The sequence below is a fragment of the Ambystoma mexicanum genome, chromosome 3q (assembly GCF_040938575.1).
Source record: "Ambystoma mexicanum isolate Mex_15411 chromosome 3q, UKY_AmexF1_1, whole genome shotgun sequence".
In the NCBI taxonomy this organism is placed as follows: domain Eukaryota; kingdom Metazoa; phylum Chordata; class Amphibia; order Caudata; family Ambystomatidae; genus Ambystoma; species Ambystoma mexicanum.
Window position 1 is genome coordinate 266,999,922 of NC_090926.1, and position 288,358 is coordinate 267,288,279.

General features: G+C 48.4%; 1 long non-coding RNA gene across 1 annotated transcript; it reads right to left on the reverse strand.

The window, feature by feature from the left end:
• Positions 1-55,180: 55,180 nt before the first annotated feature.
• Positions 55,181-213,929, reverse strand: LOC138581847 (uncharacterized). The gene is made up of 3 exons (XR_011304819.1): positions 213,853-213,929; positions 102,078-102,180; positions 55,181-55,517 (listed from the first exon to the last, which is right to left on the reverse strand). It is a non-coding gene; the product is annotated as an uncharacterized lncRNA (long non-coding RNA).
• Positions 213,930-288,358: the final 74,429 nt, after the last annotated feature.

Below are 288,358 nucleotides of genomic sequence, written 5' to 3' on the forward strand. Positions count from 1 at the left end.
CACCTGGAAATTATAAGTGCACAAACGTGTGCAAAACGTACAAGGTCTGGTCATACCGGAAACTAGACATACAAGAGTTTAAACAAACGGCCGGACTGACCATGAAGCGTTTTTCAATTGAAAATCTCATTGAAAAACGCTTTGTGAATCAGGCTCTCAAGAGAACACACCCGAGAGGTACAAACATCCCCAACCATTAAACAGCACACATCAGCCACAGGCACTGGGTTGTAATGAAACCCTGAGGTGTTTATTCCTGCCAAGGGTATAGGTCTCAACCTTTCATGGCACATGGGCGGGTGAAAACACCTGATTTAGTATTTGGCGTGTGAAAGCAGGATCGGACTGGGACAAGAAATAGGCCCAGTCACCCAAAAAAAGTGGCCCACCCCTCGCCTCAAACAAGTGGCCCACCCCTCGTGACCCTTGACCTTTAATGACATCACCGGAAGTGATGTCATTTGACCCCACGCCAAAGTGACATCCCGGGAAGAGATGAAACACGACCTTTCACCCCTTGACAAAACAGGAAGTGGCATCAAATAGCATTGTTCCTGAGTAAACTACACTTCGAAAAATATGGTTATGATTTCACTAAGGTGATATACATTTCATACAAGAATGAATCACCATATGTATCATTAACATCTGTGTGTATAGATTCATATTGTCAAATTACTGTGAATCCAAGCAGACGTCCAGCCAAATGAAAATGTTATTGTATGACACTTACGCTTAAGCTCTTTTTTTTATAGAACAAATATGCATACAATATCACCCAACCTGTGTTGGTACTGATTTATCGACCTAAGAAGGATAAAAAGTTTTTGAAAAAAATAGAATTTAAAAAAATATGTGAAAAAAATGTTTTTTCAATTTATTTTTTTCAAAGCGGCCCAGGCGTGGCCAGAAACAGGCCCCCACTCCCCAGGGACGTTTTCGGCCCGGCCAGGGGCCGAAAGGCAGAGGGGCCAATCCGACCCTGGGTGAAAGCCCATTGATTCCTATGGGCGTGTAGGGAGCTTGGTGGGTGAGAGAGTTGCCTAAGTGGCGGGGACACCCGCCAAAAGCGTGTCATTTGAGAGGTGTGCCAGGATTCCACGTTCTTTTCGGTTGTGGTGGCTTGTGGCTGGGCGGACGAGGTGTGAGTTTTCTTTACAATAAAGCTTACTGTTCCACTTACCTGTTGTGGCCTCCCTTGCTTCACTGGCAACAAGGTAGAAGGAAGCGGACGACCCGCAAACCAATGTGGGTGCAGTTAGTGTTTCCTCATACCATCCATATCGCCCAGCCGGCCATGACTACAGGTGCACTTTCTTCCCCCCGGCTGAGACGGTGTCTCTGACCCTTCCGTGCTGAGGACATCCTCTGGTGCCAGCCTCCCTCCCCCTCCCTGGTATCCCTCGCAGGTTTTGGGGCTGGCACGGGGAAGATTAAAGAGGGCCGAGGCGCACGGAGAGGAGAGCGTGCGCAAGCAGCGACACGCACAACTGCAGGCAGGGTCAGAGGAAAGGACCCATCAACGTGGCTTAGCGTGACCTCGATTTTGGACGTGCAGATCAACCCTGGCATATCGGGCCTCAGGAATGGTGTAGAGAATCAGTGCTAGTGTGACCCGCCTCAGAGGACACGCGGCAGTGTTTCTGCTCTACAGGAGGTGCTCACAGGGGTGCACACACAGCTGCAGCTTTCACGACTGCGCTACTGGAGCATCAATTGGCACCCATTGTGGACTATATGGTACTCAATCATCACCATAAACCTTCCCGGACAATACCTATTCATATTTTTGTCTTCACTTTCCGTTTGCAAGATTTTATTAATTCCTTATTTTATTTCACAAACTATATAATATGCTTTGTGACAGTTCCCATTCTCTGGCTATTCCTATGCAGCAATCTTAGAGCTACAATCCCCAGAAACCTTAGAGATCAGTGCTGCTTTCACTTTCCCAGGACCAGAGAGGGAGCAGGCCCATTACCTTCAGATGTGCTGCTCCAGGTGCTGCTAATGAGCCTGCTTTAGCACAGGGCGGTTCTGTATTTAAGCAGCTGCCAGCTGGAGCACAGGTCTCTTGCCTTGAGCTCGCTTCCAGCCCTTTGTTGCTTTGATCTCTGCCGTGTCCTGTTATTTCCAGACATATACAATTAAAAGATTGAGGGGAAATTATTTATTGTCCCTGGGATTCATCCCCCCTAAAAGGGCTTGCGCAAGCTTCCAAACTAAGGAATCCCTTTTCCATTATGCTGTGCCCCTCAGGCAGGACAAGGAACACTATTAGGTCACAATACCTACGCTTATTACCAAAATTACACTCAACCACTAGAGAAATTGCATATTACAAAACATGATTTTATTAAGATAATAGATCAAACATGTATTAAACAATCCATGTAAACAATCCATAATAATAAAAAACACATTACCTAAACAAATGGTTATCTAAAATTCATACCACACAACAAGAAACTCACAAAGTGCAATAGTGCTTCCTTTCAACCTACACACCTCAGATACAGATGTTAGTCCACATTCTCTTCACCATACATTGCTGTTCAGACACCTGTCGAACACACAAAACAGAGAGCTGCTGTTTCCAGAACCTGCTCCTGTCCCAGAGCCCTGTGCTCCCTGCCTTGCAGCCCTGCTACTCTTCCTTCACTCCCTTGCCTTTTGTCCTGCACCTCTGTGCTTCCTACACAGCAGCCCCGCTCCTCTGCTTGCAGTCCCCTGTTCCCTGTCTACAGCCCCTTGCTCTCTAACACTAATTATTTTGTTCCCTGCCTGCAGTTCCTTGTTTTGTGCCATTGCCTGTGTTACCTGACTTTAGCTTCCTTGTTATCTGTCTGCAGTCCTGCCCTTGCTATCCCACTTCAGAGTTACAGTTCCTGGTTATCTGTCTGCAGTCCTGCCCTTTTTATTCCACCTCAGAGTTACAGTTCCTTGTTATCTGTCTGCAGTCCTGCCCTTGTTATCCCACTCTAGAGTTACAGCTCCTTTCCATGAGCATTCAGAGTGGGACCCTGTAATAATAACCTGCTCAGAAGGCTGGAGTTTACCTGGTTCTGCAGGAAACTATTTCCCCCATTCAGTATACACCCCAAGAGGGAAGCTAACATGTTTGTTTTACTTGTACTCCCTGCCCTTTTCTGTTCACTGCCTTTGTTGCCTATCATTTCTTGTCTGCAGGACTCCTTGCACTCTTGCTTCTTGTGTCTTTGTCTCCCTTCAGCTTCGTTTCTGCATGTCTCTACCCGCAAGCCCCTTGACAGAGGCTGCCAGGTGGAGGTACCTCTATAAAAAAAGAGATACCCTTTTTTTCTTCTCTGCTTACTTACATGGTGTGCACACAGCAGTGCACATTCGAGGAGGTACTACAAAATAAGGAAGCAAACCAACAAACAGTGCATCCCATGACTATGCAGCAGAGCAATGCTATGCCTCCACCTGCGTTTCTGGCATCCCCTGGTGAACCGCCAGTGCTGTGGTACCTCTGGGTAGACACCTTCAAGATCTACTTGAGGCTAGCTCGTGGTGCCAAATGCACTGATGATGAAAAGGAGGCTGTGCTGTTGAATTGTATGGGCATTGAAGGACTGAGAGTGTTCAGGCATTTACCAGGGCAGGAAGTGTGCATTCCCGGTTGCGGTGAAGGAGAAAGTGTGGTGAGTTCATATGAGACACCGTTGAAGAAATTGGAAGGGTGTATTGGGAAAAGACCCAATGTTGTGTTGGAACATTATTACTTCTTCTCCAGGGCACAGGGTGCCAGCGAATCGATTGACTCATTTGTTACAGCCCTACGTGCCCTCATATCAACTTGCAAATTTATCAGGGTGCTGGACGAATATATAAGAGACCAAGTAATGATGAAAACCAGCAACACCAAAGTAAGAGAGTGGATATGGATTGACAGGGATCCCTCCCTAGACAAAGTGATCAAGATTGCAAGGGCCATTGAAGAATCCCGGGCCGGTGTGCAAGCAGTCACAGAAAAGGGGGACAGAATAGCTCAAGCAGAGTGTGTGCAAGCAGTGTTAACAACAAGGAAATGCGACAGAAAGACAAAAGTTAGGGCAGCTGATAAGGCGGAGTACCACATGAACAAAAACGCTAAAGATCCATTAGGTGCCGGAGGGAGCCAAGGATGCAGAAGATGTGGGTCGACAGGTCATTCCACTGGTGCCAAGGAGTGCCCTGCCTGAAGTGTAGAATGCAAGAAGTGCAATACTAAGGGGCACTACACCAGGATGTGCAAATGGAATAGTGAAAGTGGCAATATGCAAGGAAGTCAAATAGGATGGATGGATGGATGGTGGTGCCAATACTGTGGTGGAATATGTGGGCGGTGTGGTACGGGAAGGTGTTCTTTTACATATGGAAGTGTTGGGCAAGAAGGGCCTGTGAGACATCTTGACTGTAAAAGGGGTGCAAATGGAAATGTTGGTAGATTCTAGATCCCCATATGCTATGATCTCGCCAGAGTTGTACGAAAAGAGTTATGGAAAGGAGGTGTCAACCCTTACAGCCCTGGATATCAACCCCAGTGCCTACGGGCAAATACCAATTAAAGTTCTGGGATATGAATGGGCATGCATAGAGTTCAAAGGGTGCTGTACGAAAGGGAAGTTATATGTGGTCCATACAGATGAGAGCTTCCTGGGATGGGATGAGCAAGCTGCCTTGGAAATAGAAATATGCCCTGGTAAAAATGTTCCTGAGTTGTGTGTGGAGGATGGGGAATGAATGTCTCTGGAGGGTGGAGTTGTCATGATCACTGCTTCCAAGGAGCTAGGACCAGCCCAACGTCCTTGGAAGCAGGCCCCTAACCTTCATCCTAGGCACCAGCCGGTCCCCACTGGGACCTTTTGGACCTTGTCCTGGTGCCGGTGGCACCAGGCTCATCAAAGTCACTGGTCCCGGCACTGGAAGCGCCGGGCTCATAATTTGTATGAAGATGCTTGGGTGGACTTACCTGCAGCAGACCATGCTGCTTACTTACCAGCCACATAGAAATCCTCTGTGAGCCGGGACTACTTTCTTACCTGGGTGGGGCAAGCTCCACTCCCTGGATACAACACTGGAACTCTTCTGGAACAGGAACTCTTTTCTTACTAGGGCGAGGCCGTGGAGGAAGATGCCTCATCACTCCAAGGCTATTTAAACCACATCCGATTGATGAAACGTGCTTCGCGTTATTCTGCATCTGCAGCAGAACGCTCACCGTGTCTGTTCCAGTTTTCTTCTTTCCGATCCTGAACCTGCAAGAACAAACGCTTATCATTCCTGCATCCAGCCTTCAGTAGCACCTGCAAATACAAGAAACAACAGGTTAGCACGGCAACCTTCACACGCAGCGCTTTCCTCACCTGATCCATCGGCAGCTACCATCTCTTCACGCTGCTCCGCCGCCTGTGAAGACAAAAGCATAGTTATTCCTGTGTGGAATTACTTACCGGCACTCCGGGAATTCCGGTTTTCTTCAACGCTGCAATCCTGCACCTGAAAGACAAAAGAAGAGACATTAGACAGGTATTTTACTTATGCGCCATCGCGCCCGCCACAATAGGGCGCCTGCAAATACTCCGGCATTTACTTACGCATTTCCAAGCGCGTCATTCCAAGACTCTGGCTCGAACTTCGGCTTTCTTCACACCATCTTCTACCTCAAGAGCCCTGCAAGACAAATAGAAAAAGAATTATACAGAGCCCTGTTCCACATTAACGTGCCCACGCACCTAAAGACTGTAAGGACTTAAAAGTTGTCCGGAAACTCACCGTTTGTGCAGTTAACGACGGTAGCAATCCTCTGATGTCAAGAGGCCTACGTTTCACCCAGTGAAGGAACTGGCAACTGCACCCTGCACCAGACGCAGATGGAGAGTCCAGCATTCACCTATCTAAGGTGAGCACGTTGACCTTGGGGCTCCACGGAAAAGCGAGGAAGGGAAAGGGAGAGAGATACCCGACAACCCCAGATCATTAACCCCATATTCTTTCACCTGCAGATATCTCACTCTTCGAGTTAGACACACAGTGCGAAGAGGCTCAGCCCCGGAAGCCAATCGAGTCCTGCACTTCACTTTTCGAGTCACAGACACCATCCTGCCAAGACCGGCGCCTCCGTGGGAATCAGGTGAGCGTTACAGAACGCGAAGCCCACCGCAAAACTCCTACCCAGGCGCAATGGAAACCTCGGATACTGATCAAGTGGCCCAGTTGCTTGGGGAACTAAGAGCAGAAGTACATGCAGCTCGTCAGGAAACAAACGCTCTAAGAAGAGAGCTGATAATATCCAAGGAGCGAACAGAGGACCTCGCTAGGCAATTGCTACGAACGCAGGCAGGATAAACACCTTTGCCCGCTCCAGGAGGAAATTATCCTTCAGCATCTTCCTCAAATCCAGTGCAAATCAATCTACCCGGTAATGTGCCTTTGGCTCCGCCCGAACGCTTTTCTGGTGACCCAAAGAGATTTGCAGTGTTCATTAACCAGTGCCGCCTATACTTCTTATGTAGACCAGCTGCCTTCCCAACAGATCAGGCCAAGGTGGCTTTTGTGCTTTCTTATCTCAGTGGCAGTGCCGCAGATTGGTCGATCCCTTTAGTCACTCAGGATGATCCGGTTCTTCATGATTTCCAGGCCTTCCAGTCCAGCATGGAGAAACTGTTCGCAAGACATGCACAAGGGCTGGCCTTGGACAATGAACTCCTTTCGTTACGACAGGGTAATCAAGACCTCTTGACTTACATTGCCTCATTCAACAGACTTATAGTGGAAACTCAATGGCCTGAGGATAAAAGAATAACGCTTTTCTACAGAGGCCTGCGTGGAGAGCTCAAGGATGTGTTAGCTCAAGTTGTGAATCCTCCACAAGAATGCTCAGACTATATTGACTTAGTTGTTCAATTGGACCACAGATTACAGAACAGAAAGGCTGATTGTTCCAAATTTGATACCCAAGTGTTTTCTAAACCGCAGACCTCTACTAGGGGAGCTGACACCGTGGAACCCATGCAAATAGGGGGCATGAAAGGACCTTCAACCCAAAAAGAGCGAGAAAGGAGAAGACAGCTGCAATTATGCCTCTATTGCGGAAACTCGGGGCACTTTCTTCGAGACTGTCCAGTGAAACCAGCTAAGAAGGCTGTAGGAGCCGCAGATACCTGTACCACAAATTCTGAGCAGGGAAACAACCTAGCCCGACAAGTGTAGAGGTCCTCTTGCCGAGCGTTAAAATCTGTTCCGTGACCTCGCATTTCGTGGTGCCTATGGTCCTCATTAGCCCTGAACGTCCGGATCGTTTGCATGCAATTGAAGCTTACATCGACAGCGGAGCAATCGGTAATTATGTGGACCGTGAAATGGTATCAAGGATGAATCTACCTCTTGTCCCTAAGGCAGTAAAAAAACCTCATTACTACAGTGGATGGCACGGAGATAGCCTCCGGACCAGTAACTCACGCCACCCAAGAAGTGACGTTAGTGAGCCAAGAGGGACACCGGGAGAAAATCGTGTTCGATGTGATCAAGGCCCCTCAGTTCCAGATCATTCTGGGAATTCCTTGGTTAGAGAAGCACAATCCTCAGATCGATTGGCGAGCAAAGACGGTTCAGTTTCCAGAATGTATCTCCACTTGTTATCCTCGGCCTGATGTTTCACTGGCGGCAATCTCTTCTGAGGTTCCCAAACTACCTCCCGAATACCAGAAATTCGAAGACGTCTTTCGGAAGGACCAAGCTAACACCCTGCCTCCTCATAGGTCGTACTACTGTCAAATAGATCTGATACCCGGAACAACTCCTCCTTGCAGTAGGATTTATGCCCTCACCGAGCCAGAGAATCTTCACCTCAGACAATATCTGGACCAATACCTAGCTAACGGATTTATCCGTCCTTCAAAATCTCCAGCTTCCTCGGCTTTGTTCTTCGTTCCAAAAAAGGAAGGAGACCTTAGGACTTGTATAGATTACCGCGCCCTGAATCAAATCACTGTTAAAAACAGATACCCGGTTTTTTGGCCACCAGGGGGCGCACGGATGAGTCGCCTCTCCGTGTGAGCGCTCTACACAGGGTCCGGAAAGTGGCAGTGAGCCCCCACTTCGAGACCCCCCCCAGAGTTGGTTCTTGAGCGAGAGACGTGGGACGGTGTCCCCCCCACATGAGAGAAAACCGGAGAAAATCGGAGGCGGCATCGTGGTGAAATCAACATCGGCGCTCTGAGGCCTTCGCCGCGGCATGCGTCCCGCGGAACTTCCAGTCCAGGCCTGCGTATACGCGGGAAGAGCCGCCTTTTGTGACTGACCCGGCGCACTTCTTGGAGCTCCGTGAGGAAACTGCTGTGCACTACTGCTCAGTGCGGCTGGGAGCCCCCTCTGACACCCCTGCCGCGGCACGGTAAGCGGACCCTTCGTCCCCCCCTGCATCGCGGGGCAGCTGTCCCCTCCACTGCTGAGAGACCCTCAAGAGCTGGTCCTTCGCGCGGGTGCTAACGTTACATCAATAGGAGGCCGCTAGGACGTTTTTCACCCTGCCAAGTGCCCTTCATGGACCCTAAGACCAAGTTGGCGAAATACACGTTTTCACCAATTGCCAGATCCCCAGGGCCCTCCTCGATTTCTACAATGTCGACAGCAGGATCCGAGGCTGCCGCGACCAAGGCGGATGTAGCTGATTTGCTTGCCGAACTGAGGGGCATGCGAGCAGATATTGGTAACAGGATAGATAAGATCACGCAGAGGATCAACAAGATGGACGACAGGCTCGAGCAGGTTGAGCACAACCAAACATCTCTGAACGCACTGGAAGCACAGATGGATCACCGCATTGCAGACATATCGAACAGAGAAGACGAATTGCGCCTTAAGGTCGACGACCTCGAAAAAGGGAGCGTCGTAACAATATTCGAGTCTTTGGTCTTCCTGAGAAAGAGGGTGAAACCGATCTAGACCTGAGGCAATCGTTACACACTATCCTGAAGCTCCTCTACAACGATGACTCAATGGACGCACCTAAAATTGACCGAATCCATAGGGCTGGAGGTAGACCGGGGGCCCCGAGATCGGTCCTGGCTCGATTTCATAACTATGCGGACAGAGCACGAATCTTGGACAAGGCCAGAAACACCCCACAATTGTCCTTGGAGAACTCCGCCATTTCCCTCTACCAAGACTTGTCATCCCTCACACTAGCAATGAGGAAAAAGTTGTTAAGAAAGGAAGAAGGCCTTGCCTATGGCAAGGGGTAAAGTGCACAGAATTGCACAGGGAACAACTTAAGATCTAACAACGTGCATAAAATACCCAAGGCTTGTGTATGTATAACCCAGGAGTGCTAATAAAGTATTACCAATATACAATAAAGGAATGTAGGGTAAACACTTAAGACCTCCTTATAACTGAAAGGAAAGTCTGCAAACTCTTTACCCACTATGCTCTTACAGATACTGACAGCGCTAAACCCACGTAGCGGGCAAGCAAGTACAGATTCTGTGAACTGACACTCTGTAAAATACTGAATAAGGAACATTCAAACAGTACTCACGAGGACCGGAAAGACCACTAGAATGTCAGTACTATCACGAACCCTGTAGATCAAACAGGAACCCAGAAGGCTGTAAAAGCAAAGGGTTAAAGATAACAAAATACATAAAACCTTAGTCAGGGGAAAGTATGAATTGTGATGTTAACTTGTGAGGAAAACAAAAGGGGATACACACTGGAACATGTTACAACAACACCCACACGTAACATTCGATGGAAAGTAAATGCAGAGGTGCAATGGAAAATATGGAATGGACTCTGAATGAAGTAGGATCAGGAGCAGGGGAAACGCTATTACAAAAGGAAACCTTTCCCACCCAACCAAGGGAAAAAGGCAGTAAACAAATACTACAAGGTAAGATTAATGCATCAAGCTTTTCAGTAACCAGGACAGCATAAAGAGACAGAACGCACCGGCAACCTGGGCTGCAACTAAGAGTTAAACACAGAGAAAGGCTGTCTGCAGACAGAGGAAGACAGAAAGGGAATGTCAGAAAGCATAAATCAATTAGCACATTAATCCGAAATCCAGGACAAAGGAACAAGATACAGGAGCTAAGGAACTGGGCGCAAAAGCTAGGAACTGGAACTAGGTACAAGGCACAGAAACCAGGAACAAGGAACAAGGAACAGGAGACTAGTCACAACAGGAACACTGCTACAATGACCAGCGCCGGACTGAAGCAAAATGAGGCTTTTAAAGCTGCTAAACAAGCACACCCCTCAGGCGTGCCGCCTGCTGCACCTGCAGCCACAGGTGTTGCCTATCCTCCACCCAGCCTTGTGCTGCAAGGGAGGAGACGAAGCAGTGAGCCAGGCATTCTGGGAAGCAGGAGGTGAAGCAGTGAGCCAAGGCATTCTGGGAAGCATAGTCATTTGATTTAAGTAACATGCTGGCTGCCAGAGAGGAGATGAAGCAGTGAGCCAGGCATTCTGGGAAGCAGGAGGTGAAGCAGTGAGCCAAGGCATTCCGGGAAACATAGTCATTTGATTTAAGTAACATGCTGGCTGCCAAAAACCTGGAATGGATCCGGAAGGGAAGTAACTTGGAATATAAGGGTTTAACATTCCCAATTCATCAGAACACTGTAGCATAGGATTCGAAGGAAATGTCCAGTAGGGAATAAACCCCAAAACATGCCCCCAAGTGGCGGGAACGGGAGCGAAGGGAGCGAGCCGTGACACTATACCCCCTCCCACGGCCGACTCCAGACGGCCGTTACTCGCACAAAACGTCCTCTTTCCACGACAGGAGTGCTTCGTCTTCAGAAGTGGCACTGACGGAGACGATGACCCACGGGCAGAAGCAGAAGGACTGGAATGAATAGAATCAGGCCGCAGTCTATAAGAGCCATAGGCAGGTTTTCGGTGAGGAAGAGACTCATGGGTCGAAGAAAGGCATGAAGGACTTGCAGGACCCGAAGCAGAGTTGGAAGGTCCAGGTAACTTAGTCATTGGAAGAGGATATGCATACATCTTTGAGGAGAGAGGCAGGCTGGTGCTACATGCCTTAGACAACGGTAGAAGTTCTGTTAGCCTCACTGCCGAGAGTGGACACACAGGAGGTGAGGAAACAGCAGGTTTCAGGAGATGTTTATGTTCGGAAGAGGAAGGTGGCGGCTGAGGTAGAGATTCGGATACTCTGTCATCCATTTGATTAAAGGCCTGTGGTTGAGGGTGACCAAGGTTCGACTGCATCAGTCCCACGCCTTGGGGACCTGGAAGTCCAATGGGTTGTACGAGGTTGGCACTCGTGGTGTCAGTCATGTAGCCACCTTGTTGCTCATGGAATACAACCGCAGGAACGTTTGGCATACCGATAGGAGTGATATACGCAGTACTTGGCACATCAGGCACATTCGCAGCAGGAGTAATAACGGGCACATTTTGAACTGCAGCAGTAATGTCCTTCCTTTGGCTACTAGCACCCGAATGGTGCAGCAGTTGGGGGGCCGTGCCCGTCCCTTCCTTCAGGCTAATTTGTGATCTGGCAACAAAAAGGCTGTCAAGCGGCTGATCCAAACCGGTCCCCAAATGTGAACCGTCCAGCCCGTTATCCTGGTTGGCTACTTGTTTGATGTCTGGGCCATGGCGGATGGTATCCGTCTCCCAATTGTAACACTCCAGGCAAGTCCAACGGCCTTGCATGTAAGACCCTCCCGAGTCGTGATCCAGCTTGATGTTTCTGGCAGAAGATTCAGACTCAGATGTAGCATATGCGGGAGGTGCTGATTCTACAGTCAAGCAGTTGGGAGTATTAACTTGTGTAAGAGACAGGCCTTCTGGTGATCCTCCTGAAGCATAAGAAGGGCAGATTGGACGTTCATCCGTAAATGGTTGTGATTTAGGAGGTAGCTCTGAAGTAGATGAATCTGCAACATGATCAAACAGAGCAGACAGGTGCACCTCCGATGTTGGCAGCGAGGCTGAACAGGATACAGGTTCTTCATGAACTGAAGCCAAACTAGCAGTAGGCTCTGGGACCGAAGACAGGCACTCAGGATGTGCTACCGGAGGCTCCGTGGCTGAAGGATAATCCGCTGGATGAGTCACTGTAGCCGAAAACAGGCATGCCAGAGGAAATTCAGAGGCTGAGGGCATGCAAGCTGGAGCCGTCACGTTAGCTGATGACAAACTTGTCAAAGTCTTTGACTCTGACCACGTACATGGTGAAGGCTCTTGAGTGATTGGCAGACATAGCAATTGTTCACTGATTGAAGACACGTTAGACAATGATGACTGCAGAGCCGTGGACTGGATAATCGAAGAGTCAATGGTTGTAGGAGGACAAACAGAAGTCCCAGAAGTCAACAAACACATTTGTGGCTCAGGAATGGAATGCACCTCTAGGGCGGTTGACTCCTTGGCACCAGTAACTAAACACTGAGCTGTATCCATGCCGTCCCTCTCCTTAGTGGATGACACAGAGTCTCTTCCTTTGTAAGAATCAAATTCAACCAGAGGGATCACCGTAGTAAAGTCTCTGTTAATCAGGATTTCGTCGAATGTCCATTCCTTTGTCTCAACTTCTGAAGGTGGCAGATTATCAATCAACAGTTCAGGAATCGCCTGCCGGGTCTTTGTTTTAGTATACTGTGGAATGAGTTCATCAAAACAAGAATTATGTACTGTCTTTGATTGTTCATTGTGACATAATTTGGCAGAAGAAGGAATGAACACAGAGGTAGCATTGTTTTCCACATCAGCTTGAATGTTTACTTCAGTCTCAGCAGCTAGATCAAGGGCAGAACCTAAGCCTACGTTAGTGACTGATTCTGTGTATGCCACCATTGTGGATAATGTTTGGGAACCAGAAGTATGTATGTGTTCAAACTCTGAATTATGACTGACTGCTACAGAGGAAATCTTAGGTAAAGGAGTGACTTGTAAATCCTCAACTAATAGCAATTCCTGACAAACGGTAGAACGTTTGTCAGAATCTGTGCTCTGAATAAGTGCTGTGCAAGAAAGAGGACTTTCACTCCCAATAGGTTTTTCATATTGACAAGTATCATGACCTACTAAAACCTCCTCACTCAGAGATTGAACAGTCTTCACTTCATCAACGGATAAAGTTTGAAGTGTAGTCAGAAAAAATCGTAAAGTTTTATTCTCCTCGAGTAAACTGATGTATTCTCGTTTTAACTCCTCAAATTCAGCTTTTAGCATGCCCGGGCTTAACTGTACATCCCTGTCAGTAGGCACAAGGGAAGGCATGGTGACATCAGGGCTAGATCCTACCCTACTCGTCCGGACGTTTATTGATTGTACATTGTCATTTACTGTTTGCAAGTCTTGTGATCTATACTCTCTCTTACCGACTTGGTCTGTGTTACCCTTAAATAAACTACTGACATCAGACCTCTTGACACTAGGGACTACAGTAAGTACTTGTGCAGAGGAGTAAGTAGTTGACTGAGGGCTGAAAACAGAAGATATGTAATGAACCCCTTCATTCTTTATGTTTGAATCATGAAACTGTTCAATCTGAGGTAAAGCACAACCAGAATCATGGGGTTCAACAACAGATGTACTCGTATTTAGTAAATCTAACAGTGTTTTATTTTCCGCTGCTAAGGCTTGTGCGGACATATCTGGATCAAAATTAAAGACAGAATTAGGATCAGGCAATGTACGACGGGCCATCCTGTGGGTAAAATACTCAGCACGTAAATACCCATTTGTATCAAGGAGTTCTTTTAAGTCAGGATCAATGATTTGATTGTCACAGGTAGACTTAGGGGAAACTTTCTGTACTAACATGTTAGTGACCTTGCTGCCTTTCTTTCTTAAACTGGCCATATTCAAACGGGAATAACGGCTGGTCATTCTGTTAAGAAAGGAAGAAGGCCTTGCCTATGGCAAGGGGTAAAGTGCACAGAATTGCACAGGGAACAACTTAAGATCTAACAACGTGCATAAAATACCCAAGGCTTGTGTATGTATAACCCAGGAGTGCAAATAAAGTATTACCAATATACAATAAAGGAATGTAGGGTAAACACTTAAGACCTCCTTATAACTGAAAGGAAAGTCTGCAAACTCTTTACCCACTATGCTCTTACAGATACTGACAGCGCTAAACCCACGTAGCGGGCAAGCAAGTACAGATTCTGTGAACTGACACTCTGTAAAATACTGAATAAGGAACATTCAAACAGTACTCACGAGGACCGGAAAGACCACTAGAATGTCAGTACTATCACGAGCCCTGTAGATCAAACAGGAACCCAGAAGGCTGTAAAAGCAAAGGGTTAAAGATAACAAAATACATAAAACCTTAGTCAGGGGAAAGTATGAATTGTGATGTTAACTTGTGAGGAAAACAAAAGGGGATACACACTGGAACATGTTACAACAACACCCACACCTAATATTCGATGGAAAGTAAATGCAGAGGTGCAATGGAAAATATGGAATGGACTCTGAATGAAGTAGGATCAGGAGCAGGGGAAACGCTATTACAAAAGGAAACCTTTCCCACCCAACCAAGGGAAAAAGGCAGTAAACAAATACTACAAGGTAAGATTAATGCATCAAGCTTTTCAGTAACCAGGACAGCATAAAGAGACAGAACGCACCGGCAACCTTGGCTGAAACTAAGAGTTAAACACAGAGAAAGGCTGTCTGCAGACAGAGGAAGACAGAAAGGGAATGTCCGAAAGCATAAATCAATTAGCACATTAATCCGAAATCCAGGACAAAGGAACAAGATACAGGAGCTAAGGAACTGGGCGCAAAAGCTAGGAACTGGAACTAGGTACAAGGCACAGAAACCAGGAACAAGGAACAAGGAACAGGAGACTAGTCACAACAGGAACACTGCTACAATGACCAGCGCCGGACTGAAGCAAACTGAGGCTTTTAAAGCTGCTAAACGAGCACACCCCTCAGGCGTGCCGCCTGCTGCACCTGCAGCCACAGGTGTTGCCTATCCTCCACCCAGCCTTGTGCTGCAAGGGAGGAGACGAAGCAGTGAGCCAGGCATTCTGGGAAGCAGGAGGTGAAGCAGTGAGCCAAGGCATTCTGGGAAGCATAGTCATTTGATTTAAGTAACATGCTGGCTGCCAGAGAGGAGATGAAGCAGTGAGCCAGGCATTCTGGGAAGCAGGAGATGAAGCAGTGAGCCAAGGCATTCCGGGAAACATAGTCATTTGATTTAAGTAACATGCTGGCTGCCAAAAACCTGGAATGGATCCGGAAGGGAAGTAACCTGGAATATAAGGGTTTAACGTTCCCAATTCATCAGAACACTGTAGCATAGGATTCGAAGGAAATGTCCAGTAGGGAATAAACCCCAAAACATGCCCCCAAGTGGCGGGAACGGGAGCGAAGGGAGCGAGCCGTGACAAAAGTGCTCTCCGATCACGAAAATGTTGAAAGACAAGGGCGTCAGGTACCGGTGGGGGTACCCATTCTCCCTCACCTTCGAATGGGAAGGCTCGACATTGAGACTTGTCACGGAGAAAGACATTGTTGACTGTACGTCAGACCTGATAGGTTCGCCGGAAGGTGCCCCCTCTCATGAGGATCAAGGAACATTTGGTGGTGAGTGGAAAATCAAGGCTTCACGGCGGAGGAAGATCCCAGGTTCTAGGAAATTCAGAAAGATGAACACCTCCCAGGACATGGAACACTGACAAGGTGCCTGAAGTGCTTTGGCATACCCTTGGGTAAAAGGTAACCTGGGCAAACTACTCCGCCGAGGGGGCTACGAACTCATGCATAAGAGTCAACCACCTGCTATGAGACTTCCATAGATGGCCTGCAGGCCAAATTGTGAAAGGTCACTTTCTCCAAGTGTGAGGTATCTTTAGCTCTGTGTGTCTCAGACGCTCGGAATGTGATATGGCGTAATACTCACGTTGCGCTAGCTCCTGGGGGAGGGTTGATGACTCTGTTATTGAACCATTGTTATTGTTAGGTGCACACAAAAGTTGGGGGCTCACTGATATAAGTGACTTTATTATGGTAGGACCGCCTGTTTTGCGGTCTCCACTGGTGGTCCGAGTTCGGCTGGGTAATGTCAACCTGGGCGAATCGGGCGCCGAATGTGTTGGGGATGGGGTGGGGGGTGGGGGAGGGGGAGGTTGAGAAACACAGACTTTGCATCAATTTTGATCCAACAGGCACTCAGACGCACCTTGGCCACACTGAAGTCTATGGTATGCATCAGACGATTTGGTCGTCGGCCTCCGTGGGATTTTCTCGGATCCACTCTTATAATGACGACCCATGCATGACGATGGCCGACAGGATATGTGCCGTGGCACAGATGGAATGGCCGGCCACGATCACTAACTACACCTACGATGGCACTCGCACCCCGTAGGGACACATTACGCATTTGCACACTCAATGTCAAAGGCTTGAACTCTCCCACAAAACGATCAATGGTGGCCAGGGAATTCAGAAGATCGAATGTAGACATCTTGTTCCTTCAAGAAACGAGATACCGGAGGGGTGAGGAGAGAGCCATCCCGTCACGAGAGATTGGGCTCGCCTACTGGAGCTCGGGTATATTGAAAAAGGTAGGGGTGGGAATTCTGGTTCGCAAATCCCTCCGAATGACAATTCTTGACATATGGACGGACACTGAGGGTAGGGCGATCACGGTTGTAGGTAATATAGGGGGCATAATAATCACTCTGGCCACGCTCTACGCACCCAATCAAGGGCAGAATCGTTTTCTTCACAAAATCTCTGAAAAGGTCTTTAACATGGCTAAGGGGCACACGGTCCTGGGCGGGGACTTTAACACATGGATGGACAGCTCTATTGACAGGCAGACCAGGGCCGACGCATTAGACCCACCCAACACTCGAACTGAGGCTGAAATTAAGTCTACCCTTGATCTTTATGGCCTTGTAGATAGCTGGCGACATCTACACCCGTTGGACAGAGGTTTTACCTTTCACTCCCTCCCCCACGACACACTCACACGCATCGACTATATCTTTCTCTCCAACGATCTTCTACCTGTGCTGCAAGCTGCTACTATATATCCCTCCGCATGGTCAGACCATGACATGGTTGCAATTGATATATCCTGGGATGAGCTGTCACCCCGCAATACCAAATGGAGGTGTAACGAATCCCTCTGGGCTGACCCGGTCTTTAAGGAGACCTTTGAAAAAGAGATCGAGCAATTCTTTCCCACTAATGATACAGGGGAAGTAGGGAAGGTAACTGTGTGGGAAGCAGCCAAGGCTACTTGGAGGGGAATCCTTATAAGGGAAGGGGCCCGAAGGAAAAGGGAACGTGCCCTGATAGAAAGGGGCATTAGGGAGAAGCTTGCCGTGGCTCAGAACTTGGCGCAGACCACCCCGTCTGACAGACCTAGGTACTTAACTGAAGCTAAACAACTCAGAGAAGAATTGAGGATTCTTATTGCTGGCAAAACAGCCCAGACCTTACAGTGCCTTAAGCAAAAATATTATGAGAAGGGGGACAAAGCAGATGCTCTGTTAGCAGCTCGCCTCCGTGCGCAGAGAGCGGAGAGATGGGTCGATCGAATTGAGAGGACTGATGGCACTCTGATAGATACGACGGTCACGTCCCCGAAGGACATACAGGAGGCATTTGCCTACTTCTATGAAGATCTATATATGTGTGACCCCCCTCCCCCTATAGGAAGCGTAGACGCATATCTTGAGGGAGCACGTCTTCCCACCCTCACAGGTGCGGAGGCCGAATCCCTAGATACTCCGGTCACTGAGGAAGAAGTGGAGAGTGCCATTAAGAGGCTGAAAATAGGGAGAGCCCCAGGGGATGATGGATTTACCCCGGGTTTCTATAAAGCATTTTCCACCCTCCTTGCCCCCTTCCTAGCATCCTTGTTTAACCATATTTTCAATACAGGTCAGGCCCCCCCGTCCTTCTCTCAGGCCCTCCTGGCTGTAATTCCTAAGGAAGGTCGAGATCCCAAATACTGTAGTTCTTATCGACCCATCTCGCTTCTTAACATCGACGCTAAGGTGTATGCTAGAGTCATTGCGGCTCGGCTCGAAACATATCTTCCTAGATTGGTACACTCTGACCAAGTTGGCTTTGTTCTTGGCAGACAGGGCGCAATTACCATGCGGAAAACACTCCACTTACTACACGAGGCACAGGGGATGAAGGGGGACCCATCTCTTTTGTCGTTGGATGCTGAGAAGGCTTTTGATAGAGTGTCCTGGGACTTTTTAGAAAGAGTGTTGGTGTCATATGGGTTGGGACCGAAACTCTGCCGCGCCATTAAAGCATTGTACACCTCCCCCACGACATCGGTGGCGGTGAATGGAGGATATTCACGCTGGTTTCCCCTTGAAAAAGGTACGAGACAGGGTTGCCCATTGTCAGCAATATTGTTTGTGATGTCCCTTGAACCATTGGCGCAGAAACTAAGAAGTGACGGTAGAGTTAAGGGCATCACGGTGGGAGACAGGGAGTACAAACTGGGGCTATACGCGGATGATATCTTGCTTCACTTGACCGACCCCTTAGACTCGATCCCAGCTGCGCTTGATATAATTGAGGAATACGGTGCATTGGCCGGCCTAAAAATCAACACAGGGAAGTCAGTCCTCCTTCCGATTGATAAGAGTAGGGATTCCGAAATCGTACGCTTTGCCCCGCTAGGAGTCCAAGTCAGCCTCACTACACTCCGTTACTTGGGCATTAGTGTCACCCGCGACCTTGACTCCTTATATGGAGCTAACTTCCCACCACTGTCACACGCTCTACAGAAAGATAGCCAACGGTGGTCCAAGCTCACAATCTCCTGGATGGGCCGTTTAAATGCCATAAAGATGGTCTTTCTCCCTAAGATATTATATTTGTTCCAGATGCTCCCCGTTAGGATGCCCCCGGAATACTTCATGGATGTGCGAAAAATGTTTTTGTCCTTCCTGTGGCAGGGCCAGAGACCTAGAATTCCAAGACCCTTACTCCAGCTCCGCAAAGACAACGCGGGAGTAGGCCTCCCGGACATGGAAACATATTACAGGGCGGCGCAATTTAGGGTTCTTGTCCCACACTTTAGGCAACGTTCGGAACCCCAGTGGATAGCGCTGGATAATTATCACCTTCGTCCCTTTATTGTATCCGAATGGTTATGGGTCCCCAGATCCCAGTTGCGTGAAAGAATCAGATCCCACCCTATCTTAGGTACGCTATGGGCAATTTGGAAACCAGGCAGGAAAATGATGGGAGTCACGACGTGGCCATCTCCCTTGGGTCACCTTTGGTCACCAGGGATCCGAGACGCAATCCAAGAACCGGGAAGCTATGAAATGTGGTACCAAGCGGGGCTGGAAAGAGCGGGCCAATTATGGCGCGACGGAACCTTTATAACCATACAAGACCTCCAGGAGGCGCTTGGCATAGGCACGTTCTCAGTTTTCCTGTACTTGAGACTCAAAGGGGTTATGACAAGGTCAATCTGGAAGGACCAGCTGCAGAGGGATCTTACCCCATTTGAAACGATCCTTGATCGATGTACGGGCTCCAGTGGTCTGATAAGCGCTATGTATTCGGCCCTAATCGAGATTGATATCTCCCCCTCATTGGTGCTTAAGGGCAGATGGGAAGCAGATATGGGCAGACAAATCTCCGAAAAGCTGTGGCTAAACATCTGCAGACGCACTGCAAAATCCTCAATATCCTGCCAGTACAAACTCCATGCCATAAAACGTTTGTATAGATGGCAGTACGACCCGACCAGGCTTGCCAAAATGTACCAGGGGGTAGCCCATATTGTTGGAGGGGCTGTGGGAAACGGGCTGGTTACTGGCATATGTGGTGGGGTGTGCCATGGTCCAGACCTACTGGTCAGAGGTTCTTAGCTGGATCAGGGATCTGGACGATGAAGAAAGGGTGAAGCAGCCAATGTTCATCTTGTTTGGTCTGATCGAAACAGGGGACGAAGTTGTAAAAGCACCTAGGATGGTACAAGGTTTACTGATGGTTGCACGAGCCTGCCTCACTATGGTGTGGAAGAGGCCCAAGCTCCCTAGTAAAACTGAATGGCTTGGGGTTGCCCAGACTCTCTATAGAATGGACTACCTGACCGCCGCTTTACGCGGAGATCTTACTGATGTCGAAAGTGCCTGGTCTGAGTTCAGAGCCAAGCATGCCTTGTAAAGACAATGTGTGCAGTATATTGTTGCGATTTGTGCCAATAATGATAACAAACGAAGATTTTTGTTGTGGCGGCTCCTTGGGTCATGTTATGTGTCCTGGTCGGATATCATATTTATACTCGAAGCTTTCTGGTGTTGTCTCATTGTTTAATGGTGTTTCTCAATCACGTATTTGGAGATATTAGAGAGGGGGGGAAGGTGGGAGGGGGGGCGAGACTGGGTTTTGTTGATCTTACTCATTATACTGTTTAATTTTCAGGAACTACTGCATATGATATATGAAGATGGTACTTGTCTTACATGCTCCCTCTAATTATTTACTGAAGAATTTCGGATGTAAGTGACTGTTGAACTTGTACAAAATCAATAAATTTTGAATTTAAAAAAAAAAAAAAACCAGATACCCGTTACCTTTGATCCCTGAACTCCTGGACCAAGTCAAAGACGCATGTATATATACAAAGTTGGATCTCAGAGGAGAAGACGGCCTTCCGCACCAAGTATGGGCTGTTTGAATATCAAGTGATGCCCTTTGGACTATGCAACGCTCCTGCCGCCTTCCAGTATTTTATGAATGATGTCCTTAGAGAACTCATAGATGTGTGTGTTGTTGTCTACATTGATGACATCCTCGTCTATTCATCATCTGAAGAGGAACATCAGAAACACGTTAAAGAGGTCCTCGAGAGATTACGTCAACATAACCTTTTTGCTAAGCTTGAAAAATGCGTTTTCAACGTAACTGAAGTTGAGTTCCTGGGATTCATATTGTCACCAAACGGAGTCCATATGGATTCAAAGAAAGTCGATGCAATCATCAAGTGGCCTTCACCAACCTCTGTAAAAGGAGTTCAAAGCATGTTAGGCTTCGCTAACTTTTACCGCAGGTTCATTCATGAATTCTCTCGAATAGTCCAGCCCATCACCGCTCTATTAAAGAAAAACAAACGTTTTGAGTGGTCTACCGAGGCGGAACAAGCTTTTCAGGACTTAAAAGCTAAATTCATCTCTGCACCTGTTCTAAAACACCCTCGCCCAGAACTCCCCTACATCGTAGAAACAGATGCTTCTAGCCTTGCTATGGGGGCAGTTTTATCACAAAGAGATCCGGTCACACACCAATTACATCCTGTAGCCTTCTGGTCCCGCAAATTCTCGGCTCCCCAGATCAACTATTCAATTACAGACAAGGAACTTTTAGCTATCAGATCAGCCTTTAAAGCCTGGCGGCATTATCTTTTGGGAGCCAGACACACAGTCACCGTAATGACAGATCACCGCAACTTACAATATCTGAAGACGGCCAAAGCTCAGTCTTCCAGGCAGCTCCGCTGGGCTCTGTTTTTGGCTGAGTTTGACTTTATAATTACTTATCGACCAGGCAGTAAAAACGGAAAAGCAGATGCCCTCTCCCGGATGGGAATAGATGAACACTTGACCAATCCTGAAACAATACCCATAATCCCGGACCAAAGGATTTTGGGCTTGGTCAGCGCTCAATCCTTTGAAGACATCGAGACTACAGTCAAATCACTCCTAACTCCGGCAGAATTACAGGACTGGCAATTCAAGGAGAAGGATTTCTCAGTGGACCAAGACCTACCATATTTCCGAGGCCGATTGTACTTGCCCTGTGAGAAAATACAAAAACAGGTAATCTCCTGTTATCACAACTCATTAATGGAAGGTCACCCTGGCATTACCAAAACCATGGAAAAGGTCAAAAGACATTTCTGGTGGCCATCATGGAAGAAGGATATTAGAGACTTTGTAATCTCCTGCGGTGTGTGTGCTCAGAATAAAAGTCAGAAGGAGAAACCAGCCGGCCACTTACACCCACTGGACATCCCTCCCTGTCCATGGCATACCCTGTCCATGGATTTCATCACGGACTTACCTCCATGCTCAGGGTATAATACCATTTTAGTAGTCGTGGATCTATTCTCCAAGATGGCTCACTTCATTCCCCTGAAGGGCCTACCTTCAGCTTCAGTATTAGCCCGAGAATTCTTAGAAAACATCATTCGGTTACACGTTTTTCCCTCGGTTTTGGTCTCCGATAGGGGAAGTCAATTCATCTCCCACTTTTGGCGAAGTTGCTGTCGCTTAGCCCAAATTGATGTGAGACTTTCAACCAGTCACCATCCCCAAACTGACGGACAAACCGAGAGGACAAATCAAACTCTGGAGCAATATTTACGTTGCATGCTCCAACAGACTGAAAACCCTTGGAAGGATATCCTTTGGATCGCTGAATACGCTTATAACAATTCGACCCATTCTGGAACCGGGAAGACTCCCTTCTTTCTATTATACGGAAACCATCCTAGGACCTCTAACCTGGATCCTCCCCAAGAACTCGAAACACCTGCTGTGGATCACTTGCACTCGGTGATCACTCGTACTTTTAAAGAAGCCACTGCCCATCTGCAAGGAGCTAAAGCTCTATACAAGAAAGGAGCGGATCAACACCGTAAAGAGGCCCCTCACTACGCAGTGGGAGATCAGGTCTGGTTATCCACTAAGCACCTGCCTCTAAAAGGACCCCGCACCTTCATCCCGAGATACTTAGGACCCTTTCTCATCTCTGCCATAATTAATCCGGTGGCTGTCAAATTGGAATTGCCTTCGCATATGAAAATACATCCAGCATTCCATGTCTCCTTACTAAAACCAGTACAACCAGAAACCCGATTGACCAAACTCCCAGAACCTGTTCTAGTGGATGGAGAACTTGAGTTCGAAGTAAAGAACATCCTAGACTCCAAAATCTCCAAATCTAAATTATATTACCTAGTTGATTGGAAAGGATACGGCCCCCAGGAAAGGTCTTGGGAACCCTCAGAACATGTCCACGCACCTCGTCTGGTCAAGAAATTCCATCTGAATCACCCCGACAAGCCAAAACCCCCGGAGAAGACACGCTTAGGAGGGGCCTTGAGGGGGGGTGCTGTCATGATCACTGCTTCCAAGGAGCTAGGACCAGCCCAACGTCCTTGGAAGCAGGCCCCTAACCTTCATCCTAGGCACCAGCCGGTCCCCACTGAGACCTTTTGGACCTTGTCCTGGCGCCGGTGGCACCAGGCTCATCAAAGTCACTGGTCCCGGCACTGGAAGCGCCGGGCTCATAATTTGTATGAAGATGCTTGGGTGGACTTACCTGCAGCAGACCATGCTGCTTACTTACCAGCCACGTAGAAATCCTCTGTGAGCCGGGACTACTTTCTTACCTGGGTGGGGCAAGCTCCACTCCCTGGATACAACACTGGAACTCTTCTGGAACAGGAACTCTTTTCTTACTAGGGCGAGGCCATGGAGGAAGACGCCTCATCACTCCAAGGCTATTTAAACCACACCCGATTGATGAAACGTGCTTCGCGTTATTCTGCATCTGCAGCAGAACGCTCACCGTGTCTGTTCCAGTTTTCTTCTTTCCGATCCTGAACCTGCAAGAACAAACGCTTACCATTCCTGCATCCAGCCTTCAGTAGCACCTGCAAATACAAGAAACAACAGGTTAGCACGGCAACCTTCACGCGCAGCGCTTTCCTCATCTGATCCATCGGCAGCTACCATCTCTTCACGCTGCTCTGCCGCCTGTGAAGACAAAAGCATAGTTATTCCTGTGTGGAATTACTTACCGGCACTCCGGGAATTCCGATTTTCTTCAACGCTGCAATCCTGCACCTGAAAGACAAAAGAAGAGACATTAGACAGGTATTTTACTTACGCGCCATCGCGCCCGCCACAATAGGGCGCCTGCAAATACTCCGGCATTTACTTACGCATTTCCAAGCGCGTCATTCCAAGACTCTGGCTCGAACTTCGGCTTTCTTCACACCATCGTCTACCTCAAGAGCCCTGCAAGACAAATAGAAAAAGAATTATACAGAGCCCTGTTCCACATTAACGTGCCCACGCACCTAAAGACTGTAAGGACTTAAAAGGTGTCCGGAAACTCACCGTTCGTGCAGTTAACAACGGTAGCAATCCTCTGATGTCAAGAGGCCTACGTTTCACCCAGTGAAGGAACTGGCAACGGCACTCTGCACCAGACGCAGATGGAGAGTCCAGCATTCACCTATCTAAGGTGAGCACGTTGACCTTGGGGCTCCACGGAAAAGCGAGGAAGGGAAAGGGAGAGAGATACCCGACAACCCCAGATCATTAACCCCATATTCTTTCACCTGCAGATATCTCACTCTTCGAGTTAGACACACAGTGCAAAGAGGCTCAGCCCCGGAAGCCAATCGAGTCCTGCACTTCACTTTTCGAGTCACAGACACCATCCTGTCAAGACCGGCGCCTCCGTGGGAATCAGGTGAGCGTTACAGTAGTGTCAGATGATTACTTGAGGAACAACTATCCCACTGTGCTTTTGGACAAGTTGGGTATGTTGCATGGATTTTCCTATAAGATTATATTGAATAGAGGGTGGCAGTGCCTAAGGCCCATAAAGTGAGAACGGTACCAGTGTTGGCCAGGGAAGGTTTGAAGGGCAAACTTTCTAAGCTGATTGAGGCAGGGATAATGGAAGAGATTGAGTCCTTGGAGTGGTTGTCACTGGTGGTTTTAGCGCGCAAACAGGATGCAGACCTCACAAAGTCTGTTGATCTCAGGGAGCTTAACACGCGCATCTGGGTTGATCATCATCCCCTGCCTAATATAAATGATTTTTTTGTGATCATAGGGCAATCTGTGTGGTCTTCTACGTTTGACTTGTCCTCGGCATACCATCAAAAAATGTACATGAACAGTCTCGCCCCTTCACATCGTTTGTCACGCTATTTGGAGTGTACAGATTTTGTCGAATTCCATTTGGTTTGGCGTCCTTAACAGCCGTTTTCCAGCGGTTGATGCAAGCATTGTTTGGGGAAGTCCACGGAGTAAGCTACTTCCAAGAAGATATACTTGTGTGGGGTAAGTACCTGAAAGAACATGACGAGAGAGTTCTGCAGTGGTGCAAATCCTACAGAAAAGCGGTTCAACTGTGAAATTGGCAAAGTGTCAGGTGGGTGTACCCAGTGTTACTTACTTACGGCGCACATTGGATGCAAATGGAATAAAACCGAGGGAAGGTTTGGTTAAGATGATGAGGGAGGCGCCATCTTCCGTGAACAAGGTCCAGCTCAGGTCATTCCTGGGAATGACCCTATACTATGTAAAATTAATTCCATTGTATGCTGAAAAGACTGTGGGCATGCAGGCATTGTTGAAAAAAACCCTCAGGTTTGAGTGGTCAGAGTATTGTCAGAAAGAATGTATTCAATTTAAGAAGGATGTGGACATGGCTCTATCACTGAGTCCATTTGATCCGAAGAGTAGAACTGTGCTTACCGTAGATGCAACCGATGTTGGTCTGGGAGTGGTGGTGAAGCAGTGGGAGGGTGGACAATTCAGACCGATTGCATTTGCGTCTAGAGGTCTCAGATGAGGAGAGGCGTTATGTTGCGATTGAGAGGGAGGCTTTAGTGGCTTCTTGGTCATCTAAGCATTTCAGGATATTTTTGTGGGGGATTCTGTATGTGATTCAGATGGATCACAAACCCCTCACATATGTGTTGATCACTAAGGGCATGGTGTCTGTGTCCCCCAGGATAGCTAATGGATTGTTAATCTGCAAGAGTTTAATTTTAGGGTGGAATATATTGCTGGTTCAAGGAATGTGGTTGCAGACTGTTTGTTCCAGTTGCCTGGGGTTGGTCTAGAGGTAGAGCCAGAGTGCAGGATCAGTACCCAAGTTGTCTGCGTTCTCCCTGCAGTTGACAAAAGTGAATTGGAGAGATAGTCTGCAGAAGATGTGGAATTGGTCTGGATCAGGGAAGGTTTGCGTGTCGGGTGGGAGAGTGTGACTGTCAAAAAGGAAGGGAAGGCCTATATGCATGTCTTGAGTGTGTTGGCAGAGGGTCCGTGGGGCATCACAAGAGGAGATAGGTTGATTCCACCTCTCAGATTAAGGCCCAGGATCATTGAATTGGCGCACAAAGGCCATTTGGGCAGGTCTTTAATGAAAAGGAGGTTGTGAGAATCATACCTGTGGCCGGGAATGAATGAGGATGTGGAGGAGGTTGTGAAGGAGTGCATGGCGTGTTCCGTGAGAATGCTATTGAAAATCCATGATCTATCCGTGCTCCAGTCCCTGCAAGCTGCCCGCATTAGGTTTAATTGTCCGGCCCGAACAGGTGGCCGGAATCCTCCTGTGATTCAATAACAGACTCCTATATATTTACAGAGATTGCATTTCCCTTTCACGATGCACCTAGGCCATAAAAAAGACCAGCCCGATACTGAGTATCTGATATTCATTGCAACTGCTGCTGTCTTTCCCCAACCTTGTAAAACTAGTTTTTCGGTCAATTGCCCAACCCAGGTTTATAGCCCGTGCAATTCCTAACTTGTCAGAGAACTCTGCGGCAAAACAGATCTTTATATTCATACTGCCCAAAACCTATTTCCCTAGAGACCCTCATGCATGTGTACCTATACATGCATGTTCAGGACTACTGCATCCCCTCACACTGATTTTCCCATTGCAAATCTCTTACCTCGCATGCACATGTAGATCTCCACGCTGCCTGATTGTTAAGAGCTATGTGGCATGACACACATGTATTGCGTTTCTATTGTATCAGCAGTTTCAACACTTATCTTGCTGTGCATATGCAATTCAAAATTGTATCAACTAAAACACAAACAACACTAAAAATAATGCATATCTCATTCCCATTAGCTAGACTAGATTCATACTCAATTGCCACATTATGTCAACATCGATTGCTGTCACCGCAGTCACCAATATGGCGTGCGCAATTCAAACTTCTCTTTACCTGTGGGACCCTTATCAACCACCCCAACATTCCCCCTTTAGTTAATACATTAACTAACAAACCAATTTCCAACTCATCAATCTCACCTTCTCGGGAGAATGAAACTTTACAGCCATCTCTCATATTTGTCCCCTCGCACCCATGCCCCTCTGCTGGACAACCCCAATTTGCCCTTCCATCAATTTTGCAATCTACCAGTTGTCCTACATATTCACCCCAACCTGGTGGAGGACATAAAACTACTCCTGTATTAATTTAAAAATCAGTTTGAGTACCCATGTCAGATGGAATGGCATTGTCCCTAGACTTAGACAGGGTCACGACCATCATAGCAGCGGCTCTAGGCATTTGGGCAGAGCAGCACCGTAAACATAGCTGACAGGAACAAAAGATCATTAAAAAAAAGACAAAAATAGGTATGAGAATTTTCATAGTTCTGCTCCACCATGAAGGCACCCAAGAAAAAAAGAGAGTCCAAAAAAGTGTCATCAGCAATTCCCGCCTCCCTTTCCATGGCCCCCATCAGGTTGTGTAATGTGGAAATAGTTCGGGCCAGAGTTCCATTGCCCAAATCAGTGGGAGGTACGTGTCAAGATCCGAGTCTACCTCCCCTTTCTCCTCACCTGACTCCCCTGAGGTAAATCCTTGAAGGTCAGTCTCGGTCTTCTGGGGTCTCCTCTTCGTCCTTGAACCTTTGACTCCAGGTGCTCGAACCTTCTTTTCGTGTAGGTAAGGTCTGGCCCCTCCGGAGGCCACCTTGGCAGAGGTTAAGACCTGCCCTAGGGGAACCCCAGTTGGCCAGCCTTAGTTCTAGGGAAAAAGCTCGAAGGCATAAAAAACCCTAGTCCATAGATGGGTTCAGATGATGAGTTCAAGAGATGGCACAGATCTTCAGGTACAATGTCCGGGATAATAGTAATCGTGGAATACACAATCCGAAGAGAGGATAATGATAACAATGGGTAAATAGAAAAAGGAGAGAGCGAGGAAGAACAACAACAAAAGTAAGGAAGAAGGAATAACGAAGAAAGGGGTGGAATACAAAGAATGAAGAAAGTAGCAGAGAGCAGAATACAAGGAGGAAGTAAATTAACGGTAAAAGCAAAAGAAAGGCAACGCCTTATTAAGCTCCGCTGAACGTGGCGCAGAGAGGTGACACCGAGGCGGCCAGCAAGAAGGAGGCAGGAAGCCAAGTGGACAGGGAGGTAAGCAAGGAGTACGGAAAGGTTCCGTGAAAGTGGAGCCGACGGCGACTACACAGAGCGGTAGGCGAGCTCGTGTAGCCAGAAGGAGAGGAGGGAAACCAACAGCCGGAAAAGTAAGGTAGGTGGAATAATAGAAGTATGGAAATAAGGAGGCTAGGTAGAAAGAGAGGCTAGGTAGAAAGAGAGGGAAATAACATAGTACAGGCTACTACAGGAGGGCTATAGAGGAATCAACAGCACGGGAAGGAAGTACGAGTACACAGGTCTCGGAGCGTTGAATGAAAACAAACAGAGATACAACGCGCCGAGTAGTGGGCGGGGCCTAGATTTATAGGCACCGGCGCCATGTTGGGTGAGGACTAGAAAGTTCATTGAAGTCGGAACTTCCAGCGACTTCCAATCCTGGTTCCTGACAGTACGTATGTACAACACGTACTCCTGATCTTCTGGCAAACCCCACCCTCCATAGCCGTTAGGAGGTCGAGGATATACCGATTCTGTGACACTACATGCCTCAAGGCCCTGAGTTCTTCTTTAATTGCACTAAATGCTGATTCAGAGGAATTCATTAATAATAATAATTAATAATAAACAATTTGTAACCACTTTGAGTTGGCCACAGTCTGTACGCCAGGGGCCAAAAGAGAAGTAAAAAAACATCTCTGGCCAGCTAAATAGTCGAAATCGGGTAGTGATGGGTAGTGTAGCTGCTCTAGAGCCACAAGAAGCAGTTCTATGGGCATTACTACCTTTCCCGTCAACTGCTGTCTCCACAAAAAGTCTGTGAGCGAGAGCATACATCCACCCTTTGCCAAGAGCTCCTTCTCCTCTTGAGGTGGCTTTCCCTGCATTTCTACTATTTGAAGCAAAGGGACTGCAGTATACAGCACTGGCAATTGTACAGTTGGGACACATTTCCTTTTATGGAGGTTCTAAAAAGGGCAAGTATGCTGCTTCCTTTGATGCTCTGTCTGTGGCATCATTACGAAGCGTTATTAAATCAGTTCTATTAGTATGCACCATGCACTTCACTATTCCCACCTCTAAGGGCAACGTTAGCACTTCGATTAGTTAGAATAGCAGCGCGGCATGCTTGACTGGGGTCCCGTCAGATCTTCTAAACCCTCTTTTCTTCCATCTAGATAACCCAGAATGTACAATGGAGGTGGCATACGCAGAATCAGAGTAGATAGTGGCTGCCCTCCCCTTACTCATCTCTAGTGCCTCAATGAGTGCCACTAGTTCTGCCACTTGTGAAGAATAATGGGGAGGCAGTTCTTTCTCCACTCCAACATGGTGTTCCCCATCTACAAGAGCTACAAGCAGCTTCCCCTATGTGCTTCTCACCAGTGCCCTGATCAATTGTTTATGACCCATCAACAAAGAATACCTCGCCTCCTTCCAAGGCATCCTCCTTAACATTCGTCCTCGCTTCTTCTTCTCCATCATAAGTTGCACAGTCGTTGACAACGTCGTCAGGTTTCACTGGTTGGGCTAAGAATGTTGCCGGATTGACTAGGTGACACCTTACTAGATGTATGGAAGAATTTGACAAAATAACTTCATTTCCTGATACTCTTTGGGTTGTCAAAGTAGACTCAGACCTTTCCAACATAGCAAAAACTGCATGCTCCACATACAACGTCACCAGGCAGCCCATAGTAGACTTGGTAATAGGATCTCACATGTGTGCTGGGGAAAGGCCTCCTTGGGATCTGAAACCATTAAGGAGGGGGTCCCCCAAGGTGCATGCTTGTCTCCAGCACTGTTTAACTTATTATTTAGGCCCCTATGCGACCAGTTAACATCACTTAACGTGTATTTATCGAACTATGCAGATGACACTCAACTCATCTTGGAGTTGAGTGGCAACTATAACCAAGACTTAGAAGCACATCCTCCGTATCATCAACAACTGGGTGGACGTTATGCCTCAATCAATCCAAAAGTGAACTGCTGGTCTTTGGGTCAGCACATGCTAGAAGTAGACTCTTAGACGAGTATGCCTGCATGCTCATTGAAAAACACACTATTCCCACTCGGAATAAAGTAAAAACCCTTGGTGTCTCCAAGAATGCAGATTTAAATTCTACAGCTCACGTAGATGGTACCGTCCGTGGAACACAATACCATCTGAAAGTATTAAGACATGCCAAACCCCTCCTATCCCCAAAAAATTGAGCCACACTGGCTAGAGCAAATATACTACCCCAAATAATGCAACACACTCCTATTGGGGGCCTCGTCCCATTTAATCAACCAGCTGCAGATTGTGCAGAACAATGTTGTTCGCTTTGTACATGATCTAGCTAAAAGAGAACAAATCTCCTGCACTCGCAGGGAGCTGCATTGGCTTCCTACTTCGGCCAGAATACGCTTTAAGGCCATGACCATGATTCAGAAATGCATATCTGGCAACACCCCCAAATACACGAAGGAGCTACTGACAGCACACACGCCATCAATGTCCCTCTGCTCGAGCACCAAGGAACTGTTGGTAGTGCCCAGATCCAGAAAAAGCAGGGGACTGGGAAGGTCATTCCCGGTCCTGGCTGCTCAACTTTGGAACCCCATTCCCTTTGGATTAAGGCAAAAAGCCCACCGGCCACACCTTAAAAACCTTCTGAAGACCCACCTTTTTGCCTAAAGTTTCCCCTCTTCTCTGAGGTCCTGTTTTGTCCTGTCTTCCTTCTCCATCCTACGTGTTTTTGTGGCGCCCAGATGTCTTCGGGCTTTCAGCGCTTGATGAATAAATAAATAGTAATGGTTGAAGAGTTTTAGATCACAAAAGCTGCTGCCGCAAGAGCTTGTTCACACAGTAACTGACTTTGCATAACTGAATCCGAAAGCCCGATGTAGTAAGCCAAGTGCTTGTAACCTAATGATGTTTTTTGAGCCAGGTCTACTGTCATTACCTTTCCACCTGTATGTGAAAATAGAAAAAATGGTTTCTGCTTATTCGGGGTCGCCAAAACTGGAGCATTACTGATCGCAGTCTTGAGTTCCCGAAAACATGTTCTCATTTCCCCTGACCATCTTATCGGACCCATCTCCTTCTATGCTTCCTTAAGTGCTTGAAGTATGGGCCTTGTGTAACTAGAGTAGTAAAAAATCCAGGACCTACAATAGTTGCAGAGCCCCAGAAACCTCTGCATATGTTTTACCGTAACTGGCTAAGGGGCATTCTGGACTGCAATGCTTCTCTCAGGCATCACCTTTCTCCCTGCAGACGATATTACCTGTCCCAAATATGCTACCTCTGTCTGGCAATACTGCAATTTATCTTTGTCCACTTTGTACCCCTTCTCCGTGAGCAGCGCGAGGAGCTTGTTTGTGTTTCTTCAACACTGCTCTTCTAAAGCACTACAGACCAATAAGTCGTCCACGTACTGAATTACGGTACTGGGCACGTGTATGTTTCCCAAATCCTTTAGAATGACCCTGTTAAAACACTGGAGTATTCACATTACCCCTGGGGTAATATTGTGTGCTCAAATCTCTGCCCGTGATACATAAATGCTGTGAGGTACTGGGAATCAGGGTGTAAGGGGACTGAGAAAAAGGCATTTTTAAAATCAATTACTGTAAAATGGAACAACCCAGTAGGGATGTTACAGAGAATGGTGGCAGGATTTGCTATCACCGGAAACTCTGCTTCAACAATGTTGTTTGGAGGTTGCAAATCCTGGACCATCCTCCAACTGGACCCCTTTGCTTCCTTCACGGGGTAGATGGCCGTATTACATGGGGATACAGATGGTTGTATAATGCCTTGTTTAAACAATGCCACAATGGTCTCAAAAATCACTTCATCTGCCTCCCTTGATATGGGGTATTGCCTAACTCATAACAATATTGCTCCTGATTTTAATTTAATCTGTACTCCTTCTTCACTTTTCAACAACCCCACATCATGAGGATTTCTGGTCCACAAGTGGTCCGGCACTTTCTCCAAATCCTCTTTCCAATATGGCAATGTTTTCCTAACTATGAGCATAGTCTGTGGTAATTCCCTTTGCTCTTTCATTACCTGGAAAGGCACCCCAATCTCAAAGACCATCTCTCCTGTGTCTTCTGCATCCTCAAACAATTGCTAATCAGACACATCTCTTAATGATGATGTTGGATCGATACACAACACTGTGTGCCATTGGCCTCCTTCCTCATCGGTGCCTGAAAGAACCACCCTGTCCCTCTTGACAACTACTGCTTCTAAAAGAATGGTTACAATAGTCCCTGGCGCTATCTCCTGTGACTCAGCAGGCCAAACAAAAATTCAAGAGGTACACGCCATGTTTGATCTTTTTTCCCAGGACCCAACTGAACACTATCATCACCCCATACAGAAATAATGCTGAATGCACTGGCATACCCCCAGTCGCACTGTCACTATAAGATGTGGGGGAAAGCGCTGCTTCTCTCACCAGGTACAATCCTGGAGTTGAGCATACTATGGCGTCTTTCGAAAAAGGAATCGACATATTAAGCTTGCTTAGGAGGTCCCTTCCCAAAAGATTTGCTGGGGTATTCTTACAGTATAACAAGTGAGCAGATACAATTTGCTTACCTACCTTGCTACACCGATCCTCAGTGTAAAGAACTGCCAGGACAGCCCCAGAAAATCCCTGTGTGTCCATCGTTTGGCCTGTCAGGGGAAAACCACCTTCTTTGATGCATGATTTCATAGCCCCTGTATCAATCATACATGAAAATGTCTGCTCACCTAGCTTTACTCCTATTCGAGGTTCCTTTTTCAGATCATTAGTAACCGATAGAACTGGACACATGAGAGAGCCCTGTGGGTTGTCCTATTCCTGGTATATAGGAGCATTGAAAAACACACGATTCCCACTCGGAATAAAGTAAAAACCTTTGGTGTCTCCATGAATGCAGATTTAAATTCTACAGCTCACGTAGATGGTATCGTCCTGGAACACAATACCATCTGAAAGTATTAAGACATGCCAAACCCCTCCTATCCCCAGAAAATTGAGCCACACTGGCTAGAGAAATTATACTACCCCAACTAATGCAACGCACTCCTATTGGGGGCCTCATCCCAGTTAATCAACCAGCTGCAGATCCTGCAGAACAATGCTGTTCGCTTTGTACATGATCTATCTAAAAGAGAACAAATCTCCTGCACTCGCAGGGAGCTGCATTGGCTTCCTACTTCGGCCAGAATACGCTTTAAGGCCATGACCATGATCCAGAAATGCATATCTGGCAACATCCCCAAATGCACGAAGGAGCTACTGACAGCACACACACCATCAATGTCCCTCTGCTCGAGCACCAAGGAACTGTTGGTAGTGCCCAGATCCAGAAAAAGGAGGGGACTGGGAAGGTCATTCCCGGTCCTGGCTGCTCAACTTTGGAACCCCATTCCCTTTGGAATAAGGCAAAAAGCCCACCTGCCACACCTTAAAAACCTTCTGAAGACCCACCTTTTTGCCTAAAGTTTCCCCTCTTCTCTGAGGTCCTGTTTTGTCCTGTCTTCCTTCTCCGTCCTGCGTGTTTTTGTGGCGTCCAGGTGCCTTCGGGCGTTCAGCGCTTGATAAATAAATAAATAAATAAATAGTATTGGTTGAATAGTTTTAGATCACAAAAGCTGCTGCCGCAAGAGCTTGTTCACACAGTAACTGACTTTGCATAACTGAATCCGAAAGCCTGATGTAGTAAGCCAAGTGCTTGTAACCTAATTATGTTTTTTGAGCCAGGTCTACTGTCATTACCTTTCCATCTGTATGTGAAAATAGAAAAAATTGTTTCTGCTTATTCAGGGTCACCAAAACTGGAGCATTACTGATCGCAGTCTTGAGTTCCCGAAAACATGTTCTCATTTCCCCTGACCATCTTATCGGACCCATCTCCTTCTAGGCTTCCTTAAGTGCTTGAAGTATGGGCCTTGCGTAACTAGAGTAGTACAAAATCCAGGACCTACAATAGTTGCAGAGCCCCAGAAACATCTGCATATGTTTTACCGTAACTGGCTAAGGGGTATTCTGGACTGCAATGCTTCTCTCAGGCATCAACTTTCTCCCTGTAGATGATATTTCCTGTCCCAAATATGCTATCTCTGTCTGGCAATACTGCAATTTATCTTTGTCCACTTTGTACCCCTTCTCCGTGAGCAGCGCGAGGAGCTTGTTTGTGTTTCTTCAACACTGCTCTTCTAAAGCACTACAGACCAATAAGTCGTCCACATACTGAATTACGGTACTGGGCACGTGTATGTTTCCCAAATCCATTAGAATGATCCTGTTAAAACACTGGAGTATTCACATTACCCCTGGGGTAATATTGTGTGCTCAAATCTGCCTATGATACATAAACGCTGTGAGGTACTGGGAATCAGGGTGTAAGGGGACTGAGAAAAAGGCATTTTTAAAATCAATTACTGTAAAATGGGACAACCCAGTAGGGATGTTACAGAGAATGGTGGCAGGATTTGCTATCACCGGAAACTCTGCTTCAACAATGTTGTTCGGAGGTCGCAAATCCTGGACCATCCTCCAACTAGACCCCTTTGCTTCCATCACATGGTAGATGGCCGTATTACATGGGGATACAGATGATTGTATAATGCCTTGTTTAAACAATGCCACAATGGTCTCAAAAATCGCTTCATCTGCCTCCCTAGATATGGGGTATTGCCTAACTCATAACAATATTGCTCCTGATTTTAATTTAATCTGTACTCCTCCTACACTTTTCAACAACCCCACATCATGAGGATTTCTGGTCCACAAGTGGTCCGGCACGTTCTCCAAATCCTCCTTCCAATATGGCAATGTTTTCCTAACTATGAGCATAGTCTGTGGTACTTCCCTTTGCCCTTTCATTACCTGGAAAGGCACCCCAATCTCAAAGACAATCTCTCCTGTGTCTTCTGCATCCTCAAACAATTGCTCATCGGACACATCTCTTAATGATGATGTTGGATCAATACACAACACTGTGTGCCATTGGCCTCCTTTCTCATCCGTGCCTGAAAGAACCACCCTGTCCCCCTTGACAACTACTGCTTTTAAAAGAATGGTAACAATAGTCCCTGGCGCTATCTCCTGTGACTCAGCAGACCGAACAAAAATTCAAAAGGTACACACCATGTTTGATGTTTTTTCCCAGGACCCAACTGAACACTATCATCACCCCATACAGAAATAATGCTGAATGCACTGGCACCCCCCCAGTCGCACTGTCACTATAAGACGTGGGGGAAAGCGCTGCTTCTCTCACCAGGTACAATCCTGGCGTCGAGCATACTATGGCGTCTTTCGAAAAAGGAATCGACATATTAAGCTTGCTTAGGAGGTCCCTTCCCAAAAGATTTGCTGGGGTATTCTTACAGTATAACAAGTGAGCAAATACAATTTGCATACCTACCTTGCTACACAGATCCTCGGTATAAAGAACCGAGAGGGCAGCTCCAGAAAATCCCTGTATGTCCATCGTTTGGCCTGTCAGGGGAAAATCATCTTCGTTGATGCATGATTGCGTAGCCCCTGTATCAATCATACATGAAAATCTCTGCTCACCTAGCTTTACTCCTATTAGAGGTTCCTTTTTAAGATCATTAGTAACCGATAGAACTGGACAGATGAGAGAGCCCTGTGGGCTGTCCTATTCCTGGTATATAGGAGCACCAGGATGCGAAAAAGGATTTCCTCCGAACACACTTGCTCCGGTGTAGTGGGTGACTGTCATGTGGGGTAGAGGGTTTTTATCCCAAGCCTGTAGCTGTGCCTGGGCTGACATGATCAGCGGGGGTACATAGATCTGTGCCATTCCAGCTTCTGGGTTTTGATCAACATGGACTTGCTGCGATAGCACATAGCTTGGGGCATATAGCAAAGTTGGGGGATTCATTTGTGGGGGACCTGCATTGAAATATTGTAGCCGGCTTTGACATTCCCCTACGACGTGTCCCATTCTCCCACACACCTAAAACTGCATTCCATAACCCTCCATAACCTCCTCCCATCGGCCCATTAAACCGGGGCCACATCCCTCCAAACCCACCAAATGACCCAACACCCCATGAAAATCCACCCCTACCCTGTGGAATCCCTCTCATTGGTCTCGGTCCAGGTACGTACCCGTCCATCCATCCATGTCCCATTCCAGTTTCCATTTATCCCTGCTGTCCTGATTGTCTCTGCTGTCCCTCTGTGTAGCTCGTTATCATTGCTCCTTCTAAACAAATCTTTGCCACTTTTTTCTGAACCAGCTTGTCCTCAGCCTTCTGTGCTTGCTCCATGCTTTCCTTCTCCTTCTCCTGCCCCCTTTTACAAAAATGCACAATGTGTGCTTGAATCACCTGCCAACTATTGGCCTCTATTTCTACTAATTTATCCAGGTTGTGCTGAACTTCTTTGGGGCGACCCTTTTTTAACATGTGGTATAAGATAGCCACATTCTTGTCCCATGCTTCTCCCATCTTTGCCCTCCACATTTCTTGAATTAATTGAATATGGGCAGTAGGATCCTCATATAGTTCCATTTGTTTCAGCAAGATAGAGTTTATATCGGCCACATCGGGGTACATCATTCTCAGTGCCCCCAAATCTGTGCCCTATAATTATTAAATGCTGCTCCATCATGGGTGTTAATTTTCAATTGAACGAACCACCTGGATATCATGTTTTTTCCAGAGCTCATCTGCCCGTTCCCCATCAAGGCTGTGAAAAGGCTTTTCATTTCACCAATCGCTAACATGATACCGGAGGTTTGTTTTTCCAAAGCATAAACCCACTTCCCTGGCCCTGCAATGAGCGAAGGAAGCATCTTCATTATATTATTGCATTCCCTGTGTGTCCACGGGACATGATACGCCTTCCCCTGACCCTTCTGGAGTAGTGGGAATTGAGTCTTGTGAGCGCTGCACGTTCGTCCTAGAAATAAGACCATCCAGAATTGGGGTCCATTCAAGTTTACACCAACTGTGCAGGTTATCGATGCTCCAAGGATGAGATATTAAAGTCACGCTCTGTGACAAACCTTTCAGTGCCTTAAAGCCCTGACGATGGACTCTGTCCGAAATGCATTGGCAGATCTAATTTTGGCAGTGAAAAGTCAGGCATACACTATGATGGAATAATTAAAGTTATAAATGTGGGTTGACCACAACTTAAAATAAAATGAAGTTTGTTTACTTACTGAAGTTCATCTAACTATACTTTTGAATTTATAAGCCACTCCGGAAGGAGAGCAAAGAGTGAGCACACTTAGGAATAGATTTAGTTCTGTTTCCTCATTTGGATTTGAATTGAGTTGCCCTTACCTTTACTGGGGCTTTTCCCATCCGTCCTCGGCCTCTCCCTACAGCCATGTGAGCACCACAGCGCATCCGAAGGCCCCATGGTGTGCTTTCCTTAATTACTGCTGGAGCGGGAGGCACAACTACTCTCTCTTGTCCTCCCTGCTTGTCATCTGTTACCTATTCATCCACTTGCTCCGCTGTCCCTATTGCCACATCCCCTAATCTTTCTATGGGGGAGGAAGCATATTCGGCGCTGCCATAGCATGCCATTTCTCTTTCTCCTTATTCTGATTCCGTACCTGTGGCGGCATGTCCTTCCTCCAAATCCACATTTACTTCCTTTATAACGGATTTATCTAACCTAATGAGGATCTGACCATACCTCCATCTCCCTTGCTCAACCTCCTTCCCTTGCCTAGTACCTCCTCCATGTTCTTCACTCCTGCTGCGTTGTAAGCGCATTATTTCATTCTACGCTAACCTGACTGCTTCTTCCCATTTCCATTGTTCCTGCCTCTCTAACACCATCCGCAATCTATCGTCTATTATAGTCACGGGGTGCACCTCCTCCCTTCTAAACTCTTCATTGCTCCTTGCTCTCACAGTTCTCTCCTGCTCTTGCTCCTTCAGCTCCAATTCCGGTGCTGATCTAAATGTCAAATAGGCTTTTCTCATTCCACTTTCCATTTGAGACCCATCAGTAACTTTTTCTAAATAAGTTGTTATTTTCCTTTCCCCCTCATGATCCCATCTTTCGAAGTCTGGAGCTGACTGGGGTTCACCCATGTCCGTCTTGTAACTGGCGCAGTGGTTACTGGAGACTATGTAGGTTCAAACTCGGGGTTAGTATATCCTTCTGCGGGCGACAAATGATAGCACCAATGTGGGGACGGTGCAGAAGAACCTTCTACACCCCCATTTCTTGTCCCCTCCTCAAAAGTCATAATTTTATGGGTCTTCCCGTCCTTCTTATACAACCTCCATAACTCTAAGATATTCAATCTATTCTCCAATTTCAAACTTTTATGCTTATTCACTCGAAAAGTATGCAAGTTCTCCAACATACCCTTATCATAAGACCCTTCGTTAGGCCAGGAATTAAGCATTTAGTTTCCCTCAACCATTCTCAATGGTACTTCAAAATGTTCACCTTATATCCAGGGAGCAGCTGGCATAAATGATTCAATGTAGTCTCCATACTAATGTAACTCAAACAAATTTTCAAATATTGCAATATAAACCCTAAGAACCAAGCCCACAGCACAACAATTACAACCCACAAAAAATCCCCTTTTTCTTTGCCTTTTCTCAAAAAAAAAAGAATTTCATGCACTCACTCTCCTTACCCGCCTTCATCACTACCGTCTTGGTAATCAGACACTCCTAAGGCATACACTAAAGACAGCATATTATCAAAACACACTTCGGCCAAAAATCATCTTTACTTCTCAGAGATTTCTCCTTTACTTGAGCATAAAAAGGAGTGCAATGTTTTCCACTACAACAGCGCTGTATCTCTCTCCACTTTGCTAGTACAACACTCTCGACTACAGTGCTGTCTTTTTTTGACTACAGTAAGAAACCCTTCACTATTTTGACTAACCGAGAAAAAGTGATGCGCAAGCTCCGTCCACACAATTGATACAAAGTAAGGGGTTACCAAGGATACACTCCAGAAAGGTTTCTACAGGTGGTCTAACCATAAGATGCCACCTCACCCTAAAACAAGGGCTCCTGCCAACCAGACAAGCAACCTGAAGGGTATCAAAACTATCCTTACAATGGACGTGCAGGTGCGCGAGGCCGCACCTCTAAAATAACAAACTAGGTAAAAACGTACAACTTAGGAACAATTCATTCACTCCTTCAAAAACACTCCCTCTTCCAACCTACTTGACCTCATCTAAACTTACACACACCTATCTTGCCCCATCCAAGAATTAAAAAAAGTATTTATTTTCCCCTGTTACCCACTTGCTTTACTTGGCAAAGATGCACTCTCACGAAAGTGAACCCCAAAGCGCTCTGACGTGCTGCTCCTTTAATCTGGCCTGCACAGCCAGACCATGGTACAACACCTCCAGGGAGGGCGGGGTGTAGACAAGCCTCTAACCAATATGGTACCTGTAGCCCTCCTCCTTTTCGAGCACGAAGACTGGTCCCTGTGGAGAAGCTCTGCAGCCAAGCTGGGCGTACCAGAGATCCCTAATGTCTGGGAGAGCCTGGGGCTCACCCAGGGACGCCAAATGTAGGATTGGGCTTTTGATCACTATAACCAAAATCAGGCCCACCCTTAAAGAGTACGTTCATGCTTTGTCCATAAAGCAAGTTTATTGTACAAACGGCCGGGAGAGGTTAGATGACATCAAAGAGTCAAATTAACCTGTCGGCCCTGGGACACAAAGAACACATATTTTATACAATTTGCAACAGTGAAAACACTCCCAAAAGTTTTGTTAAAGAGTCAACCCCCACACATGATTGGTTAAACCTATAAAATGTAACCAGGCGCTACACCTGGGTAGTTGTACAATCTAGTATTCCAATCATTGAAGAATCTACACAGTTTGAAGCATCATTTATGCTCAATGCTGTTAATAATTAGCACTTAAACAGCAGACACGTGTTTCAACCTCTATGTCGTCCTCAAGGCTGTAACATACATAAGTAATGAGAATCAAACAAAAACATTTTTTGTGAAAACATGTGTTAATGCCACACAGTTAACATTGTATAATTTTGACATTCATGCGAGATACAACAATTTGCATTCATTATGTAAGTTTACGTACCCATGATGGATCAGTAGTTGTGTTGGAGAGGAGGGAAAAAACAGGGGGTAATGTCGTTAACAGATTGTCCCAATATTTTGTAAATAGTATAAACATCAAAAAATAATAAAATGCATGGCGTGCTAATTTCCATGCAGTCAATATTTCCTATCTTTAATGATATGCCAAATGTGCTCATTGTCCTAGTGCCTCCAGGGTGACTGCCTCAGTGCCTCCTGTGGAACCCTATCAGTGTGTGATCCCATGTGATGAAGTCACACCGAGGGTGAAACAATTGTCACATAATGGATCATGCAAATGTCCAATACGAGAGTACCCATGCTTGGGTGCTAGAATCCTTCATTCACCCCATTGTTTTAAAGTTGTGGGTTTCTTCATTCTGCTATTAAAGGATATATACGTTTGCTTACCAAAATTGGGTTTAAAGTGTACTCTCTTGTATAGGCTCCAGTGTTCTGCTTATTTCCTCTTGACCCGTGTTTTTCCCTTGCTGGATTAGCAATAAAAAGCACTATTGGTGGTAATAGAAAAATAAATGTGCACTTTAATTATTAAATTAAGTCCCAAAAGGAGGAATGGGTTTGCTTACCTATTTGTGTCTCCTAAAGTTAATGTTTAGGCTGTGGTGCTCCTTTCAGAGATAGAGATCACTTTGCATCATCCAGTCAAGTAATTGTAGCTCTAGTGCCAGAAAATATGTCCCCAGTTAAATTGAATCCACTCACTCTGATAGTATGCTGTATAGCATAAGTTATCACGTAAGTATAGTACCTAGGGATGAATAACAAGCAATGTCCTCATGCACATACTTTAACTACACGTAGCAAGTCAAGCTATCGTGAAGCAGAACCCTAGGATGGGTCCGCATGCGTATTATCCTATAAATGCACGGCTTATAGTCCAGACTTAACCTAAACTCTCCTCGAAATCCGTAGGGGAATTCCCTGGGAACCGCATCCGTGTTAGGCTTCGGCGTCATCACTGAAGGTTTGTTTATGTATTCTAATTCAAAGACGTGTGACGTCAGACATACGAGTGCGTGACGTCACAGTTTGTTTTCATCTTAACAGGGCATTGCTCATGGCAACGTCATCCGCTTGCATAACTGGACCCCATAACGGGTCGAGTATCGGGTATGCGTTCGGGCCTCATTGCCTTTGTGTGTAATAATGTGCATAAATAAGAGGTACATTTTCAAAAATTGATAATGAGGGAAAAAATAATAATCCTGCTCTAGTGCTGCAGGTACTCAGGTGATAATGGGTATCCTTTAAATATGCAAGGTAAAATTGTGAGTTTGTTCCATGAGAGTAGTCCTCTGCACAACCAGAGGTTGTCAGTGGTCATATGTTATAGGGGATAGATCCCCATATCAATCCATGAGTAATCGTTGTCCCACCGACTTAGTGTGTAGAGAAATCTAATAACCATACTTTTTGTGCAGAAATTGGGGTGATCGGTTGTTAGTTACTGGGCCTCATTACGACCCTTGCGGAAATGGAAAAATGATGGCGGAAATGCAATACCGCCATCGAACACCGCTCGTTGCGATCATGACCCGTCACCGTAAAGTACGATGCCATTAGCGACACCGCAGTGAACGGCAACGCTAACTGCACCAAGTACGCGCACGCGCGCCTTGCAAAACCGGAATCACCGCCATGGCGCAACGGTACGCGAATTCTGACCCTAGCGGACATGTACTGAACGCCATCAAGCACGTCGTAAAGTACCATTCCGCCATGGCGAGAAATACGGCAACGCGAACCAACCGTAAATGGCCCACTGAGTGCCTGTACTCCACTCCCTGGCCTCATTGCACAACTCCTGGCAGGCGCAATGTACTCACACTATGCAACCAGTGAAATCCACTATTCACCCATGCATGCCAACGTAGAAAAGCATGCAGGGGCTCAAAGCGCCCCGTGAGTGGGCATCCATGTACGGCATGTCACCATAGCCGTACTGACGCAGCACAGGCATGTGAAGGTACAACACATCAAAATGAAAATCAAGAACACATGACACAAAACAACAGTAGTCCCCCATCGCTTGCCACCAGCGCAAGGCAACATCCACAACAGCATCCTGAGGGGGATTGCACCAGCCCTGTACTCATGCCAGTAAACAAACCAACCATCAGCAGAAGCATGTACCACACAAGTTGGCAGAGTGACTGAGCAGCCAGGCTCATCCCAAGAGGGGCCGATGGGAGCTGCAGGGCACAGATGGCATCAATACAGAAGCTATTCCAATGGACATGACCCCAGTCCCCCTCCAACAAACGCACGCAAACACAGTCACCTGTGACCAGCCACATTCTGAACAACCCATCATTCCACCAATCGACCTGGCTGACAGGCACCAGTCGGCCAAAAGCCAATCCCCCGCCCCTGAACAGCACATCATGTAAACAGACACAATGGCAGCCTCTATCCGTGACCATACTGTGCTACGTAGGCAAACGCGGCCAGTACTGTACCACACAACTCAACTCAGAAGGCGGAACACAAAGCAGATCATCACGCAATACATACCGCCACAAAGCGAAAATCGCCACATCACCTGCAAAGAACAACGCAACACGACAAATATCGGAATACAATTTAAATGCACATCCAAATGACAAAGGCCCCACAGCAATTTGCAAAATCCCACCAAAACAACCATCATCACCGAGGGCTGCATCTGCAATAATTGACCGGCTTCCACTTGTGTGACGCCCTGTACCATCATGGCACACAGGGCTTACATCAACGTTCCAAAAGGCAACATGGAAGCGGCAAGAACCGCAGGTCCGTCCCATGAGGCAGGCACTAGTCGAGCTGAAAGGCCGAAATGTTGCACCTAGCCACCAGTACAGCGTAAGGGCATGTGGCCCATTGGCGATCGTCCCATATGATCGAAATGGTGCTCCACTGATTCACCCGAAGCTGCAGGAGTCGAGAGTAAAAACCATCTGGAGGAGTGGCGTAGAGATGGCATCTGCAATAGGGCAGGAGATACCTGTCACCCAAAAGAAACACAAATCAACCGATTGCATTACGGGTCTCATGATGCATTACAATCTTCATTCAACACACCAAATCCACACCCATATGCATGCTAGCCCACTCCAAAGGAATATACACACCCCTAATCCAGTATCGAATCACAACGAAACCAATCGAGCCAAATACACCATTGGCAACGTCGGTTACTGTGCATGCGTCCGTCAAGATAGAACCCATGACATGGGATTAGTAACGTGCCTAGACACAAGTGTATGAAGGCGCGTCGAGACAGGGAGGATCCGACAAGGGCAGAGAGACGTATGTCCCACTATGGCAGCCTTGCATCACATAACGCAGGGGAAGGGGAGTGAACCAAAAAACCCATGTACATGGCAGACCCTAAACGGATTCATCAGTCCATGCATCCACACATCATTCCCTCATCCCGCAATGAAAACGCATGAATATTCACTCACATAATATGTGAAACTTCCATCGCGTCTGTGCGTAATGCAGTCCGCAAAAACCACTGTGCCCCTGGCCGGATCTGTAGTGTTGTGAAGCAAGATGGATTTGGGAACGTCCTGCCTCATCGTCCACTACGCTATTGCGCATCCCCTTCAATTCATATCATTCATTGCCTGCTCGTTATGGGCCATGTCCCAAGGACATTCTACAATAGAACGTTACATTTCCAGCCAGACCTGTGGGCGTATCCTCGCCGCTACTTCAAAACCCAAAATGCTGGCCTTCGAATTCCTCACTTGCAACATTACGTCGAAAAGGCTTCTGTGAACGCTTGCATTCACAATTACATCAATGTAGTGCGGCTGTGTGTCATGATGCTAACTGGCTGCAATCACAAATGGGACGCCACGCCCGTCGGTGAAGTACGTTACTGTGCTGCATGAGGGTCGGCCATCGATCGAGCTCTACATACCACTGACTCTTCACAGGTATGTAAGCGGCTGCAATCATAGCATGTGTAACAATGGGAGCATACCATGAAAATCAGTCAAAGTACATCACACTGCCATCGGGATTTGATACATGATTCCAATCCCAAGATGCCATGCGGCCAAATGCAGCCTTACGTGCGGGCCGTGCTCGACCAGAAGGGATTGCATCTGCCACAGATTCATTCAATCAGCACAGGTGGAGGCCATACAGGCCGACAGCACATATATTGCAGACCCAAACCCCTCCCACAACCACTCCCACTCCAAAATGCTACCGGCAGGACTAGCGATGTTGGGCCTGGGGTACCAGATAGCACTGCAAGTGCTACAACTACAAGAAGACGACGAACAACAACAGGTACAACAACCGGGCGCACAGGGGAGACGGAGGAGGAGGAGGAGGAGGAGGGCAAGGCAGGGTCAGCAAGGCCCACAAGCACTGCCACTACCACCACGCAGGCGGCCCGCAATCCCACGCCTCCGAGCCGATCCGTTCAACCTCACTGCTGAGCAGATCCACACCCTCTACCGTTTGGACCGGGACACCATAATCGCCATTGTGGACATGACACATGCTGACCTCGTGAGCATGATAGATAGCCCAACCGCCATCCCACCCCTACTGAAGGTGGTGTCTGCACTCCACTTCCTGGCCACAGGCACCTACCAGCACACAGTGGGACAGTTGCATGGCATTTCACAGCCACTGTTCTCACGGACACTCTTCCAAGTGCACGATGCCCTCCTGAAGCACGCCGACGACCACATCACACTACCACGCACGTACCAGGAGATTACCAACGCTAAAGTGGGATTCCATGCACTTGGCGGCATCCCGGGTTGCATTGGTGCCATCGACTGCACCCATGTTGAATTGGTTGTCCCACATGCCATGGAGGTCCAGTACCGCAACCGGAAACAATTTCATTCAATCAATGTGCAAATGGTGTGTGACTCCAACAAGATATTTACGCATTGTTGTGCCAGATTTCCAGGATCTACCCATGATTCTATGGTCCTGAGGAACACAAGAATACCACGCTACATGGAGCGACACGCAGGGCACAGATCCTGGCTACTCGGTGAGTCTCATTCCATGCATGACATCGTGGCCCATTTGATGCGTCAATGACCTTGCAGGGGGGGGGGGCTACTTAGCACTATCATTCCACTGACACCCTTTATTCGTCTCATACAGGTGATGCCGGGTATCCACTGAAGAGATGGCTCCTTACACCAATCCGGAACCCACAGAACGAGCATGAGGAGGACTACAACCATGCCCACTCACGTACCCGTGTGGTCATTGAACAGGCATTCGGCCTACTGAAGGCTCGTTTCCGCAGCCTCAGCAGGTCTGGCGGGGCACTCATATACAGCCATGAGAAGGTTTCTAAGATGGTCATGGCATGTGTCATGCTGCACAACATGTGCATACGTAGGAATGTGCCCATGCCCCCTGACGCTGTACTGCATGCACCTGAAGATGATGATGATGATGAGGGTGGGGATGTGGAGGCACCTCAAGGAGTCCATGAGGCACAGGATGCACGTGCAATCCGACAGAGCATCATAGATGCATGCTTCTAGCAACCACGCATGGTGCCTATTACACGGAAAGGGGACCTGTGGCACTGTGTGTGTGTAGTACAGGCACATTGTGGACTGTACGCCTATGTAGGCCTCGTACGCAAATATCAATGTCCACACATGTCATTGGATGATAATGAGGTGCTGTATTGTTGATGTGATTTGATTTATACACCCTATGGACCCGCCACCCAGTGAAGCCCAACACACCCCCTCCACCCTACTACCTCCCCCCCCAACACCAGTGTCCAAATATGCATGCTGTCCGTGGGTAGACGCTATTGCAAGCCCCCTCTACGGGTATCAGGGGCACCCCTGCCCGTGGAGCGCAGGTTCCTGCCAGATCTGCGTTGGGGGCTGCCCTGGACGGAACTTGCCACGGATGAGGTCTCTGCCTGCTCGCGTCCATGCATGTCTCTGAGGGTTTGTGAGAGCTCCGAGAGCACACGGCGCACAGCAGCAAGTTCAGCACAGACGTCTTTGGACGTCGCATGCAGTTCCCCCCTCAGGCTCTCGGTGCTTTTCTCCATTTGTGCTCTCAGGCTCTCGGTGCTTCTCTCCATTTCTCCCCTGAGGCTCTCACTACTTTTCTCTATTTGTGCCCTGAGTGTCTCGGTGGATGTTTCCATGGCTGCCCTGGAACCCCCGCATTCATTTGCATGGTCCTTGAGTAGCGTGGACGCTTCCTGCTGTTGCTCGATCAGCAGGTCGAGGGACTGTTGCCTCTGCTGGGCCATGGACATTTGCGGTGGTGTGACAGGGGGGCTGCTCAACACATGTTGCCTTGGCACAGGACTTGTGGGGGTTGGCCAGTCGTCGTCTTCAGGGTGCCCCTGCGTGGTTTCGTCATGGTGTAGGGGATGGAACATGCAGGGGGATTGGGAAAGGTCATGGATGGTACCTACGTCGCCAGCACTGTTTTCCGTGTCGGAGCATGCTGGCATGACAGCTGTGTCACCTATGGTGCTGCTACCACCAGAGGCAGTGCCATCAGATACGTTCTTTGGGGGGACCTGTGGTGCTGGGGTTGTGGACTTGCTGGCTGCTGGGGTGCCTGTTGCAGTCCCCTCCAGTGTGCTGCCACTTGATTCCTGCTGCTGCCGTGTCTTGATCCTTGCACCTGAGGTGGAGGCTCTTGGGACGTTGGTCCTGGCCCTCTTTGCAGGCGTGCTGGTAGGGGTGTCCTGCAGCTCGTCGTTGGTATCGGACCCTGTGGTGGAGTAAAGAGGGGCGAGCGTTAGTTATGGGTCTGTCGGATTTGGAATGGCAACGTATCAAATGCATTGGGGTGGTACATGAGGCTGATTTGGGACTGGGCCTTGGAGGTGGTCTCATTTTCGTGTGGATTGAGGATGCATTCATTTGGCTGCCTGCAGTTAGGGGGTGCATGCTGCACATGTAGGGGTTGTTTATGGCTTCTTGATTGATTTGTTTGTTCATTCTGACTTTTAGAGGGCGCTGTCAGGGCTAAGTATGTATTGCACTATGGGGTCACATGGTACTGCACATGTTCGTGGTTTGTGGATTTCGCATTGTTTCTCTTGGCCAACCTACCTGATTCTCCGGATGTCGGCACTCCTTTCTCCATCCCTCCGACTCCCTCTATGCTCTCCATTCCTATGGTGGAGGCGCAGATTTCCTCCCAGGGGGTCAACTTGATGGGCGACTCTGAACCCCCCCCGGTAGCTGTGGCGATGTTCCTGTTCGCAGAAAGTATGCTGCGTACGCGGATCCGCAGGTCGTCCCACCGCTTGCGACATTGCTGTGGCGTGCGGGGTGTTGTCCCCACCGCACTTACGCGCTGTGCCACCAGGACCCATATGGCCTTCTTGTTGGCAAGGGCCGTCCTGGTCATTTGACTGGAGAAGACGACGGCGGAATTTTCCTGTAGGGTCTCGGTGAGCACGGTCAGTTCCTCTCGGGAGAAGTGTACCTGCCGCTTGCGGTCACACGCTTTCTTGGCTACCTTTCCCATATTTATTTTTTTAACTGGGGTTGCTAACGGGTTGGGATGTGTGTCAGGGTCGGATTTTTTATGGTTGTGTTGGGATTCGGATTTTATAGTTGTGCGGCGTGCTGTTTCCCGTTCCGGCCACATGCTTTTACTTCCGTTTCCGTATATTTACGGTGGCCGTAATTTGCGGTGCACGCTCGTTACGGTGACCGCTCATTACGGTGACCGCTAAGATGGGTGGCGGTATTGCACCTGGTGCAGCGTACGGCGGCGGTAAGGGCCGTTTTGGGGTCATTTCCGCCATCGCAGCCTTTCGGATTCCGCCATGGCGTAATGCTCGTGCCCGATGGGTCGTGATTGGCCGCACTTTGCTCCTTCGTGCTATGGCGGAAACGCTATTTACGCTGTTGCGGTCCGGTCAGTCAATTTCCGCCAGGGTCGTAATGAGGGCCACTGTGTTTAACAGCTAAAGTGAGGTATGCTCCATATGATATGTCATGAAGCTGTAAGGTAAGTCTACATAAAAGGCTTGATCCATACCAACGTTGGTATGTACATATTGAGTGAGTGGGGTCATGGCCTGGATGGATACAAAGCCGTCCCAGAGGCACAGTCCCCATAAGCACCTATTGAGGTAGTACAAAGTCTTGTTTCATAAAAATACTTTCATCTCATGTTCTGAGTTGAGGACAAACTTAACCCATCATAGGTAGCAAATACATCTCAACTCCATTTGTCGTAGTTTAAGTTTCAGGTCCCCGCCTCTTGTGCCTAGTTGTGCCCTCATTAGGCCTACGAACATTAGATTTTTTTGTCTATAATCTGATGATGTTCCTGCCAGTGGTTTGCGAGTGTTAGTCGTTGGTCTTGGATAGAGAGGCTAGTCATATGTTCCTTGATTCTTATGCGTAATTGTCTAATTGTGCTGCCAACATATATCTTCTTGCAGATGCAGATAATGGCGTATACCACATAGCTGGTCCTACAGTTTATAAATATCTTGATTTTAATCGTCCTGGCGCCTGTGTCAGTGTATTCCCAGCAGTCTCGTTGTGCATGCCTGTACATACTACATGTGCAACATTTAAAGAATCCTACTGTTGGTTCAAGCCAATCGCTACCACTTAAGCCACCAGTCTCCAGAAATTTTGGGCAAAGCTTGTTCCTCAGTGTGGGTGCCCTGGTGTACACAAATTTTGTTTTTTCACTCAGGTATGGACATGTTAGTATAATAGAAACTTTCCATCAAGCCGTGATGAATTATATATACACCTACTTGGACGGAGCAAGAGCCTGGTCCAGAGGAACAAAGAGCAACCTTAGCAAAGAGGAGAAACTAGCATTGGAACGTTTGAGTATTGACAAGACCCTGGATATTAAAGAGGCGGACAAAGGAGGCAATGTAGTAGTCATGAACAAGAGGGACTATCTGAGTATGACTAAGGCACATTTGGACACCCCAGGGTGCTACAGTAAGCATATGACAAACCCGACCAAAGCACTTATTCCAAGTTACAATCTCTAATACAAGAATGGCTTGGCAGGGGGTTACTGATGGATGATGAGAAGAGGTTTCTTAGCATTAACAACCCACCATGCCCACAATGTATTTTTTGCCCAAGATCCACAAAGACTTTACCACACTACCTGAGGTGAGACCGATCATGAGTGGAATAGGCTGGACCACATAGGGCCTAAGTACATAGATAATATGATTGAAGACTTTGTACCTACTTTTCCATCATATATTAGAGATAGCACTCATGTTCTACAGCTACTGTCTGTCCTGGTTTGGCAGGAGAACTATCAACTAGGTATGATGGACGTTACAGCCTTGAATACATCAATTAGTCATAATCTAGCTATCAGAGCCATTGACCGCACATACCAGGGTCATTCAGCTTCTAACAGACAACATCTCAAGATGCTCAAGGACTTTTTCCAATTCACATTAGAGAACAATTTATTTCTATTTGCAGGCACCTACTATGTACACATCAAAGGAGTAGCGATGGGAGCGAAGTATGCTCCATCACTAGCCAACCTGGTCATAGCTGACTATGAGCAAATGCATGAACAAAGCAATGACAAATACACCAACAACATTGTCATATGGAGGCTCTATATTGACAATGTTCTTATAATATGGCAAGGCAAAACAAAGGAATTTGGTGAATTTATGGATTAGCTTAATAACAACAGCTACAGCATTAAAATGACTGGCCATTGGGATAAATCACAGATTGACTACCTGGATCTCCACATCTATATAACGGAAGGGAAAACTACACCAAAAATATTTTGGGAGAAGACAGAAGTCAACTCAACCCTACATGACGGCAGCTGCCACCACAGAAACACTGTAAACAATATACCTATGGGAGAATTCCACAGAGCACGTTACAACTGTACCAAAGAAGAGACTTTAACAAGGAATGCAACTTACTAACAAAAAGATTTCAGGAGAGGGGATACAGAAGTGATGTCATCTCCAAAGCACAAACCAAAACTAGGGGATGAGACAGAATGGATATGTTGCTACCCAAGGTGAGACCAACTCAGGAACGGATCAACATATATATCATTACCAAGTACTCCAAAGATGCACACATTCTGTTCAGGATAATACAAAGACATTGGAACATACTACGTATGGACTTAGACCTATGTGCATACCTGAGCAAAAAAACTAAATTAGTGTACACCAGGGCACCTACACTGAGGAAGAAGCTTTGCCCATCATTTTTGGAGACTGATGGCATAAGTGGTAGCAATTGGCTTAAACCAACAATAGGATTCTTTAAATGTGGCACATGTAGTATGTGCTGACATGCACACCTAGACTGCTGGGAATACACCGACTGAGGTGGTCGGACCATTAACATCAAGGAATTTATAAACTGTAGGACCAGCTATGTGGTATACGCCATTATCTGCATCTGTAAGAAGATATATGTTGGCAGCACAATTAGACAAGTACGAATAAGAATCAGGGAATATATGACTAGCCTCTCTAACCAAGACCAATGACTATCACTCGCAAGTCACTGGCAAGAGAATCATCAGATGTCAGACAAAAAAGTAGATCTAATGTTCGTAGGTCTAATGAGGGCACAACTAGTCACAGGTGTCAGGAGGTGGACATGACTTTATCTCCCCACCCAATTAGCCAAACATCTCTCATTACCCATGCCTTCTGCCATGAAGATTGTCTTTGAACTTGGCCTTGCAAAGTATCCTCGCTGTTAAGCTCACCTGGTATCCACCAGGACACCACCCAGCCCTGGTTGGATGATTTGCACTCTTGAACCCTTTCCCGGTCCCTTGGTAAGGCCTCTGGTTAAAGATGGGTCTTAATATTGTGAAAGGTGGATTCTCCGTCCTGCTCCTCGTGGCACGGGCGCATAGATGTGGTGGCTGAATTTACATGTTCATCCACACTCCAGGTCATGTAACTACACTGTTCATTCGGATTACAATAGACCCATCGTCCTACGTTACTTTTTATGATTTCTTGGATGCAGGAACTTCGCCCCCTCAGTTGCTACTATACTAGCTTCTATATATGTTCTGACATATTCATCTGTCAACGCCTTGGGTCCCAGCCCTGCTTCGACATCGATCATGATCTTCATTCCTACTGCCTGCTTTGCTGTCTTCTTGCACTATGTAATTAGTATCCTGATCACACAGAATCCAAACATCACCATCACTAATACTGCTCCAAGAAACTTGAAGATGTTCACCATCCATTGTGGAACCCATGAGAATATAGACGTGAACCAACTGTCATCTGCAATGTCCTCTGTCTCGTCTTCCATCTTGTTGTGCAGGTTCATCAGCTACGTTATGGCATCTGTCAAGGTCCCACTCTCGTCATCATGAGAAGGTATAATGTGCAACATGATGGCCCAATTTTGGCGCAAACTCCTCCTTCCATCACTTTGATCATGTCAAGGACATATTAATCGTATGGCCCTCAATTCTTCTTTGATCGCATTGAATGCCTTTATGGTGGTATTGATCGTCTGCAAAAGTTCCCATCTTGTGATCTGCAATCATTTGACATTGGCCATCGTCTGGATCCCAGGCATGAAGATAGTCGTGAATATCACAGCAGTCTGGCTAAATAACCTGTGCTTGTAGGGAATGGCGTCAAAGGCTTCTATTCATTTTGCTGAGAAGTAGTTCTCTCTCTTTGTTCGATTGAGAAGTTTGAGTTATCTTCTCCTCCTTAAATGAACATCTACCTTTGGAAATTCTCCAATGTTCAGGTCACTGTGAGGAATCACCAACGCTGGAACATGGATAAGCACTAAGGAACACATCCCTCACCAATCCTTGGGCAGGCCTGCTGCGACTCCGTAGGTTTGCTGCTTTACAGTCTTTATATGCAGTTCTTATGTTCCTCTTAATTCGAATAATAATGTCTTGCTTCTTTCCTTTTAGGTATGGAAAGGTATTTTGGTGTTGTCATGCAGTTTCAAGATGAGCATGGGCCGGTAGGTGAAAGCACGGTGTCCGTGATGCTGTCCAGTGAGTAATGTGCAATGCATGGCGCTGTTTCGCCTTTTATATTGCTAACCTGTGTCTTTTCTCTCCTTGCAGGTTGAGATGTTCTTCGCCGAGTGCTGTAATGTTCCAGCAATGATACTGACCAGGAGATGACTACCCAGGTAAGAATTGTGTGGCATTCTTCATTTGGGAGGAAACGTGAGTAAACGCATACTAATTCTGTCTTTCTTTCTCCTCTTTCCAGGTTATGGTATTCCAGGATGCATGCGGTGCCGTATGATGGAGTCCGTACCTTCAGGTGAGTGGAACTGAAGTCGGCGATGGATTGAAGACAGGATACTGCTCCAGGTAAGTTTCGTAGTGTTCTTTCTCTCTCTGCAGGTCCTTGGTTTCAGGTAAGCTGGCATCAAAGAACTGGACACGGTGAGTGTTACGCTGCCCACAGCAGAATAACGCAAAGCATGTTCTGCTGTTTGGGTGCGTTTTAAATAGTCTCAGGTAAAGAAGTCCAGGTAAAATAGTCCCAGGCCTGCCACACCCAAAGCAGTCCAGGTAAAGAAGTCCCAGGCCTGCCACACCTAAAAGACTAGACCGCATAGCTCAGTTCCTTGTAACTGAGCTATGTGTGTGCCACCATGTTGGCTGAACCCCCCCCCCAAGTTAAATAGTCCCAAGTAAATAGTCCCATTCTAATGTTGGTCTTCATGATGAGAGTATATGTTTCCGCCTGTAGGTGTCAGGCAACTTGTCTCGGCGTGGCCCTGTTCCCCTGGTGCAGCGGATTCCTGACTGGCACCTGATTCGGGGGCGGGGGGCGACGTGTCAGAGGTGGATGGTTCTGATCACTGACTCTGGACTGGCGCAGCTAAGCCACGGGGAGCCGCGGAGCGTATGTAGCAGATGGCCACTGTGCCCGCTTGCGGCGAGATCACCAGAGGGTGGAACGGGTAGTGTCTGGGTCCTTCGTGGTCTAGCAGATGACGTTTCCTTCCGCAGACGGGATCGGCGAGGTTCACTGTAGGACGCCAGGATCAGCGGAAAAATTTGCAGGATTCTTCCTCAGCCGGGATCGGTGAGATTCAGTGTAGGACCGTGGGATCGGCGGAAAACTTTGCAGGACGCCGGGATTGGTGGAAAAACACTACAGGATCGGCAGGAGTCATTATAGGATGCTGGGATCGGCAGGAGCCATTATAGGACGCTGGGATCGGCGGGAACATTACAGGACGCCGGAATCGGTGGGAACCATTGCAGGACGCCGGGATTGGCTGGAACTTCATGGAACTCCCCCGGACATGAGCGGGTACGTTTCACCTCATCGCACGTTGTTGGACCCCTCTAGGGTAGGGCTGCATACCCTGTATGGACGGTTCGGCCTCACTATAACAATTGAGATGGAGACATTCTAATATGCAACCTCCCTTTATTATCCTCTACATCATACTGTCGATTTCCCAGGCTCTAGTAACCCTTCCTCTTCCTCCCGTGACGTCCCCTCTTCCTGTCTCTGTCTTTAAGGGCATACCTCTAGTTGAGGTCGTTCCCTGTTGCTTCACCTGCAACAAACACAACTTCAGAATACCACATCACACGCACACACGACACCAGGTACCAATACTTGTACACATTATTATAACATGCGCATGCACAGACAGCACCCAAGAGGTTTACACGTACAAACGTTCATATCATGTCATTTCTTTCTTTATAATTAATGTAATAGTTTTTTTTTAAATAAAACATTTACAAAGTAATCAATTCAATAATCAATTGTTAAAGTAAGTTTATAATGCAAAAATAGCAATTCTAATATATATATGGATATTATGGAGAGTTAAACTCTCACCTAATTCATCATTTCATATTCGTTAAATAGTGTTCACCTACAAGTTCATCTAAGATTATAATACATCTGATCAGAGCAAGTACCAAAGAGAGTTGTTCTCCACTTAATAAGCAATGCCTAAAGGGATTTGAAGAAAATGACAGAGGAATATGAACATACTTTGATGATATGAGCCTGACATACGCTGTTCCTCCAATTTTAGAATTAAATCCGTCCTGATTTCGAATCGAGTCAATACAGGACACAAGCAACATGTTCTATTTTCTTTTTCAATACCGCTTCCTGTGCCTGTCGTCGCTAGAGAACAAAGATTAAAGGGAAGCCGTATAGAGAGAGATCTATGGGCCTCATTACAAGTATGGCAGAGTGCTAAAATAATTGGTGGTAACGGAATTACCACCAATATTTTCGCTCTGCCATACTACGAGTATGGCCTGGAGTGGAGGATTTACCTCCAGCCTAATGCTGGAGGAGAAAACCCCAACTCTCAGCCTAAAAATTGGCCAACTCGGCAGAATTACCACTCCAGAATTACTGCTGTGGTAATTTCACCGAAAAATCCCCATAGAGTCCTAAAAATGGGGATTTACCACCGGAATATGCCCAACTCGTTATGAGGCCCTATGTCTTTTACTAGGGAAGGCACTCAAATACTTAGGCGGGCAATCATATTTCCTATCTAGAACTGCATAACCCTGGTTTGATTTAAAATGTGTGACATGTGTCTTGTGTGAGTCTTAAAGTCTGTTTTTTCTTAACTCGTATATAATTTTCAAATACATTTTGTCAGATACATGCAAGTGAATTAAATAGATTATCACACGCCCCCGGTAAATTCATACAAAGCTTTGGACGATCCTTGCTCCAGGAGTTGATGCAGATCCTCAAACAATGGTGATTTCGCCAGACTCAGAATTTTGTGAAATATCATCACTTTTTACCCACAGGATTATTGTGCACAATGCCTACAAACCCATATTTGTGTCTAATTGTGGCTAAACCCACACTAGCTTGAGTGGGGGGTTTGATGCTATTAAGAGGCACAGAGGCGAGTATTATGCATCAATCTTCTTTATTCGTCAAACAGCAGCATAGAAATAAACATGTTTTAAACATTGAACATTTTAAAAACATGAACAAACAAAAGTTGACACTCCGATAGAGAGGACCCCAGTCCAAGATGACAACCATGCCTTCCTCCACCAATGAGCGTCCGAGCTTCCCTATAAAGTCCTGTGTAAGGAGTTAATTGTCCTCTTCTGTAGCTGCGAGGCAAAGGTAGCAAGAACAATAACAGTCCAGACCAGTACTGACATCCACCCAGAGAGCGAAGTCCAACCACCACAGTCCTTCTTTGGAACATCCTGGGAAATGACCCTGCGGAAGACGTCCTCAGAGAGAAACTGCAAGAAAGCAAACACATGATGAGGGTGGGAGAGATAATACTTGCCTCTGTGTCTCTTAATAGAATCTAGACACTCGCACTAGTGTGGGGGTTAGCCATTCTATGGCGCAACTGGAGGTTTCACAGTATGCAAGTTCAAAGCTCTTCCAATACCACATTATCCACATGCTGCACTTTCGTATGATAAAAAGTCTTAAAAGTAGATTCCCTGGACCAATCAGCTGCTTTAAGGATCTCTTATAGACTATCCTCAGGAAAACAGATTTAAATGCCATAGCCCCCCTAGCCGAAGGGGCTCCAAAGATGGAAACATCCACCTCCTCTTCTTTCATCACCCAGCACACTAAAGCGGCAGAAGAAACTGTCCCAAAAGGCTTTCTGATGGAAATAAGCAGCCGAGAGGTAGAAGGAGGCCGGTAAACTGAAGTCATACGCTCATAACATTGTAAACAGTTAACCACACATACTTTTTGATCCTCCTGGAAAGAAGGATTAAAAAATGAGGTGGTGGTATTCTACGAGTAACAAAGAACGCTACACCATCAGCAGAGTACACCTTATTGTCCACATCCAATGCTTTCACATCTGACACTCTTTTGATGGAAATTAAACACAACATAGTTAACTTCGCAGATAGTTGTTGGTGTGACAAAGCCTCATTACTTGGCCAAGACTGAAGCAAGTGGAAAACCAAATCAACATCCCAAAAAGCGGAATACTTAGCCTTAGATGGAACTTTAATCCCAAAGGACCACAAAGCTTTCCTGACCAGAAAATGCTTTCCCATCGGTTCCCCTTTAACTAGCACATTTCACGCTGAAATTGCAGACCGGAAATTATTAACTGTCCTATATGCTTTTCCATCCTTTAAAAATATCGCCAAGAAATTGTCCACCTCTACAGGAGGGGCAAAAACAGGATCGACACCCCTGTCCACTTACCAGCCCACCAAGAGCACCACGTAGAAGAGTAGGAAATCTGAGTGGATCTAGACGAAGAGTCTCTGAGAACTTGTAAAGAGTCTCCTGAAAGACCCAGGAATGGCCAGGAATCACAGAAATCTTCCAAGTGATGAGGGACAGCTGCCCTTGCAGAATCCGCTGTTGTGGGCCCCACGCCGGATCGGTGAGAAGAAGGGGAAATGATGGAAGTAGACAGGGCATATCCACCGCCAGCTCCAACAGATCTGGAAACCACAACTGGGTCGGCCAGAATAGGCTGAGCAGCACCATGACACCTGCTGCCTGCGCACCAGAAGGCGAACCCAAGTGATGAGAGAGAATGGCGGAAACATATAACCCCTAAGGTACCTCCAGTCCTGGAGAAACGCATTTACTGCCACTGCCTCAGGATCCGGACGCCAACTGAAGAACCGAGGCACTTGCCAATTGAGGCAAGAGGCAAAGAGAAAACGGTAAGGGATGGCCTCCACCCTTCCGACAGGAGATGAAACATTGCTGCATTTAGCTTCCAATCAATTCTATCCCGGAGAAACCTGGCATTCCAATCCATTACTGTGTTGTATAGACCTTGGAGATACTCCGCCTGCCGCATTATTCCCATGTACAGACAAAAATGCGACAAATCCCGGGCCAAATGCACCAGATCTTTGGACTGGGTTCCCCCCAGTTTATTGATGTAACATACTGCTGAGATGTTGTCCATTCTCAGGAGAATACAACAATTCACTTTGCCCATGGCCAAACACTTCACCACAAATGATCGCTCCAGAAGCTTGAGACAATGGGCCTCATTACCAGCATTGCGGTAAGGCAACAATGGCGCCGGTAGTGCTACCTGTGCCGTTGTTACCTCGCCACAACATTCCGAGTTTGCTCGCGGGTGCCGCTCTGGATGCCTGGTCAGACCAGACGTCCAGGGTGGCACCCGCTAGCAGACCAGGATGCTTACAACGGTCCCGTTATAAACAGGACCGTTGTTAGCAGCCTCCCCATTCCCATTCAGCCCTATTGGGGCTCAAATGGGAATGGGGGTGTACCGGGTCAAGGTCCGCGAATGGGAATTAAGGGCCCTCAAAGGTCGGAATGGCCCAGTAAGTCCCCTTTCGCGGGACCCGGACCCAATGGCTACCTCCAAACTCTTAATGAGGCCCAATGTATATAAAGAATCTTCTCCTGAACAGACCTCGTTCTGCACATGGACACCTCTTGCCGTCTTGCCTCACAGCCTGACAGACTGGCATCTGACTTTAACACCATATCGGCAGTAAGACCAAAAATAGCTCTCGCGTTCTAAGCTTTTGATGTGTTGGAGCCACCACTGGAGTTCCCCCCATACATCCGGGGAAAGCCTCACCATCTGCGATTATGGTGTCCCCTTTTTCAGATGACTGATCTTAAATCTCTGAAGAGAGTGGTAATGTAACAGACCCGGAAATATGGCCTGAATAGAGGCCGACAACATTCCAATGACCTTGCTAGAACTCGAAGGGAGAGAAATCCCTTCCTCAACACTGACTTGATCTGACTGTGAATACCCTGTGTTCTCCTGTGGGGAAGAAGTAGCTGACACAGCTGAGAATCGATAACAAAGCCCAGATATTAGATGCATTGTGAAGGCATGAGCACAGACTTCTCTAGGTTGATGACAAACTGCAAATCCTGCAGGAGAGAAACTGCCAACCGGAGATGAGCTTGTAGCAACTCCTGCAGTTGAGCCAGCAGGAGAATGTTGTTCAAGTAAATTATTATTCAGACCCCCCTTTGCCCGCAAGAAGGCCTTCACTGGGCACAAAAGGTTTGTGAACCACCACATAGCCAAGGCGAGCCCGAATGGGAGGGAGGCAAATTGCCAACAGCAACCTTGCCACTGAAACTGCAGATACTCCTGATGGGGAGGATAAACTAGAACGACCAGATACGTGTCCTTGTGATTTATTTTGCACATCCAATCCCCTGGAAGGAGCCTGAGAAGATGAATCACCTCCATTTTGAAATGGTGATACACTAGAAACACATTAAGGGCTTTGAGGTTCATCACTGTGAGAAACCCCATGTCCGGTTTCGACACGAGGAAAATTGAGCTGAGTAAGGAAAAGTGAAGATAAGAGGCAGGAACTACAGCCTCCTTGTAAATGAGATCCCACACTTCCTTGTCCACCGGGTCCTGTTTATCCTGACTGAAAACTAGCGGACAAGGAAGAACCTCCTGACAGGGAGGGGAGTAAACTCTATCCAGAACCCGAATACTGTCTACAGAACCCATGCGTATGAAGTTAGAACAGCCCAATTGGGCAGAAAACGAGCTCTCCGCCCCCAAGCTCTCCTTGGAAAGAATTCCTTAAATACAAACTGCTCACCTGCTGCAGATCTGCTTCAACCTGCCCCTCTGGCAACATGACCCCTCCACTGGGTTCTGCTGGGGGAATAAGACATCAGAAATGTCCCTGGCCTCAAACGACCCTGCTCGCCTGTCTCTGGTGGCAAACTGTGATGGCCGCACTGATCCCTGAATGGGACAGCTAGAGGGGCAGTCTCTACCTCTTTCAGACTTGGGAAAAACACCAGGTGACAAAGTCTTCTTGATGTTGGTCTGAGCCTTATCAAAGGCTGTAAATGTGTGGACACAGGAGGACAACTCCTTAACAAACCTGTCCCCAAACAATAACCCCTGCACTGTGGGACCTGCTTCGGAAGGAGTCATATTCGCTAATTTAAGATCCAGGCGCATAAGCAACTCCGACCTGCGCTCAGTGGAAAAGGTGCCATTAGCATTGCCGAGGTGACGGACACATCTCTGAATCCAGCCCCTAAGGACTGTCACATCAAGGGGAGTTTCTCATGCAACACTCTCTTCCAACATATCACAACTCTGCGTGAGGAGCACCACGACATCTAACACCTTATCCTGACACACATGCAGGGCCTTATCTGTGCCCTTATGAGATTCCTTACCCTTTTTAGTAAGAAAAACTACCATAATTGATCCACCTCTGGAGTAGCAGCCACCTTATCTGGGAGACAGGGCCACAGACGACACTCCACCTTGAGCTTATTGTGAGCCTCCTTAAGCTTTCTAATTCACTGCCTCATGAAAGCCCCTACTGATTTAGATGGACGCCACTCCGCCGAGCGCGGATGCTGGATACTGCCAGAGTCGAAAAATGGTTCTCCCATTATATCCTTGAGCACCCCCTGCTCTTTTTTAATCTCCCTCCGTTTAACCCTCTTCCTCTTGGGACATAACTCACCTGAAGACGTGGAGGAGGCAGAAGAGGTACCTCTGTCTCTAGTTCTACATCTTTTCCGGGACCAGGAACTAGGGTCATCTTTACGCACATCTGCACCAAGTGCTTGGTCATAGCCACGCAGTTTTCCTGAGGAACAGCCTTAACCCCTGAGGTGCCTTGTGGCAAAGCGGAATTACCTGAACGGTAAACTGCAATACCTGCATTAAGGCGGTCTAAAGCAGAGGCTAAAGTGGGATTCAGATCCCAAAGTGCCCCATCTACGGACTCCTGGACCATTCCACATATCTCCCTACCAGATGCCTGTGACCCAGCACCCACCTGCACCTGCCTACTAGGAACAGCCCCTTCAGAGGAACTACCATCCTCAAGTAAAACACTGTTAACAACCCCCAGGCCCTCAGAACCGCCAGGAGCTGGCATAGTCACCCATGCCCAGGGAAATAATAAGGAGGCATCACCACAGTTCTGAAAGAAACCCTTGAGCAGAGGCTTCTCTTGCCTCAGCAGGCCACAGTCAAGCTTCCGAGGTGAGAAGAAAGGCTGAGCAGGCCTGTGACAAAATACGCCACAGGTCTTTAGCAGCCCCACAGAGCACACAGTCTCTTCCCTGGCACTCGCTGAACAATTCGTGCCGAATGGGCACTGTGCCCTGCTATGCGTGGCACAATTAGGAACTACACGGGATGCCGCACGGAACACACAAGCTGCTTCAAAGTGTGTTGGGACCACTGGCGCCAGGGAAGGAATGATGCTGCGCAACTCGCCAAGACAGGCAGCGCAAGCCCTCACTGCGACGTGAGCGCTCACGCTGCCTTTCAAAAAACAAAACGGTCCCATGTGTACATGTGCCCGAGACAAAAGCAACAAATACAGTTACCAAGTTGTGCGCACTAACAATGAATAAACATGAAATTTGCATCCATGTATGCATTATAAGCCACATGCCACGAAAACCGCTCTGAACAGTAGAAAAATAACTGGACGAACAGCAAAGAAGAGGACAAGGGCGCTTCTTCTTCTTACTGATAGATTTTTATCCATCAGCAGTGATTTTTGGACACGCGGCTTGAGCCTCATTACTCCATCTTCTCGGGTTGGACTACTTACACGGGACTTTATAGGGGAGCTCGGACCCTCATTGGTGGAGGAAGGCACGGTTGCCATCTTGGACTGGGGTCCTCTCCATTGGCGTTTCAACTTTTGTTTGTTCACGTTTTTAAAATGTTTAATGTTTAAAACATGTTTATTTCCTTGCTGCTAAAGAAGATTGATGCATAATATGAAGCCTCACGCCTCACGATGGAAGTACTATTGGTAAGGATAGCGGTATGTTAAGAACCCTTTTCCATAAATCCCCTTCAATTCGATTGAGTTTCTGCCAGTTTGTTATATAAGACACTTTAACGTTAGGCTTCAGCTTAAACACACAAAGGATATACCCAAGAGGTGCCAACACACAAACATTAAACAGCGCACAGCGGCCAAGGGAACTACAAATAGGCAAGCATTCATACAACTGAAAACAATAGACGTACTCCACCTCATAGCACACACCAGGAAAACACGAAAACACACAATGAGCTCGCCTTTTCTTATCACAAGAACGTATATACCTTGAGTCACACAGAGGAATTGCAAAAACAATCTCCCTCAACACACAAACACGCCCCATGCACACCCAGTAGATGTATTATCGCTCACAAAATACAATCAAATATATGTCACACTCTGGGATTTCAGGGAACAACACAACCTCAGAACTTAATATCACAAACACACACTCATACACACGGCACCAAGAAGCACTACTTGTACACACTATTATAACACACAAATTTGCAAACCACGCCCAAGAGTTTTACACATTCAACCTTTCACATCATGTCATTGTTCGATACGAAAAGGACAACGGAAAGTGTGGCTGCAATTCCATATGGGCTTTGGGGCAGTGCCAGTGCACGTGGACAAAGATGACGGTTGCCAATTGTATTTGCCAGCAATGCCCTCACCACCACAGAACAGCCATGTTCTCAACCAGAGAGAGATGTGCTAGCTGTCCTGTGAGGTTGCATGCACTACCATCTGAACATTTATGGCCATCCGGTGCATGTGGTCAGTGATCACAAACCTCTTCAAACCTTCTGAATGGCACAGTTCCTCCAGTTCAAACAGTGACTCCTGAAACTTCAAGAATATGGGGTGACTTAACTTTCGACACAGGAGCAGACAGTCCAGCAGATTGTCTCTCTTGACACCCAGCGAGTCCACCAGGTAAAACGGGGGTTGACGACACAATAGTAGAAGAGCACATCAAATGATGAACAGGCCTGCACTACTGATGTCGATGGACATGGGCCTTCAATTAGTCAAGGAACACCTGCAGCCGCGTAGACGAAATGATTTCCTACTTTGCAAGAGGGGGTAGGAGGCAGAAAGAAAGGAGAGTTAGTGAGCACTTGTGACTAAAGAGTAGAACGGCACAGTATGTTATGCTATGTTAAGTGTAAGGCACTCATGGTGGCAACAGTAAAGACAGACACAAGTGATCACAGTTCAAAGGTGTTTATTTAACTGTATAATGGGTGAGAAAAACGCCTAATCTAAACCTAAATCTAAGATGGGAGTCAGCTACTAACATCAAATAATATTGAAGCAGTCCTAGTGGCGTCTTGCCAAATAAAAAGGGCCTATACGAAGAAAAATAATATTGCCAATCCTTACAACTAAGTTACAAAATAGTGTGGAATAATGTTCTCAAGAAAAGAAAGAAGTGTTCACTAAATGATAAGTCAGAATGATATGGTTGGGTCTCCCTTCCCCACATTTTTAGCATGGGACAAGGCAGGACCTTTGCGCACAGCACACTTCTGGGCCTAGCCAGCATGAGGTTACTGTTCCTTTCAACAATGCCAGGACCTTTCGGGGCCAAGCCTCTTTCCTGCAAAAGTCTCTTGCCTTAGAGGGCCGGCTGTACCAAAACAATAAACAAAAAAAAGTTCCTATGGCAATCTAGACTTTGGGCGACTACTCTTTGACTCTTGGACTCCCCCTCAGCCGGGCTCAGATTCTTCTTACAACGTTAGCCTCCCTCAATCGGGTACACTACGACCTTTCACTGAAAATGTATGACTTAACAATCTTAATTTTCTTTTCACCAACTATGCATTGTGGACATCCCTCAGCCCGGTTCACATTTGTTGTCACAATGTCTCTTCACTTTCTCTCATGTGTCAAAGACCTTCGAGTGTACGAGGGGTTTTGCTCAGCCCTCATAGGACCACTTTGACACTTTACACTAGCCTCTCCTAAGGCCTCCTGGTCTTTGTAGTTTCAAAAAAACAACACAACCCCAAAAGGCTTCAGTCAGAGCCCTCCAAATGAGCACCCCCTCAGCGCCTGACCACTCCGCTTCTAAACCTTTAAAATTCAATTACACAAGTTCTTTGCTTAACAATGTTGCTGCCTGCAACCTTGGACCCAGCACTGCTCGGTTTTCTATCAGTCTTCTTTGACTCACCGGCTGTGCTGAACTGTTGGAGATTTCTTGTCTCAGGAGTCAAGCATGGCACCACGGTGGCAAGCGCTTCTCCCCATTAGCGTGGGTGGGCCCTGTGTGCCATTGAAACCTGTCACACCACACGCCAACTGGACTTCTCAGTCTTATGATTTCCCCTTCTGAGTCTTCGCGGGTCTGAGGTGAAAAGGGCCTGGGTAACTCCCTCCTTGTCATCCCTCCAGGTCTCTCCACCTTCCTCCGCGGTTTGAACTGCCGGGCCAGAATAGCTGCTTCCTCGTGTGTTCGGCCTTGCTCAAAGTGTGCTTTCGTGCTCCGCCTTTTATCCTTGTGGGCAAGGCAAAGGGCCATCAGGTATACATTGTTACGGTTAATTGCCTGTCTCTGCCTGACCCTTGAGTTGGTCCATGTCAGGTAAACGGCCCTGGTGTTGGTCCGTTGTCTGTCTCGGTGTTGGAAAGTGTTTGTGTTGGAAAAGTGGGGAGGTTTGAACTTCTGAATATCCTATGGGTTAGGATGGGGAAAAGGTGTTCTAGGGAAGAGGGTATTGCGTCTCACACGTCGGTGTCCCACTTCCACTCTCAGAGGACCCCTCATCCAGGTGATCCTCCCGCAGTGGTCCACCCCCAGGAGCTGGATCCAACAGCAAAACCGTGTACTGGCCAACTGGATGACAGATCCCCGGTGACTAGTCAGGGAGACACCTTCAGGTTTCTCACATAAGTTACAGCTCTCATATAGGCAACTGTTGGCGAGGTTCTATCCTGTTGTCTTCCATGTCCTTCCAGCTTAGGGTGGTGCTTTGAAAAGAGGTAACATGAGCAAAAGGCTCCCGTAGGAATGTAACCATCAACTTAAATTGGGGCCCAACAATTCAAGAATTCAGCAACTCCCAAAGGCTGCTTTTATGGAAGTTGGCAGAGCAGGATCAAGATACTGAAATCAAAACGGAACTGAGAAAGGGAAAGTCATTCTTACCAGAGAGGATCCATTCTCACCAGAGAGGGAACTCATAGTTCCCACCTATAAAACATAATGGTTGTGAGTGTTACATAAAAAATCTAAATATAGAAGTACACCAGTAGGTCATGTTGAAAGTCCAAAAGAGAGGAGGGCCACTCGCAAATTCATATGCTGTAATTAATCGAATGGGGTCACCACGGATTCCCTGGCAGTGACCACCTCCCATGTGGCCAGGAGACGGCAGCCGCTACCTGATCCCAACCCTGGGGGCGGCTAGGCGAGGGAGTATCACAAGGGAGGCAACAACTACCGGGGAGATAACATGACTTCAATGGATGACACATGGTATCCACATTTGGCCATGTAGATACCCAACATCATATTGGCCTATTGCCTAGTGTTTGTATCCCCTGGTAAAGGAAGTAAAGAAACCCCTTATCAATATTATTTAGGTCAAACCCCCACCTATGGTCTAAAGAATCAAAGCTCCAGCAAAACCCTTTTTGCTTCTGGAACACCTTTTTACCTGTTCTCTCATGTAAAACCACTAAGAAAAACTATCCAAAAACGTTATGTCCAATGACAACTATGTTTGTTTGTGTCCACAACTATGGACTTCAACTCCCATAACCACCTATGTACTGAGACGAGGAGGATGAAGGAGTTGATACAAGGTAACAGAAGCCTGAAGCCCAATGTGCAGACTAGTTGTTCTACAAAACCACCTGTGTGCGGGACATTAATTGATGGCAACCGCACAACGGAGTGCAGGAGAATACACTGGTTCCTCAGCAGAGGCTCGCCAATGCTGGAGACACAAACCAAAGTGGCAAAGCAGTGGAGTTCACCACGATAGAAAGAGAGACGCAGTGCATGAGTAGGATAAACCGCAGAGATGCCGGGAGCCGCAAGACAGTTCCTGGGCGCTCGGCAGCTCGGAAAAGCAGCGTTCTCCTTACCGGGACCTGAAGGGAAGCAGGCGTGTGACAGTGAAGATGCAAAGGAAGCCGGAAGGAGGTATGCACCACCCAGAGTGGGAAGTCAGCAGAAGAGCCACACTGAAGAAGTGCAAACAGAATCAGAGACGCTGCAGAGGACCGGCGAGTCAGCCCAAAGCAAGTGGGGAGCTCGGGGTGATCCGGCAACCATGCCACGACAATTTGAATGCAACGGCAATGCTAATACCACAATCATAAGAAGATTATTTGAAAGCAGGAAAGGCAAAGTACACAATCAAAGCCCAATATGATGCAAATGCATTGCATGAGATGCAAGTGTGGGGCAAAGTTTGAATGAACATCGATGCAGACAGGCATACCGAGTCAAGAACGGTATATGCCGCTTTTGGTGATACAGAGGAACTGTAAAAACACACAGGAAGTCCTGGCAAGAGAAGCATTCCAGATATTTGAAAAACGCATACGAAGTCCTGATAAGAGAAGAATATCAGGCAAATGGAAAACACAAGAAGTCCTGACAGGGGAGTATACCAGACATTGGAAACTAAATAAGAGGAGTCCTGGAAGGAGAGTTACAGCAGGTGATTTGCAAAGCTACAAGAAATGGTTACAGAACGTGTTGCCTAACAGGAGTATTGTGAATCAAGGAGAGACACAAAGGAACTGTCAGTAAAAAGGCATTGCCATCCCATTTAAGAATCCAGCAGAAGGGAACCACCACCCGCTGGATCCAAGGACTTGTCACCTTGGAGAACATGTTTGTTGGAGTCATTTTGATTATCATTTGTGAAAACATTTTTGCCATTATCAGGCTGAAGACATTTCCTTGCTCATTTTGTTGTTTTGTTTGTAGTGCGAGTGTCAGGATAGGACGTTTTGGACACAAGGGCAGCTTTTTAGTTTCTGACATCCTGACATAATGGGCCTCATCATGAGTTGGGCGGTAACGCCGGCGCTATTAGCGCCGGCGTTAATAGCCCTACTGCCAAACCCCCTGGCGCTAATAGCGCCGGATCACGCCGCATTTAAGGTTTACCGCCAAACTCGTGATGAGGCCCATAGACTGATACTTAGTTTTTGGTTTTTAGGTAGGGAAACTCCTCTTTAGAATAGGGTCAGAGAGGCATTTTCCCAACCCATTATTATTTAAAATAAAAGTCTTTAACCAAAAACATGGCAACTTTGTGTCCGGCTTTCATTTCAGACCCCTCACAATACACAAAGAGAAGAGAATGGAGGCACTGATTACACCATCTCCCTCTGAGACAGATTGCCATCTGGCAAGGATGTAGAAGTTCTGACTTTTTGATTTTTATTAAATTAATAAAATGATACGAGTAATTCCATCCCAGGAATGAAAATCTACTAATAAGATTCCCCTTTTCATAAGCTCCATGCCAAAAGCATAGTTTACACCTGTGCCCTGCTGCACCAGTAGCCTGATCGGGAGAGCATGCTCTCCAGTGGCACAGAGCAGGTTCAGAGGTCATAGGTGCCCATTTGACAGCCGCAGTGACAGCCAAGACCCTGCAGCACAGTGGCTGTATTTAAGATATGTGATGGTGTCATCACTTCTTTCCCGGCGGCGACTGCTCCCCATGTGGCCAGGGGATGGCAGCCGCTGCCTGATCACGACCCTGGGGTTGGCTATATAAGGGAGGATCACATGCGGGGAGGCAGCCCTCTAGCAGGTGCCCTGACATCATCGGATGAGACATGGTATCCAGCTTTCACTTTTGAGGATACCCCCTCCATTCCCCATGCCTTAATGGCATATCGTCATGCCTTCCCTCACCCACCTAGGAATGGTACTGAAAACTCTTACACATGATCTACATACAAGTCATCCAAACCTGACTTGCCTTTCAAGACTCCTGAAAACACCTTCCCATACTCTGCATTCAAGTCATCAAGGTATCATTCACCGTCTGGGATAAACAGATGGTGATTCAGGGTGAGTGCTGGACTCCTGGTTAGTCCAATTGATTGAAGGGAACTTTTTCGATTGATACGCCCCCTCCGATGTGTAAGCAGAACAGGCAGAGGGGTAAATCAAATGAAAGAGCTGGAGAACACACCACCACAATACCAGGCTACAAAGGAACGCACAATGTCTACTGAATTGTACGGAGAATATTAATGAATACTCTGCGTCTTAATTAATAACATGATTCCTCTCTCCAGGGCGTTCAGGAGGCAGGAAGGCGGCACTATCAGGAATCAGGCTCCTAATAGAAAACAAGATATGTGTCACTATCTATACTAGGAGAGCATCCTACAGTACAACCCTGTAGAAGGATAGAATAAGTTCTTACCAGTGGGTAATGGGATGGTGGATGATATAAGGAGGTTGGCCGTAGCAGGAAGAATCCAGAGGAACGGACAATGGTAAGGAAAAAATAATAAACAGGGAAGGTTAGTGAGGCTCTTTCCAGAGCGGCACGAGGGACGCACTAGTTCCGGGATGGTGCACGAGACGATAGCAGCAAAGCGACCCGTAGGTACACAAAGTCTTGAAGCTGAAAAGGTCACAACCAGGTTCTGTAAGTGTCCGTGAGGAAGGTAAGATCGAGAAACAGTGGAATACAATGAATTGCAGAGAAGTCTGTGTAAGGGTCCGCACAGTAGCTACGGTCAGTATTGGAGTGACCGCACCAAACAGAAGGCATAATGGAGACTGCGAGTGCATGCATTAGAACAATGGCGTTCGGTCCGTCGTTGTTCGCACAGGAGTCCCAGAGGCAGGCAAAGTTCGGCAACGGCGTGGCAGGTAAGGTACAAAATCAGCAGGCATACAGAGTCCCAAGACAGGCAGAGGTCAGCAGTTGTGTGGCAGGTAATGTACAAAATCAGAAGGCAAACAGAGTCAAAAAGCAATCAGAGTTCAGCAACCGTGTGGCAGATAAGGTACAGAATCAGCAGGCAAAAACAGAGTGAAAAGGCAGGCACGGGTCAAGTAGATTGAAGAAAAACCAGGAACGCAGAGTCAAGGTAGTGAGCTAACTGCAATCAGAAGCAGCAGCTCTCGGGATTGTGCTTCCTTTATCCGAACGCAGAGGGAAGAACCTGCGGCCCAGAGCACCTGATCTGATCACGTTACCACGTGGGGGAAACCATGGCAACCAGCTTTCCGGAACAATGCGTTGTTGCAGCAGAGCGTCTTCAAGGCAGCTGCCACCGGCAAAGGAACGGGGCAGCAAAATGCCATGTCCTGTGAGGAGCAAACCCACGCACTAGGGACTGGGAAGCCCGGAAACAGGCACGGGGGTCTCGAAACATAACACAAGGACTGGCTCGCATTTCAGGATCACTGAGAACACTGTCCCAGACTCTGTATACAAGTCAACAAGAACTGATTTGCCTTTCAAGATCACTGAGAACACTGTCCGAGACTTTGTATACATGCTATCAAGAATTGACTTCTATTTCCCTAAGTACTGTGAGGAAGAAGATGAGCCAAGTAATGAAGATCAATGGATGCCAAGAGCAGAAGCTGCATTCTAGTTGTTGCAGGAACATACCTGATGCCAGGGGATTTAAATTGGTGAACCAGCTGACAAGCAGATGCTGGCTGGAGAACTCTAGTCGTCTCGGTATTGACTGAGGGACTGCAGTGCCGGTGCGAGGTCCGTGGAGCCAACTGGCTCACCGAAGAGGCCAAGGAGAGCTGACAGAAGGGTACAGTATGCTGTGAGGACACCCGAAGCAAGAGAAAGGATTCAGAGCATTTGCAGGTACCGTAAGGCAGCTTCCAAACCGGCCGAGGCTGGAGAGATGCCAGATGAGCGGGAACCGCAAGAGACACAGAAGCTTCAGCGCAGAGGCAGTGAAAGGGAGCAGAATGCCAAAGAGCTACCACAGGCATATCACAGGAGAAACTACACATGCTATCATAAAACGATGAGTCCACCCAAGGGAAACAGGGACACCGGGGCATATTGGCAACCCTGCCGAAAGCAAATGACGGTGAATGCAATATTTCGGAAAGAACAAGCAAGTGAATGTCACTTAAAGAGATAGAATTAAGTAAGAGACTGTCAAGGTTGTAAATGTAATCTGCAAAGTGCATATATAGTGGAATCCCTGGCAGGATGGTATACCATGCAGATTCAAGACAGAACAGAACAATTATAGAAGACTATCAAGTTTGTAAATATGCCGACAGTCGTTTTTTCGATGGAATTTTTACTGAAAAAATGTCATTGAAAAAACGCATTGAAATATATATGGGGGTTGGGTGAGGGGTTAAAAGGGGTACAGAAGGGGAGGAGGGGTGGGTTAATAATATAGGGAAATGGGGGCTTTGAAGGGAGAACCCCCCAAAAATAATTCAATTTGTTTTTTCGATGGATTGTTTTTGGTAAAAAATCAATTGAAAAAACTGTCAGTAAAACTACATAGAACCGGTAGGAGAGTATACTAGGTGGATGCATGTTGCATGTACGTTTGTATGAGAACAACCTGGTAGGGAAGCACACCAGGCCAGGACAAGTTGAACAGTGTATGTAAAGTATATCACCTAAAGAGGTTGTGAGAAGGATACATCAGGACTAGTAAAAGACTATATTAAAAAATATTGAAAAGGAGTGCAAATCTGGCAGGAGAGTACACCAGTTATCCTACCAGGATACAGACTAACAGCCAAGTTATTTTATGTACCAGTGGTGTTGTTGATCAAGAGAAACCTAAGAAGCGAATATTCTTGGAAGTAATTAACAAAGTGAAGAGAAAACCAGGGGAAGGGATCCACTCTCTGGAACCGGAAACTCTATACTTCTAGAACTTTTATGTTGTAGTTACACATTTCCTTTTTGAACATTTGTACACTACTCAATGCCGAAGATATTTTCCTTTTCACCTTAGAGTTGGTTTTTCGAATGTGAGGGCCAGAACAGTACGTTGAACACAGGACGTTTTGCTTTGAGCATTCTGATATCTGACAGACCCTTAGTTTTGTTTCAGGTAGTGTGAGGAACCTGAGGGTGCCCTGACTTCTTTTCCCCTGCATCCTCCTCTCAGGTGGCCAGGGAAATGCCATCACTTGGCTGCCCAGGAGAGGGTCTGGAAGTCCTGCTACCCTCCTTTCCAGGTGCACACAGCAGGAGCTGTGGTACACCCCAAAACCCCAGCCACTACAGGAAACCAGGGGAGCAAGCGGTGCTCTCTGTGGCTGCCGCTAAGGAGTCGCATCTTGTGTAAGCTGGAAAGCAGAACGAGGAGTGAAAGAAACAGAAGGGAGATGCCGTGTGCAACCGGTGAGTGGAAACAAGGGAAACACCCATACTGGCCACAGTGCTCCAAGAATTTGAAACAAGTACTTTTGAATTTCAAACAAGCTGAAAGTTATTGTAAGCACTTTTGAATGCCGAAACAAATACTTTTGAATACTTTACGAACAGATAGACATTATAAGCACTTTTGAATGCAGCACAGAGAAAAAGCAAGTTTTGAGCACTCGAGAGTGGAGTGAAAGAAAGGTGGTGCATGTAGCATATACCACGGAATGAATTGTTTGAAACACAAGTATTGGCAAAGCTAAGATAATAACAAGAAGGGTATGAGATGAAAAACCAAGTATTGGCCAAAGCTAAAAGAGTTCAAGGAACTGCACGCTAAGAGGAAACCTGTATGGGCAGGAACCAGAAGAATACAGAAAGGGTAACAAAGTGCATGGTGGCCAAACAAGCCATGGTACAGTGTTAGAAGAGTGTGACACTGATGAAAGAACCACGCTTCACTGTCAAAGGAAGATAGTTGCCAATTGTTGACGGAAAGCAGTCAAGAAAGGGATTCGGTTGCATGAACTGTAATGGGTGGATTGTGTGGTCTGACATCTGCGCCTAGGCTGAGTGCCCCGCTGTATGGAAAAGCCAATGAAAATAGCAATAAAGAAGCTGGTGATTTGCAAAAGCCGCTTATGTGATTTTGAAATCAATAAACAGAACTATATATGTAAACGCGTGAAAAGAACTGATGTCAAAAGAGCTGGGAAGAGTCCCAAGGAATTGTGTTGTTTTGAAAAGCTGGACGATTTAAACATATGGGGAAGGGAACACCGATACCTTGTGAACTGTTTTGAACTTAGGGAAGGGGAAGCTGATTACAAGCCGAGAGCTGGAAGAAGCTCTGAACTTTATTCTGAACACTATTCAGTTTGATGCTGACACCCCTACACATTGTATACAGTTAGCCGTGAGGGCAAGTATAGGTTTTGGATACAGACAGACATTTGATTTGGACTTTCTGACACAGACTATCCTTAGTTTTCTTTCGGAAGGGAAATCCCACCTTACCACAGGGCAAGTTAGGCATTACTCCATCCTGCCTTTTAAGTTCATAAAAACATATTGAAAACCAATCTTGAACCTATTGTCTGTGTCTACTTCATGATGCCTTCACGGTAGGGAAACACCTCTTAGAGTAGGGACAGAGAGGCATTCGCCAGCCCACTTTTCTTTTGTCGATAAATGTTTATGGCCAAAACCATAGTTCTGTGTGCCCGTGTCTCATTCCTGGTTCCGCCCAGTTCCAAGGTTTCTGTCCTGTTGGCACATTATACTTTAAATATAAAGCGTAGCTGAGGTAGGGTATGGGGGATGGTATTTCTTATAATTATTAACAGATGAATAAGGAAAGGGAGGAGGGCACCACTAGATAGTAAGAAATGTCTATACCTCTATTAGAAGAGAATCTATAAAAATACTTTAGCCTGGAGCAGCCAGTCCATAAAGGATCCCTTAGCACCGGGATCTATTCAAACCAATATTCTCCAAAAAACAAAGTGGGTCCACTTCGTTAGGAAAGGTGCTTCTCAGTTAGCCCCAATAAATGGTTGCTGTTTGTTGGATAAATGCTCATAGTAACAAAAACTTCTTAATTAAATGAATGTGAAACAGAAAATGTTTAATGCACATTTCTGAATTGTTGGATGAAAATCTTCTTAATAGATAACACATAGAGCATCCATCAAAAATTGTCCATAATACTGTGGTGTTAGTGCCAATGCATTTCGGTGAAAACCTTCATCAGGGCAGTATTACAGCTCAACGTCCAGCTGCACTTGCGGTTGAATCGTCTTACAAACCGTCAGATTCTCACGTTTTGCTAACAAGCGACGAGGTTAACCAGGCGTTCAGAGACTCAATGAAGAATAAATATACAATATATCATGTTGAGCTGTAATACTGCCCTGATGAAGGTTTTCACCGAAATGCATTGGCACTAACACCACAGTATTATGGACAATTTTTGATGGATGCTCTATGTGTTATCTATTAAGAAGATTTTCATCCAACAATTCAGAAATGTGCATTAAACATTTTCTGTTTCACATTCATTTAATTAAGAAGTTTTTGTTACTATGAGCATTTATCCAACAAACAGCAACCATTTATTGGGGCTAACTGAGAAGCGCCTTTCCTAACGAAGTGGACCCACTTTGTTTTTTGGAGAATATTGGTTATAATTATTAACAGCCACACCAAATCAGTATGACACATGCCTCCGTCCTGTCAGCCCAGCTCAGGCGTGGAATGATTATGATTATTCCCCCTAGGCAGGCTGTCCTTGCTGCTCCCAGCAGGACTCTAGCCATGGAGGTTGTTTTTCTTTGTTCTTTTGTGAGGGCATTTTACAAAGAAAAACAGTCTCTCTGGGGAGGGAAAAACCCTCCCCGGAGAGACTGCGACTCTAAAGGAAGCTGTCCTGGAACAGTTATCAAAGAGCACATCCATTCACAAATGGAGTAGTCTCACATTGGAGTGCTGCATACCAAAAAGGCCTTTGATCCTATTGAGAAGGGAAGGGGGCAGGGTTAGTGTAGAAAGAGGGAGCTCCTTACAGCTGGAAACATTTTCCACCATCTTATTTGTCTCTGCCTCTACCTTTCCTTCCTGTTCCTTCCAATTCCTGTAGCGCAAGGCAGTTTGGCTGTGATGTCAGAAGGCAAAGTAAACCTATTCCAAGGACAGGCATTGGGCACCCCGAAGCAGGCTTGCTTTTGTCTAATCACCTGTTGACCTTTGCCTTTAAATTAAGGGGTAAGCCACTCCTAGTTGAATTCACTTTGGAACAAACACCCAAGGAAGAATTCATTGGTCCTCTGTAGGGAAGCAGTCCTTTCCAAAGCCCGCCGCTGGATGTGAAGTTTGAGTGTCTAAGGCAGAGGAAATCTCTGCCTGCAACCATCCCCAGGGCACATTGGGGGTGACCTGATGCTGGAACAAGTCCTACCTCTCTGTCAGGCATAACGGTACTTTGAGACAGGCATGGTATCAAGAGATGATGCCGACAACAAGAGTGACAGTTTCTTAAAACCTTTATTGAAAATTTTGGGTTGGTTTAATGCCTATCTTGCACGATAACTAAGGTGGGGTTTTCCCTTCCTAAATAAACTAAGGAAAGTCTGGGGGCCTCATTACAAGTGTGCTGGTCCAGTAACAACGGTGTCAGTTAGCCTACCGACACTGTTGTTACCGGACCAGCACACTACGAGACTGCTGTCGGGTGCCGTCCCTCGCACCAGGTCAGACCTGGTGGGCGGGACGGCACCCGCTCGCAGAGTTTCCGGGAAGCACCAGCACCGTTATTAACGTTGCCACTACTTCCCTCGTCCCCATTCCCATTGAGTCCTATGGGATTTACATTTTTCTGGGCGCCTGACTTCCAGGAACACCGAGGTCGTAATCCCCCGGTGTTTCCGTGGAGCCAGGTGCTGGGAAAATGCGCAAGTCCGGCAGCAGCCTGTCGATTTTACTGGCAAGGCTACCGCCGGACTCGTAATGAGGCCCTGTGTCTGTAAATCCAAACCAAAAAGCTGTCTGTGTCAAAACCTATGCTTGCCCTCACATCTAATACTAAACACAATGTAGGGATGTTCTTAGTTAACTAAACAGTGTCCAAAAACAAATATGGCGCACCTCTGGCTCCTTTCACCAAGTTCAGGATACAGTTCCAGTATATGCTTGTTTCAGCTAATTTGCCTAGCCTTGTGATTCCCTTCCCCAAGTCTAAACACACTTGTTCTTTGACGTACAATGTTGCGTTAATTTCACAAAGGTCCACAAGAGCTCATGGTTACCTTTCTCAAGCTTAATGCACTTGCTCAAAATAGTCAATTGGTTCACAATACTCAACAGGAGCTCTGGGTTCCCTTCCCCAAGCTCAAAATCACTTCTCAAGGTTCAATTGTTACAATGTTGAACAGGAACTCAGGGATCCCCTCCCCAAGCTCAAAAAAAATATTTCTTAAAGCGCTGCATTTATGACTTCCTTTAACAATTGTTACAGATTGGTTGTGGCTCCCTGGTCTTGGCGCAGTTCACAGACTGCACGGTCCACCCATAACAGGTTGCACAACCAGTTGCACTTGTAGTTTCTTAATTGGTTCCTTAACTGGGTTCTTACTTGGTTTCTTATTTCGCTTCGTTCTTGCCCAAGCTTTTTGTCCAAATATTCACTGGTAGGTGAGATGCTCTCTTTGTCACCCCTTTTCCTATTTTCAATTTTGTCGGCTTCCACTAGTAGCCTCTCTCTCCTTATAACGGGTTTTCCAGATTTAACGTTTGCTCACACTTCACTGCTCCCTCTCTTCTGCTGTTTTCTAACAGCTCTTTATCGAGTTCTTGCTTGTACTACTTTCAATTCACATTCAATTGTTCAGAGACCTTCATACGCGTACGATTTCCTTATACGCGACTACACTGTTACCTAGTTTCCAGATGGTCCATTGCTGGCATCACATTCGCTTATTCTCTCATTGTCTCTAGATCGGAGACTTTTGACAATGTGACATGCCGATCCCACCCAGCAGTTACCATGACTCGAACCAACTCTGGTGAGCCATCTAAGCTGCATTGCTTGGACACTGCACTTGAACCGTTCTGAGCTACTGTTTAGAACCACCTCGACGCCCGTTCCCCGCCTGCGGATTATACGATTCTGCGCACCGGAAACTGGCTTGATTGGCTTGTACAGCACCAAGAAGTCTGGTTCAACAGTGTTGAAACGCCAAGAAATACAGAAAGGTATTATTGACTAGTAAATGTCTTCTTGGTCCAATTCTGGGTCCTCGAGAATGGTTAGGTCACATAAATTTCTTTTTTGCTACAAGAACATATTGTTATAAAAGAACATTGGGCCTCATTCCGAGTTTGGAGGTAACCACGCCGCTATTTGCGGCATGGCTGTCTCCGACCTCGTTCAAACTCCGGCCTGGTGAATGGAGTAATTACCGATCCATTCCGAGGTCGGAGGGACCGGTAATTCCCCATTCACCAGGGCCATTCCTGGGTGAATGGCCCTGGTGGTAAGGGTGGCCAGGGCGGTAAGGGTTTAACGGCACCGGTCTCGTTACCGGTGACCGTTAACCATTACCGCCCTACTCAGAATGAGGCCCATTGTCATTTTTGCTTGCCTTTCACCCCCGTCTCACTACTCAAAGTGCTACATCTTTCTATCTGTGCATCTTCCATGTTCTTTCCTCAAAGGTGAGTTTTATGTCGTTTTTCTTATTTAGTTATTTTTGCAGATGGTGTGTTTAATTAAAATATGTATACATTTTTATAGAACCTTGATTGGACATTCTCTTTATTTTGGACTGTTATGCTTTGCTGTTTGGGTCCCACATCTCTCTTGAGAGTATACCATAAAAGGCGAACAGCTTTTACCTGTGCCTGTTTTACATTTAGGATTGGGATCAGTCTTGCTCTTGTTGCGTAGCAGTTTGAGAGCTGAGTAGGTGCTTTAGCCACCACTCACTGTGGCAAGTCAGAAGAAGGAGGCGCCCACTGGGATGACATTTCCACTAGTTGTTTATTACATAATAATAAGAAGGCCTGTCTTTCCTCATTGCTGTATGTGTGTTCCCAGCCTGTATAAATCACTAAGGTGCTCGTCAGTCTTTAGAAAGTCTCAAATGACAAAAACTAAAAAAACGAAAGTATCAAATTAATCTGTCTGCCATTAAAAAACTAGTTTTAGCAGCCTCTACCACTAGTCTAACCAATTTAAATAAGATCAGTAGGATGCCTCCATCCTCCTGACTATGTTAGGGCAATGTCTCTCCTTCTCCTCAGGACTCCTTTTTAGTAGGCTATTTTTAAATGGTCTCTTGTCACTTTCTGTATCAGTTCTTAACACTCTTTCTCAATGTCTTTGGGTGTTCCTTCCTCTTTAGCAATACTTTTTTCCAATACCCTGCTTTTGGTCTCTTTCTTCATCTCAGGTTAAGCTTGGGATTCAGCTTGGGATTTATTTTAAAATCTTTTTATTTGAGTTTCTAAAATTGCACACAAATAAACAGCTGAAACACAAAACAATAGAAAACCAACAACAATGTAAACAGCACGGCAACACAGGCTTCAAAGGAAATTTTCCCCCATTGCGAACAGAAAAATAAAATCCCTGGATGGGCAGGTACTTCTGAGTGAAACATTGCAAGGGGTGCAGCACAACAGATTTTAGAAGACACATCATAATAAACAGCAGTACAAGTATACAGGGGGCTCAGATCACTCAATGGGGTTTATCGTCAGAGCGACAAAGCATTGCCTGCAAGAGGGCCTTCCAGGCGTCCATTTTCACAGTGGGCTCCTGCATGCCAATCCTCAGGGCCCTACAGCATTCCACTGTTTCTGCCGTGGACCACTTCAACCACTCCCTCCATGTTAGGGAGAATTCTCTGTTTAGGCTGAATTTCCTAACCTAGTGAGTCCCCCAGCAGCTTTGCTGGATTTCTGGAGTTTGTTTTTTTCCATCCTGCCAAGAGTGAGACTCTTTTTCTCCCACTCTTTGACATGAATGTGTGTAATTCCTTTGAATGTCAATGTGTTCTATGGGCTATGGGGTCTTTTACTCCATAGGGTCTTATATGTTTTGCTATGTGTGTTACAACGCACCCTCCGTGCCGTAGCACTGGGGCGTCCTAGCGGACCTCCATAATAGACTCCATACCCGGGGACTGACTACTGTCTCCCCGGGCATGTAAAGTCACCATTGGCTTTACTAGACCTAAATTTATTAACAGAACTAGTACACACCATCCTATTGTGGACGTACTAGTAGGGGTAATTCGATTACTCCTCGGTCTGTTATTCGAGGGGGCACTGTCCTGTCCCCCCTCGTCGAGTTTTGGCTGGTGGCAGTGGAAACTACTTGTTATTTTCGACCCCGAATATAACTCTATGGGATTCTTCCCATTGTTGGAGGTTAATACTTTTCCTCGTTAATCTCTAACATACCACTGGTTTATTTATCTTAAATAAATCTATCAGTTGGTATTTTCTGCCAGAACTCGGTTTTTAAAATGGCGTCTGTGTTCGTCTCTGTGACTCCTAAACCAAAGGTTTGGCCCTTTGTTCCACTTTTGGCGAGCTTCTGTACAGAGACCCTCCAAAGTGGTGCCATTCTGTCTGGGTTACCACAGGGGGTATGGGAGGGGGTTTAGGCACCCTGGACTGAGTTGCCTTGCCAACTCCGGTCGCACTCTGGTGTGATTGGTCCAAGTGGTGAGCCACCCCGCTCACCACTTAGCGTGTTTTGATTGACAGCTGGGCTGAATGAGTGGGGGTTTTCTGCATAAAAGCAGGGCTTTTGGGACTGGATCTTCAGAAGTCGCCACAGGACCTAAGAATCCGACGAGGGTAAAGCTGAGCCGACCTGCAACGACGACACCTCCGGTGGAGCCCTGCTGAACCGACTCACCACTTCCCGACGACAGAGATCTCCCTGCCGGAGAGTCTATTCCCCTGACTGGTGGGAACAACCAGTCCCCTTTGGTTTTTCTTCGCTCCAGGACGCAGTGGTCGAATTGCCCGTGCAGAGCATCTCGGCAACCGGATAGCCACTACCCCTGTACCGCGACCAAAAGGTGGTGCCTTGTGACGGAGCACTCTGCGGCTGGTCTCTTCCCTGGTGGTGCACCGGACTTCACTTTTCTTCGACGACGAGATCATCTCTACTCTTGGCAAAGACCCGACGTGCATCCACCACCAGGAACAACTGCCCCCGCCGGAGCTGTCTCTCCACAAACAAGGTACCGTGTCCGCCTGGCTTCCCTTTCTGCCGGATAGAGTGAGGTGTCTTAATCCTCGCCTTTCCATTGGGTCGCCTCCAAGCTTTCTTAACTTTCTGTTCTGAACTGGTCCAATCTTTCCATAACGATTTGCGATAAAGACTCTAAGCGCATTTCCACTGAGACACTTTTGGGACATATTGCCTTGCCTCTCTCCGAGTGGGCCTGGCCTCTGAACTTTGTGATCTGCAGTAGACACTGCCTTATTTGCCTTGCATTTGTCCGTAAAGTATTGGTACCGAGTTGATTTCATAACCTGCCTTATTTTTCTCTCCCGTCCTAACGAATACTAGAGTGCCATCTAGGTTAAAGCATACACCTCTGTCTGCAAATAAGTGATGCCGTTGAACCTAGACTTGTCGAAATATTGTTAGGGGGATTGATCTTTTTCTTATAGTAATTTTGATTGAAGTGTTTGCCGTATTAGTGCCAGAGTGTTTTCCATAGATGTGCTGTTATAAATAAATACCTTTATATCTTTACACCAAAGCCTTGTTCCGTGTTTGCTTGTTCTACTGTGTAAATTGCCCTATCTTGTATACTCCACATACTGCCTAACTCTTCTTGAGGGAAGCCTGACTGCTCAGCCGCAGCTACCAAGTGAATCTGTGTGGTACGGACTGCTACCAAGTGGGTTTACTGCCAAACACCTGTAGTCCTAAAACTTTTGCAGTGGTCCCAGAGGGAACTGCACAGGTTTCCGCCTAACACTCCACCACACGCAATAGCCTGGTCGCTCACAGACCCTCCAAAACAAGGCAATTCTGCACTTGGCGAGTATATATGTCAGATCCATAAGTGTAACTATTTGCCTAGCTTTGTCTGGGCAGGGATATAGGCCAAGTAAGCATTCTGCATGAGTCCACTTATATCTGCACATGCCCACCGTTTCCAGGGCGTGTTGAATTTGGAGCCAAAAGGAACAAACCTTCAGACACAGCCAAAATATATGGAGGAAGTCTGCAGGCACTCCTCCACACTATGGCCATTCGGGGGACTCCACTTTATTAAAACCTCTGATTTAATGTGGAGTCTTATACAAGATGTTCAATTACAGCAGATGAAATCATGGATTCCGAGAGACCTTTTTTGCAAACAGCAGGGCTGCTTTTCATCTCATTTGCACCCCAGATCCATTTCCCAAGCACCTTTAAGTTGAGTGACTCTGGTACTCGGCCCCACTATCCGACTCTGATAAAGACGCATAACTGGCTTTCATCCACCTTCCAGGTCATATAGAGTGACAGCATATTGTCCTGCTTGGGTATCTCTGGCCATATGGCCACTGCGCCTTAGCAGAGCAAGTGAGCCTCATGTATCCAAGGAAGTGTCCCTTATGCATCCCATACTCGCCGACTACAACAGAGAATTCCCTGTATCCTCCATCCTTAAAGACAGCACCACAAGTGGCAAGACCCAACCTCCCATCTCATAAACAAGTGCAAATCACACTTGTCTCGACACACACACTCGCAGCTAAAGGTAGATGTGGCAAGTATAATCCACAAGGCCTCCTTAAGAATGACCGGTGCTATGGTCTCCTGCATCAACGAGGTGTCAAGTGTCAAGCAATGCGTCGTCTGACAACTGTGCCTGAGTGGCCAGGTAGTACAGCTCAAGCCACGGCAGTTTACCCCCCCTTCCTCGTACCTTAGTTTTAACGTAAACAATGCCATTGTATGCCTTTACGCTGCCCAGAGAAATCCATTTATAAGGGAATCCAAGGATTTAAAAAACAAACACGGGATAAGGAACGAGACGTTCGCAAAGAAGTATGATAGATGGGGTAGAAACACCATTTTGAATAATGCACCTCTACCCATCAATGAAAGCAGTAACCATTCCCAAAATTTCATAGATGCTGTAATTTCCTTACATCGCCCACCATATTATCTTCGCGCATGCTGTCTGCCTGGTGTCATATATTGACCTCCAAATATGGAAACGTCTGAGTTTCCCACCTGATACCCAGCATCGGGAGGTCCTCTAGGGTTTAGTTACGGGGTCCAAAAAGTCGAAAAATACAAGACTTCTTCTTGCTGAAGGAGATACCAGTGAACTTAGCTAAGTTATCTAATACTTCCAGGATCCCCAGGAGATTATGCGCAAGATCATGGACATACAAGAGACAATCATCTGCGTACAATGAAATCAAGTGATGCGTCTCATCCATCCATATCGCAGCATCTCCAAACTCAGACCACAGAAATACAGACAACGCCTCTAACTCCAAAATGTATAGCATTGGGTACAGGTAGTAGCCCTGTCTGGTGCCTCTTCTTATCGTCCAGGCAGGGGAGATATATTTACCTGTGCGCACTCCAGCCGTGGAGGCCAAATAAATCAATGTAACCCCTTGGATGAACCCGTCCTTAATTCCAAAGCTATTCAAGGCAGCATACAGCCATTGGCAATACAGAGAATCAAAAGCCTTGATGGCATCTAGTGAAAAAAACACGTAAGGAACTTCATGAGCCCGGGATCTGCCGATGATATATTAGAGCCTGAGCTAATGGTGTGCTTCTGTGAGGGACAACCCCGGTCTGGTCACAGTGTATCAATGACCCAATAACACGCTTCAACCCGTCGGTCAATAGTGCCATCAGTATCTTGACGTCCTGATTTAGCATCGGCAAAGGTCTGTAGGAGTCGCACAAGGAGTGCGGCTTCACAGATATAAGGATCGGGACAATAATAAGATATGATATGATAGAAACCTCTGGGTATTAAGCACGTTATAAATAACCTAAGTGCGGACCCAGGAATCGAAACTGTGTTGCTACATGTCGTCTTGCTTCCAAGGCGAGCACATTTCCCGTGAGCCATCCTCCCGAGACTATGTGTGAATCATGGATTCACACATGCTATCTGGCAGGCAATCTGTCTCATATGCTTCCTCAAATACCTGAAGGAGCACCAGTACCAACGCATCATTATAAGCCTTATAGAATTCAGACGGGAGCCCATCTCCACCAGTGGTCCGACCAGATTGCAGCGACACTGTGACACAAGGTAGCTCATCTTCAGTAATGGCGCTTTCAGGTCTGCAGTTTGTTCCGCCGTCACCTTAGGCAGATTAATATGTAGCAGCGTATAATGAACCTCCTCCATATCTACCACCTTATCACCACCATATAGCGTTTGGTAATAACTGCTAAAACATCATTACCAGACCTCTCCACATTCGTCTATAATTTCTGTGATGAGATGTCTGGGCCTCTCATTTTTGCATAACCATGCCAGTAACCGGCCAGCCGGTCGGAGTTCTCTCTCTCTTTCAGGTTTATTTGTGAACCTCTTTCTCACATTAGTACATTTCCACATCATCAATTTCAAATTCAATGTCTCGTCAATTTCACTGGGACAAGTTTCTCTTGCTTTATAATGATTCCCTGATGGCCTCTGGTTGTTCCTTTCTCCCTGTTACCTCTTACTCTCCAGGGGAATATCACTGGGGCCTGTAGTTGCATGACTATTACATGAGTGTGCTTTGCTCCCTCTGGTTCGCCGTCCCGTCAACTCCATCGGCATCCCACTATCAGTCCACTCTATCCATAGGGCCCGGCACAGCTGCAGGTAAGTGGACGTCATGCTGCCTCCTCCGCGTAGTGGTTTTGGTGTTGTTGGACAGGTGCACTATTCATCACGAAGTCTTCATGGTCAGGCTACCACCGGGATTCGGATTCCTGTCTCCTCTCAACTCACTGCATGTAGACGCTGGGCCTCCAGCGTCTTGTTTTCGCATTCAGGCCACTTTTGAAAATCGCGTGTTCCGTGGCTCGCCTCGGCTCCACCTCTCGCAGGTGTCTCGGCGTCAGTGGTCTTCCGTTGCTTATGCTCACCGTTCCCTCTCTGGACATCGCTAAGTCTCGGCAGGGGAGTTGCTAGGTCTAGAAAAGATCTGGGGCTATGCTCATTTCGGGACTGTCAGGACGCAGTGCTGGCTAGCCTTTTGCTTGTATCCCCTGAGCTTCTATATGGGGCTACAACCAAAAGACCCGGGGCTATAACCCCATCTGCCCCTCCCTAGAAACGCCTCTGCATCTCATTGAGTGCCGTTCCTTTTTCTTCTTGGTCATCATTCTACTTTTCTCAGTTATATGGCAGTAGCCCCATAAAGAGACAGATCTTTTTTCTCTTTGTAGATGTATATTTCATTTTTGTCTCTTGCCCAATCTCTGATTTCAATAGTGTTCTGCATATATGCCACCATGGGAAATGACTTAGGAAGTTCCTCACAGGAACCGGGGTCTCTCTGGTGAGGTCACACTTGCCCCGACCCCTACGAAGGGTGTTGTGGAGTGGGCTCACCTTCCTAGCCTCACAGCTGGAGGACTCCTCTTTGGGGGGAAGTGATGAATTCTCTTGATTCATCACATCACCCTTGAACTCCTGCAGGCCAAAAGCCATTTCGTCACAAACCCCCCGTGGCCAACATGGTTGTGCCCAAAGGACTTGGGACTCATGGTCGGTGCCACTAAAGTCATTCACATGTAGTTTCTAAGAAAGTACCAGAGTGAAAGAGGTTAAGTATTTCCTATACACTCATCACAACCAGCTAATCCTAATAAAAAATCATGTGCCTTTATGAGGGTGGTTCCAGGGTTCTTGACAAAATCTCCCTCCACCATTCCTCAAGAACATAAAGTGGCCTATCTGCTAAAGTATGGGACAAGCTCCTTACCTTATTCAAGATCTGAAGCAAAATGGAGGAGTTTTGAAATCGTGGCACCATTGTCTCAACCACCTCCACTTACTGGCTGTGGTAATTATTGACGGTAAACATCACACCCAAGAGTTGAGCTGGACCTTTTGACTGCAAAGTCCGGCCTGACCTGAAAGACGTGCATCTGACGCGATAAATACTGTAGAGGGAATAGCAGTAGAGTACGTTTGTATTAGGTTGGTCAGCCATGGTGTGTACCCTCCAGCAACATAAACCTTACCTTTTCAGAATGACATTAACGGCCCGATTGGACCACAGCTTGTGGAGGTGGTTGGTGAAAATGTTAACACCAATCACAAACTTCTCCATTAGGAGCTAACGCTCTTGAGGGTCTACATGATGTGGTTTCATCACTCTGGTGCCCGAGCCAAAGGTCCGATACATGAGGGCATCTTTTTGCATCTAGGGTGGCAAAATCCAGGACAAATGCTGGAGCCACCCTTATAATGCTATATCAATTCAGTAGAGTTATCAGTTTGCAATGAGAGTTTAGTGGGCACTAAACCAATTTCCATCTGTTGCTTTATGTTTGCTAGCCCTTTCTTCTTTGGGAATTATACGTGGACAGCCTCACTTACACAGGTCCCAGAGAAGTCAGTCTCCAGGAACAAATATCTAATCAAGTCACTGGCGAGTGGCTGCTAACAGCTGGAAGCATTGTGTCATGCATTGACCCGATCCAGTGGTTAGCAAACGTAGACTATGTGGAGTGAAAGGGAAACACAAGAGGAGGGTGTTCCAAACCGGTAAGAAGCTGGCTGTCCACCACAGAATAACAGAGGGACTTGGGCCTCATCACAAGTTTGCTGGTCCGGTAACAACGGTGCTGGTAAACTACCAGCACCGTTGTTACCGGACCGGCAAACTACGAGTTCTGCGAGCGGGTTCCTTTCCCGCCGCCCGGACTGGCACCCGCGAGCAGACCTCGACAGATGCACCGGCACCATTCATGAATGGTGCCGGTGCATCCGGCCTCCCCATTTCCATTGAATCCAATGTGACTCATATGGGAATGGGGAGTAATAATTACCCGCACCCAGAAACGGGGATTTACCGGGTCCGGCGGGGCTGTAATGCCCCGGTAAGTGTCGCCATTGCCGGGTGCTGGTAAACTCATGACTCTGGCGGAAGCCGTGCAGGTATTTACTGGCATATCTAGCGCCAGAGTCATAATGACCATGGTCTTGAAAGCGTGTTGCTAAAAATATGATGTTGCCCCAATAAAAAGTATCCTCTCTGAAAGATCTTCTATTGTGTTTTTCTTAAAAAAACAAAAATTCCGAGTTCTGTACCCTTCGCTGGGGCGTGGCTGTTCTTAGCTAATAGAAGACTAGGCTATTGGCCACTGCGAACCCCAGATCTTCCCTGCACTCGTCAGAATAGTGTGAGCACACCCTCCTTTCCCTCCGCCACAGTGGATGCTTATCTTTTTTTAAAAAAACTTTTATTTATTAAAGAGCTTGGCAGTAAAAACATAGGCAAACACAACTCAGGGCAAGTACAAGGTAGGTACAGTTAAAACAATACAGGCATACAGTTACTGCATCAGGAGCAATGAACTTACAACAATACCAAATACAGAGCAAGCGCAGGGAGAGGGATCCCTTAGCTCAGGGTAAAGAACCTGTGTGAATGGGTGTATTAGTTGGGGAAGATGCATCCGGTGTCGCATTTAGTTCTGACATATAGGAGCGGAATTTAAGCCAGACATCCCTGGGCCTCGAGTGAGTTGGTTGTAGGCAGGACCAGGTCTCCTCAGTGTCTGAGGCCCATGTGAGTGCCCTGAGCCATTGAGCGTGCGTGGGTGGTGCGGGGCGTAGCCAACAGAGCAGAATGGCTTGTACCGCTAGTAGCATGCAGAGGCCGGCCAGTTTCTTGGAATCTCGGGGTAGTCCGGGGAAGTCATGGAATAGGCCCTTCGTTGGGGAGGGGTCGATAGGTTGATCAAGTATAGCGGATACGGTTGAGAATACCATACCCCAAAATTGGGAGAGGCGGGGGCAAGCCCATATCATGTGTATATAGACGGCAACATCCTGACCGCATCTGGGGCAACTTGGGGAGTGATCGATAAGCATACGGTGTGACCTTCTTGGTGTATAATGTAACCTATGCAAAACCTTTAGTTGAATCAATTTGAAGCGGGAATTGAAGGACACCTGATGTATACGAGCGCACATGTGGGCCCAGCGCTCGTCTGTCACCTCCACCCCGAGGTCTTCCTCCCACACCCGTCTTAGCCCAGTGAATTTCGGAGTGGATCTGGATTGTACCATAGTGTATAGCCTAGATATTTTACCTCTGATAGGTATGGGGAAGGTTAGTTCTTCAATAGCAGGGTCGTCTGGTGGCACTGCTGGAAACATGGGGTAGTTTTGTTTAAGGGTTCTATGTAGAGACGAATATTGGAGCCATGCGCTCGGACCACCCCTCAAGGGTAGCGGTAGGTCAGGCCACTCAACAAAGTTACCCTGGACAAATACATCACGGAGCAGCTCGTATCCCGCTTCAGCCCATCTGCGCACGATTGATGGCGGTACACGTGGGACCCCCGGGAGAAAGTTCCATTGAGGGAGATTGCCATGAAATGGACGGGGAGTGTCCAGTAGTTTCCACGTTTTCATTAGCGTCAGGGAAGTACATACCACTGGGTTCAGTGTATCCCATGCCGAGGGAACGGGTTGTATCACCAGGGAGCGGATTTCCCGGTCACCAACCGCTAGTTTTTCGCGTCTAACATGTGGAGGAGGGTCAGCCGTGTTAAACCAGTAGGATGTGTATTGGATCTGAGAGACCAGCCAGTATTTAAGAAAATCAGGGGCCCCAAAGCCACCGTCCGCCATAGGGGTAGATAAGGTACCTAATTTGAGCCTGACCGCCCCCGAGTGCCACAAGAAGAAGTTGATACTGCGTGTCAATACTTGGAAGAAACTCTCACCCGGCCACAGGGGGATGTTGGTGAACCTGTAGAGTAATTGGGGCAGGACTATCATTTTCAATATCCCTATTGTACCTGCAAGCGAGATCGGCAGTTTGCTCCATGCCAGGGTCTTAGCCGCTAGGTGCGTGAGATAGCTTTGATAGTTCTCGTTGAAAGTCGACTCAAATTCACGTGTTATTTCTATCCCCAGGTAAGTGAATTTCGATTGTGCCCACGTAAACCCCAGGGTGTCCGGAGGGGGGAGGGTACATTCCGTGAGTGGGAAGAGCGTAGATTTTGTGCAGTTCACCTTGAGGCCTGAGATGCGCCCAAAGTGGATAACATCTTTCAGTATCAGAGGTAGATTAGTGGCGGGAGACCGCACGAAAAGAAGTGCATCATCCGCATACAGAGACACAATGTCGGCTTGACCCGCCGAGCGAAGCCCTCTATGTGAGTGGAGTTGTCGGAGCATATCGGCAAAAGGTTCCATCGCTATAGCGAAGATACGGGGAGAGAACGGACAACCCTGTCTCGTCCCCCTTGCTACATTAAAGAACGGGGAGCATCTGTCTTCCGTGCGGACACAGGCCAACGGGCCTGCGTATAGTACTCTGATCCAAGAGCGAAAAACAGGCCCAAACTTGCATTGCTCGAGCACCCGCCAAAGGTATCTCCAGGAGACCGAATCGAACGTCTTCTGCATGTCGAGGGTTGCGGCCACCGCTTGCACATTGGGGCTAATCCTGCTAATTATATTGAAAAGCCGTCTCAGGTTCAGAGAAGTGGAACGTCCTGGGATGAATCCCGCCTGGTCCGGATGTATAATAGATGGCATACAAGGGGCAAGTCTGGTCGTTAACATTTTGGCAAAAATTTTGTATCACAGTTTATGAGGGAGAGTGGGCGATACGAGCCGCACTGGGTGGGAGGTTTGCCAGGTTTGAGCAAAACAGTGATTGTGGCTTCGCGGAGAGATGGTGGGAGTATGCCCGCCTCCACAGACTCCTCCCAGAGAGCTATTAAGTGAGGTAGTAGGAGAGCTTTATAGCGTTTGTAAAATTCAACCGGGATGTCATCGGAACCAGGAGCCTTCCCAGAGGAAAGGGAATCTATGGCCTCCGAGAACTCCTCCAGGGTGAGCGGGGATTCGAGGGAGCCAACGGTCTCAGGAGAGAGGGCCAATAAGGGAAGAGCATCGAGATAGGAGTCCACCTCCGTTTCCGTGGCCTTGTCCGAATTGGAGTATAGCGCTTCATAAAAGGCAAAGAACTCTGAGTTGATGGCCTGTGACGTAGCAGCCAAGGAGCCATCATGTCGAACGATCCCGGGGATATGTGGAGCATCCAGCTCGTGACGAATGAGTCTAGCAAGGAAGCGGCCGGGGCGCTAGCCTTCACCATATCTCCTCGCCAGGCCAGGTCTATCTAGGAATTTCTGTTCTCGTTCTGCCAGAGAACGAAATATGTCCAGCTCCACTCCTATAGCTGCCAGGGTCACGGGGGTTGAAGACAGCGAACACAAGGCCTCCAGGGACGACAGCTTGGTTTCGCTAACAGCAATATCCCTTCGAATTGTTCTAAGAATGCCACTCTCCTTGGATATCGCTATGCCCCTAATATACGCCTTGAAGGCATCCCATAGGGTGGCCTGCGAAGACACTGAGTCCTTATTTATGTCAAAGAACTCCTCAATAGCCACCTCAAGCTCAGAACTGAACAGGGGATCAAGGAGAGAATGAGGTTTCAACCTCAAGCGTCTGGTACGGTCACCATCAGGGCCCTACCCCATGGTGATGGTCACTGGCGCACTGGCGAGTGGTCAGATAGGGTCCTAGGGAGGATCGACAAATGTATCACATTCTTAATCAGTACATCCGAGATCACCCATCTATCGATTTGGGAATAGGAATCGTGCACCGATGAGTAAAAGGAATAGACACGGGAATCAGGGTAGAGTAATCTCCATGCTTCCACCATAGCAAGGCGGGGAAGGGACGACAGTGTAGCATAGGCTGCCCTGGTAAGTTGGCGGGGCCTGGACCCGGATCTATCAAGGTCTATATCAAAAATGGTGTTGAAGTCCCCTCCCCAGAGGATAGGAACCATAGGGAAGCCATATAAAAGGGACGAGAGGTGCGTGAAAAACTCTGGGTCGTCCATGTTTTGGCCATAGATATTCAGTAAAATCACCTCCCTGTTCTGGAGTGAGGCATGGAGCAGAACATATCTACCCTTGGGGTCTATTTGTGAAGAAATAAGTGCAAATTTAAGACTCCTATGAATAATAGTCATGACCCCACGACTTTGAGTAGATAAGTTGGTAAAGTATCTCTGGGGGCCCCATGTTTTAGCAAATCTCATACATTGTTCCGACCGGGCATGCGTCTCTTGCAAGAATAGGATCTTGGACCCATGCCGTTCAGCTTGCAGCTGTAGCTGTCTCATTTTCTTAAAAACTGCCCAGCCCCGCACATTCCAACTCATGAAAGACAGTATATTCTCCGTCAAGGGAGCGGTAGCGTTCATATCGACGGTATGATAATGTCCAATGGACCAGTGTAGCAGCTCTGTAGCCCCATTGACTCAGCATTGTCCTTCGGTCCGCCCTCGCTGCCAACGCCAAACTTTTTTATAACAGAACACCCATCGCAACCCACCCCCACCCACATCCCTTCCCCAACCAGAGGGATGACAATCCCAAAACCCTTTAAACAGAAACAATCCAGTGGCATCAAAGCCTGGGGCCTGTAGGCCGGACTTGTGGCGGCGCTCCGGGCCAATGGCAGATCCGATTAAAGCATAGTGCCAACAATGAGGTTTCACACGTAACTTGAAAGGGGGCTTTGCACATAGTGATGCGGCACACATTTGTAGAGATAAAACAAGCTAGAGACATTGGGGGGAAATAAACCCATTGTACCCTTGGTGCAGGAGGGCGGCCGGAGCCGGGGTCCCTCTCACCGGGACAGCTGAACCATTGCAAGGAGGTTGTTTGGTGAGGAGAGTCAGTCTGGAAAGTGTTCGTCAATGAGTCTGGAGGCCTCCTCCGGAATCGTGAAGAAAAACACCTGGTTGGCGTGCTCTACACGCAGTTTAGCAGGATATAGCATAGAGTATTTAACTGCATGGTCCCTCAGCCTTTTCTTCACCACCAGGAAAGTCTTGCATTCTCGCTGAACGGCTACTGAAAAGTCAGGGTAGAGATGTATCCTTGCGCCACCCAGCAGGAGCTCTGAAGGGGTGTAGGAGCGCCGGGAGTCACCGTAGCAGCTGGCAGGAGGGGCACAGTACGCCCAGCCGCCGGAGTTAAGTATTGGCGCGAAGGAGCGCCGCCGATGGGGGATGGTAATGGCATTGTTCAGATTTGGGGATCCCCGGCTCCGTTTCTCGTCAGGGTTTGGGCTACAGGTTCCCAAAGTCAACGGCAACAAGGTCGTATCCGCCAAAGTAGCGTATCAGAGGCTTAAAGTGCCAAAAACAGGATCGCTCGATCTGCCTGCCACGGAGCACTAACTTCAGGCGGCCATCTTGCTCGGCGCTCAACAGCGCCCCCCCTACAGTGAATACTTATCTAAACCCATTTCGCACTGTTTTTGTAGGTTCCCCCCCTGTCCCCTCCACACATCTGAGCTGATAAACCAGGCATGTGACATACCGGTCATGTTGATAACACAGTGCTCATAGCATTCTCTACACAGTCACACACCCACCACCAATAGGATTTGCGCATTGGATCTACCTTCAATCTCCATATTCCAGTGAGCATGGTAATTATCTCTATATGTAAGGAACCACTGTTCAGTCCACCGTGGGATTGAAAACACTTTCCACTTTATTACAAATGCTAGCCAGCCTTATGAAGATTTTGCAGTTTGGTACCGGTAGTTACAAGTATGTCCCTTGTTAAAGAAATGTATTTCGCGACACAGCTTTCCCGTTAATATAGAAACGCATCTAGACTGCCTTCAACGGGCCATGCCCCACCTAACTTTAGGGCGGGGGAAATGGGTCGGCAGAGGTTGTCTAATGTGACACAGGTGCATTTTAGCAGTATACGTTTGAATTATTTTTTAAGTTTCAATTTTTACTTCCTGTTAGAATTGAGTGCCTGATCTTTTGGTTTTAAATAACTTTAGGGCCTCATCACAAGTTGGGTGGAATCCAAGCGATAATACTGCCGATATACCGCTCGGGTTTATATTGTTACCGCCGCATTTAAGGGCTACCCCCCAACTCGTGATGATGCCCTTTGTCTCATCGACAGGACTTGCTAATGATAGAAACATGTAGACTGGCACTTTCTGCCCATCAAACCAGCAATTAATGAGGCAAAGATAGGCCTCAAAGCGTATGTTGATGTACTTGAAGAAAAGAAACATGAATAAGCCAGTATACAATTAGTGAAACCGCTATCAATTGATATTATGTGTCAAAGATGAGTGATTAAAAATGTGATTGGCTTAATCTGTGGTGTGAAATGGAATTTATATGTTTGCGTTGTTCATACAGGAACTAGGTTTTGTTTCTAACAGCAAGATGGGAATTTGGAGCTAAAAAAAGGGTAGTCTACATGTAAAAACAGCTGATGGTGAAGTTGCTAGCAAAAGTAAGGAGAAGGGAATGCAATCCTGGTGTGGACTACATTCATCCTTGTTAGTGGGCACAAACAAGACGTGGAGCCCCAAAGACAAAGAACAGACTATTCACAAATAAAGATACATATAAAATACATGTGCCATTAAAATAATATATAATTTCTTTTACTTTTCTTTAATCAGAGAACAGTGGCTCAATACCATTGAGCATTTTAAAAGTGCAACATATTTGAATTTGTATTTATTTGAAGAACAGGGTTCTCAGTTTCGATGACGTGCCATAGCACATTCACAGATGGCGGAGGCATTCCTGTGATGGGGGCCTGTACAACATCACAAAGATGAGAACAAGAGATGAGTCAGTTTATGAGGGTGTACAAAAGTTGTAAATATACCAGGGACAAAAACCGGAAAAAATATAAGACAATGGGCCTCATTACGAGGTGGGCGGAATGGGTTTACCGGCACCGGTAATGGTGCCGGTGCCAGTAAACCCATTCCGCCCTATTATGAGGTTCCCTTGCAGGACCCGCTCAGAATGTCTGTTCAGACCAGATGTCCTTTTCGGGTCCTGCAAGGGGACCAGGGAGCTAATAACGGGCCTGTTATTAACGGGCCCGTTATTAGCTCCATCCCCATTCCTATTGAGCCCTATGGGGGCTCAAATGGAAATGGGGATGGGTTTTTTGAATGAGGCATTACCAGGTCCTCCAAGGTTGGAATGACCCGGTAATTCCTCATTCAAGGAACCCGGACCCGGACACGATTTGGGAGGCAGCCATGGAGCTAATAGCACTATGGCTACCTCCAAACTTGTAATGAGGCCCCTTAGGTCACTTACAAAGGTAACATTAACCTAAGTGGACAAGTGTTTCAAAGGAGTACTATATAAATACACAACATTATATTATTAAGTGTCGCTGGAGGCAGTGGTGGGGTCAGGCAGGGAAGATGGGGGAGAGGGCAGTGAAGCTCCCTCCTCAGCAAATACGTGACGTTTAAGCCAAGATTTAACGAGATCCATAGTCAGGCTGGCTTTGATTGGGTTTATAGTCATTCCATCGGCAGCCAAAGCATCTAATGCCATACCATCTAAAAAAAAGATTTTTTTTTTGTTAAATGGGGGGGGGTCCTCCTCCAACCCCCCTTTTTTAACCTTTAAAACCCATTTTTATTAAACTAAACCCTTTACCATCTAAAAGAAATGCGCTAGATGCTTTTTTAGATGCTTTGGCCTTCGATGCTTTGGTTGTCAATGCAATGACCGGATACCAGGAGCAAGACCATTGATAGCTTTGTAGACAAGGAGAAGGAACTTGAAAAGGGAGCAGTTGTGAATGGAAAGCCAACAAGGTAAGTCATTTGAGGTTGTCAGGGGTCGCAACTGCGATCCCTGGGGGCAGCAGTTGCAACCCCTGGGGACTCCTTGGCGAACCCAACTTTAGAAAAAAAAGAAACCGTAAGATCTTTGTGTAGCAGGGGCCCCTGTTGTGCGGGGAGCCCTGCCACACCAGGTCTGGTGGGACCCCGGCCCAGTCCTCAGCCATCAGGGTGAGAGCTGAGCCGGGGAGACACTCAGTAGTTAGATACTAGGGAGAAAAAGTGGCAATGAGAGGAGACACAGCAGACATGGGATAGTGAGGTTGAGTGCACAGAAGGATCAGATAGAACGAGATGATGAGAAACAACAAAACAGGTACTAAGGAGCAAGACCATTGATAGCTTTGTAGACAAGGAGAAGGAACTTTAAAAGGGAGCAGTTGTGCATGGAAAGCCAACAAGGTAAGTCATTTGAGGTTGCCAGGGGTCGCAAATGCGACCGCTGGGGGCAGCAGTTGCAACCCCTGGGGACTCCTTGGAGAACCTAACTTTAAAAAAAAAATGGAAGCTCCAGATCTGGTGGGACCCCGGCCCAGTCCTCACCCATCAGGGTGAAAGCTGGGCCGGGGAGATGCTCAGTAGGGGTTGGAGCTGACCGTGACATGTGGCACATGTCACATGCCACATTCAGCTCCAACCCTTTCTCCCTGGCTTTCTCGCAGCTCACATACAGGAACCAGGAGGCTCTCACAGCTTCCTGGTTCCTGTTTGTGACCAGCACGGAGGAGCCGAGGGTGGCCTGGAATGACAGACCAAAGCTGCAAGAAAAAGGTAAAAAGGCATTCAAAAAAAATAATATGATGTGTATTTTGCATGTGTGAAGTGTGTGTTAGATGTATGTATGTGAATGGTGGGTGAATCAGAAGTGATGTGATGTGTGTTTTTGAATGTTCAGGGTGGGTGGGTGTGTGCCTGTGTACAGAATGCAATGAGTGGATGTAAGAGCAGGTGTGAGCGACTGGTGGGTGAATGATCTGTGATGTGATGTATGATCTTGAATGTTCTGGGTGGGTGTGTGCCTGTGTAGAGAATGCAATGAGTGGATGTAAGGGAAAGTGTGAGTGACTGGTGGGTGAATGATAAGTGAAGTGATGTGTGTTTTTGAATGTTTTGGGTGTGTGTGTGCCTGTGTAGGGAATGCAATGAGTGAATATAAGAGAAGATGTGAGTGACGGGTGGGTGAATGAGAAGTGATGTGTGTTTTTGAATGTTCTGGGTGGGTGTGTGCCTTTGTAGAGAATGCAATTAGTGGAAGTAAGGGAAGGTGTGAGTGAGTGGCTGGGTGAATGAGTATGCATGTGATGGTGTGTTTTTGAATGTTCTGGGTGGGTGGGTGTGTGCCTGTGTAGAGAATGCAATGGGTGGAGGGAAGACAAGGTTTGTGAGTGAGTGACTGGTGGCTGAATGAGTATGAATGTGATAGTGTGTTTTTGAATGTTTTGGGTGGGGTTTGGTGTGTGCCTGTGTGGTGAATCCAGTGTGAGTGACTCTGAGAAGGGATGTATGGGTGAGTGACAGGTGGGTGAAAGAGAGTGCATGTGTGTGTAAGGCCCTTGGAGACTGCGGATCACTAGAGCATTTTTGCCACATCCATTGTTGACTTTTCATGTTTTACTGGTAGTTTCGGGCAGAGCCAAGTTCATGTTTGTCATTGCTTGGCTAGACTGGCATTTTGGTGTAGTCAGTCTAGCCATTGCTTACTGTGGCAAGGCATTTATTACGTGGCATCTTTAAAAAAATAGGCATTATAAGTAGTGTTACCTCGATAGACTGATGTTTTGGTGTAGCGGCCTGCATTTTCTCCATGTAGCATGACTATTTATTAACTGAGCATTTATGATGAATCAGGCATATGTGTTCTTATGGGTCTAGACTGGCTTACATTGCAACCAGTTTGTGCAGGTTTTCATATTGTGACATGTCACTTTTAATGGCCAAACCAATGGAAACATTTTCTTACATAAGAGTACTGGCATTTATTAGCAGAGTCCGTTTTGTGTCCAGTGCCAGTAATGCTACTATAAAAAAACATCTTAAAGCAAACATGAGTATGTTCTTATATGGGAATGCTGGCATATGTTGGTCGAGCCAGCATGCAAATGTATGGGCACAGCCAGCATGAAAATGATTTTTTTAAATGTATCTTTTTATTGAGCATACGGTTTACAAGGGAAACCTTTTCGCTTTAGCAAATCTAACAGTTTAAACCGTTGGAGAAAATAAGCAAAAAACAGAAATGATAAAACATCAATTGGTCCAAAATAATTACATGCAGGTCCACAGTCACAAAAAAGAAAAAAAAGGTCAAAATTTGAAAGATAAGCAGATCAATCAGGTTATATGTTCCCTTCTTAATTCTATTTTCCTAAAAATTGCTGACACCAATTCTAACAAGGCATCTGTGGGCGAGGGTCTGGAACCCTGCATCAACAGAAGCCAGATGTACTTCTCTGTTAGGGTTCAATTTCCAGTAAAACATTTTTTTATTAGATTAGATCTAACATTGTCAACTCCCGGACAGTTCATGATCAGATGGTACAGGGATTCTACTGTATAACTGCAGAGTCTACAATGATAGTCTCTAAGTGCCTTTTCTTTCCTGGCCTCAAGCACATCCTTTGTAGGCAGTAAGTTGAGGTGCACTCTTAAGAATTGGTTTTGTGAATGATCCAATGGGAATCTGCTCAGATATGGTAAAGTTGTTCCTCGCCTCCTAATGTCTGAGCAGTACTTCTCATAAAGTTTCAACCCTGTGACTGCCTCCAGTGTGTCTATACAGTCTTGGTCATAGAGTCTTCGTTTTAAGTACTCAGGATTTTCCTTGAGTGATTTCTCTGTTAGACCTATCAGGTCCAATGTTCCTTACATTTGTCACTCCATTCCAACAATGTACGTTCCCTTTTATACTGGCATATACTGCAGGGACCAGCATGATAATGCATTTGGAAATGCCCTGTGCACTTTTGGTGACCTGCATCTATTGTACTTGTTGTCATGATTTACCCTACACCCAACAAAACCAATTGATGGCCTTTTACCCAAATTGTTGGGCTTTTACCCACATTTTCACAGAAAGTGTGTTGTGTAATGTACCATTTTAACCCATTATTCAAATAATTTTCTCTGGGGAGGGTGACAAATCTCCCCTGACCCCCCTACACCTCTAAACACATTTTAATTAGTTTGGGCTCCCTCACTACGCTCGGTCGCAATCACATACTTGTGGTAAATATTTACACCCTTCAAGAAAACAACTCACCAGCCATCACTGATGGCTGGAATATTTGTGGACCAGGCACCACCCCCTTCTTTCTATGTTACGTTAAACATTGAAACTTTGATTGAAAAACATATTTACTTCTTTCACTTGCAGTAGTGCATGCCCCTGCAGCGGCATAATCATCATGAACATTGCGCACATGTGATGGTCCGGACTGGCCCTGGGTTTGGTGTGCCCTGTGCTTTGTTAAGGGTTGCCCCACAGCGTGGCCTCCAGGGGAGCCGGCAGATTTTGTGCTATGCCATTTGGCACCACTGGTTTTGACAAAGAGGTAGTGTGCAGTGTGCGTCTTGAAGTCTGCCAGGACTGAGAAGCAACTCGTAGGTGTTTTTAATTTAAAATACCTGTGTGGTGGCATAGATTTATGTGTGTAGCAATGATATTTTATTAAATGGTGTTTTTTTTAAATTCCTCTAGCCCCCAGTTTTACACTTAGATAAAAGAAACTATGGGGGGGAAAGAACCTTTCCGAGGTATTATACTCCAGCAAAGTTAATATTATCGGGTGCGCTCCCCTGTGTGCACGCAGACCAGTATAATAGGTTTCTTCTATTCTAGTGGTAGCTGACTCAGATGCATTTATAACCAGGGAATTTTGATGATACTAAATCCTGCTCAATGATTTAATTTTCAGGCCTTGTTTGTGCAGCATTTTTCTTCTGGGTACACAGCAGCACACACCTCCCCAGGTCAGTGCTTTTTTGGCTTGTTTAACACAGCAGCCCCACAGATAACGTGTACTTCTGTACTTCTGTGTCCATTGATCTATAGATGTTTCATACACTAGCTTTAGCCTGCATTACAGATTTCGGTTTCTGTTACAAATACTGCATTATGCATGTTTTACATATAGACCCCACGTCAAATTGACATTCCCCAAATGTGTGATCGTGGACAAATCATGCCTCCCTCTGTGCCCCGCATCTGAAAAATCCAAAGGTTGTTTGCCATCACTTCCTGTGATGTCACTTGGGGGTGGGGTCAAGTGACATCACTTCCTGTGATGTCAAGTGACATCACTTCCTGTGATGTCATCAGGGGGTTAAGGGTCATGTGATGTCACCTCCGCTACCCCTGGTGTGGTGATGGGATTCGTGGGGAGCTGGGACAGGCAAGCAGGGAGCATAGTTCGATTACTTTTTTCGTACACTTCGACCACTGGTTGAAGAGGTTAATACAAGCAGCAGAAGCAGAGGTACTGATGAATTGTTGCAGTCCGAGGTCGCTATCAAAAAGGACCCAAAGTTGCAAGTCTTGGGCTAGGGAGCAAGAAGGTAAAGTGGGAAGGAGACAGGAGAGGGGACGGGAGGGTTGGCATAGCACGCTGGGGGAAAGATGACTTTAGTGTTTGAGGGAATCAGCATTACGCAGCGGAGAGCCGTTCAGTGACAAATTGCAGCCGGGCCATTGTTAATCCATTCTGCGATGGTTGGGGTGAAGGAGGGAAAGCAGAAAAAGATTTGAGATTTCAGTCATCACCAAAAAAGTAATAGTGAAAACCAAAGGCTGAGATAAGTCTTCCTAGGGCTGATATATAGAGGGTGAAGAGCAGAGATCCAATGATGGATCTTTTTTGGACGCTGACAGGGGGAGGGGTGGGGTCAGAGGTTAGTGAGATCCAAAGATTTTAATGGACCGACCTTCTGGACATGAGACAATCCAGAAGGGAGCAAATGTGCGAAATCCAAGGTCATAAAGTGAGGACCATTGGAGTTGTTGACAGTGTCGAAAGAGGCAGAAAGGTCTAAAAGGATAAGTATAGAAGAGAGTTTGGAGTGACAAGAATGGGAGAAACAGTTTTAGAAATGCACAACTGTAGTCTCAGTGGACTGTTTACTAAGGAAGCCAGATTGAAGTGAACTACAAGGACATTTTCCTCAAGGTACAAAGTGCTCTGGTTGAAGACTGCCTGCTCAAAGATCCTTGAATAATGGGGAAGGAGGGAAACTGGGAAAACATTGCAGGGCAGGTGATTGAGACCAATTATTTGACCATTTGGTGAACAAAAGGGACAATAGAAAATGCTAAGGATGGGTATTAATTCAATAGGAAAGGTAGGGGAGAGGTAGTTCAGCGTGGAAGAGGTAGGAGGAGAAGTAGTGGACAGAAGGAGTGTTGGGGAGGGAGGGGAGAGCTGTGACAGTGTCATGAATTTTGAGAGATTTTTAAGGAAAAGCAATGAGCAAAGTCATCCACAAAAAGGAGGAGGCAATGGGTATTAGGTTGATAGGTGTGAGCAAAGCTTGAATGGTTGATGAAAGGTTGCAGGGGTGATTGGCTCTGTGGATTAGGAGGATTATTCAGTCCAGTGCAGAGGTGAGGGCAGCAAGGGAATTTGTATAGGCCGGGAAATGGTAGGGGTCCATAATTTGCACCACCATCATAGGTCATGATGCATGCTTTTTTGAGGGTATGAATTTAAGAGGTCATTCAGAACTGAGGACAGGGACTGGAAGCTTTGAATGTGAATGCAGAATAGTGTTGGTCAAATGGAGTCTTAAGTGCATGGTTAAAGTCTGAAAAAGCACTGTCAATGGAAGAGGCATGAATAGGGGGAGAGAGACAGTAGAGAGGGTCTCACATCAACAAGGTAAGGGGCAAGAGCAGTGGTCGAAGTGAGCAGGAGCGGTTGGAAGCGGTGCTACTCTACTTTTTTAATCTAAGTTTTACAGCTCCTATACTTTTATTTTAAAAAGAAACCGTTCCGGAACGGTTTCGTTTTAAAATAACAGTGTAGGAAGAAGTTGAAACTTGCACTTTCAGTGCACTGCACTGAACATTCCCTTAAACAGCAGGCAAATGTGTTTGGGGGTTGTATTGTGTGTGGGAGGCGGCGTGGCAATGGGGTTTGTGAGGAGCTGGGCAGGCCAGCAGGGAACATGGTTCCACTACTTCTTTTCTTACACTTCTACCACTGGGCAAGAGAGTCCTGCTTAAAGTTCCTCTTCGTCAATGAAGAGGGGAGAGGAGGAGTAGAGGATGGAGGGACCAAGATTTAAATGGAACAATGGAGTGATCAGAGGGCGAGGGATCAATAGAGAGGTCAGAGTGAATTAGCGGGAAAGGGAAGGTCAAGATAGCTTCCATCAAGAGTTGGTAGAGAGTAGAGGGAGTGGTCTGATAAGAGGGAGTTAAGTTCAAGGCAGGTGGATGCAGAGGGCTTGGGAAGGTTAATGTTGCCTAGCATAACAATGGAGATGTTGGTAGGACATGACTAAAGAGGATGGTTCAGATCAGGGAAGGAGTTGAGAGGACCAGAAGGTCAATAGAGAGCCACAACAGTGAGAGGAGTAGAAGGGAGAAGTAGAAAAGTGACATATTCAAAAGAGGAAGAGGTGACATCAGAGAGGGTAAGAGGGCATTGTTGAAAGCCTTATTGATAAGGATCCCCACACCACTATCCTTACCAGCAGGTCAGGAAGTGTGGGAGAAGATAGCAAAATCAATTTGGTGAGCTGCTAATGTAGCTGAGTCATGACAGGAGATCTAGGATTCTGTGATAACCTGAAGTCAAATTTGATGATAATTAGAGTCAAAGTGGTCAGTGATGTAGGAAGACTTGTTGCAGAGGACATTTGCATTTCAGAGGCCTAGTGAAAGAGTGATAGAAGGTGGGGGAGGAGCAGGCATTGTGCAGTAGGCCAGGAAGAAACATGAGGTTGGAAATCCTGGGAGAGTGGGAGTGTCTTGTTTGTGGGTTGTGGAGGTAGGGAAGAAGAGTGGAGATAGGAAGGCTGGGGAGTGAGGCACAGATTAGACTGAGTTGAGACTGAAGGCTAGGAGGATTGAAGGGAAGGAAAAAGGTGAGTGGAAGGATGAATCGAGCAAAGTCAAGGTGCATGATGCAGGGTAGAAGGAATAGGCAAATGAAGACATTGAAGAAAGGGTTCAGCCTGTCGAGAGGCAAATTAATACGTCATTTATGGCATCAAACCCTCCCCTGCCTCTATATTGTAAAAGCGGGAAGAGTACGTCTTTCATAGCGTCTGTCCCTCCTACACCTCTACACTGCAAATATGAGAAACACTATTCACTAAGGCAACCATATTGACCTTACCCTGGAACAATCAAAGAAGAAATTAACCTACAAACTCAAGAAGAAATGAACATGCTGTAACTGAAGATGATGAGAGCAAGTGACCTCACTCACGCCAAACTGACACACAAAGATACCATAGACATGAAGCAGAGATGCACTCACCATGAAGAAACACGGATCCTAGGTCAAATGTGCATTTAGACATGAAGAATATTACCTGCACCATATAGATATGAGGAACATAACAGACTCATGTACACGCTGAAACGCAACACAAGCGATATATACATATATAGCTTGCTAAACGTAGAAATGTAAAGGTAATGAGTGCCCATCTTGGAGAAAATGTACAATTAAGCTGCGTTAGAGTGAATGGGAATCCTCGGAGCTGCAGGGTAATTCGACTTGCTGAATTAGCTGAAATACAGATCTGTGCAAGCCAGACAGTGGCTGCGCGGCACCCTTCCAAGGTTACGATGAAAATAAAGGAGGTCTGCATGGCTCCGAAGAGAACAGAAGGTAATCATTCCCAAGGCGTAAGACATATTTCTCTTAGATTAAGTAGAGAACAAACGACCTTTGAAAGCCAGGGCACCATTAATTAAAAGCTTAATACTGCACTGGGAATGGATCGACCATGTCTCCAGTGGCCACAGAGAGCAATAACACTTGCATTAATATGAGCTAAAATCCTAATAAAAGCTGACCAGAATAAGTCAAAACGTGTTCTCCTCACACGTGACTTATAATTAGAGAACAGTGTCTATTCATCAACACAAGACACAGACAGGCCCATGCCTTCGCTCCTCTCAAATTCTCAGAACAGAGATGCCAGACAAGGCCTAGTTCAAAGTGAGATGCCCTGACCTGTTGCCTATGAAATCAGAGATGGTGTCTTATTTAATTCGAAGAAGCAGTTCTTTGATGTCACTCACCCTACCACTATTTTTTTGCACATGTGTTGATGAGCTGCCAAATATTCAAGGTTGGTAAGACTACTGCCAACCAATCACAACTCTCAAAATGATGCTGCCCTGTAACTGTTGCATTAGCCAATTGCCTGTTGCTAAAATTATGTCTTTTTTTACCTTTATCAATTTTGGGCTGGTCCAAGGTGTGGCCATTAGACATTCACATCCAATAAAAAGACTAACCCAATATATAAACTATATGTAGACAATTCTCCTAACCAATCCCTCAACCCTGTAGGTTTTTGCAACTAAGATTGTGATGTGATGTTGATAATGACGTATTTTGTGGTCAAAACCTAACGTTTGGTATTGGAGAGCCAGAGCGCTCTGGGGACTTGGGTGCTTATTGCTGTCCCTGGTTTACATGGATTGTTAATAAAGCAGTCTTTGCAATTTACCTTGACTATTTCTGTTATTGGTGCAAGATTTCCCAGCCTCTCTGTTTGGCTTGCGCTACAGTCTTTTGGCACTCCATTACAGGCCCAAGAGAGAGGGAGGGACCTTAGGTGGGTGAGTGGAAAGGGAAGGGGGTGGATGGTTGGCTCAGAAGAAGCAGGCATGATTAATAAGTTGGGCTAGAATTGGGCCCAAGGTAAACAAAAGGCAGTTCATGTTTCTTGGTGCTGTGAGGTAACAGACACTCCCCTGTGAATGGATAGTTAATAGTTAGAAGGATTCATATGTCTGGAAGCCCGAGTTAGGTAAAGGGTGAGGTGGAGTCCTGGCTTGAGCAGGGGTTCCTGACTTAGGGCTTTTCCAGCCCTAACATACCCAAACAGGGAGTTGCCATTTGTTGCTTTAGGTCCTTAGCTGCAGACACTCAATGGAGACTGAATAAGGGAGGCAGGGCATCACATGCCTCTCAGGCAGCCAATCACACTGCTCCAGGTGGCTTTCAGACTTATAGGCAGGATCGTGGGTGTTTTTTGCAGGCAGGGCTCACAGATGATGAACATATATATGCCACACTTAGCTTCTTGGTAGTATGCATGGAGCAACACTACCAGGTATTTAAGCTTGTGTGAGTGAGACTTTTTCTATCCCACAAACTGAAACACTGCTAAGAGCTCACAAGGAAAATTAGGCACATTGTAATACTTCAATTTACATAAAATCACATAATGTGGTTAAATCAGTGAAGTTAGGGTTCGAGCCCTGGTCTCCTGGTCCAAAGGTTTCAAATTTAAGAGGGACAGCACAACAGCTTTGTCCCTTCTCAATGGGTTCAAGAGCGCAGCAGCCAATGCACACTTGCAAAATGATTAGCAGACTTCCAGTGGGTTAACAATTCACCTCCAAAGTGCAAAGTCAAATGCAGGCCAAGGGAAACTCTGCTTGCTAAAATAGCTGTGCTCCACTGACATTCCAACACAAACTCTGAGAGGCTGAACTCATTCAACAGAAAAGATTTCCACGCGCTTAAAATAGCAAAACCCTGAGACCTTTTCTCTAGAGAGCCTGCTCACAGGACACATGTTCAGGAACTGCGAAGATCACCTCGGTGAGTCACTGTTGACTTGTGTTCGCATTGTTGTAATCTGTACTCACAGGTTTGCGCCTTTGGTTGCCAGGGCAAGGTGTCTAGAGACAGAGGAGATAATAGTCACAATGGCCCAGTGGAAGGGCCCAACCTGAGGCCCAATCCTTTTGTGCCAACATTTCCCCTCACCTCCTAGACCAAAGTGTACAACCCCTACTGTGCCTCCAAAAAAATATTTCTCAGGGTGCTGGGCTATGTGCTGCACTGATTGCATTTTTCTGTACAACTATGGCACCCAGTTTTGTTACTTTCAACCCCCCATGCTCACTTCTAAGAAATGTGACCTGAGCACATTCCGAGTTTCAACCTGATCCACCACCGCCAAACCTTGCCTGTCAAGAGTCGCTGCAAAGTCATCCTCGTGCCTTGGTGTCATTTGTCACTCACCTCAGGTCCCACCATTCATGGTCAGGCGCTCAATGCTTCCTGGAAAGGTTGTCTGGCTCTTGGTGACATCCAAGGGTGTCCCAGTGTTTGCCCTCTTGGTATCCTGTAGACACGCAGCATATTATATTGCAAAAAACAGAATACATACATATAACATTTGTATCTCAATGTATTGATCAATAAAACTGAGTGCTTTGATCAGAAACGCTGTAAAAGAGGGCACCACAAGTGAGTGGAACAATCCCTTTGCAGTGATTGTACAATACTTTTAAGCAACAAGCGAGCCAGGTGTGAACCACATAATCGAGGGGGAAAATACCATGGAATGTCAAAAACATTTTTCAAAATTCTATTTCTAATAACTTTTGACTCGCTGGACATATTTGGCAGATATTTTCTAAAAGAAAAGCTTTGTTCCCCAGTCCCTACACACTGGAAATCTTGGTGAAAATATATCAAGAGTTATGGCAATATGACAATATGAAAAAGTTATTAAGAAACAAAAACGCATTTTTCAGGCTACTCCCATTCCTGCTCCCATAGAGAAGAAATGCATCGATTGAACACTCGGTAGCGCAAAAAGCGATGGACGGATTTACACCAAATAGGAAACAACTTGGGCACAAGCACAAAGTGTCACAGATGTGCCTTTGGTGGTGTGGGATACATATGTCCAGTAGCTTTTAAAATATTCTATGCACAAGGGATGCCCCCTGTTCCCAAGAAACATTTATTTATCTCCCATGGTGCTTTGTGGCAGAGAGGCTGAGAGGCTTTTTTGAAAGGAAAAGCCGCCATGTTGCTTGAGAGCTCAAAATGATAATTGGTGGAGGAATAGGTGTGCATTCATATTAGGCTACAGATGGGGACGGGGCGGAGGCGTTTCTGGGGGGGCTAAGTGGGCTATAGCCCCTGGTCTTTTGGTTGTAGCCCGGGATAGAATCTCAGGAGCTACAACCAAAAGACTAGCTAGCCCCCAGTCCCGACAGTCCTGACATCTGCGTAGCCCCGGGTCTTTTCCAGACCTGGCAACACCCGTGGGACGGGGAAAGAGGACCACATGTTCAGTGGGGGAGCTTGGGGTGGGCTCGGGAGCCCGTTTGGGGGACAAAATGTTTGGCTTATTGGGGAAATCCTGTGGGAATGAATGTTGCAATGTGCATTCAGAAACGAAAATGCATCACACTAACCGAAGAGTGAAAGGCGGTAATGGAGAGAGTTCATGGAGGTCAAACATAAGACAGGGAACTGGGGGGACCAAGAAAAGAGGTGGGGGACACATGGTGAGTTTAATGGAGGACAGGGAAGTCCTTTTAATTTTCAAGTGTTTTCCAGTCACTGTGGGAATCAGCAAATGTTATGTTACCACAGGAATCAGCAATTATTATGTTACCACTGGGATGGCCATGCTCAGTATAATTGCTGGAATAAAAAGGGGTAAAAGAAAGGAGTATAATCAATTGGAGCACTGGGATTTGGCAATAGTCTTTAAACCTGTGGGCTGGATTAGAACTACTATGCAGGGGGATATGAGTCTTTTTAAATAATTGATGCAATGTGGCAGTGGACCCCGAGACCACTAGTTAAGTTCCTCTGTGTATTTTATTATTTGGGGCAACATGAAAAGTGGGCACCACCGAAGGCCATTGCCATTGGCCATGGCCAAAGAGCAGTGGATTCTGAAGCCACTGGCCATAGACGTAGGCTATGGCTAGTGGGATCTGGTTAGGTAGTAGATATGATCTGGCATTTATAACGCACCTATACACAAGTGTTTCAAGGCATGTCGAGGCAAAGGAAGGGGAACAGAGGGAAGACAAAGACAATGGGGGTGCAGTGTAATACATAGGATCAACAGTAAAAAATAAAAATAAAATAAAAACAACAGGTAAAAAGTGCAGCCAGCTTGTAGCAAGTGTAGGGGTAAGTGCAGACATCAAGTGTCAGGAGCTAATAGGGGACTGCAGGGACACAGAAACAGCCCCCAAGTGCACCGGTTGCCTGGGAGGCAGTGCAGGTGTGCAACTGGTGGGGAGGGGACCTGGGCCCGAGATCAGAGGGTAGCCAGGTGACCAGTGCAGTTTCAGTCGGGAGTTCAGCAGTGGAGAGAAAGTGGAAGGAAGGAGGAAGGTCTTGAGGTGCTTCCGGAACCAGAGATGGTTCTCCTCAGGTTTCAGGGAGGCTTTTCCAGAGGGAGGCCCCAGCCGAAGATAGAGATATACCGCCAACTAGTTGCTTGGAGAAGCAACTGACCCTGAGAGAGTTGGAGGCGGATGATCGAAGAGCTCGAGAAGGAATATATTTAGGAAGAGAGAATTGAAGGTATTGAGGCCCAGGCCCCAGAAGGCCTTGTGGAGAATGCATAGGGTTTTGAACTTAATCCTCCCAGCCACTGGGAGCCAGTGAAGAGATTTCAGTCCTGAGAGATATGATCCCTGGGCTTGAGGCCAAGGACAAGTATTGCAGTCATGTTCTGGATGAGTTGCAGAGGGAGGAGAGTGGAAGCAGGCAGATTTAGAAAGAGACTGTTGTAGTAGTCCAGCCTAGAGAGAACCAGAGCTCTGGAGACAGTGAGCTTCTGGGGGAAGTGATGCTAGGCTATAGGCCCCCAGGTCCACTAGGTAATATTTTGGAATTACTGGACCTATATCTGACGCTAACTCGGAGTAAATACAACACGTTTCTTTGCCTCAGAGATTGGAACATTTGGCTAGATAGTTCCAGTAATCCAGACTCGGTGGCTTTGAGGGAAATTTTGGACAACCATGGTCTGACAATCTTGACAACTGCACCATCCCATAATAAAGGGCTCTGCTTGGATATGTTGGCCTCTAGGGCAAGGGCTGCGGGTTTCAAAGAGACGCTCCCGATTTTGTGATCAGATCACTGTGTTCAGTTGTTTAGACTCTCTACTAGTGAGTTACAAAGGGCGAAGGAAGAGAAATGCCACTAATCTGGAGACGTTCTGTGACTGACCTGCATAAAATCTTGAGGGGAGAATTACAAGAGAGACTGAATAAAATGTATAGTCTATCGACCTATGAAGAATATTTTGACAAAGGCATGGAGATTCTGGAAGAAATTTGCAATAAATATGCCCCTTTGAAACAAAAAAAGACCAGGAAATCTAAATCCTGTTTCGGCCCTGAGCTTGTCTTGTTACGGAAACAGCTCAGCAATGCCAATAATACTTGGAGGTACTCGAAGGCTAATAATGATGCTGATAGAGCAAAGGGAGGATCGTCTCGGGAGGATAGCTCGGGGGAACGCGTTCGCCTTGGAAGCAAGATGACACGGAGCAACGCAGGTTCGATCCCCGGGTCCGCGCTTAGAAACCTCTGGGTATTAAGCACGTTATAAATAACCAATCATATCATATCATATCATATCATATCATATTATATCAAAGGCAGTTAAAAAACCTACAAAGTTGCCTTGTTTCAGTCAAAACGGGATTACTGCATAAAGAGATTAAGCAGTCCGGAAACCAGTCGAAGGCTATATTTGAGGTGGTTTCAAGATTTAGTAATCCGGTCTATGTGGATAAAACTATAGCTCCCTCTCAGTAGCAGGAACATTAATTTAATCTCTTTTTCAAAGAAAAGATAGCCACCATACTAAAGTATATAGAGCAGGGAAGTTCCTCTAAGTTAGAGTGGAATGTAGGCTGAGAAAAAGAACAAGAGGAGATAAAGCAGAGGGAAGCAGTCTTTCAATTTAAAAAAAGATGAATAGATGATCTTCACCCTTATTAGTCAATTGAACCCCACCAACGACCTTTCATGCAGAACACTGGCATGTGTAGACAAACTTTTGGCGAGCAATATAACACTGTTTATTGCGGCCTTTGTGAACAAGTCACTACAAGAGTTCCAAGTTCGTAAAACTTTGAAAATAGTATAAGTAAAGCCACTGACTGTTGATTTTGACTTTGATTATTTCTTGTGCGCCCCAAGCAGACTGAACTGCATTCGGGCGCAGATGTTATCTGTGATTAAACTTTTAGCTGAGGAACGCTGTTTTCGCCTATATCTCTTTGCCTCACTTGAATAAAAAGGTTTTGAGTGCCTTTCTAAAGTCTTCTAATGATGGGCATGACCGGATAGCGGTTGGTAACTGGTTCCATAACTTTGGGCCAAACACTGAGAACCTCCTGTCGTCCTTCGAGGTCAGATTAGCCGGGGGTAAACCCATCAAATGTTTGTCTCCAGACCGGAGATCTCTGGTGGGCTGATAATGGTGGATTCTAGCGCTCACAAATTTTTTGATGCAAGGTCATAGAAACATCTATACATAAGGCACGCCACCTAGAACTTAACTCGGTCCTCCACCATAAGCCAATGGAGAGCTCTGCGTGACGCTGAGACATGGCCCCTTTTCCCAAGATGGGCAATTAGCCTAAATGCCGCATTCTGGGCTCTCTGGAGTCTCATCATCTGTTTCGCTGGAATCCCTGTCATCAGACTGATGCAGTAGTCAAGATGGGAATTGGTCAACGCCCCTACGACCACTGAGTGGTCTTCAGTTGCCACGAAAGGGAGCACGTTCCTAAGCATACGAAGGGAGTGGTACACAGCCTTTACTTTGGCCCCAACCTGTGCTTCACTGCCCAGATTGTCCTGCCATATGCACCCAATGCTTCTCACTTTCCTTGAGAAAGGAATTTCTTCACCTAGAATCCGCTGAGTCATCTTTTGTTCTTCACCTCTCCTTTTTTTATCTGGTCCAAATAGTATTACCTCTGTTTTGGCTGCATTGAGCTGCAACTGGTTGCATGGCATACATTTTTTAATGTCTTGCATGCACAGGTCTATCCTTTCAAATGCTTCAGATACGTTCTCTGTCTCCACGTAGATCTGCTTATCGTCAGCGTAGGAGTGGAATCTTAGTCCATGTTTCCTCAGTATATTAAATAGAGGGTGGATATAAAGATAAAAAATCAATCGTGAGAGCGCCAAGCCCTGGGGGACTGTGCATCTCAAGCATAGTAGCTCTGAGAGGAAGGCTCCTAATGTCACCTGCTGGGTTCTATCCTGCAGAAAAGAGCCAAACAAATCCACCACTACTTTCGAGGCTTTCCCAATTTTTCCAATGCGTTGAAGAATGATCTTATGATCAATCGTATCAAACGCTGCAGATAGGTCCAGCATCAACAATATTGTGGAGTCTCCCCTATCTGCAACTTCCAGTAGATCATCCTGGACCGCCAATAGGGCAGTGTCACTTCCATGATTGGGAAGAAACCCCGACTGGCATTCGTCCAGGAGACCTTTACTATCTACAAACTGCTGAAATTGGTTGCAGACCACTTTTTCTAGGATTTTAGTCGGCCAACATAGATTGGCAACTGGATGATAGATTTTTCACTGCTAAAGAAATCTACTTTAGATCAGGAAATAATGAAGAACTACAGGCTGGGCCAACCTGATGTGGCAGACAACATTTTTGGAAAAGGTGGTTTGCACCCAATTCCATGCATTTGTAGATAGTGAGAAATTGTTGGACAATCTAGAGTCGGGATTCCATCCCAATCATGGTACAGAGTCAGCCCTTTTGGTTGTACATGATGATTTATTAGAGGCTGCGGATAAGTGGGGATCAACCGTGCTGTTGATGCTAGACCTATCCGCAGCCTCTGATACTGTGAACCACCGAATAATGTAACAACGGATCAGGCACGTGGGAAAAGTATCCAAACAGGTGGCAAACTGGTTTGAATCATTTCTCAAAGATAGATCTCAGAGAGTAATATTGGATGGCTTCACCTCATAAACGGTAGAGCTGGAATGTGCGGTACCGCTAAGTTCCTCCTTATCCCCCCTTATTTTCAATTTGTACTTCCGCCCGGTCTTCAAGATATTCAAGAAGTATGGCTTGCGATTTCACTCATATGCAGATGACGCGCAGCTATACATTGAAATTCTGAATACTGACGATGCCTTTGAGAGAATTAACCAGTGCATGGAAGAACTTAATGAGTGGATGACTAATAACAAAGGATAAAATGTTGTTTGAGAGACAGAGTGCCCCCCACCACCCTGTTGATCCTAGGGGAACAAATGCAGTACGCCAAAAAAAATTAAAAACTTCAGCTGCTGGGTGCAGGAGAACCTAGGCAGTGAGACACATGTGGGGGTAAAGGTGAAATCAGTCCACTATGCACTGTGATCACTAACAAATGTGCTCCCTTATATTCCAATAGAAGACAGAGCAATTGCGTTGGGGGCAATGACTAACATCCACCTGGATTACTGCAACAGTTTGTTAGCAGGAATTCCCCAAAAACAAAAAGCTCAGAACGCGGCAGTCAGAGTAATAGGAAATCTCGGGAAACGGGACCATGCATCATCAATGCGAAGATCCCTCCACTAGTTGATGGTGGAGGACAGAATCAAATTCACAATGGCCTGTTTAGTCTTTAAATGCCTGAAAGGGCATGCACCCAATTACCTGGCTGATAAAATTATGTTACACCATCCAAGAAGGAATCTGCGTTCGGAAGACAAATTCCTCACCTGTATTCCACGGACTAAATGTGTTTCGAGAGGAGACAGAAGCTTTGGAGTTGTCAGGCCTAAAGTCTGGAATCAACTTCCATTGGAGATTAGAATGTGTGAAACTCTAGATCTCTTTAGGAAGAGACTGAAAACGTTCCTATTTAAATAAAAAATGAAAGTCTAACATTACTAGAACCCCTGCTGCTTCCCTTTCTGGATCCTTGTTTAGTGGTCATCTGCGCCCGAATACGGTTTACTCTGTCTGATGCGCGTAATAAATCAATCAAAATCAAAGGAGAGGAAAGGAAGAATACCTCTGAGGAGGTGCAGCTGGTAGTGTGACCTCTTAGAGACGTCAGAGTAGGAAGGGGGTATTGTGCTCTCCTGAGGGCCATGCCCAATAGCCTTCCCTCTTTTAAATCAATGTGTGTAACATAGACAGAGGGCATGGCCAATGGGGCTAGTGCAACGTTAAAAACCCATAGTAAAACAAAGCCCTTCAAATTCACTAAAAAAAAGCTTTAGTTAAGAGAGAGTTAAGGTGATCTGATTCATCACAACAAACCCCTTGAAATTAAGCGGGTGAGGGAAGTGATGAGCACCTTAACTCTGTGTCCCCCCACATTTTAAGGCCCATGAGCACATACATCGTATAACAGGAGGGGTTCATAATGAGATGGAAAATTACATCAAGGGGGACATTAAGGGGGGAATGCCTGCCACAGACTACTGAACACACTACATGTGCACTTGGTGCTCACTTGTGTGGGGGTGGTGGAAATTGGTCACATGCGCAACCAGATAAAACTAACTACTATTGTGGGCGAAGTATACATTTATTAGCATCATCCCCGCAGAAAAATACAACCCCTGTTACAAAAAAACACTGTGCACCACCCATGTCTATTGTAACCTTCCCCATGTAGTGTCATAATTCTGTATTTCACTGAAACCCTTTCTTCTCCACTGGCTATTGCATAGCCTGCAAACGCATCATAGTAAAATAACAGATCCATCAGTGATATTTTCTTTCACAGCATGTACATATTCTGTTTTTTTATCTTAATCTTTTTTATTTTTTATTGAGATGCACGATCTAAAATGCATGTATCAACTGGGACCTGTTTAGTTAAAATTTTGGTCTCATCACGAGTTGGGCGGTGTTAATGCCGTATTTTAGGGTCTGTCCAATCTGGAGTCTGGCGCTAAAAGCAGGGGGTAAACATGCTGAAAAAACTACAATTTTTCAGCGTAATTACCACTGGCGGTATTACCACGCAGAGTTATTGCACCGAAAAATTCCCCATTGGGTCAGAAGGACCCAATGGGGAATGGGGTCTAACAGTTAGCACCCAACCCGTGATCCGGCGGTAACGCAGCCAGACCGGTGGGGGCTTACCGCCCAACTCGTGATCAGTCTTTTCCTTCTACTGTGTTGTTTTGTACTTTGACTATGTCAGACAGCACATCTCTCCCTCCCCTTTGACATTGTTTCTGTGAGCTCCTTTTGATGTCCTTGCCTCCATCCCCTACCTCTCATATCATGCTGCCTGTGACTCCTCTGTCTCCTACACGTGACCCAGACTTCAGGGGAAAATGGAGATGCGCCCATCCCTTCTCCTCCTGCAGGGCTAGCCCCAAAGTGATGACAGCATTCTCTTTCCTGTAGAGCCTCTCGAAAGATGTATGTCATAACCTAGTACTTACCGCACTGCATAGGCCTTTGCAAAATGCCCTTCCCCTGTCTCCGGTGGCTTTTTTGGACACCACATCCAAGACTCCCTTCGTATTGTCATATCTGGGAGGGAATGCTGCCGTGTATGCCATTTCTCTTTAATGAACCTTATCATGCTATACAACTTCAAGGTGCTAACTGTGCAATGGCTCAAGTCTTGGACACCCGGCTGAGGCATGAAGGATTTCATGAGCTATGTGACATGGTTTAGCTAGTTGGCAGCTGAAACATCCTGAACTGGAAAGTAGAAAGATCTGTCTTCTACAACTGTCTGTGGGAAGCCCAGATGCCCTATTGGTCGTTCCCTCCTAATTCCTCTCCAGCATTGCTCGATTTGGTGCTTCAAATAGACACTCGCCACTCAGAACGGCACACAGAACAATGCCACTTGCCCTTTTGGTCCTTAAGGTAAGCAAACCCCATTAAGGGTAGCAAGCCCCCTATGGAACCAATTGAGACAGGCAGTATCTGATGACTGTTGTCTAGGGTAGAGAGGCAGGGGCGTCCTCCTGGGAACCCATGCCTGTACTGTGGAAAATGCTAGCATTTCATGTGCAAGTGTCCACTGCCATGGAGTCCACTGCCCAGCCTTGAGGGTAGATGGTGTGGTGGCCAAAGGGGCCAGAGGACACTCCGAGCTAGTGGCTGCTTGACCCCGATGAGATAGATGAGGGAATCCCCGTAACACCCCTCCTGCAAGCGGGCTCTAAGGTAGAGGGCAGCTACAGGAGTATTCACCCTTTTCCACCCCATGCGGGTAGTGTCACAGATCGCCCAAGAATTGCTCCAAGCAAGCTTCACAGATGCTGTATGGGTTTTTGTTCTATTCTCAATGGGCCCTATGACATCTCTCTCTCATCCTAAAGCCCCTCCTACCTAACCCTGCTGTCCCTCAGTACACCAACAAACTAGACACTGTCAACCTGAAGACCTGTGGCCTTATCTCACTAAACTCCCTCAGGAATTTCCTAGCTTTTCCTACTCTACCGAGGTGTTAGTGTTCTAAAGGGGGTTATGGTATTGTGCCGTGTACTGCTCGATTTTGTCTTTCTTCAATTATCCTCTCTTTTTTCTCTCCCTCTCCTTACCGCTCTACACTGACCTCTCCAAGTCCACCTACCTCTGCTCTCTTCCCTCTCCTCCTCTGTCCCTCTGCTCTCTTCCCTCTCCTCATCTGTCCCTCTGATGTCTTCCCTCTCCTCATCTGTCCCTCTGATGTCTCTCAGGGGGATGTGTCTCCATACTTTGATGTTACTCCGCCCTCCTTCTCTATACTGCTCCCCCTCTGTGCTACTAATCCCTCCTCTGCACTACTACTCCCCCTCCACACCACTATGATCTCCTCCACACTACTACTCCCCCCTCCTCACTACCACTCCCTCCTCCTCACTACCACTCCCTCCTCCACACTACTACTCCCTACTCCTCACTACTACTCCCTACTCCTCACTACCACTCCATCCTCCTCACTACCACTCCCTCCTCCACACTACTACTCCCCCCTCCACACTACCACACCCTCCTCCTCACTAGCACTCACTCCTCCACACTAACACACCCTCCTCCTTAATACTATTCCCTCTTACACACTACCATTCCTTCGGCTAATACCGCCAAACTCATTTAGTGTTACCACAAGCAGTACCTGGTAGGTTTCTCATGATTCCAAGTCATGCATACCCTTCTGTAAGTCCCCATTTCAGGGACCCATGGGACTCCATGGGGTTCGGTAATTACCGCTTGTGGTAATTTTTGCATATGGTTATTTCCTCCACCCAAAAGCAGGCAGAAAATCAGTTTTGGTAATACAACTCAAAGTTTGGTGGAGTGGTAAAACATCCGGTAGTTGAAAATACTGGATGTTTTACCAGTATTGCTAAACATTTAATAAGTCTGAAGTTATTTTCTTATCGAGCCGTATTCTGTACTACATCACTCCTTGTTTGATGATAAAGCAGTCCGTTTTCCGACCTAAACTTGTCTTGTCTGGTGTCCCACTTGGCGCACGCTGCAACAGCATATGATATGATATGTTATTTATAACACGCTTAATACCCAGAGGTTTCTAAGCGCGCACCAGGGGATCGAACCTCTGTTGCTTCCAAGGAGAGCACGTTGCCCCTGAGCTATCCTACCAAGCCTTCAGAAACAGATGTAGCTTGTTCTTGAATTGAATTGGACCTAATGGACAAGAGCAGTAGCTGTTGGATCCTCCACTTTCCATCTGGTGGCAGGGATACATATGACTATCTCTGCCACCTCCCTCAAACCCACCACAAACCACAAACCCTTAAAGATCAAGGCATTTGGTGGTGTAGGACATACGTATGGACTACACACTTGCTCGCAATGACCTTTCCGGTTCGCCCAAGGCATTCGTGCAGTAGATGGGACCAAACTCTCTTCATGACCCATCACTTCACAGACACCCGCGTTGTTGATGGCACGCGAGGATTCTCAATAGGAGACATGTTGGCATTTGACTTGATAGCCGCCTTTAGAATACCATGACTGGTTGTCCACAACCATGACACGGACTAGGTTACTAACGAGGTGTCTTTTGTATCAATCCATTGTTAAAGCAACTGTCTATAAAAAGCAAACCTGACTCTGAGAACGCTGATTCTATCGCTGCTGGCTTTGTTTCATGATGTGGATATGCCAGTCCCATCCCTACTCGAATGTTAACAGGAATATTCTGATGTGTTTGACAAAACAAGGCTGAAAAACTAACCCTCGACCCAGGGCTCGATTGCCTGATTCGTCTGGTGCCTGTGATAACGTTCCTACCGGTCAAATATATACACTCACAGAAGCCGAAGACTACACCAATATCATGAAGACAATTGACCCCATTACGACTCCAGCAGTAAGTACTGCGCTAACTCTGCCATGTGAAATTACTGTTACTGTCATGGTGTCCAGTGGAGTTACTGACATTACAAGTGGATGGGAGCACGCACACACCATCAGCGGTAACAGAGCTTAATTAGTGCTCGCGGAAAGAACGTCATGCCCCAAATGGGAAGTCCAGCGGTGGCCATCTTTAAAATTACAATTCTTCCAGAATCACCCCTTTCCTGTAGCCCTTTGAAGCCAGCACTTGTGCCACATATGTCCCTGAAATGTGGCACCACAAGCCAAAATGAGGCTGAGCTGCAAGTCCTCACTGATGAGGTAGTCAGCCATGCAGAGGGGCTGTTCACGAGAAACCAAAGAAAAAATCTCAGGACAGAGGAAGAATGCCATCTGTGATACAATAAGGGGCAAGGTGGTGTCAGTAAACAACATACCACATGACACCGATTACTGCTGCAAGAGGTGGAATGACCTCACGGCCAGGGTCCGCAGCCTATTGCCCAATTACCCGCGGGTGACAGCTTCCACAGGTGGCAGCACTGTTCAGCCACTTGCCCTCACACCACGGGAGGAAAAGGCGAGCAGCATCCTCCACATGGACCTCTACATGGAAAGCATTGAGGGCATAGGAGGTGCTGAAGTTGGAGCAACCACTGAATTTGAGGCTGGTGAGTATGAATGTCACCTCTCCTATGACAATGCATGACCAAGCTCCCAATCCTATGCATGTATCTTCCTGCATAACCAGATGGGCACAATTTGCATGAGAATACCCTACCAAATGACAATGAGAACAATGGCATAGCACCAACATGCATGTGCAAGGGAAGGTGGGAGACTGTGAAACCATAGTGTACATGCACATGTGACCCCATGTAATCATTAGATGCACCCAGCAGGGCAGCCCATGGCCATGTGCTGAAGTGAACCCCCTGAACCCACATGCATCAGTGAAACACCCTAAGGCTAATGAACCCTCATAGAAAACACCAACACCAATGACTGGCCCAACCTATGTAAATGTCATGTGTGCAAACAATCCGCCAATGGGGGCCTGCATACGAAATTGGGACAGTCTCCATGTCGGCTGACCCTACTCCAACCATGAAGGGTTAGTCTCTTTTACCCGACAACCTACCCTGCCCATGTTGCTTGCACATCCCACTGAAAAATACAGAGATGCCACTTATCACAACACCATGTCACTCGAGAAACAGCCCCTGCATCCTGCAAGGTGTGTGCACCTCAGAGGCAAAATGTGTAAAAAAATATGCTATACTTCCTGTAGAATGTTAAACCACCATGACACATGTGACAAATCACAGTGTATTGTCACTGCTTCCATGGGGGGAGGGCTCTTCCCATGAGGCCAGGGAGATGCTGCTGCTACCTGATAGTACCCCTGGGGGTGGTACTCAGCAGGAGGATCTCATGGGGAGAAAACCCCCCTATGGGACCAGTGAGGACTATTGTGGGAGAACGAGGTAAGTACACACTTCACACCAACCTCCCTCATCCTCCTACCCTCAGCAAACCTCTGTATTTCCCAACACTTCCATATGTTTTTGTAGGATAGCAGACCTCATCCTCATGAGGCATACTGAGACAAGGAAGTGTCGGGACTACCCATATGGAATGCATGAGAAAACTGAGACGAGGAAGAATCCACCTAACATAACAGAGAGTATTCGATTCTGGGACGAAGAAGTGCGGAGGAATGAGGAACACCTAGCAGGACCAAGGTATGCGTTCCAGTCAATACGAACACTCTGAGGACACAAAAGAGAAGAACGACTGCTCAAGTTGTCCAATCCTCCCTGGAGGAACCACGAGAGCCAGAACATTGCAGGTAGGAGGAAAGCAGACAGGCATGCTGAGAAGGAAGCAGGTAGGTCCAAAGCCAGTCCATAATTAATGAAAGGACTACTCAACAACCCCAGAGAGAGAAGCTCCCAGTGTTCATAAGACTTGGGGAGTGCAAGAAGAGTGAACTGCGCTGCCTGAAGGAAGCTTGCAACTGCAGAGCCGCTGCAGACCAAAAGAAGACCACGAGAGTCGGCGAAGTCACACAGCAGGTCTCAGGCATCAAAGAAGACCCAGGATGATTGCGGACCGCAAGGAAAGGTACGGACGTTGCTGGAATGGTACTGGGGCTCTGAGCAGTTGGTGGAAAGCCCAGAGTGGAGAAAGAAGTCAAGAATACAAGGTCAGGGACTATGACCAAGGAAACAGACTTTGACTTGGCTTGCACGATAGTACTTTGCAGGTGAGTGAACCAAGTCTATCAAGGAGGAAAGCCAAGTAAAAAAGACAAGTCTGGGACCCGGACACACAGGAGAAAGAAAGATAAGCATCATTCTTCATAGTCACAGTACTTGACAGGGCAGTGAACCATGTTGACTGTGCGTAACAAAAGCTGGGCAAGGCCAGGGGAAGGAGGCATTCACCCTGGCATTGCGAACTGTCCAAATAGCCTGAGTGTGTACAATAAGTGTGTTGTCTGAGAAAACTGAGAAAGGCCAGAGGGGAGGGAAACATCCCTCTGGTCTAGAAGCTGCCAAAAACCTGAGAAAGGTTAGGGGAAGGGAGACATCCCCCTGACATTGTGAATTGGGGTCTTAGGGGAGGAAGTCACTTCCACTGGTCAGGAAGACAGAAGAAAGTTAGATCCCAAGGATACCATGGTGAAAACAACTATGACCAATAAGGGACATTCCTTGTGGACTGTACTTTAAGAACCCGGTGAACCTGGAACTTTATGTTGCTTCAGAATGAGACTGTAACCTGGGAAAGGGAGGCATCCCCCATAATACAGTCTCAGTTTGGGAGTACTGAAACCCCCTCAGTTATTTAGTTTCATCCAAAGTGTAAGGGAAGGAAATATGTTTTTTGACACTGGACAGTGGACATTGGGACATCCTGACAGATTCTGTGGTACTTTTAGTTGAGGCAGGGAAACCCCTCTTAGAAACAGGGAAGAAAGGTTTTTCTTTACTTTTATATCACATTAAAAGTCTTTGCCAATCACCATGCCACCATTGTGTCAGACACTTACTTCTGAACCCTTCCATGCCATATGTGTCTTGCTAAGCATCCATCATAGTGCATCTGTGTCTTCAATGCCATATACAAGTATGCATGATGACCAACTGCATATCATTCATCACCCAAGAGTTTCACAGTCCACTCAGAGAGATGAATCCGGCCCAACTCATCCCAGGGCACATACCAGGGCAAATCCACCAGTGCAAGCACCTCTGCCTCCACCCCTGAGCCCCACAGACATGTCACATGCAGGAAGACACCCAGGAGTGAAACAACTGCCCCACTGCTACTATTCCAACAACTGTATTGACGGACCCCGCCAACAGCATTGATCATGCCAGTTCTGGTCCACCACCTGCTTCCAGTACAGCTGCCACATATGCAGGGGCTGCACCCCCACAATCAGCAGAGGCCACTCCACTGGCCACCCCTGTGGAGACACTTGAGAACTCACATGCCAAAACAGCTACCCATGGGGTGACAAACGCACCCATGCACCCACGCATCCGGTCCTTCTCACATGCCAAAAGAGCCAGTCATGGGGTGACACACACACCCGCACATCTGGCCCATCATTTCCCCTCCTCACCTGAGTCATTGATCCAATGCCTAGCATTGTGACTCTGACACAAGCTGTGATGAAGATAGCATAGGACCAGTGGATGCAGGTGGTAGGGGAGGGAGGATCAGGACCCTTTTGCCCAGCCCAGCCCTGTACACAGCCCTGAGAGTGTGCCAAAGCATTCCCTGGGTGCCATATGGAGGAGGCTAAATACCACTGAAAAACACCAGGTGTATACAGAAAACTTTGCAGAACTGCTACTCCAACATTTCCACAGAATCAGGGATTTGGTGCAGGGTTCTCAGTTGTGGACCATTTAGCATTTGCAAAAACCATGCAGTGCACCATGCTCCTACCCCTCCTGCATATCCGGGCCATGAGTCTTCCACCTCTGTCACCCCCACGGAGGGCTCACCGCTTAGCAGCCCCCATCACGGCTCACAGAAGAACGTGGCACACACACAGCCTGAACTAGAGGCCATGTCGAACAGGGCACGGAAATGAAACTGCATTTGAGTTGACATTTATACCGGGCACAAGGGACGTGTGTTGGCATGGGTGTGGGGATTGAGGGAGGTGCAAGGGTATAGTTGTTGGGCATTGAGGGTGGTGGGAGGGCATGGATGTTGGGGATTGAGGGTGGTGGGAGGACATTTCTACACTACAAAATAAATCACATTTGAACTTAATGAAATGTGAGGACAATGATTTATGAGTAATTGTGAAAATGTAATATGTGCCCAGGTACTTTGACGAATCTTTGGATGTCGTCCCTTCTTCCTTATGGGGAGAACTTTGCCATGAGGCCAGGGCGGTGTGTCCACAGTACAATAATCCCCCTGCGGGTGGTACACAGGGGGTGAATCACATGGGAGAGGTAGGCCCTGTGGGAATAAGGGGCAACTATCCCCTGAGAATGCAGTATACTGCCAGATCCTTCTTACACATTGCCAAACAGTATCCGCACATTTTATTGTAAAGTCAGTACACCTAACACAATAGACATGAGTAAGGTTCAGGAAAATCAAACTTGCCTTCCATACACCATGAACATAGGTACTGGGAAGAAGAAGATGACTAGAAGTAGGAAGATTACTCCAATAGTGGTCTAGTCTTCTGCCGTTTCTCATTGGACCAACGAGATACAAAATAGATGAGGGAAACCAGATAGAAGAGAACTATCCACGAAAAAGTGCCATCGAAGTAGCAAAGCCTGCTACAGTGAAGCCAGAAGGGAAGATGCTGGGAATGAAGAGGGAAGATAGACCGGCCGTAGCCCAGGATGTGGGAACTACGAGTCTCACTCCCCGAACAAACCGTTGGGTGTCCCACAATCCCAGAAACAACTGCAAGCTGAGAGGAAACTCAGAGAGAAACACATAACTCCACAGAGCCGCAACCAACGCCTGGAAGAGCACATACGATATCAGAGACTCATGAGGAGGTCCCGCTGCCTGCAAGACTCAATCCGAACGCAAGGGTACACGGGCAGATTGGAAGGGGCAGGAGGTCTGGGGAAGCCGGGAGAAGCTGAGAGAGAACCGATTGAGATGGCCAGGGAACCTGAAAACCAAAGAATAAGATGGGCTGGCACCCTAAGTGAGAGACGATAATAGGAGCATCTGGGACCCGAATAACAAGAGATCCTGTGAAGTGAGAAAGTCTAGCTTGGCAGGAGAGTTAACCAAGTTACCCAAGAACAGCATGGTGGGTCTGGGACCCGTACCCACATTTGAATGGGAAGCCTGAAAGCCAGACAATAAGACGAACTGGCACCCTGAGTGAGAGATTGATAATACTAGAGTCTGGGACCCTAATAACAAGAGATGCCATGAAGGGAGAAAGCTTGGCAGGAGATTAAACCAAGCTACCCGAGAACAAAACAGCGAGTCTTGGGAACATATTTGAAACAGAGGATAAGAGGGTCACGGACCCTGAAAGAAAGTGAAGGAAATACTGAAGAAATCCATGCCTCCTATTATTTGAGCGCTGTGAGACCTATGGGTGGGTAGCGCGATATAAGAAATAATTTATTCATTATTTTTATTATGCTTGTCAGGAGAGTAAACCAAGCTGGTTGCAAACAGCACGGCGAGTCTAGGACCTGCACCCATTTTAGAGTCCAAGAACAAAGTGAGCTTTATTTATACTACAAGATCTATGACCGAACAGGAAGACACTCTTAGAAACTGTCATATTCCCCATGATAGTATTTGGCAGGAGAGTGAACCAGACCTACCGAGGGAATAAATGAGACACCAGGTTTCAACAAGAGGTTGACAATTTAGTAAAGAGTAGAAGAAGGGATGCAAGTTCCCTCGTGGAAAAATTCTTGTTTCTCAGGAGCCAACTTCTTAGCTTGTGAAGTGGAACAAGTAAGAATCCAGGGGAAAGGAGTAATTCCCTGGATTTCGGACTGTGTGTCTTTGGAAGAAAACATTTCCTTTTTTATTAATGCAACCAATGACATTTGGAACTTTCCTGTGATAGTGGAATTTCATCACTTTTCTTTTTAGACGTTAGGGTTGGAATTAGGGTTTTCGGACACGATTATGACTAACACTTTATTTTGACATCCTGACAGTTTCAGAGGCAGGGAGACCCTTCTTAGCATTTAGACACAGGGAGGCATTTTTCCAACTCTCAATTCACTTTAATAAAAGTTTATGACAAAAACTTGTCACTTCCGTGTCAGAGCCTTCCTTCTGCACCCATATATATGGTTTCACAAGTGGGATCAAACTTGGTAGAAAGAAACTGGAACCCTTTAGCTTTACTAAATCCAGCGATGCGGCAAGTAACCCATCTGTAGCCACTAGAGAATCTATGAACCTATAATTCTCAAATGTTAATAAAAATTGCAGTTACATGGGAATGAGTTTCAAGTGAAGGTCTCTCCCGGTGAGGAAATTCAGACCCTCAAAAAGATCATATTAGAACAACAGGGAAGTCCAATCTATCAAAATAAACTCCTTTATAAGGGAAGGCACATACTAGACAGAGCCCACCTCTCTGATTATGCAACTGGCCCGAATAGCAAATTCTCTTTAGTGATGAACCCTTCCCCACTATGTGCCCCAGGAAAGAAAAACAAGCCTAAAAGGGCTTCTCCAATAACTATGGAAAAATCTATTTTTGGGAGCATAATAAAGAAAAGAGAAAAAGAAGAGAAGGTACTCCCTGTATGTAGAGAACTTCCTACTGGGAATATTGGCAAAGAAGTAGATACCGATTAACTCGCTAGTAGACTAGAAAAATAATTTTCTTCTACTTAAAGAACCCAAAGAAAATATCTTTTTTCCCGACAGAAGCGGAATGGAGTTTTTCTCTAGATATTTTAAAAGAAGAAGTACAAGGACTCAGTAACGTTAACAAGACTTCTTTGAAAAAAATGAATACCTTAGAAACCTTACTACAACACCTGGTAAAGCATCAAATAGAGGCACAAATAAAACAGGTTTCAGGAGGGGTTAGAAAACATTGTAGCAGCCAGGGTCAGACTGGGACAAGAAATAGGCCCGGACACCCAAAAAAAGTGGCCCATCCCTCGCCTCAAAAAAGTGGCCCACCCCGTACCTCATAAAAACTGGCCCTCAAATCATCCGTGAATCGCGTCAATTCACGACTTTACAGAAAATGCTACTTATGGAGGGTTCATGTGTCTGTTACATTACAACACAACTTATAAAATAACATAACTTTGCATACAGTTCTGTGACAGGGTCCACAGCTCCGAGGCGCAGGAGTGGCATGAACCAACCACCCCAACTGTGGTTTTGGGACCTGCTGCAAGTCGATGCTTATACAGGGCTCCACAACCCCAGCAGGGAAGGAGGGCTAGGGTGACGATGGTTGGATAGGAAGGGGGAGTAGGGAAACCGGAATGAGGTTTAGGGAGAGGTTATGGATATGCTGGGGATGTTAGGGTAAGGTTTAGATCACTGCGCACGCTTCCAGCGAGCTGTTACACTCATAGAAACGCACATCCTTGCTTCTGACTCTACACACATATACAATATCACTATTGCGTTGTCTGTGCCAATAGAGCTTTCACTCCTTAGACGAAACCCCGCTTTTAACAAGATAGTATGGTTTACTCTATGCAGGCATGTCATTTCTAAAGCTATTTCCAGTTAAATGTTAATGTGCCAGTCTTTTCGCTGAATTGTTCCCTCTCTCTTGCAGAACAGCAACCAGCAGCAGCCTTCTGTCTAATAGTAATAGCAGTTCTGATTGGCTATTATCTGGGAAATTGTGATGGGGTGAGCTGTGAACGCAGCAAAGGGCATGTTTATCAAATAAATCTTTCAAAGTGAGTGGAATGCTCAATGCTTCATTGCTTACAGAATAATGGTCGCACCATAAAGCCTTTCTTTTTTTCTAGATATGGGGCGGCATTCAGAGTCTGTTATGAACGCATTGAGTAGTAAACCAACATTTGGTATTTTCCAACACACCCCTAACTTTGGGAGATAAGTGAACTGGGACACTTGGGGCTAGAGACACAAACCTTTCCTGGAACAAGTGACCCTTGCACACCCTCGTCACTTGCGCCAGCAAGCATTGCAGGACATTCACAGTGAGATGAAAATTTGAGCATTTGTAATTTACACATTCACATTTGCTTTGTGAAAATATTATACGAAGTAGGCAAATGATTCTGAATGTGGAGGGAAATGCACACTCATATTAATAAATATGGTAAGCATTTCTGTGTGTGTGTGTGTGTATGTCCGGAACAGTTATGGGGGAGTATACAACGCACACACAGATTTTACTAATCCTTCTATGCTTTGTTTCCGGCTTGGTTCAGCACAGCAGTGGTCTTTATGGCTAGTGTACGGTACGCTGTGGTTTGTGGTACAAATGAATGTTCCTTAGTTGTAAACTAGAAATAACAGAACAAGATCTCTCCAGTGTCCGCTGGCACAAGTAAATACAAATAATGCAGAATAACCTTCAATAAAGCAAAGTGCGAGCACAGTGTGAAGCAAAACATGTTTCTCAACGCAATGACCAGTCGCACACAGCGGTGCATGCATAAGCCCAAACCCCCAATTAGCAAGCCACTTTATAACCAAGCACAAAACCTAAATTCCTGTATCTGCAAAGTCGATCAGTAAAGGGAAGGATAAGGATAAAACAAGTGATAAACGAACCTGCAGAGCAATCAACAAATATGTTGCCAGCTGCTTGCAGTTATTCACGCCTCAGTGACACCTTATACATCAAGAATCAAATATCACTATGAAACAGTGGGACCTGCGGGGCGTTGAGTCATACGCTATTCTGGGGAATATGGTTTGCGGTAAATACTGCATTATTCTAAATAGTACATATGATCTGCTACAGTTCCATTCCCATCCCCCACACTGACTGGGATGGAACTTGTTTTGGTTAGCTAACAGCTACATGGCATGTATTAGCAGTGCAGTTTGGCAGCAGTCTAAGGCTGCAGGCCCTCATGAGTCCGTATGGGGTATTACTACTGTAAGTCACGTGGAAATTAAGAGCAGAGCACACGTCCGCACACTTAGTCACTGGGGAGCGGAGCACCCTCCTCTGGCAGCTGCACAAGCAAGAATTTAATGTGTACTACTAGCTGTGCTCACTAAAAAGATTCTCACATACATTTGGCATCTTTTGAACAGTGGAGTTGTCACAGAGATATAATCAAGAGTAGAGCGAGTTGAGCCAATAGTCGAGGTGGGCTTTTGAAGCACATCCTTTAGAATAAATTGGGGGAAAGCAGTAGAATCTACAGGCAGCACTGAACAAATATGTTAGAAACAGTCACTTAACCGACTGGGCTACATTGAAAGATTTCAAGTTTTCACCAATGACTCAACAGTCAAAGAATTCAATGTAGGCTGTATATCCCTGCCTGGCACTGCTCAAAATAACTGCATTACCAACAGTGCAGTTCAAATACGTGACTTAAAAGCCAATAGAGTTTCATCTCCAGCAGCACTGTGCACAGCACAGATAATTTAGGATGCATGGCCAGAAACTGAACTGTAACCATTTTTAAGGGATCATAGTGAGGTGCCTGTCCTCGTTGTTGATAAAGAACTAAGGGGGCAGTTGCTCATTTTGCCCCCCTGTAATCGGCGCCTCTGCTTGTCCTTTAGCAGCCGCGCAGAATAACAATGATGGAATGACAGCGCATACGCATGACTAGGGAGTGGAAAAGCAGGGAGGCAGCGGGCTCAGGGATTACGGCCGCGAGCCCATCCACTGAGGCTTCCAAACAAGATAGGCAGCACAGCAAAGGCAACCAATGTCATGTGCCGTGGCAGAATGGGGTTGTGACCCAAAGGGCTCCCCGTCCCGATGGATCGGGGGATAATCTGCCCGCTCGAAACCAGCCCGGTGCCCGCCCAAGCCAGTCCCCGGCGCTGGATTTGCAAACCCCAGTAACCATGGCAACTGTCATGGTGCAGCCTGGCGTCGCAACAAGCATGTAGGACAGGCATGTTTAATCAGGGCGGAGCATCTCTTAACTCCTCTCAGCTCAGTCACTGCTGTCTGCATCTCTCTCTCTGCTGCCAGCAGCAGCATGCAGCAGTCAGGCAGCCAGAGGCTGACTGGCCCCCGCAGGGGGCGCTAGAGGGACAGCCTACATAGCGGGCTGTCCCCTCTGGCCACCCCCTTCCGGGCGCGGGTCATGCCTCTCTTCTTCCTCCCCCGTCCGCCCCCCCTTTTTCAGGGAGGCAGAAGGGGGGGGGGTCCTTTTGGGACACCTGGCTTCCGGCCAGGTCACCCTGGGGGCACTTATAAAGGCGGGAGCTGCTGGCCATCAGTCCTTGTTCCAGCAGCTCCCGCCTGGTGTGAATCCCCATCCACCCACGCCGAAGTATAGAATCATGGGCAAGCATGTAGAAGGTAGTTCAGGAGTTTGGGGTGCTAAAAAAACAGACAGACCTGTAGTAAAAATAGGACCAGGATGAGGTGGTCGTATCATCAAGTTTTTGTTTGTTTTTTTTTTTTTGAGTTTGAAGTGTATATAGCATGAGTATTGAAGATAAGTTTAGTGTGTTGTATGATTTGTTTCTAATTCCTATTGTTTTTGTTACAGGCGGAGTATCGGGGCGGTCCTAGCCTATGAGGAATTTCACGCTGCAGCTGCAGCGGCTCGGGATTGGCCGGGCTTGAGCCGATCCCTCGACGGGCACTGACTTCCTTCCTTAGGGCGATAGGCCAACAATCTCCTGGTCAGTGCCCCTGAGTGTCTCACTGGTGTACCAGTGTAGCTGGAAGTAACCAGCAGTTTGTCAGTTTGGCCATTGGCTAAAGAGGTGACAGTGTCACCCGTATCTGACTGTTTATAATGTGGCTGGGACCGTCCCAAGTTGTCTTGCTCCTAATAAACTGTGACCGTGTGTTTTTCCAAACTTTAAAGAAGTTGTCTGTGTAATCATTTCAGTGTTTATTGTACTGACCAAAGGAGGTGGGGGTGTCCAATGGGGATCTCCCTGCTATGTGGCACGCACCTGGCCTCTGTGGGGTGGTGGTGGGCTGGGCTGTGCCTGTTTGTGTGGGGTAGAGGTTCGGCGGGTCGCCTTTGCTGGCCCGCTGGCCTGGGTCAAGGTGGCTGCCTGAGTGCCGCTCTTTGTGCCCTTCTGGGCTGGCTGGGGGGGCAGCGGCCCTCTGCTACACTGCTGCTTTGCCTGCTGTGGGGTCCTCAATTGTCTGGACTCCTGTGATGGACTCCTCTGGACAGCAGCTTGGCCTCCTCCGGACTGCGGCCTCCTCCTCGACCTTGATGCGGCCCTGGTCCTGGATCCTGGCACTAGTCTTCCTCCTCCTTTCTGTCTGTTCATGGCTGAGGTTCTCTGCAGCCCAGTCCTCTCCCGCGACCTGGTGTCAGTCAGACTAGTCTGTGTCAGGGCAGGCTTCAGCTCAACACAGCAGGTTCAGAGCAAAATATAGTCAGTGGGGGCGGGCAGTGAGGGCTAGTGGCGTCATGGAGTCTTGCAGCGCCGCATTTTCTTTGGCCAATATTAGTTGCTTTCAACTTTGCATAGTGGCGTGCAACAAATGTGTTGCTTCTTGCTTCCTGCAAAGTTGAAAGCAACTTTAATGTGTGTGCCGCTTGCCCATCCCAGTCCTGCAGGCAGCTTGGCTCCAGGCTCCTCCAGCAGCCTGCCCTGCAGCTCCAGGCCAGGTGTGAGTTCTCACACCGACAAGTCTTTGCAGTTGCAAACAAACACTTGTCTCTCTGTGTGAGCGGCGTGGGAGCTGGGCCAGAGCACCGTCCAGACCAACACCCCCGGCTCCTCTACTTTGTTGTTTGCATATTTGCATGCATGCTTCCTGATGCATGCATCATAATTTACGATGCACACATCATGCATGCATGCAAATCAAAGCAAGGTAACAATGATTGTTACCTTGCTTTGATGATTTATGCTGCCCCGGCCCCAGCCAGCCCAACCCCTCCTCTTGCAGAGAAGACACAGTTGATTCGGACCACCTGCCGACACTATCCTGGCTGCTGGCGTGGCCGCTGCCTGCGCCGTGGGCAGAAGCAACTTGCAATTTGCAAGCGCCCTCTGTTTTACGGGCCAGCCCAGAGGTCCTTTGCCTGCAGGCGGCGCCATGTGGCCTGAGTTCACCGAGTGTGAGCGTGACTGGCAAAGGGAAACAAACAAACAAATGTTTAATAAAATGCACAATGCTGCAACACAGCCCCGGCCACCCCGCGGGCCACCACAGGCACACAAGAACAGTGTCAGTGTCAGTGACACGCTGTCTGCGCACAATGCTGGCGGACGGTGACCGGGGCGGCGCAGCGGCAAACTTGTGTCCACTCTCTCAGACTTACTGTGAAAGATAAATGAAATTTTCATTTATAATAAAACCGGCCCAGCCCAGAAAATCAGCCCCAAATCCTCAATCCGCCCCTGTTACCAGCCCAACGCTGACCTGTTCTCCCCTATGGTATTTTGCAACTGTACTAAGAAGGTGAGGACTTGTGACATTTTATTCTCAACTTCAAAAGGTTGGCTAATCATTTTCATTGGGGGGATGAATTAAACACATGATAGCTCCTCTATTAAAATGGGAATTGCACGCGTCCTATCAGACTATCAATCCCCTGCGGACCACCCCCTTTAACTAAATCAACCAAGGTCTTTTACTAAGGGTAGGACCAACCAAAAAGGTTAATGAATATAAACTTAGAGAAATAAAATTGAATCAAGGGTAAACACCAGTGGAGCTAGGCACCAGAAATCAAAATACCCTATCCTTATGGTTGGGAAAGAAAATGCTTATGGAAGTCCTAGAAACTTTGGCTTTTGAAGAATGTACCTCTGTTGCTTCAAAATGCTGCATTTACAGTTGAATAAACTCAAAATGGCTACAGCAATAGAAACGGATCAAACGTTTGCAGAAGCCAGTAAACATTAAAATAAATGTACATAAAGTGGATGAGGGTAGGAAAGTCATAAAATTAAGAGCTGTCCGAGGAGCATGAGAAAAGCCAGGGGAAGGGCGACATTCCCCCATCAAGTATTGTGTTCTTTGAGAAGCCTGAGAAAGACCACGGCAAGGGAGAAATTCCCCTCAGCAAGCATTGTGTTTTTTGAGAAGCCTGAGAAAGGCCAGGGGAAGGGAGACATTCCCCCAAGAACATTGAACTGTCTGAGGAGCCTGAACGAGACCAAGGGAAGGGAGACATTCCCCAGCAAGCATTGTGTTCTTTGAGAAGCCTGAACAAGGCTTTTGGAAGGGAGACATTACCCCCAACAGAGACTTGAACAACCCAAAAACATGAGGAAGTTCTGTGGGATGGAGTCATCACCCTAACACTGTGAATTGGGAGCAGAGGGCAGAGAGCCATCCCCCTGCCAAGAAAGCTGAGGAACCATATGTTCTGAAGACATCATAGTGAAGACAACTATGATAAAGAAGGAACACTGATTGTGAACAAGGTTTTAAAAAACCTGCGTAACCTGGAATTGTATCTTACTTTCCAACGAGACTACAACCTGAGGAGTCGCGACGTCCTCTCAGAGCACAACCAGTCGGAACTGTTGAAAACCCCTCAGTTATTTACTCCCGTTCATAGTGTAAGGGAAGGAAATAGGTTTTTGGCACAGGATGGTGGGCTCATTACTTTTGATATCCTGACAGATTCCATAGTACATTTAGTTGAGGCAGGGAACCCCCTCTTAGTGTTACGGATGGTTAGGGTTTTTCTCCTTTATTTTCATCCAATACATGTCTTTGCCAATCACCATTCCACCACTGTGTCAGACTCATACTCCTGCACCCTTACAGTCCCTATGTAAATTAGCCATCACTTCTTTCCAGATCCTTGCGGAATGCAGCCACTATATTACTTCCAGGTGAACTCAGAATGTAGCATTGCTCTAAATTAGGTGAACGCAGAATAGTGCTTTATGGACTTTAAGCTAATTGTACAATCTAGCACGGATACTGAACCTAGGCGAAATGAAGTATGTTAGCTACGACTGGAATCTTGAAGAAGGTAGAATACAGCTAGATATTGAATATAGAAGAATGTCAATGGTAACCTGTACTCCGATCCTGGCAGCATGTAAAATTTAGCTCTACATTAAAGCGAGTTGATTTAGAATTTAGCCATCATATTAAATCTGGGTCACTGCTTATAATATAGACCATGCATTTAACCTCTTACTCTTAATGCATAGGGAAACTAGCCGAAGGCACAGCGGAAGACCCACACACATCGGCCATCATACACCACTTGAAGACACTTTGCACAACACCTCTGCCATAAGAATGCTGCTACCGTTCATGAAAGTAATTCGATATGTAGATGCACACATGACTTCTATACCACTCTCGCTTCATCCCCTATGGATCACTTATCGCCACCCATCCACATGGCAGCTAGACATGGATGGCTAGAAGGGACTTGGCCGATCCTCACATCTTAAGCACTGGGCAATATGCACACACGCATACCAGCACCTCCTTGAATGTCTTCCCATACCCGGACTCCAGTCCCCTGACGGCGTTCAGCCTACAGAGCGTTGTGACCATACTAATGGTGAAAGGCACTATACAAATGACGCACTTCTACTACTACAACATGTTGTCTGTGGAAGTCCTGTGCTGTGCTCTTGTGCATATGCCCAGAGGGGCATAGAGTTCTTATTGTGCATTTTTGTTGTGTGAGCATTCCTGCTCTTGGGCAATTACAGTCATGGTTTGCAACATACCTGCCATCACTGTCTGTTGGTGTTGGGCTCATTGTGCAATGGTAAACTGTATTGTTGCCTCTGTAGGTATAGTTTCCCTATGCATCTTAGTACCTGTAGTTCACTCTTAGTGGATTTCATACTTGCTATTGCATTCTGCTTACTGTCATGCAACAGCATGGTCCTGTAGGGCCATTTCCTATAGGGTGGTGTCCCAATACAGAACAATCCACACTTAACCCATGTGATGCCCATAATGAGGCACCATCAAGAATTTCACAGTACACCTCTATCTACAACCAGAAATTAAATAATATGCTGTGGTGGGTCGGAAGGTGGTATCCGATTCACTAAGGACATTATTAACTCTATTTAATGAAATTAAATGAAAGGTCTACAATTCCTTATTGCTAAAGGATTCACCCTGCCTATCTAAAGAAACTAAGAGTGCTATTCTGTCATCAGGAAGTCCCAAAGTAAAAATATCCTTGGTCCAAACCTAGCTCTACCTGACCCTACCACTAGTATAACCAACTTAAACTCAGCCAAGAGAAAGTCTTATTCCCCTCTACTTCTCATAGTTTGTGATAGTCTCTGTATGAAAAGTGTCTCTCTCTTATACTTTCTTTGTAAAATCTTGTTTGGTAAGCTCTGGATATCTCCTCCATGAGATCTTATAGCTCTTGTAAAACACCTCTGGGCTTGGTGCTCTCTTTAAGCTTATGCTGCGTACAGCCTGTTTTGATATGTCTCTCACACTCTTGTATTCACTTAGGACTCTTTCACAGTCTCTCAATGTATCCTTGCCTACTTTGCATGGGACTTGATCTCCTTTTACATCCCCCCACTCCTGGGTTCTTTGTTCTATACTCTTTCTTCTATTATCTGGCTCTCTCGATAGTCTTATTCCATAATCCTTGGAAGCTGTGCAGGGGATTTGCTTTAACCAGTCTTTGGGCCTCACCAGGAGTCTGGCGGAATCCCATTGGTGATACTGCTGGGATACCACCAGTGCAAATAGCGTTACGGCTACTCGGACCGGCGCTATTAGCGGCGCATCATGAGTAGCGGTACAGTAAGTTCACAATCCCCATTGGGTCCATTGGACCTAATGGGTTTGGGGTGCACTGTTACTGCTGGCGGTAATTGTGCTGGTGGTAATAACACCAGAAACAGGTGGTAAATTGACATTTTTACCTCGAGCAAAAAACCGGAAGTAAAACTCCCACTTATCACCTGACTCATGATTGGGCCAACCCTTAAATGCGGCAGTAATAGCATTACTGCCGCATTTAAGGGCTAAGGCCCAACTCATGATGAGGCCCTATGTCTCTTTGCTCAGAAGACCTTTTCCCTTCTTACCAGGGTCATTGTCTCCAGTCCCTCTTTATTCATCTCACAGGGTTATTTGTTACTTGCTTCATGTGCTTTTCACATTTATGACTGGGACAAGTTGCACTCTTCAAATACTCTTGCCCCGGCGGCCGCCTGCTTTTCCTGTTCTCCCCGGCACCTTCATCTGTGTAGGGGAATGTTTCAAGGCTCGGCACATGCTCGGGTATTTTTCTCCATTGTTGGTTCTGGCTTTTCGGAGGCATCTCATTCTCGGCCTCCCCTCGGGCTGCAGCCGTCCACGGACGTGGGTGTGATGGTCTCGGCATCTCAGAGTCGTTCAGCTGGCATCTCACCCACTACGAGGTAATCGGGGTCGAGCTACGACCAGCAACTGGATACTACTCTCTTCTCAGGCAGCTGTTTCCCTGTTGCCCTTCTCGCCAGCCTACTGGTGTCTTACTATGGCGTTCCTCGCTGAATCAACAGTAACAGGCTCCGCTGCTTGGCTGTAATCTGCCCCTGCTAGGCGGGATCATGTCAGGATGCTTACTGTGAGAAACCTGAGGCTTTTCTCACTCCTACATCCCTTGCATCCTCTATGCAGGTGACCAGGGAAAGGCCATTGCTATTGGATCCTGACCCTCGGGGTGGACAAGCAAGAGAGGATCACCTGGGTGGAGGACCCTGGGGGACTGGTAGTGTGGTACCTTTGGGGCGAGACATATCCTAAGGATGGTCAATCTAATATTCCCCTGACCTTTATGCGTCATTGCAAAAGTGTTCCACTTCCATCACCCTTTGAAATGCATAGTAATACTGGGAGGAGGAAGAGGCAACTTGGAGCTTTAAGGAAGGCATGGTATCAATAGTAGACACAGACACAAGGGATATAAGTTAAGTTTTAAAAACATTAATTTGGTATTTTGGTTGGGTTGGTAGAATTCCGAATTGGCCCTAACTCTAGAATGGGCGTAGTCTCCACCATTAAACAATTAGCAAACACGTCCAAGTCATTCTAGTAAAATAAAAAAAAGCCATGAGAGGGCCTTGAAGTCCTGCTCCCCTCCTTATCAGGTACTCGCAGCAGGAGCTGTGGTACACCCAAGAAACCCAGCCACCGCTGGAAACCAGGAGAGCGAGCGCTGCTCTCTGTGGCTGCCACAAATGAAAGGCCAAGCTTGTGGAATCCGGAAAGCAGAACAAGGAGTGTTAAGAGTCACGTTGTGAAGGACAACAAACAGAAGGGAGCAGACGTGTGCAACCGGTGAGTGGAAACCAGGGAAACACTCATACCGGGGCACTCCGGAAATTTGTTCAGAGTTACCTCTTGAATACCGAACTTAGTATCAAGAAAGAAAGACTTTTGCAAACGAATATAAGATATTGAAAAGAATTGCTCACAGTCAAGAAAAATCTGTAAAGCTTTAGAGTAACAGCAAGTATCTGTGAATATCGATCTGAATGAAAAACCGTGGTGTTAAAAATAATGCCAACATTGGAAACTGTGTGAAACAAGTATTGGCAAGAGCCATTGGAAACTGTGCGAAATAAGTACTTTTGAATACCCAACAAACTGAAAGTCATTATAAGCACTTTTGAATGCCGAACAGAGTAAAAGCAGGTTTAGAGCACCCACAAGTGCATGTCCCCACCACCTGGTGCATGTAGCAGATACCACGGAATGTATTGTCTGAGACAAAAGTATTGGCAAAGTCAAGAGAATACCAAGAAGGGTATGAGATGAGAAACCAAGTATTGGCCAAAGCTACAAGAGTTCAAGGTACTGCAGGTTAAGAGGAAACCTGTATTGGCAAGAGCCAGAAGAATACAGAAAAGTGTAACACAGTGCATGGTGGCCAACCAGGCCCTGTTACAGTGGCAGACGAGTGTGACACTGGTGAAAAAACCAAGCTTCACTGTCAAAGGAAAGCAGTGGCCAATTGTTGATGGTAAGCCGTCATTAAGGGGTATCGGTTGTGTGACCTGTAGTGGGTGGACCGTGTGGTCCGACAACTGCACCTAGACCGAGTATCCCCTGTATGGAAAAGCCAATGAAAGATTCCCTAAAGAAGCTTGTTTTTTGTAAACAACCTCTTATGTGATTTTGAAGTCAAGACACAGTACTGCCTATGTGAACTAGTGAAAAGTACTGGTATCAAAAGAGCTGGAAAAAGTCCCACAGGATTGTGTTGTTTTGAAAAGCTGGAAGATTTGAACTCTTGGGGAAGGGACTGTGTGGACTGTTTGGAACTTGGGAATGGGGGTGCTGATTACAAGCCAAGGGCTGGAAGAAGCTCTGAACTTTATTTTGAACACTTTTCATGTTTATGCTGACATCCTCACACATTGTATACAGATAGTTGTGAGAGCAAGTATAGGTTTTGGCCACAGATAGAAATTTGATTTGAACTTTCTGACACAGACTATCGTCAGGTTTTCTTTAGGTAAGGAAATCCCACCTTAGCATAGGACAAGTTAGGCCGTACTCCATTCTGATGTTTAAGTTAAAACCTTTGAGAACCAATCTTGAACCTGTTGTCTGCGTCTACTTCATGATGTCGTTACAGGTGTTACCAGTATTTTCCTTTTACTTCTAACCCCAATCCCTAATTAACATTCCCCTTTAATTCTTTACCCTGCCCACGTCTATCACTGCTGCCTTAACCTAATTTATGCAGGCTTTCCACAGCCCAAGGAGAAACACCAACCTTCACAGACAGCTTCCCTTGGAAGCCCCTTTAGAGGTTTCAATTAGGCCTCTTACCAATCCTCTGTGTGCCTACAAGGGTTTTAAGGGAAGTGCTCTGCTACTCCTGTTACCGTCTCAGCTAGGCTTGGCAAATCTGAGGCATAATGGCATTAATTGATTAATCCTGTAGCCCATCAAAAAATAATCTTATTCGGAGATGAGGCAGAAAAGGAAGAGACAATGGGACTCATTATGGGGTTGCCAGTAAACCCTGATGGTAGGCAATGGGTTACCGTCAACCCTGTAACACCCTTACTGCCGCCTGATATCCCAGTTTCATCGCAATATCACAAGTGGCCACGGTAATGGTTACTCACCATTTCTGTGGAGTCCCGTAGCATTCCATGGAAATGGGGTCACTGAAGCACTGGCACCGTTGATAACGGTGCCCGTGCTTCATTGAGAGACATGCCGGTAGGGGCCTGAGAAGCTGGTAGGTCAGGCCTACTGGGGAATCCGTGGCCCCTACTGGCATTCTCATAGTATGGTGGTCCTGAAAGGGTGCCGGTAAATTGCTACCAGCACCCTTATTTCCAGACTGCCATACTGAGGGCCAATATGTATTTCCACATATCTATGCAGAAATGGGCAGGTAAACTGGCATAGTATTGCCATTTTAAAAAATATGGTCCCCGGGTCAAGAGTTTTATAGGGTTTAACAAAATGAGCATTATATAGAAATGTCGGTGATACATTTAGTTGATTCCATTAACAATGGACTTCCTACCGGTACATCCTCCGCCCTGTTAGGGCATGGCTTTGCAGCCCCTTCAAGTGTTGTACTATCCTACTCGGTCGACCCATGCAATACACACTACTGCCTTGAATGGATCTTTGGATCCTATGTGATACAGACTTAGCGCCCACATGACTCTCATTCCGGTTCTCAGACTGTGCAGCCTACCGTGAATTATCACATGGTGCTGGGAAAATGGGTGTACCTGAGTCCTAGACAGAACCTGTTGTGACATATGCACAGCCGTATGTGCTTCTCTGTGCATGGCAACCAATCAGATTGATTTCTGTGCCACCTCCCCTTACGAGGTTGTGGACGCCTCATCATCTACTATCATGGCTACGTATTTGCTCTGATCATTGCTCGTGCACATCCACAGCTCATGTAGAAATAAAGTGGTGTCGGCTTCTAAACCTTCAATAGGAAGATTCCAAGAAAACGGAGCTGCCGGATGATCAGACCCAATAAATCACAATTCACACAAGACTTTGCAGAGAAAACCACATCCAGAGTATTAGCAATTCATGAGTCCGGAAATTCATAAACTGGGACAAGTTGAGATGGTTAAGGGAGTTCAACATTAAAGAAACACAAGTTTCATCTCAAAGTCAATGGAACCTGAACACCTCGAAGAAAGAGCTTATGAGAGAGAGTGACACATTTAATAGTAAACCACATCACTGAAGCTTGCAACAGTATTCCGTGACAAGTGGAGGAAAGTAAAAAAGATGTAAAGAAAGTTTAGGAGAATAATGAAACAAAATAGACATAAATTCAGGTGAAGTACTAGAAGAAGAATAAACAGCTTGTAAATTAAAACTTAAAAATTACAGCAAGATCACAACCCCTTCTAAATGAGAATGTTGTAATTATTAGGAATCAACATGTAAAGAATTGAAAAAGAGGTCTCTTTCAACCAACTTTCAGTAATGCAACAAAGATCCAGATCTAATTGTAATCTCAAATCATGAATAGGAAGCGCATTTTGATGCAGCTGAATGAGTACTGTGACACACCTGGACAATTTGTCCCTTCTCCCCCCGGGGGAGCTACCCACTATGAGACTAAGGCGGTGAGCACGCTAAACAAGAGCATGCCTAGTGGTCTGGGAAAGTAGGACCTTACTTGGAGTGGCTCCCCTCTAGGGGACAAGGATTCCCATTCCTGCAAGGAACTCCCTATGAAGAATACTCTGTCCGCATATATGATGTTACTTCTGTTTTGCATCCAGCAAATACTGACATTGCTTTTATATACTGGCTCAAGGTAATACTGGCATTCCATTGAACTCAGCAACTGACGAAAAACAACACGCTCCTTTAAAGTACGGTGGCGGGACGAAGACAGTAGGAAGAACTATCCTGTGCAGAGGCAAGCCTCTGACGTACTGACGTCCCGCAGTGGCGAAGCCGAACTACGCCCCAGAGGTAGTCTAGCATTGGGAGACACGGTGAGAAAGCAGAGACGCTCGAAGTCCAGCACTGAGAAAGGCAATACATCCAATTAAGAGACAGAGATAAAAAGAGCTTCTTACCTGGTGGTGTGATCATGCGGCAGCCATTGTGGGTCTGGGACCTGGGAAACTACGACGAGGTCCGGAGAGAACAGAGGAATGAATCCTCCCATTGGAACACGAGGGCCACAGGGACTGCCTAAATGAGCAGAAGCAGAGAAGTAAGAGACAGGGACGGAAAGACTGTCTTACCTGGTGGCATGACCACGCTGCAGTCATGTTGGGTCTGGGACCCAGGAAACTATGCAGAGAGTAGGATAGACTGAAGGGAGGAATCTTCCAATTGGAATGCAAGGAGTGCAAAGACTACTGAATTGGGCAGAAGAAGAGAAGCTGAAGCTTATGTGCTGGCAACGCTGTGCAGAAGGGCGATTGACAACATTCCTGCAAGGACACCATCCAGCTGGAGCACACCCAAAGCCAGAGAAGATACTAGGGCTGCCCAGGGTGGAGGGAGGCATACAGAAACAAACAGAGAGAAATAAACTGATGAAGAGGGTTACATAAGCCCTAGGAACTCATTAATTGAATCTTGGCAAGAAGCACATTTACAACCAGGAAGGTTAAGGAAACCTAAAAGCCAGAGGAGCCTGGCGAGTACTTGAGAAATAAGTGACATTGGTACAATCACAGGGAGAAGAGAACCTGGAGGGTTCAATCAAACAGTTTAAGCTGTAGAACAAATAGAGAGAAAATGGTCAAGCGGTGGAAAAAGAACAGGAGACGCATTCCTTAACGTAAAGAAGTTGACACCTTTTGATTTCTCTAAAGACTTGCCAAGCTGGTGTAAAAGGAATAAGGGAAACACTCCACCCTAAAGAAGTTAACACATTCTAGAGGCTGGCCAAGGGGGTTGCAAATGAGCAAAGGAGGACATTCCTCCACATAAGGAACTTGAGACATTAGATTTATATATACACTTACAAGCGTATCTGAAGAGGCTAAAAGGAGAGCTGAGAACAATTCTTTTCATTAACCGTTTGTAACCCGCTTAATTCCAAAGACCATTCTATAACCACAGGACTTTTCTGTCCTATTTTTGTATGAACTGAAAACCATATCCAGAGAGAAATCCAAAGGACAATAGGCCAGACATAGCTTAAGCTGAGAGACTATTGCTTTGGCTAATATTTTTGTGTTGTTTTTACAACATTGTTAGGGCCAGACAGCGATTAGGTTTGGACTTTTGATTTTGATGACAGACGAGCACCATTAGCTTAGTTTTGTAGTTAGGAAAAAACCCTTTTAGCAGTAGAGATAGATAGGCCTTTTGTGTAGATTTAATAAAAATCCTTGAAATTGTCATCCTCGAGTCTGACACCTTCAACTGGTTTGCCAAATATGGTGTCAGGGTGGGATCAGAGTGACCTAAGATAGAGTTGCACCCTTGCTTCGATCATATGGCCAAACCCATCAATCATCTTCCGCAAGTAGGATGCTGGGGCATAAAACTCTCTTTGGGTGTAAAACCCAAACCACCTATGCTAGGGAGACAAGGGTCTAAACTCCTACCCACCAAACTCCCAGGGGTTTCAGAGGACGAGGAAGAACTCATCTCCTTCCTCTGAAAATAAAATTCGGATAGTTCTAACCCCAGAATCAAAATGACGTCACTCGAGACTCTCCTGGAGCGGATTATTGAGAATCAAATCAGGACCGACCAACACCATCAGGAGAGCCTCGACCGGATAGCGCTAGGCCAACCTCCTTGGTTCCTCCCTCATGGGGTCTTACAACAGAACCATGAGGGAGAAGACTTTGCTGCCTTCTTTACCAACTTGGAAAGGCTAGCTGCCCAGTTCCAGTGGGACGAGTGTCTTAAAGTATGTTATCTGGGACCTCTATTGAATGGAGAACACCAACATTGTATGTAACTAAGTATAAGCAACACTGTAACAAGCGCCACAATGCCTTCGGTCTGCTGTGCGCTCAACAAATGTGAATAAATAAATAAATAAATAAATAAATAAATAAATAAATAAGCAGCCCTACCATAATGGTAATTCGCAGGGTACTACCCCCTTTGAAGAGATGAAGACTGCCCTCCTAGAATGGATCAGACAATCTGAAGGTTTTTTAGGTTAAAGTTCTGCAACCTGCAATTAACTATTATTTGATCATATAGAAGACCTGAAAGACCCTCTCTTATAAATCCCAACCCAAAATAAGACACTACGCGGAGACCCTTATGTCCACTGGTGTTAAAACGGGAATAACCCCAGGGGAAGAAGTAGCATGGGTGAAGCTCTCTTGTCCACTGCGCCTACCTGTTTTTCCTGTGTGGAAAAGAGTCCTTTTGTGCGGTTCTGTCCCAAAAACCTCCCAGAGTAACCCATGGAGATCGGATGGGTAGGGGCAGAGGACTGGACAGGAGAGGTAGAAGAAAGGGAAGAAGATCCAGAACAGGCAGCAGTTTGCTAGCACAACCCTCAACACTGTCAAGCCCAAGAGACTGTCCGGGTTGATGACATCTGGGCTAAAGTGCTAATTGATTCAGGGAGCAAACAAACCACTGTAAGCTTGACTCCCAAAATCCCACCAGGTTGTCCCAACACGGTAAGAACTGCAGTTGTACCAGGCCTACCCGAAAAAGTTATTATAGGTACAGAGTTCCCTTCCTTTCCAGAGCTCTTAATCCATGCTCCTCCGGAAAGTCTTTCAAAAGGTACTCTCCCTTGACATCTTGGGATTTATTGGAACAAGAGGGCACAGCTTTGTGGATCTGGAAGCAGGGTAACTTCCTAAGAACATAAACTTCAGAAGGGAGGTGCACCGGTTCCACATAAGGAATATCTGACAAAATCAGAGAAGTCATCACTTCTGCCATGGTGGAGCCTCTCGCTTAATGGAAGGGGTATGTAAGGAATCTGGACAATTTGTCCCTTCTTCCCGGGGGCAACTCCTTTAAGGTTAGAGAGTTGAGCCCACTAAGCAAGACCACAGATGTAATTTGGGGTTTGGTAGGGGGTTGCAACTGTGACCCATGGCAATAACTGTGCGACCCCTGCTACTGCGTCTTGCTACTGCGTCTGTGACCCGTGGTTAAGGGTTGCAGAGAAAGAGCGAAACCAAAGAGAAACCAAATGTAGAGGGCTCAGCCGAGAACCCTCTTTACATTCATTTCTTTTATACATCACTCTGACCTCAGAAAGGAAATATTTCCGTTATGTTTTTCCATAACGGAAATCATTTCTTTTTGAAGTCAGACTGATGGAGACCTCCAGCTACTTTGCTATATGCATGACAGGAACTGTTCCTGACTTGCGTGGAGCATGGACCCGAAGGCCTGACACCTGGCTTTAGAGGAACACTCCCCTGAAAAAGGTAACAACATTTTATTTTTAGGGAGGACAGATGGGGGTGCATGTGTATATTATGTGATGTGAGCATATGATGTATGGGTGGCTGGATGTGCATGTCTATGAGTGTATGGTGACTTGGGGCATGTGTCAATGTGTGTTGTGAGGGTGTAGAAGAAGGAGACTGACAAGGAGGGGTCATGGTTGGGGCTGCAAACATTTATTATGAAAGAAGAAAACCCTACCTCTCCCTACTTCTAAGGCGCTTCCCCTGCCTCAACGTAGGAAACTTCAGTGACCTGTCAGAATGTCCTTCCCCAAAAAAGATGTTCTCTGTCATTTGTCAGAAACCTAGCAATCTAGCCATAACAATTAAACCAAAAGTCTATAACAAAAGTAAAGTTCCTTCACCAGGAGAATGGCTCCCTTCTCCTGGTGTCTAGTCTCAGTCTTCTCATAATACTAATTCTTTCAGTGTCCCTTCAAAAAAGGCCAGGGTAATGACTGCCTTCCCTTAGTTCCTTTCTCAAAGTTCTCCACGGTGATCCTTCAGCACTTTTACAAAAAGTACCATTCCCTTCAACTCTTTCCAGAAAGTAGAAAAGCTTGCAGCTTTATTTGGCTTCCCTTGAACACCTGGATGATAAATATTGTTTCCAGGCTCTTCTGTATCTTTCTTGAAAACCTTTTGCAAGTCTACTTGTGCAGTGATAATGGTTGGGCCACTGCGATGAGGGAGATGTCCCCTGATGCACTCTGCTGTAGCAGTAGTATTGGTTTGGCCACTGTGACGAGGGAGATGCCTACTGAGGTGCTCTGCTGGAGCAATGGTATGGGTTTGGCCACTGTGACGAGGGAGATGACTCAAAAGGCGTGATGCTGGAAATGCATTGGAGGGACAGGGCCTCCCAGTCCTTGTCCGGTAGTCCTTTTTCATTTGTGTTTTGTATTGTTTTCTGCCCAGGAGTCCATGTGGGACTCCAGGCAGTGCAGGTCTTCATGTTTTTGGTTTGGTTTACAGACCCATGGGATACCCTTATGGCACCCGTGGGTGGGGGCACAACCCTGTGCCCCTAGTGTATCTTTTTGGGCAACTGTGGGTGGCCCGGGGAGCAGAGTATGGGCTGGTGGCAGCTCCATGCTGAATTTGACAGGTGCTCTGAGTATCCTCCATTTTGGGATACCCAGGCCCTGCCATTGGAATCAGTTGATTCCTGATAGAAAACAAGATGGCCCCTGTGGCCTCTTGCTTTCTATTGCCTGTTACCTTGTTTTCCCAAAGTCCTGGGAAGCCCAGACTCTGTCCCTTCCCCCTAACTGGCTGTTGGGTGGAAGTTCCATATATGGTGTTGTTGTGAAGTCCAGTCCAGACTGGCTGGAGCCTTCCGAGTGACTGTATGTTGTGGGTACACCCTGTGGGTGGGACCTGGGTGAATGGAGTGTGTGACCAATATGCACTTCTTGTTGTGGCTGTCTGCTTTCTGGTATGAGAGACAAAGACTGAGACAGCCCTGCCCGAAACTGGCCTTAATGCAGTGTGTAGTGTTAAATGGCTGGGTACTTGTCCCAATCCACATTCCTTGTTGTGAGTGTCTGAGAGGGAGGAGGATGGCCTGAATGCACTGTGTGCCTGATTGGCTGACGGACTGCATGAATGCCCTTCTGTATGATTGGCTGCTGAGTGTGAGCCAGCAGTGTGGATGAGAGACAGAATAGTATATCTGGGGACCTCTCACCAATGGAAATTGTTTAGAAGCTGTGTCTACACTTGAAGAGTAACTGGAACTGCTGATCCTCGACGCACAGCTGGAAGAAGAAGACTTGCTGTTGCATTTGCTTCGACCTGATCTGAAAGCTGCCAATTCGTCGAAGACTGATCCGAGAGAGGACCTGCTAGGGCGCCCTCTTCCCGTGCTCCGAGGGACCATCGAGCACCTCTGAACTTCGCCGAAGCTCCCTGGGAGACAGACCCTCGAAAGGCTGCTGACCGGAGACGGGTACCACCGAGGAAAACGAAGTGAAGCACCCGGACTTCGCTACTGTCGAAATCCATTGCCGTCGACCAGGGTTCGCAGGTTTGTGTAACCGCTGGAGGCCCGTCAAAGTTGTGTTGTCCCAGAAGAGGGGGCCGCTTGACGCCGTGCTGCCGACGACCGGAGCCGCCCGCTCCTTTGCCTGAGTACTGAATCGAAGGACTCCCTTGTCCGCACCGATGACCGCTTTATCCTGCCGGAGAGAGTCGAGGCCGCCGACGCACCGAGGAGAATCCGCCGGTGGGTTTCCCGCCACCTGAAGGCCACAAAGACTTCGATGACTCGATGCCCTTGCTGGGCCACAGTTCTTCTGAAACTCTTTGCGGTCCAGAACTATCCAACGCCGAGGTGCCCTGCACGCCTCTTCCTCGCAGGACGTCGCCGACGAGCACCGCCTGGATCGACGCCGTGGTCTCAGCACCCTTGAACTTCTCATCGATGCCGTTGACGCCAAGTTCACCTTCTTTGACGCCTCTCGACGATCCGTGACTCCTGCTTGAAAGGGGGTCACTCAAGAAGGATCCATCGACACTTCTTCGAAGAACTCTGCTCCACCAGGTACATTGGGGGGGGTGGTAAAAACATTATAGGAGGAAATAAGACTATTGAGCAATATATGGACTGGGCTTGTGCTATATCTTTATTTTACAGTTTGCCCAGGTGGGGGGATCCCACACAGAACTGTGCTCAGGTAACTGACTCAGTATTCTGCCTATTGTTTCAACCATCTTGCTTTCCCTCCTCTCTCTATTGCTGGTTTCCTTTTTATGGATCTGTGTGACATTTTAACAGTATAGTTGATGTACTTTAAAGAGGTCTGATAATATTGGTGGTACCACTTTAGAATTGTATCTATTTGCCATTGTTGACTTCTGAGTACAAAGTGAGTTATTGTGATAGTGTACATACCTTTGAATATTAATTATATAAAGACTGTGTTTTCAGTAATACAGTGTGTGGACATTCCTTTGTGGGGGCGTGGGGACTACACTGTACTTAAGAACCAGCCTGCATCACCTCCTGAGAAGCTAGGCCTTGATTGATCGACCACGTTCCAATAATAGAGAATCTTGGCTGGGGTCCTCTGTGCCTCTCCTCTACCATATAGAGAGCAGAAGTGCAGACACCCCCCTCAGGTCCTTTACACAAGGTACTCAACTTGAGCAGTGGTATGGGTTTGGCAACTGCGATGAGGGTTGTGACTCCAGATGCACTTGGAGTGAGCTGGGCTTCTTCCCGAACCCCACCTGGTGTTCCCACTGTTACCGTTACCTGTGGTGCCTTAGGGACACAACTCTGGTTCTTCCCGGGGTAACAGGGACCTTTCCTCCTCCTTCTCACTTCCTGTGTGTACCTGCGACAGGCTCATGGTCTCTGTGTTGTTTTTGGACCCAACAGTTCACATTCCAGCGGTCACACCACCCTCAAGTGAGTTGGCTGCCTGCCAGCTCTCTGGACTTTGCAGCAATGTCCTGCCTTTCCTCTCTCGATCCTAGAGAGAGATGCAATAGCTCCAGTTACAGTGTTGCAACTTTAAACTTCCTGGGCTTTGTTCGCATACTCCTGGCTTCCTGATGAGATCTCTTTTGTCCATTCTTGCTTTCCTGTTTATACTGTTGACACCGCCCTCGTGTAACGTCATCACCATCTGTGAACATCTCTTTGGCACTTTTCATGCCTCCAGTGAGCTACCTTGTTACAGTACTTGGTTGACTCTTCCTATGGTTACTCCATATGCCTCTCATACTCTTCTTCATCTCAGTAGGTCTTATACTTGTCACAATGATAGGTTTACTCTAGCACATGTTTGCACTATCAATGGTGTATCAAGAGGGTGACCATGAGGGTAGTGGTTTATGTGCTGTTGTGGTGGAATGGCGGCTTTTCTCCAGGTGGACATCCTTATCCCCAGGAGGGAGTCCCTCTCTATGAAGTCCTCCCGCATATTACCACCCCTAGGGAAACTATTGGGTAGCAGCCACACCTCCCTAACCTCATGGGAAAGGCTCTCCTCTGGGGAGAAGTGACTGGACCTGGTGAATCATCCCAGTGTGTGCTTGTGTTTAATGTTTGGTTGAGTAGCAGGTTTGGGCATTGGGGGTAAGAGAAGGGACTTGTGGGGGTGTAAATCTATATCATGCAATGTGTATGAATGGGTGAGTGTATTGTGTATGGCTGGCTGGCTGTGTGTGTCTGACTGTATGTGCATGTGTGAATGGGTGTGTGCTTGAACTTAATGCTGAGCTGAGGAGCTGATTTTGGCATTGGAGGGTGTTGTGACGTGTGGGGGTGTATGTGTATATTATGTAATGTGAGTGTATGATATATGTGTGGCTGGGTGTGCATGTCTGTGAGTGTATGGTGAATTGGTGCATGTGTGAATGTGTGTGTGCTTGTATTTATTGCTGGGTTAAGGAGTTGTTTTGGGGGTTGGTGAGGGAATGGGAGGATAAGGGGATGTATGGGGTGTATATATATATATATATTATTTAATGTGAGTGTATGGTGTATGGGTGGCTGGTTGTGTGCGCTGGGAGTGTATGGTGAATTGGTGCATGTCTGAATCTGTGTGCACTTGGGTTTAATGCTTGGTTGAGTTGCTGTTTTGGGGGTTACGGGATGGAGAGGGGACATGTGGGGGGTAAATTATGATGATTCACAAGGTGCTGTCACATCTCCCCAAGAGGGAACCCCTTTCTCATGAGGATAGGGAGGTGCGACCATTACCCTATAGTCCCCTTAGGGGTGGTTTAATGCAGGAGGATCACATTGGGATAAGGACGACCCCTACTGGTGACAACCACCTGTGCAATAGACGGCCCACCACCTGAACCCAAACCTTATTGAAACCTCTATACCTTTTCACCACGCGCCCCCCTGATTGACGCAACCATGTGCTATTGTAACATCAGGTCAGTTTCAGCAACTGAGATGAAAAACATCATCCCAGAAGCAAAGGTCAACCCCAATGCAAGCACTGAGAAGAGGTGGCCCTAATGAGCCATGAGGAGTGACTCATGGAACGAGAGAAAACATTCTAGTTCTCCGCAGGGAAGTGTTCACCTAAACAATGTCAAAATGGACAAAGGAGTGAGTGAAGGAGAGAACCATCTTGGATGCAGGCTGGCCAAGAAGGAAAGCAGCACAGGAGACAGTCTAGCGTGGGAAAATAAAAGGTGGAGCAAAGATCAGTCTGGGGAAGCTGAAAGTCATCATCCGCTGGAGACGAGCATCAGGTGGCAAGAGTCATTGGGCCGGTGGTGTGGAACTGGTTGGGAACGTGTCTGAAGGCTGAGGAGTAGTGGTGCAACCTTGAGAAGGTGTACAGTGTGGTCCTGCAACATCATCTGCACCGCCCGCCCAGCAAGCAGGGATGAAAAAACATGGAGAAGGAGCTGCAGAGACAAGAAATGTCCACGCAATGCTCCCGAATGAAGCAAGACCCAAGGAGGAACTGGCAGAGTGTCCCGGAGCCAGCAAAGGTAACAGGTATAACTCAGGAACCGGTAGAGGCAGAAAACATTTGATTAAATACAAGTTAATTGGAAATACTGAATGCGAGTTAATCAAACTTGATGATACAAGTAATATTCCTTGTGGCAGTACTTGGCAGGAGAGCAAACCAAGTGGGCCTAGCGAAAAGGGGAGGAAAGTAAGGGTTTGGAACCCAAACAAGATAAGGGTCTGGGACCCGAAGCCAAACCAAGTAAATACCAGAGGGAGTTGCCCTCAAGATAGTGGCAGAGACGAGTCCACTGGCCACCAGACAAGGGTCTGAGACCCAGAAGCAAACACCATCAGGAGTCACCCACAAGACAGTGGCAGGGATAAGTCCACTGGCCACCAGGGAAGGGCCTAGGACCCTGTCCACATTTGCTGTGGGGGAGAAGAGCTCACTGGCCACCAGGGAAGGGCCTGGGTCCCTGTCCACTGCAGACAGTGTGGAAGAGGAAACCACTGGTGGTATAAGAAGGGTCTTGGGCCCCAACAAAGAGACATTAAAGCAGAGAGGAAATCTTACTCATCATAGTGGTGGAAATAAGTCCACTAATCACGAGAGAAGGATCTGGGATCCTAAGAAGATTTGGGACATTGATTACAGAAAATTCCCAAGGCAAAGTATGTAGCAATCTGAAGGGTTGATTGAGTCATCTTTGTTGATGCGCCTCAAGAAATTTGTTTTAATGATGAATAGCAATGATGACCATTAGATACAATATTTATTCAAGGTTTATTTTTTTATTTTTTGATTATTGCAAGGTATTATGCCCTGTTGAGTATGATCTCAGATGTTACTTCAAATGAAAAAAAACTGTTTGTCACAAATCCCTTTGACAGGTGTTTCTCCAATACAGTAAACTGGTTCTGCAGGAGGGTCAGTGTAACATTCAGACATTGCGTGTTGATGCAGCGATGTTGCTAATTAACGTGCGGTGCCATCACGCCGCCTTAAATAGGCGGCCATTTTGATCACACGCTGTAAACAGCCACGGTTATCATGCCAGATCGTGTCTTTCAAAATCAAGAATTATAGCACACTTGTAAATCAGGTAAGACTTTCCTAAAATTACGGAGCAATTACTATTCAGTATAAGGTTATTCCTTAAACAAAACAAACAGCTAATATATAATAAACCTACCATTATAATGTTAACAGGCACAACAAGAACGTACCCAAAACTGGGCACAACTTTGAGCCGCTTAAGGCGTGACCAGAATAAAAGTGTCAAAATTGCAAGAAAATCACAGAAGTTTAACCAAAGTATAAATATTGACTTCAAGCCTAACATGACAATCTCACACGTGAGTAAATATATCACAAGACATGAGTGTTTAACTTTAAGCAAGTGTAACAGACACCATAACTTGGTACACATTATTTAATTATTAGTTTAAATATCAACTTACTTCATCCTTGAAACACACAATTTGTGTCTCTGACAAATTAAGTAATAACTAATGACACCCCAATCGCTTAATATTTTTAGGCATAAGGAGTGAAATGATTTTATTCCTCATTGATTTTTCATTTAACACCAAATGAATACCGAAATATATAATTTATGCCTCTTCCAATTCAAGCAAATAACTATAGATATAGTAGCCAAGTAGGCTATTTGACAAAATGAGTGAAATGTAAAACATTTTTATGATGATTTTTGTTTAGAGATATATGCTTGCAATGTCTGAATTTTAGACTGACCCTCCTGAAGAACCAATTGACTATATTGGAGAAACACATGTCGAGGGATTTGTGACAAACAGGTTTTTTTGATGTAAAGTAACCTCTGAAATCATACCCAACAGGGCATGATACCTTGCATTAATCAATAAATTAAAAAGTAAACCTTGAATAAATATTGTATCTAATGGTCATCATTGCTAGTCATCATTAAAGCAAATTTGCTGAGGTGCAGCAACCAAGATGACTCAACCCTTTGCATTTCTTCAGCACATTGAGCAGCATCAATGTAAGAGCACCATACCCCGCAAGCCCAAAGATCCAAATTACAAACTCAAGCTTATTTCAAGAGCTCCCCCTTGGTTGCCATGAGGCTGCAATTAGTTATATAATCTACAGGATCTTCAAGCGCAAATAAAGCAGAGGAAAGCTTAAACATAATGACCATAAAATGACACAACAATTCAAAACAAGATAGGACGAGGCAGAACACCTTTTCTCAAGATCTCAACCACTAGTAGGCAACAGTAAAACAACCAATAGAACCTCTCTTAAATCTCTTTCTGAAAAATTGGAACAGTTATCCAAAAGAGAAGTTTCAAGAAGGTGGGAGGTTGCCATGTTAGAAAAATATCCCAAGAGGATTGAGAATCTGTATATTCCCATCATTCGAGCAAGATGAGGTAGAATCACTGAAAGATTGGGCACAACTGTTAATTAACACTTCTAAAGAGATGACATGTAGGGTCATAGATCAAGCAACAAAAAAGCACACAAGGGCCTCCTTAAAGAAATAGATACCATCAAGAAACAAATCGAGGAGCTTAACATTCCTGGGGCCACCTTTAAAGACTATCAAATACTGGACAACTACCTAACACATTACACCAATGAAATCAAAATCAAGAAACAAAGAAAATTCTTTAGGGACGAAATGGACTATAAGAACAAAAGAGTCCATATATAGTTCAAAAAACACAAACAACCAAAATCAACAAACCTCCCATGGAATCATGTAACAAACCATCAAAACCACCATCTACATCACCACAATCATCAGAACCAGATTCAGCAAGCGAACATGAATCAGAAGCATCCACCTCAACCATTCCGAATTCACCAAAAGAGGAAGCTCCTTTTTCTTTTTTAGAAGAATATTGAAGATACAGGCTAGCACAGACCTATCCACTATTCAAACCACCTCCACCAAAACAAAAAACAATGCAGCCTTCATCCACAAATGGAAACCAACAAGTAGAGGCTCCAGAGGCAAGGGGAGAAACAGGAGACACTGTAAATACTCAAGGAGTATTTACAAGATCCAAAAGCATCCAATCCAGGAGGACCTAGTTATGAATTTGACAGGCAGAGAACTCTCGCCCCACTTGATCTCAGCTCTTAACAAGGGACTCTCCTTTTGCCCCTCAAATCATATGGATTATTTTTATATCAACTTGGATCTGTTCAAATTCTGCAGAAGATTGAAGCTTAAAAAATATTTCTCTACAAAAATCAATAAACAAACAACAGAGGCTGTACCCCCACCATCAGAATTAACAACATCAATTGCAGAGGACACAATAGATTTGATGAACATACAGGAAACAACTGACATCCACACCCTACAAACCTTTGCACGAGATCTAAGTTTGGATTTAAGACTGGCACAGGAGACAACTCTTAAACGTAAATTCAAGTTTAACCCCCCATTTAACAACGGAAAACGCCATAGACATTTTTCAGAAATCAGTGACAAATGACTTGAGAAAAAAATACCTGTCAGGAAAAAAACAGAAACCAATCAAATACAACTTGACCTATCAAGAATCTTTAGCCATACAAGAATTTGGCAAAAATCAGGAAATCACTACAAAACAAGCATATTAGGGAGGCAAAAGAGTAATCCTCAGAACACAAGATTATATCACCATGGCAAATCAACATCTGAATGATACCAACTGTTATGAGAAATTACTAGAAAATCCGCTGCCTGATTTAATTAAAGAATGGAAAACTATGAACAATCATTGGCACAATCAAGGTTTGTTATATGAAGATGAAAGCAACTTCATGAACACACCATATTCCATCATAGAAACTGTCTATTGTATCCCAAAGATCCACAAACCATTTATTCAACTGCCCTCAACAAGACCAACCATAAATGGGGCCTCATTAGGACCCAGGCGGTAAGGGGTTTACGGCGGCGTAAACAGCGCCGACCCTTACCGCCTGATTCCGAGGTCCCTTAGCACCATGGAGGTTTTAACACCTGCTTTTAGCAGGTGTTAAAATCCATGTCGCTAAGGGACCTTGTTGTTAATTACGCCACCGTAATTTACAGTGGCGTAATTAACGCCTTCCCCACTCCCATTATGCCCTATGGGGCAAAAATGGGAATGGGGAAGGGTAAATGGGTTAATGGGGACTTACCGCCCCACTCACCTCGGAATGGGGCGGTAAGTCCGCCAACCACCATGGCGTAAACATAGTTTACGCCATGGTGGTAAAGGTACGACCCAGGCGGTAACTTACCGCCTGGGTCGTAATGAGGCCCATGGAATTGGATCTTTGACTGAACCTATATCTGAATAAATTGACAAGCACCTTCAACTGTTAGCATCTGGACTTGACTCTTTTATACAGAATACCAAACACGTAATTGTTATGGGTTGATAAGATTATAACACAGTATCTTGATTCCCAACAAGAGAACAATTTGGAAAAGACACTAACTTGATCGAGCTTTAGCTTGACTGAAACATCACCTGCAGAAAGAAAGAATCACCCGGACGCCCCTGCCACCCCTAACACTGGGAAGTAGACACCAGCGAAGGGAAACACGAACCCCAGGGAAACCCTCTGGGGAAAAAAGCCCTGGGCGCCTGGGATCGGTCTTCTCGGATTGGCGACTCGGGAGGTCTTGAACTGAACTTCTCGGAAGGGTGACTCTTCTTAAAGCAGAGAATGAGGGAGGAGTCCTACAGGATGAAAGAATGACAGGTAAGTGGGAGAAGGAGAGAGAGTGAGAATGACAATCTGGGAGAGAGAGAGCGCTTACTAATAACTGAGGTGACTGGAAGTAAACCCTTCACCTTGAGCAATCCGGGTGGCTGAGAGCGTTGTAATCCGAAGGGGGGAGAAATCACTGCCAAGGAAAGAATAATTAGTGATAGCCCAAAGCAAGAAAGGAACAGAAGAATCAATTAAGGATCAGGACTTACTTCCGCAAAGCGGACTCTTTCTCTGACTCAGATTGGGTGTTTGAACCAAAACCCCGGCTCGAAAAACGGGAGAAGTCAAGGGAATCACAGAGGGAACAGAAGCAGGAAGCTCGAAACGGAACACAATTCTATAGGAGAAAGAATGAGAGTTAGGAGGGTGAGTTAGGTAGTTTGCAAAGGTTTAGAACATAAGGATAGAATCTTCTGCAAACTTACGGAGTATCACATTCAACAGAAGCGCTGCCTCGAAGCGGTGTTCCGTATTCCTTAAGAGACGTCGGGTGATCAGTCACGTGCTTCTGCCGGCAACGTGGAACAACTAGTCTGTTGAAACAGTTCACTTTTGCCCTATCAGAATTACCTAGTAACACATCTCCACACAGAGACCAATGACGCCGGATTTGCCATTGCAGGAAAGGTGTAACAGTAATCCAACTACTTACATCTGTAAACTGGGAACCAAACTTCAGATTGGTTACATTTGACTTCACATCTTTATACACTAGCATTTTACATACTAAAGGCATCAACACCACTTACCATTTTCTGAAGACACAATCAATATCTTACCACCAACAAAATTTGAGATAATAGAAATGTTAAACTTCACGTTACAAAATGATATTTTCATGTTCAATAACGAAATCTATAGACAAAAGCAAGGAACGGCCATGGGTGCTAAATTTGCTCCAGGATATGCCAACCTTTATATGGGCCATTATAAGCTCCAACCTGCCTGGCAGCATCCATTCTTCACAGAACATAACCGCATCATATATTGGGGCAGATTTATTGATGACAGTTTGGTTATTTGGAATGGTTTACAGCAAAATCTCAAGGAATATCATGCATACCTCAACAACAATACGTACAATTTGAGATTCACAATGCAAGAAAATACAAATAGAATTCAATTTTTAGATTTGGAACTCTATATAGAAAACAACACTATACAGTCTTCCCTCTTTGTGAAGCCAACAACTGGGAATAGCACCTTACATACAACAAGCCTTCACCCGCAACACATCAAGTCCAATATTCCATATGGAGAATTTCTAAGAATAAAAAGGAATTGTACATGAAAAACATGCAGCACAAGCCAAACTAAAATTTCAAGCTAGAGGATATGACACCAAGAGCCTAGACAAAACATTTTAAAAAACATTGCATAGAACAAGATCGGAACTGCTATAAACAAAGTCAAACAAAAATCACTAACCTCCAAGGAGGTCAGATTCATCACCACCATTCAGAGGCACAACAACTTCGAAAAATCTTGTCTCACCACTGGCCAATACTGAAAGCCGATGAAGACCTTATAGGACACCTGAGTAACACCCCATGCATAGCATATCGGAAAGCATATCGGAAAGCCAAAAACATAAAGAACCTATTATACCAATCTCATTTTCAACTCAAGAAAAGACAAAGAGGACTTCCACAACTTTGGAACCCACAGAATCAGCAAGGAAACTATAAATGTGGAACTTGCACAGTGTGGCTCTACTCAGAAAATGGGAAAACTTTTTTAAGATTGCCTAATGGAAAAGAACACAAAATCACTGAATTCATAAACTGCAATTCCAAATTTGTAGTTCATGGCATACAATGTACTTGCAATAAACTGTATATAGGAAGCATCATCCATCAACTAAAAACCAGGATTGCTGAACACCTCAGGTATCCACTGGCACAACATTTCTATCAGGAGCATGGTCATGAGAAAATTGACTCGGTCAAATTTTTTGGGATTGAAAAAGTACATAAACCAGTGAGAGGTGGAAATTGGGAAAAAATCCTCAGACATTGTGAAGCAAAATGGATATGTTTAATGGACTGTTGCATTACAGGCTTACATTCAGATTCTGAAATGATTCATTATTTATGATGGTTATTATCAGTTGAGTAACTCCTAGCCTTCTTTATAAGTAGGAATTTGCCTCACAGGCACTAATTCAGAATCTAAAATGATTATTTCTTTCTTTAGGATGATTGTTATTAGTTTAGCAATTCTTAACCACTCCAGTTTGCTTTCCAAGCAGGAACATGTAGATAAAAATGTTTCATGATGTGAAGAAACATCAAATTATGTTTTGGAGATAAAAAATGTGAAGGTAAGGCATGATTTTTCATATTCAACAAATCAGACAACAAGGAGAATATTTATTCTCAAAAAAATGTTTTTCTATTAATTAATGCAAATAGTTCCTGCAGTACAAATTGGTTCAATTCACGATCAAATTATGCCGTTCCCCATTCCAAGACTGCGGATGGCGTGATGATGGGGCGATGTTGCTAATTAACATGCCGTGTCAACATGCTGCCTTCAATAAGCAGCAATTTTGATCACACGCTGTAAACAGCCACGGTTATCACGCCGGATCGTGTCTTTCAAAATCAAGAATTATAGCACACTTGTAAATCAAGTAAGATTTTCCTAAAATTGTGGAGCAATCACTATTCAGTATAAGATTATTCCTTAAGCAAAACACACAGTTAATATATGATAAACCTACCATTATAATGTTAACAGGCTCAACAAGAACTTACCCAAAATTGGACACAACCTTGAGCCTCTTAAGGCGTGACCAAAATAAAAGTGGCAAAATTGCAAGAAAACCACAAAAGTTTAACCAAAGGATAAATATTGACTTTCAGCCTGACAATCTCACATGTGAGTAAATATTTTACAAGACATTTGTCTTTAACTTTAAGCAAGTGTAACAGACACCATAACTTGGTACACATTATTTAATTATTAGTTTAAATATCAACTTACCTCATCCTTGAAACACACAATTTGCGTCTCTAAATTAAGTAATAACTAATGACATCCCAGTCACTTAGGATTTTAGGCATAAGGATTGAAATGATTTTATTCTGCATTGATTCTTCATTTAACAACATATGAATACCAATATTTTCTTCTGTCAAATATATAATTTATGCCTCTTCCAAATCAAACAACAAACTTTAGATATAGCAGCCAAGTAGGCTATTTGACAAAATGAGTGAAATGTAAAAAGAATTGTGTCGATTTTTCTTTAGAGATACATGCTCGCAATGTCTGAATGTTAGACTGACCCTCCTTAAGAACCAATTGACTGTATTTGTGACAAACACATTTTTTTGATGTGAAGTAACATCTGAGATCATACCCAACAGGGCATAATACCTTGCAATAATCAAAATATTTAAAAGTAAACCTTGAATAAATATTGTATCTAATGGTCATCTTTGCTATTCATCATTAAAGCAAATGTGTTGAGACGCAGCAACAAAGGTGACTCAATCAACCCTTTCCATTTCTTCAGCACATTTGGCAGCCTCAATGTAAGAGCAGCATACCCCTGCAGCCTAACAACCCAAAGTACATACTCAAGCTTATATCACAAGCTCACCCTTGGTTGCTATAAGGCTGCAATTAGTAATATTATCTATGTAGCAATCTGAAAGCACTGAATATCAAGTAATACCAGGAGAAGGGACACATTCTCCTGGCAACAAAGCAGAAGTAGAGAGAAGTCAGGGGAAGGGTGCCATTTCCTCTGGCTTTGTGTATCAGGAGCAGACCAAGATAAGGGAGGCATTCTCTTGTTGTGCATTGTATCAAGACATACCAGGGGACGGGAGTTATTCCCACTGGTTCTATTTGGAACTTGTACAGTTGTTGTGCATTGTATCAAGACATACCAGGGAAAGGGAGTAATTCCCCCTGGTTCTATTGGGACGTGTACAGAATCACACCAGGAGAAGGGAGCTATTTTTTGGAGAGAACCTTACATAAAGACTGTTTTGAAACCTGCACATCAGGGGAAGATACTCATTTCCTCTGTTGTTTATGTTTGAAGGTCCATTTGGGTTAAAAGAACAATCCAGAAGAAAGAGAAAGGAGCAGCTCTTAGAGAAGGAACTTTATGTTAGTTTACTCTTTATTTAGAAGTAGGTTTTTGACACAGGATTGCGGTTTATACTTTGATGAGCATCTTGACAGACAGTTTTAGTATTAGGTTTGAAGTGGGGACATCCCTCTTAGAAGTTAGGGATAGCGAGGACCTCTTTTGCATTTTCCTAAATAAATGTCTATAGCCAAAATCATGCCACCTTTGTGTCAGTCTCCCTTTTCGATACCCTTACAATATGTATAATCTGTCTGAATGAGTGAGTTTATTGTGTATGGGTGGCTGGGTGTGTGTGTCTCAGTGTATGGTGCATGTGTGAATGGGTGTTTTCTTGTGCATAATGCTGGGCTGAGGAGCTGATTTTGGGGTTGGGGAATGGAGTGGGAAGGAGTGGGGACGTGTGGGGGTGTATATGTATATTATGTAATGGGAGTGTGTGATGTATGGGTGGCTGGGTGTGCGTGTGTTAGTATATGGCGAATTGGTGCATGTGTGAATGTGTGTGTGCTTGTGTTTAATGCTGTTCTGAGGAGCTGTGTTTGGGAAGGGGTGGGAGGGAGAGGGGACGTGTGGGGTGTATATATATTATGTAATGTGAGTTTATGATGTATGGGTGGCTGGGTGTGCGCTTCTGTAAGTGTATTTCTAACAGGTGCATGTGTGACTGGTGTGTGTGTGTTTAATGCTGGCTGAGGAGCTGTTTTGGGGGTTGAGGAGGGGAGGGAAGGGAGAGGGTACGTGTGGGGTGTACCTGCATATTATGTAACGTGAGTGTATGATGTATGGGTGGCTGGGTGTGCTTGTCTGTGAGTGTATAATGCTGTCCGGTCTGGCCAGTTCCCTGTAACATGTAGGATCCTTGATAACCATGGAATCAGGCAAGCCCCACCTGGTGCCAACCCTTCCATTCCTGACTTGGCATACAGGAATAAGAAGACTGGCAATAAGGCAGAGGAGTCTTATTGGTTGTGCCCCCTTTCCTAGTAGCAATTGAAATCCCAGACTCAGGGGCTGCAGTGATGAAAAAGATGTAAGGTATGTACTAAGACGACCCAATATGCAAATAGTGGAAACAGTTTCAGATATGTGAATCAAGCATATGAGTGGCTGATCTCCTGATCTGTCAAGCTTGAACCTTCCAATGGCTAATTGTCTGTTTAGTCACAGACCATTTAGTTTGCAGGATATAATCCTGATATCTCACTGCGGTACAACTTGGATTGAGTAAGCCCTTTCTGGAGAGTTACAAGAATTCAAAACAACAGAATACATGTCATGCTGTATTAAAGAACAAGTGTTTGTAAACTATGTCCATGTGGTCAAAAGTGCTCATGAACATGCATTAACACCAGTGCACACTGGGCATGGATACAGAGTGAAGTAACATAATCTGCAACCAACGAAATCACAGAGTCTCAGAGCATTCCTCTTGCATACATGCTAAATACCTAGTCTGAAGGAATACATCCATAGCGGGCAAGCGAAGAAAGCATCTTAGCAGTTTGTGAGACGCTGCCATAGCAATCGCCTTGCAGCTTTATTCTGTTTGCAGGAGGGAGCGGATTGGAACATCATAATGTTCCCTGTGGCCATTTTAGGAAATACTAGAACGCCGCTCTGGTTACTAAAAAAGGGGCATACGGACAGCCATCTTGGAATTCTCTGGAGCTATTCCGAGCCATTGAATTACATGGTAGGAATCAGCAACTTGCTCAGATTGGAGGGTTTTACCCCTAATTTCAGGACATGCTTCACTGCACCCTGATACCTGCAGGTCCACGTTGGTTGCCAGAGATGGCCTGGCAAGAACAGAGCCATCTGGGGATAGATCCTAACAGGTGCATGTGTGAATGGGTGTGTACTTGTGTTTAATGCTGGGCTGATGAGCTGATTTTGGGTTTGGGGGATGGAGTGGGAAGGAAAGCGCACATGTGGGGTTGAATATGTATATTATGCAATATGTGTGAATGAGTGAGTGTATGATGCATGGGTGGCTGGTTGTGCATGTCTGTGAGTGTATGGTGTATGGCAGGGTCGGATTCTCCCCTCAGCCTTTCAGCCCGTGGTCGGGCTGAAATCGTCCCTGGAGAGTGAGGGACAGTTTCTGGCCATGTCTGGGCCGGTTTGGAAAGTATCCTTTTTTGAAAAATACAATTTCTTTTCAAATTTTTTTTTTTTCAAAAAGCCTTTCATCCTTCTTAGGTCGATAAATGAGTACCAAAACAGGTTGGGTGATATTGTATGCATATTTGTTCTATAAAAAATAGCTTAAGCGTAAGTGCTATACAATAACATATTATCATTTGGCCTTGGACTTCTGCTTGAATTCACAGTAATTTAGTGTACTTAGGTACAATGCTATTTGATGCAACTTCCTGTTTTGTCAGGGGGTGAAAGGTCATGTTTCATTGCTTGCCGGGATGTCACTTTGGGGGGGGGTGAAATGACATCACTTCCGGTGATGTCATCAGAGGCCAAGGGTCGTGAGGCGAGGGGTGGGCCACTTTTTTGAAGCGAGGGGTGGGACACTTTTTCTTGGGTGACCGGGCCTATTTCTTGTCCCAGTCCGACCCTGGTGAATGGGTGCATGTTTGAATTGTGTGTGAATGTGTGTAAGCTTGTGTTTAATGCTGGGCTGAGGAGCTGATTTTGGGGACTGGGAAAAGGGGTGGGAGGTAGAGGGTATGTATAGTGGCAAGAGCGGAGCGCTAACATTTATTTTTAATGGGCATCCATGATGAAGCAGGCACGATATGTGTTATTAGTGGCTCGACTGGAATTTTGGTGCATCCAGTCTAGCCATTTCTTACTGTGGTATATCTGTGGTATCACATGGCTAGGCTGGCATTTTGGTGTAGCCAGTCCAGCCATTTCTTACTGTGGCATGACATTTTTTACTGGGTATCTATGATAAAGCAAGCATGATAAGAGTTCTTATGTGTCCCGACTGGCCTACATTGGAGCCAGTTTGGACATGTTTTCTTATTGTGGCATTGTATTATTAATGGCACAGCCATCAGGAGCATGTTGGTATCTGGGGTACTGGCATATATTGGTAGGGCCAGCTTTTGCATGTTTTCTTATAGTATCATCTGACCTTTTGTGTTGTTCACCTACTCATCCTTCCCATGTGTGCTTGGCATGGCAGGTATGCAGGCAGAGTAAACCAAGTAACCTCTTTTTTGGAGTTTGGGTAAGGATGCAGAATTAAAATGCCAATGCAGAAGCCCTCGATTAGTAAGTCAAATTACAGGCTTTCAATGTTGGTAATCCGGTTTTGTAACGCATCAAATCTCTACACCATGTATGGTAGGATGTGTACATGGAATTGCAAATTATACTTGATTAATACTGTGAGAGAGCAATACTGGTAATGTGTAGAAATAAGAACTTGAAATGCTTTGTTCCTCTTGATTTATACAAGCACTTAGAAGATATATAGAAATATGACCTGCTATCAGTATTTGCTAAGCCACTAATCAAACCCATTTTAAAGTTAGCTTTAAGATCTGAACTAAATAAACATTGGAGATGTCTGACTGTTTTTTGCAGAAATAATGTAGTCCATGAAACACCACTACTGAGAGGTTACCCTGAAGGTAACTTGTCCAATCAATAAACAACAAAAAACATAACTATCCAAATCATTGAAGACTGTATTTATTATGTGTTCCATCAAGCATAAGAACATATGTTCTGTGGTGAAATATTCTCCCTTTCTCCTTCCATCCTTATCCATATAACTGTCTATCTTCCACTTTCCCCCTAGAATGTGATTTCGCTCTCTAGTCATGTAAAAATAGCAGGGCAGATCGACATAAAGAAGGGATTTGGGTTCATACACTTGCCATGCTAAAATGGATCTTGATACACTGATAATAACAGTACATATGATGAACCATTCTTGTATGAAATGCATATCACATTACAATGATTTCGTAACAATATTTTTCTAAGTGTACAGAGGGACATTGTGATGCCAATTCTTGTGATGTCAAGTGGTGATCATTTGTGGGCTATCACTTCCTGTGATGTCTTTTTGGGGCGGGGGTCAAACTACATTAACCACTTCCTTTGATATCAGTTGGGGGCAGGGTCAAAGGATATCACTTTATGTGATGTCATCAGGGAGGTCATGGGTCATGTGATGCCATTTCCGCTACCCCTGGCCTTTTGGTGAAATGACATCCCTGAATAAGACCATCCCTAGGGGTCAGGGAAACCGGGACCTCACTGGGAGTGAGTCTCCTCTAGCGGACAAAGACACCCATTCCTACAAAGAACTCCCTATGAAGAATACTCTGTCTGCATATATGTGTATAGAAGGGACTGATTTTACTTCTGTTTTGTATCCAGCATATACTGACCTTGCTTTTATATCATTGTCTCAAGGTGATAATGGCATTACCTTGAACTCAGCAACTGACAAAAAGCAACGCGCCCCTTTGAGGTATGGCAGTGAAAATAAAGGGAATGAAGAACTTTGAATGGAGGAAGAAGAATTCTGTGCAGAGGAGAGCCTCTGATGTACAGACGTCCTGGAGGGGCAGAGCCACGCTACACTGTGGAGCCAGTAGTAGCATCCAGAGACACAGAGAGAAGGCAGAGATGCAATAAGAGTGGCGCAGATAAAGGGGATACAGTCAAGTAAGAGACATAGATGGAAGAACCATCTTGTCCCGTGCTGTGACCACGCTGCAGCCGTGGGTGGTCTGGGATCCAGGAAACTTTGGTGAAGCCAGGACAGAACAGAGGAACGACTCCTCCCATTGGAATGCGAGAGCCACAGAGACTGCCAAACGGGCAGAAGCAGAGACGTAAGAGATGAGGACCGAAGCACCGCCTTATGTGGTGGCATGGCCAGACTACAGCCATGGTGGGTCTGGGACCCGGGAAACTACACTGAGGATACGACAGACTTTAGGGACGAATCCTCCACCTGAAACACGAGGACTGCAGAGACTGCTGAATCGGCAGAAGAGAAGCTGATGTTTATGTGCCGACGACATAATGGAGAAGGGCGAACGGCAACAACCCTGCTAGGACGCCATCCAGCTGGGACACACCCGAAGGCATAGAAGGCACCAGGGTTGCCAAGGGTGGAGGGAGGCAAGCAGAAACAAACAGAGAGAAAGAAACTGATAAGGAGGATTACGGAAGCCCTAGAAACTTGAGAAATTAATCTTGTCAAGAAGTACAGATACAACCAGAAAGGTTTAGGAAAATGAAAGCCAGAGGGGCCTGGAGAGCCCGCGAGAAATAAATGATATTAGTACAATGTAGAGACTTGCCAAGCTGGTGTAAAAGGAATAAGGGAAACACCCCCCTCTAAAGAAGTTAACACATTGGACTATCGAGAGACTGGCCAAGGAGGTGCCAAAGAAACAAAGGAGACCATTCCTCAACATAACACACTTGTCACTTTTGATTTATAGAGACTTACAAGTATATCAGAAGAGGCAAACAGGAGAGCTGAGAACACTTCTTTTCTGAACTGTTTTTGTAATGACTGAAAACCATCTCCAGTGAGATGGCTTTGGCTTATATTTGTATGTTGTTCTTCCCCACAGTGGTGGGGCCAGATAACGATTAGGTTTGGACTGAGGACTACTCTTGATTTTGACTACAGACGGGCTTAGTGGCTAGGAAAAATCCCCATTAGCAGTAGGGATAGATAGGCCTTCTCTTTTTAAATTAACAAACACCCATAAAATTGTCATCCTCGAGACTGACCCTTCATCTGGCTCGCCAAAGTATGTGTAAGCATACAATTTAAAATCACCTGATACTTTACGTTGAACTTTCTAAATAAAAAAGGAACAACAATCCTGGTAGAAGCTCTGCGCCGTGGACTTTGTTTTGGGTAATATGAGAGCGAAGCAAGAAAGAAATTGGAAAATTAACACAACACATCATAAATTGATCTGACTTACTGCACCAAGCTGTACAAAGCAGACACCTAACAGGCTTCAGAAATTAAACTTAAAATAAGTTACCTTAATAGCTTTTATTAAGATGTCACAGCATGATCAGAGACACGTGGGTCAACTTGCCCAATCCAGGCCTCCCAAGTTGCCTCCCTTCCAATTCCCCATTGTACCAAGGCAAGATGGCAGTCTGTGGAGCAGTGACCATTCACAGCGAAAAACCCAAAACGTTTGGATCCTGATGTGAATCTTTCAGATATACTTGCGTCACCCACCCTGCAAGATTGAAATGGGAGTGTGTCTTCACAGTGGGGCTGTGGGCAAGCACATTGTCACCAAGGAAGCCACATTCTTAGAATTAAGTTGTTCAAAGTGATCTGGAATCGAGCAAGGAAGGTGTTAAAATGTATGGGAAGCCAAGCAGACTATTTTCTAAGACTTCTACGCATTCTCTATAATGTATTTGCTTACCTAACAGCCATTTGTCTGGACAGTAAGCTGGAAGGTACTGTTGTGCAGGACCATCGAATAGAGTGTAGATCCAGGCAAGCTTCCAGATCCAGGGAAGCTTGCACAACAGTGTGTGATGATCATGTCCACATCACAGGTCATTTGCTTGTCCAGTGTGTGCCCCTTTTTTCTCTTGTGTTAAAAGTGCTCAGTGGCATTGGATATCACTGAAAGCACATGCATGCAGTAAAGGGCACCAGTAAGAAAGAGGATTTGTGCAAGGTCTGTGTCCACTGCAGCAGAGTGCAGTAGGGCCATCAGGATGTGTTTGAGGATCTTACAAAATGTGGCCTGTGCAATTTCATGTACCATACCGATTGTGTTTAGAAAGCTGCCTGTGGAATCCAGCCACCAACTTCAGGAGAAGGGGGGATCAATGTATGTATTTTGATGTTGTTCTCAAGGTTGCCCTGAATGAGGTGTAGGATGCACTTTATGGTGGCCCTGTCAAGATGATGTAATCTCAGAAGCTGCAAATCCGTTTGGGCCCATGGAGACAGCATGGGCCTGGGTATTGGGATCTTTTGGATTCTCGTTCCAGTTGTATTCCCAGTTGCATGCCCTCTGCCGCATGATGTCTACATTCCTACAGAACTCAACCCGTATGTAAAGCTCACCTAGTCACAGTGGTAGTGCATCAACAGCCAGCATGGTGGTCTGTGTTGGGAGTAGTTGGAGAATGGATTTTGTGTCCTGGGTGATGGTCGCAGGCACGTGGGACTGATTTTCCTTCCCCTTGTGCTCATTAACACCTGCTTTAGTCAGCCTATAATTACCTAGAGTTTCACATGATATTTTATGTGAAAAGTCGTGATCCTGCAGTGATTTGCACATCCGTTAATCATATGTGTCCCAATTGTATGTAGCGCAAGGTGCTGTGCACTTCTACCACACACATTGACTCCAGATGCTGCTCATCCGCTAGGTCCACATGTGGTATTTGGCATGTAATGTGGCAGTGTAGTGACACACCCAGCAGTGTTGATTACCAGATGCTTGACCACTACCACAAAACTCAGAATCATGCCCCATATGTTTTTACTAGAGCCCCATCAGGGGCGGTTCCTCGATAATAGTCAATGGGGTTGCCGGCTCGCCCCATTATTTGCTGTGAATGAAGCCAGCCCAGCGAAAACACTGCGACCTCAGAGATCTTCTGGGCTGGTTTTAAAGGGGTAGTTTGCTCAAAAATTGTATTGTCACAATCAATCGGGCATGTATTTTTCGATAATACATCGATCCATTTAACATTAATTTCCTGTGCATCTCACCTTAGTTTTTATCACTTTTATACATGCTGCATGGGCGACTCCATCTTGTGGAAATATTATCTGTTAATCCATCGCCCTAAGTTCAAGTGCCCTCGCGGCACTAAATCATATCTACCCCCCCCCCAAGCTGACATCACTATACACTTACCCCCCTGCTCACAACGAAAATGCACGTGTCATGTGAACGTTCTCTATGCCCCATCAATTGACGTGTCTCCATGGAAATGCCAAGGCGCCTCTTTCCTCCATAAATGTAAACACTCGCTTTCTGATCACCGAACGTTGGGATTCCTTTTCCTTTGTGTCAGTTTATTTATTTCTTTTCTCGAGTCTACCTGACTTGTTTGTTCTCTGTTCAGCTATCTGCCAAGTACTCCACACATTTGCAAGAGGTATTTATGCTGCCTAAAAATAATGAACTCAGTAGTCTCTTTTTATTTAATCATTTCTTAAATTATGTACAAATTTATTTACCAAACCATATTTAAATTATATGTTAACATGGCACGTTCTTTACATGTGCCCTTGCGAACCTTTCAATTTTATCTCCATGAATCTTGCCTTTGCACAATTGCTTTTTCTAACATGGCTGTTTTCTAGCTTGTTTTTAGTTGACATTGAATTTTAATGTGAAACCTAATTTTGTTAATTTATACAAACAAAGACATTTCTATTTATCTCACTTTAATTCTGTACTTCTACAATATTCAGGAACTATGGATAATGTTCAGCCCTACATGTATGAACCTGAATATTCAGAAGAGGAAATCCGTGAAAGAGAAAAAAGTCGAGACCATGGGGAATCAGATACTAGTCGTGACGATCAATCACCGGAGCCAGATGCATGGAAGACGTTTCAACCTATTGTACCTGCTATCGTTCTGAGGTTATGCCAAGTGTGTTGGAGAACCGCTTCTGACGACAAACCTTTGGCTGCTTGTCCTACTTTGCCATAGAAGACACACCACCGCTATGTGTTACCGAGCTGCATGACTTCAGGTCCGTGTTGTGAATGATGATGATCCTTATGCACGAACTTCGATCTGCAGTTGGGCCGTGTAATCCAAGTAACAAGTACGTTCACTGAACATATGTTGTGTGTTTGACAACCGAGACAGCTAACATTTCAACGTCCAAACAATTAGCTTTCTTTCACTAGCAAGTAAAAAAACGTGTTTTAACCGTATCACAAACTGTTTTTGATCGAATGGGCATTCACATTTTCAATTGATCCCCACTTGATATCCCAAGCACCATTAGTACTTTCCATGTAAATGTACTTTTTAAAGCATCACAATCTCTTACATTTAAATATGTATTTCAAACATAATACATGCCATTATTGGGTACATTTACATAAGTAAACTATTTCTGTATCTCTTTCGCAGGTGGTACAGGCTTGTGGTTTATTGTGCATTTTCATGGTGGATTCATGGAAGACTGGGAGTCCGTGTTTAACAAGTAATACCTGCCTGTGTGGTTTGTGCCATTTGTGACACATTTCCAAGTGACTCTGGACAATACCGCAGATTTATGCAGACAGATCCTAGACAGTAGCAGTACAATTTGTAGTTTGTCATTGCAATCCACTTTATAAAACGTAGCAAAAAATAAATACTAAACTGATTGTGTATGAAATGTTGTTGCTAATTATTTATAACTACACACCATGTACATATGTATAAGAGGATTGTGAAAGATTGGTGTGCTTCAACAAGTTTACTGTCCTATTACGCTCTGCTCATCCACATCCATCCCCCCTGCGGGATCAATGGCAGTTTGCATATATGGCCTTGCTCTCGGAAGGGGGCTGGCTAGTTGGGAACTCATAAGGTGCGGAATACAGTGTACACAAAAGGGCTCTTTGGCACGGGGACCATTGACTACATGGTCTCCCCAGACCGACTGTCTCCAGACTCTGCTTTGAAGGCCCCGTCCCTGCAATCCACATACCTCTGTGTCCTTTGAATGTGTTCCGGGCCTATTGCGCTCCCCTCATCCACATCCATCCCCCCTCCGGGATCAATGGCAGTTTGCAACTGTGGTCGCACCCTCCCAAGTGGGCTGGGTGGGTGGGAAGGCTCAAGGTGCCGAACACCATGTAGAACTCAAAGGTCTCTTTGGCACGGGACCATTGAGCAGATGGCCAGCCCAGACCAGACTCCCCTTTGAAGGCCCAGTCCCTGCAATCAGAATATGGCTGTGTCCTTTCAATGTGTTCTGGGACTATTGTGTTCGCCTTATCTACATTCATCCATCCCCCTTCTGCCATCGATGGCAATTTGCATTTTTGGCCGCAAGCTGGCACTGGGGCTTCACTGGCGGGATGGAGGAGGTCCAAATTTGTCGTAGATGCCCGGTGGGTGTGAACGAACACGTCAGACATTCACATACACACCCACTTCTGGAAGCCTTTATAAACACTGTGGAAGTTACCAAGAAACATCTGTGAAATGGGCTAGGGATATCGCCATCTATCCACTTTTGTCGTTGCTTTCTGAATCAGCTATTCTAACTAACGGTTAGTCAACTTATGCTATTGTTTTCTTCTGTGTCAATGTTATATGCTCTGCCACTTTCTATTGTTTTATACTCAATGTACACCCTATTAAATATATGTAAAGAATATACACCATTTTATCAACCATTCCATGTACTTTTAGCTCTCTAACTGGCTCATGGCCCAATTGATGTATACATTCTCTTATTACTTTCAGTGTTATGGGGTTGACACACAGCTCTCTTTCAGGCTTAGCTCTTCAGCCTCCTGTCCTACCTTTATCATTCTTGAGTGTTTATCTTCTATGTGGTATTGGTGCGCTTCAAAAGATGCCTGCCTTATACCTTATAGCCAATAAGACTGAGATCTTTCTCATTGGGAACCCTTCTTCCGCTTTCAATCTCTTATTCTGGCTGCCCTCCTTCGGCGCTCTACTTCGCCTTCCTGTGATGCAGAAAACCTAGGTGTCATCTTCAAATCACCTCTCTTCTTCTCTCCTCACATCACGCAGCGTGTCAAAAAGGACCACTTCCAGCTGCACCTCCTCAGAGGTCTTCTACCTTTTCTCACTTTACCCCAGAAGCTGACTGTTTTTAGAGCCCTGATTCTCTCCAGGCTGAACTATTGCAACATCCTCTTTCTCGATCTGCCAGCCTCTACTCTTCGCCCTCTGCAACTAATCCAGAACAGGGCTGCTAGACTCATCCTTTGCCTCAAGTCCAGGCACTGTATCTTGCAATCCTTGAATTTTCTCAACTGGCTGATTGCAAGAATCAAGTTGAAGACCCTCTGCATCGTCCACAATCCTTCCTGGGGACGCATCTCTTTTGCATCCTTGCTAACTTACCTGTCTGCTGCACCGACTGGTTGCTTGGCTTCCCTCAGAGTCTCACTGGGTATGAGGCACATCCATCACCAGTGTTCATTGCACTGCCTTCAGGCCAACCACGTACTTATGGACTGTAACTGTAAACCCTACACCCGCCCCCCCCCCGCCTGCTTTCACTTAACCAGAGCTGCTCTGCTCTGGCTGAACTTACCCTGAGTCATGCAGCCCTAATCCCACTTCCCCCACCCTCTCCCTTGCACTTCCCCCTCTCCCTTCCACCTGCACTTCGCATTGTCGCACTTACACGATCCGAGTGATATACTGGCTAGTAGCATTGTTTTTCTTGTCTTCCACCTATCTTCTCTCCCTTGTATTGTGGCTCCTAGTTACACTTGTGTACTTGCGCATTATATTTGACATATCATATCCTCCTATCACATCACATTAGTGAGTATTGCTTCCAAATGTAATATTTCCTAGTGCATGTTTTCAACGCATGTTTGCCATACTACTCAGTGTCACTTTATTTTGACATTAAAATCTATATTTTACTTTAACAGGTCACAAGGACAATCCAAAAATGCCTTCATGTATCATTTTTGGTTGCCCCAATGTCAGCCATGCCAAAATTAAGTACAGTCCTGCATGTCTTTCTGAAGGATATCAATTTAGTAAAGAAATGGCTGTCCATCTGTGGGTTTCCAATGTCCAAGATTGAAGGCAGAGCCAACGATGTCTTGGCTGACGTGAGGGACAATTGATTCCGCATCTGTAGCGTGCACTTCTCTGAAGATATGTACGAATAGTCAAAGTTCACGAAAAAGGGTCACCCAGACTCCATCAGAAATTACATTCCAATGCAGTTCCAACTGAATTTCAGTGCACGCTGAACCAGGTAAGCAGTGTAGTGGGGGCAGATTCTTTTTTTTATGTCTTGCACTATTTTGTAAATTGTATCTATGTAGTATGTTTTTGAAATGATCATTGAATACATTGAACTAGTCTGTGAGCAGGTAACATAATGAAGGTTTGGGATCTTTTGTGGAATACTTTTTACATTTTACTAAATGTGGCACAATGTGCTGTGGTTTTTATATTTATAACTGTTGATTACTTTGTGTACCCCTTGTTTATGGATACATTAAACGTTTGGAGCATTGTGAGCATTCTTGAAAAACTTACATTGCATCTTTTACAAATTGGTCAATTGGTTCAATGTGCTGATTAGCATCTCTGTCTTTACGTAGACCGCAGCGATGGAAGTACAGACTGTTACCATGAAGGAAACCACAGCCATATCAAACAGTCAAATGGTGATGCCGAGTGACTTCCACATACCCTTACTTCATAGCTTTTCATGTCATCTAGTGTATAATACTAATCATTTTCTATTAAACAACGTTGTGAATATATGTTCATCAATTAAAGGAGATAGATTGTACATCTACCACTATTCCGGAGTCAACAGCAACCGCAATCACCATTCAAGTAATTTCTTGATTGCTTTCCTTCAGATTTAACTATACATTTATTTGCATAGCAACACAATAATCTGTCTAAGTGACATGTAGGCTTCTGGGTAAATATCGGTCATCTTTTGCGTGTAATACTTTTCACTGATTTTACTTTTACATCAATAATATTGAAATTACTTTGATATACGGGGAGGCTGGAACTTCAACAACGTACTATTCTTGTACAGAAACCGGTCTGGAGGATGAGGTATGACAAGTGATAAATTATTGAATTATATTATTTCTTGTTTTAATTTGCAATACAATCTGCAAATTGCAAAGCATTAACTCAACCACCTCAATGTATTTCTCACAGAAACAAATGCAACAATGAAAGTTCATATAATTATAACTGTAGATTGCTTGAGTTATGTACTGAGTTCAGGGATACAGTGATAGTTTGGTGAAATGTGAGCCTCCGTGAAAAAAGTATATTGCGTCTTTTACATACAGATAATTTTGTTCAATGTATTCATTATCATGCCTGTCTTTACTTAGGTGAAACCAATGGAAATGCAGACCGTTACCATGGAGGAAACCACAGACACTTCCAACATCCACATCGTGAGGCCGAGTGACTTGCACATAAACTTACATTATTGCTTTTGATGTGGTATAATTTAGAATACAAATGTACATTGACTATTTAACAATGGTGTTAATATATAAGTATCAATTAAAGGAGATAGGTTGTAAATCTAGCAATATTCAGCAACTGCACTCACCATTCAAGTATTATTTTGAAAACTATCCTTCAGATGCGACTATACATAATATTTATTAGTCTCAGTGAACAGCAATCCTGAAATCTGTCTAAGTGGAATGTAGGCTTCTTTGTTTCGATTTTCTGTTTACGTCTTTCATATTTCTATTAATTTCCATTAATTAATATATGGGGAGGCTGGAACTTCAGCAATGTACTATTCTTGTACTGCAACCGTTCTGGCAGATAAGGTATGACAAGTGATAAATTATTGAATAATATTAAACTTTTTTGGTTGGAATTATCAATACAGTGTGCACATTCCTAAGCATATTCTCTACGTATTCCTCACAAACTAATGCTACAATTGAAGGAAAACATCATATACATAATTTCTTACTGAATGTATGGGAGAACAGGTCTGTAGGACCCCCTCCCCCACATTCCCCACCTCTGTGAGATTCGTGGCTCGTCAGCGGCCCCCCATGCACCTGGGGCCGGGAGGCAGGATGGCTGCTGATCGACACACAGGGCCACACAACTCGTACTGTAACATAGCATAGGCACCATTTTGAAAACATCAAAACTCCATTTTAGATGTACTGACCAAAGCCCAAGCGAAATAGCCTGCATGCGAAAGCTGTAGCTTGGCACCTGCTCACTGCGCACAGGGAGCCATGCACTCCGCCCGTGCCTCCACCCCATGGCAGATCCGCTGAATGCCCATTCTCAAAGGCAACCAGACACGTACAAGTATCAGAACAAACACTGTATCGTTTACCTTCCGCAGTACATCATTGCCCTAGAAGCGGCCTGACTTGTAGCCGGAGTCTGGAAAATAACAAGAACCATCCTAATCACACATGCCCCGACCCCGTATCTGACCCCCAGCATTTAAATATATGGTGTCCATGACCCCCCTCCATAAACCCCTGCCCAGACCCCCCAGATGGAGTGCTAACGATACATACCAAACCCAACAGCTCACAGGGTTGTTTTGTAAACGTTAAAATGGGGGGTGGGAAGGGATGCAACTTATAACGTTAATAAAAGCAAGGATGACCCCGCCCGCTGACCGATACCATGTGCTTTGAAGGTTTAATGAAAGGGCTTGATACATTCCGCCTTATGCTAATTAATGATTGCTGCTAAATGTACAAAGGACAAAGCGAGAAGCAATATATAGAATGCTGTGTATAATGTAGCGAAACACGGTTAAAAGTGTATGACGACCCTCAAAGGTGTTGAGCTAGTATATGCTATAAACGAAACTGTAAACAAACATATTGCGTCCATGCTCCTTAGTACATGACCCAACCCAACCTAACACTACCTCATGTTGTTATTCATCTGGCTGTCCTATGAATTACAAGTATGTGTTCAAATAACGTAATGTATCATATGTGCTACAGCCAACCCCCATTGCTATGAATGCCGAAATGTATGAAGTTATAAACAATAGAAATATGTAATCATTCTAACGTTATTAGCTTTAGCATCTGTTCCCTCTTATGGTATATTGTGCAGTTCAGTGAATAGAGAATCATTTGGAGCTACAAGGTCATCTCCCCCCACTCCCACCAAGGCCCGCCAGGGCTTGCTGGTGTTCGAACAGCACAGCCTCACCTCCCCACATTCTTGCCTGACCCGCTTCAAGTATTTACCTCCCCCATGTCTGAGGCCGCCATGGCCAAGCCAAATAAATTATGTGCTACCTGGTCCTAAATCCCACTGCCTTCGAGAGGCCAGAGATGTGCCCCTATTGATCCAAGAGTACTCCAGTTCACCCCAAGTTAATGCGCCGTAGAGACAGTTATTCACCCCTGTACTAACATATCGTAAAACAATCCCTCACCACATCTAACAGAAGAGAATGACAAGGCAGCTTATCCCGTGCCCTCTGACAAGACACCTGGACGTATGACACCTGGCCATTAGGTCAAGAGTAATTGTACACTGATGTATTGGTGAAGCTTCATATTGCATGCTGTCTCTCCTGTCTCTCATGTGATCGTAGATTAACCTATTGTAGGATTTGCAGGACAGCTGGAGTCGTATAATGTGATGAGTGTTTGTGTGTGTGGCCACAAGGGCAAAGTTTTCGTGCAGCCACCAATCATCGACACAGCCCGCATCCGGCCTGGCAGCTCCACCCCGATGAGCCCAGCTGACCCGTCCACCCCACGTTGGCACCACGCAGATGTCCACCAATCCTGGAGAAGCTCATCGATACGCCGCCTATAGCTTAGTCAACGCCACCCAATCCCCGAGACTTTGTGCCCCCTATAGTTTACAGGATTTATGACGTGGTTTTGTAATAAATATGACTGTCTTTGCTATTGTCAGACAGAGCGCTCTCGGAGCTTGCAGAGTCTTTTGCATGCCCTATATTGGTTATGTAAAAAAACCTTTTACATCACCCGCACTTGGTCCTGGTATCATTCCCTCCTGGGGTGTGTCCTTTATTGCCTCTCATTGTGGGGAGGCCACTGCCTTATGGGGGATGCTTGCTTTCATGAGTTATAGACATGTTCTCTAACTTTATGAAAGGAGTATGTTTTTATTCATAAACATTATCTGCTTGTTTGAAAAGGTAATGGTTAATCAAAGAAATGCCAACGCGTCATTTAATGAATATGTTTTGAAGAATGATCACACACCAACTCCCGGCGACATCGCTGAAGTTTATGAGGTACACTTCCGAATCTGTCTTTTTAAAATGTTACATATACACAGTGTTAGAATATGTGTCCATAATAATGCCAAAATTGTAAACAGCCGATTACCATATATTTTTATACATTTTTAAGTGGTATTGTAAGGTGGGCAATCATTAGATGAACTGTCTCAAGATGTAGTTTGTGAAATCAATGATTTGAATATTGTATTGTTTAACAATCTAATCGTTTTTGTTGAATTTGTTATGTTTACGGAATGTACTACTGACGTTGTCAAAATTGAAGATACCCATGGCCCTGAGGTATACATAAGATATTTATTAATTTCAAGTTATCATCATTTATAAAAATCATGTAATATTTTTACACTTCGAATGTTTAGCAGAGTGAAATTAGTTATTTGTAGATATGTGTATATGAATGTAGCAATTGAAGAGTAAATTGCATGGTTGATACAATTTCAAAATGTTGTTTTTCAGCTTGGTCTTGTGGTCGGCAATCGAATGTTCCAAGGAAAATACAGAAAAAAGGGGTAAAAAAAGAATTTTCTTTAATCTAAACCAGTTTTTTATGAAGTATTGCGCTGATTTTACATTTTGAGGGTGTAATTCCTATATAATTTTATGCGTACAAAAATTTAGACATGTTTCTTTTCATCCATCAGAGATCTAGGAAGAAGAGGAGCCTTGAAGAACCAGACAACAGCACAAACTAATGAAGTGGCTTGCCAAACCAATGTCAACTGGGAGCAGCTATCATTTGAAGCTCAGCATGGTTCAATCAAAATTCTGAGCCGTGATGCAGATCTCCAGTGTCCAGAGTTTCAATGGAATGTCACTAGTGACCCATGTAAAGTAACCATGGAACATTGCTAAAGCAACAAAAATGCTCCACGAAGATACAGAAATAACAACCGATTTATCAGAATTGCTACAATATAAGAAAGAGAAAATGTTCACTCTGTCCTCAATACATTTGGAAAATCCGGAAACGTCACAAACTGAAATAAGTCAAACAACTTTGCAAGCGGTTGACGAATGAGCTCTAGTAATGGACCTCACTCTTCTGAATGTTGAGGACTTATCCACCACCACGGAATCGCAAACCACAGTACTGCAGGACGATTGGCTGTTACGGGAGCCAATATACATTGGGCCTCATTACGAGTGTGGCGGTCCAGAAATAGCGGTGCCGATCGCACTATACTGGCTCCCCTTACAAGACCGCCACACTACGAGTCACGGTGACGGAAACTATGTGCCCGTAAATGAGACCCACGGTGGTACCGTTGCTGGCAGCACCATGAATGTGAACAGCAGGTGAACCTGAAGGCTGTGCCTCAAACACCAGCACAGCGGTAGTAAGGGCACATTATGATTTCCGATAACACCGAAACACAGGTAATAAACTGGCGTTGGCACTGCAAATGCCTTACCGGAAACACTGGCATCACGGAGCAGGCGTGAAGCAGTCTCGGGTGTGCAGAAACAGGCCACAGTTGGCCATAATCAGGTCCAGCTGCACACAGATTTGTCTTTATGGGAGGGCAAAAGGGGCACTTGCCCAGGGCCCCCACCTTGGAGGGGGCCCCCACAAGGCTGCCTGATCTAAAGTAAGATTCCATTGTTCACCAGACTTAAATAGCACACGCCAGGAGATTTTATGGCATGCTGCTGAGGCGCTAAACCTATTGTCTGTCTGTTTTGACAAGTACATTCTGCCTTGATGAATTAATCATGTAATGCTTTCTGTGTTCACTGTGGAATACATAGTTTGTGTGTTCCGTACTGCACAACATCTGTAGCATTCTTTCCTTCTTGTGGGAATTATGTTGATCATGTGCAATAGCCAAAGTTGAAATCCATACTGATAAATTGAGTGCCACAATGGTTCATACGTTAGCTCAGGGTGTTAAGCACGCATTGCAGAGATGTGTGTTCATATGAAAGATTAGAAGAGCACATTCCAGCAAGGCTGGCTGAACCTTTCCTATGTCTGAAGTTTATAAACCTACCTGCATATGTACTTGGTTTTGCAACATAAGAGGTGCTATTATCAGCAATGTCCTGCACCAGATAGGGGTTGCTATAAAAACTAACATGTCATTCGTATAGTGAAGGTTTAGAAATTGGTTTGTTCAGATGGGGCGTTCTAAAACCTAGGCAATCCCCTCCAAAGATGAGGATAAACTATTAGTCCAAAAGGTGAATAAAAGACTGTGGAACCAAAGTGTTCATGCTTGTATCCTGGCTTTGCCAGCCGACGATACAGTGATCTTGGTCAAATCATATATCTCTTGCATTACTGTGCTGTCTTCTGTGAGGTTTGCCTTCTTGCATGCTGGTGGCATCATTTAGCTCATTACTTGATCTTTCTTCCTATGTAGGCCATTTGAGTGGAAGGGGTGGTAGATAGGAGAGAGCGGACCAGATGGTGTAGGCATTGGGCAAGTATATTTTAAGTTCTGTTCGTTTGACACAAACAACTTTTTGCTTTTTGTATAAAAGTCAAAGGTTTTTCTGCACGTTTATGAAAGACAATTTCACAAGCCATTGTTTTGGAAGTATTTAAAGCTTAAAAGTACAAGAGACATACCTAGATTAAATCTGTTAAATCACATCGATTAGTATGCTGGTACTTATATACTTCCCTTGATGATGGAGAGAATGTAGCTAGAATCATTCCCATTTTACGTAACACCCTTCTGTAATATTTTGGTTTTAAAAATTGTCAGGTTTGGAACTGTGATTTGTGTACTTTGCAAGTCCGTTTTATAAAACGAGATTGTTTTAGTACATGGTAAGAGCTGGAAAAGAAAGTGTTCAAATGCAGAAATTTCAGAGTTGGCACACATCCCCGCTTCACCCCTTAAGCAATATGTGATCCTGGGCATCTCATTTAATCTTGTATTGCCTAACCTCTCAGTGTTGCCAGTCCCTAAACCTTTCAAAATTGTCAGCCCCTCAGTGTGATTTCCTTCTCAGGGTATGGTCTTCATAAAAGCCCCACTCATGGTTTCACTGGCTATAGGGTTGCTTCCACTATAATAGTGAGCATTGATATACTGCACACCACAGGCACTTGTTCCCTTGATCTCTAATGGCAACGCTATTTGAGAACCATGTCCCACTTCTAATCATAGTCTGTCTTAATAGAGGCACGTTCCTGGTAGCTTCTAATCTGCCTCCACTATCCATGCTATGGTGTGTGTAACTTTCTTCTTCCTTACATTTGGTCTACTCTATCCATGCTTGAACACTTTTGCATTCTCTGAGGCAGCTAAATTGAGTTCTCTGCCTATTCTGGGTTACATGAACCTTTTGCATACAATCCTACATTAATACTACAGGCTGCATACCTTCCTGGATGCTATTGATAAAAGGTATCCTGTTGGATTAAGGCGCTATATAAATAATACATCATTATCATTATCATTAACAGAAGTAACCTCTTCGTAGATTGTTAATGTTGGCCTTCAAATACTACTTGCTTACCAATTTGATTAGAGCAAGAATGAAGAGGGTAAGGGGACTTAAAGGGAGTAAACATGCTTATTTTGAATGCTGCAAGGCGGCATGTCTACCTATGGGTTTTGCTCACGGTGGAGGGGGGTGCCACCAGATATACTTGATCACTTAATTCCTTTGGTTTGATTGAGGGGGGGCCCCAAAGCTGTCCGTGCCCAGGGCCCCAAACAAGCTTAAGATGGCCCTTGCTGCACACCATGAGCACTGTGAATGCTCAAAAGGAACACATCCACACTGCACACACCTATCAACACAATGATGTTGGCAGCTGCAGTAGCAGTAATGGAGCTGGGGGCCCTGCATGCAAAAATCAAATTTGAGCTTCGATTGGAAGAGGCAGTGAGGCAGAGGAGGCGGTGGAGGCACAGGTGGAGAAGGAGGATGATGATGGCCATGCACAATGGCCAGCAGATATCACACCTCAGGCAGCCACCGATAGCCCACTGAAGGGCCACACTGTAGGACCTGAGCGCTGCACAGATCCACACCCTGTATCGGCTTGACACAGAGACCATAACTGAATTAATACAGAATGACATCCGGAGTCTAATCAACATCAGGACTGCCATACACCCCTTGATCAAGGTAGTTTTAGTGCTGCATTTCTTGGCCACCGGCACCTTCCAACACAGTGCTGGGGAGCTGCACAGTTTATCCCAACCCTGTTTCTCCAAGGTGCTTTTCCAGGTCCTGGATGCCCCCCTGCGGCATGTGTCTGACCACATAGTCCTCCCTAGAACACCTGCCCAGGTGAATACCACTAAAGTGGGGTTCCATGTCCTCGCAGACATGCCCAACGTGATTGGTGCTCTGGACTGCACGCATGTTTACTGGTGGCCAGACATGCCAATGAGACAGTTTACTGTAATCGAAAACTGGACCACTCTCAGAATGTGCCGGCTGTATGTGATGCAGGCCTACTCATAACCCACTGCAGCGCATGTTTCCCTGGATCCATGCACAATTCCATGGTGCTGCGGAACTCCACGCTTCCAGGATAAATGGCACAACACAGCGGAGAGCAGACCTGGCTGATGGGTGAGTCAAACTACAATATCATGTGCACTGTGGAAGGGGGGTTGTCCACTGTCACCAGTGCATGCCCATTATGCCATGTTATGCACACAGATTGCATGCATGCGCGGGAGTGCATGTCTGGCATGTGGTGCATGGGCAAATGGAGCACACCCCATCACAATTAGTGCACAGATGGACAGTCAAATCACATGCACTACAGGTACCAGAATGCATTTCACCTATTCCACCTACCCCAGCATTTACACACTGTGCACATCCCCCACCACCTGCATCACTGCTATGTCAGACTGATTTAACCTATACCCCACCAGCCGTGTGCCCCACAGCATGAAGCAAGATCACCTGCCTGTCACAAGTGCATATACCAAAATTCATGTGACATGAATCCGAACAATGTTTGAACTTAGATTTACGAATGGGAGAGATGACCAATGTACAACATGCAAACACAAACAAAAGTGGCACATGACATGGACAAAGTAGAAGCCTGTGTCGCCTTAGGATACCCTTTGATGCCATGGCTCAGGACCCCTGTCAGGCACCCACAAAACCAGCACAAGCAAGATACAACCATACACACATCCGATCACGGTGCACCATTGAACAAACCCGCGGCCTGTTGATGGGAAGGTTCCACTGCCTGAGTAGATCTCGGGGTGCCCTCATGTACAGTCTTGTGGAGGTGGCCAAGATTGTCCTGGCCGATGCCATGGTACATAACATGTGCATCAGGTGCAACATTCCCCTTCCCCCAGACATGGACATGCCTCCTTCAGAGGTGGACGATGGCAGTGACATTGAGGATGAGATCCCATTAGCCCATTGCAGGGATGCCATGGATGGGTGTGATGAACGCCATCAACAGATTACCCACTACGTTTAGGCACAGAGCACATGCACATGGCCTCGACCATCAACCACTATAAACACTGTACAGCAAATTAATCACACTCTCATGAAAATAATGAATGTCCAGTCTTGATTTTCAATGCAACACACATTGTATTAACATTAAAGAAGGAAATTAACAGGTGGACGAACACCCCATCCCCAACTATCACTCCCCATACTTCCTCCCCAACTATCACTACCCACACCCCCTCCCCATCTCTCCCTACCTAACTATCCCTCCACGACTTGTGTCACATAGTCAATTATGTCCCAGTTCAAGACACAGCCATGGCACATATTTTACCAGGACCTATTTACATGGATGCTTGCCACCTGGCCCACCCTCATGCCCTGTAGCAGTCATGCACATAGACCTCCACCTTGGACTGCTCTGTTGGGAACTTACGGGTGTGGAGCTTGTTGACGGCATGTGTGAAGGCTCACTGGCCCATTGATCCAGGGCCACCTGCAGGGACATTGCCATGGACTCTACCATGGACGACATTATGCTGTTCCCCTCGCGCACCCTCCTGCTCATGAGAACAATCTCAGACATAGGACGTCCAAGGGCATGTGCACCACGGCACCCTGTGTCCTGCACGCTTTCCGGCATCAGCTGGGCCTCAGTGCGTAGCAGGGCTGCCTTCCCCCGCGTCAGGCAGGACTCCTCAAGGTGCTGCTGCACCAGGGCAGATAATCCCTCCTGCCTTTCCTCGACGCAGCGCAGATGGCTGTCCATGTCCCTGACACTGGGGAAGGCTAGGTGTGGGGGGCTTGACAGGTTCATGGGGCTGAATTCTGGCCGCTCATAACTAGCCTGTTCCGTGCTGTCTCCTGTGGTGTCACCTGTATCAGTAGCTGCCTCCCCATCACTGGAGTCAGCCACATATATATAGGGCTGCTGGGGTGGGGGTACTGTCCCCCTGCCGTTGCCCTTTTGGGCAATTGTGCCACTGCAGGAGCTGCCTGGGTGGTGATGGCAGCTGTAGTGGGCACAGCAGTAGCTGCCTGGGTGGTGATGAAAGCTGTAGTGGGCACAGTGGGTGCGGACATGTCCCAGGTGGTGGCTGTGCATTGATGTGTCCGCCTTCCACGTCTGGTGCCACTTGATGCGGATGGTTGTCCTACATTGCTGTGAGAGGATGTTCCTGAGGGTTGAAGAAAGGCATGATGTTAGTGACCAGCATGGCTACCAAATGGCCAGTTACAATATGGTGATTGTGTGGCATGCTGTTGAGGGGATATGCCCTGGTGCATGGCATGCTGCACTCATGCATGTGTTGTGTGGCTTCAGCTTCAGGTAGTGAGATGATGGCACATGCAACACAGCTGTACTGGGACTACTGGTGTGTTCACCCGCAATTTGCTGGGAGCGCTGGCATGTCAGTATGTCCATGTGTAGGGTGTTGGGATGTGATGAGGGTGGACATGATGGGGGATTCGGGAGGGGCAAGGCTAAAGCTGATGGCTGACCCAGTTGTAGACTCAGTATGTGAATGGGGGGTTTGTGGCAGGGCTGGCAGAGACATGCAAGGCCCATACCCTCCCCATTGAATGGGTGAGTGGCTATGTGTGGGTGCAGGTGAGGAGTACCATTGTTCTGCTGTGGTGGTAGTGGTGGCACGGCAGGCACACATGCAGAATGCGGTGAGGTGGTGCCTAGTGTCTGTACCAGGGATTATGCTTCCTTCACTTGGCTGTACAGGGTGCTTATGAAGTGTTCATCAGAGATTTCAGGCACAGATTATTGTCAGGGGCATGGGTGTATAGGCAAGACAGTGCCCAGGGTGTTCATACAGGGGTGTGTGTGAGGGTGCCTGAATGGTGTGGGTGTGACACAGTGTGCAGGTGATTCATTGCGAGGTTGCCGGTAACCCGCTGCTATGTCATGTGGGTTGCAGCTATCCCTGTAACATTGGATACGCAGCCTGACTTCCCGGTGCCATCATGTCATTACAAGTCCCTGCGGAGCGGGTAGTCAGGTGGCAGATTTTGTAAGTCACCATTCCAATGGAGTCCCATAGGATTCCATGGGAATGTGGACTCAGAAGCACCAGCACCCTTGCTAACAGTGTTGGGGCTTCCACGGCAACTCTGTCTGCCAGGGCCGCTGCACCCGACAGGATCCGACAATCTCGTAGTGTGGCAGTCTGGAAACAAGGGTAATCTTATGAATGAGGCCCATTATGAGGTGCCTTGTCATGTGGTTAGAAATGGGGCCTGCATGGTAGACAGGGCATGGAACTTGGTTTGCACCGATTGACACAGTAGGTAGGGGAGGCAATGCTACTTCTGTCTCTGATTTGGGTGATGTGAGCGGTACTATACCCATTTCAGTGCAGAAGTGGTACAGAGGGGGGCAGGATGGGCAGGTGTGTGGTATTTATATTGGGGCTTTGTGTACTCACTGGTCTCCACGGGTGTCCCAGCTCCGACCTCCACAGCACCAACTCCTTCGATCCCCTTCATGTACAGCACGCTGGTGTACTTCTCCTCTCAGGGCATTAGCTGGATCGGGGAGGATGTTCCACCACATGTGCCCATGCACTGTCTGCGGTGTGCTGACAGGAGGTTTCCGACCCTCATGCGGAGGTCATTCCACTGCTTGTGGCAGTCTTTTACTGTGCGTGAAGTCGTCCCCAATGCTGACACCTTCTGTTCCACTTCCTCCAAGATCACCTTCCTCCTCTGCTGTGCTCTATGGTGCTGGACCTTGGAGAACAGCTGCCCAGCATGCTGCACTATAGTGTTTGCCAGCATGTTTAGCTCTGCCTCTGAGAAGCACAGCTTGCGCTGGCGGGTCTCAGAGAGGCGAGCAGTCATGCTGTGGAATGTGATTCAGTAGTCAGGCGGGGTGGATGGCTACTGGAACCTGCAGATTGGAGTGATTGTGATTTTAAAAATGGCCGTCGGTCAGTTCCTTTTCCGGCGATCACTTTATTTGCATTTCCAGTGTTTCCGACACCAGTGGTTCCAGCACTGGTGTTTCGGGCATCGGCAGGCATTCACATGCCAGAAACGGGGGCACCGGCTCCCTTGTTGGTAGTGTGGCCCGATTTTGGGCTTTTTTACAGTGTTTCCATGATGCCAGTCCACTGTTTCAACATTTCTGGAATGTGCACGGCCGACAAGGCGTAATGCACACTTGATTCCAGCACTATGCGTTGCCGGAAATGGTGGGACCGCCATCACGGAAACACCTTTTTTAACGCTGAACTCGTAATGAGGCCCATTGTATTTGATTGCTGACTGATTGAGATTATGAAAATGGACAAATGTGATCAATAATTACATAGGGGGTTTGTGGAGAGCCATTGGTGAACTTTACCCGGGGAGTTAAAGGCACAAAACTAAAGATCAAAGGTAGCTGTGTACACAACCATAACACATTTGCATGAACTCCGCAACCTATACTTGGAAAAGTGCCTCCTCGAAATTTACTTTTTTCAGCTGCTTTGCTGTTTAGTGGATCAACGTTCGGCTAAATTTCAAGTTTCTGTACATTTGTGGGACTTGAGTTCCTTAAAAAAAAACAATACTGCAGCTATCAGAAGAATTCGTGTACCCGTCGATCTGCCAGGCATGGACAAAGGAACAAATATCTTTGGACAATGCTTTACATGGAAAACGGGTCAGGCTTGTGGGTAATGGACATTGTGACAGTACTGGTTTTTCAGCTTAATACTGCACTTACCATTTCCAAGACATGGAAACCAAGAAAATAGTGAGTTCAATCATCATGCAAGTGTCTGAATGTACATCTTCGGTTGCAATGGAAAAATATGTGTTAGTTAAATCCACTGAACATCTGCAGTCCGGTGGAATGCAAATAAGCCTGATAGCCACTGACAGGCATGTGGCAATAGCCAAGGTCATGCGGGAGCAGTTCCCACACATAAAGCATCAGTATGATGTATGGCAGGCTGCAAAATCAATTTCTAAAAAATGTACAGCAGCTGAAAAAAGGCTGTAGAAAACATTTTAAGTTGGTCAGATCCTATCATCTTTGGTGGAGCTCAAAAACTTGTGATGGATCTGTAGATATACTGCTCGAAAAATGGCGTTCATTGATGCACCATTGTTCAAACACTCTTGGGTAGAAATAAAACAATTCCACAAATGTGCACATGGACCATTGAGCGACGAGCATGAGCATAAGAAATGGTGGTTGGTGCAAGGCTCCCCTCCTCAGACAGCACTCGAGAAGATTGTGTATGATAAAACACTTTCAAGAGACATGAGAGGACTCGCCGATTTCTGCCACACTGGAGATTTGGAGGTGTTCCCAAATACAGGCCTAAAAGGTTGCATTTTTCAATAGGCGGTATGAAGGCCAGAACAAGACTGGCTGTACTTGCACATAATGAGAACTTTGGCAGGGAACAATCAAAAACTACCGGAACATTCAGTAATCTCTGTTACAAGGAGTTTAGCAAAAAAAAGCAAAAAGGGTGGCAAAGTCAATCTTCCAGCCGATGGATTTCGAGTATGTAAAATATCTTACATTGAATGTGTTGAATGTGCTGGCCATTCAAACACACGGAGTAGCTTCTGATTTTGTTCCCAGAGCCCAGTCTATGCCACGGAATATTGCCAAAGATGTTTGACCTCCCAGACTTGAACTTGTTGAACGGTTGACTTCAAGATTCAAATGATGTGTGTTTCTATTTTGTTTTTTAGAGAAAGCCTGTTTTAACTGTTTACACAGTGTTTCTAAATGTTTTTTATTGTACAAAGTTCCACAGAGTGTGGTGCAGGTCTCAATCCTCGGCCGGTGCCTCCCTTTGGAATAGCCTCCCTGCCACCCTCTGACTTGAGCAGGACATCAGGAAATTCCAGACACTGGTCAAAACTCTGCTCTTCACCACCTCTTTCCCTCTTTCGCTTCCCTGCTAATCACCACACTGCCACTGTGACCGATTGGCCTCACCCTAGGGAATGTAACATGATCAGGGTCCCTTCTTCCCAGTCATTTCAAGCACCCTCCATCCCCCACCTCACTGCCCTTTGGGCCCTTGCTTGGTAGCTTCACATACCACCCTTGTGAGTCACCTGTACTTGCACTTAGCCTGAGGTTCTCCTCCTTGGCTTCCATTAGCACTGCCCTCCTGGGCCCTCCTCCAGTACTGGTCCACTACTCTGCTCTTCCTTCCATCCCCATCCCCTGCACTACTCCTAATTGCACTTGCACGTCCGAATACAACAAGATCCAGTAATGGTGCACAGCTAATGATCTCTATATCAATCCTAGCAAGACTGAGATCATCCTATCAGGACTCCAGTTCCCTGAATACTCCCTGTGCTCAGGCCACTCCCAATGGGTTACTCTCCCTCTCCTTCCTCTGAAGGCAGAAATCTTGGGATGTTGTTGAAATCTTCTCTTTCATTCACTACTCATATCTTGGACCTTGCCAACAAGGACCACTTTCACCTTCACCTCCTTAGAGAGATTCTCCCTTTCCTCACCTTCCCACAGAAGCTCAATGTCAATAGAGCTATGGTCCTCTCGAGGCTGGACTACTCCAACAGCCTCTGCCTTAATGCAGCCTCTTCCTCTGTACAGCCCCTCCAACTAATCCAGAATGGGGCTGCATGACTTTTCCTTGGCTTCATGTACACAGACCATATCTCAGCAGCCCTAAAATCTCTCCATTTGCTTACGGTTGCTGCAAGGATGAACTCGCACTTAGTAAATACTCTCCTTCCTACTCTCTGCTGGTGAAACGCTTCTCCAAGCAGAGAGCTGGTGTTAGATCTCTTTCCTCAGCTGTCGCCCTCATTTGAAAATCCTCCCTCTCCCTCTCCATCTTCAACCGGTTCTCCTCAAGTTCTGCAAGGTTCTCAAGACTCTCATCTTCTCCTTTTCCTTCCCTCTCTCCCTTATGTGCTAACTCCCCTCAGTCGATGAGATTGGCGACCAAGTACCTTAGGAGTCCTACCAGGTCATGTGCTACTGCACAATCACCTCTAGCATTCGACATCCCTGCACATGTGTAGGGCCCGCCCCTGCTTTTTTAGCTGTGTAAGGTCTGATCTGCACTTACTGCTTTGGCTGCTGGCATCCCCTCCCTGGGCTGTCACAGCCTTGGCCCTTACCTGTTTTCTCCTAAACAGGCTCCCTCGCACTTTCCCCCCTGGGGGGGTCCCCTACCAATTCCCAACCACCTTTTCCATTTCCCTCCCTCTATGCACTTGCACGTTCCGAATGTCACAAGGACTAGCAGGACTGTTGTTGTCTTTTTTAATTTATTATCATTTTCGTGCATTGTCTTTACAGTTCCCTTCCTCTCTTGACTTCTTGACTTGTGGCTCTTTTAAACACTATTCAAGCTGTATAAGTGTCTCACAAATGCCCAATAAATAAATAAATCGAGAAATAGCAGAACCACGACTGTATAATGTTGGGAAGGGGACATATTTTTTCCCACACCCCTAAGCACTTTAAAATAAGGGAGAGGCCATTATCAGTAATGTGTGAGACCATAGTCAAGGGGGGTGCCCTTATCAGGGTTCACACAATTACATTGTTGTGCATTTTGTAGATGTAGCATGCATGCAGGAAGAGCAGCCATCTTAAACGTGGTGGGGCAGAGCGCACCCCAGGCTTAGACCGCGAACATGAGCAGAGGAATAGGTGGTAACCCAAACACTGATGAGAAAACCCAGAGCTACATGGATCCACAAAACACTTCATTGTCCCTAAATGTTGCCACTCTTCGCACCCTGGGAAGTATGTGCCCTGCAAGGCCACGGGAGGAGGGCTGGGTTCCCGTGAATAGTGTGATCCCATGAGAAGGAGGGCACCGGCCTCCAACCCCCAACAGCCCTAATCCTACATTATAATCCCTAGACTGCTTTGGTTCTAGGACCCCTGAATTCCAGTCTACCAGATAACCCTGACTATAAAATCTGCTGAACGTACGATCCATCAAAGATCAGAAAACAGGACCCTTCTGCCTTCACTCTTAGATGACGTGTTTTGTGCTGACCGATGTGTATGATCTTTCCAACCTGCAGCACAGGTTTCTCACGTATGCAAAGACGTCACCAGTGATAATGACAAGCTTCGTTGGCGCTTTTTTCCATTTGTATGGAAATAAAACTTGCTATCCTTGAAGATGATTACTGTAATAGATGTACACATAAATCAAATAAGCCTTTCAAAGCCAAAACCACAATAGACATGTGTTAATTATAGTGATGTAAATTCTGTTTTTTTCCATAAAATATTTCCACACTTTAACACAGAAAAAAGCCCCACAGTATTATTTTGAAAACAATGTTTTCGACCATTGCCCTATTGCCATACAGGAGCCTGTCTGCACCTGCACTAGGCGCATATGTGAAAAAATGTGTAAATGTTGTGTCCCCAGCTGCGTTGTTGCTTTTGGAACGGAAGTAAACATTTTTCTATGCTAAATACTTTAAATAATTAATTGTGTTTCATTGCACAGCTTCTCATGAATATTGTTAATTTTTGTGGGATGTGCACCCTCAGAAACTAAACTCTCTCTGAACACCGGATATAGGGTCCCATTGTTATTTGGCCTTCACCAGTAGACGTCACCAGTGATAATGACAAGCTTCGTTGGCGCTTTTTTCCATTTGTATGGAAATAAAACTTGTTATCCTTGAAGATGATTACTGTAATAGATGTACACATAAGTCAAATAAGCCTTTCAAAGCCAAAACCACAATAGACATGCGTTAATTATAGTGATGTAAATTCTGTTTTTTTCCATAAAATATTTCCACACTTTAACACAGAAAAAAGCCCCACAGTATTATTTCGAAAAAAATGTTTTCGACCATTGCCCTATTGCCATACAGGAGCCTGTCTGCACCTGCACTAGGCGCATATGTGAAAAAATGTGTAAATGTTGTGTCCCCAGCTGCGTTGTTGCTTTTGGAACGGAAGTAAACATTTTTCTATGCTAAATACTTTAAATAATTAATTGTGTTTCATTGCACAGCTTCTCATGAATATTGTTAATTTTTGTGGGATGTGCACCCTCAGAAACTAAACTCTCTCTGAACACCGGATATAGGGTCCCATTGTTATTTGGCCTTCAATCCACCACAGTAACAACTTGAAGGACACAATGTTGCAAATATCACAAAGAATTGATAAGCAAAGTTTGAATTGATATTTATGCAAGTGAGGATGGCAAGTGTGCTGTTTGCTATATGATTAATGATTTAACTGATGAATGTTCAAGTAGACGCAAAGAATCGACATTATATGTGTTAATCACAACTTGGAATTGTAGTGAAAATATCGATATTAGACAGTTTGTACATACGTTTGTTTTTTATTCCCGATTTTACGGTTACATAGTTTCAATGTGTGCTCGACAAATGGACAGAAATAATAGGAATGGAGATGACTGAGAACAGGTGGAGGAATTTGTGCAAGACTGTGGCTCTTACCTCTTTGAATCTTGGCAAAAGGAGTCGCTAAATCATAATCTTAAACAGAGTATTTTGGCCTCCTCAAAAATTATTTGCAAGAGGTTTACTTGATTTGGAGGCCTGTTGAAGGTGTAAACATGTCAAGGGAACCTTTGAGCACATGATTTGGGAATGTTACGAATTAAGTGCTTCTGGAGAGAGGTCACATCAAGAATGAATAAGGTTCTTACGTTTTTTTATTAACACATTTTATTACATTTTGTGCAATAATACAACAACATACAAAACACAACTATAAGACTTTGCATACAGGTGGCAGAGCAGTACGAGTAGACATATTTGGATATAAGCGAACGTAGAGACACGTGCTATAAGGTATAGAAACGGACAAGTCAGCGAGTAGTTTTTGCATACTGATGTTACTCAAGCAGCCCCAAAGAGTGATATTGACTCATGCAGTCTGTGCAGAATTACGCGTTATCCATATTGCATCTGAGTTATAGTGTCTGTTCCTATTTTCCCCAGATCTTATCTGCTTTGCCCGGACAGCCTCTAGCTTGATAGACTTGGCGTTCCATTAGGATGGTAGCATCCACATCCGATACCCAATGGTCATATTTCGGAGTGTTTTCTGAACCCCACAATTGCGCAATGTTCCTTTTGGCAATCCCTGTCGTAGTCGAAACAAGTAGCTTTTCCAAGCGCGACAAGTCTACTGTATCATCAATACCTAATAGGAAGGAGTTTGGGGTCTTTTGGGATCGGGCGACTTATGACTTTGGAGAGTCTCACGCTACATTTATGCCAGAAGTGTTGTATACATGCACACTGCCAGAGGATGTGGTAGAAGGTCCCTTCTTCTTGTTTGCAGCGTAGGCATTTGGGGTCAGTCATTTTGCCCCAATTGTACAGGGCTACTCGGGGATAATATATCCTATGGAGTATCTTGAGTTGAACGAGCCTAATTTGTGCCGAGACTGCGCAGTCTCTAGGATACATCAGGGTCGAAATCCAATCTTCAGGTAATATAGGGCCCACATCACTTCCCCATTTCGTCTTCAGGGTCAATAGCTCCTTCGTGGTAAATGAGGAAATAGCATTGTACATGGTAGATGTGACCTTATTACTCACACTGCCAATAACTATGTTCCTTTCCATAGGCGTGCATTCCGGCATGTCCTCCAGTTGGGCCCTGTGCACAGTAAGTGCGTGCTGTAATTGTCCATAGTGATAGTGTTCAATGTCTGGGAGGTTGTGTGCTGCGACAAGCTCGGGAAACCGTATCAGTTGATCGTTCATGAATATCTACTGGATTGTCTGTATGCCAGCTGTTGCCCAGTTTGGCCATTTCGGGAGGTTACTGAGGTTCCAGAGGTGAGCATTGTTCCAGATGGGTTGGACTGGGGTAATTTTGTTGTCCCAGTCTAGGTGTTTGTGTACTTCCCTCCATACCAGGGCTGTGTGTACCGCTATCATACGTTCAGGCGGGCAAGTCTGTTTACAATAGAGGCTTTCAATCGGGGACATACCGTGTCGTGCGGCTAGTTCGGCCTTTATATGAGGAATGGCCGGGTCCCCGTGCAATATGTCATTGACTGTTGCCATCTATGTCGCCCAGTGGTAGATCTGGATGTTCGGGAGTCCTATTCCCCCCTCCCAAACTGAGCGTTGAAGGGTTTTGAGGGCAATTCTCAGGTGTTTCCCACCTCATAGGAGTGTACGTGTTGTGCCATCTATTCTGTGGAACTCTGTGGTGGGGACATGGAGAGGGGCATTTTGGAGGATGTATAAGAATCGGGGTAGGGCCAGCATCTTGAAGAGTGCCGCCCTGCCTAGCAGTGTCAGTGGTAATGCTTGCCAGTGGGCTGCGTCTTGCTCGTATCTTTTAACCAGTGGGTGCAGATTTTGTTTTACGTAGCTATCTAGTCCATTGGTGATTAGAATGCCCAGGTATCGAAACTGAGTGGTTTCAACCTTATATGGGGAACCCGATGCCGGTATGCAGTCTACCCCTTTTACCGGAAACAGCACGGATTTGGACCAGTTTACTCTGAGTCCGCTAAAGGTTCCATAGTTAATTAGAATTTGCGTGACCACAGGGCAGGAAGACGCTGGGTCGCCCAGGTGTACTAGGAGGTCATCTGCATAGAGGGATACTCTGTCTTCCCAATTCGGCCCCCATCTGAAGCCAGTCCACGTGATGGTGTCCCGCAGGAGGGCTACTAGTGGTTCTATTATCAGTGCAAACACCATTGCCGAGAGCGGGCTACCTTGTCTGGTTCCCTTCCCTAATCGGATAGTACGCGATGGCCACCCATTTACTCTAATCTCCGCTACTGGATTGTTGTATAGGATTTGCACCCATTTTATGAACGGTTCCCCGAAGTGCATCTTGCGCATTATAGCCCACAAGGCCTCCCAGTGAACTGAGTCGAATGCTTTTTCGAAGTCTATGGCCAACAAAGCAAGTGATTGTTGCAGGGCCGATGCTCTCTCAAGCGCTAGATGCAATCTGCAGATGTTCATTCTGGTGGACCTTTGGGGTATGAAGCCGCATTGGTCCGGGTGGATCAGTGACGTGATGACCACTTGTAGTCTATTGGCTAGTATTTTGGCTAGTATTTTGGCTTCACTATTGATTAGGGATATGGGTCGGTAAGAGGTGCATTCCTCTGGGGGTCTACCCTTTTTGGGGATCACTATGATGGTGGCCTTGCGGAGATCTGGTGGGAGCTCGCCTTGGTCTAGGGAGTGTTCAAACACGTTGAGCAAGTGAACGGGTATGTCCAGATGGTTTAGCTTTTTCCAGATGTCAAGTGGGAACCCGTTCGGGCCTGGGGTCTTGCCTGCTTGGAGTTGAGCAATGGCGGTTGATATTTCGTCAGTAGTTATTTTGCTGTCTAGAGTGGTGGCTTGGTCTGTGGTGAGTGTTGGAAGGTCAATATCAGTTAATATGGTGCTAGCTATAGCATTAGTGGGGGGTTTGTAGAGGTTCTCATAGAATTCAGCGAAGCGTTCTGCAATCCCTGCATCGGAGTGGACTAGATTTGTGTTCAGGGTTCTAATGCATTTCACCTTCTGTTGTCCTTCGTCGCGCTTTTCTAGCCACGCAAGCATTTTGCCTGCTTTTTCCCCCGTTTCGTATAGACGTGCCTTCATGGCAGTGTGTGCTTTTTTGGCACAGTCTAGGGATAAATTGAGCAACTTCTTCTGTGCCATTATCAAGGCTCTATTCGTCTCCGGGGTGTCGCTGGCGATGTGATCTAACTCATTGGACGTGACTTCTCTTTCGGCTTCAATGATTTTCTCGCGTTGTACCTTCTTTTGAGATGTCCATGATAAAATTTCTCAGCGTAGGACCGGTTTGTGCGCCTCCCATAGCGTATTGGGATTATCAACCGGGTCTGCGTTTAGTTCGAAGTAGTGGCTGTCTCTATCATTTCTTGAAATTCCGGGAACCCCAAGTAGTAGGAGTTCAGCCGCCACGAGGGGGGCGGTGGTGGTCTCGCCGTTTCCAGTTCAAGTAACACTGGGGAGTGGTCGGAGATTCCCCGCGGGAGGAAGGATGCATTTCTTACTTTATGGACAATTTGGTGTGGTAAGAAAAAGTAGTCTATTCTAGACATCGAGGCGTGGGCCCCCGAGTGGAAAGAATATTGTCAAGCCTCAGCATGAAGGGCTCTCCACGCATCACACAGGCCTAATGCTGACACAAAGGAAGCCAATTTGGTAGTGGTGTCGGGGTTCCTGGCTCTCTGGTGTGTGCGGTCGAGGGTATTGTCCATGACCTCATTGAAGTCCCCCCCCAGCACCCACATGTCTGTAGGGCTTGCTGCCAGGATGAGGGTAATTTCGTTTAACAGGTCGTTAAGAAGAGTTGGCGGGGAGTACACTGCCATGAGTGCAGTGTTTAATTCCACAGTGTTGCTTGAATGTGTACATATCGGCCTCCCATGTCCTGTAGTATGCGCGTGATCACCAGCGGAAGTCTCTTGTGAATTAGTATGAGCACCCCTCTCGCACCCATGGAGAAGCCGGCGTGCACTGCAGTGCGGTAGTTTGATCTTTGGAAGAATTTGCATACATATCCAGCTAGATGCGTTTCGGTGAGAAAGACTACATCCGGGGAATGTCTATTTAGGTGTTACAGAACCAGTCGTCTTTTGATGCTGGCACCCAGTCCGTTTACATTCCATGCCAGGAGTTTGAGCTTTCTTTGGGTTGAATCAGTCTCAGCTGCCATTGTCTGTGTGGGGTTTGCTTTCGCACATGCGTTCCTTTGGTTGTATACGCAGTAGTTGTACCACGTTTGATCTGTACAGCGTGTTCATCCTGCCTTTGTATGCTAAACGTTGAATAGATATAGTAAATGTAACTCCCCCCTCCCCATACTCCACCCCCAACTGAAGCATCTGTCATCCCAGTGTTAACTTTTGAACAATTGAACTGTATTCTACATCTGCCCACCCCGTGACAATCCGGTTTTACAGTACAGATGTGCCGGGTGGTGTGGATCGGCAAATGGCTCGGGGCAGGGCAGTGGAACTCCGCTTTACGGTGCTCCGGGTTCGCTCTTCCTCCGGGGGGGGGGGTCGGCTATTTGGATGGCCGCCAGCCGGTATAGCCTTTGTCTCCAAGTTTACAGTGTGCAACGTGGCACATTTGCGGTACATTAGTAGTGGTCTGGACGTCCGAAATACTGTCGGTGCTTTTTTATGCCTCAGCGTGTTGTGGGTTTTTGAACTGTTGTTGCTGCTGCGGATCCAGGTCAGGTGGCCGCTCAGGATGTGGTCTGTTCTGTTCTCCTCTCCTTCTTCCCTCAGCGTTCCAATCGCCCTCTATGTGCCTTTCGGCCCAATTCCACGCCTCCCTAGGATCAGTGAAATGCACCGTTGCGTTCTTGTCGAATATTTTAAGTTGGGCGGGGATTATTAGCCCATATTTAACTCCCATTGATTGCAAGCGTTTCTTGAGGGGATCAAATGATTGGTGCGCTTTCTGTACTTCTCTGTTAAAGTCAGGGAAGAAAGCAATTCTTGATCCATTGTACGTAACAGTTCCTTTATACCTTGCCAACTGCAGTACTGTGTCTCTATCTCTGTAGTTTAGGAACCTTGAGATGACTGAACTTGGCGGTGCACCTGGCGTGATCTTGCCGGTAGGGATGCGGTGGGCCCGCTCAATGGAAAAGAACTTGGAGAAGGACTGTGCATCGTATATGTCCGCGAGCCATTGCTCAAGGAATAACTCCATGCAATCTCCTTCTGCCTTTTCGGGAAGACCCAGCATACGGATGTTATTGCGTCTTGATCTGCCCTCACTGTCATCTGCTCTTGATTCCAGGAGCTTTATGCGTGCCAACATGCCGGACATCTGGCGGTTCACTCCGCGAAGACTGTCTTCGGTTTCCGAGATCCTCATCTCCGCTTCCCCGGTGCGTGAGGTCAGCTTCTGCAGGTCGTGTCTTAGCAAGGATACATCCGCACCAATACTGTCCATCTTTTTCTCCATGGAAGTTCTAGAGCTGGCAATGGCACTCATGATGTCTCTGAGGGAAATGTTCTCCTCCATGGAGTCTGTGTCGGGCTGTGATGGCCTCTCTGGGGAACGAGACAGTGGTGTGGTCGCGTATTGTTCAATCCTACTTTGTGTGGAGGTTTTACTGGGTTTATCTTTCCCCATTTCTGATATTCTGGTGGGGTGACCACGAAGGTCCGGGTTGCGCCTGGAGGGAGATGCCCGCTGGAGGGTGGAAAAGCAGGTGTTATTGAGGGGGGGGTTCGGATATGGGCGCTCTGCACCTTCAGGGCTGTGAGCGTGATGGTCGTCTGGCGCCGCGCCGATTATAGCTTTGGTATGTCAGTGACGCTTTACAGGAGAAATGTCTACACGATGTAGGCCCACGTCTGAGTTCGTGTTGGGAATGAGCCCACGGCTGGGTCCAAGCCCGCCGTGGGTCTGCGCACCTTGTTTGTATGGGTGCCTTATCCAGTACAGCTCGTGTTGATGTGTAGATGTGCGTCTTTTGCGCTGGGGGAGGAGGGTAGCAGCAGGTTATGCAAGCTTGGGCTCAGTGGGTCTTCGACAGTGGTTCCTTCCAGTCAACGGAAGCGCAGGGATAGTGGTCGCGCAGGGCCCGGCGGGGTCAGCCTGAGCGTTTTAACTCCTTTTTTGTGTGGCTGGGGTAGTATAGAGTTATTCGCCGTGGCGTGCTGTCGCTCCTCACATCAGTAGCACCCCAGGGAGCTGCGCTTGGAAGGTACTGCGCTTATATTTGGAGCCTGGTTTGTCGTCGCAGTGCAATTAGTTTGCACAGGTCATGGTGCTTGCTTATTTATAGAACGGGCCACAGTGGTGTCGTTGTGGAAAAAGCGTTCAGAAGTGTCACATGGGGGGGGTCCAGCTCCAATCTCCCGTCCCCCCCTTCTCCTTACCGCTGATCCGGACCGCTGGGGAAATGTGTGGGAGCCGCCCCCGGAGTCTACCAGGTGCTCAACGCAGGGCGGAGCACCCACGGTTCTACCGCGGCTCCGGCTGTTTGGTGGCAATGTGTCCCTCTCCCCAAGGTAGACGACAGCAGGTCACGGTCTCGGCGGTGATGACAGGCGGCTGTTCTGTGCGTCCGCGGCTGTGGCTGTAGGTCGGCGACGGGTGATCGGTGGCCGCTCCCAGGGACACCTCGCCTCCACACTCGGATGCGCAGCTGGGTAGGGAAATCTCTCGTCCCGGGGGGACCGACGGGCGGGAATCGGGGAGGGCCTTACTGGGATCCGCTCGGTCGCAATCAGGGAGCGGCGCCGGCGTCAATCTGTATGCTGCTTCGTTCGCTCCCCCACTCGTCACAGCCGCTCTCTCCCCTCCGGAGTGTCGTTGTCTCGCAGGCAGTATTTGTTATCGGCGTGCGGTGCACGCCGCGCGTCCGCAGCATGCAGCAGCCATTTTGTTCGCATTAGGGCATGTGGGGCCGCCGCCTGTAAACTTCTCAAACTGGGTTTCTGGGCACCGATTTGCTCCGGAATCGGGTGGAGGTGTGCAGCGCGGGTTCCCACGTCGAGGAGGCACTTTAGGTTCTCATATGTTAACGAAATAGGGCAGGATTATTACAGGATCTGGCTGGCGGCACAGGAGCGGTGCTGGCCACGCCCCCCTAAGGTTCTTATGTTGAACGAAGACTTTGATTATTTGAGTATAATTCTGGGTGAGGAAGACTTGGTTGAAGATCTCTCTTTCCCACAACAATGCTGGTTTTTCAAGGCTACAAATTCAGCAAAAAAAAAAATATTCTGAGGAATTGGAAGAGTGAGGAAACACCGGATGTGTCAGACTGGATGAAGGACCTACAGCAAGTGTGGAGAATGGAGAAAATGATCCTTCACAGAGACAATAAAATGAACTTGTTTGAACAAATCTGGGGAAGAGTTTTGGAACTGGAAGATATTTTTTGTGTAAATATGTTTCTAATGCTTGATTATTGCCTGAAAATAACTTTGTTTATGACATGACGTGTTTAGTACTCAAAATGTGCTGAACTCGGTTTTATGTTTATTTTCTTGTGATTGTTGTTGTTTCCTTTGCTTGGGTTTTTTTATGTATAAATAAAATGTAATAAACATGTAAATACATTTTTTTTTTTAAAGGAGTGATGCTTTTTGTAGATGGCTTCTTCAATAGAAATTGGACAATACCAGTGAACAATGCATTAGTAATAACGATAATCTGGGACGATCGCCAGACACCAATCTGTCCTTTCCCCATTGCAGTAACAAGGAGCAACATGGCAGCCTACAGATTATGAAAACGTGCAGATGTGAAAGTGTTACATTTAGAACTGAAACCACTCCATCCTTCTCTAATGTATCCCAATGTGCGTCGATCGAAAACATTTCTGAGAACAATACAAAGACTGTGATTAATCGATGGCTGAAGGGAATCGGCATTATTAAATATTTTTGTGGCCATAATCTCCTCTTTTTATCAAACCGACAAAAATAAAAGTACTGCTACCTTTCCGATTATCACTGTTTTTGTGGAAATATATGTCTTGTGTGGATGTGTGTTATGTTCCGGGTTCTGCGTTAGATAACGTTATGACATGGTGATTACAGGGAACGTTTGGCTACGATGCCCATCAACTTCATTAAAATAGGTGGAGCATACATTTATCACAAGTGATGTCAGCCTGAGGGGCGGGTGATATGATTTAGTGTCACAAGGGCACTTGAACTTAGGGTGATGGATCAGCGGATAATATTTCCACAAGATGGCACTGCCCATGCAGGTGTTTTTGCATGTATAAAAGTGAGGAAAACTAAGGTAAAATGCATAGGATTTTTTTTAAAGATGGATCGATGTATGATCGAAAATACATGCCTGATCGATCGATTGGGACAGTAAAATCTCTGAACAAAATACCCCTTTCACTGTAAAAGGGAAACAAATGTTCCCTTTGGCAATTCAGGTTCCCCAGCACACATTCCCTATCAGCCATGCACAGCTGGGAACGTTTTGCTTCCACATTCTAGCATGGCTGGGAAGCTACATGTATGAATGTGAGCATTGGGGACACCTGTGCCTCACAATAAATACTGGGGTGTTGTGCTTGGCTCTTCAACGCATGTGTACGAACCAATTACTGCTCACTGCTTCCGGATTACTGTCCTGTGGTGTGAGGATCAGCATCCAGAATGTGGCTGAAGGTGAGAAGAAAAGAAAAGTATAAGAGTGTGTGTGTGTGTGTGTGTGTGTTTGTGTGTGTGTGTGAAAATATGGTACACATTATTAAATGGCTAGAAGGGCCTACTTTTGTGCAGCCAGTCTAACCATCTATTATTGCTGTGTGGCAAGTTTTTTCCTGGGCATCAATGAGATAAGCATTATTTCATGACTAGAATGGCTTACTTTGGTATGGCCATATATTTTTCCTGTGGTATGGGATTTGTCCTGGACATCAATGTTAAAGCAAACAAGATGAGTGATATTGCATGGCTACAGTGGTCTACTTTGGTGCAGCCAACCTGGCTATATTTTCTTCCTGTGGCATGGTATTTTGTACTGGGTATCAATGGCAATGATACAGCAAACATGATACGTGTTACCTTGTTGCTAGAATGGCTGGGCATCAATGGTAAAGCAAACATGATAAATGTTATTTGTAAGGAACTCATGGTGGCAACAGTAAAGACAGACACAAGTGATCACAGCTCAATGGTGTTCATTAAACTGTATAGGTAGGTTGGAAACACGCCTTATCTAAACCTAAATCTAAGATGGGAGCAAGCTCCGACCATCAAATAACAATAAGACAGTCCTAGTGGCTTCTTGTCAAATAAAAAGGCTTAAACTATTGAATTGAATTGATATTTAATTTCTATTGTGCTCATACACAAGTGTTTCAGAGCGCGACAAGGCAAGGGAGGAGAAACAGGGGAGAACAAAACAACAATCTTACTAGGCCCAGTGACATTGGAAACGCGCAAGTGCATGGGGGAGGGGAAAAGTGCAAGGAGGGGGGAAGAAGTGGAAAGTGCGGAGCAAAAGGAGAACAGAATAAATACTGAAGAAAAATAAATAGATTTTTTTAAAGCAAACAAAAGTGGTAGTGCAGCCAGCAAGTGGCAAGTGCTGAGTTTAAGGCGGCAGACATGGTAGGTCAGATAAGTGCAAAAAGGGGGGACTGTATGGGAACAGATACAGGCCCCAGTGCAAGGGGTGGCCCAGAGGCAGTGAGGGAGGGTGGCAGGGTGAGCAGGAACATGGGCCCGGAGGACAGTGAGTGGCCAGGTGCACAGTGCCAGGAGAGAAAAGATCAGCAGGGGAGAGGGAGGGTGAAGGCAGAAGCAAAAAGGAAGGTATTGAGGTGCTTCCAGAACCGGAGATGGCTCTCCTCAAGTATTAGAGTTGCAGGGAGGCTGTTCCAGAGGGAGGCCCCAGCCGAAGACAGAGCTCTACCCCCAGCTTGATTCTTTGAAAAAAGAAAACTATTGCCAATCCTTACAACTAAATATAAAATGAGTGTGGGATAGGCTTCACAAGAAAGAAAGAAATGTTCACAAAGGATGTCAGGATGTGGTAGCTGTGGGTCTCCCTTCACCAGGTTATGAGCATGGGACAAGCCGGGACTCCGGAGTACAGCACACTCTTGAGCTTTCCCAGCACCAGCCTACAGTTCTGCTCTCAGGTATCAGGACCTTCAGTGGTTAAGTCTCTTTTCTACACAAAGTCTCTTGCCTCCGAGGACCTCATGTGTTCAAAATAAGAAACCGAAAGGTTCCTTTCCTTATGTACATTGGGTGATGACTTTTCAACCCTGGATCCCCCTCTTCTGGGCTCAGACCCTTCCCGACTGTTAGCCTCCCTCCATCTGGTTCACTACGGCTTTTATTCAAAAGATTTCACCTGTTGCATTCACTAGTTTCAATGTCTTTTTAAACAATCCACTGTGGACATCCCTTCATCGGGTTCACTCTTGTCAAAACAATGTCCATTGGGGCATCATGCTTCACCCTGTTCTGCAGGCACCCCTCAGCTTGTTCACGTTTGCCAGTCACGCTTTCTCTTTGGTATCCCTCCGTCGGGTTCACAACGCCCTTTTAACGGCATAGCATGATTTTCACATCAGAAAGTGGGGGTTTCCCTCCTCTAGCTTTCTTTCGGCATCCCTCCGTCGGGTTCACACTTGCCTTGGTTTACAGCTTTCACAATTTCTTCAGAAACCGGGGTTCCCTTCCCGTAGGTTTCTCTTGGCATCCCTCTGTCGGGTTACGACTTGTCACAGTTTACCATACAGTCCCTTGCAGACCACTTAGGTTCCTTTCTTACTTAATTTCTGGTTTCATCCCCCAGTCAGGCTTCACATCACACAATGTTCTCAGGGTGATATTGATCACCCTAATTCGTACGCATCCCTCAGTCGGGTTCACCATGTGTGAAAGTCTTTCTACTGTACAAATGATTTTACTTGCCCCTCGTATGACCATTTTGACCTTTTCCTTGTGGCTCTCCTAAGGCCTTCAGGAATCAGTAGTTTCTACAATAGAGGGGATCAGCCGCAGTCTCTCAAATGAGCACATACGTGGTGCCGGACCCCTATGCAGCTGGTTTTCCACTAAGAGGTTAACAGTTATTTCCTTAATTTGCCATTTTCAACTTTCATTCAACAAAGTTCAGTTTCTTATCAGTTCTCCTCTTGACTAACCAGCTGTGATGTACTTCTGGGCTTTTCTCGTATCTGGAGTCAAGGATGGTACCACAGTAGCAAGGGTGTCTCCCCTTCCTGCTTATCAGTGTAGGAGGGCTTTGTGCACCTTTGACATCTGCTACAGCACACATCGGCTATTGTTAGAGGTCTTACCATTCCTTTCTGGGAGGCTTTGCGGTCTGGGTCGAAAAGGACAAGGGCACCTCTCTCCTTGTTGCCCCTTCGGTTCTCTCTGCTTTTCATCTCCTCTTGAACTGCCATCCTGGAATAGCTGACCCATTGTGCGGTCTGCCTTGCTTGTAGTGTGCTCTTGTGCTCCACCTTTTATCCCTGTGGGGAAAAGGAAGGGCTGTCAGGTGCTAATAGTGCCATGACTAGCACCAACCTCGGAATGAGGGCCCCTGTTTTGTTTGCTTGCTTAGTATTCCAACTTCTCTAAAGAAAAAGATTAATAAAGTTATGAAGTATAATCATGTTCTAAAACTGAAAGCCACCAGCTGATGTAACTTACTGTGTTTTTAGATGTTTGTGGGAATGCAACTTGTATCCACGACATGCACATAAACAGGACACATCGCTTTTTTAAATACTAAGTGCCAATGACGTTGCCATTGAAGACCTCTCAGGTAGGCCCGTGTGAGATTCTCTGTCAGTCCTGAGATTTAGACTCCCACCAGATTTCATTACGGTATGCGTAAATCCTGTTTTTATTCTGGCAAAATAAAAGTACATATACTGTTAAAGAAAGCAGAGGGCTCTAAGCTAAAAAACCATAACTTGCAGCCATCCATCGTTTACCCAGGACAACTAAAGATTCAACGGGAAAATGTGCATTATGCCACTTCCAAATGTGCAACCTGAGCAACCAGAACACCTGGGATGACAAGTAGACTTCCCCATTTGCTCAATCTATGTGATCCTGGGCAAATTACTCTAATGAAAAGGATCTTATTTTCTTTAGCTGCCAAAATTGGCATCACCTAGAAGGGCTTATGTGAAGAGTGAACTACAGTTGATTTGAGTTCACACATGGCTTGCTCCATATATAATAATAACTTTTATCATTTGGATAGTGCATATGCCATGCTCAACTGTCCCTTAACTTGATCATTGCCCATGCCACCATCACTCCCTTAGCTTGATCATTGCCCAGGACACCATCACTCCCTTAGCTTGATCATTGCCCATGGCACGATCACTCCCTTAACTTGATCATTGCCTATGACACCATCACTCCCTTAGCTTTATCATTGCCCATGACACCATCACTCCCATAGCTTGATCACTGCCCATGGCACAATCACTCCCTTAGCTTGATCATTGCCTATGGCACCATCACTCCCTTAGCTTGATCATTGCCTATGGCACCATCACTCCCTTAACTTGATCATTGCCTATGGCACCATTGCTTCTAAACCAGGGTACCATCCTTTCCGAAAAGTGAAATAAAGTACTGGAGTCTTTGGTTGACAAGGGGGATTGCCTGGGGCTTGACTGCATGCAGTCTACCAGCCGATTACACTATTAACACTCACCTTGGGCAGTGGCCATACAGTCTCTATCTGCTACACAATTTGAGAGCGGGGTGATGGAGCAGAGGGAACTCAATTTAGGCTTGGGGTCTGCTTGCATAATCCAGAGGCCTGCTATCGTCCACACGTTCTGCATGGTTTTCCCCCGTCTCCCACCATCTAGGACATGTGGTTGCCGCCTGCTGCTCCCACTTTTTCCTCCTGGGGGAGTGTGGAAAGCTTCCTTGGAGCTTTCCAGGCAAGAAGGCATGAGCCAACTCAGTGTTACTCATTGCATCAGCCTCAGGATTACATGATTTTCTGAGACACGCCCAGGATGCAAATGTGATCTACAGCTTGCACGCAGACTGCTATAGCAGGTGCATCAACCAACTGAGGTACTTTACAAATAGTATTTAAATGATCGATTCTGTGGGATTACACACTCAATTTACGTACTCAAGATGAGGTGAAAAGTAAGATGATAGGTGAGAAATTATATTCTCCAGAGGAAAGCGGAGTAAAATCACAAATGTAATGTAAAGTTACTGAGATTTGAATAGACTAACTGCTTCCATTAGGGCGGCCTCTTTGCACTAGAAAAGTGATGGATGCAGGGCTTTGAATTAATCGTGACCACTCTCTTTTAGGTGGGCAGGTCAGTTGCTTTCCACCAGTGCTATGTAAGTTTGCCCAGAGCAATTCTAGTCGTTACTTTTTAATGTTGGTGGTGCAGAATGTCTCTGGACGATAAAGGTGTAGCTGGAGCTTCCCGGCCCTACTATTCAGCATTTTTTATATAAAGCTTAAAAGAGTTTGGAGGAAGTTGCCAGTGCGGGGCGTTCCTGCTTGTCAGTTTCGGCATGCTGGAGAACAAAGAGTGCCCTGGGCCCTGGAAAGGGATACGGGTATTTCCCAGCATTGTGACACCGCAATCATGAAACGGGAAGTGGCTAAAGATAGGACGCAGTTAATGATTAGGAGAAAGTGCTGCCTTTGCAGAACTCGGTGAACACGCTAGAAATCATTCCCAACAACGACAGGAAGGTTTTAAGATCTTGTGGTGCCGACAACAAGTGCCACGCAATCCGAGTAACAGGGATTTCAGCACATTCTGGGAAGGCGAAAATTATCTAGACGGATTATGGAAACGGGCTGCCACCGAATACATTGATATCTCCCGTTATTCCTGTCGGGCACAGTGTGTAATGTAATGCACGAAGCGAAGCTGCGAAAATGGCCTTCTGCTGCGTCCGCCTGGGCGTGGGTTGCACGCACTCACTGTGACGCAGACAACCATTGAAGCGCGCCTCGTGACGGCTGACGTAGTTGCCTGTTAAAGAAAGGCCCGTCAACGCACTAGAGCGGCATGCACAGGGCACGTGAGTCCAATGCGTCACCCAAGACTGGGCATCATGCTTCAGTTTGTGGGCGTTTGCAGTTCCTTGGAATGCGCTCAAGCTTTTCCTGCCGTGTCCTTGGGTGCCAACTCGTCACACATTTATTGGTGGAGCTCGGGGAGTGACGTGAATTCATCATTGGAGGGTAGCAGGCGTGACATCACGCTCCCTCTGACCATGATGGCATCATGTGACCTTTAACTCAGATGACATCACAGCAAGTGACATCACTCCTGCAATCATTTAATTGATAAAATTATGACTAAGGCTTATAAAAGGCACCATAATATAGAAGCGCAACACACAATTCTACTGGTGAATGATAAGTTAACATAAAATAGACATTTCCCCACATTTCTGGGAATGTTGAAGGGAGATGAAGTCATAGATCCACCAGTCATACTTCTCAGCTTGCAGGCCTTAGGCATGTGTCATCCACTGTGGAGTCAGTTCACAAACTCAGCCAGCCCCATACCCAGCGATAGATTTCAATGGGCCCTCACCCAGGGCAGTTTCTAGCCTATTTGGTGCCCAGGGCGAAACACTAGGAATGCGCCCCCCCCTTGCGCCCCACTCCCACCGTGTGCCACTCCCACCGCGCGCCACTCCCAAACTCAATATAACACTGCTAAACAAATGAAATCGGTTTTATTACATCATGATTCAATAACTTTGTAGAACTCACCTCTAAAATAGGACAGTTGGATATGCCTACCATGTAGTATCCTCTGAAAAGATTTGTAAGACCAAGAGTCACACCAGTGGGACACAGGGACTAGTGGGGGCAGGGGACCAGTGGGGGCACACACTGGGACACAAGGACCAGTGGGGGTACACATTGGGACACGGGACCAGTGGGGGCACAGCAGTGGGACATGGGGACCAGTGGGGGCACACATTGGGACACAGGGACCAGTGGGGGCACAACAGTGGGACACAGGGACCAGTGGGGGCACACATTGGGACACAGTGAGACACGGGGACCAGTGGGGGCACATATTGGGACATGGGGACCAGTGGGGACACACATTGGGACACAGGGACCAGTGGGGGCACACATTGTGACACGGGGACCAGTGGGGGCACACATTGGGACACAGTGGGACACGGGAACCAATGGGGTCACACATTGGGACACAGGGACCAGTGGGGGCACATATTGGGACACGGGGACCAGTGGGGGCACACATTAGGACACGGGGACCAGTGGGGGCACACATTGGGACACAGGGACTAGTGGGGGCACACATTGGGACACGGGGACCAGTGGGGGCACACATTAGGACCCAGAGACCAGTGGGGGCACACATTGGGACACAGGGACCAGTGGGGGCACACAGTGTGAAAAGGGGACCAGTGGGGCAGAGGACCAGTGGGGACACAGTGGGGGCACACATTGGGACACGGGGACACAGTGGGGGCACACAGTGGGAAAAGGGGACCAGTGAAAACACACACTCTCCTACTTTCACGCTGACACAAACACACACTCAGTACACGCACACGAGAGCAATCATGCATAGTATGTCTCCGACAGGGAAAACACAAATGAAGGGGTCAAGGACTTAGAAGAAGAAAGCATAATAAAATAAACATGGCACCTACTTTCTTTTTGATGAAGCGGTGCACCGTGCACACAAACAAATCCGAGCTGCAAATAAATGTTTCTGGCATCTCGAGCACAGGATACAGCCAGCAGCAAAGGCGGGCAGCCATCAGGAAAGGCGCCTTTTTATGCCCCCACCCCAAGTGGCCCGAAAGTCAAGGGAGGGGGTGGGCTGGGAGCCTGCTCTGACTTCCGTAATGTCACGTAGTACATAAGTACATTGTGACATTACAGTCAGAAGAGGCAGCGCCAGCACCTGCTACGGCGCTGCCGAACTCTGCCCTCGGCAATCGCCGCCACAAACTCAGACATGTGAACCCCTCCAGCCAGGGGCAGGGACCGGGGCAATTGCACCCCCGGGGCCATTGCGCCCCGGGTAGCTGCCCGCCTTGCCCGGGCCAAGAAACGGGCCTGCCCTCATCCAACAAAATCAAAGTAATCCGATTTCAGATGTCTGGATGACTAAAAGATTGAGGGGTATGCCCAGAAAGGTGTCCTATATTTGCATATCTATATATGTGTGTGTGTGTATATTACATGGCCACGTTAGTGGCCATGTAGTTATGGTTAAGTTGCTGTTTCCATAGGAAGAGCACTTTTTGGGTGACTTATAACTTCGCTCCCCCTTGACAAATCCTCACCAAACTTTGCAAAAAAAGTATATGGCCCACTCTGAATTTTTTACAAAGTTTGGTGAGGTTTGGTCCAGGGGGGGCAAAGTTATAGGGGGGGTCCCAAAATTTCTTTTTTTCCCATAGACATAATGGGAAAAAACTTTGCTCACGCCTACAGCCCAAACCGCTGGACGGATTTACACCAAATTTGCGGCAGGAACGGCGGCTTGGTCCCGAAAGCGTGCTTTTTTAAAATATGGTGTAAATCCGTCCAGTAGTTTCTTTTTAAATTACCAAAATGTAAAGCAAAAAAATTAGTGATATCTATGTCTGGTCCGCGGAATCACTTCCCTGTTCGGTCCACGGACTGGCCTCTGATTGGCCGAAAAAATCGCTGACTTTTGCGTGGTCCGCAAACACGGGACGTGTCCGCTGATTGGATGGTGAGAAAACATGAAATGCGTCTGTTTTCTTGAAACGCCCGCCATCTTGGATTCGCAGACTTTTTTGGGGTTCGCGAACAGCGCAGTGATTTTTTTTTTAAAAAAGCAGCATTTTTTTTTTTTATTGTATTTGCTAAATTTAAAAACCTTTACAATTTATAAAACAAAACAAAACAACAATCAATACTAAACAAGAAAAGATTTTTTTGCATACATATTTACATTCATAAAAAACAAATAAAGGAACATCATTCTAAAAACATTTCATTTTGATAGAAAAGCAATTCTTCAACAACAATTCATATAAAAAAAATCATTATAAAAAAAAAAAAAATGACATTTTCTTTTTATCTACATAAGCCATAGACAAGACCGACCCCATCATGCACTTGATCTTAGTTTTCTAGAATGTATTTGCATTATGAGCATCAAAATTCATATCTCTCAACTTCCTATCGATTTCACCCAATAGAGTAGTCAGATTCAACGTCATTTTATTGCTATTACCTGACATACACCTGGACCATAGGGTCAATCTTGCTAACAGTGAAGAAGGATCGAAATATGATCCAAGCGTATGGAGTCTCAATGTCTCAAAATGATCACAGAAAACAACCAGATGTTGTATAGATTCAATTATAGAAGCATTCTGACAGAATCTACATACACCCGGTTTGAATGATTCTTTACACCTTTCCCATTGTGCTAATCTTTCATTGGTAGGAAACTGATTCAGTCTAAAACGAAGATATAGGTTTCTTCCAGAGCTTGATGGAAACTGTATAAAATAGCTTGGACAAGTACCCCATTTTCTTCGAATCCTAACATATTCCTGAAATGTGCTATATCTGCTTATTCTGTCCGATTGACAGCACCAATAATATAGTTGCATTTTCCTTTTGCAACTAGGTAAACCCAGAATTATATGATCCTCTGGCATCTGTGTGTCATACATAATAACCTTCATTTTTTCCACAAATGCCAATATGGATACAGGTTGTTTAAGCAGTATCAGTTTGTTTAAATTTTCATAAAGACTATTAGCAGGTGGCCTTAGGCATTTGGCATAGTTAGTAAGCATCCGCCAGTGCCATTTCGCGGATAGTGGAAGGAGGCCAATTTCATGTCTTATGATGTCATTTGATAATGAGGTAGCCAAACCCAATACTTGCTTCCAAATGCCACCTTGGAGAGAATCGAGAGCATCTTCAACATTATATAAACATATATCCAAAAAATACAAGATACATGGTTCCACTTTGAGTAGATAAAATTGCAGAGCAGGCAACATAGAAAACTCACAGTATTTTCTCATGATGATTTTCATCTGGGAGATTAAAGGCCTAACTCTTTCATTCAGTTTCATTTTCCACCATTGGATAGAGTACATATCAGACAAAATGTAACCAAGATATTTAACTGATTTGACTAATTCAATTTGAACACCATCCATGAACCAATTGAATCTAAATGCTTTTTTTTCCATCTGTAAACACAAGTATGTTGGATTTAGACTGATTTACTTTTAAATTATTCTCAGATGTATAGTTTGAAAAAGCCGTCAGTTTGTTTTGGAGACCAAAGGGAGTTTTATCGAATATTAACAGGTCGTCGGCAAAGCCTATAGAATTGAGCTTCAGCGCCCCCAGGTTAACAGGGAAATTAGTAACATCCATCCAACAGTCCTCGATATCGCAGATGTATAGATTGAATAATACAGCTGCAAGGATACATCCTTGTTTAAGACCGATGTTAGTAGATATTGCATCCGTAGTAGCCCCTGCTCGATTTAGTCTGACCTTGTAATAGGTCAAAGTATGCAAGAGGGCAATTAGAGATACCAGATACAAGGGAAAACCCATGTCAAGCATTTTCTTCCACAATAGTTCCCTCACCACAGTATCAAATGCAGAACTAAGGTCAAGGGAAGCCATATAAACTGCACCTGAATGATTATGTTTGGCATTCCATTGAATATGAGAGATAACTGTGGCATTTAGAGAGCATCCCATAGAGCGACGAAACCCAGTTTGATATTTTGATAGAGTAGCATTGACACTCATATACTCCAATAGTTCCTCTAAAATTAGATGACAAAATACTTTAGAGGAAACATCCGTAAGAGCTATTGGTCTAAAATTATTTGGGTCAGTTAATGGGCCCTGTTTGTAGATTGGAATTATTGTAGCGGCACACCATGACCGAGGTAAAGTTTGGGTGGCAAATACCATATCAATTCTTTGTTTCATGATATGGGCCCAGAACTTTATGTCAGATTTTAGCAGACACGCTGGAAAACCGTCCGGCCCAGCCGCTCGCGATGGATTTAATTTCATAATTGCCCTTTCAACATCATTGAGTGACCAGGGGGAAGTGGGCAACCATACAGTTCTGAGAGTGAATGTATTATATTTTCTATTGGCAGTATCAACAGATAGATTAAATTTTGCCTTAAAGTGATCCAACCAAACAGACCCCGCGATATCATTCTCCTTAGGGGCAGTCTTTTCATGATTAATAGATCTTAAAACAGCCCAAATGTTACGAGTGTCACATTTAAGCAAATGGTACATCATGTTCTGGTTGTCTGTTACGTACTGAATTAATTTGAGACACTTCAATGAATTTTTGTACATCTGCAAGATTCTGGCCTTAGCAGCCCAATAAGAGTCCCTATCAATAACCATTTTAGCAAGATGTCTAAGGTTAGCATTTTTTAATTTCTTTATGTTATATATCTCAAGATTGAATTTATGTTTGTGTATATGATTGCTACTGAGAGGGACCCTCTTCTTGGACAGAGCCAATACATGCAGATTCATTTGTTTAGTAAGAAGTGCATCCATAGCGGGTGCATCCATATTACCACAGGACAGATTGACCATAATTATAGGGTCATTTTTCATCCGCCAAGTAAGCTGTAAGCACGTCATTTGCGTCCATCTAACTGACAGACCAGGTCTGTCCGTATCCACCAAAGTAAGGGCGGGACAGATAGTAAAGCCCCAATCCCCAAATTCAAGTTTAGTGGAGATTGCACAATGGTCACTGAAACCCAAATTTTCAATTATAATCGGAGCACACCTTTTATACAGTGCCATAGACAGAAAAAAGTGATCAATGTGGGAGAATAGTCCTCCTGGGGACCATGTATACGGGGATAGAAGGTCATTAACTTCAAGCACCTGCATATCCCAGTTCAAAAAGAATTTAACCCATTTTTTCCCGTTCCTAACTGTGGGTGCAGAAGATGACAGTTTTTTTTCCACCAGTTAGTCCTTTATATAAACAAGAAGAGTTAAAGTCCCCGCCCGCTAAGACACCGATGTTCGCATGTCTACCAAACGCATCTTCTAGGATTGTATCAATTTTACCCTCCAATTCATTGAAGGTAGTAGTAACCCTATTCCAATACACGCATAGAATCAGAATTGGGTTCACATGGCCCAAGGGAGAAGTTAACTCAACAGCAATTACAGCATCGTCATTATATACCATTTTAGAAGTAGGCTTACAAGAATTATTAATTAGGATGGCCAGACCTCCTGAAGGCCTTCCCAAATCCCCTCTTTTGGCACACTGAGTATGGCATATAAAACCTTCAACGTTAAAGTGCGACATATGCATTGTCTCTTGTAACAAAATGCATCCCAATGACAGAAAACTTTCTCTGTGTCCCACCATCTAAGAACATTTGCCAAGCCACAACTGTTCCAAGAGCGGCACATTATATTGAACCCTCTACAATGTTGATTAGGGGGGAGGCATAGTTATTTTAGAAACTGCATTCGATAAAGTACTGTTCAGACCATTCAACCCATTCAGAGCAGCTGTCAGAGCCATTAGTTGCTTAATCATATCATCATTGGAGAGCATTGAAGAACCAGTAACCCCATTTGCCTGATCAACGGCAACCTTCGTTAATGGCATTTCAAGAAAAGTTTTAGCTTCCAAATCAGTTTGGAACAGACAGGGTTGCAAACCAACATACATAAAATTTTCCCTCTGCTCCCATACCAGTTTCAGAATCAGCAATGAGTGGAATCCACAGATCATTCTATTATTGTGGCAAGAGGCTATTCTCACCCAGTCAATATCATACGAACATAGCGTTCTCAACGATGGTATTGAATTAAATGCTTTTAGCAATGAGGAACGGTTTAGATTGATTTTACCAGTAATTTTCGGATCATTTTCCCATCCCAGAATAAGTGGCGTTTCAGGACTAATTATAGCTTCCCTATTTTCTCTTAAATTTATATCAACATTTTGAATATCGGGAATCCTCCTTTCTGAGGGTACCGGATCGGTTGATGATTTATGTGGCACATCCTCTACCACTACGGATGGAGTACCAATTTTTTTAGTTTCGATAATACTTGGGGTCACATTATTATTCCAGCATGGCAGAATTACATTTGAACCCCGTTCCGCATATTGGACATCTTTACCCAGGACTCCAATCATCCACGGTTCATCCGACTCATACTGTGATTCTAGGGATTGCTTATTGGGTAGATTCTCAAGAGATGTCATCTTTTTTTTGTTCACAGAAGTAGTTTTGTGAGTTACAGGATAGAATTGAGAGAGTGAGGATTGCAGGGTAGCAGTCAACATGTCTGAACCCTGCAGGAGTTTTTTTTTTTGAAGTTTTTGTCATTGGTACGTATATCAGGTATCTTTGCCTTTTTAGAGGTTAGACTGGAGTTGTTTTGGTTCTTTGCTACCACAGCCGTACCATCAGAATTATGGTTCAAATGGACTCTCGATTCCTCATTTAATTGAGAAAGATCAATGTTTCCCTCCTCATTATGGATTCCAATTGCATCCATGGAGGTTTGGACTGAGTTAGGTTTTATGTTTTCCTTCAATGTTTGTTTTTGTTTTTTTGTGGCATTGGCTTTAGCTCTTCGTTTTTGGGCTCTCATGGCTAATCTTTTTTCTCTTCTTGTAAGTACAACTATCGGTTTCTCTTGGTCATCGACCACACTTACATCCAGTGCAGGTAGGCCCTCTCCATCGACACAATCCTCAGTAAGATCAATTAGGTCCGTCAGGGGAGAGGGACTATCAGGACTCTCAACAAGAGGTGGTACTTGAGCAGGACAGACATTAGTACTCATAGGTTTAATGGACCCAAACAGATCTTTTAGCTCATTCAGATCACATTCTATTTTTTGCATTGAGATAGCCATATTTGAGACTCCTATCTCATTCTGGGATAGGAAGTCCGTCTGGCATTGTATAGATAGCATTGTTTTTGCAGTGGTCACCTCGGCAAAGGTTCTCTTGTCACTGACTGATAAATCAGGTTCATAATCAAATTGAGTTGCTTTGTCCGCCCAGATGGTTCCCGAGCAAGATTTCCCTATTAGGTTGGCCACTGCATCACATGTGAATAATAATCCCTCAATTCGGTTGGTTTTATTCACAAGTTCTTCGATCGTACTTCTCAGCAAGCCTATCTCACAATGTGAACGTTCGTGGCCTTTATCTAGGAGGTCCAGGATACTTGCTATTACGGGAAAATTCGTAGTTAGTGATCGTTCTTCCAATATATCTAATCGCACCACAGGGGATGAAAAATCCTTATCTTTGTCATTTAATGTCGATTGGAACTCCTGTAAGTCACGGTTCATACGAGCATCAATGACCGATTTAGGACTAGTCTTTTGTGAAGAACTCATTTCAAGTTTTTCGGAAATGAAGTCTGCCGCCAGGTCGGGTTCCCATTGTATCATTGTATTAACCACCTCCTGTGTTTTCAAATGAGGAGGTCTTGTTATAGCTTTTTTAGATGGTAGATTGCTAAGCATAAAAACATCTTCGCGGCCCATCGTTCGAGAATTCACTGGGGTAGAAGGGCCATGCGTTAGTCGCACCCTTCTCCCTAGTTTGGCCTCAATTGTTGGGCCCAACATAGAACAATCCATAATATTGTCATTAGGTCGTTTCATTGCTACATTAGCTGTTTCATTATTCACCTGTATCTTACTTTCAGCCTCTTGATCGTCAAACGACTCCTCAGAAAGTAAGATGTTATTAAGGTCTTTCACGGCATATTTAAGTGTGGTGTTATATTTAACAGGGCTAGTAGAAGAGTTGTGTACCTGTGCCGTTGCCAGGTTTTTAGGTATTATTCCCATATCTTCCAAGATTCTCTCTTTGTGTACATCTAATAAATCTGGGTGATTTTTATCAACTTCATCAACCACCCCATTATGTAGATCTGGAGGCAGCATATCGTTAACCATAGTAGCGGACATGCACGCACCATTCACATGACTTAACTCCATGATGCCTTGTGGGTCCTGAAGTTTCTTCAAACTCCTTAGCCCCGTTCCCATAGTGGAGAGTGGTAAAGAGTGCACTGTTTAAATTTTCAATTATTATTGGAAATTATCAATGCCGGGTATCCGTACCAGCATTCACACCCTCTACCGTCAATTGTAAAACTAATTTGTCAATTGTACAATTGAGCTAACACATCCTAAACACCAGTTGATGCCAATAGAGAAGAACGCATACACATTCAGTAGATAGAACGAGTCATGTATATTAATACCTCCCTAGATTTCAAGTAAAGAGTAAAAACTCCCCTCATCACCGCTCCACCGAACAGCCAAACAGCCTCAGCACTTCCCACGCACTTCCGGATGCGCGCGCGAGATGCGCGGGCACCGGAGAAGATGTAGGGAGGGCGCGAGCTGCAGATGGGCGAGTCGGTGGGCGGAGCTAGGGGGAAAGAGAAACAAGAATTGGCGCGTAGTTCAAAAAAGCAAAGGAATAGACAGAAGTTGCAAGCACAAGTCCAGCACAAGTCCAGCAGATCTTACTAAAGATCTGTGCAAAATTTACTTAGGTGTTTCCACACACCTCGCACTTCCACTTGCCGACGGCTTCACTCGCGGCACGAAACAAGGAATGAAAAACAATCAGGGGTAGCTGTGTCCATGCAGCGGCGCAGCGGTCCCAGCCAAACAGCCTCAGCACTTCCCACGCACTTCCGGATGCGCGCGCGAGATGCGCGGGCACCGGAGAAGATGTAGGGAGGGTGCGAGCTGCAGATGGGCGGGTCGGTGGGCGGAGCTCGCACTTCCACTTGCCGACGGCTTCACTCGCGGCACGAAACGAGGAATGAAAAACAATCAGGGGTAGCTGTGTCCACGTGGCGGCGCAGCGGTCCCAGCCAAACAGCCTCAGCACTTCCCACGCACTTCCGGATGCGCGCATTTCACTTTTCAAACTCAACAAACAATCTCTGGGGAGGTGGGGGGGATGAGGATGGGATGGGATATGGCCATAAGAAGCCAAAAAATGGGTTCTTTCACTCCCGAAAGTCAGCGAACACTCCAGATGTCCTGGGACAGTCCTGTGGTGTTTGCAAAGACTCCAGATGTCCTGGGGCAGTCCTGTGGTGTTCGCGGACACCTCAGCAGTCCTAGGACATCTGTACCTATTTCTGCATCACAGGGTTGGGGAAAAGCAGTTTTTGGATGGCTTATAACTTTTGCCCCACTCAGTGAAACTGCATGTAATTTTCCCAAAAGTCAGCGAACACTCCAGATGTCCTGGGACAGTCCTGTGGTGTTTGCAAAGACTCCAGATGTCCTGGGGCAGTCCTGTGGTGTTCGCGGACACCTCAGCAGTCCTAGGACATCTGTACCTATTTCTGCATCACAGGGTTGGGGAAAAGCAGTTTTTGGATGGCTTATAACTTTTGCCCCACTCAGTGAAACTGCATGTAATTTTGTAATTTTATTCTAAGACTAATCCCAAATGGTTTTGCAAAGTTTTGTGGAATTCTGTCAAGAGGGGGCAAAATTAGAGGGGGGGTCCCAAAATATTGTAAAGGCATATAAATGTGGTGTCATTTGACGAATCTGCACAACATTTGGCAAAACGCTTTTGGATCTAGATATAAATGGTTTTCTAAAGTTTGGTGGGATTTTCTCAAGAGGGGGTGAAATTAGAGGGGGGTCTCAAAATGTTTAGATGGCTTATAACTTTGTTGCTATTTAACGAATGTGGGCAAAAGTTTTGAAAAGATTATAGACCCAACCTTCAATGTTTGTGTAAAGACTGAATGGATTTTGTCAAGTGGGAACTAAGTTATATGACTATTGTATGCACATATATTTTGACACTTTTTAAAAAATAAAACATGGGCGCGTTTCGAGCAAACTCGTGAGGAGCATTGGCAAGGACATTAAAGCATGGTTTTTCAAATGTGGCTGTGTTTTATTTTTTGACAAGTGTAATAATGTAGGTACAAAAAATAGTCATATACCTTTGGTGACTGAGGTATAGCATGTGGCCGTGGGCAATTGCCAGATTGTCTGGGTCATGGCATAAGGTCATGACGCGGATATCTGGCTACTGGCCATGACCGCTAGGGACGAAAAATTGTGTTAAAGTGACTATGTCTACCTGGGACCGGCAATGTGGTAAAGTTATTCGAAGGTAGGATAGATTTGAAAGGGGAAAAAAAGTGCTTGTGGTAATATGTTCATAGGGTTTTGCAGGCTGCCATGGCAAGGGAAGAGGGGCTGTGTACGGAGCCCTGCCTTCTCTTTCGATGTTGGCTGTCTTGTAAAAGGATTTTCCTTCCTACAGCGGGACGCCAAAGGCGACCCGCTGTAGGAAGAATAATCCTTCCATCTTACAGCGGGACGCAGCATGCGTCCCGCTATAGGAAGAAAAATCTATGTTTTAGCAGCCTGGGTTCCCGCTTTGGGAACCAGGGGTGCTAATGGCTTTTATCCCCCATTTCAGGGGCTGCAATGGATGATAATGGTCTGTATCCCTCCTTATTTATTTATTTATTTATTTATTTATTTATAATGCACCAATGACCACAGACATCAGGCTGTGTGGTTACAGTATTTGTTAAAGAAGATGAGGTGGAGGAAGTTCTATTTTTTAACTGTGAAAGGTGGTTCCTAAAGGAATATTCATTTTATTGTTTTTGGATGGGAAATGAGGGAAGAGGCACCAAACACTACTATGGAGGGGCAGGTGGACAGGGGAAAATGTTGCGCGTGTGTTATTTCTAAGGTGGGGGGCAGTGTTTCTCATGCTCCTTGATTAAAGCAGTGGTGGTGTCTCTTGGGGAGGAGGAATGGCATTAGCTGATTCCATTCTAAGGAAAATAGCAGTTTTGGTAAAAGTATGTACTGTGTACTACATTGTTAATGGATGAGTAGGAATAGGTGTTGGAGCTGTGCAAGCGAAATTTTTAAGTTGAAAGTTCCTAGACCAGTAGAAAATGCAGTTCCGAACTGTCCGCGAAGGACGGATCATATTCTGAAGTGCGGACGGGTTCTTGGACACGTCATCATGCCGCACGCTAGCGTATGATCATGTCGCACTGTCCGGAAGGTCCGCAATGAAGTCAGATGTTCGTAGAGATCTACGGATGCAAAACTAGTTGAAATAGTTGAAGAAAGTGTATAGATGTGTTAAAAATGATTCTAGAAGGTGGGAAATGGCAGAGTTTTAAGGTGACACTTTGTAAATTGGACACAAATATTGTTATATTTGGTAAGTATGCTATTAGTAAGTTGTAGGAAAATAACATGCACTAATAAAAACCTATGAAATTCAATGAAAAAACTTTGTTAAGGGGATGTTATGGTTAAGTTGCACTAATAAAAAAACTTTGTTAAAGGGATGTTATGGTTAAGTTGGACTAATAAAAACCTATGAAATTCACTGAAAAAACATTGTTAAAGGGACATTATAGTTAAGTTGCACTAATAAAAACCTATGAAATTCAATGAAAATACTTTGTTAAGGGGATGTTATGGTTAAGTTGCACTAATAAAACCAATGAAATTCACTGAAAAAACTTTGTTAAAGGGACGTTATGGTTAAATTGGACTCATAATAACCTATGAAATTCAATGGAAAAACTTTGTTAAGGGTGCGTTATGGTTAAGTTGCACTAATAAAAACCTATGAAATTCAGTAAAAAAAACTTTGTTAAAGGGACGTTATGGTTCCAAGTAAAACCAAAACCCCCCCGAAATTCGCCAGTTATGGTAAACTAAGCAACCATAACTCGCGCCACCACCGGGCACTGCTAAGACTAACACCCAGGACATCAAAGATGACATCACAAATGTCATTGATGACATCACTGATGACATCACATGTCTGGCTCCCCCTTTTTTCCTTTACTGACATATCTAGGCCACATGGTTTTGTTCAGTAACAGTCAGGAACTAAAAATTGTAAACATACTATATTTGTAGACTTATCCTTCCAGTATGTTCTTAAAATAATTCCCTTAGGGTCCAGTCATATCATATGAAACATATACATAGGGGAAGCCACAAGCTTGAAAGACAGCAATCCTTTCTGTGCATGAAGATAATCTTGCGAGTTATCAGAAAGTGCTGATAACTCTACAGATTATGTTCTAGTTCTGTTGTTTTTTTCTTACTGTACTTTCCCTGTATATGCTCATATTTGTATACATTATACTCACACTACTTTCCTTAGGGTCCAGTCACATCATGTGATACATATACATAGGGTAAGTAGCAGCTTTGAAACAGAGCAATCATTTCTCTGCATAAAGGTAATCAGTTAGGTTATAAACACTTTTTACTGCTACTGCTGTTTTTTTTCTTACTTCAATTTCCTTGTATATACTCATATTTGCATGTGGTGTTGTCTCTTTGTGTTTTGTCTATAGTAATGCAATTATGTAGTAAGTGGGCTTTATTACCTACTTATCACAGGTTTCACAGTACGCAAAACTCTAAAAAGAAAACAGTTATCATTTCACTATTCAACATGGCAAGATTATGAATATTGCACCTCCATCATGTATGCTGCACACAATGCCTATGTTTCTACATGAGTACCTTAGTATACTGGATGGAACTTCATAATACAATGCTATTTATATCAATGCATTGCTTAATGCACTAATTAGCACTTGATATTTATTCCAATGATCCTTGACACTTTTTTTTATTAACATTACAATAATAATCCCTCGTACAGACATTTCATGAAAGGTAAATGCACATGTGATGTCATCAGTGATTTCATCAATGACATTTGTGATGTCATATTTGATGTCCTGGGTGTTAGTCTTAGCAGTGCACGGTGGTGGCGCAAGTTATGGTTGTTTAGCTTACCATAACTGGTGAATTTCAGGGGTTTTTCGGTTTTACTTGGAACCATAAGATCTCTTTAACAAAGTTTTTTCATTGAAAAAAAAAAAATATATATATATATATATATACACACACACACACACACACACACACACACACACACGCCAATAGGCACACAGACACAGTTTAGAGCCCATGGACGCAGATTGCGCAGATGACCTGCCCCAATTAAAATAATGGGGTAATTTGATATGGAATTTATTCCACACCGGGCTACCCTCTTGGGATGTGATGGGCTTTTATTAGGAAAAACCCTACTTTGGCACTAGGGAATGATGGCAGGACCAGCTACATTTCCTGCACAAGGCAAAGAACATGTCAAGATTCCAAACACACTCTTTTGGAACGTTAAGCCAGAGCAGTGAATTTCCCCCTGGTTTTGGACATGGTGAGGCACAGGGACAGGCCTTGCACAGGGATGGGAGTAGTAGATGGGGCCCCCTTTCCTCTTCAAGTACATTTTCACCGGTGGGAATGCCCCCTTTGTGTCTTTAGTCCCGCACCCTTTTGATAGGCTTTTGATATGAATTTTAATATCAACAATTTTTGATATCAAAATGATATCAAAATGCTATCAAATGTTTATTTTTATAGGAAGTTTGATATGAAAAGGGTATCATTTATATCAGTTTGATATAAAGTTTATATTAAAATGATTTTAATATAAAGTTTATATTAACATGTTTTTAATATGGGAGAGCGTGTGCGCTGTTGCTTGTTCGCGGGCAGAGTGAGTAGGGAAGGGTTAGCCAGCGAGTGTGAGGTGTTGGTGACGCTTTGCTGATGCGGAAGTGGGTTGCGGCATTGATGGTATGACGTCATGATGTTATATCATGTAAGCATGCACCAACATGTGTTTACTCCCTCTATTCCCACAGGCCATCCCCACCCCTGTGTTCCCCCTGTGATGTTCCCTTGTGCCCCCCCTTCTCGGACACAGGTGTAGCCTGCTTTTACTTGATTCTTCTACCCTGCTCCCCCTCATCCCCTCCAGCCTATGTCTGCAGGAGTCTGTCCTGATACAGTCTGGTTTCACCATCCCCGTCTTGTGGTGGCCAAAGCTGGATTTGACTTTTACGGTCTTCATTGATTCACGGTGCGTCACCATTTCTCATGGTGGCCCTGAATCATGCTGATGCTGTTCCCATCTTCATTTTATATACTAGCTTGCAACATTATGTGTTACTACTGACTTCTGAAATTGTATTTGCTCTCCGCTCTTGCTTATCCACTCTTTTTGACTGCTTACTCTCCGTTCTATTCTCTCTCTTTCTCCCTTTTCCTATCTCCTTTCATCCTCCCCTTACTTTCTTCTATGCACTTACTCTATCAGAATTATCCCAGGACTTAGTATGATAGCAACCTTGTCTGTCTCCTCCCCCCTCCCCTTGCTTGTTTCCCCACCCCCTCCCTCTCCAGCACTATCTGAAATGTCGTCAGGCCTAGTACGATAGTCGCTTGTTTTGTTCCTCCCCTCCCTTTCTGCGCCCTTCTGTCTCACCTTTTGTTTTCTCGGGCTCTACCAGAAATGTCGCCAGGCCTAGTACGGTAGTCGCCTGTCTGTTTCCATTTCCTACCCACTCTCCCCCTCCCTTCCTTATCTATGTATTAGCTCTTGCACTATTTGAATATCGTCAGGCCCAGTACGATAGTTAATTTCACATCCTTACTGTTCATGGCCTGTAAAAATGTGTTTGTATTTTTCCTTGTTCCCTCCCTTGCCTTGAAGCACTTTGAAACACATTGTGTATAGGCAATATATAAATGAACGATCATATCATATCATATAAAGTTGGCCTTTGATAAGCCTTTGAATAATGTTATATAAAGTTTACATTATTTCTATTTATAAAATGAAAACAAATAAAAAAATGTGCTATGAATAATTGGTGTGATATCAAAAATGTTTGATATAAAAAAAGTATATAAAAAGGTTTTAAACATTTGATATCAAAAATACATTTTTGATATCAACAATTTTTTATATTGGATTTTTTATATCAAAATTATATCAGATTTTTTGTATATCAACATGTAAAAAAGGATATCTTTTTTATATCAAAATGAAAAAAGAAATTTGATATAACAATTTTTTCACATCAAAATTAGACGTTTTATATCCATTTTTTATATCAAAATTAAACAAGAAATTGATATCTAATTTTCGTATACCAAATTTTACAACAATGATTATATAAAAATGTTTTTAAACGTGACATCAAAATGAAAAAAATGTGATATCACATTTTTGGGGATATCAAAAAAATGTATATCACTTTTTTCTTTTCGTATCAAAATGATACCTGAATTTTTAGATCAAAATTAAAAACAAAACAAAAAAATGCTAATTATATCAACACTATTTTGATAATCCTTTGAATAATTGTATATAAACTTTATATTATTTGTGTATAAAGCTGAAATATAGTTGTCTGTTGTGAAGATAGTGCTCTGTGGTTCCCTGATCTCAGTGTGAAGGCTGTAGGGCCTGGGTGTTCTAGGGCCTGATCCCCTTTAGCAGCCAAAGCAAAGTTAGTGACAGTGCTCACTCTGGGTGCCAAAGTGGGGGTCGGCCCAGCCACACGAGTACTACTTGGTCGGCGCATCCTGTTTAGGGCAGTCTGTCTTCTCCTATGGTTGGGAAGTCCTGTGTGCATCCTCCTGTCTAATTAGTGCCCCTCCTGTTATTCTCCCTATTCCATGGGCTTCGAGAGGCGCCAGGAGCAGCCTTTTTAGGTCTGCTATCTCAGACAGAACAAGGCTGCACCCACGGTGACTGAATTAAGGTTATGCGAGGTGAGTGAAGCGGGTGTGTTATATGAGCAGCAATGGCTGGTACTCTTTTCATGCACGGCATGCCGCATCTTGTTTAAGCCTGGACCCAGGTGGGAGGGACTCTCAGCATTGGTGGCACACAGGTTATCCCCAATGTCCATGTTTTCCGTGGTTGAAATGGGGCTAGTGGAGCCCTGGGGTGATGCCAGTGATATGAGAACATATTGGGGGGACTGTGCGGTTAGCTCATCGACTTTGCAGTCCCACATGCCACTGCTCCTGGGTAGTTGCCCCCCGCATGACCCCCCATGAGCAATTTGATAGCACAGTGTTCATCAGGTTTTGGCGTGCGGTAACCATCAATGGTGCTGCAACAATTTCCGCTGCACTCATTCTAGTTGATGCACTGCCAGAGTCGACCAGGCCGGTCATTACAGTCGCTTTGGGAGTCGGAGGCTCCGGAGGTGTACTGGTTGGAACGCCCCAGGACAAATCCTCGAGGAGATAGTAATCCAACTTCATCATTCTCAATGAGATTGTCAGTGACCCTGCACCCAGGGCTAGTTCTGTGAGTGGTCACTCTGCTGATGGTGCTTAAGGTATCCTCTTCGGCCCCCCCCCCCCTTCCACTCCCAAGTGACCTGTTGTCACCAAGAAACTGGTTGATTTCCTTTATCAAGAAATATGCTTTGCGCGTGAGTCTTGTGGGGCTAATGGGTCTTTTTAGATCCACGGCTTTTGCACAGGGCAGAGAAGATTCTGGTAGCATTCTCGGTTTCACTAGGAGGATTTTCGCTTTGCTGCTGCAAAGTCTGCCATGGTCGGATTGAGCAGTGATGAACGTAGGGTGTGGATTTACTTTGTATTGGGGGTGGGGGGAAGGGGTGAGGGGTAGAGGCGGAGAGGATAGTAGGTAGCAATGGGCCGAAGAGAGCCCTCCCACCCCCAGCCTGACCCACAGACTCTGAATTAAACACAACCCTTCAGCCCATCAACTGATCAGCCTGATCAGGATTCACTGTGACGTTGCTGATTCCAGGCAGGGTGTCTCCTCATTTGATCCCAGTGATTCGGGGTCTCCGCGATGTTACAGCCACCCATAACCCCCCAAGCCCTCCCCCCTCCCCCCCCACACACACACACACACACACACCTGCAGCTGCCGAACACCCGAGCCCTTTCCCCTGCAGGCACAATTTCTTTGGGGTGTGACGAATAGCGACGGCAACATTACTATTTTTGAGATTATCGCCAGGAGGAAGTATGCAGTACATTTAGAATATAAACATTCTGAAAAATAAAATAAAAAAAGAATATAAACATTCTTATATAGATGACTTTAAAAGTACCTAAGGTAAATAATAAACCAACCTGATCTAATTGTAGCTTTTCCTCCGTCGTAAATGGCCGCCTTGTTTCTAACGGTTCACGTCTGCCTCACATCTGCCTTTCTTATGAACTGTGTAGTGCTCCCTTGCTAGCAGGAGAGAGGGAAGCCAGCCCAGAAAGCAATTAAGCGCAACGAAAATAATGAATATTTTAGTACTGTACTGAGAGACCATTTTTTGCATTCTGGGACTTGTAGTTCTAACGTTATATTTTAAATTTGGGGCACGTCTCAGAAGGCAAAGAAATCGGCCTTTCAGCACACCTACCTAACCTCCCCCACAAAGTAATACATGAATAGAAGTGGTTAAAAGCAAACAATGACTGTTAATTTAAAAATGAAACACTGACTGGCAAAGATCAGTACGGCCAGGCACACTTCAATCCATTTTGGTACTTTCTTCCCACTTGAAATTCTTCAAATGGTCCATCGGGCCGGGACTCTGGCAGTGGGCTTCAGTCTGAGCAGAATGTGTGAAGCAACTGCAGCAGGGAGGACAGGGCTCTGGCACACTGGGGCAAGGCAGCGCCGAACAGCAAAGCAGCAGGGACGTCATTTCACCAAAATGCCTGGGGTAGTGGAAGTGACATCACACGACCCTTGACCTCTGATGACATCACAGAGAGTGATGTCATTTCACACGACCTTTCACCCCTTGACAAAACAGGAAGTGGAATCACATAACATTGTTTCTAAGCAGACTATGAAGAATATGGTTACAATATCACTGTAATGTGATATCCATTTCATAGAAGAAGTGATCACCATATTTATCGTTAATATCAGTGTGTATAGGCCCATATTACCAAATTACCGTGAATGCAAGCAGACGTCCAAGGCCAAATGATAATGATGAATTATATAGCACTTAAACTTAAGTGCTTTATATAGAACAAATTTACATACAATATCACCCAACTTGTGTTGGTACTCATTTATCGACCTCAGAAGGATGAAAGGCTGAGTTGGCCTTGCCAGGATTCAAACCTGCAACCTGCAGATCACACACATCGCAGCAGCGAGTGCTCAACCCACTGAGCTATCTTACCAGCTATAACTATATCACCAGCTATAGTAAAATGAGTGATTACATGACTGAATGTTCTCAAAGTCAGAAAGCAAATTACACTCTGTAGTGGATACCATTAAAATGGTAACTGAGATTTAAAAGTAGGCCAGTTCATCTGCAGGTCTGGTGCAAAGTTGGGCACATGTCAAGCCTGCATGGATCTAATTTTCAAGCTTCAGAGGTTGACAAAATACATACAATTGGGAGAATCCATAACTGTGTATTAAAGAATTTAGAGCAGCACAGGGAAAGCAGTACACTCACACGGCATCCCGTACTCTGGGCACTCGTTACCTCATACATGCAAACAAACACCCGGAATAGCATGCCGAAGATATAAGATATGAAAGGTAGGCACATTGCAACAAAGCATTCATTGTGGCACACTGAAATCAAGGGTCACTTTCTGTGCTTTGATCAAACATTTCTATGCTGTACACAAGCTTTTAGGCACAAGGATTTTGTCAAGTGACCCAGGACACCAAGATGGAATGTCTTGTGATGATCGTAACAGACAGCGGCAACAAAAACATGCTAAAACTGCAATTTATGAAAAGCAAAATACACAGTCCGAAATGGATGCTCCTTCTACTCTAAATGCTTTTTGGAAGTTTGTGTCTCCATTGTGAATTTGAGGTGTTTAAGAACAGACTGAATCAGTGACTCGCCCACTGAAGTGTACCTGAAATAACCTGTAATGAGTATAGCAATTATTGTATAGAATTCCAGAAAGACAAATTATTTGTTATTCCTATTCTTTCTTATTTAGGGTCACTGCTCAAAGTGTTACACTTGTGGTATCCTCTGTTTTTTAAGTTGGGCGGTAGCCCTTAAATCCGGCACTAACGGTATTAGTGCTGCTAATACCACTATGCCGGATCACAACTGTAAATACTGCCGGCGCTATAACATCCGACTGTGATAGCGCCGACAACACACAGAGCTTTTACAGATCTATGACAGTACAGTACCAGTGCTATTAGCGCTGAAAAACAAGTGCTAATACAGCTGGAAATACCCACAGCCCAGGTAAATGAACCCAGGTGACAGGAATAAAGCCACAGGTGCAAACAATGCACAGCACACGACTACAAAAGACCCACCCAGGCCCCAAACATACTTCCCAACACTATGATGCGATTTGTTGCAGGGAGCTTCGACATGGATTTCCACATGGGCAGTTGGTAGCAGAGTACAAGCTGGACAGGGCTACCATCACCCAGTTGCTGGCCACAATTGAAGGGGACATTGGGAGCAGGATTGCCATCTGTGCTGCCGTGGCCCCACTCGTCAAGCTGGTGGTGGTCCTGCAGTTCCTGGGTACGGCTACCTTTCAGTACTCAGTAGCAATGATGCATGGCATGGCCCAGTCCAAATTTAGTGCAGTCCTGGGCCAGGTGCTGGATGCACTGCCGCGCTACGTGAACCAGCATATGGCACTGCCCACCACCCAGGCACAGGTGAATGAACTGAAGGCACAATTCTATGGGATTGCACAAGTGTCCAGCATAATTGCAGTCCTGGACTGCATACATATTGCACTGGTTGCGCCCCAGGCCCATGAGGCAGCGTACCAGAAACAAAAACATTTCCATTCAATGAATGTCCGGAAGACCTGTGGGGCTGACCTCACCATCAGCTACTTCTTTGCCCATTACCAAGGATCCATTCACGACTCTATGGTGCTGCGCAAACAGCACACTGCCGGCCTACATGAAGAGGCACAGAGGACAACGCACATGGATAGTGGGTGAATACAAACCCTGCCAGAAATGCATGTCAAAGTACAAGAAATGAAGGTCAAAGCACAAGAAATGAAGGGGGGGCATGGCCACAGTAAGCCTTGCATGCCACCAGGAGCCACATCCAGCACCAGTATCATGTACCGGGAGCACCCAATGGCACCTGCACTTGGCCACCACACCTGAACCCACACAAGGTGATGGACACACACTCGTGCAAGCACTACAATACATGGGACCACACCAACCAAAATGCACCTTGTCTGTGCTGCAGTGCTGCTCCACACCAAAAAGCAACTCCACCCAGGGAACCACTACAGAATGCAAAGTGAGAGGAACACACTCCCTATCCACTAAAGCACTGTTGATGATTAATAGCAAACATCCACATTAACATCCAGAGCGAGTGACCCACGAGTACACATTAACATGCATGAAAACCAAAATCAAAATTGTGGCCATGAGGCTAATTCTCCACCATCCACTGATACAGACACATCCAAATACAAATGCCCACTCTCCCCGAACAGCCAGTCATGGCCATAGCCCCATCCTGAGGGTCTCTCTCCATACACCACTGGGCCAATCACACACAGGGAGCGGTGCAGGTGGAACCCGGGACACAAGGGTCATGGCGTCACTTGCACAGCCAACTGTCATGATTCCTGCCCCTCGTGTTCCCAGCCCTCCAAGATGTCAGGCTGGAGCCAGGCCACGATCACCTACATGGCCCTCAAGGGCCTCTCCATCCCTCCAAAGACCCACTTGGAGTCAGACTTGGCGCTTGTGGCACCAGACTCACTCACTCCGATAGGATAACATTGGGGATTGGACTTGTAGTGCATTGATGGGGACACAATGGATGCCCCCACATATTTCGGATCCCAGAACTGCATCTGCAGTCTAGTCTTTTGGGTGTGCTTCAGCCCAGAGGCACCTGGGATACCCAGAGACTATTTAAGCCACACCCAGGCTGAGAAACATGCTTTGCGTTTTTCTGCACCTGCAGCGTGACACTCACCATGTTCGGATCGGTCTCCAGTAGGCCTGCATCTTTCTTCTGCGCTGAGCTCCTGCAAGAACAAGAACACTGTTAGGAACAGCCTTACCTTGCGGAGCTTCTGCCCATCAGTCATCGCTCCTTCTGTTCTGCGGGCATCTTCAGCGGTGTCATTACCATCTCGGCACGCCGCTTCCTAAGGAAAAGGGAAAAGAACAGAAAAAAGGCATTAGTAAGCATTCTGCAAATCTTCGCTTATTTTTAAATACTGTACGAGCTTCAAATGCTTACCTGAATCCCAGCCGCTCTGCGGGAACTCTGTCTCCGGAACTTCTCATCCATCTGCAAGAGGGAAAAGACACTCCAGGTGAGCGTGGAAACATCTAGAGGCGCCGCATACCGCGCTTACCCACCGCATTTGTTCTTCATAACCGGCATCCACGCTGAAAACATTGCGGCACCTAAAAGACACAGAAAAATAACTCAGTTCAATGCAAATACGAAAGGGGTGCATTCCGCTCTCACTCACCTTCAGCGCTACTCATCTCAGCAGCACACCACCATCCCCGGACGCCGGCCATCATCTAAGGAAGGAAAGGAACGAAGTTAGAGAACTGTTCAAAAGACTCATTATACTTACCTGTCGGACTCTTGCCAGTGAAGTAACTAGGCAGCAACGAGCCCGCACCAATCAATGCGCCCCTGCGCTGAAGGCAGGACGGAGAGCACACTATCCAAGAAAACAATGTGAGCTGTGGATCAAAGGGAAGGGTTGGACCCCGGGGAAGAAGGGGTTCAAGCACACAGAGACAATAGGGAGTTAAACTCTACCAGTCCTGTGTTTCAGGGCCAGTCTCCAGTCGAATAGCCTCCAGGGAAGGGTTCAAGGTCGTAAGAGGTCAGAACAGGCTGAGTGACGTCCCCGTGAATACCAGGTGAGTGTTACAGAACGCAAAGCCTCACATCAAAATCCACCTGGGCGTCATGGAAACGTCAGAAACCGACCAGTTAGCCCACATGTTGGGGCAGCTACGTTCCGAAGAACATGCAGCCAGGCAAGAGACCAACACCCTGAGGAGAGAGCTGATAGTAGCCAAAGAACGCACTGATGATTTAAGCCGGCAACTTCTCCAGTCACAAGCAGGGCATGCACCATTGCCGGGAAGCGTGCCCTCAATGCCAGCGCCATCAGCCAATCCCGTTCAGATAACCCTTCCTGGGGCCGTTCCCTTGGCCCCGCCCGAATGATTTACGGGGGATCCCAAGAGGTTTGCAACGTTCATGAACCAGTGCCGCCTGCACTTCCTTTGTAGGCCAGAGGCCTTTCAGAATGACCAATCACGGGTCACTTTTGTGCTATCCTACCTGAGTGGTAGCGCCGCGGACAAGTCTGTACCCTTTGTGGCCCAAGACGATCCTTTGCTGCATGACTTCAGGGGCTTTCAGCAGGAGATGGAAAAGCTGTTTGCCCGTCGTACTCATGGACAGGCATTAGACAACGAACTTCTGTCCCTACGCCAAGGGAATCAAGACCTATTAACATACATAGCCACGTTCAATAGACTCGTAGTTGAAGCAGAATGGCCAGTGGAGAAGAGAACCACGTTATTTCATCTAGAGGGTTGCGGGGGGAACTCAAGGATGTTCTTGCACAAGTAGTGACCCCCACGAAAGACTGCTCAGAATTCATTGACCTTGTTGTTCAACTGGATCATAGGTTGCAGGACCTAAGAGCAGATCGAACCAGACCAGACCCTCGCCCTATGTATGTGCGTTCAAAGGACAATACTGCCCGAACAACGGAAGGTTCAGGAGAACCAATGCAAATCGGGGGGTGGGTTCAGATCCCCCTTGACTAAAGTGGAAAGGGATAAAAGGAGACAGCAGCAGTTATGTCTGTACTGCGGAAGGTCAGGTCCTTTCCTTAAAGAGTGCTCTGTGAAGCCACCGAGGAGGACGGTAGGGCCACGGAAAAGGAAGATACCATCAAGGAATCTAAAAAAAGTGTAGGGGTCCACTTGTCGAGTGAAGAAAGTGAACTACAGACCTCCCATTTTGCACTGTGGTCTTGATCAATCACCAACAACCACCTCGGATGCACGCAGTAAGAGCGTACATAGACAGTGGAGCCGTTGGGAATCACATCGACCAGGATCTTGCGGCAAAGATGGGGCTTCCGTTACGCCCTAAATCAACCACTGACACCGTTACCACAATCGACGGCACGGAAATGGCTTTTGGTCCAGTATCCCAATGCACTGCAGCTTGAACCCTTCTGTGCCAGGATGGACACCAAGAATCTATTGTTTTTGCCCTCATTAAGGCACCACAGTTCCGGTTGATTTTGGGAATGCCATGGTTGGTAGCTCACAATCCTGGAATCGATTAGTGAGCAAAAGAATTGGCCTTTCCCGAGACTGGCACCCACACATGTTATCACCAAGAGAAACAACCAATATACACTAGAACCTCCACGCTTGCGACTGTGGCAATCGGCACCCTACCAAGTGAATACCAGGACTTTCAAGATGTCTTTCAGAAAGAACAGGCTAATACCCTGTCCCCGCATAGACCATACGATTGCCAAATCGACGTGATACCCGGCGTACAAATCCCTAGTGGGTGAATTTACACACTCACGGAACCAGAAAACCAGCACCTGAAGGCCTATCTTGACCAATACCTGGCCAACGGGTTCATCCGTCCCTCGAAGTCTCCAGCAGCCAGTCCTCTATTCTTCGTACCGAAAAAGGAGGGGGACTTGAGAACGTGCATTAACTATCGTGCACTGAACCAGATTACCGTAAAAAATCGCTACCTCCTGCCACTGATCCCTGAATTGCTTGATCAAGTCAAAGATGCCCAAATCTACACAAAACTAGACCTGAGGGGGGCATATGACCTTGTTCGCGTAAAACAGGGGGACAAAGGGAAAACCGCTTTTCTCACCAAATACGGCTTGTACGAATATCAAGTAATGCCCTTTGGCCTTTGCAATGCGCCTGCTGCATTTCAATACTTCATGAACGATGTCCTACGGGAATTGATTGATGTCTGTGCTCTAGTGTACATCGACGCTATCCTAGTATATTCCGCATCAAAGCAGGACCATGTTAAACACACCCGATCTGTATTGGAGAAACTCTGTCAACACCAGCTCTACGCCAAGCTCGCAAAGTGCTCATTCCACGTCTCCGAGGTGGAATTCCTGGGCTTTATTCTCAGCCTGAATGGAATCCGAATGGATGTACACAAGGTAGATGCTATCCTGAACTGGCCATCCCCAAATTTATTCAAGGGGGTTCAAAGTATGCTGGGTTTTGCAAACTTCTACCGCCGGTTCATCCCAGGATTTTCGCAAATCGTGCATCCCATCACGTCATTACTAAGGAAAAGCAACAAAATGCTCCAGTCGACAACAGAAGCCGAGGAGGCTTTCCAGGAACTCAAAGCAAGATTCACATCTGCCCCAATCTTATGCCACCCTCGCCCTAATCTCCCATACCTGGCGGAAACGGACGCCTCAAACATGGCTATGGGAGCCGTCCTCTCACAAAAGGACCCGGAAACGGGCCAGTTACACCCTGTTGCCTTCTGGTCGTGTAAATTCACACCCCTAGAACTCAATTACACTATCACAGACAAAGAACTCCTGGCCATTAAGTCAGCCTTTAAGGCATGGCGGCACTACCTCTTGGACGCCGGACACACAATCATCGTAATAACTGACCACCGGAACCTCCAGTACCTAAAAACGGCAAAGGCCCAATCCTCACGACAACTATGTTGGGCTCTTTTTTTTGCTGAATATGACTACGTGATTACATTCGACCAGGGGTGAAAAACGGGAAGGCCGATGCCCTTTCCCGTATGGGAGTGGAAGAGCAAGGGTATCAGACCCCTGACCCAAACCCAATAGCAATCATCCCAAGTGACAAGCTCCTAGGATTCACAGCAACCATAACTCAGAAAGAATTACATGAAGAAATCCAAAACCTGATGAGTCCGGAGCAATTACAAGCGTGGAGTGCACAAGGAGAACATTACATGATCAGGGGTGGACTGGGAACTAAAAGAGGCCCTGGAAATAATTACTGGGGACCAGAAGAGGCCCTGGAAATAATGTTCAAAGTGGCCCCATATGACACATTTTCAGCAAGCCCAATACTTTTCCTATGAGAAAATAAGGAAATACCACACAAAAGAGGCCCAGGGTGCAGAGGCCCACCGGGAAATCTCCAGAATTCCCTATAGGCCAGTCCACCCCTGTACATGATAAAAGATCAGTTGCCCTACTTCAGGAATCGTTTATTCTTACCAAACCAAGAACTACGAGAACAAGTCATGTCCGGTTATCATGATTCCTGGATCGAGGGCCACCCCGGAATCGCTAAAACCCTAGCCAAGGTAAAACTAAATTATTGGTGGCCCACGTGGCGTAAAGACATTATCCAATTCATCCTATCTTGTGGAGTGTGTGCTCAAAACAAGTCATCCAAGCAGAAACCAGCTGGGCTATTACAACCATTGGAAATCCCACCAGCACCCTGGCACACGTTGTCCCTCGATTTTATTACTGACTTACCACCCAGTCAAGGGTTTAACACTATTTTTGCGGTCGTGGACCTATTTTCAAAAATGGCACATTTCATTCCTCTCAAGGGGCTCCCAAATGCTTCCACTCTGGCAAAGGTATTTCTTCAAGGCATCGTACGGCTCCATGGGTTTCCTTCAGTTTTGGTCTCAGACCGAGGTACGCAATTTGTATCTAACTTCTGGAGAAAATGCTGCTCTATGGCCCAGATCGACATCCGGCTATCCAGCAGTCAGCATCCCCAAACGGATGGTCAAACTGAGAGGACAAATCAGACGCTCGAGCAGTATCTGCGTTGCATGTTACACCAAGATGAAGGAAGCTGGTTCGACCTATTATGGATAGCTGAATATGCTTATAATAATTCCCTACACACCAGCACTGGGCAGACAGACACCCTTTTATACCATGTATGGCAGGCACCCACGTACTTCTGAGTTGGATGTTCCTACAACCCTGGAAATGCCAGCAGTCAAAACCTTGCACACAACCATTTCTCAAACCTTTAAAAGGGCAGCTGAACACCTGTCAGGTTGCTTGATTGTCGTGAAGAGTATTGAAACCTCTGTCCCCAAGTACCACAGAGAGAGAATACAAGATTACTCCCTATGCGATCATTGAGGCCACAGGTGGGTAGTTCTTGAAGCTCAGTTCCACGGGAAATGTTGAAACCCAAGGCAGCTGTAAAGGAAACCTTTATTAGCAATCAACTGAGCACAGTACAAGCAAACAGGCAGAATAAAGAACAGGGCTTACCTAAACTGATGGGTGAGGAAGCCCAGAACCTATGATGATTGGTAATTCCGTGGAGGGGCACGTGAGCTGGTTTCCCCGATGACAGTAGGGAGAAGAACTGTAGGCTGGGTTAAAACCCAACTTGCCCTCCTGTAACATGATGAAACAAAAGGACCAAAGTCCAAAGTACTTGATAACGTAATGCAGTGAAGAGGAAACAAAGCCAATTCCAATTCAGGGCAACCCAAGACAGTCCAAAAGACGTTCCGAGTTTGAGATGATCCAGCAAACAGAGCCAAAGACGTGAGCAAAAGCAAATCCAAAAACAATCCAAGAGTCAAGAGCCGTGAAACATAAGGTATCCAAACGCTGTACAGAGTCCTCAAAAGAACAGCTGAGAAGCGCAGACGTGTGGAAATTCAGCGCTTAAATAGCGGAAGCTTCTGCAGCACCTGATCCGCGAGTGAGACGGATGAACGCGTCAAGTGACCCGCAGACGCGACATGTGAGCGTTGTTTTGATCTCAATGGTCTCCATGATCGCGGAATTGACTTTCTGCGTGCAGCGTCCTGTAGCCGGCACCTGCGAGCTCCCTCTTGCAGATGCCATGGCAGACGCCAGTGAAGGAACGGGGAACCTTTGAGTCTGCATGTGTGGCCCTTGGGGTAAACCCGCTCACGTGACACCCTTCCACTGTGGGGGACATGGAGTGGAAACCTGACTGGGGTAACTAGTGTATTGTGAGTGTTGCCTGTCCTATTGTCTGACCTAGATGTTTGTGAAAAAGGGACAGAATGAGAGGATAGCATGACACAGGCCCCCCCCAAAGGCCCACGACCCCGCGGGCACAACGGATTGTCCCTATGGAAACTGGAAACCAAACGAGGGGCATGAACATCACCCGCAGGAATCCATGAGCGCTCCTCCGGGCCATAACCCTTCCAATCCACTAGGTACTGCAAACCCCCTTTGAAGAAACGAGAACCCAGAATAGCAGACACTTCAAAGACATCCGGGGAGGAAGGGGAAACCGGAGCTCCAGGGGAACTAAGACGGGTAGAACCAGGGCAAAGTTTGAGAAGAGAGACATGAACGATGGGGTGAAGCCACCATGAAACCGGGACTCGAAGGCGATAGGCCACGGGGTTGATCAACCGGGAAACCACAAAAGGACCAACGAAGCGGGGCAACAACTTGCGGCAACCCTGTAGATGCAGATGACGAGATGAAAGCCAAACTCTATCCCCCACAGCAAACAAAATGGCCACAGAACGCTTCCGGTCCGCGGCAGCCTTCATGGAATCCTGGGTTTCTTTGAGGTGCAGCAAGGTCTGCGCGTGGACAGCCGAGATGTCTCTGATGCAAGAAGAGGCAGCCGGATTACCCGAAAGCGAGAAATCCGGAATGGGCAGGATTTTAGGGTGCTGACCATACAAGACATAGAAGGGAGAGAAACCAGTGGAGGAGTGCACCGCGTTTTTATAGGCGAATTCAGCCATATTCAAGATGCGTAACCAGGACTGTTGATGCTGGAGAATCAGGCAACGCAGATACTGCTCCATGGTTTGATTAACCCTCTCGGTCTGTCCATCCGTCTCCGGATGGTAGGCCGAAGAGTAACGTGAATCGATCCCCACTAATCTAGTCAAGGCGTGCCAGAAACGAGAAGTGAACTGAGGACCCCTGTCGGATACCAACACCTATGGTAAACCAAAAAGGCATACGATGGACTTGAAAAACAATCCTGCCAGAACAGGAGCCGAGGGAATGCCCGAGCATGGAATAAATCATGCCATTTTAGTGAACGAGTCTACCACAATCCAGATGAAATCAAAACCCTGAACCCGGGGAAGGTCCGTCACGAAATCCATCGTCACGGTATGCCAGGACCTCGGGGGTATGGGAAGAGGCTGCAGGAGACCCAACGGTCGTCCTTTCCTATGTTTGGATTGGGCACAAACAGAGCAAGTGTTAACATAGCATTCCACATCCCTTCTCATGGAAGGCCACCAACACCAACGTTGTAGAAGCGAAAGTGTTCTTCGCTGCCCATGATGTGCATGAACAGGGAGATTATGGGACCATTCAAGAGCCAGATTGCGAACATCAGTGGTAGGTAGAAACAACTTGTTCTGAAAGAAAGGCAGACCGTCTTGTAATACCAAATCCCAATCTGAAAGTAAGGATGGGTGAGTGGAAACCCACTTACGGACCATATCCTGCAGAGTCGGAGAAGGATTACAGAGACATATCACATGTTTCTTATCCAACAGGGTCTCTGGATAGACTGGCAATGAAACCCCCCCAGGAGAGTGAGACAAAGCATCAGCCTTTCCATGAACGGTACCAGGACGATGCATTATCTGGAAATCGTAAGCGGCAAAAAACAGATGCCACCTAACATGTCTGCTATTCGAGCATTTCAGAGAAGCTAAATCGCGGAGATTCTGATGGTCCGAGAAGACCGTCACCCGATGTTTTGCACCCAGGAGATGGTGACGCCAGACATGGAAAGCCTCTTTGACAGCCAGAAGTTCTTTTTCGGTCACCGTATAGTGACACTCTGTGGGTGTAAACTTCCGGGAATGAAAGGCGACTGGATGCAAAGGTCCAGTAGGGACACATTCTTGAGACAGTATTGCCCCTAAGGCGAACAAGGACGCGTCCGCCTCAACTATAAAAGGGAGATCACTGTCAGGGTGTTGGAGGACAGGAGCAGTGGTAAACGCAGCTTTTAGGGTATCAAATGCAAGCTGTTGATCGTTGGACCAATTAAATGGAACTAGAGGACTGGTCAAAAGAGTAAGAGGTGCTGCTATGGAAGAAAATCCAGAAATGAATCTTCTATAGTAGTTTGCAAAACCCAAAAAAGACTGCAATGCTTTCAGGTTGGTGGGAGTCGGCCACTCCAATACCGCCTTGACTTTGGCATGGTTCATAGTGAGACCATCAGGAGTGATGTGAAACCCTAAAAATTCAATGTTGTCAGTGTGGAATTGACATTTTTTGGGTTTTGCAAAAAGGGAGAACATGCGTAAGCGTTTTAGTACCTCCCTTACGTGTCGGATGTGTTCCTCTTGAGAATGTGAAAAAATGAGAATGTCATCCAGATAGACCACCATAAATACATCTAGAATATCTCTAAATATTTCATTCATGAAGCGCTGGAATGTAGCAGGCGCATTGCAAAGGCCGAAAGGCATGACCAAGTATTCATATAATCCGTAACGAGTGCAAAAGGCCGTTTTCCACTCATCACCCTTTCTCACACGTACTAGATTATACGCACCCCTGAGATCCAACTTAGTGTATACTGAAGCATGCGTGAGGCGATCTAGTAGGGGCGTGATGAGAGGTATAGGATACCTGTCCTTTTTAGTGATGGCATTTAGACGTCGGTAGTCAACACATGGGCGAAGGTCTCCCTCCTTCTTTGGGACAAAGAAGATAGGGCTGGCTGCTGGAGACGAAGATGGACGTATGTGACCCTTACGTAGGGACTCTTGAATGTAAGTTTTCAAGGCTTGTTCCTCAGTGGGAGATAGCGAATATATACAACCCTTTGGGACTACAGAATCTGGTAGTAATTCAATAGGGCAATCGTACAACTTATGAGGTGGAAGGATTTCTGATGATCCCTTATCAAAGACGTCCCGGTAGTCTCGATAAGGCTCCAGAATTGTCTCAGCGACAAGACCAACAATATGCGTGTCTGCCAAGGTAACGGAAGAAGGTTCCAAAGTGAATTGTGAAACAGTACTGAGAAGTTGGGCTGGAGTGCTCTCAGTAGGCGGTGTAGTAAGGCAAAACTCCTGGCAAACATCTGACTCAAAAAACATAGAACCAGTCTTCCAATTGATCAAAGGGTTATGCAGACGCAATCAAGGGATGCCTAAAATAATGCCGTATTGAGGCATGGAGATCAGGTCAAAGCTAATGGTTTCTTTGTGGTTAGTTTGTATGACCAAAGTGAGAGGTGCTGTCTGTTGTTCAACTGGGTATGTATGAATGGGTAATCCCTATTTTTTGTTTACGGGGGGTCAGAACTGTAAGAAGGGATTCTCTATGACGGAAAAGTTTATGAAAAAACAGATCGACTACCCCTCTCTTTAAGTCCTGTATGGGTCACAGGTGAAGATAACGGTTAAATTGGTTATATTTAATTAATTATAGGAACCAAGACCAGAGATGGCAATACCTGGCCACATCCGAGAGTCTGACCAAGCTCAATAGTCCTAACTTCAGTCTATGGACCATAGATGTGCTAGTGTGCCCAATGGGGAACAAGAATAATCTACCACAAAGTAACCATTTGTCCTGAAGATGGCCCAACATTCATCTTAGTGATCACTGTTGACAGAGGTGGTACACTATAAAGGGCCGAAACATATGTCGACTGCTAAAGGGAAAATCCAATGGTTTTTTCCCCTGTCACTCATGCATATCTTGATTTACTGTTATGCACAAAGCTGTTTAAGTTGTAGTATTCCCCTGTTAGAATAGATGAATGATGACTAAATGTTTTGATTGAAAATGTATTAAGTTTGCCACGTTTGGTTAAGTTTGTAATGTTTTTTAGGTATTTTTATGACCATTAAAAAGATAGAATTTTTTGTACTTAGTTGCATTTCTTTGTAATTTTTCCCAAAAAGGCGATAACCTTACTAACAAAGTGTATAGGTTAACCGTTATCTTCACCTGTGACCCATACAGGACTTAAAGAGAGGGGTAGTCGATCTGTTTTTTCATAAACTTTTCCTTGTTGTTCAACTGGGCCAGAAACTACCAAACTCCCATCTATGGTATGTACGGGTTCTGGTCGGGTCTTGGCGATAAGAGGGAGATTAAGTGTGTGGGCCATATTGATATCGATATAATTGCCAGTGGCACCAGAATCGATGATGACAGTTACTGAATGTGAGACCTCAATACTGGGTTGTAACAATGCATGTACCATCACAGGTCTGATGGTGCCAAACGCAGGTAGCTGGTCCGGGGAGTGACTTATAGCGCTCGAACCAACCCCTGGGTCTATGGTCGAGCTGCCCGAAAACCCTGAGCTTTAGCCTTTGGGCGACGTGGACATTCTTTCACAAAGTGACCACTCAACCCACAATAATAGCAAGCATTGTCCACCCTCCTGCGCTCCCTTTCCGTGGAAGTTAAAGGACTACGTAGACCTCCCACTTGCATAGGTTCAGAAACAGACTCAGAATGAGAGGATTCTGCAGAAGGGATAGAACCAGAAAACCCAGCTTCAGCTTTCCTTTCTGAGCGCCTGGCATCGACCTGGAGAGCCAGATCCACTAAATCGGGAACGCTGTGGGTAAGGAAGGAACTACTGATAATGCATCCTTCATAGCGTTGTTCAGACCCTTGTAGAATACCACAGCCCTCTTGCTCTCAGGCCTTGAAGTCTCGGCTGACAGTTGGTTGAATTTTGTGATATATTCAATGAGTGTTCCCCTGCCTTGATGTAATTCTAATAGTTCTAGATCCCTGGACTGGGCTTTGTGGCGGGTGTCAAAGACACGTGACATTTCTGTGACCAGGAGGTCGAAGTCGTATAATGCTGGGTTATTATTCTCAAGAAGTGGGTTGGCCCAGGCAGCGGCTGTTCCAGATAAATGTGATAACAGAAAGGCGGCCTTAGAAGTAGGATCGGGGAAGGAGGTAGGTCGACACAGGAAGTGTAACTTGCATTGATTTATAAATGTGCGGTACTTGGTGGGATCCCCCTGGAAATTTTCAGGTGCAGCCAATGGGAAAGGAGTGGGTAGAATCACGGGAGCAGGAGTGGTTGGGCCTGGGGCCTGGGGAACTGAGGCAGGTGATGCCGCGTCCCCGAACTCTGCATCTGCAGGTAATGGGTTGCGGGTACTCTGAATAGCATCTAAACGTTGGTGAAGGGCTGTGATGGCTGCAGCCATGTCCGCTCTTAGTACTGTGATCACTTGAATCATAGCTTCCATGGGGTCATCCGCGGCACCCTGCATATTCTGTTCTGCACGACAAAGAAAGGCTTCACAGACTGATTGTCGTGAAGAGTATTGAAACCTCCGTCCCCAAGTACCACAGAGAGAGAATACAAGATTACCCCCTATGCAATCATTGAGGCCACAGGTGGGTAGTTCTTGAAGCTCGGATCCACGGGAAATGTTGAAACCCAAGGCAGCTGTAAAGGAAACCTTTATTAGCAATTAACTGAGCACAGTACAAGCAAACAGGCAGAATAAAGAACAGGGTTAACTAAACTGATGGGTGAGGAAGCCCAGAACCTATGATGGTTGGTAATTCCGTGGAGGGGCACGTGAGCTGGTTTCCCCGATGACAGTAGGAAGAAGAACTGTAGGCTGGGTTAAAACCCAACTTGCCCTACTGTAACTTGATGAAACAAAAGGACCAAAGTCCAAAGTACTTGATAATGAAATGCAGTGAAGAGGAAACAAAGCCAAGTCCAATTCAGGGTAATCCAAGACAGTCCAAAAGACGTTCCGAGTTTGAGATGATCCAGCAAACAGAGCCAAAGACGTGAGCAAAAGCGAATCCAAAAACAATCCAAGAGTCAAGAGCCGTGAAACATAAGGTATCCAAACGCTGTACAGAGTCCTCAAAAGAACAGCTGTGAAGCGCGGACGTGTGGAAGTTCAGCGCTTAAATAGCGGAAGCTTTCGCGTCACCTGATCCACGAGTGAGACGGATGAACGCGTCACGTGATCCGCAGACGCGACACGTGAGCGTTGTTTTGATCTCAATGGTCTCCATGATCACGGAATTGACTTTCTGCGGGCAGCGTCCTGTAGCCGGCGCCTGCGAGCTCCCTCTTGCAGATGCCCTGGCAGACGCGAGTGAAGGAACGGGGAACCCTTGAGTCTGCATGTGTGGCCCTTGGGGTAAACCCGCTCACGTGACACCCTTCCACTGTGAGGGACATGGAGTGGAAACCTGACTGGGGTAACTGGTGTATTGTGAGTGTTGCCTGTCCTATTGTCTGACCTAGATGTTTGTGAAAAAGGGACAGAATGAGAGGACAGCGCGACAAAACCTACTTCAAGCTAAGAATCGCCAAAAGAAGTTTGCTGATCAACACCGAGCAAAGGCCCCCAACTACCAAGTGGGAGACAAAGTCTGGCTGGCGTCTAAACACGTGTTCATTAAAGGAGTCCGAACTTTCTGTCCAAGATACCTGGGTCCATTCACCGTCACCTCCGTGATAAATCCTGTGGCGGTCAGACTAGCTTTGCCGTCAAACATGCAAATTCATCCTGTGTTCCACGTGTCTCTCAAACCTGTTAAACCTGGGACCCGGGTAGCAACACCACCGCAGCCAGTAGTAGTCGCCGGGGAGCTAGAATTCGAAGTCAAGGACATCTTAGATTGAAAGTACGTCAGATCCAAATTATACTACTTAGTAGACTGGAAGGGGTATGGTCCACAAGACAGGACATGGGAGCCTTGTGAGTACATCCATGCACCTCGCTTGCTTAGACGATTTCATCAAAACCATCCAACCGAACCAGGACCAGACAGAAGAGCCACCTTGAGAGGGGCCTTGGGGGGGAGTGCTGTCATGATTCCTGCCCCTCATGTCCCAAGCCCTCCAAGATGTCAGGCTGGAGCCAGGCCACGATCACCTACATGGCCCTCAAGGGCCTCTCCATCCCTCCAAAGACCCACTTGGAGTCAGACTTGGCACTTGTGGCACCAGACTCACTCACTCCCATAGGATAACATTCGGGATTGGACTTGTAGTGCATTGATGGGGACAAGATGGATGTCCCCACATATTTCGGTTCCCAGAACTGCATTTCCGGTCTAATCTTTTGGGTGTGGTTCAGCACAGAGGCACCTGGGATACCCAGAGACTATTTAAGCCACACCCAGGCTGAGAAACATGCTTTGTGTTTTCTGCACCTGCAGCGTGACACTCACTGTGTTCGGATCGGTCTCCAGTAGGCCTGCATCTTTCTTCTGCACTCAGCTCCTGCAAGAACAAGAACACTGTTAGGAACAGCCTTACCTTGCGGCGCTTCTGCCCATCAGTCATCGCTCCTTCTGTTCTGCGGGCATCTTCGGCGGTGTCATTCCCATCCTGGCACGCCGCTTCCTATGGAAAAGGGAAAAGAACAGAAAAAAGGCATTAGTAAGCATTCTGCAAATCTTCGCTTATTTTTAAATACTGTACGAGCTTCAAACGCTTACCTGAATCCCAGCCGCTCTGGGGGAACTCTATCTCCGGAACTTCTCATCCATCTTCAAGAGGGAAAAGACACTCCAGGTTAGCGTGGAAACATCTAGAGGCGCCGCATACCGCGCTTACCCACCGCATTTGTTCTTCATAACCGGCATCCACGCTGAAAACGTTGCGGCACCTAAAAGACACAGAAAAAGAACTCAGTTCAATGCAAATACGAAAGGGGTGCATCGCGCTCTCACTCACCTTCAGCACTACTCATCTCAGCAGCACACCACCATCCCCGGACGCCGGCCATCATCTAAGGAAGGAAAGGAACGAAGTTAGAGAACTGTTCAAAAGACTCATTATACTTACCTGTCGGACTCTTGCCAGTGAAGTAACTAGGCAGCAACGAGCCCGCATCAATCAATGCGCCCCTGCGCTGAAGGCAGTACGGAGAGCACACTATCCAAGAAAACAAGGTGAGCTGTGGATCAAAGGGAAGGTTTTTACCCCGGGAAAGAAGGGGTTCAAGCACACAGAGACAATAGGGAGTTAAACTCTACCAATCCTGTGTTTCAGGCCCAGTCTCCAGTCGAATAGCTTCCAGGGAAGGGTTTGAGGTCGTAAGAGGTCAGAACAGGCTGAGAGACGTCCCTGTGGATACCAGGTGAGCGTTACACCAACCCATGGAGCATGACTACACCCTATTCCAAGTTGAAGTGGTTACATGACCGTACATGATGAGTAGGGGTGGCGCACACACACCCATTTCCATAGTGCAGCATCCATCCGCGCCACAGCAGTCATCCCATGTACATGTAACTGTTAGCCGCCACAGGACAGCCCACTCAACCACACAGAGCGCATGTACGGGTCAGATGATGCATGGCATGAAACATGATGGATGTACACCTATCACCCAATCACATTGCATGTGCCTGTTGCACACAAGGAGGACATGGTGCATAGTGTAATAATGCTTTGTCACTGCACACCCATTCAAGGGATGTAGGCCTCATGTACTAATTTCATCCCTTGTAGGGGATTCAGTATACCCGCAGCTTCCATGGCTGAGAACCCCTGTGCAGGATCCCAACACACCTGCAGAGCAGTCATACAACCATGCCCACAGTAGGACACAGATCTGTATCGAACTGACCTTTGGACTATTGTAGAAGGCACGATTCAGGTGCCTGAACCGTACTGAAGGGGCACAAACAGGGCCATTTTAAGCACTTTTGGGGCCCTAGGCACGGACTTCTTTGGGGCCTCCCTCCACCAAACCAAAGGAATTAAGTGATCAAGAATATCTACCCCGCTACACCGCTGCCGCAATCACAACCCATAGGTTGATATGCTGACTCACAGCATTAAAAATAAGGAAAGTTCCCTTACCCTCTTCATTCTTGCTCTAATCAGAATGATAAACAAGTAACATTTGGAGGCCAACATTATCCATCTATGAAGAGGTTACTTCTGTTCTAGTACAGATAAAGGAGACTTTTTATCAGTAGAATCCAGGAAGGTATTTAGCCTGTAGTATTAATGCAGGGCTGTATGTAAAAGGTACATGTAAGCCAGAATAGACCGAGAACTCACATTTGCTGCCTCACAGAACGCAACCATGCTCAAGTATGGATAGAGAAGACCAATTGGTAGGAAGGAGAACGCTACACACCCCATAGCATCGGTAGTGGATGCAGATTAGAAGCTACCAGGAAGGTGTCTGTATCCAGACAGAATGAGATTATAAGTAGGACATGGTTTTCAAATAGTGTTGCCATTAGAGATAAAAAGAATAAAGTGCCTGTGGTGTGCAATATCTCAATGCTCACTATTATAGTGGAAGCAGCACTATAGCCAGTGAAACTATGGTTGAGGCTGCTTTGAAGATCATACCCTGAGAAGGAAATCTCTCTGAAGGGCTAACCATTTTGAAAGGTTTAGGGACTGGCAATTTCAAGAGTCTAGGGAATACAATATTAAATGAGATGCCCAGCATTACACACACTGGTTAAGGGGTGGATTTGGGATTTGTGCCAACTCCGCAATTTCTGCATTTGAACACTTCCATTACCAGTTCTTACCATGAACCAAAATAATCTCATTTTATAAAACTGACTTGGAAAGTACACCAATCACATTACCAAACATGACAATTTGTAAAAACAAATATTATAGAATGGTTTAACACAGAATGATTCTAGCTTCATTCTCTCCATCATCAAAAGAAGTATATAAATACCAGTATACCAATCAGTTTGATTTAACAGATTTAATCTGGGTGGTCTTTTCTATTTTAAAGCTTTAATACTTCCAAAACACTGGCTTGTGAAATTGTCATTCATAAATGTGCAGAAAAACCTTTGACTTTTAAAAAAATGCAAAGCGTTTTTTGTGTCAAAGGAGCAGACTTTAAAATATGCTTGCCCTAGTCCTGCACTATCTGGCCCGCTCCCTTCCGTCTCCCACCCCTTCCACTGAAATGGCCTACATAAGAAGAAAGATCAAGTAATGGGCTAAACAATGCCACCTCCACACGAGGAGGCAAACCTCACAGAAGACAGTACAGTAATGTACAAGATATTAAATGATTTGACCAGGATCACTGTATTGTCTGCTGGCAACGGCAGGATAAAAGCATGAATGCTTTGGTTCTAAATTGTGATACTTATTAATTTCTTGGATTAACAGTTTATGCTCACCGTTGGAGGTGATTACCTAGGTTTTACAACACCCCATCTGAACAAACCAATTTCTAGACCTTCGCCATAAGGATGACATGTTCGTTTTTATAGCAATCCGTATCTGGTGCAGGTCCAGTCCTGATAATAGCACCTGTTGTGCTGCAAGACAAAGTACATACGCAGGCAGGTTTATAACCTTCAGACATAGGAAAGGCTCAGCCAGCCTTACAGGAATGTGCTATTCTAATCTTGCATAGGAACACGCATCTCTGCAATGAGTGCTTAACACACTGAGCTAACTTCTGAACCATTGTGGCACTCAATTTACCAATATGCATTTCAAATTTGGCTATTGCACATGATCAACATAATTCCCAATATACCACAGTGAACACAGAAAGAATTACATGATGAATTTATCGAGGCAGAGGGCCTCATTACACGGAAGGCGGTGAGCCATGGCGCTATTAGCGCCATGGCTCATGCCGGTAAAATACCGGCACCGCCTTGGCGGAAAGGGGATTTACCGCCCCATTCCAAGGTTGGAGGGGCGGTAAATCCCCCTTCCGCCATTGCCCTTCCCCATTCCCATTTCTGCCCCATAGGGCTCTATGGGAATGGGGAAGGCGCTAATTACGGCACCGCAATTTTGCGGTGCCGTAATTAGCTCCGAGGTCCCTTAGCGGGTTGGTTTTTAACGCCTGCAAAAAGCAGGCGTTAAAGCACCAACCCGCTAAGGGACCTCGTAGTAAGGCGGTAATGGTTAACGGTCACCGTTACCATTAACGGTGGCCGTTAACCATTACCGTCTTCCGTGTAATGAGGCTCAGAATGTACTTGACAAAACAGACAGGCAATAGGTTTAGAGCCTCAGCACCATGCCAAAAAATATCCTGATGTGTGCTCTTTAAGTCTGGTGAACAAAGGACTTACTTCTTTAAATCAGGCATCCTTGTGGGGCCTCCTCCCAGGTGGGGGTCCTCGGCAAGTGCCCCTTTTGCCCTCCCATAAAAACGTCTCTGCCCAGAATACACGGCAAGGTAAGCTTGGTATCTCAGAGGGCTGAGTACATGTCTACGGCAAGTTGGCCACGCCTGGAAATGGCACTTTTCAAGAAGAACCGAAGCTGCAGCAGTACTTTTATGGCAGTGAGACAAGAATATGGATTTCTGTCCCTCGTGACCCCCACCTACACCCCTTCCTGTTCGCTTTACATGAGTAAATGTAAAGCGTTCTCTTGAGGAGTCAACTCAAATGTGAATATTTACCTCACCTTTCCATCCCACCGCCCCATCTTCCCTCTTTTCCAGTGCCCCATGCCCTTTATCAAACCCTCACTCCGTCTGTTGCCTTTCACCCTTCGTGTGCCGCCTGAGTAGCTTCTGAACCGCCCTGATCACCCTGGAAACCTTGCTTTCCTCCTAGAGACTGGTCTCTACTAATGTTTTAATACTGGCCCTTAATTTAATCTTCTTTCCTGTTCTCGCGTGGAGTCTATATTTTTCTTCACTCACTTTGATGGACACTCACTCTGATGCTTACCTCTTTGCCCTCTTTTCTACAGACCTCCTTCCATCCTCGGCCCAAACACCCTATCTCCACCCCTTTGTATCCTGCTTACCTGCTCCCAAGTTCCAAGGTTCCCTGCATTGACATACTTTAAATTAAGCCTCTTGTTCTCTGCACCCTCCAAAGGCTTCCTCTTCTCTCTTTGCAGCAGTTCCTATCATTCCGCACCCAACCTTACCCGTAGCCGAGGCGAGAAGTGGGTGGGGGTGGGTGGGATGGGGGTAGCCCGGGCAGAGCCCCTGCAATCTCCCAAAATTGGGTTCCAGATGGGACCTTGCCGGAGCTCTCTAAAGTCCCCTGGTAAACGAAGCCCAAAAAAAGCCAAAGCATTTTTTAAGCTCTCCTGTATAAGCAAGGGATTCAGGCGTTAGAAAAATAGCCTAGCCTTTTCTTCTTTTGTGTCGACCTCCGCTCGACACCCATTTAACTGCAGATGCAGGGATCATCACCCTTGCACCGTGGAGAAATTCAACATCTCCGGCGGACAGCACACCACCAGAAGCCAGGAAACGTGCAGACTTGAAATTCGCTGCTGCAAAAAGGAAAGGACCAGAAAACAAACCTTCTCTGCCTATGCCCCAAGACTATGAAACCTTTTCCCATCACCATCAGCTTTGCCCCCACGCTCCTAGAATACAGAAAACAACTCAAGAGCTGCCTCTTTAAGGAGTCTCTCCTCCTCAACACCTAGGCCATCGTGTTGCCTCCGCGCCACCTGACTCGCTAGACTGTTCGCCCCTCTCCTCCCTGCCACCCTGAGCAGCTGTACCCCTCCTCTGTGCCCCATCTGTATTCTACCCCCGCTCTATATCTGTTCTGTTGTTACCTCTATAAAGCGATCTGTTGCTTCTCGAAGCTAGGCCCGTGCTAAGAAAATACCATAATAATAATAATAAAAATAATGATGCAAATGGGTGCCTGGCAGGGGTTGGAGCTGAAAATAAGCGACAACACTTACCAGACCTGAATGCCGCCGGTTAGGCCACTGCCCTTTTGCACAATCAAGCCTTGGATTTTACAGGGCTGTGTCTGGGAAAAGGGATGTGGCCTCACAGGCCGCATTCAGGTCCAGGAAGTGTTGTCTCTTAATTGCAGCGTTCACCCCCTGCCAGGCTAGAGCCCTTTTCGGCCACACCCCCGTAAGAGCCCAGGCTTCATTATGCATACCACTTAAAGCATTGCCCTTACCCCTCATCTCTTGTGACATGGCCCATAGGTACTTCCTATATAATAACAGTGCCTCTGGTCTTATGTTACTGTGTATGGGCTGCGTTCCTCGTATCCCAACAACTTTTGTGTATTGTTTGTCTTTCTCGATAATCCCTTTTGGCGCTACACCATGATCCTGTCATGGCCTATCACCAATAGCAAAACAAAAGAGCTGATGACTGGAAGGTTTAGAATAAATCTTAACCTCTGGCATTGCTCTGGCAACCTTCCAGACCATCATTCTTCGCCTCCCAAGCCATTACAAAAGGGAAATGACCATATGCAAATCAGGCTTGGTCCCACCCCCAAAGGAGCAGTCCAACCCAAACTGCTTGGTCACATCCCTTCTGCAGCAGACCACAAGCATCCCCAGACATGTTTCGGCATCGTCAGTGAGGAGTAGCTTGGGTCGCTAGGCCCAGCAAGCATGGCACCCACCACTGGGCATACCCGTCCCACTCGTGGGGTGACAATAGCAAAGCAAAAGAGGTGATGGCAGTAAGGTTTAGAATCAATCTTAACCTCTTGCATTGCTGTGGCAACCCTCCAGACCATCGTTCTTCACCTACTAAGCCGTCAGTGGTGGAAATTGAAAGTATTTGAAGGGAGATCCCACAAGGAGAGTTTGGAGGAGGGGCGGAATTCTGAGGAGGCAGAGTTCAGAAGGGGAGTGGGGGGCGGAGCTGGCAGTTTAACTCTGATAAAAGGATGTTCTAAATAGTTTTAAAATGGTGCCATTTCTTTTGTGGCTTGAAAAGTGCACAAACCATAGTAAGATACGCAATTGTATACCTTACTATGGTTCATTCACATTTCTAAAGACAAAAGTCCATGCTAATATGCCCCCCTCCTTCATATCAGTGCCTAATGGCTCACATTCTAATGCTCTGTTGAGCAACATACACCCCTCTGCTGCCCTGAGCTCCTTGGGAAATTGTCCTGGCAGTGGGACACCTCTCCCCTTCGGAAAGGGTAAGGTGTCCTGCTGCCAGGACAATGAGTGTGTTGAACAGGAATTTCTCGGCACACATCCTACCAGCGGGACACCTTTCCCGTTGGTCAGCCTCATTGAGGTGTCGAACAGGAGAGGTCTCCCACTGACAAATGTCACACTTCTTCCCCCCCTCTCGCTCGGTATGCCACTGGGCCTCAGTGATCTAATGTGCTCTGTGCTCGCATAGCGTTTCCCCCCCCGAAGTTATTTTGACGCTGCAAAGGCCAGCGAAGTGGCTGTGTGCAGAGCGTCCTTGGGGGTATTTAAGGGTAAAGGAAGGTTCGGGAAGCAGGTGACGGTTGTGGACTTTGGATTGTCCTGGTAGCCTGCTCCCGAGCCTTCCCTGATTTTAGGCCTGATAGGGGGTTTGGGAGTGAGGTGAGGAGTAGGGGAGAATAGCGGTAAGGGTTTTAGTTAGGTAGCTATCAAACAAAAAAAAGGGGGAGTGGGTTTGGGAATTTTAACGGAGGTACCGTAAATATGGTACCTCCTATTTCTCTTACTGAGTCATTTTGCAAGGCGACGTTGAGGCCCGCTTTCTGGTGCTGCTACGTGTCGTTGGGGGTTGGTTTATTTTCAAGCCCCGTGGTTTTCTTCTGTGAACGGTTCTTTTCTTTTCGTTTCTTGGGCTACTGGTTGTCGGTGGGCGTGGGCATGCAACGGTTTGAGGCACTTCCAGTTTATATGTTGTTGTGGGGTGGTATTAGGTGCCGGTCAACGTTGTCTCAGAGCAGCGTTTTCAAGTATTTGCAGTTTGAGGCGGTCCGCTCTGCCTCGGTTTCCTTTTCTTGTTGGAGGGAGGGCATTGTTGTTATAAGCGGCGGGGGCCCGGGTGTTGTTTGCTTCAAGTAGCGTTTCAATACGCGGGCTAGAAGCATTTGTTCAGAGGAGGCAGTGCGGCCTTCTTAAAGGGGCGGTGTCAACATTGTGTGCTTAGCTCTCTTGGCACCTGTGAGCATTAGAATACGCTCGTTTTTTGGCCATTATTGAGCGTGGGTTTTTGTTTGGTGCTTTTCTTTTCTCTTAGGCAGATTAGGAGTTTTGGGCTGGGGTTTTAAGGACTGGGGCATATATAAAAAATATATATATATTTTAATTTTCCTCTTGGGGGAATTATATAATAATTAACTCTTTCAAAGCTTATTATAGTTTATAGCCCAATTTTCTTCTGGGTTTCTCTTTTCTTGGGGTATTGTCCCGGGTAGGTGCTGGCTTGGGGGTTTTAGTTTAGCTAGTTAGCGGTAGGGGGCATATATTTTAGTGCACTATCAGATTATTGCTGCATTATGGTGGGTCAGGGTGCCAGTAAGAAAGGTCTGGTGGATGCTAGGGCCTCGAGGGAGGCCCTAGAAATTATTAGTAGGGCATCTAAGGCCCAATTGGAAGGGGGCAGTGGTGGAGGTCACGAGAGAAGGGGAAGTAGGTGGGTGTAGGCCGCAGCGTAAAGCAGCGGCAGATGGGGCTCTCGCGGCAGTGGTGGCTTCCACCCCCGTGGCGGGGAGAAAGAAGAGTTGGGAATCCAGGGGCAGGAAGATGAGAAGGGAGATCGACAGGAGAGCATCCAGGGGAGAATTACATTTGGGGGGGGAGTCAAATATGGATGCAACTAATAATGATCAAGGGGAGGTAGAGGATGACAGGGGTGTACAAAGAGGGATAGGAAAAGGGGGTAAAGACGGTGGGGTTGATGGGGCACAAAGTGGAGGGTTAGGTCAGAGGGGAAAAGGGGGTAAATACCGGCGGAAGAGTGCAGGTGGGAGAAGGAGAGAAGGGTCCCCATCAATTAGTGAGGTTAGGGAGGGGCGCGGAACGGCCCCCCGGCAAAAAGGAGGTCAGCAGAGGGCGCTGCACAGCCCCTGCTTTTAGTGAAGATGAAGATGGAGAGGGTTTAGGAACGGCCCCTCCTCGATCACCGCAAGGACATGCTAGAGGGCGCAGCACGGCGCCTCGCGACGAGGACCACAGGGTGGAGGAGAGCACACCTCGCCTGAGAGAAGAGGACCAGGAAGGGGTTTCTGCGGCCCCGCCGAGAAGACAACAAAGGAGTGGACACCCTGGGCTCTCAAGAGGAGGAGCTACTCAACCCGAGCATGAGCTCACATCAGCAACGGTATTTCAGGGATGATGAATTTGAGATGGAAGAATATGTGGGGCAGTGGGAAGATGAAGGTTAGTGGGCACTACGGAGGAGGGGGAATGAGAGCGGGGGTTTTAGGTTGGATTGGGAAAGACGGGGGCGGGGGATTTGGGGGACAAGAGGTCGGGGGAATAATTGGCTATGTGAGTATGCTGACATGTTTTGTCCCCGCAGTAGGAGCCCAGTAAGAGAGGAGATGAGGAGCATTGGAGTGGAAGTCAGACCGCAGAGAGGCGATGGCAGGCCCGAAAGAGGTGAGCAGGAAAGGGTCTGGTCAACTCCATGGCAGAGAGGGGATAGGAGAATGGGGGCAGGAAATGAAGGGTCTGGTCTGCAACGGGCAAGGAGAGAGATTGGTATTCAGGCTTTTGGAGCCATGGTGAGCGACAAAGGAAATTGCTCAGTAGAAGTACAAACGGACAAAGTGGTTGAGCGATTGGTGCTTGAGGTACAGGTATCAAAAGAGAAAGAAGATGAAGGGAAGGGAAAGGAGAAAAAGCTGCCTTACATGGGTATCACGAAACCTTTGGGGGCACACTTGATGGCAGCGACTAAGGATAAGATTCAAGCAGGGGAGTTTGTGGACGTGTTTAAATTGCTTCATAGGGAAGTGAGAGTGAGGGAGGGTTCTAAGGAAGAGGAGAGAGAGTTGGCCTCACGCCCAAGAGTACCGGTGACCATTGAAAACTGGACATCAGCGTTTACTATTTATGCCAGTGTATATTGTGAGAAATTTCTGGAGCGGTGTGTGGCTCTGCTAAAATATATGGATGTTATTAGGAAGGCGTTTACAAGTTTCGGGGCTTTGCTTGGGTACGTTATGATGAGGAATTCAGAGCAAGAATGGCTGAGGACAGTCAGGCTGTTTGGGGGGAGATAGACATGGATTTATGGCTGCAATGGATGGCGCCAACGAGGCCTGGCCGACATTGCACACAGCAAGTGGTCTGCCTGTGCCTTTCCGGCCCTTTCTTGGTCGCCCCGCCCAGGAAGGGGCAGGGGAGAAGGCAGAGGGCAGTCTTCAGCAGCGTGTTGGGCATTTAACAAGGACGGCTGCACAAAGAATTTCTGTAGGTTTAGGCATGAATGTAGCAAATGTGGAGGAAAACACTCTGTCACTCAGTGTTTCCAACAGGGAGACAGGGGTATGGGAAGAGGATCCGGCAGGGGGGTTGTGGGGAAAGGCTTTTACTCCAATTAAGTTGGACATGCTGGAGAAGTGGTTGGAGTTTTATCCAGACAGGGAAGGGGCTAGGATTTTGAGTGAGGGTGTTTGTCTTGGTTTCAGGCTAGGTTATCAGGGGCCTAGGGTGAGTCGTGTGTTTGCTTAAAATTTGAAGTCAGCCAAAGAAAATGTTGACGTGGTAAGACAAAAATTGGACAAGGAAATAGCGGCAGGGAGGATAGTAGGGCCATTTGATGATCTGCCGGGTGATGTGGTTGTATCCCCGCTGGGTGTTGTGCCTAAGAAAGCCCCGGGGGAGTTCAGATTGATACACCATTTGTCATGGCCCGAGGGCATGTCCGTCAACGATTTCATTGCCCCTGAAAAATATGGGGTTGTATATGCAAGTGTGGACCAGGCGGCGGATTTGGTGAGGGAGGCGGGGCGCGGGGGCTTCATGGCCAAGTGTGACATCAAGGCAGCTTTCAGGTTGTTGGTCTAAAACCTGCACCGGATTTTTGGCTGTTGGGATTGCAATTTGAGGACAAGATTTACATTGACAAAGCTCTGCCAATGAGGTGTGCAATTTCCTGCGCATTGTTTGAGCGTTTCAGTTCTTTCTTACAGCGGGTTTTTTCATACAGTTCAGGTCGTGAAAGTGTGCTACATTACCTAGATGATTTTCTGTTTATTAGCGGGGCGGAAGGAGAAAGAGAGTGCGAAGAGATGCTAAAGTTGTTCCAAGCTTTGATGGGGGATTTGGGTGTGCCTCTAGCGGAAGACAAAACAGAAGGGCCGGCAGCGGTGTTGGCGTTTCTAGGAATTGAACTGGATTCACTGGCTATGACCTCACGCTTGCCGCACAACAAGGTAAGCTGGTAGGATTGCTGGAGAAAACGGTTGGGGCAAAGAAATTGATGCTAGTTGAAAAGAGTTTGGTAGGGCATTTGAATTTTGCATGCAAGGTGGTGGCCCCGGGACAGACTTTTTGCAGAAACGTGGCGCGGTCTATGGCAGGAGCAAAGTGCCCACATCATCGGATAAGATTAACAGGTGCAGTGCGGGAGGATTGTAGAATTTGGCTGCGTTTTTTGGAGAGCTTTAACGGAGTGTCCATGTGTACAGGGAGAACCGGTGTCTTGGGAAGTTCAGATTTTTTCAGATGCAGCAGGTGCAGGAGGTTTGGGAGTGTTTTGGGGAGGAAAATGGTGCGCGGAGAAGTGGCCATCGCTTTGGTTGAGGGAGGGTAGGAGCATTGCATTCCTGGAATTCTTTCCTTTGTTGGTTGCACTGGAGTTGTGGAGGAAGGAGTTGCAAAACAAAAAGGTGAATTTCAACATTGACAATGAATGTGTGGTTCATGTAGTGAACCGGCAGTCAGCAAAGGATCAGAGGGTGGCAAGGTTGATGAGAGAGTTTGTTCTGCGTTGCATGGAATTGAATGTGGTGTTCAAAGCAACACATGTGCCTGGGAAGGATAATGGCATCGCTGATGCATTATCTTGTTTTCAATGGCAGAGATTCCGTGGATTGGCTCCAGATGCGGATCGGAGGGGCAGCGGATTCGGAGGAACTGTGGAAAATAGGAAGCTGAGAGCGCTGGCATTGGTGGAGGGTTCTCTTGCTCCGGCATCTAGAAAGGCCTACAGGAGGGCTTAGGAGGATTTTATAGGAGGGGGAGCTTGTAGTTGGAAAGGCTGGGGGGATGTGGAAGAAAGGAGAAGGGACGATGTCACTAATTTCCTCTTGTGGTGCATGGATAGGGGCTGGTCTAGGGCAAATATAACAGGGAAACTAGCAGGGATTGCTTTCTATGGGAAGTGATTTTGGGGTTTTCAGCCGAGCGGGCGAGAAATGGCAAACAGGATGTTGGAAGGATGGGCAAGGGAAAGTAAGAGGGAAAAAGATAAGAGGAGACCGGTATCGTCAGAATTGCTAACTAGGTTGTGTAAGGCGGTAGGGGGGATTTGTTGGTCGGCTTGGGAAGGAGAATTGTTCGCAACCTGTTTTACTTGGCTATTCTTTGGGGCTTTTAGGGTTTATTTATTTATTTTTTATTTATTTATTTATTTGTTACACGCCCAAACCCTCAGGTGTCACGGCGAGGAAATAAGATGCCTTAGGAATTAGTCATATTCATACATTACATTAGTTGCTTTACATGATATAGGTTACAAACATATTCATAAAAATATACAGTGGCCTAAGTATTCACAGCAGTATCCGGTGGGAGGGGACCTATCTTTGGGTGCTAATATTGGTTGAATAGCCAGGTTTTTAGCTGTTTCTTAAAGATCGTGAAGGAGGATGCTTTTTTGATGGTGGTGGGTAGGATGTTCCAGTGTTTGGGGGCTAGAGTGGTGAAGCTGCTGCCCCCTGCTCTTGCGGTTTTGAATCGGGGGGGGTCCAGGAGGAGTTTGTCATTGGATCTCAGTAGTCTTATATTAGTTTTAGGATGCAGAGTGTTGTTGAGGTAGATGGGTCCTTTTTTAGTGATGCATTTGTGGGTGATGCATAATGTTTTGAAAATGATGCGGGCTTTGATGGGGAGCCAGTGGGCATCTTTCCTGGTCTTGGATATATGGTCTGATTTTTTTATACCTAGCGCTGCCGTCAGAACTTTGTTTTGCAGAAGTTGCATTTTGGCTAGGTTAGTGTTGGAAGTGCCCAGTAGTAATACATTACAGTAGTCCAATTTCGATAGGACCAGTGCTCTGGCCAGGGTGAGGCAGTTAACTGGAGTCAGAAATTGGCGGCTGAGTGCAATTAATTTGGAAGTGTAGGCCGTGGAGGAGGAAAGTACATTGATCTGTTTAGTCATGGTCAGGCTAGCATCGAGGTACACGCCCAGTGTTTTTACTTGTTTTGATACTGGAATATTGGTGCCGTCGATGTTGATGGTTGAATATTCTGGCTGAAGGGTTGCTAATTTGGCTGGAGCTCCTACGATGAGGACTTCCGTCTTCTCATCGTTAAGACATAGGCTGTTTAATGCCATCCAGTTTTGTATGATGGCGTAAATTTTATTGATGGTTGAAGTGTCCTGGTCATAGTTGCCTGTAAGGGGTATTAGGATCTGAGTGTCATCCGCAAAATTTGTGTATATGACACCCATATCGTCGAGTGCTGAGAACAGGAGCTTGGTATATGCGTTATACAGCGTGGGGGAAAGGCAAGAGCCTTGGGGCACTCCTATGGGGACTGGGATGGGGTTGGCTGCTTCTTTGCCTATGGACACTCTGGAGGTGCGGTCAGTTAAGAATGATTTCACCCAAGCAGTGGCTGCCCCAGAGAAATTAAATTCACGGGCAAGTGAATTACAGAGTTTGTCATGGTCCACCAAGTCGAACGCAGCTGAGAGGTCCAACAGCAGGAGAATGCAGAGTTTCCCTGAATCTCTAATGGCATCCATCTGGATTTTGAGGTCCAAGAGAGCTGTTTCAGTACTATGGTTAGGCCTGAAGCCTGATTGTCTGGTACCGAGGAGCTGGTTAGATTCTAAATGGGCTTGAATTTGGTGGTAGGCTAGTTTGTCGATGATTTTGAGTAAGAATGGGACCGTGGTTATGGGGCGATAGTTGGTTGGAATGGTGGGGTCTAGATTTGGTTTTTTTAGAAGTGGTGTAACCCAGGCTTCTTTAATGCAAGTCGGAACTATATTGGAGTTGAATGAGGCATTGACAAATTTAGTGATGAGGGGGGTCAGGGTGGGTGCACAGGCTTTGACTAGTTTGGCTGGGACAGTATCTCCTTTGCAGTTGGATGCTTTTAGTTTGGAGATAGTCTCGAGTACGAGATTGTGGGTGACTGGTGTGAATTGGAAGGGGGGGTTGGAGTTGTCACTGGAAAGGGTACAGGGATTAGAGGAGGGGGGGGTTTTTGTAGCTAGGAGTAATTTTTTGGAGTTGATTTTGTTTTGTAACATAGTGATTTTGGAGGCAAGAGCATCTTGTATAGTGGTACACCATTCTTTGCTTGTGTTAATGGGAGTGTCGGTCGGAAGTGGGTTTTCAAGTTCTCTAAGGATAGAGAAGAGCTCTTTGGAATCAGATGCTGCATTGCTAATGCGAGCATTGTAGGCGTTAGCTTTATGTGAGATGATAGCTGATTTGTAGAGGGTATTTGCGTCTTTGAATGCTTTAGCTGAGTCTGGGGAGGGATGTTTATTATGGGCATGCTCAAGAGAGCGTTTTTTCCTTCTAAGGGCGATTAGTTCCTTGTTGAACCAGAAGTTGGATTTTTTATTGAGGCGCCTTAGTTTGGAGGTTACCGGTGCTATGGTGTTAATCGCTGTGGAAAGGCATGTGTGGTAGTACTCAGCGATAGTAGTTGGGTCATTACTGAGGATAGATTGGGTATCTAGCAATTTATTCAAAGTGGGATCGAAGTTCTCAGCTGTGAGCTTTTTAGAATTTCTACTTTCGATGATGTCCATAGGTATGTTCTTGGGTATGCTGGGTTCGTCACTAGTGATTGTAAATTCTATGCAGAAGTGGTCTGTCCAATTCAGTGCGGTAATCGGGCCTAAGGTGATGTTGGTGTTGAGGGTGAGGATCCAGTCGAGAGTTCTGCCCTTGGTATGGGTGGGGGCATTGACGTGTTGGCAGAAGTTCATGTCATTTAGTGCCAGGATGAGGGCGGTTGCTTTGGAGTCTTGGTTGTCATTAAAACCTAGATTCAAGTCACCAATGATGATACATTTCGTTTTAGGTTTGAGGAAGGGCGCCAGTATTAGTGGGATGTCTGTTTCTGGGTGGCTGTTTGTGCTAGGGGCTCTATAGATGACAACTATGTTAATTGTGGTGTTTTCATTCAATGAGAGTTTGGCGAGTAGTAGTTCGTACCCTGAGATCATTTCAATGGAACTTGATCTAAGTTTGATAGTGTTTTTTGCAATGATAGCCACACCGCCTCCTGGAGTGGTGGTTCTGTCAGATCTGAGAATGGTGTAATCTGGTGGAATAGCCAGTGCTAGCAGAGGGCCTGAAGCTTGGTGTAGCCAGGTTTCTGTAATTACTAACATGTCAAGGTCAAGTTCGATGATGAGGTCATGAATATCAATGGCGTGGGCTCCAAGGGAGCGGGCGTTAATGAGTGCATTTTTGAGACTAATGGGGGGGTTGGGCTCCTTAGAGGGTGTGTTTATGGTTGGTGGGCCACCTAGTGGAGTGGTTTTAGTTGCTCTAGGCTGGGTGTGCTTGTCGTTGGTTGTGTGGGTCGTGGGTTTGGGTGATCTAGGAGGCTGCGTCTTGGTGGTAGGGTTGTGGTATGGTGGTCTAGTGCGAGTTCTTAAATGGATGTTCTTTCATGTCCTAGGATAGGGTGTGTTTTACCATTGCTTGAGGGGTTGGGGTATACATGTGGATCATCAGTGATGGTCGAGGTGGGATGGTTTTCCTTACTGGTTGCGTAGGTGTCCTTGAGCCTGGAAAGGAGAATGGAGGAGGATGGGAAGGGAGGTGTGGTAGGGAGGAAGGGGGTAGGGCAGGGGATGGGATGGTGTCTTGGGCAAGCTAGTTTGGAGAGCCCATTGCTGAGGGCGAGGAAGTGAGTGCCAGTGCACGGGGTGTCCGCTCGGACAAGGCAGAAGGGGAACATGATGCACAATGTCCAACTTAACATAGCTAGGGATATAGGGAGGCGGTGTAAAGAGTGGCTCGGCTCGCTTTGTTAGCACCAATTGGGCTAGATACAGTAGTCAACAGTAAAATCCTGTTAGGCTAATAGCAGAGATCCTAGGAGGGCCTGTGAGAGGTCAGGGGCGACAATAAGGCACTGCGCAATATCACAGTGGTCTCTGGGCGACCATGGGGCACAACACAATATCACAGTGGTCTCTAAGCGACCATAAGGCACAACACAATATCACAGTGGTCTCTAGGCGACCATGGGGCACAACACAATATCACAGTGGTCTCTAAGCGACCATAGGGCACAACACAATATCACAGTGGTCTCTAAGCGACCATAGGGCACAACACAATATCACAGTGGTCTCTAAGCGACCATAGGGCACAACACAATATCACAGTGGTCTCTAAGCGACCATAAGGCACAACACAATATCACAGTGGTCTCTAAGCGGCCATAGGGCTAAATTTCTATAAGCATGGAGAGCTGGATAGTCTATTTCGATTGGGCGTACTGGATGGAGAATAGCAAATGCATAGTAGGCCACAGTAGCTGAGGTTCAAGTAGCATAGGGGAACACCTTATTGAAATAGTGCGGACATTATGGAAAGTCGAGCCTCATGCTTTGGGACTGTGCGAGTTGCGCGATAGTGGGCCGAGGTATGTGAGCGCAGCTCGCTGCAGCGCAAGAAATGTTACAGAATGGCTCTATGTCATTAAGTAGAGCGTAGTTACTGGATCACAGTTTCAAGGTTTTTTGTTTCCCTGCTAGCAATGCAAAATAAGGCCCCAAGGCTTACCGTGATGGGGGCCCATCGTAGAGTAGGACGAGGCTCCCTCCGAGCTACCTTTAGGAAACAGAGGTGAGGGGATGGGCACTTCCTCGCCTTCCAGTCGCCAAACAGGCGCAAACAGGGCCTTTATACGGCCTTCATGCAGGCCGCCGGCGCATCCGCCTGCCGGCGGATACTGCAAGCCAAATATGGGGCAGATCGAGGCTCAGCCTCGCTGTGGTGCCGCGTCGCGCCCGGCATGGGCGGGTCAGGCGGAAGAATAAGACACGGTCAGGCAGGCCATGTGGAGTTGGTCTGCGCTGGCTGAGGGATGCAGCCTGGTGTCCGTGGCTGCAGGATGGGAGGGGGGCTCCTGCCCGCTACCCTCGAAGGTCGTCTTGATGAGGGGGACCTGGGCGCAAACAGGGCCTTTATACGGCCTTCATGCAGGCCGCCGGCGCATCCGCCTGCCGGCGGATACTGCAAGCCAAATATGGGGCAGATCGAGGCTCAGCCTCGCTGTGGTGCCGCGTCGCGCCCGGCATGGGCGGGTCAGGCGGAAGAATAAGACACGGTCAGGCAGGCCGTGTGGAGCTGGTCTGCGCTGGCTGAGGGATGCAGCCTGGTGTCCGTGGCTGCAGGATGGGAGGGGGGCTCCTGCCCGCTACCCTCGAAGGTCGTCTTGATGAGGGGGACCTGGGCGCAAACAGGGCCTTTATACGGCCTTCATGCAGGCCGCCGGCGCATCCGCCTGCCGGCGGATACTGCAAGCCAAATATGGGGCAGATCGAGGCTCAGCCTCGCTGTGGTGCCGCGTCGCGCCCGGCATGGGCGGGTCAGGCGGAAGAATAAGACACGGTCAGGCAGGCCGTGTGGAGCTGGTCTGCGCTGGCTGAGGGATGCAGTTGAGTTGATGGGGGGAAAAGAGGAATAGGTGGGCTGCAATGGGAAGATGTTCATTTCACTGAGTTAGGTTTGGACATCAAGATCAGGAGGTCTAAAACAGATCAGAAAGGAAAGGGCTCTTGGGTTTTGCTGGGTCGAGGGAGTAAGGATTTATGCCCGGTTCTGACAGGTTTCGCATGGAAAGAGCGCTGTGAGGGTAGGACAGGTTTGGTTTCCCAGCATGAGAAGGGGGAGCCACTATCAGCGCAACAAGTTCTGGGGGTTCTAAGGAAAGCTCTGGTAGCGGTCGGTGAGAAGGCAGAGGATTTTGGAACTCATTCATTTAGGATGGGGGCAGCATCTGAAGGTAGCAGGTTGGGCTATTCTGAAGAAAGGTGAACAGTTTGGGGCGTTGGAAGTCAGGGAGATACAAAGGGTATGTCAGGGAGTTGGATAAACGGGATGTTTGAAAAAATATTTTCAGAAGTTGCAGGAGTGTTGTATTTAGCACAATGTTGTTGATTTGTAAGTGATTTTGTAATTTCTTTTTCAGATGCTGCTCGGGGGCCAGGGCAGATGTCACAAATGTGGATAGTGGGTCATTCTATTGTTAAGTGGGCGGGGAAGGAAGCTGAGAAAAGAGTTTTTGGCAGGCAATTGGGTTTCAGCTATAAAGATGTGTTGGTAAGATGGTCAGGTTTAGGGGGGCTCTGCTGGGATCAGTTACTCTCAATGTTGGCTGGGTTGAGGGAACGTCACGGGACTCCAGATGGGCTGATTATTCATGCTGGGGAAAATGACCTGGTAAGGGATACTTGTGTGGCTCTACTTAGAAAAATGAAAATGGATTTGTTATGGGTCCCAGAAATGTGGCCACAAGTATCTGTAGTTTGGACCAAGTTGTTGCCTAGGAGAGTTTGGAAGGGAACGAGAAGTGAAGGAGCGATAGAGCGAGCAAGTAAGGGGATAAACAGAGAGATGGTAAAATGTTGTGTCTCGGCGACGGTGCAGGTTTTAGACCACAAAGATATTGTTTAAGGATTTATGATATTTAGAGAGGATGGTGTCCACTTGTCAAAGATTGGTAATACTTATTATCTGTCGGAATTGATCTGGTTGGTGAGAGATATGTTAAAGAATTGGGAGTAGGAAGGAATGGGGGGGTGGGGCAGAAAGAATACCTCGGGGGAGGGTTTTTCTGGTGGCGGGGGCATGGCCCCTTTAGATGTGGGTGGAGGGAAGCACAATGGGGGAATGGTGCAGGAAAGGATGGGGTGGTGCTGTTTGCACAAACGGGCTACCCCTGAGGAGCAGGTATTGAACCTGAAGGGGCATGGCCCCAGGAGAAAAACGGGACGCCTTGAGAAGTGGTAAGGAGACTGTTGAGACCAAGGGATGTTTAGGGAGGAAGTTGATTTATTTATTTATTTAATTATTGGGAAAATTAAAGTTTTAATTGTTAATTGGTTGTTAAAATAGTTTGTTAGTTTGTAAGGCCAAGGGGCCAGGTAAGTGGTTATTTGTAAGCTTTGACCTGTCACATTAAAGCGACCTTTTCCACTCTAACGAACCTGGGTTTTTGTGCAGTGAGTCAAAAGAGTGATTGCTGGAAGTTTCAAGTGAATCATAACGTCAGGCATTGCTTGGGGTAAACTTACACACACGTGTGTAAATTAGGGGGCCTGCACATGGGAGTGCCCGCTGCTTGCCCTCCAACTAGCTAACATAAGCTCTTTGGGCAAACACATCCATGTGGCAGATTGTCCATTCGGCAGACACGGAGGGGGGAAATAGAGAGGGGCCTGCATGCCTCGTATCTAACTCACTGCCAGATTCTGCCTCTTTACACTTACACTGTCGCTTCCTGCATTTCTCTTCCAAACCCCGTCCTCCACTCCCTCATATTTTCCCTCCCCTTCCCTTTCTCCTGTCACAACAGCACCTTGAAACAGCGTGAACGCCTTAAGCACCCTGCCAGAAACAAGCATAAATGCAAACACATACACATGAAAACCTACATCTTTTTCTTTGTTTTCACTTCCTCTGTTTCACACTGGCACAAACCTCAAACATACACAAATAAAGACTACAGCCTAAAGTAAAAAAGAATTCCCTGTCTGCCCTGTTACCACACTAAAAGATATGAGGCAGCATTCAACTTTAAGCCGTGCTTTAAAACAATATGAAAACACATCGAATGAAAAGGGCACGCCCACGCCTTCCCTTTTCCTGGGGAAAAAGGCGCGGTCGTCACGTGAGCGAGGAACGCACGCAATATGCTTCTGTTATCAGTAGACAGAAAGCTGCACGTGAGAATACATCTCTCCAAAATGAGAGACGATGACGTACGTTCATCTACTTTAAACATCCAATACCCCCGGCCCCGAAGCAGGCTCTGATAACTCGTATTGTACTATCCAAAAGTATTATCTAGCCATATTACAATGTGTGCTTAATGCAATAAAAGCTAAAAATCCATGGGGTTTTGTGAAACATGAAAAAGTTTAAGGTATGGTTAGGCTGGTGAGTCTTAAAAAGTAGTTTTGTAATAGAAGCAGCAGAGGGCAGTAGAATAAAGGCAATAGTAAGTCCATTGCCGTGTCTCCCAGATTTGCAGTGGAGGAAAAAAGGAAATCCCCAGAGCATTTCAGGTCCGAATCTGCTTTCGTATTTATACCTGATCCCAAGTCTGCAGATACAAGTAGTTTCTAATCAATACCATTGAGCCGCTCGCATTTGCACTCTGGCATCTTTAACCGCTCGAGTTCTAGGCATTGTGAATCAGGCACGCGGATGCAGGCAGGTGCAAATATTAGACGCACCCTTGTGATCCCGATTCTCTATGGTATAACCCCCCTGAATACAGCTCCGCACCTGGTAGCAGAACTGCAGGTTCTAAAGAATCCAGAGCCATGAAGTGACTTCTGCTCCAGTCTCCAGCTCTTGCACAAAGCCCCCCTGCCCAGCTCAGGAAGGAGTGGTCTGTCTGGTCTGAACCAGCTTCTGGCTGAAATGACTTTCATGAACACACGTTTCCTGCTCTGGGAAAGTGCACTCCATGTATCTGGCTGCATACCAGCGCTTGACGTTTCCTGGTTCTGATGCCAGGGAGATCAGATGATTTTCCCAGCAAAACACAAACAGCCTATTTTGTTCAATCCCCCAGAGTGTTAAACCATTCGTGAAAGCTTGATGCTTTAATTTATTTATTTTTACATTTATAAAGCTCATGTAACCCAGAGGCATCTAGGCGCTGGAACTTAAGAGCTTGGTTACAGGAGAGTACTTCAACAGGTACAGTTACACTACAACATATAATTTACATACTACAAATATACAGATATACAAAGCAGGTGTGACATATATATTGTATCAAGTTGACGCATAAGTAATTATTATTCATGTCAAGTGGCACTGGGAATTGCAGGCATTGATCAGTAGGTGGGTGAGTTTACCAATCTTCTTCTTTTTGGGATTGGGCTGTTAGTTAGGAATGGACTGTCTAACCTGGACCTGGTGTCTCATTGCTTAGTCTTTGATCACATTAACATCTTTTTCACCAACTACGCTGACGATACTCAGCCATTGGTGGAATTAAGCGGGAACTACAAGAAGGACAGTGAAACCGTAACAACCTTATACAACACAGTAGAATCCTGGATGGACCATAAGTGGATGTGTTTAGATAGCAAGAAAACCGTGCTTATGGTATTCGGTTCATGACAAGCCAGGGCCCAACTTACTTTGAATTATGAGTCCTTCGTGATTAAAGATACTCACATCCAGGTATTGCGTAAGGTAAAATTCCCTCCGGATGATACTGGAAGCCTCTGAGAGCGCCGACGTGCAAGCTCTTTACATTAGTAAAAACTGCTCCTACTACCTCCGATTGTTGAAAGCTATCAACCCTACTTGAGTGATGATAACTGTGCCACAATAGCTAGAGCAACTATCTTGTCACGTCTGGATTACGGCAACGTACTTTTACTGGGAGCCAACAAACAATGCGTTGACAGATACCAACACGTTCAGAAGAATGCGATCAGGATAATTAAATAAAAATCCAAAACCGAACATATCAGCAGTGCCAGAAGAGAACTTCATTGGTTGAGAGTGGAGGATAGAGTACAATTCAAGGCTCTAACGTTGATACATAAATGTATCTAGACGAAAGCGCCAGCTTACCTCAAGTCCAAGATCAATCTTTACGTACCAGGCCGAGCATTAAGATCTGCCACTCTGGGTACGGTAGTCCTCGCACCTCATAAACGCTCACATGGTCTGGGGAAAGCCTTCCCTATAGTGGCAGCTGGCAAATGGAATAGACTGCCAGTAAATTTGAGATTGGAATCAAAATACTCACAGGGTAATTCATAGAAATTCGCACAAAAGTTTCGCAAGCGGCTGGCGCAGAGTGTCCGCGGGTGATTGTCTGCGCCAGCCGCGTGCGCGAAAATCGATTTCCGCGCACAGCGCATTCATGGATTTTTGCATCCAAAACCAGCCGTGGCGCAGCGTGGCGCAGCGACCCTGCAGCAGCGCCAGTTACGCCCCCAAGAACGCCCTCGCGCAAGGAAAAGCCTTCAAAATCGCCAAATAATCGCAAAGGGCTGCGCTAACCCTGGAACAGTTCACCGGGCTGGCAAACAGCAAACGCCAAGCGGGGAACGTGTATTTCAGTGGTTCGCGGGAAGTTCCACACGCGATTTCATCAGGGTAGGTGTATTTCAGGGGTGCGCGGGAAGTTCCACATGCGATTTCATCGGGGTACGTGTATTTCAGGGGTGCGCGGGAAGTTCCACACGCGATTGGGCCAGTGCGAGCAGGGTACGTGTATTTCAGGGGTGCGCGGGAAGTTCCACACGCGATTGGCCCCGTGCGAGCAGGGTACGTGTATTCCAGGGGTGCGCGGGAAGTTCCACACGCGATTTCATCAGGGTACGTGTATTTCAGGGGTGCGCGGGAAGTTCCACACGCGATTGGCCCAGTGCGAGCAGGGTACGTGTATTCCAGGGGTGCGCGGGAAGTTCCACACGCGATTGGCCCCGTGCGAGCAGGGTACGTGAATTCCAGGGGTGCGTGGGAAGTTCCACACGCGATTGGCCCCGTGCGAGCAGGGTACGTGTATTCCAGGGATGCGTGGGAAGTTCCACACGCGATTTCAGCAGGGTATGTGAATTCCAGGGGTTCTGGGGAGTACTACACGTGAATTGGCCGTGTGGGTCCTCCCAGGTGTACGCTCGACAACCTCCACGGCCCCTGCAGGCAGCCCACACCACGGGGGACTACCCTGCACCCCTGCTCATGTCCCGCAGGCAGCCCATCCACCATGGGCATGCCCCGCAGCCAACCCACATGTCACCTTGCACTATTGATCAACAATGCATGTCTCCCACCACCCCCACCCCCCAGCAGTGCAGGGGCAGCCCCCACCAGGCCCCCACTCATGTCTCCCACCACCCCCACCCCCCAGCCACCATGGGCATCCCCCACCAGGCCCCCACTCATATCTCCCACCACCCCCACCCCCCCAGCAGTGTGGGGCACCCTCCACCATGCCCCCACTCATGTCTCCCACCCACCCCCACCCCCCAGCCACCATGGGCAGCCCCCACCAGGCCCCCACTCATGTCTCCCACCACCCCCACCCCCCAGCCACCATGGGCAGCCCCCACCAGGCCCCCACTCATGTCCAACTCATGTCTCCCACCACCCCCACCCCCCCAGCAGTGTGGGGCACCCTCCACCATGCCCCCACTCATGTCTCCCACCACCCCCAGCCCCCAGCAGTGCAGGGGCAGCCTCCACCAGGCCCCCACTCATGTCTCCCAGCACCCCCACCCCCCAGCCACCATGGGCATCCCCCACCAGGCCCCCACTCATGTCTCCCACCCACCCCCACCCCCCAGCCACCATGGGCATCCCCCACCAGGCCCCCACTCATGTCTCCCACCACCCCCACCCCCCAGCCACCATGGGCACCCTCCACCAGGCCCCCACTCATGTCTCCCAGCACCCCCACCCCCCAGCAGTGCAGGGGCAGCACCACCAGGCCCCCACTCATGTCCCCCTGCACCCCCACCCCCCAGCAGTGCAGGGGCAGCACCACCAGGCCCCCACTCATTTTCACCTGCACCCCCACCCCCCAGCATCCAGGGGCACCCTCCACCAGGCCCCCACTCATGTCTCCCACCCACCCCCACCCCCCAGCCACCATGGGCACCCTCCACCAGGCCCCCACTCATGTCTCCCAGCACCCCCACCCCCCAGCAGTTCAGGGGCAGCACCACCAGGCCCACACTCATGTCTCCCACCACCCCCACCCCCCAGCAGTGTGGGGCACCCTCCACCAGGCCCCCACTCATGTCTCCCACCACCCCCACCCCCCAGCAGTGCAGGGGCAGCCTCCACCAGGCCCCCACTCATGTCTCCCACCCACCCCCACCCCCCAGCCACCATGGGCAGCCCCCACCAGGCCCCCACTCATGTCTCCCACCACCCCCACCCCCCAGCAGTGCAGGGGCACCCTCCACCAGGCCCCCACTCATGTCCAACCATGTCTCCCACCACCCCCACCCCCCCAGCAGTGTGGGGCACCCTCCACCAGGCCCCCACTCATGGCCAACTCATGTCTCCCACCCACCCCCACCCCCCAGCCACCATGGGCAGCCCCCACCAGGCCCCCACTCATGTCTCCCACCACCCCCACCCCCCAGCCACCATGGGCATCCCCCACCAGGCCCCCACTCATGTCTCCCACCCACCCCCACCCCCCAGCCACCATGGGCATCCCCCACCAGGCCCCCACTCATGTCTCCCACCACCCCCACCCCCCAGCCACCATGGGCACCCTCCACCAGGCCCCCACTCATGTCTCCCACCACCCCCACCCCCCAGCAGTGCAGGGACACCCTCCACCAGGCCCCCACTCATGTCCAACCATGTCTCCCACCACCCCCACCCCCCAGCAGTGTGGGGCACCCTCCACCAGGCCCCCACTCATGTCCAACTCATGTCTCCCACCCACCCCCACCCCCAGCCACCATGGGCAGCCCCCACCAGGCCCCCACTCATGTCTCCCACCACCCCCACCCCCCAGCCACCATGGGCATCCCCCACCAGGCCCCCACTCATGTCTCCCACCCACCCCCACCCCCCCAGCCACCATGGGCATCCCCCACCAGGCCCCCACTCATGTCTCCCACCACCCCCACCCCCCAGCCACCATGGGCACCCTCCACCAGGCCCCCACTCATGTCTCCCAGTACCCCCACCCCCCAGCAGTGCAGGGGCAGCACCACCAGGCCCCCACTCATGTCCCCCTGCACCCCCACCCCCCAGCAGTGCAGGGGCAGCACCACCAGGCCCCCACTTATGTCCCCCTGCACCCCCACCCCCCAGCATCCAGGGGCACCCTCCACCAGGCCCCCACTCATGTCTCCCACCCACCCCCATCCCCCAGCCACCATGGGCACCGTCCACCAGGCCCCCACTCATGTCTCCCAGCACCCCCACCCCCCAGCAGTGCAGTGGCAGCACCACCAGGCCCCCACTCATGTCTCCCACCACCCCCACCCCCCAGCAGTGTGGGGCACCCTCCACCAGGCCCCCACTCATGTCTCCCACCCACCCCCACCCCCCAGCCACCATGGGCAGCCCCCACCAGGCCCCCACTCATGTCTCCCACCACCCCCACCCCCCAGCAGTGCAGGGGCACCCTCCACCAGGCCCCCACTCATGTCCAACTCATGTCTCCCACCACCCCCACCCCCCCAGCAGTGTGGGGCACCCTCCACCAGGCCCCCACTCATGTCCAACTCATGTCTCCCACCCACCCCCACCCCCCAGCCACCATGGGCAGCCCCCACCAGGCCCCCACTCATGTCTCCCACCACCCCACCCCCCAGCCACCATGGGCATCCCCCACCAGGCCCCCACTCATGTCTCCCACCACCCCCACCCCCCCAGCAGTGTGGGGCACCCTCCACCATGCCCCCACTCATGTCTCCCACCACCCCCACCCCCAGCAGTGCAGGGGCAGCCTCCACCAGGCCCCCACTCATGTCTCCCAGCACCCCCACCCCCCAGCCACCATGGGCATCCCCCACCAGGCCCCCACTCATGTCTCCCACCCACCCCCACCCCCCAGCCACCATGGGCATCCCCCACCAGGCCCCCACTCATGTCTCCCAGCACCCACACCCCCCAGCAACCATGGGCACCCTCCACCAGGCCCCCACTCATGTCTCCCAGCACCCCCACCCCCCAGCAGTGCAGGGGCAGCACCACCAAGTCCCCACTCATGTCTCCCACCACCCCCCCCAGCAGTGTGGGGCACCCTCCACCAGGCCCCCACTCATGTCCAACTCATGTCACCCACCCACCCCCACCCCCCAGCCACCATGGGCATCCCCCACCAGGCCCCCACTCATGTCTCCCACCACCCCCAGCCACCATGGGCACCCTCCACCAGGCCCCCACTCATGTCTCCCACCCACCCCCATCCCCCAGCCACCATGGGCATCCCCCACCAGGCCCCCACTCATGTCTCCCACCACCCCCACCCCCCAGCCACCATGGGCACCCTCCACCAGGCCCCCACTCATGTCTCCCAGCACCCCCACCCCCCAGCAGTGCAGGGGCAGCACCACCAGCCCCCCATTCATGTCTCCCACCACCCCCACCCCCCCAGCAGTGTGGGGCACCCTCCACCAGGCCCCCACTCATGTCCAACTCATGTCTCCCACCCACCCCCACCCCCCAGCCACCATGGGCATCCCCCACCAGGCCCCCACTCATGTCTCCCACCACCCCCACCCCCCAGCAGTGCACGGGCACCCTCCACCAGGCCCCCACTCATGTCCAACTCATGTCTCCCACCACCCCCACCCCCCCAGCAGTGTGGGGCACCCTCCACCAGGCCCCCACTCATGTCCAATTCATGTCTCCCACCCACCCCCACCCCCCAGCCACCATGGGCACCCTCCACCAGGCCCCCACTCATATCTCCCAGCACCCCCACCCCCCAGCAGTGCAGGGGCAGCTCCACCAGGCCCCCACTCATGTCTCCCACCACCCCCACCCCCCAGCAGTGCAGGGGCACCCTCCACCAGGCCCCCACTCATGTCCAACTCATGTCTCCCACCACCCCCACCCCCCCAGCAGTGTGGGGCACCCTCCACCAGGCCCCCACTCATGTCCAACTCATGTCTCCCACCCACCCCCACCCCCCAGCCACCATGGGCATCCCCCACCAGGCCCCCACTCATGTCTCCCACCACCCCCACCCCCCAGCAGTGCAGGGGCACCCTCCACCAGGCCCCCACTCATGTCCAACCATGTCTCCCACCACCCCCACCCCCCAGCAGTGTGGGGCACCCTCCACCAGGCCCCCACTCATGTCCAACTCATGTCTCCCACCCACCCCCACCCCCAGCCACCATGGGCAGCCCCCACCAGGCCCCCACTCATGTCTCCCACCACCCCCACCCCCCAGCCACCATGGGCATCCCCCACCAGGCCCCCACTCATGTCTCCCACCCACCCCCACCCCCAGCCACCATGGGCAGCCCCCACCAGGCCCCCACTCATGTCTCCCACCACCCCCACCCCCCAGCCACCATGGGCACCCTCCACCAGGCCCCCACTCATGTCTCCCAGTACCCCCACCCCCCAGCAGTGCAGGGGCAGCACCACCAGGCCCCCACTCATGTCCCCCTGCACCGCCACCCCCCAGCAGTGCAGGGGCAGCACCACCAGGCCCCCACTTATGTCCCCCTGCACCCCCACCCCCCAGCATCCAGGGGCACCCTCCACCAGGCCCCCACTCATGTCTCCCACCCACCCCCATCCCCCAGCCACCACGGGCACCCTCCACCAGGCCCCCACTCATGTCTCCCAGCACCCCCACCCCCCAGCAGTGCAGTGGCAGCACCACCAGGCCCCCACTCATGTCTCCCACCACCCCCACCCCCCAGCAGTGTGGGGCACCCTCCACCAGGCCCCCACTCATGTCTCCCACCCACCCCACCCCCCAGCCACCATGGGCAGCCCCCACCAGGCCCCCACTCATGTCTCCCACCACCCCCACCCCCCAGCAGTGCAGGGGCACCCTCCACCAGGCCCCCACTCATGTCCAACTCATGTCTCCCACCACCCCCACCCCCCCAGCAGTGTGGGGCACCCTCCACCAGGCCCCCACTCATGTCCAACTCATGTCTCCCACCCACCCCCACCCCCCAGCCACCATGGGCAGCCCCCACCAGGCCCCCACTCATGTCTCCCACCACCCCACCCCCCAGCCACCATGGGCATCCCCCACCAGGCCCCCACTCATGTCTCCCACCACCCCCACCCCCCCCAGCAGTGTGGGGCACCCTCCACCATGCCCCCACTCATGTCTCCCACCACCCCCACCCCCAGCAGTGCAGGGGCAGCCTCCACCAGGCCCCCACTCATGTCTCCCAGCACCCCCACCCCCCAGCCACCATGGGCATCCCCCACCAGGCCCCCACTCATGTCTCCCACCCACCCCCACCCCCCAGCCACCATGGGCATCCCCCACCAGGCCCCCACTCATGTCTCCCAGCACCCCCACCCCCCAGCCACCATGGGCACCCTCCACCAGGCCCCCACTCATGTCTCCCAGCACCCCCACCCCCCAGCAGTGCAGGGGCAGCACCACCAAGTCCCCACTCATGTCTCCCACCCCCCCCCCAGCAGTGTGGGGCACCCTCCACCAGGCCCCCACTCATGTCCAACTCATGTCACCCACCCACCCCCACCCCCCAGCCACCATGGGCATCCCCCACCAGGCCCCCACTCATGTCTCCCACCACCCCCAGCCACCATGGGCACCCTCCACCAGGCCCCCACTCATGTCTCCCACCCACCCCCATCCCCCAGCCACCATGGGCATCCCCCACCAGGCCCCCACTCATGTCTCCCACCACCCCCACCCCCCAGCCACCATGGGCACCCTCCACCAGGCCCCCACTCATGTCTCCCAGCACCCCCACCCCCCAGCAGTGCAGGGGCAGCACCACCAGCCCCCCACTCATGTCTCCCACCACCCCCACCCCCCCAGCAGTGTGGGGCACCCTCCACCAGGCCCCCACTCATGTCCAACTCATGTCTCCCACCCACCCCCACCCCCCAGCCACCATGGGCATCCCCCACCAGGCCCCCACTCATGTCTCCCACCACCCCCACCCCCCAGCAGTGCAGGGGCACCCTCCACCAGGCCCCCACTCATGTCCAACTCATGTCTCCCACCACCCCCACCCCCCAGCAGTGTGGGGCACCCTCCACCAGGCCCCCACTCATGTCCAACTCATGTCTCCCACCCACCCCCACCCCCCAGCCACCATGGGCACCCTCCACCAGGCCCCCACTCATGTCTCCCAGCACCCCCACCCCCCAGCAGTGCAGGGGCAGCTTCACCAGGCCCCCACTCATGTCTCCCACCACCCCCACCCCCCAGCAGTGCAGGGGCAGCCTCCACCAGGCCCCCACTCATGTCTCCCACCACCCCCACCCCCCAGCAGTTTGGAGCACCCTCCACCAGGCCCCCACTCATGTCTCCCACCACCCCCACCCCCCAGCCACCATGGGCACCCTCCACCAGGCCCCCACTCATGTCTCCCACCACCCCACCCCCCAGCAGTGCAGGGGCAGCACCACCAGGCCCCCACTCATGTCCCTCTGCACCCCCACCCCCCAGCATCCCGGGGCACCCTCCACCAGGCCCCCACTCATGTCTCCCACCACCCCCACCCCCCAGCAGTGTGGAGCACCCTCCACCAGGCCCCCACTCATGTCTCCCACCACCCCCACCCCCCAGCAGTGCAGGGGCAGCCTCCACCAGGCCCCCACCCATGTCTCCCACCACCCCCACCCCCCAGCAGTGTGGAGCACCCTCCACCAGGCCCCCACTCATGTCTCCCACCACCCCCACCCCCCAGCAGTGCAGGGGCAGCCTCCACCAGGCCCCCACCCATGTCTCCCACCACCCCCACCCCCCAGCCACCATGGGCATCCCCCACCAGGCCCCCACTCATGTCTCCCACCACCCCCACCCCCCTGCCACCATGGGCAGCCTCCACCAGGTCCTCACAATCCCCAATCATGTGCGTTATGGTCAGCCTCCACAGCCAAAAAGCCCTACCAAGTAACCCATTCACCCACATGGAAATGGAAATTACATGTTACACCCCCAATGTACATGAAGCTAATGAACCCATGTCCGTCACACACAATGGTTGCAATTGAATGGGAAAACACCCAACATGACATGCATGAAACCAATGAGATGATACCACACAGTGAAGTATGAAAACAAAATTGTATTTAAAAAAAGAAAGAATGCTAAAGAAATTAAACAAACTACAATGGGAATGAAAAAAAGATAAGCTGCATGTTCGTATTAAAAAATAAAAACACCAAATCCCAATCCAAAAAAATGTCGTCCAAAGTGAAATGAAAAAAAATATCTATCCAATTAAGAACTATGTAAAAAACTTCCAAGGGTCCATGAGCCCAACTGAACAAAGGAAACCTACAAAAAAACCTAACTAAAATGCAACTATATACAAAAAGTGGAGCAGTGTCCGTCGACTCCAAATCATAAGAACAAACAAAGGAAACCTAAAACTAAAGAACTATATACAAAGGCGGCGGGCAAGTCCAGCGGCTCACTCTGTGGTGTTCCGGGCCAGGGCATCATCGAACTCCTGTTCGATGTCCCGGAGGCGGTCCAGTTCCATGGCCCCGAGGGTCCGCAGGGACGACGCCGTCTCCTCCTCCAACCACCTGCGGTTTGCCTCGAGGCACTCGGCCCGCCTCAGGGCCCTCCGCATGGAGTTCTCCGCCCTGACCATTGTGAGCCGCGCCTCTTCCGCCCGCCGCCGCTCCGCACCTATGGCGTGGCCCAACCGCTGCCACACGGAAGACACTCTCTGTCCTGGGTCCTCCTGCCCTCCGGCCGATGCCTGCCCCTCCGATGTCGAAGGCCCCGAGCCTTCATGGCTCCCACCATGTTGCTGCTGCTGCTCTGCCTCTGCCCGTGCACTGCCTCCTGCTGCCTGCACATCCTCCGCCGGCTGGGGTGCAGTTGTTGATGTGGCCACCCCTGCTGGACGTCCGACTCCCGACTGTGGCAGGGATGCCTCCTCCACCAGCCTGGCCGCACTGTCAGAGGCAGCTCCACAGGGCACCCAGGTGACTGATGGGTGGGAAGATGGCACAGAGGACGACTGGCGCATAGGGGGGCCAGTTGAGGAGGGGTCGGAGCAAGCCCCACCAGACGGAGGAATCCGGCCTAGGTGACCTGTCCCAGCAGGCTGACGTGGTCAACGAGCCATTCGAGATGACGTGCAGTCTCTCCATGAAAAGACTGCAGGTCACCTCGCATGGCCCGTTGACGCAACGCCACACCAGCCAGGACAGGCTCAACCCGGACCTGGATAGCCACATCCGCAGGCAGAGGAAGGCCAGTTGACGTCAGCTCATCCCCTGCCTGAAAACGGGTCTGGACGTAGGCATCCCTGCTGGTGCAAGATGATGCAGGGACAGGATCGGGGACAGGATTGCACACAGGCACCTCCGCGGCGGCCTGTGCTGCCTCCTGTCCCTGGTCCTGCACTGCACCACTAGCACCAGTGGGATCCCCACCTCCAGACCCCGTCTCTGGTGCTTGCACGGCCTCCTCCTCCACCAAACCCCCCACCAACCTGGATAACTCTGTGCCATCTTCCCCTGTTGGGCCCTGTGGGGTCCCAGCTGCCCCTTCTGCTGCCGAGGAGTCCAACTCCAACCTCCGCCTCTTGGACCTCCCCCCGGCAGCTGCGGCCTGGGACGCGGCACCGGACTCCTCACTCCCCGACGAGATGACAACACGGGAGGGGAGCCGGGCCTTGCGTCTCCGGCTGGCGGTGGGATCCCCGCCGCTGTGCTCCACAGCACCTTCTCCGCCCTCTTCATCAGTTGACGCTGCAGACAGGGAGAAACAAAACACAGGCATCAGGGCACTGTACAATGGACACATACACACATGACAGTTGCACATGAGTGGCATTGGCAAACCTCAGACATGTCATCACAATCCCCAACACACATGTCATTGCAACTCGCACACATGAGCCATACGACAGCCATATCGCAACTGCCACCACCATCCCTACACATACAACAGCATGAGCAGCCAAAGGTGAGCCAGACATCACATGCAATACAGGAAGTGCACCACACATGTACACACACCACCACACTTGCATGCATGTGTACACCTCTGCCAAGTGTCGCACTGTTCAGACGGGCATCCATGTCACATCTGCCAATCAGGCTTCCACATACCGCTGTCACATGCATCCATGTTGCATCACTGTTGCACCCTTGTCAAATACACACACATGCACATGTACACAGTGCTCATACATGCAGCCAAAAACAACATACATGCGTGACATCACGGACATGTCTACTTACATACACATTCATCCAAACATGTGTGCCCACACAACTGCATTTGGCATGCAAGCCTACACACACAAGCACCATCCATGTCTCACACATTACAGCCCTCGCATGTGTCAGCCCCACGGCCCTGTACACCCCCACCCATACTCGACCCCATACAAACAGATGTGCAACCTGCACACTACCGAATAATCACCACACGCACTGCTCACAATCAGGATGCATGTACACTCACCGCTCGACTCCAGACGGGTCTGCTTCTCTAGGACCTGGACGTGGAGCGCTGGGGATATGCGTTCCAGGACCCTCATCTGTTCTTCCGACAAGTGGCCCCGGCGCCCCTTCGCATCCGCTGCCTTCAAGAGGCGCCGGGCCTTGTTCAGGGTCCTGGACCTGAAGTCCTCCCAGCGCTTCCTGACATGTTGTAAGTCGCGGACTGCCACCCCCTCCGCGTTGATGGCAGTCACGATGTCAGTCCAGATCCGAGTCCGTCCTTCCTTGTCGGCGCGGGAACTTCCGAAGAGGGCATCATACTGCCCCAGGACTTGCTCCACCAGGACACCAACTTCGGTGGCACTGAAGCTGGTGCCCCTCTGCCTCTCTGGCCGGGGGTTGTCAGTGGTCACAGATGGTGTTTGCCCCGACATGACAACCCCAGAGGCAGGAGTGGGTGGGCAACTGGGTCCTGGGGCTGGGCTGTGGAGCGATGGAATCCCAGTCGGGAGTCTTCGGTTCCAGCAGGGGTGGTCACAGCAACAGCACCCCTGGCTGATGTGCAGGCAGCAAATGGCAGTGCACGTGGGCAGCAGGCAGTCAGGCAGCAGCAGATGGCAGGTGGGAGCGTGCTCGGGGCTCTGGGGGGCAGTAGTTCGGCCTTCTGGGCAGGAGCGTGGTCTTCCATGTGCTTACGCGTGGCCAGCTTGATACGGAGTGATTTGGCACGTGAAAAATCCAACACGCCTGCGTGTAATTCGAGGAAAGGCCCTTAGCGCGTAAACGCGTCGCCAGCGTATGCGCGTCTATGAAGTCACGTGCACGTTGAATTGGGCACACGTATGAAAATGTTGCGTGTGAAAAAAATGAAAGACACGTCCGAGTGTCAAAGCGTGTAATTGGTGGGAATGGGCCTAGCGTGTACACGCGGCAGTGACAAAGCGTGTAATTGGTGGAAATGGCCCTACACGCAGAAGTGACAAAGCGTGTAATTGGTGGAAATGGCCCTAGCGCGTACACACCGCGTAAGTGACGCTGGACGTGTGGGCCTGTATAAAAGGTACGTGTAGAACACCATTTCCTTGTACGTGCTTTTTGTGGAGAGCGAGTGGGTGAATTCTGTACTTCTTGTCATTTCACGCGCGATTTACTTCACAGCGTTTCAAGTTCCTATTCCCTGTTACCTCTGACAGCTTTTTCTCTTTTTTCTCTTTTACTGGTTTACCTGGGCCTGTTCCCTCAAACAGTGTTCCCTTCTACTGTTGTCCTGTCTCCTCAGACAGCGTACAAATCTTCTTTTGGCGGGGGTGTTGCCAACCAAACGCGCTCCTTTTTCACGCTCTTTTACCTGGCAGACGGTGAGTCACGCACGTATCTAACATCTGTGCTTGCCCCGTGTGTAGCCTACCCCTTCAGAGGTCATTCTAGGCTGTGTGTGACACGCATACGTTCATTCTTGTGTTACTGGGTGCCACAGCGTAGTGCAGGTTTTTCTTTCTGCACACGTGGTCTAGGAGGGGTTGCGTGCACGTCATCTCCCTTTTTTGGTGCTCCTGTGCGTAGCGTGACCTGTCATCTTTCCCCAGGGGTTACATTCAGCCTTGCAAGAGCACTAGGGTACAATTACCATCTGGTACCCAACCCCTTTGACCCCCAATTGCCCAGGACAATAGTTTACAGCCACTCCCATACGCACATTAACATCAGTGCCATGGCTGGGAGGCGAGGATTCCGTAAGGGTGGCAAAGGTGGAAGAGCCACAAGTGGTGGCCGTGGTGGATCCGGTAGGGGACGTGGTCGTTACTTGCAGGGTGAGCCTGTCCCCCCATGTATGGAGGACCAGTCAAGGGCACCCATAATCCCCCCCCCTCCCGTTGAGGCTGATGTGGCTGACACCATCCATGCTCAGCCCTTGTTGGACCAGCCCATTGTGGCACCAGACCTGGCTGACTCCATGGCTGACTTCCAGGTCAGCAGGCCTATGACACGTGCGCTGGTGCACGTTGATGTCATCATGCCACGTGCATCTGGGGCAGCAAGGTCATCTGCTGCCCCAAGTAGGCAGGGCGGAGAGGCTGCAGGGGCAGCTGCGGCTCCATCCACCCCAGCTCTCACACACCCAGCCAGGACAGTGTCGGTCCTAGTCCATCCTGCTGACATTCCCCCTGACACCATTACACTTGAGCCAATGCCTGCACCAACTCCCATGCTGAGTGTGCAATCCCACACTCCTGATACAGAGTCCACCAGGGCTCCTGCCCCTAGTGTCCAGAGCGGCGCAGGACACTCAGGATCACCACCACCTTCCAAGCGGAAGAGGAAGAGTGCTCGTCCGGCACAGGCTGATGCCCCAGACACGGCTACACAGTCCGGCCCGTCGAGGAAGCCCAGCTTCACGGATGCCGAACTGAATGCACTTGTCGAGTATGTGTCCGCACATGATAACGAGATGGTCATTGTTGCAGGATCCAAGACCACACCTGCACAACGCCAGGCACACTGGCAGACGGTTGCGGACATCGTAAGTGCCCTTGGAATCGTGAGGCGCACAGCCAATGATTGCTATAAGCGCTGGAATGACCTAAAGCGCAGGGCAAAGAGTAAGCTGGCCTCAAGTCATGCCGCAACTCTAGTGACTGGAGGTGGGTCTCCAGTAGTAGACATGGAACTCACTCCACATGAGTCAGTCGCTGGGACCTACGTCACGGAGGAACAGATCCAAGGCGTGGGAGATCTGCCTGATTACGAGGCATTGTCCGGTGAGTGCACATGCATGTGTGTGTCATCCATGTGCATGGTGTGTGTGAGGGCTTCTGTTTGTGTGCCAGGTGAGAGTGTGTGCACCTGAGTCGTATGGGTCAGCCATGTGCTTCATGCAATACATCCTGCGCAGCTGCATTTGGCCATAGCAGTATCCCTTCTGCCAACAGTAGACATCTAGCCCAACTGCACGCCAGTTGCCCTTGAAGTGTCACCTTCGCACAACATTGTTGCTCATTTTTCACTGTTCATTCAGTCAGATTGTTTGCATTCCACCACTTTTACTAGGCATTTCGCAGTCCTCTAGTCACATGTCTGACATGGCTATGGTAAAGTGGAGTGACTTTGTTACCTGGATATCATTTGTTCACACATGTCCCTGTGCAATTGGACCATTTTGGACTGGCAGCTCCAGGTGAAAAATCTGACCTGTTTGAATTAGAAAAGCTATTACATGCGGGAACTGGACTGAATGAATAGGTGCTGCCCTCCTCTCCATCTTCACTCAATAGCAATGGTACATGCCATCTGTGTGATGGCATGTGTGTTTCACCTGGCAATCACAGGCCAATGTGTGATGCCACTGCCAGGCAGCATGCAGAAAATGTGTTCATCTTCCATCTTGGTGTCATCAGTGTGTGCCATTTGCCTGCCCTTCATATGCAGTGAGGGTGCATGCATGGGAGGGTTTTAGTCATGTGGGACATGTGTCAATCAAGTACTGGTTCTGTTGCTTCACAGCCCTCATTGTGTGCCATGGTGCTAATGCCTGTTTCCATTTCTTTGTTTTTATGTCTTTGCAGGGGAAGACGCACCTGATACTGCTGGGGTTGTGGAGATGGTGCAGACCCAGGAGGGGTCCGAGGGCCGACCAACCACCAGTGAGGGACGTGGTGTGGTGGTGGGTGAGAACCCACAAGTGCTGCAGGTCGTGCTCTCAAGGGGTGTCTCTGGCTGCACCTCCCCCGAGCTGTACTCAGGTGTTGATTCGGATGATGAGACCTACGTGCCGTCGCAGGTGAGTGTTCCAGGGAGGGATACTGTTCTGTCCCACCCACCTGCACCAGGGTCAGAACCCTCAATGGGGATGTTAGTGTTGGCAGCTACGCCTTTGGTGGTTACGGATGCAGGGTCACACTCCGCGACAACTGATCCTGTTCCTGGGCCAGCAGATCAGAGGGGGAATGCAGTCCTGCAGCCTCAGGCAGTGCCGGCACAGCAAGGCGCAGTTCGCCTTGCCCCAAACAGGTGTGGTGCCCGCCGACGTGGTGGCCGTACGCCACCTGGCAATACTGCATGGGAGCAATCCATTTACGGTATGGCAACCCAACAGGCAGCATCATCCGAGATGATGGCTCAGGCCATGGATAGGGTGGCCACTTCCATTGTCCCCCCTGAAAGGCTGATGGAGCGACTACAGCAGGCAACCGACTCCATCTGCCAGTCACACAGGGAGGACATGTTGGCGTCCAACAAGGACAGGCGGGCGGCACTGGCGACTCTGCAGGAGGCCATCTCCATAGAGTCCCAGGGCCACAGGGAAGCCCTGAGGCAGGAGCTCCTTCACCTCAGGACGACTCTTGTTGAGCTTGAGGCTTCAACACACCAAAGGACAGAACAGCAGCTGGAGCGTCTCACCCGTACGCTCTCAGCTGAGATGCAGGCAACGAGGGCGGAGGTCCGGGCATCCCGTGAGTTGTTGCATGGGGACCTCCGCACACTCATCCTCCAGAACCAGACCTACCACACCCGCATGCTTGCAGCCATGGAGGAGCAGACTAGGGCCTTGCGTGGGCTGCCTCCCATAGTGCAACCACCTCCGGATGCAGCTGCACAGGGTGATAATAGCGACAGCAGTGATACTCCCACAATAGGGTAGCCGTGTGGGCCATGAGCCCATGGAGGTGTTTTTTTTTCCCAGGATCCACACAGGTGGGTTTTGGTGTGCACCCTGTCCTCGGACCTCCTGGGTGGCCTCCCAAACCCCCCCGGGCCCATCAATGGCCATTTTTGATTTTATTTTTATTTTTATTTTTATTTTTTTTTATTTTTAATTATTATTTTTCCCAATTTTTTTGGGACAATTTGTTGCCTTCCGTGGTTCCTGTGGGCATACGCTGCATTGTGGCTGGGCACATGCAGGCTTGTCATGTATTTGGTTCAGATGCTTGGGTTTGAGTCACACACACCCCTCCTGCTTCCCGTTTCCATGGGCTTGCAAAGGGTGTGCCCAAGTGACATTGACGTACATGGTGACATTGGACTCCCACTACATGTGTGGGTAGTCTAGTCAATACTGTGTATACATTCCTAGTGCATATTGCTGTTGTGTTGTACACTGCATGTTGCATTGATGTGTAACTCATCATCTGTGTCTACCTCCCAATTTGCAGGTCCCTTCCTCATGTCTACACAAGGCCCTCTAGTTTGGAGATGGGGTCCATGTTGGCAGCAGTGCACCTACAACTCTACATGGCGCCAACACTGCACAGTTGGTAGTGGTGGGAGTGCAGGCATTTCCAGGTGGTGAGACTACTAATTCATAACATTTGTGATGTCATGTTAATGGTAGTACCTGCTCAAGTTTGTTGTTGGTCCTGCAGTACTGTGAGCATTTCAGGTGTTGCAAGTTTCAATTAGGGACACTGTACATTGTGACACTAGTGTCATGTTGTGGGGATTAGTTTGTTTACCTGCAAATAGCATGACATGGCACGGTGTGTCCTGTGGCGGTGCTGGGGATGGGTTGGCTGACATGGCACTGTCCTCTTGTTGCATTTTGCAAGTGGGTATTCATTTTAGCTGCTTGAATGTGTTTCTTCACAAAACTGCATTGGTGGTGTCTGTGTGGGTAGGGATGCACACATTGTAACACTTCCAAGTGAACAATCTCAGGCTGATATGGTTTTCACGGTTGATTCTCCAGACATTCAGGATCAGTGTCAGGTTGAGTCATCATTGATTGTCAGATGGAATGTGCCAGGGCAGTGTGCACTCCACAGGGGTGTGATTTCTATGTGAAGTAATTAGCCACTAGCTGTGTACGGGCTGCCTCCCCCCGTGCCCTTTCCCCTCCCATGCGCAGCGGCTGTGCATGTGGTTGGGGATGTGGGGCCACCACCATGTCCACGGCCAGGCCCCGGCATGTTGCAACGTTGTGCAGGACACATGCTGCCACTATGATCCTGCACACTACTGGGGCAGCGTACAACAGCTGCCCGGCAGAACGGTCAAGGGAGCGAAAGCGTGACTTCAGCACTCCGAATGTGCGCTCCACTATGCCCCGGGTTGTAATGTGGGCTGTGTTATATCTTACCTGGGGTGGCGTGGTGGGGTTCCGAATTGGATTCATCATGTGGGGGCTGAGAGGGTAGGCACTGTCCCCTGTGGAGGTGGTGATTGGTATCATTGGTGGGGTTGTGACCTTGCTCAGTATCTGACATGCATGCATGTGCAGTGGCATTCATACTCACCAAGCAGCCATGTATCGCCATGCCGCCCAGCTTCTAGGTCCCGGCTTAGGGTGGACATTCGGTAAATGAAGCTGTCGTGGGTGGACCCGGGATAGTTGGCATATACTGAGGTGATGATTCCCTTGGCATTACATACTACCTGCACGTTGATGGAATGCCAGTGCTTGCGGTTCCTATAGATGTGCTCTGATGCCCTGGGGGGACGTAGAGCCACATGGGTGCAGTCGATGGCACCTAGAACTTTGGGGAATCGTGCCACACCGTAAAAATCCAGGGCGGTAGCATGCCTTTCTGCAGGTGTTCTGGGCAGGTATATGTGCCTGCGGACTGATGGGTGTGCAGTGATGATGTTCAAGACCTGGTGTAGGCAGCGTGACTGGGTGGCCTGTGATACCCCACCCACAATGGCACTTGTCCGCTGAAATGATCCAGTGGCTAAGAAGTGCAGTACATTGAGGACCTTCTCCAGGGGGCTGAGTGCTTGGGAGCACAGGGTGGGTGATGTGAGGTCATCCTCCCATTCACTCACCAGGTCCAGTATAATGTGTGGTGGAAACCTGTACCTCCCATGCACCTGGTCATCAGGCATCCCGAAAAGGCTGGTTCTGGGTGTGAATATTCTGGCCCTGACTATCCTCCTCCTCCTTTGGTAGCCCACGCCCACTGCTGCTAGGAACGGTATGTTCATCCTGGGTCTGAGCTTGTTATTTTGTTAGCGCGCAAATTTATGCGTTGCGCGTGTTGTAGGCGAGCGTGTGACCCGCGCACCCCTGAAATCCAGTACCCAGTCCAATAGCGTGTGGAAATTCCCACGCACCCCGGGATACAGGTGCGCTGACGTACTTGCGTGTGTAAGTGCCCGCGCACCCCTGATATACACGTACATAGGCCAATCGCGTGTACGCGCACTTTTGTCCAATTACACGCGATGACACTCTGACATGCTGTCCAATTACACGCGATGACACTCTGACGTGCAGTCTTTCCACGTGTGCTCTGTCATCACGTGCTGTGTGGGAAACACCCGTGCGGGTCACGTCACAGACGTGCTTACGCGCTGAGGGCCTTTGGTCCAATAGAATCGCGTATGCGTGCTGACGCGCTTACGCGCTAAGGGCCTTTCATCGAATTTCACGCTGACGTGCAGACTTTTCACGTGCCAAATCACTCCGTATCAAGCTGGCCACGCGTATGCACACGGAAGACCACGCTCCTGCCCAGAAGGCCGAACTACTGCCCCCCAGAGCCCCGAGCACGCTCCCACCTGCCATCTGCTGCTGCCTGACTGCCTGCTGCCCACGTGCACTGCCATTTGCTGCCTGCACATCAGCCAGGGGTGCTGTTGCTGTGACCACCCCTGCTGGAACCGAAGACTCCCGACTGGGATTCCATCGCTCCACAGCCCAGCCCCAGGACCCAGTTGCCCACCCACTCCTGCCTCTGGGGTTGTCATGTCGGGGCAAACACCATCTGTGACCACTGACAACCCCCGGCCAGAGAGGCAGAGGGGCACCAGCTTCAGTGCCACCGAAGTTGGTGTCCTGGTGGAGCAAGTCCTGGGGCAGTATGATGCCCTCTTCGGAAGTTCCCGCGCCGACAAGGAAGGACGGACTCGGATCTGGACTGACATCGTGACTGCCATCAACGCGGAGGGGGTGGCAGTCCGCGACTTACAACATGTCAGGAAGCGCTGGGAGGACTTCAGGTCCAGGACCCTGAACAAGGCCCGGCGCCTCTTGAAGGCAGCGGATGCGAAGGGGCGCCGGGGCCACTTGTCGGAAGAACAGATGAGGGTCCTGAAACGCATATCCCCAGCGCTCCACGTCCCGGTCCTAGAGAAGCAGACCCGTCTGGAGTCGAGCGGTGAGTGTACATGCATCCTGATTGTGAGCAGTGCGTGTGGTGATTATTCGGTAGTGTGCAGGTTGCACATCTGTTTGTATGGGGTCGAGTATGGGTGGGGGTGTACAGGGCCGTGGGGCTGACACATGCGAGGGCTGTAATGTGTGAGACATGGATGGTGCTTGTGTGTGTAGTCTTGTATGCCAAATGCAGTTGTGTGGGCACACATGTTTGGATGAATGTGTATGTAAGTAGACATGTCCGTGATGTCACGCATGTATGTTGTTTTCGGCTGCATGTATGAGCACTGTGTACATGTGCATGTGTGTGTATTTGACAAGGGTGCAACAGTGATGCAACATGGATGCATGTGACAGCGGTATGTGGAAGCCTGATTGGCAGATGTGACATGGATGCCCGTCTGAACAGTGCGACACTTGGCAGAGGTGTACACATGCATGCAAGTGTGGTGGTGTGTGTACATGTGTGGTGCACTTCCTGTGTTGCATGTGATGTCTGGCTCACCTTTGGCTGCTCATGCTGTTGTATGTGTAGGGATGGTGGTGGCAGTTGCGATATGGCTGTGGTATGGCTCATGTGTGCGAGTTGCAATGACATGTGTGTTGGGGATTGTGATGACATGTCTGAGGTTTGCCAATGCCACTCATGTGCAACTGTCATGTGTGTATGTGTCCATTGTACAGTGCCCTGATGCCTGTGTTTTGTTTCTCCCTGTCTGCAGCGTCAACTGATGAAGAGGGCGGAGAAGGTGCTGTGGAGCACAGCGGCGGGGATCCCACCGCCAGCCGGAGACGCAAGGCCCGGCTCCCCTCCCGTGTTGTCATCTCGTCGGGGAGTGAGGAGTCCGGTGCCGCGTCCCAGGCTGCAGCTGCCGGGGGGAGGTCCAAGAGGCGGAGGTTGGAGTTGGACTCCTCGGCAGCAGAAGGGGCAGCTGGGACCCCACAGGGCCCAACAGGGGAAGATGGCACGGAGTCATCCAGGTTGGTGGGGGGTTTGGTGGAGGAGGAGGCCGTGCAACCACCAGAGACGGGGTCTGGAGGTGGGGATCCCACTGGTGCTAGTGGTGCAGTGCAGGACCAGGGCCAGGAGGCAGCACAGGCCGCCGCGGAGGTGCCTGTGTGCAATCCTGTCCCCGATCCTGTCCCTGCATCATCTTGCAGGGATGCCTACGTCCAGACCCTTTTTCAGGCAGGGGATGAGCTGACTCAACTGGCCTTCCTCTGCCTGCGGATGTGGCTATCCAGGTCCGGGTTGAGCCTGTAATGGCTGGTGTGCGTTGCGTCAACGGGCCATGCGAGGTGACCTGCAGTCTTTTCATGGAGAGACTGCACGTCATCTCGAATGGCTCGTTGACCACGTCAGCCTGCTGGGACAGGTCACCCAGGCCGGATTCCTCCGTCTGATGGGGCTTGCTCCGACCCCCTCCTCAACTGGCCCCCCTACGCGCCAGTCATCCTCTGTGCCATCTTCCCACCCATCAGTCACCTGGGTGCCCTGTGGAGCTGCCTCTGACAGTGCGGCCAGGCTGGTGGAGGAGGCATCCCTGCCACAGTCGGGAGTCGGACGTCCAGTAGGTGTGGCCACATCAACAACTGCACCCCAGCCGGCGGAGGATGTGCAGGCAGCAGGAGGCAGTGCACGGGCAGAGGCAAAAGCAGCAGCAGCAACATGGTGGGAGCCATGAAGGCTCGGGGCCTTCGACATCGGAGGGGCAGGCATCGGCCGGAGGGCAGGAGGACCCAGGACAGAGAGTGTCTTCCGTGTGGCAGCGGTTGGGCCACGCCCATAGGTGCTGAGCAGCGGCGGGCGGAAGAGGCGCGGCTCACAATGGTCAGGGCGGAGAACTCCATGCGGAGGGCCCTGAGGCGGGCCGAGTGCCTCGAGGGCAATCCGCAGGGGGTTGGAGGAGGACACGGCGTCGTCCCTGCGGACCCTCGGGGCCATGGAACTGGACCGCCTCCGGGACATCGAACAGGAGTTCGATGATGCCCTGGCCCGGAACACCACGGAGTGAGCCGCTGGACTTGCCCGCCGCCTTTGTATATAGTTTTTTAGTTTTAGGTTTCCTTTGTTTGTTCTTATGATTTGGAGTCGACGGACACTGCTCCACTTTTTGTATATAGTTGCATTTTAGTTAGGTTTTTTGTAGGTTTCCTTTGTTCAGTTGGGCTCATGGACCCTTGGAAGTTTTTACATAGTTCTTAATTGGATAGATTATTTTTTTTCATTTCACTTTGGACGACATTTTTTTGGATTGGGATTTGGTGTTTTTATTTTTTAATACGAACATGCAGCTTATCTTTTTTTCATTCCCATTGTAGTTTGTTTCATTTCTTTAGCATTCTTTCTTTTTTTAAATACAATTTTGTTTTCATACTTCACTGTGTGGTATCATCTCATTGGTTTCATGCATGTCATGTTGGGTGTTTTCCCATTCAATTGCAACCATTGTGTGTGACGGACATGGGTTCATTAGCTTCATGTACATTGGGGGTGTAACATGTAATTTCCATTTCCATGTGGGTGAATGGGTTACTTGGTAGGGCTTTTTGGCTGTGAGGCTGACCATAAGGCACATGATTGGGGATTGTGAGGACCTGGTGGTAGCTGCCCATGGTGGCAGGGGGTGGGGGTGGTGGGAGACATGATTGGGGGCCTGGTGGGGGATGCCCTTGGTGGCTGGGGGTGGGGGTGGTGGGAGACATGGGTGGGGGCCTGGTGGAGGCTGCCCCTGCACTGCTGGGGGGTGGGGGTGGGGGAGACATGAGTGGGGGCCTGGTGGAGGGTGCTCCACACTGCTGGGGGGTGGGGGGTGGTGGGAGACATGGGTGGGGGCCTGGTGGAGGCTGCCCCTGCACTGCTGGGGGGTGGGGGTGGTGGGAGACATGAGTGGGGCCTGGTGGAGGGTGCTCCACACTGCTGGGGGGGGGTGGGGTGGGAGACATGAGTGGGGGCCTGGTGGAGGGTGCCCCTGGATGCTGGGGGGTGGGGGTGCAGGGGGACATGAGTGGGGCCTGGTGGTGCTGCCCCTGCACTGCTGGGGGGTGGGGGTGGTGGGAGACATGAGTGGGGCCTGGTGGTGGGTGCCCATGGTGGCTGGGGGTGAGGGTGGTTGGAGACATGAGTGGGGGCCTGGTGGAGGGTGCTCCACACTGCTGGGGGGTGGGGGTGGTGGGAGACATGAGTGGGGGCCTGGTGGAGGCTGCCCTGCACTCCTGGGGGGTGGGGGTGGTGGGAGACATGAGTGGGGGCCTGGTGGTGCTGCCCCTGCACTGCTGGGGGGTGGGGGTGCTGGGAGACATGAGTGGGGCCTGGTGGAGGGTGCCCATGGTGGCTGGGGGGTGGGGCTGTGTGGGAGACATGAGTTGGACATGAGTGGGGGCCTGGTGGAGGGTGCTCCACACTGCTGAGGGGGGTGGGGGTGGTGGGAGACATGAGTTGGACATGAGTGGGGGCCTGGTGGAGGGTGCCCCTGCACTGCTGGGGGTGGGGGTGGTGGAGACATGAGTGGGGGCCTGGTGGGGGATGCCCATGGTGGCTGGGGGGTGGGGTGGGTGGAGACATGAGTTGGACATGAGTGGGGGCCTGGTGGAGGGTGCCCCACACTGCTGGGGGGGTGGGGGTGGTGGGAGACAAGAGTGGGGCCTGGTGGTGCTGCCCTGCACTGCTGGGGGGTGGGGGTGCTGGGAGACATGAGTGGGGGCCTGGTGGAGGGTGCCCATGGTGGCTGGGGGGTGGGGGGTGGTGGGAGACATGAGTGGGGGCCTGGTGGGGATGCCCATGGTGGCTGGGGGTGGGGGTGGCGGGAGACATGAGTGGGGGCCTGGTGGAGGGTGCCCAATGGTGGCTGGGGGGTGGGGGTGGTGGGAGACATGAGTGGGGGCCTGGTGGGGGATGCCATGGTGGCAGGGGGTGGGGGTGGGTGGGAGACATGAGTTGGACATGAGTGGGGGCCTGGTGGAGGGTGCCCCACACTGCTGGGGGGGGTGGGGTGGTGGGAGACATGAGTGGGGGCCTGGTGGTGCTGCCCCTGCACTGCTGGGGGGTGGGGGGTGCTGGGAGACATGAGTGGGGGCCTGGTGGAGGGTGCCCATGGTGGCTGGGGGGTGGGGGTGGTGGGAGACATGAGTGGGGGCCTGGTGGGGGGATGCCCATGGTGGCTGGGGGGTGGGGGTGGGTGGGAGACAGGAGTGGGGCCTGGTGGGGGATGCCCATGGTGGCTGGGGGGTGGGGGTGCTGGGGAGACATGAGTGGGGGCCTGGTGGAGGCTGCCCCTGCACTGCTGGGGGTGGGGGTGGTGGGAGACATGAGTGGGGCATGGTGGAGGGTGCCCCACACTGCTGGGGGGTGGGGGGTGGTGGGAGACATGAGTGGGGTCTGGTGGGGGATGCCCATGGTGGCTGGGGGGTGGGGGTGGTGGGAGACATGAGTGGGGGCCTGGTGGGGGCTGCCCATGGTGGCTGGGGGGTGGGGGTGGGTGGGGAGACATGAGTTGGACATGAGTGGGGGCCTGGTGGAGGGTGCCCCACACTGCTGGGGGGGTGGGGGTGGTGGGAGACATGAGTTGGACATGAGTGGGGGCCTGGTGGAGGGTGCCCCTGCACTGCTGGGGGGTGGGGGTGGTGGGAGACATGAGTGGGGGCCTGGTGTGGGGCTGCCCATGGTGGCTGGGGGGTGGGGGAGGGTGGCAGACATGAGTGGGGGCCTGGTGGAGGCTGCCCCTGCACTGCTGGGGGGTGGGGGTGGTGGGAGACATGAGTGGGGGCCTGGTGGAGGGTGCCCCACACTGCTGGGGGGTGGGGGTGGTGGGAGACATGAGTGGGGGCCTGGTGGTGCTGCCCCTGCACTGCTGGGGGTGGGGGTGCTGGGAGACATGAGTGGGGGCCTGATGGAGGGTGCCCATGGTGGCTGGGGGTGGGGGGGTGGGTGGGAGACATGAGTGGGGGCCTGGTGGAGGGTGCCCCTGGATGCTGGGGGGTGGGGTGCAGGGGGACATGAGTGAGGGCCTGGTGGTGCTGCCCCTGCACTGCTGGGGGGTGGGGGTGCAGGGGACATGAGTGGGCGTGGTGGTGCTGCCCCTGCACTGCCTGGGGGTGGGGTGCTGGGAGACATGAGTGGGGGCCTGGTGGAGGGTGCCCATGGTGGCTGGGGGGTGGGGGTGGTGGGAGACATGAGTGGGGCCTGGGTGGGGGATGCCCATGGTGGCTGGGGGGTGGGGGTGGGTGGGAGACATGAGTGGGGGCCTGGTGGGGGATGCCCATGGTGGCTAGGGGGTGGGGGTGGTGGGAGACATGTGTGGGGGCCTGGTGGGGGCTGCCCATGGTGCCTGGGGGGTGGGGGTGCAGGGGGACATGAGTGGGGGCCTGGTGGTGCTGCCCCTGCACTGCTGGGGGGTGGGGGTGCTGGGAGACATGAGTGGGGGCCTGGTGGAGGGTGCCCATGGTGGCTGGGGGGTGGGGGTGGTGGGAGACATGAGTGGGGGCCTGGTGGGGGATGCCCATGGTGGCTGGGGGTGGGGGTGGGTGGGAGACATGAGTGGGGGCCTGGTGGGGGATGCCCATGGTGGCTGGGGGGTGGGGGTGCTGGGAGACATGAGTGGGGGCCTGGTGGAGGCTGCCCCTGCACTGCTGACGGGTGGGGGTGGTGGGAGACATGAGTGGGGGGCATGGTGGAGGGTGCCCCACACTGCTGGTGGGGTGGGGGTGGTGGGAGACATGAGTGGGGGCCTGGTGGGGGATGCCCATGGTGGCTGGGGGTGGGGGTGGTGGGAGACATGAGTGGGGGCCTGGTGGGACTGCCCATGGTGGCTGGGGGGTAGGGGTGGGTGGGAGACATGAGTTGGACATGAGTGGGGCCTGGTGGAGAGTGCCCCACACTGCTGGGGGGTGTGGGGGTGGTGGGAGACATGAGTTGGACATGAGTGGGGGCCTGGTGGAGGGTGCCCCTGCACTGCTGGGGGGTGGGGTGGTGGGAGACATGAGTGGGGGGCTGCCCATGGGTGGCGTGGGGGGTGGGTGGGAGACATGAGTGGGGGCCTGGTGGAGGCTGCCGCTGCACTGCTGGGGGGTGGGGGTGGTGGGAGACATGAGTGGGGGCCTGGTGGAGGGTGCCCCACACTGCTGGGGGGTGGGGGTGGTGGGAGACATGAGTGGGGGCCTGGTGGTGCTGCCCCTGCACTGCTGGGGGGTGGGGGTGCTGGGAGACATGAGTGGGGGCCTGGTGCAGGGTGCCCATGGTGGCTGGGGGGGTGGGGGTGGGTGGGAGACATGAGTGGGGGCCTGGTGGAGGGTGCCCCTGGATGCTGGGGGGTAGGGGTGCAGGGGGACATGAGTGGGGGCCTGGTGGTGCTGCCCCTGCACTGCTGGGGGGTGGGGGTGCTGGGAGACATGAGTGGGGGCCTGGTGGAGGGTGCCCCATGGTGGCTGGGGGGTGGGGGTGGTGGAAGACATGAGTGGGGGCCTGGTGGGTGGATGCCCATGGTGGCTGGGGGGTGGGGGTGGGTGGAGACATGAGTGGGGCCTGGTGGGGGATGCCCATGGTGGCTGGGGGGTGGGGGTGCTGGGAGACATGAGTGGGGGCCTGGTGGAGGCTGCCCCTGCACTGCTGGGGGGTGGGGGTGGTGGGAGACATGAGCGGGGGCATGGTGGAGGGTGCCCCACAATGCTGGGGGGGTGGGGGTGGTGGGAGACATGAGTGGGGGCCTGGTGGGGGATGCCCATGGTGGCTGGGGGGTGGGGGTGGTGGGAGACATGAGTGGGGGCCTGGTGGGGGCTGCCCATGGTGGCTGGGGGGTGGGGTGGGTGGGAGACATGAGTTGGACATGAGTGGGGGCCTGGTGGAGGGTGCCCCCACACTGCTGGGGTGGGGGTGGTGGGAGACATGAGTTGGACATGAGTGGGGGCCTGGTGGAGGGTGCCCCTGCACTGCTGGGGGTGGGGGTGGTGGGAGACATGAGTGGGGGCCTGGTGGAGGGTGCCCCTGGATGCTGGGGGGTGGGGGTGCAGGGGGACATGAGTGGGGGCCTGGTGGTGCTGGCCCTGCACTGCTGGGGGGTGGGGGTGGTGGGAGACATGGGTGGGGGCCTGGTGGAGGGTGCCCCTGCACTGCTGGGGGGTGGGGGTGGTGGGAGACATGAGTGGGGGCCTGGTGGAGGGGTGCCCCTGGATGCGGGGGGTGGGGTGCAGGGGGACATGAGTGGGGGCCTGGTGGAGGGTGCCCATGGTGGCTGGGGGGTGGGGGTGATAGGGGCCATGAGTGGGGCCTGGTGGAGGGTGCCCCTGCACTGCTGGGGGGTGGGGGTGGTAGGAGACATGAGTGGGGGCCTGGTGGAGGGTGCCCCTGCACTGCTGGGGTGGGGGTGGTGGGAGACATGAGTGGGGGACTGTGGGAGGGTGCCCCACACTGCTGGGGGGGTGGGGGGGTGGGAGACATGAGTGGGGGCCTGGTGGGGATGCCATGGTGGCTGGGGGTGGGGGTGGTGGGAGACATGAGTGGGGGCCTGGTGGGGGCTGCCCATGGTGGCTGGGGGGTGGGGGTGGGTGGGAGACATGAGTTGGACATGATTTGGGGCCTGGTGGAGGGTGCCCCACACTGCTGGGGGGTGGTGGTGGTGGGAGACATGAGTTGGACATGAGTGGGGGCCTGGTGGAGGGTGCCCCTGCACTGCTGGGGGGTGGGGGTGGTGGGAGACATGAGTGGGGGCCTGGTGGAGGGTGCCCCTGGATGCTGGGGGGTGGGGGTGCAGGGGGACATGAGTGGGGGCCTGGTGGTGCTGCCCCTGCACTGCTGGGGGGTGGTGGGAGACATGGGTGGGGGCCTGGTGGAGGGTGCCCCTGCACTGCTGGGGGGTGGGGGTGGTGGGAGACATGAGTGGGGGCCTGGTGGAGGGTGCCCCTGGATGCTGGGGGGTGGGGGTGCAGGGGGACATGAGTGGGGGCCTGGTGGAGGGTGCCCATGGTGGCTGGGGGGTGGGGGTGATAGGGGCCATGAGTGGGGGCCTGGTGGAGGGTGCCCCTGCACTGCTGGGGGGTGGGGGTGGTGGGAGACATGAGTGGGGGCCTGGTGGAGGGTGCCCCTGCACTGCTGGGGGGTGGGGGTGGTGGGAGACATGAGTGGGGGCCTGGTGGAGAGTGCCCCACACTGCTGGGGGGTGGGGGTGGTGGGAGACATGAGTGGGGGCCTGGTGGAGGGTGCCCCTGGATGCTGGGGGGTGGGGGTGCAGGGGGACATAGGTGGGGGCCTGGTGGTGCTGCCCCTGCACTGCTGGGGGGTGGGGGTGCTGGGAGACATGGGTGGGGGCCTGGTGGAGGGTGCCCCTGTACTGCTGGGGGGTGGGGGTGGTGGGAGACATGAGTGGGGGCCTGGTGGAGGGTGCCCATGGTGGCTGGGGGGTGGGGGTGATAGGGGCCATGAGTGGGGACCTGGTGGAGGGTGCCCCTGCACTGCTGGGGGGTGGGGGTGGTGGGAGACATGAGTGGGGGCCTGGTGGTGCTGCCCCTGCACTGCGGGGGGGTGGGGGTGCAGGGGAACATGAGTGGGGGCCTGGTGGTGCTGCCCCTGCACTGCTGGGGGGTGGGGGTGCTGGGAGACATGAGTGGGGGCCTGGTGGAGGGTGCCCATGGTGGCTGGGGGGTGGGGGTGGTGGGAGACATGAGTGGGGGCCTGGTGGAGGGTGCCCCTGGATGCTGGGGGGTGGGGGTGCAGGGGGACATGAGTGGGGGCCTGGTGGTGCTGCCCCTGCACTGCTGGGGGGTGGGGGTGCAGGGGGACATGAGTGGGGGCCTGGTGGTGCTGCACCTGCACTGCTGGGGGGTGGGGGTGCTGGGAGACATGAGTGGGGGCCTGGTGGAGGGTGCCCATGGTGGCTGGGGGGTGGGGGTGGTGGGAGACATGAGTGGGGGCCTGGTGGGGGATGCCCATGGTGGCTGGGGGGTGGGGGTGGGTGGGAGACATGAGTGGGGGCCTGGTGGGGGATGCCCATGGTGGCTGGGGGGTGGGGGTGGTGGGAGACATGAGTGGGGGCCTGGTGGGGGCTGCCCATGGTGGCTGGGGGGTGGGGGTGGGTGGGAGACATGAGTTGGACATGAGTGGGGGCCTGGTGGAGGGTGCCCCACACTGCTGGGGGGGGGTGGGGGTGGTGGGAGACATGAGTTGGACATGAGTGGGGGCCTGGTGGAGGGTGCCCCTGCACTGCTGGGGGGTGGGGGTGGTGGGAGACATGAGTGGGGGCCTGGTGGGGGCTGCCCATGGTGGCTGGGGGGTGGGGGTGGGTGGGAGACATGAGTGGGGGCCTGGTGGAGGCTGCCCCTGCACTGCTGGGGGGTGGGGGTGGTGGGAGACATGAGTGGGGGCCTGGTGGAGGGTGCCCCACACTGGTGGGGGGTGGGGGTGGTGGGAGACACGAGTGGGGGCCTGGTGGAGGCTGCCCCTGCAGTGCTGGGGGGTGGGGGTGGTGGGAGACATGAGTGGGGGCCTGGTGGAGGGTGCCCCACACTGCTGGGGGGTGGGGGTGGTGGGAGACATGAGTGGGGGCCTGGTGGAGGGTGCCCCTGGATGCTGGGGGGTGGGGGTGCAGGGGGACATGAGTGGGGGCCTGGTGGTGCTGCCCCTGCACTGCTGGGGGGTGGGGGTGCTGGGAGACATGGGTGGGGGCCTGGTGGAGGGTGCCCCTGTACTGCTGGGGGGTGGGGGTGGTGGGAGACATGAGTGGGGGCCTGGTGGAGGGTGCCCATGGTGGCTGGGGGGTGGGGGTGATAGGGGCCATGAGTGGGGGCCTGGTGGAGGGTGCCCCTGCACTGCTGGGGGGTGGGGGTGGTGGGAGACATGAGTGGGGGCCTGGTGGAGGGTGCCCCTGCACTGCTGGGGGGTGGGGGTGGTGGGAGACATGAGTGGGGGCCTGGTGGAGGGTGCCCCTGGATGCTGGGGGGTGGGGGTGCAGGGGGACATGAGTGGGGGCCTGGTGGTGCTGCCCCTGCACTGCTGGGGGGTGGGGGTGCAGGGGGACATGAGTGGGGGCCTGGTGGTGCTGCCCCTGCACTGCTGGGGGGTGGGGGTGCTGGGAGACATGAGTGGGGGCCTGGTGGAGGGTGCCCATGGTGGCTGGAGGGTGGGGGTGGTGGGAGACATGAGTGGGGGCCTGGTGGGGGATGCCCATGGTGGCTGGGGGGTGGGGGTGGGTGGGAGACATGAGTGGGGGCCTAGTGGGGGATGCCCATGGTGGCTGGGGGGTGGGGGTGGTGGGAGACATGAGTGGGGGCCTGGTGGGGGCTGCCCATGGTGGCTGGGGGGTGGGGGTGGGTGGGAGACATGAGTTGGACATGAGTGGGGGCCTGGTGGAGGGTGCCCCACACTGCTGGGGGGTGGGGGTGGTGGGAGACATGAGTGGGGGCCTGGTGGGGGCTGCCCATGGTGGCTGGGGGGTGGGGGTGGGTGGGAGACATGAGTGGGGGCCTGGTGGAGGCTGCCCCTGCACTGCTGGGGGGTGGGGGGGGTGGGAGACATGAGTGGGGGCCTGGTGGAGGGTGCCCCACACTGCTGGGGGGTGGGGTGGTGGGAGACACGAGTGGGGGCCTGGTGGTGCTGCCCCTGCACTGCTGGGGGGTGGGGGTGCTGGGAGACATGAGTGGGGGCCTGGTGGAGGGTGCCCATGGTGGCTGGGGGGTGGGGGTGGGTGGGAGACATGAATGGGGGCCTGGTGGAGGGTGCCCCTGGATGCTGGGGGGTGGGGGTGCAGGGGGACATGAGTGGGGGCCTGGTGGTGCTGCCCCTGCACTGCGGGGGGGTGGGGGTGCAGGGGAACATGAGTGGGGCCTGGTGGTGCTGCCCCTGCACTGCTGGGGGGTGGGGGTGCTGGGAGACATGAGTGGGGGCCTGGTGGAGGGTACCCATGGTGGCTGGGGGGTGGGGGTGGTGGGAGACATGAGTGGGGGCCTGGTGGAGGGTGCCCCTGGATGCTGGGGGGTGGGGGTGCAGGGGGACATGAGTGGGGGCCTGGTGGTGCTGCCCCTGCACTGCTGGGGGGTGGGGTGTAGGGGGACATGAGTGGGGGCCTGGTGGTGCTGCCCCTGCACTGCTGGGGGGTGGGGGTGCTGGGAGACATGAGTGGGGGCCTGGTGGAGGGAGCCCATGGTGGCTGGGGGGTGGGGGTGGTGGGAGACATGAGTGGGGGCCTGGTGGGGGATGCCCATGGTGGCTGGGGGGTGGGGGTGGGTGGGAGACATGAGTGGGGGCCTGGTGGGGGATGCCCATGGTGGCTGGGGGGTGGGGGTGGTGGGAGACATGAGTGGGGGCCTGGTGGGGGGCTGCCCATGGTGGCTGGGGGGTGGGGGTGGGTGGGAGACATGAGTTGGACATGAGTGGGGGCCTGGTGGAGGGTGCCCCACACTGCTGGGGGGGTGGGGTGGTGGGAGACATGAGTTGGACATGAGTGTGGGCCTGGTGGAGGGTGCCCCTGCACTGCTGGGGGGTGGGGGTGGTGGGAGACATGAGTGGGGGCCTGGTGGGGGCTGCCCATGGTGGCTGGGGGGTGGGGGTGGGTGGGAGACATGAGTGGGGGCCTGGTGGAGGCTGCCCCTGCACTGCTGGGGGGTGGGGGTGGTGGGAGACATGAGTGGGGGCCTGGTGGAGGGTGCCCCACACTGCTGGGGGGTGGGGGTGGTGGGAGACACGAGTGGGGGCCTGGTGGTGCTGCCCCTGCACTGCTGGGGGGTGGGGTGCAGGGGGACATGAGTGGGGGCCTGGTGGTGCTGCCCCTGCACTGCTGGGGGGTGGGGGTGCTGGGAGACATGAGTGGGGGCCTGGTGGAGGGGTGCCCATGGTGGCTGGGGGGTGGGGGTGGTGGGAGACATGAGTGGGGGCCTGGTGGGGGATGCCCATGGTGGCTGGGGGGTGGGGGTGGGTGGGAGACATGAGTGGGGGCCTGGTGGGGGTTGACCATGGTGGCTGGGGGGTGGGGTGCTGGGAGACATGAGTGGGGGCCTGGTGGAGGCTGCCCATGCACTGCTGAGGGGTGGGGGTGGTGGGAGACATGAGTGGGGCATGGTGGAGGGTGCCCCACACTGCTGGGGGGTGGGGGTGGTGGGAGACATGAGTGGGGGCCTGGTGGGGCTGCCCCTGCACTGCTGGGGGGTGGGGGTGCTGGGAGACATGAGTGGGGGCCTGGTGGAGGGAGCCATGGTGGCTGGGGGGTGGGGGTGGTGGGAGACATGAGTGGGGGCCTGGTGGGGGATGCCCATGGTGGCTGGGGGGTGGGGGTGGGTGGGAGACAGGAGTGGGGGCCTGGTGGGGATGCCCATGGTGGCTGGGGGGTGGGGGTGGTGGGAGACATGAGTGGGGGCCTGGTGGGGGCTGCCATGGTGGCTGGGGGGTGGGGGTGGGTGGGAGACATGAGTTGGACATGAGTGGGGGCCTGGTGGAGGGTGCCCCACACTGCTGGGGGGGGTGGGGGTGGTGGGAGGACATGAGTTGGACATGAGTGTGGGCCTGGTGGAGGGTGCCCCTGCACTGCTGGGGGGTGGGGGTGGTGGGAGACATGAGTGGGGGCCTGGTGGGGGCTGCCCATGGTGGCTGGGGGGTGGGGGTGGGTGGGAGACATGAGTGGGGCCTGGTGGAGGCTGCCCCTGCACTGCTGGGGGGTGGGGGTGGTGGGAGACATGAGTGGGGGCCTGGTGGAGGGTGCCCACACTGCTGGGGGGTGGGGTGGTGGGAGACACGAGTGGGGGCCTGGTGGTGCTGCCCCTGCACTGCTGGGGGGTGGGGTGCATGGGGACATGAGTGGGGGCCTGGTGGTGCTGCCCCTGCACTGCTGGGGGGTGGGGGTGCTGGGAGACATGAGTGGGGGCCTGGGGAGGGTGCCCATGGTGGCTGGGGGGTGGGGGTGGTGGGAGACATGAGTGGGGGCCTGGTGGGGGATGCCCATGGTGGCTGGGGGGTGGGGGTGGTGGGAGACATGAGTGGGGGCCTGGTGGGGGTTGACCATGGTGGCTGGGGGTGGGGGTGCTGGGAGACATGAGTGGGGGCCTGGTGGAGGCTGCCCATGCACTGCTGAGGGGGTGGGGGTGGTGGGAGACATGAGTGGGGGCATGGTGGAGGGTGCCCCACACTGCTGGGGGGGTGGGGGGTGGTGGGAGACATGAGTGGGGGCCTGGTGGGGGATGCCCATGGTGGCTGGGGGGTGGGGTGGTGGGAGACATGAGTGGGGGCCTGGTGGGGGCTGCCCATGGTGGCTGGGGGGTGGGGGTGGTGGAGACATGAGTGGGGGCCTGGTGGAGGCTGCCCCTGCACTGCTGGGGGTGGGGGTGGTGGGAGACATGAGTGGGGGCCTGGTGGAGGGTGCCCCACACTGCTGGGGGGTGGGGGTGGTGGGAGACATGAGTGGGGGCCTGGTGGTACTGCCCCTGCACTGCTGGGGGGTGGGGGTGCTGGGAGACATGAGTGGGGGCCTGGTGGAGGGTGCCCATGGTGGCTGGGGGGTGGGGGTGGGTGGGAGACATGAGTGGGGGCCTGGTGGAGTGTGCCCCTGGATGCTGGGAGGTAGGGGTGCAGGGGGACATGAGTGGGGGCCTGGTGGTGCTGCCCCTGCACTGCTGGGGGGTGGGGGTGCAGGGGGACATGAGTGGGGGCCTGGTGGTGCTGCCCCTGCACTGCTGGGGGGTGGGGGTGCTGGGAGACATGAGTGGGGGCCTGGTGGAGGGTGCCCATGGTGGCTGGGGGGTGGGGGTGGTGGGAGACATGAGTGGGGGCCTGGTGGGGGATGCCCATGGTGGCTGGGGGGTGGGGGTGGGTGGGAGACTATATGGGGGCCTGGTGGGGGATGCCCATGGTGGCTGGGGGTGGGGGTGCTGGCAGACCATGAGTGGGGCCTGGTGGAGGCTGCCCCTGCACTGCTGGGGGGTGGGGGTGGTGGGAGACATGAGTGGGGGCATGGTGGAGGGTGCCCCACACTGCTGGGGGGGTGGGGGTGGTGGGAGTCATGAGTGGGGGCCTGGGTGGGGATGCCCATGGTGGCTGGGGGGTGGGGGGGTGGTGGGAGACATGAGTGGGGGGCCTGGTGGGGGCTGCCCATGGTGGCTGGGGGGTGGGGGTGGGTGGGAGACATGAGTTGGACATGAGTGGGGCCTGGTGGAGGGTGCCCCACACTGCTGGGGGGTGGGGGTGGTGGGAGACATGAGTTGGACATGAGTGGGGGCCTGGTGGAGGGTGCCCCTGCACTGCTGGGGGGTGGGGTGGGTGGGGGACATGAGTGGGGGCCTGGTGGAGGGTGCCCCTGGATGCTGGGGGGTGGGGGTGCAGGGGGACATGAGTGGGGGCCTGGTGGTGCTGCCCCTGCACTGCTGGGGGGTGGGGGTGGTGGGAGACATGGGTGGGGGCCTGGTGGAGGGTGCCCCTGCACTGCTGGGGTGGGGGTGGTGGGAGACATGAGTGGGGGCCTGGTGGGAGGTGCCCCTGGATGCTGGGGGGTGGGGGTGCAGGGGGACATGAGTGGGGGCCTGGTGGAGGGTGCCCATGGTGGCTGGGGGGTGGGGGTGATAGGGGCCATGAGTGGGGGCCTGGTGGAGGGAGCCCCTGCACTGCTGGGGGGTGGGGGTGGTGGGAGACATGAGTGGGGGGCCTGGTGGAGGGTGCCCCTGCACTGCTGGGGGTGGGGGGGTGTGAGACATGAGTGGGGGCCTGGTGGAGGGTGCCCCACACTGCTGGGGGGTGGGGGGGTGGGAGACATGAGTTGGACATGAGTGGGGCCTGGTGGAGGGTGCCCCTGCACTGCTGGGGGTGGGGGTGGTGGGAGACATGAGTGGGGCCTGGTGGAGGGTGCCCATGGTGGCTGGGGGGTGGGGGTGGTGGGAGACATGAGTGGGGGCCTGGTGGAGGCTGCCCCTGCACTGCTGGGGGGTGGGGGTGGTGGGAGACATGAGTGGGGGCCTGGTGGAGGGTGCTCCACACTGCTGGGGGGTGGGGGTGGTGGGAGCAGTGCTTTAAGTGGGCCGGGGCCTGCCGGGGCCGGGCCCCGGCAGTCTCCAAAAAGTGGGGCTGAGCCGGGGCCCTACCGGGGCCCCCAGTCCCACCGCACGCAACATTGGCGGGATGCATTATCCCGTCGCGGCCGCAGCCGCGACGGGAGATGCGCCTGCCATGAAGTCAGGCTAGCTGACAGAAGTGGCAGCCAACCACAGCGATGCTGTGCCTGGCTGCCACTCCTGTCAGTCATAGTAACTGCCTCTGGTGACCCCTCGCGCGAGGGGTCATCAGAGGCAGTTACTGTTCCTTTGTTTCCCCAGGTCGCCGAGGCGTCTTTAACCCTCGGCGAACCTGGGGATTCCTCGACATATTTCGAGGTTTATAAAAGATGCTTTGAAAGTACACATTTCAAGCCATCTTTTATAAAGCTTTGCCGACGGGCAATTTTGTCCGTAGTCAAAGCTTTATAAAAGCTTTATAAAAGATGGCTTGAATTGTGTACTTTCAAAGCCATCTTTTATAAACCCGAAAACATGGCCTGAAAACTAGGTAAACCGTAAGGTCTGCACACAGATATATATACATGTTATATATCTGTGTGCGTACCTTACTATGGTTTGTGTACTTTGCAGGCCATCTTTTCTAAACATAGAAATATGTAACATTACATATGTTACATATTTCTATGTTTAGAAAAGATGGCCTGCAAAGTACACAAACCATAGTAAGGTACGCACACAGATATATAACATGTATATATATCTGTGTGCAGAGCTTACGATTTGCGTGCTTTTTAGGCCACGCCCCTCCCAGAAGCCACGCCCCCAAATGAGGGCCCCCTCTCGATTTCTTACCCCACTTAAAGCCCTGGGTGGGAGACATGGGTGGGGGCCTGGTGGAGGCTGCCCCTGCACTGCTGGGGGGTGGGGGTGGTGGGAGACATGAGTGGGGGCCTGGTGGAGGGTGCTCCACACTGCTGGGGGGTGGGGGGGGGTGGGAGACATGAGTGGGGGCCTGGTGGAGGGTGCCCCTGGATGCTGGGTGGTGGGAGACATGAGTTGGACATGAGTGGGGGCCTGGTGGTGCTGCCCCTGCACTGCTGGGGGGTGGGGGTGGTGGGAGACATGAGTGGGGGCCTGGTGGAGGGTGCCCATGGTGGCTGGGGGTGAGGGTGGTTGGAGACATGAGTGGGGGCCTGGTGGAGGGTGCTCCACACTGCTGGGGGGTGGGGGTGGTGGGAGACATGAGTGGGGGCCTGGTGGAGGGTGCCCCTGGATGCTGGGGGGTGGGGGTGCAGGGGGACATGAGTGGGGGCCTGGTGGTGCTGCCCCTGCACTGCTGGGGGGTGGGGGTGCAGGGGGACATGAGTGGGGGGCCTGGTGGAGGCTGCCCCTGCACTGCTGGGGGGTGGGGGTGGTGGGAGACATGAGTGGGGGCCTGGTGGAGGGTGCCCCACACTGCTGGGGGGTGGGGGTGGTGGGAGACACGAGTGGGGGCCTGGTGGTGCTGCCCCTGCACTGCTGGGGGGTGGGGGTGCTGGGAGACATGAGTGGGGGCCTGGTGGAGGGTGCCCATGGTGGCTGGGGGGTGGGGGTGGGTGGGAGACATGAGTGGGGGCCTGGTGGAGGCTGCCCCTGCACTGCTGGGGGGTGGGGGTGGTGGGAGACATGAGTGGGGGCCTGGTGGAGGGTGCCCCACACTGCTGGGGGGTGGGGGTGGTGGGAGACATGAGTGGGGGCCTGGTGGTGCTGCCCCTGCACTGCTGGGGTGTGGGGGTGCTGGGAGACATGAGTGGGGGCCTGGTGGAGGGTGCCCATGGTGGCTGGGGGGTGGGGGTGGGTGGGAGACATGAGTGGGGGCCTGGTGGAGGGTGCCCCTGGATGCTGGGGGGTAGGGGTGCAGGGGGACATGAGTGGGGGCCTGGTGGAGGGTGCCCCTGCACTGCTGGGGGGTGGGGGTGCAGGGGGACATGAGTGGGGGCCTGGTGGAGGCTGCCCCTGCACTGCTGGGGGGTGGGGGTGGTGGGAGACATGAGTGGGGGCCTGGTGGAGGGTGCCCCACACTGCTGGGGGGTGGGGGTGGTGGGAGACATGAGTGGGGGCCTGGTGGTGCTGCCCCTGCACTGCTGGGGTGTGGGGGTGCTGGGAGACATGAGTGGGGGCCTGGTGGAGGGTGCCCATGGTGGCTGGGGGGTGGGGGTGGGTGGGAGACATGAGTGGGGGCCTGGTGGAGGGTGCCCCTGGATGCTGGGGGGTAGGGGTGCAGGGGGACATGAGTGGGGGCCTGGTGGAGGGTGCCCCTGCACTGCTGGGGGGGTGGGGGTGCAGGGGGACATGAGTGGGGGCCTGGTGGAGGGTGCCCCTGCACTGCTGGGGGGTGGCGGTG